The following is a 288,358-nucleotide window of genomic DNA, read 5'->3' as shown; positions in this document are numbered from 1 at the left end:
GATCCCCTTTCTGATAGGCATCTCCAGCACAAATCAGATTTCTGTGTATCCCATTTGTGCAATTTGTCAGGGGTGTTATACCAGTGTGTCAGCAACTTATAACTTGTTTCTTGAAGTTTTGTGCTAATAGAGCATTTGTGCATTAATATGCAGGCATACCTCCATTGTTTATCAGTTATTTCTTCTTTTAGTTCCTCCGACCATCTCCTCCTGTGTCCGCTCCTTCCCACAGTCCCCGCATATCTCAGCCAAGAATATGCAACCGAGGTAGCCCTGTCAAGTGGCTTCCCTTCTTTGCACACTGACTCCAGGGCTGTCAGGGTCCTATATAATTGTTGGGGATTTTTAAATTTACCTAAATAGCTCCTTATTTGAAAGTAAGTCCATTGCCTCATACGTGGTAGGTTTTTTTCCGATTTAAGTATTGACCAGTCCCTAAATTTATCGTCTGTGTAACAGTCACCAGCCAGCAGAGGGACGTTCTGCATCGGCGGTTGGAGTGTCGGGTTGTGCATGCCTGGTGTAAAGTCAGGATTATCTGACAACGGTGTCAGGGGGCTTGGTAAGGTAGTAAGCTCTCTTTGTTTAGCTAGCGTGTTAATGATTCGTAAAGTCGTGCCAGTGATTGGGTGTTTGCGTAGATTATGTGGGTAACTGTTCAGGGCAACCCATGGCGAAAACTTAAGTGAGCATGTGGATAATTCTGCTTCTAAAGCAACCCAGTCTTTCATGTGGTCATGGCAGTGCCAGTCGACGACTCTCGCTATGTGTGATGCATAATAATAGTGTTGGAAGTTCGGTAGGTTGATTCCTCCTAAATCTTTGGGTTTTGTTAGTGTGGTTAGTTTAATTCTCGTTTTTTTGTGATGCCACAAGAATTTCAAAATCAAAGAGTTTAGGGCTCTAAAAAGTTTTTGGGGAACCTCAATCGGCAGCGTGCGTGTTAAGTAAAGAAATTTGGGCAGTATCCAGATTTTTACTATCGCTGCTCGACCAAACCATGAAAAGAACCCCTCATTCCATTTTGCGAGATCTTCCCCGCATCCCTGGAGGAGGGGTGTGAAATTTCTCTCAAATATGGAACATAGTTGTGGGGTGAGCCAAGTCCCTAGGTATTTCAATGTATTAGGTTCCCATAGAAATGGGGAGTTGGTTTTGGTCTGAGTGAGCAGTCTCTCTGTAAGGGAAATGTTTAGAGCTTCAGATTTCGTGTAATTTATTTTTAAATTGGATATGTACCCATAGTTAGCGAATTCTTGTAAGAGGTTGGGGAGAGTTATTGTCGGGTTTGTTAAGAAAAATAAAAGGTCGTCAGCATAGGCTGCCACTTTATATTCTCTGTCTTTGATCTGAAATCCATGAATTGCTGTATTATTTTGGACTGATCTAATGAAGGCTTCGAGGGACAGGATAATTAACAGGGGCGAAAGGGGACAGCCCTGTCTAGTCCCATTAGTGATGTGGACTTTTTTAGAAAGTATGCCATTTATTTTCAGCTCTGCTGAAGGGTTTTGATAAAGTGCAGAGATCCAGGCTATCATATGCAGACCTAGGCCAACTCGTTTACACACAGTCAGCATGAAATCCCATGCTACTCGATCGAAGGCCTTCTCCGCATCAGTTGATAGGAGAAAACCCTCGATCTTTCGCAATTTCACTGCATGAATAAGTAGAAGTGCTTTGGTTACATTATCTTTGGCCTCTCTGCCCGGCATGAAACCCACTTGTTCCATACCGATCAGTTTCGGTAACAGTGGACCCATCCTCAAAGCAAGAACTTTTGCAAACAATTTGACGTCCAAATTCAATAGAGAGATGGGTCGGTAGTTGGCGCAGTCCCTGGGGTCCTTACCCATCTTTGGTATAACCGTAATGTGAGCTGAGAGTAGACCTGGGGTTACTGTTCTCGGGGTAGAAAGTGTATTCAAGGCGTCTTTTAGGGGGTTAGTTAGAATGTCCATAAAGGTCTTATAGTAGGTGGCTGAGAACCCATCTGGCCCCAAACTTTTACCTGATTTGAGTTGTTTGATGGCTTGTTTGAGTTCAAATGAAGAGATTGGGGTTTCTAGTAGCTCTATGTCTGATTTTGCTAGGGTTGGGAGTCCACTTTTGGTTATGTAGTCTTGCATGATTTGTGTTCTGTCTCCTGTCATGTGTGGTTGCCTATGCTGTGGAGGCAGGTTGTATAGTTTTGTGTAAAAGTCATGAAAGTGATTCGCTATAGCCTCTGACGCAATATCTAGTTTCCCCTCCTTGTTTATAATGCCAGCAATGTTGTTGGTAGAATTCTGTTCTCTCAGGGTTCTTGCCAAGAACCTACCTGCCTTGTCTCCTGACTCATAATAGATTCCTTTTTTAAAAAATAGCATCCGTTTGGCTCTAGAATCAAGCATCTGTTGTAAATCTTTTCTGGCTTCTAATAGGCTCTTGGCTGAAGCTACAGAGAGGGATTGTTTGTGTAATAATTCTAAAGTTCCAATTTGAGTGATCGGTTTCTTTATTTTGGCATCTCTCTCTTTTTTACGTCTGGATCCCAATTCTGTTAGCGTTCCACGAATGGTACATTTTTGCGCTTCCCATACCATTAATGGATCTGCCTCAGGTGTAATGTTGTGAGTAAAGAATTCTGTCAAATTTTTAGTGATCGTGGGAAGGAGCGCTTGGTCCGTCAGTAGTGAAGCATTTAGTCTCCAAGTCAGTTGCTGTTGTGTAGTGTTTTGTAGGTCCATGGAGATGGAAATCGGGGAATGGTCTGAAATCGTCTGAATGCCTATGCGGGCGTCAGTTAGTTTCGAAAGATCCCTTTGTGATATGAATAGACAGTCCAGTCCTGCGTATCTATCATGTGGGATTGAGAAGTGGGTATAATCTCTTCCGTCTGGGTTAAGAAAGCGCCAGGAGTCTACCAACTGCAGCGTCTGCAGGAGTGACTTGAGTTTTTTAAGTATTTTGTAAGTAATACAAGTCTTGCCGTTGGAAGTATCAAGGAGGGGGTTCAAAGGAATATTGAAGTCCCCACCTAGTATCAGGCAACCACTAGCAAACTCCTGGAGCTCTCCCACAATATATTGACAGAATGTAATGTGGGTCTTGTTCGGAAAGTAGACGTTAGCCAAGGTTATGGGAGTGCCTCTATATGAGCCCTTCAGGAATATAAATCTTCCTTCCGGGTCACACATTTGTTCAGATAATTCAAAGGGTACATCCCTGCCTATAAGGATAGAGACACCCTTGGACTTGGAGTCAGCATTTGTGGCATGGAAGGTTCTTGGGAAGTGTTAATTTGTGAGTCTTGGTACATGGTGTGTCTTAAAGTGGGTCTCTTGTAAAAATACGAACTGTGGCTTACCTTTTTTAAGTTCCCTCATTAGGGTAGAGTTCAGGAATGTTTAGGCCCCTAATATTGTGTGACACTAGTAGTGGGCGACAGCCCAGAGATGAGTAGACCATGGCGGCACTGTAGGAGGAGACGTTCGGAGGTCTTCACTGGGAATACAAAACTGTTATATGGAAATTAATAACCACGACCGTTGTCAAAAACAACAATCCTATAGCAAGCTTATCTGGTACCTTCAATATAGTAAAGTCAAAAAGAGTAGGAAGAAGAGAAGGAAGACAGAAGAACAAAAAAAAAAAAAAAAAAAAAGGAAAAAAGAGAAAGACAGAAGAAAGTAAACACTTGTTTGAAGTAAAGGTCGCTTTGATGTCTGCAGCAAACACTGACATGTCAGCAAACGTCAGGGGATGGTCCGGTCTGGACTTACCCCTGCCTGTGTCTTCCGCAGCTGAGAGAGAGTCCTCACTGCCCTCTTCCTCATGAGAAGGTGGTGCCATCTTGGGCCTCGTTGTTCCGCTGCGGGCCACCGACTTGTTTCTGAAGATGTCAGCGATGTTACTATTAGCTGACGATACCGAATTGCGGCACAGTCTTGAGCGTGGGGGTCAAATCGAGCTTTCTGCCCAGCATCTGGAAGCGGCGGGTCTGGTTAAAAGCTGTGAACTGCCGTGTGTGTCGAGGAGCTCCTTCAGTGTGCTGCCATCCCTGTTGCTCACCAAGCCACGCCCCTCAGACCATTTTTTAGTCCGCAGCCCCAAGGTATGATCAGTTCCAGCAACCATCGCCAGCGTCTATATTACATGGTGCAGAAATACCTAAGGGCAAGATCAGACTTGGACACATTTCCCACCGAAAATCCTCTGGGTTACTGGGTCTTGAGGATGGATCACTGGCCAGAGCTTGCACAGTACGCAATTGAGCTACTGGCCTGTCCTGCATCCAGCGTTCTTTCGGAACGCACATTCAGTGCTGCTGGAGGCTTTGCAACCAATCACAGGGTGCGCCTGTCCACCGACTCGGTCGATCGACTGACCTTCATAAAAATGAATCAGTCTTGGATCACCACCAGCTACCAAGCACCTGATGCTGATGTAACCGAATAATTTTTTTTTGAAATGTCAGATCCCTTCAAGACTGCCTGTGCTGATGCTGAGTTACTATCCTGTTATGCTGAGTAGGGATGAGCCGAACAACCCCCCCCGGTTCGGCTCGCACCAGAACCTGCGAACGGACCGAAAATTTGCGCGAACTCTAGAACCCCAATGAAGTCTATGGGACTCGAACGTTTGAAATCAAAAGTGCTAAACTTAAAGGCTAATTTGCATGGTATTGTCCTAAGAAGGGTTTGGGGACCCGGGTCCTGCCCCAGGGGACATGTATCAATGCAAAAAAACTTTTAAAAACGTCCGTTTTTTCGGGAGCAGTGATTTTAATGATGCTTAAAGTGAAAAAAAAAAAAAAGAAATATTCCTTTAAATATCGTACCTGGGGGGTGTCTATAGTGTGCCTGAAAAGTGGCGCGTGTTTCCCGTGCTTAGAACAGTCCCTGCACAAAAATGACATTTTTAAAGGAATAAAAGTCATTTAAAACTGCTTGCGGCTTTAATGTAATGTTAATGTTGAGTCCGGCAATATTGATGAAAATCAGTGAGACAAACGGCATGGGTATCCCCCAGTCCATTACCAGGCCCTTTGGGTCTTGTATGGATATTAAGGGGAACCCCGCACCCAATTTAGCAAAAGGAAAGGCGTGGGGCCCCCAGGCCCTATATACTCTGAACAGCAGTATACAGGCGGTGCAAACAAGACAGGGGCTGTAGGTTTGTTGTTAAGTAGAATCTGTTTGTAATTTTGAACTGGTACATTTTTAAAGTGTAGCTCCAGCCAAAAAATCTATTTTTAAGCTTTTTGGAAAACATAGGGAAAGGTTATCACCCCTGTGACATTTGTTTTGCTGTCTGTGCACCTCTTCAGAAGATTTCACCTCACTTTCTATCCCAATGACAAATGTTTTTTGACAATTTGGGGTTTTTATTGAAACAAGGATTGGTGATAAAGCATCAGTGGAAAGGAGACACGTTTTTTCCCATATTAATCTTACAGGAGAGAATTTCACTTCCTAGGGGTAGATTTCATCTCACTTCCTGTTGTCTATTTCCGTTTGCAAGTAGGAGTCGTTTGTAAGTTGGATGTTTGAAAGTAGGGGCCTGCCCTATATAAGCTGCAGAAATTGGGGCCTTAGGTGTTGGTGTTGCCACAACACTGTAAGCCCTCACAGTTACTCTTGGTGATCGCAGGAATGGGCTCTGCTGTGAAATATTAGATCAAGAATTGTAATTACATGCCCCTGTTGAACAGGGTCAGAAAAATTGGGCCTTTGGTGGTGGTGGTGCTGGTGCCACAACACTGTAAGTCCTAACAGTTACTCTTGGTGGGCGCAGAAACGGGCCCTGCTGTGAAATATTAGATCAAGAATTGTAATTACATGCACCTGTTGAACAGGGGCAGAACAATTGGGCCTTTGGTGGTGGTGGTGGTATTGCCACAACACTGTAAGTCCTCACAGTTACTCTTGGTGGGCACAGAAATGGGCCCTGCTGTGAAATAGTAGATCAAGAATTGTAATTACATGTCCCTGTTGAACAAGGGCTGAAAAATTGGGCCTTAGGCACTGGTGCTGGTGCCACAACACTGCAACCCCTTACAGATACTCTAGTTGGAGAGCAGGAACGAGCCCTGCTGCAAAGTATTGCATTAAAAATTGTAATTACATGCCCCTGTTAAACAGGGGCTGAAAAATTGGGCCTTAGGCACTGGTGCTGGTGCCACAACACTGCAACCCCTCACAGATACTCTAGCTGGAGCGCAGAAACAAGCCCTGCTGCAAAGTAAGGACGTGAGCCAAACAGGGCACATGGGTCAGTTGTCCCTGTCGGAAGGCAGAGAGGAGGTTGGTGCCATTGTTGCAAACCACCATACCTGCCTTAAGCTGGCATGGCATCAACCACCTCTGACCCTGCCCCTGCAGAGCTGACAGAATCTCTGCCCCAGTGTGGCTCCTGTCCCCCAAGCACACCAGCTCAAGCACCGCATGGCATCTCTTTGCCTGTGTGCTTGCCTAGCCCCTTGAACGCCTACAGAGCACCGCTGGTTCTCTGGAAGACAAATCAGCACAGGAAAAGGCCATGGAGGAAGAAGAAGAGGAGTGGGTGGAGGAGAGAGGTGTGGCAGAATCACCACTAGTAGTATTTTGGAGGCGTGGTGGCGAAACAACCTCCAACACTACTGCACCCTGTCTTGCATCCTTCCCAGCTGCCAGAAGAGTCACCCAGTGCACGGTGAAAGATAGATAATGTCCCTGTCCATGCCTGCTGGACCATGAGTCAGCGGTAATATGCACCTTACCTCTTACCGCCCTGTCCAGCGAGGCCAAGACATTGCCTTCCACAGGCTGCTAGAGAGCCAGAATCGCCTTCCGTAAGAAAAAGTGGTGTTTGGGAACCTGCCACTGAGGAACCGCACATTCCACAAACCTATGGAAGGGGGCAGAGTCTACCAACTGAAAAGGCAGCAGTTGAAGTGCTAGCAATTTAGCCAAGCTAGCATTAAACTGCTGGGCATGTGGATGGCTAGGAGTGAACTTCTTTCGGCGGTCCAGCAGCTGGGGAAGGGAAATTTGCCTGGTACAATCTGATGTCGGTGTACCCATAGCAGATTGCCCCCAAGTACTTGGCTATGACATAACTAATTCTACACCTTCATTCCTCTCAGTGCAGGTCTCAGAGAGGACTGAAGGTATAGTGGGGTTGGAGATCCCAGCTGATGAGGAGCAAGGGGAGGTCCTCTTTGTTCTTTGGTGTGGGTCTTTTAGGTGCACTTGCCAACGAACTGCATGGCAGGTCGACATATGTCTGGTCAAGCATGTGGTGCTCAAGCGGGTGATGTTTTGGCCACGCGAGATACGCTTAAGACATATGTTGCAAATAGCAGTGGTGGGATCTGATGCACTCGTCTCAAAAAAGGCCCACACGAAAAAAATTTTGGAATAACACGCAGAGACAGCAGTGCCCTGCACATGCGGAGCTCTGCGGTGTGATGCAGTCAGTGTGCTGCCCTTAAGCTGGCCCCTGGAGGGCATCCTGCCTTGTTGGAGATGTGCCTCCTCCTCCTCCTCTCTCCTATCAGGCATCCACGTGGAGTCAGTGACCTCATGATCCCCTCCCTCCTCATCACTGGAGCAAAGCTGGCCATATGCTGCAGCTGGGGAAACGTGACTGCCAGATTGCTGTCCTACTTGGGCACTCCCTCTCTCTGGGCTCACGTTACTGCCTTCCTCTAGCTGAGTACCATCATCGGAGCCTTCAACATGCTGGGAATCCTCCTGGAGCATGTACCCAACACTGTGGTCAAACAGTTCGGGGGACTCCTCAGGAGGACATGGTGGGGCTAGGGAATGAATGACTAATGCCATTGAGCCAAGGAAAGAGGCTGCGTTGGCAGCTGTTTGCCAGACAAAGTACCCTGAGCCTGGGTGAGAGAGAATAAGGAGGTTGAGGATGGCTTGGTCATCCACTCTACCAAGTCTTCTGCATGTTGTGGCTCAATGCGGCCAGCTGCCGAAAAAAAGGACAACTGTGCTGATGAGGATGCACCGTCTCCACGACCAGCACTGTTGCCTCTAGACACAGAGCCTGCTTGCCCTCTTTTATTGGCTTGTGACTGTCTGCCTCTCCTTGTTGGCCTTCCAGACATACTAATGGCCTGCAGTGAGATGTAGCTGCACAAAGCTGGGATGTATTTATATACTGATACTGCAGCTAGCAGAATCAACTGCCTGCCTGTAGTATTATTAGTATGAGAACACCAGCAATTGTCTTCAGGTAGCTTTAGGTGCACACTGTGCAGAGGACACAGTACACTAACTGTAAATACTGTAGCTGTCTGCCTGTGGTATTAATAGGAGCAGAACAACAGCAATTGTCTTTAGGAAGCTTTAGGTGCACACTGTGCAGAAGACACAGTACACTAACTATAAATACTGTAGCTGCCTGACTATGGTATTAATATAGGATCAGAACACCACCAATTTTATTCAGGTAGCTTTAGGTGCACACTGTGCAGAGGACACAATACACTAACTGTAAATACTGTAGCTGTCTGCCAGTGGCATTAATAGCAGCAGAACAACAGCAATTGTCTTCAGGTAGCTTTAGGTGCACACTGTGCAGCGGATGCAGTACACTAACTGTAAATACTGTAGCTGCCTGTCTGCGGTATTAATAGGAGCAGAACAACAGCAATTGTCTTCAGGTAGCTTTAGGTGCACACTGTGCAGAGGACGCAGTACACTAACTGTAAATACTGTAGCTGCCTGCCTGTGGTATTAATAGGATCAGAAGAACACCAACAATTTTATTCAGGTAGCTTTAGGTGCACACTGTGCAGAGGACACAGTACACTAATTGTAAATACTGTAGCTGCCTGTCTGTGGTATTAATAGGAGCAGAACAACAGCAATTGTCTCCAGGTAGCTTTAGGTGCACACTGTGCAGAGGACGCAGTACACTAACTGTAAATACTGTAGCTGCCTGCCTGTGGTATTAATATAGGATCAGAAGAACACCAGCAATTGTCTTCAGGTAGCTTTAGGTGCACACTGTGCAGAGGGCACAGTACACTAACTGTAAATACTGTAGCTGCCTGTCTGTGGTATTAATAGGAGCAGAACAACAGCAATTGTCTCCAGGTAGCTTTAGGTGCACACTGCAGAGGACACAGTACACTAACTGTAAATACTGTAGCTGGTTGTCTGTGGTATTAATAGGAGCAGAACAACAGCACTTTTCTTCAGGTAGCTTTAGGTGCACACTGTGCAGAGGAAGCACTACACTAACATGTAAATACTACAGCTGCCTGCGATACTAATAGGATCAGAAGAACACCACAAATTTTCTTCAGGTAGCTTTAGGTGCACACTGTGCAGAGGATGCACTATACTAACTTGTAAATACTGCAGCTGCCTGCGATACTAATAGGATCAGAAGAACACCACCAATTTTCTTCAGATAGCTTTAGGTGCACACTGTGCAGAGGACGCATTACACTAACTTGTAAATACTGCAGCTGCCTGCGGTACTGTACTAATAGGATCAGAAGAACACCACCAATTTTCTTCAGGTAGCTTTAGGTGCACACTGTGCAGAGGACGCACTACACTGACTTGTAAATACTACAGCTGCCGGTGATACTAATAGGATCAGAAGAACACCACCAATTTTCTTCAGGTAGCTTTAGGTGCACACTGTGCACAGGATGCACTACACTAACTGTAAATACTGTAGCTGCCTGCGGTACTGTACTAATAGGATCAGAAGAACATCACCAATTTTCTTCAGATAGCTTTAGGTGCACACTGTGCAGAGGACGCATTACACTAACTTGTAAATACTGCAGCTGCCTGCGGTACTGTACTAATAGGATCAGAAGAACACCACCAATTTTCTTCAGGTAGCTTTAGGTGCACACTGTGCATAGGACGCACTACACTGACTTGTAAATACTACAGCTGCCGGCGATACTAATAGGATCAGAAAAACACCACCAATTTTCTTCAGGTAGCTTTAGGTGCACACTGAGCAGAGGATGCACTACACTAACTTGTGAATACTACAGCTGCCTGTGGTACTAATAGGATCAGAAGAACACCACCAATTATCTTCAGGTAGCTTTAGGTGCACACTGTGCAGAGGACGCACTACAATAATGTGTAAATACTGCAACTGCCTGTGGTACTGTACTAATTGGATCAGAAGAACACCACCAATTTTCTTCAGGTAGCTTTAGGTGCACACTGTGCAGAGGATGCACTACACTAACTTGTGAATACTACAGCTGCCTGTGGTACTAATAGGATCAGAAGAACACCACCAATTATCTTCAGGTAGCTTTAGGTGCACACTGTGCAGAGGACACAGTACACTAATTGTAAATATTGTAAAAATTTTCTTCAGGTAGCTGTAAATACTGTAAAAATACCTGCCTGCCTGTCAGTAGGAAGAGAATAACAGGAACGGATCTAGCTAAACTGAATACAGTGTACATATATATATATATATCTATATATATAGATATATATAAAACACCTAGGATGCATATATATACACAATACACTGTAAGTGCAGCTAACTGACTCACTTGCCTAATCTAACTTAAATCAAATGACACTGTCTGTCTGTCTATCTCTCCGCCGCCACAACACACTACACAAGGCCGCCACGCAGGCGGCCTTATATAGTGTGGGGCGTGTACTAAACCCCCTGAGCCATAATTGGCCAAAGCCACCCTGGCTTTGGCCAATTATGGCTCTCTGTACAGACGGCACTGTGATTAGCCAAGCATGCGGGTCATAGTGCATGCTTGGCCAATCATCAGCCAGCAATGCACTGCGATGCTGCAGTGAATTATGGACCGTACCGCGCCACTCGAATTTGAACAGCCTATATCGTTCGCAATTCTACGAATGGGCGAACATACGATGTTCGAGTCGAACATGGGTTCGACTCGAACACGAAGCTCATCCCTAATGCTGAGTGACTATCCCCTTCCTCCTCAATGATCATGCTGATAGCTTGTAAGAACATTTTTGGTTCTGGGCGCCGCCACCAGTTGCTAAGGCCCAATTTTTCAGCCCCTGTTTAACAGGGGCATGTAATTACAATTTTTAATGCAATACTTTGCAGCAGGGCTCATTCCTGCGCTCCAACTAGAGTATCTGTGTGGGGTTGCCGTGTTGTGGGACCAGCACCAGTGCCTAAGGCCCAATTTTTCAGCCCCTGCATCTAATTACAATATTTGGTGCAATATTTTGCAGGAGGGTTCGTTGCTGCGCTCAACTACAGTATCTGTGAGGGGTTGCAGTGTTGTGGCACCAGTGCCTAAGGCCCAATTTTTCAGCCCCTGTTCACCAGGGGCATGTAATTACAATTTTTAATGCAATACTTTGCAGCAGGGCTCATTCCTGCGCTCCAACAAGAGTATCTGTGAGGGGTTGCAGTGTTGTGGGACCAGCACCAGTGCCTAAGGCCCAATTTTTCAGCCCCTGGTTAACAGGGGGGTCTAATTACAATTTTTGATGCAATACTTTGCAGCAGGGCTCATTCCTGCGCTCCAAATAGAGTATCTGTGAGGGGTTGCAGTGTTGTGGGACCAGCACCAGTGCCTAAGGCCCAATTTTTCAGCCCCTGTTTAAGATGGGCGTCTAATTACAATTTTTGATGCAATATTTTGCAGGAGGGTTTGTTGCTGCGCTCAACTACAGTATCTGTGAGGGGTTGCAGTGTTGTGGGACCAGCACCAGTGCCTAAGGCCCAATTTTTCTGCCCCTGTTTACCAGGGGCATGTAATTACAATTTTTGATGCAATAATTTATAGCAGGGCTCATTCATGCTCTCCAACTAGAGTATCTGTGAGGGGTTGCAGTGTTGTGGCACCATTGACTAAGGCCCAATTTTTCTGCCCCTGTTCAACAGGGACATGTAATTACAATTCTTGATCTAATATTTCACAGCAGGGCCCATTCCCGCACCCACCAAGAGTAACTGTGACGGCTTACAGTGTTGTGGCAACAACACCACCACCAAAGGACCAATTTTTCTGCCCCTGTTCAACAGGTGCATGTAATTACAATTCTTGATATAATATTTCACAGCAGGGCCCATTCCAGCGCCCACCAAGATTGACTTGAGGACTTACAGTGTTGTGGCACCACCACCACCAAAGGCCCAATATAATGCTATAGAGCACTTTATAAGCGGTAGTGCTTGTGGGGTCCGCACCCCAGATGATGGCTTTTTAGCAGAAACGCGTCGGGTGGACCCAATTTCATATACCGCTCTTGTTCCTGTATCTATATGAATGCTTTTGATGATCTTCTATCATGTGAGTTTACAACTTTATCCTATTTAATAAATCTTATGTCATATGGTATCATGCTATGCGACTTTTTCTATCCATTTTTGCATGGTATGTGAACACTGAATCTCTGGCTCCTATTGGAGTACTACCTCTATGTTGAAGTCCAAGATCGTTTGTACCAAGTTGTAGATTCTAACCAGGATCTGTTGTGCCTGCCCAGACAGATGTACCCTTCCAGCAAGCTGGTTTAAAAGCCTTTATGATTTGGGTGGTATAAGCCTCTCCAAGTCATCGACATCTGGTAAGCCTCCTTCGGTTCATTGATGGTGGCTCCCTTACTATCCTAGTTCGTTTGAGGTGTTGACGTCTGATGAATATTTGTCCAAGTGTTTTTTAGGATCATCTTCTTTATCCTTGGACTTTATTTACACACGTACCAGCCATATTCTGGACTTTTGTTTTTCACCAGGTCATTTTGTGTCTATATTGGCACCTTATTCACATTCCTAAAAAAATTTTATTGTGATATTATCACTTTATTCACCTATTTTGCCCCTTTTTTAATGTATTCATTTTCGAGTAAGATATGTAGGTATTTATGCATTGTAGTATATATGTAACACATATCACTTCCCTATTGGGTTAGTCTTGTATCATCCGGGGGGTGTTCAGCTCATCCCTATTGTTAACCCACTATATGATGATCATGCCATCCTCTCTGTTATATAATACTATGTGCCCCTGTGCTGTATAAAAGAGATGCCGATTATACTGTATATCAGAGCGGCTCTTGGCACTCATGTGACTCCTCTGCTCTCTCCTCTGCCCAGCTGACAGCTATATCCAGGGAGTGGGGAGGGAGAGAGGAGAGAGAGCCGAGCAGTCAAGTGAGCACCAGGAGCCACTCTGATATACAGCATAATCGGTATCTTTTTTATACAGCACAGGCACAGGGACACAGTGGGGGTCATTTACTATAGCACCAAAAAATTCTCCTGCAGTACCAAAAAATAACTCTCAAAAAAGGTCAGAAAGACTTCAACTCTCAGAAAGTCAGCGCTAATGCAAATGGAAAGCAGCGCAATAATGCCTGTCAGATCACATATGCTGGAATAGTGGAAGTCAATGGGGCTTGAACCTGCAAAATCCAAAGTTCTCACTGAAGGCTTATATGCAAGTTCTTTGCCATAAAAAGTGTTTTTTTTAATTTTTTTTAAAAACTGACTTTTTTTCGGGAGCAATGATTTTAATAATGCTTTGAGTGAAACAATAAAAGTGTAATATTCCTTTAAATTTTGTACCTGGGGGGTGTCTATAGTATGCCTGTAAAGGGGCGCATGTTTCCCATGTTTAGAACAGTCTGACAGCAAAATGACATTTCAAAGAAAAAAAGTAATTTAAAACTACTCGTGGCTATTAATAAATTGCCGGTCCGACAATACACCTAGTTACATAGTTAGTAAGGTTGAATAAAGACACCAGTCCATCAAGTTCAACCTGAGCAAGTGTGTGTGTCGACAATTATCCCTATTTTTTTTTTAAATTTAAGATACCCATATAGCGCTGTCAATTTTTATGCAGCGCTCCACACATATATCACACAATCACATCGGTCCCTACCCTCAAGGAGCCCACAATCCAAGGTCCCTAACATTCATATACTAGGGCCAATTTTGGACAGCAGCCAATTAACCTACCAGCATGTCTTTGGAGTGTAGGAGGAAACCGGAGTACCCAGGGGAAAACCACGCAGGAACAGGGAGAACATGCAAACACCAGGCAGGTAGTGTCGTGGTTGGGATTCGAACCAGCGACCCTTCTTACTGCTTATCGGTAAGCAGGGGACCTCCAGATCCCGGCCCTCCCCCCTGTGAGAATTGGTAAGGGGGTACAAAAGTACCCCTACCATTTCACAAAAAAACTGTCAAAAATGAAATGACAAGAGACAGTTTTTGACAATTCTTTTATTTAAATGCTTCTTCTTTCTTCTATCTTCTTTCTTCTATCTTCCTTCGGTTTCTTCCTCCATCTTCTTCTTCTGGTTCTTCTGGTCCTTCCTCCGGTGTTCTCGTCCGGCATCTTCCTCAGCGGCGTCTTGTTTCCTTCTTCTCCTCGGGCCGCTCCGCATCCGCCCCCTCTGACATCATGGGGAATACCACAGGGACGTCCCCGTGCGTCAGAGGGGGCAGGGTCACCGGGTGGCCCCGCCCTCCGTTATTTAAGAACCATCAGAAGAGGAGAAGCGTTACACAGCGGGAGCCTCCCTCCATGCCATCATGAATGCGGAGCGGCCCGAGGAGAAGAAGGGAACAAGACGCCGCGGAGGAAGATGCCGGACAAGAACACCGGAGGAAGAACCAGAAGAACCAGAAGAAGAAGAAGAAGATGGAGGAAGAAACCGAAGGAAGATAGAAGATAGAAGAAAGAAGATAGAAGAAAGAAGAAGCATTTAAATAAAGGAATTGTCAAAAACTGTCTCTTGTCATTTTTAACATTTTTGACAGTTTTTTTGTGAAATGGTAGGCCTTACCATTTCACACAGGGGGGGAGGGCCGGGATCTGGGAGTCCCCTTGTTAAAGGGGGCTTCCAGATTCCGATAAGCCCCCCGCCCGCAGACCCCCACAACCACCGGGCAAGGTTTGTAGGGATGAGGCCCTTGTCCCCATCAACATGGTGAAAAGGTGCTTTGGGGGGCTACCCCAAAGCACCCTCCCAATGTTGAGGGCATGTGGCCTGGTACGGTTCAGGGGGGGGGGGGGGGGGCGCTCACGTCATTTTTTTTTTTTTATTTTAGTTCAGGGTTCCCCTGTGGGGAATTCCCATGCCGTTTTTATCAATGAACTTTTATGTGTATTGTCGGACCGGCAATTCATTAATAGCCGCGAGTAGTTTTAAATGACTTTTTTTCCTTTGAAATGTCATTTTGCTGTCAGACTGTTCTAAACACGGGAAACATGCGCCCCTTTACAGGCATACTATAGACACCCCCCAGGTACGAAATTTAAAGGAATATTACACTTTCATTGTTTCACTCAAAGCTTTATTAAAATCGCTGCTCCCGAAAAAATGGCCGTTTTTAAAAAAAATGTTGCCATTGATCCATGTCCCCTGGGGCAGGACCAGTGGTCTCCAAACACTTTTTATGGCAAAGAACGTGCATATAAGCCTTCAGTGAGAACTTTGGATTTTGCAGGTTCGAGCCCCATTGACTATTCCACTATTCCAGCATATGTGATCTGACAGGCACTATTGCCGCATTAGCGCTGCTTTACATTTGCATTAGCCGTCTCACCGTCTGATTTGGTGGGGTGAGAAAAGGATGGGATCCCTGTCATGGAGTTCTACCCGAAGAACACTCCTCTCTCTCAGAAAGAGCCAAAACTCAGCTCCTGAGATGGCAGGCTGCATTCTCGAAGAGTGAATTCGATGTGAGATGAGCAAAGAGTTAGGCCTCTGATTCCTGATCTTGTTAATCTTGATCAGGTGGGTTTCACCCCTGTTAGGGAGGCTAGAGACAATACCCTTAAAACAATTTCCCTAATGGAACATGCCCAGGAATGCCGAATCCCAACCTGTCTACTCTTGGTTGACACCAAAAGGGCGTTTGACCGGGTTCACTGGTCCTTCCTTCAACAGATGCTTCAACAGATTGGTGTCAGTCCTAATTTACTGGCCAAAATCTTGGCTTTATATAAGTGCCCCTTAGCAGGTATCTGCTCCAATGGCCTTCTCTTGGATCCTCCTCAGGGGTGCCCTCTCTGCCAATAAGTATATATATTTACCATGGAACACCTTGCTATTGCCATATGTCAGCGCCCTGACATTCAGGGTATTACAGTAGGTTACTGTCAAGTCAAACTCTCCCTGTATGTAAACAACCGCTTACTATACATTATCAACTCCCTTGTCTCTACTCACTCCCTGGTACAGATGTTTGAGGAATTTGGCGCAGTGAGCAACTGAAGCCTTGAATATCTCTTTATCACAATCATCTGTATTTCCTCTTCGACATAACTTTGCCTTTAAATGGCAACAGACAGCTATCAAATATCTTGCTATTAACATTCCTTCTCTGCTGCCCACTATGGCGGACCTTGCTATATGCCCCTTCTCCAGATGAAGATTATATGACAAACTGCATATCTTGTGGTTTGATCGTATCATTAAAATGGGCATTTAACCAAAACTATTGTACACCTTTCAGGTCATCCGATTCCCCCATCTCCTGTTTTTTTTTTTTTATCCCTAAATAAAGCAATCCATGCCTTCATATGATGGCATAAGAGGTCAAGAAATCATCAAATTATCCTTTCCTTACCTAAGTGTACAGGCGGGGTGGCTCTACCCCAACTGTTGCTTTTTTTTAATGCAGCTTCTCTGCTCAGAGTGGTTGACTGGTATCATGGTCATACCACCAAGTTGTGGACTCCTTTAGAAAATTAACTTTTCTCCCCTGACCTTACATCCTAACCCTGGACGGAACCTGGTCAGAAATCTAAGAAAGATTTGTTACTCCTCACGGTTCATGCAACCTTGCAGGTGTGGGATGCTTACTTATGTAAGGGCTTACTTTCTTCCAGACTGAGTCCTATTCTATCCTCCTTTTCTCCATCTGCAAAAAGCTCTACATTTTTTAACTGGCAGCGATGTGACTGCCCTCTTTTGAGTCATACCCTTAGTGGCCAGACTCATATTCCCCACTCCAGGTTACTCCCTTCCTGTCATAGCTTATCACGTGCATGGTTAGCATATACATAGTTAAAACATTATTTGAATACACGGTCCTTTATAGACTTTCTGACGCAACTTTACACAGATTTCGAATCTCTATTCCAATCTTCCAGACTGGACCACACACTTTTGCAGATATAACAGATCCTGTTGAGGGAGTCATACCCAGACCCGCCTCCATTTCTGTCAAAATGGGAACAAGAACTGCAAAATACTGGCTGTTTTATACAAATCCTCGTAAGCACAAGAGTGTAATTATCAGATCTTATCAGATGTTATCGTTGCCCTACACCTTTGCATAAAATTGATCCATCTATTCCTGATACTTAGCAAAAAAGATCCTAGTGTTGGAGTACCTAGTATACAGGGTGACTCTGTAGGTACTTTAAATATTATTTGTGCCAACGTCCCCAACAATATGTAGAAGGCATCAAGGGGCTAAATAATGGGACTTTGAGGGCACAACCATAATAGACTACAAAAAGTATAAAAACTTTAATTTTTATTAATAGCATACAAAAACACAGAGAATAGACATGAAAGTTTAAAAACGCATCTGATATAGGCATACAACTCAGTTACATACACCATAATGAATCCTATCCTGCAGTCTCCTAGATAATTCTCTATAGCTCTGTATAGACAGTATAACCAATAATTACGGGTAGAATAAAGGGTACACTTCCCCTGTAAAGTTGAGTTTAAGAGAGTACTGCAGGTCTGGTGTTCCAAGGTGGTGTAGTCTCTAATTGCTCTACATGTTTCACGTTGACAAGGAACGCTTCTTCAAGAGCTAGAGGTTCTATTAAAAATACATATAAACAAAGAGGACAAACATCATAATCACAGTACTAGAAAGCTATTCACAATATATAAACTATAACAAAATATGGGTAACAGCTTGGTTAGAAATTCCGCCCTACCTAGGGTGAGGCACGGCAGGGGCCCTATAAAAGACTAAGGTCTCGAATGGAAGGACAGCACAAACTGGTAGTCTAGGGGGGCCCCTATAGATGAGGCCTATGAGGATGTATGATAATATAGTTTAAGGTAAACAAATAAATGGGTGAATTTGAAGTAAAACAGCAAATTACAACCGTAGGTGATCAAAGGTGTTTCAGATTGACACCCGAAAACGGAGGGGAAAACGGAAAAAGCAGAAAATGAAAGACAAAAAACAAAAACCAAGAGGGGCCCGAAGGAGAGGGGAACACACAGACAAACAGTGTGAAACAGGGACAGGCGAATGGGAAAGGAACAGGATACAGGGGGGAAAAAAATGGGGAAAAGGGAAGGGAGGGGGGGAAAGGGGGAGAAAAAGGGGATGGGAAAGGAGGGGATGGGGTGTGTATTAAACGAGTTTGTACCATAAACCGCTTACCAAATGGATATGAAGAAAAGGAAAATGCTCACAATAGTGAATTTAATCAATGCATCGCTGACAGCGATGAGAGGTAAATATATATATCTGAAAGGAGGTCGGATGGACAGCAAACAAGGAGCAGAGGCCTCCAAATGTATATCACATCAGATGATTAGGGCAAGCAGGTTAGCTTGTATGGGCTGCAGTTCTAATACATAGAAGAAACAGAGAGAAGAATAACGATCAGCATAGAATGCAGGATCAATATTAGTAGCATAAAAAGGAGGTCATGTTAGAGAAAGGCACCAACAGCTGAACTTACCCCACAGTAACAACACGAGGGTCTGGGGGTGCTCCGTCCTCCTAGATTGCTGCCAGGTTGTATGTCTCAGGGTGGGACAGAGAACCGGCCCCATAAATAGGGACATCCTGACCGGAAACAGCCGGTCTAATCAGACCGGCGTCATCCGGCCCCAGTGCGGGCAACTGCGCATGCGCCGGGCAACGTCATCGGCCAAACCAGACGACGCAGGCGCGGCAAGAGGAGCTCCGCGCATGCGCCGAGCCAAGGCCCAGATAGACGAGGCCCGGATATTGCTAGAGCTGCAGAGATGGGGACAGGAAGGAACCCGAAGGTCCCCACGCTCCCGTCAATCGCCGCACATCCGGTCAGATGATCAAACCGGATGTGCGGCGCTGTGCAGTGGAAACCACCAGGAGTGATGGCCAACCTCGTCCATGGGAGACCAAAACTAAGGGCGCAGTGCCAAGCATCACCACAGGGGGGCGGAAAGAATAGCAAAGTACAATAAAAGAAACAAATACAATATGTGTACAGCAATCACATGGATCTGGTTAGAGATTAGAGTATGGTCAAACATGTATATGGCAGAGACAACTATCTACCAACATGTACATCAATAGGTACACAAAAAGAAGGAGGGAAGGGGGGCCTGAAAAATAGCACATTAATCTGGGGTATGAATATTAAGCAAAATCTCAGTGATTTCATGATTTATGGTTATATACACATTTTTTAAAATATGTGTTATTGGCTTCCAAACGGCGAAATCCACGTCAACAAGTAAAACAGAAAATTATTAAGGAGAGGGGGAAAAAAGAAAAGAAAAGAGGGGGGGGGGGGAGGGAAAAGGGGGAAAGGGTTTTTTGGGGTGGGTGTGAACTCAAAGAAATGATTTATATGAAAGGGATTCGTTCAAACCAGGTGCTCTGATGGCATTTAAATGTTCAATCCATAAGGACTCTTTTTGTAAAATGAACTTATCCCATTCCCCACCTCTGGGGTTTTTTGGGATGACGGCCAGAACAGTAAAAGAAATACAGGATGTGTTGAATTGGTGGTATAAATCAAGGTGTCTGCTCACGGGTGTGAGCATTTTCCCATTCCCGGAATAATAGACATGATCGTTGATTCTTTGTCTGAGTTGTCTGGCCGTCTTTCCCACATAAAAAGCCCCACAGGTGCAGGTCATCAAGTACACCACCCCCTGTGTATGACAGGTCGCTGAAAATTTTGGATGGTAGGTTTCGCCGCTTGGAAGCGAGATTGGGTACGCAGAAGATATCCATGGGCAAAAGGAACAATTGCCGCAAGGCACTGTGCCCCTTGGTGCTTGGGAAGAGGTTACGTTGAAAGTTTTATATTGGCTGGATACAAGTCGGTCTTTAAGCTACACCGTGCGTCTATAAACTATCCCTGGATATGGATTAACATATTTCCTAAGTATAGGATCCTCTGTTAAGAAATGCCAGTGCTTTCTAAGGACGTAACTGATATCTTGGTGATGGGCAGAGAATCGGGTGATAAGTTTAACGGTGGGGTCCTGTAATCAGGCTTTTTCCATATAGAGTAACTCATTTCGTGATCTATTTTTGGCTTTATTGAAGGCCTTCCGTAAAAGTGATCGGCTGTATCCTCTGGCTAACAGACGGGATCTAAGCAGATTCGCCTGATGTTGAAAATCTGTCAAATGGGTGCAGTTTCGACGGAGGCGGATGTATTGCGCATATGGTATGCTTTTTATGAGGGTAGGTGGGTGTGCGCTTGTGGCATGTAGCAGTGTATTTCCCGCTGTTGTTTTTCGGTATAAGTTTGTTGACAAGGTATTGTTCGCGTCTCTGTATATCTCGAGATCTAAGAAACTGATACTTTGCACGTCACAATGGTAGGTACATTTTAAATTGAAGTGGTTAACACCCAATAGCCGCATAAATTGTTGCAGGGTTTTTTTGGTGCCTGTCCAAATCATAAAAATGTCATCTATGTAACGTTTCCAGATCAGAATATGATCTAGATATTCCGATAAATGATCTCGAGAAAACAGATGACGTTCCCACCCCCCCAGGTACAGATTGGCGTAGCCAGGGGCACAACAAGTGCCCATGGCTACGCCCTGCACCTGGAGGTAGTGGGAACCCATGAATTCAAAGGTGTTGTGGGTCAAGATAAAGTAAAGTAACTTTAAAATAAACTCATTGTACTTCCACTGGTGGTGATCCTCCTCATATAAAAAAGTACGAACCATCCCGACCCCCTGCTCGTGAGGGATGCTGGAGTAAAGAGCCTCCACATCCAAAGTCACGAGCAGGGAGCCGGGAGGGACTGGTAACCCCTCAATCTGTTTCAAAAGGTCTAGGGTATCCTTGGTATACGACGGAAGGGCCGTAACATGGGGCATGAGTGTGGCACCTATATGTTTACTGGCATTGTCTGTTAGGCTACCAATACCTGAAATTATCGGTCTCCCAGGGGGCGACACTGGGTCCTTATGCACTTTGGGAAATGCATAGAACGTCGCCACCCTGGGAGACCGAACATTCAGGTACTCGTAAATGTCCTTAGTGATTAACCCTTTCAAAAAAGCGTCACCGATAATTTCCAAGAATTGGTTCCTAAAAGATATGGTGGAAGATGAAGATATTTTTTTATACCAATCTTTGTTGGATAAAATCTTCATGCACATAGTTTCATAAGAGGATATCGTTAGAAGGACTATGTTGCTGCCTTTATCGGCGGGCTTTACAATAACATCAGGGTGATTGTGTATTCTGGAAATGGCTTGACGCTGTGTTACAGTTAGGTTATTTTTTCTAGATGGTATGTCCATATGTTTGATGTCGCTAACCACATTTTGTAAGAATGTCCAGATCTGAGGATTTTGAGAGAGGTCGGGAAATTGTCGGGATTTAATTATCTATTATCTAATGAATCTATTAATTATGGGTGTGGGCGGAGTTGCAGATACTGGTGTAAGGGTATCGTTATGCGCTATATTGTCGTTTTCCTCTAAGAGGAGTATTAAGTCACGTAGTGCCCTAAACTCATCCATTTTAAAATGTTTTATGCTCTCCGAAAATTCCCGTTCCTCTTTAGTTCTTAATCGATCAGGATCGAAAAGGAATTTGTAAGTGAGATTCCGGGCAAACATGTAAACGTCTTTAATTGTCTCATATTTATCAATTTTTTGTGTTGGACAGAAACTCAATCCCAATTTTAGTACACTGAGGTCTTGGTCAGAGAAATAATAAGGGGTAAGGTTTATGACATCAAGTCCTAAGTGTGAGGCGGCACTATCCCGGGTATCGGAAAATTTAGGGTAGGTGTTACATTGGAAATGACATGAGAGTCAAGTGTGCTTTGCTTTTTAGACATTTGTGATTGGGTGAGGGAAAATGAATTAGCTAGATTCAAAGAATTAGGAAAGTTTGGTGGAACTGTCATGTTCGTGGGTGTACTGTTGAGAGAACTAGTGCTTGGGGTGTCACCCCCCGCATTAGATTGGGGTGTCGTGGATACGTGAGTAGTACGGTTTTGTGAGGTTAGCAATAGTAGTGCTTTTTGTGCATTAGGGCCTATATAGTTAGACTGTAAGTGAGTACCACCACCTTTTAACGGAAGAGCCCCTTGACGCAGTGAACCATCCATACGTTTAATGTCCTGCTTGTCAATTTTCTTTTTAGGATAGGCTGTATAGTGCCCGCCACCGTATTGTCTCTTACGTGCACCAGTGTCATTGGGTATAGTCTTCAAGTCTTTTCCCGTGGATGTCTGTGAGGAAAGAATGGGTAAAGAAGAATCAGAATCAATTTCAGTGTCATCATCTGTATACATTGTGTCATTGTCTAGATGTCGTTTTCTTGGAGTCGTTTTTCTAAATCTGCGATTGTGAGAGGGGGAATGCCAATGATAAGCATAACCTTCCACAAAGGCAGATTTGTCTTTCATGAATTTGTTTTGTTTTTTAAAAATAATATCTTTATTAATTTTGGTGATATAATCCTTTACCTCTTGCCATTTTTGATTGAACTGTGCATGACTTTTAAGATTGTCGTTTTTAGTTTGAAACGTAATTATTTCTTCATCAAGTTGGCCAAGTTCATCTTGGTAGTGAGATATTAAAAGTTTGATAAGATCCGTACTACATTGGGTAAGGATTTTTTCCCACGCAGTCTTAAACTCAGTGCCTATGTTTTGAAAGGATGGGAATACCTGGATCCTCAAGCCCACAGGGCTTAGGTTTTCTCGTATATACTGTTGAAGGAAATCCACATGCCAGTGCAGGTTAGATTTCTTCTTCAACAGTTTTTTCATTTTAGTTATTTCTAACCAAGCTGAATTTCTAACCAAGCTGTTACCCATATTTTGTTATAGTTTATATATTGTGAATAGCTTTCTAGTACTGTGATTATGATGTTTGTCCTCTTTGTTTATATGTATTTTTAATAGAACCTCTAGCTCCTGAAGAAGCGTTCCTTGTCAATGTGAAACATGTAGAGCAATTAGAGACTACACCACCTTGGAACACCAGACCTGCAGTACTCTCTTAAACTCAACTTTACAGGGGAAGTGTACCCTTTATTCTACCCGTAATTATTGGTTATACTGTCTATACAGAGCTATAGAGAATTATCTAGGAGACTGCAGGATAGGATTCATTATGGTGTATGTAACTGAGTTGTATGCCTATATCAGATGCGTTTTTAAACTTTCATGTCTATTCTCTGTGTTTTTGTATGCTATTAATAAAAATTAAAGTTTTTATACTTTTTGTAGTCTATTATGGTTGTGCCCTCAAAGTCCCATTATTTAGCCCCTTGATGCCTTCTATTCCTGATACTTGCTGGTGATGCTTACAGGAGCCTGGCACCATGACCCACATTTGGGGTACTTATCTAAAAATTCTCCCATTCTGGGATAACATTTTACACTTGTTAGACAAATTGGTTGGAGATAAAATTCCAAATGAACCTCAGTTTACTGTATTGTCTATGCTGCCAGGCTCTTATAGGCAAATAAAAGAACCTTGTGTAGCGGGGGTCTGCAAAGAAGTCATGGGAAGATCACGGTCAGTGTCTGCAACATAATGGCCTCACCAGTGAAGATGTCAGCTCGGATGTTGCTGGAACCAGTAAAACCGGCTACCCCAGTCTCACCGTCTGATTTGGTGGGATGAGAAAAGGATAGGATCCCTGTCAAGGAGTTCTACCCGAAGAACACTCCTCTCTCTCAGAAAGAGTCAAAACTCAGCTCCTGAGATGGCAGGCTGCATTCTCGAAGAGTGAATTCGATGTGAGATGAGCAAAGAGTGCATATCACCGGATCCATCTTCAGGAGGATAAGCCGTTCAGAGAAAGAGCCTGGCGGATTCCTTTAGGAGACTTGGAAGACCTGTGTGAACAATTGGCAGAATTGAAGAGAGCAGGTATCATCCGAGAATCCCGAAGTCCATATGCTTCTCCTATAGTGGTGGTACGGAAGAAGACTGGGTCTCTGAGGATGTGTTTCGACTACAGAATGCTAAACAGAAGGACCATTCCTAACCAGTACACCACCCCATGGATAGAAGACGCCTTGCAGAGCCTGTCAGGGGCAAAATGGTTCAGCATGCTGGACCTGAAGAGCGGGTACTATCAAATCCCCATGCATCCTGAGGATCGGGAGAAGACTGCCTTCATTACCCCGGTGGGGTTCTTTGACTTTGGCCGTATGCCTCAGGGCTTGTCTGGCGCCCCAGCCACTTTCCAGAGGCTCATGGAGAAGACGGTGGGTGACGAGGGGCTGAAGATGTCTCTGGAGAAGTGCCAGTTTTATCAACCATCGGTCAACTACCTTGGACACATCTTGTCTGCCGACAGAGTGGCCACTGACCCCCAGAAGCTGGAAGCCATCACCTCCTGGCTGAGGCCTACTAATGTGACAGAGCTCAGGTCATTTCTCGGTTTCTATTCCTATTACTAAAGATTCGTCGAGGAATTCACTAAAATAGCTTGCCCACTCAATGAGCTACTGAAAAGCGAAGAGGAAGACAATGACCCAGATCCGACGAAGCCTGTCAGACCAGCTGGGGGGCCCAAAAACCCAGAGAGTCCTTTCAGGAACAGTGGACTGCCCAATGTGAAGTGGCCTTTAGGCAGCTGAAATGGAGCCTAACAACTGCTCCAGTCTTGGCCTATGCAGATCCAACCAAGCCATATGAACTACATGCTAGGTGGGGTGATGTATCAGGAGAACGACGGCCACCTGCTGCCTGTTGCCTATGTAAGTCAGAGCTTGGCACCCACTGAGAAGAACTACCCCACCCCACAAACTTGAGTTTCTGGCCTTGAAGTGGGCAGTAGTGGATAAACTGAAGGTTTATCTATATGGAGCAGAGTTTGTTATTAAGACCGACAATAACGATCTCACCTACATCCTCACCACTGCCAAGTTGGACGCCACAGGTCACAGATGGTTGGCTGCCCTATCAGGGTTTACTTTCAGCCTGAAGTATCAACCGGGGGTCGGGAACAAAGACGCGAATGCTCTGTCAAGAAGGTCCTGGTGCTCCAGAGACCCTGCAGAAGAATGGGCCCAGCTGACACCTGAAGGGGTACGCGCCTTATGTCAAGGAGCAGAACGCCAAGCTGGAGGCAGATCCAGGGCTGAAGACATTGGAGTGTCAGCTGCTGGTGTCCCCAGAAGTTATTGTAATGTCACCCAGGTCAGGGATGAAGGTCTGCCAAAGCTTTCTAAGAAAGACTTGCAAAGGGACCAGTTGGAAGAAACTCTCTGTAGCTTGGCATTAAAGGCCTTGGAGAGCCAATGTCCTGACCTGCTCCTCACTGACTCCATGAAGGAAGCACGCCTATTGCACAGAGAATGGGATTGGTTGCATCTGCACCAGTGGGGTGGTCTACCGAAGGGGCCCCTCTGACGATCCTGAAGTAAAATGGCAGTTATTCTACTGGAAAAACATAGGGAGACAGTATTAACTGTCCTACACTACAACCATGGCCACCTAGGGCCCGAGAGGACTTTCCACCTGGTGAGGGACCGATTCTACTGGCCCTGCATGCGGGCTGAAGTTGAGGGCTATTGCCACTCCTGCATCAGATGTATCCAAAGGAAAACTTTGCCTCACCGAGCTGCCCAATGGGCCATCTTCAGAGTCAGGGACCCATAGAGCTGATGTGCATTGACCATCTGTGCTTTGAGCCTGATCTGAGTGGACAGGAAAATATCCTGGTAGTGACATCACTTTACTCGGTATGGCCAGGCATTTCCCACAAATGATCAACAGGCATCCACGGTGTCCAAAATCTTAGTCGAGAAGTTCTTTGTACACTATGGCCTGCCACAACGTATCCACTCTGATCAAGGGAGAGACTTCGAGAGCAGCCTCATCAAGAGACTTTTAGACCTGTTAGGCATTAAGAAGTCCAGAACCACCCCATACCATCCTCAAAGGAGTACTCAGCCAGAGAGGTTCAACCGAACCCTCCTGGATATGCTTGGGACTTTGAATTCAGAACAAAAGCAGCACTAGAGCAAGCATATAGCCACTATAGTGCATGCTTATAACAGCACCGCAAATGATGCCACAGGATACTCTCCCTATCGTCTGATATTTGGACGGGAGGCCCGGCTGCCAGTAGACTTGGCCTTTGGCACGTCCTTAGACCATACCTCGACAACCTCCCACAGAGGGTATGTGGACTGCTTACGAAAAAGTCTGAAGACTGCCCATGACAAGGCCCAAGCAGCCTCAGATGCCCGATGACAGAGGAACAAGAGAAACATTGACCTCAGAGTACGAGTGCAGGACTTGCAACCAGGTGACAGAGTACTGCTGAGAAACCTGGGTGTCCCTGGAAAGCACAAGTTGGCTGACTGCTGGAAGTCACAGCCCTTTGTTGTTTGCAAACAGATGCCGGGACTCCCAGTCTATCAAATCTGGCCAGAAAAGAGCACAGGCCCGCTGAAGACTTGGCACTGCAACCATCTGTTGCCTCAGTAGTTTGTGTGCCACCACAGCCAGGTTCACAGTCCACATCCATAGCCTCTCAGTGACTCAGACCAGTGACTAGGTCTCAGTCGATGCCTCTTCCTGAAGAGGATGCGGATAGCGAGGATGAAGAGATGGGAATGGATTGGCTGTGGCCATCCCAAATACCAGGGCCTGCCACTGCCTCTTCTTCCCTTCCCAAAGGGATTGGCACCAGGACACTCAGGCCAGAAGTCTTGAGTTCGTGCCTCAGAGCCAAACTTTTGAAGAGTTGGAAGACCTTCAATCTTCTATGCTGGCAGCAGCCCCCGAAGACTTCCCATGAAAAGAAAGCTGTGGATGAACCAGAGACCAGTGTGCCTGTAACTCTAGAGCCTAAAGAGCAGAGAGAGCAAAGAGATATTCACCCACCTAAGAAACTGACCTATGATACTCTGTGTGAAAGCTCTGAGGAAGCTGCTTTCACTTCAAAAATGACTCTTGAGGCTTCTGGTTCTTCCACCACAGATTTGATGGAGGGCAACCCCAACTCACCCCCTGGCACATCTAGTTGAGCCATACCAGTTCAGGTGGCCTGTAGGCAGGACAACTTCCCCTCCTACACTAATTGGTGGGAATTTCCTCTGCCAGGGATTATGCAGATGCAAACTGTCTGATTTCCTGTGCAAACTAACCTGTTTTTCTCCGCTTGTATACAAAAAGCATGTAACAGGTCACAGATTTTTTTTTACCTCCTTTGGAGGACCAAATGTTCCTTGGTAGGGGGGGGTGTAGCGGGGTCTGCTCTGCAACCCGCGGCTTCCACACCTCTTGTTATCCCTGCCAGGCAGAGACTGACACAGGCATGGATGTGCCTGTCAGCCCTTGTGCAGGCTTTCTCCCTTCACCCTCTTGTTTCCCTGTTTGCAGAATGACACTCACACACAAGGCATCTGCCCACTCAGCTCTTTCCCCTGCCACCCTATTGGCAGAGGCAGAGAGCCAATCATCAGGGAGCAGCAGAAGGAAGTGTGGAATATGAAGTCCCAGCACAAAGCAGCCTGACTGACTTTTAAGGTGACAGAACTGCAATTCCCAGGCTGCACTGGGGGAGAGACTATAAAAGTACAGAGCGGACTAGGCCCAGCCCTCTTTGCTTCCTGGATCCCCTCATGTGGACACCATCCCGTCGCTGTGAGAGGGGGATTGCGGCCTACCACATGGTGTACCACGTTCCAACCCCGCTGAGAGGAATCTGGCTCTGTTTGCTGTTCGTCTGATATCCATCCAGCACCACTCCGGTCGCCTACCAGTCGGTGTGTGTCAAGCCTTACATCGGGAGATTGAGACAGCAACTCCACTGCATGAGTGTCGCTACAGATTTTCCTGTCCAGAAGACATCGGCGCGATCTGGTCGTTGGTGAGAGGGCAAATCACTCGACCTTTACCCATTATTTGTCACAGTTACATTGAGACACTTTGCACAGACATCTTTACTCCAGGAATACTTTACTGCATTTATTTGAACACTGTGCTTGGACATAAAGCGATAACTCTCCCACACTACAAGACTCTGGTCCGGCCCCACCTGGAGTATGCTGTCCAGTTCTGGGCACCAGTCCTCAGGAAGGATGTACTGGAAATGGAGAGAATACAGAGAAGGGCAATAAAGTTAATAAAGGGACTGGAGGATATTAGTTATGAAGAACGGTTACGAGCACTGAACTTATTCTCTCTGGAGAAGAGACGCTTGAGAGGGGATAGGCTTTTAATTTACAAATACCATACTGGTGACCCCACAATAGGGATAAAACTTTCCGTGGAAGGGAGTTTAATAAGACACATGGCCACTCATTAAGATTAGAAGAAAAGAGGTTTAACCTTAGCCTGCACAGAGGGTTCTTTAATGTAAGAACGGTAAGGATATGGAATTCACTTCCACAGGCGGTGGTTTCAGCAGGGAGCATCGATAGTTTCAAAAAACTATTAGATAGGCACCTGATTGACCACAACATACAGAAATATACAATGTAATACTGACATATAATCACACAGTAAGTCAAAAATAGTGGTCTCTATGAGAGAAAAAGACTTAAAGTGTATAACCATAAAGTGAGTGTTACAGCATCTCAAAGAGTATATACAGATAAGTAATAGCAGTAAATGTTTAAGTGTGTAAAGGGGTGAAATGCTTAGGAGCAGACCATGGGTTGATCAGAACACAACGATGCATAAAATACCATATTCAAAAAATCAAAAAGAAAAAAAGAAATCGTTATAAAGTGTCCCAATATATTGAGTGTGTAGCTCTATATAGGACGTATTGTCCGTATATATAGATACTGAAAGGGGAAATGTCCAAAACCCTAAAAAAGGTGAACATATAAAAGCATAAGAAGTCTATTATTGAAGAGGTGCGGTACTTCAAACGGACCCCACAGCCATCTGGATATAGGCCATCTTCATATGCAATGATTAAAGGGTAGCCTTAAAAATCCTTCAATAAAGGTGGATTCTTCACTCATGTAGGTATTTTCAACATAAAGAGGGGAAGACAAAAGGATGCCCTTACCAGAGAAGGTGGACTCACAGGCCCTTGGCGGTGAGTCAAACAGGCTTGTACCGTCAAGCGGTATAGGGTGGCACTCTGTGAGAAGACTTTATGTAGAATCCCATCAGGAATCTTCAGATATTATGCCAGTAAGGGGACAGGAACGTCCAAGGATCAACTTCAATCATCGGTTGGTCGTTTCCTCAGTGGTCCATCCCATGTGTGAATGAGCAAGGAAAAGAAAAAGGCTTCCACATAGTGTAAATCCTTATTTTTCAAAAAGGCATAGTAGCACTTTATTCAGGGATACACTCCGAAAAATTACAGGCAGGGGCGGTAAAAACTCGGTTCAGAGTACAAATAGGTATAAAAATAGTAAAAAATGATCTAAAAACAGCGCAGTGAATAGTGGTGGGGTATAGACATAAAAACCTGACGCGTTTCGCCTTCCAAGGCTTCTGCTGGGGTATGAATAAGCCCCCCACACAACTGCGCTTTATATAATCTCTTTTGAATGGAGTGTAACAGCTGATTAGCGCTGTTACACGAGATGACTTCCGGGTTCGGCAGCTTCATGGGTGACCGACGGTCACATGATGTTTTTGTGGCCAATCATATCTCCGAGGAGTTAGTCAGAAAGCCAGGCCTCACTTTCGCTATCCACTCAACAGGGCGTCACTCCTATTGGGCTCAAAAGTCACGTGTCGATCACGTGATGTGTATCCTAGGGAGTGACGAAAGGCCGCTCACGGCCTGCGTATCACAGGAGACAGGAAGTGACAGCTTGACATACTGGGAGCTGGAACGCAAACACAGCCGCGATCCGTAGTTGTATTTATCTTATTTAAGGTCCAATTTCAAGTGGAACGAACCGAATCCCGGGAATCTTCCCCTAAAATCTTCATAAAAAACTCTATATAATGCACAATAGATAAATGGCCATTAAAGATTTAAGTGTGCACAGAAACGGACAGGAATATAATGCAATATGGCATTCTTAAGAAATAGTAATATTAAGGGTGCATAACGAACCCAAATAGTCTAAACAATTGCAGCATGTACATAAGACAGACTGAATGAATTATATAGCAGAGACCTATAAAAAATTAGATTTATATGAGATTGTGTATGAGGAAGCACACAACATGTGAAAATGTATTTAGACAATTCATGTGTATGAGGAAGCACACAACATGTGAAAATGTATTTAGACAATTCATGTGTCAGGAAACCATTCATGAAGGAAGGAGACAAAATCATAGTCAGCCTGAAAAAGAAGGTGCCAGACAAAAGTATGGTTAACATTGAGGTCCAAAAAATAAGAATAAGAGTTGTGAAATATAATAAATGGAACTAAAATGATAAGGTGTTAATACTATCTGAATGGAGATTGTGTTCCATATCAAACTTAAAAATTTCGTTACTCCTCTACCGCAGTGGCGGGTGAAGTGAGAAAAGCCTGAAGTAAAAAATATGTATGTAAAAAATACGGCGGAAAAACAAAAGAAATATTTAAAAGGATACTAAAAAATACTAAGTAATAAAAATCCCAAAGAAGATGTTCTGCAGGGTGGGGATAAGTGCATGCTAGGTACCTTTAAGGAGTACTTATAATCCTCATATAGGTGAACTAAAAAGAAATAAGAAATAAGAAGAGTGCATGTATCTAAGTAATGTGGAGGGGTACCATATGGACCACAGATAGTCGGGAATAGCCATCGGGGGGATATCAACGCCTAGGATAGATTAATAAAAGCGTTGATATCCCACTCGACGTTAAGTCCGTGTGGTACATAGCACTTCATTAGGTGTATCCAAAAGGTTTCAAGTTTGGAGACACCCCTTGTGTTTGGTTCCCCTCTCCAATGAGGAACGAATTTGTCAATAATTTGGAACTTCGTTCCAGATGGATTCTGATTGTGATGATGTAGGTAGTGTTTGGGAACACTGTGATTTGTGCGTCCTTTTAATATAGCTGTGATGTGTTCGTTCACTCGTATAGAAAAGTTACGTATAGTTCGTCCTATATACTGCTTGCCACAAGGACAGGTGATGAGGTATACGATGAACTTAGTAGTGCAAGTGGCGAATTGTTTCATCTTGTATTCCCTCCCAGTTGAAGATGACACAAAGGTTTCGATTTTGCGGGATTTGCAAGCGTTAACTTTGCATACCCTGCATTTCCTGCAAGGGTAGAAACCCTTGAGATCAAAGAAGAATGATGGTGTCTTTGTGGGGTCCACTACACCCGGTGCAATCCTACCCCCTATCGATGGTGCACCCTTATAGATCACACCAGCCTGTTTAGGTAGTAATGGCCCCAGTATTCGGTCGTTTTTCAATACTTTCCAATGTTTTGAAATAATATTCTTTATTTGTTTATGTTGGATGGAATAGTCGGTAAGAAAGGCCCATCTATGTCTATCATCCGAAGGTCTTTTGGGTTGTTCCACCAACAGTGAGGAGCGGTCGATGTGGGCTACTTTCTGGATCTCCTGGTCGATTAGTCCTCCATCGTACCCCTTTTCCTTGAATCTGGACTTAATGGTCTCTGCTTGTTTATAATAGTCTGGCAAAAGGGAACAATTGCGTCTGATTCGCATCAGTTGGCTCCGAGGAACTGATTTCAGCCATGCTGTATGGTGGCAGCTGTCAATCGGAATGTATCCGTTACGGTCAGTAACTTTGAAGAAGGTTTTCGTCTCCAATTGACCATTGACAGCTGAGATTTCTAGATCCAAGAAGTGTATTGTAGAGGAGCTAGCTTCATAAGATAGATGGATGCCCACCTCGTTGTCGTTTAGGGTCGACATGAACTGGTTCAGTGATCCCATGGAGCCTCTCCATAGGAGGAGGATGTCGTCGATGTACCTGGCCCACAGAGCCAGCTGTGGGGGTTTCAGGACACCGACGACATCCTCCTCCCATTTGGCCATAAAAATATTGGCCAGACTGGGGGCAAACTTTGCCCCCATAGCTACCCCCTTTGTCTGTAGGTAGTAGCAGTCATTGTACCAGAAATAGTTTGACTTAGTGGCAAAACGTAGCAGATCCATAATAAACCTCTTTTGGGTCGTGGGGATATTTCTATCCCTTGACAAGAAGAGGTCCACTGCTCCTAGGCCCAGTTCATGAGGAATAATAGTGTAGAGGTAAGTAACGTCTGCAGTTACTAAGATAAGGTCATTGCTATAGGTAATCTGCTGTAATTTATTAATAGAGTCTCGGGTGTCCTTCAAGAAGGATGGTATCATTTTCACTATGGGTTGCAAATAGTGATCAATGTATTTCCCTATACGTGATGTTATAGAATTAATCCCGCTAATAATTGGGCGACCTGGAGGTTGGGTGATATTTTTATGTATCTTGGGCAGATAATACATTATGGGGATGCGAGGAGCCACCGGAATCAGAAAGTTTTTTTCTTTTTTGTTTAGTATACCTAGATGGAAGCCGGTATCAATCAGATCCACTAGTGTTCTTTTAAAACTTGTAGTAGGATTGGAACCAAGGGGCAAATAGGTCTCTGTGTCACTCAGAATCCTATTCATTTCCGCTTGGTAGTCTTTTCTATCGAGAACGACAATTCCTCCGCCCTTATCCGCCGGGCGGATGACGAGGTCATTGCGTTCACAGAGAGACTTTAGACCTATTTTTATGTTGGGATCCGTGTAGTATTTTTTGTTTGGGAGGACGTCCAAGTCTTCCAGTACTAGGTCACGGAACACTTTGATGGCAGGAGCTATAGGTGCTGGGGGGTTGAATAGAGATGGGTTAGCTAGTCCAGAATGGACCGAATGAGAGTTTGCAAGGAGGTTTGAAGGCCTACTTGGATTGGACGCAATATATCTCTGTATATTAAGTTTGCGCACAAATTTGTGCACATCTATAAATGTAGAGAATTTACTTAAAGTTTTTTGGGGGGCAAATTTCAATCCTTTGTTCAGGACACAGAGTTCCGCTGGAGTAAAATCAACTTTACTTAAATTGAAAATACCATTATCCTTTAAACCCGTTTTCATTTTACTGGTACGCCTCCCCCCTCGGGTGCCACGTTTTGTTCTGAATTTCGTGTGGGGTATTCTTGTTCTCTGTAAAAACCCCCCGGGTAAGAAGGCTTCGGTTTAGTCTGGTTGTAACTGAAAGGTGATCGATCAGAATAATCTCTGTCCCCATAGTCATAGCGATATTGGGAGTTTCGGAAATCATTAGATCTTTCATCCCTAAGTGGTGAGAATCTGTTTCTCGTGTTAATAGGAGTTCTTGGTGGGAATGGTTGATAGTACTGATAATCATTCTGACTCATATTTCGTCTTTGGGGGGAGTGAGCTTGTCTGTAATCTTCATAGTGTACAGAACGATCCCTGTTACCCCTACCCTTTCCCCTGTTATTTCTTCCTCTATTTCCAGAGTTGGGGGGGGGGCCATTATAATGGGTTGTAGAAACCAGGGGGGGACGGGTAGGACGTCTACTTGTGTCGGTTGAAAGGGGTGGAGGTACTGAAGGGATCTGTGATGCAGCTGAGCTCCCTGTCTCCATAGGGTGGCTCATATTATTAGGTGGATCCTTAACTTGGCCATTAGATTGCCAGCTAAAGACATTTCCATTTTTGTAATCAGTAAGGTCTCTGCTATATTTCTTCTGTTTTTTAATTTTTTGTTCCCGTTCTTCTTTTTCTAAGTGGTTCTTAAGATTAGTAGAGAGGTTGGTATACTCTATAGTAGGTTTGTGTGGAAGAAGTTTGTCTCTAATTTCCTTGATCTCTTTATCTATAATAGTTCTTCTTGTGCGTTTTCTATCTATAAGGAACCCCAGTAAGGATATCCCTGCTTCATTAAAATAGTGATACCATGACTCAATATCTAGGTCCCCTTGTTGGGGATGGATTGTCCACCTTAGGCCTCTTGGGACCATGCGTTCCTTGGTGTACTGCTCCAAGAAGGCAATGTCCCATTCCAAGTGTAGCTCGGAGACCATCAGGTTTTTTAGCCTAAGGAAAAGACCACCTATCTCTGAGTCTGTGTTAAGGGCTGTGAAAACCCCTTCTGTGTTGAAAGTGCGGCTAGTCCGATAATCGAACACATCCATGTTTAGTGGATTATCAAGGCGTACGGAGAGGCTGCAATAATACTGTCAAAAAGAAACGTGTAAAAAGAAGGTGTAAAAATTGCACCAACTCCCAGAATAAACAAAAATAGAAATAGAGCAGCCAACACAACAATCTGACCGTTGCAAGTATAAAAATAATAATAAAGTGTGGCGCTAGTAGAAACAAAGTAAGTCAAAAATAGTGGTCTCTATGAGAGAAAAAGACTTAAAGTGTATAACCATAAAGTGAGTGTTACAGCATCTCAAAGAGTATATACAGATAAGTAATAGCAGTAAATGTTTAAGTGTGTAAAGGGGTGAAATGCTTAGGAGCAGACCATGGGTTGATCAGAACACAACGATGCATAAAATACCATATTCAAAAAATCAAAAAGAAAAAAAGAAATCGTTATAAAGTGTCCCAATATATTGAGTGTGTAGCTCTATATAGGACGTATTGTCCGTATATATAGATACTGAAAGGGGAAATGTCCAAAACCCTAAAAAAGGTGAACATATAAAAGCATAAGAAGTCTATTATTGAAGAGGTGCGGTACTTCAAACGGACCCCACAGCCATCTGGATATAGGCCATCTTCATATGCAATGGTTAAAGGGTAGCCTTAAAAATCCTTCAATAAAGGTGGATTCTTCACTCATGTAGGTATTTTCAACATAAAGAGGGGAAGACAAAAGGATGCCCTTACCAGAGAAGGTGGACTCACAGGCCCTTGGCGGTGAGTCAAACAGGCTTGTACCGTCAAGCGGTATAGGGTGGCACTCTGTGAGAAGACTTTATGTAGAATCCCATCAGGAATCTTCAGATATTATGCCAGTAAGGGGACAGGAACGTCCAAGGATCAACTTCAATCATCGGTTGGTCGTTTCCTCAGTGGTCCATCCCATGTGTGAATGAGCAAGGAAAAGAAAAAGGCTTCCACATAGTGTAAATCCTTATTTTTCAAAAAGGCATAGTAGCACTTTATTCAGGGATACACTCCGAAAAATTACAGGCAGGGGCGGTAAAAACTCGGTTCAGAGTACAAATAGGTATAAAAATAGTAAAAAAATGATCTAAAAACAGCGCAGTGAATAGTGGTGGGGTATAGACATAAAAACCCGACGCGTTTCGCCTTCCAAGGCTTCTGCTGGGGTATGAATAAGCCCCCCACACAACTGCGCTTTATATAATCTCTTTTGAATGGAGTGTAACAGCTGATTAGCGCTGTTACACGAGATGACTTCCGGGTTCGGCAGCGTCATAGGTGACCGACGGTCACATGATGTTTTTGTGGCCAATCATATCTCCGAGGAGTTAGTCAGAAAGCCAGGCCTCACTTTCGCTATCCACTCAACAGGGCGTCACTCCTATTGGGCTCAAAAGTCACGTGTCGATCACGTGATGTGTATCCTAGGGAGTGACGAAAGGCCGCTCACGGCCTGCGTATCACAGGAGACAGGAAGTGACAGCTTGACATACTGGGAGCTGGAACGCAAACACAGCCGCGATCCGTAGTTGTATTTATCTTATTTCTTATCTTATTTATCTAATTTTTTATAGGTCTCTGCTATATAATTCATTCAGTCTGTCTTATGTACATGCTGCAATTGTTTAGACTATTTGGGTTCGTTATGCACCCTTAATATTACTATTTCTTAAGAATGCCATATTGCATTATATTCCTGTCCGTTTCTGTGCACACTTAAATCTTTAATGGCCATTTATCTATTGTGCATTATATAGAGTTTTTTATGAAGATTTTAGGGGAAGATTCCCGGGATTCGGTTCGTTCCACTTGAAATTGGACCTTAAATAAGATAAATACAACTACGGATCGCGGCTGTGTTTGCGTTCCAGCTCCCAGTATGTCAAGCTGTCACTTCCTGTCTCCTGTGATACGCAGGCCGTGAGCGGCCTTTCGTCACTCCCTAGGATACACATCACGTGATCGACACGTGACTTTTGAGCCCAATAGGAGTGACGCCCTGTTGAGTGGATAGCGAAAGTGAGGCCTGGCTTTCTGACTAACTCCTCGGAGATATGATTGGCCACAAAAACATCATGTGACCGTCGGTCACCCATGACGCTGCCGAACCCGGAAGTCATCTCGTGTAATCAGCTGTTACACTCCATTCAAAAGAGATTATATAAAGCGCAGTTGTGTGGGGGGCTTATTCATACCCCAGCAGAAGCCTTGGAAGGCGAAACGCGTCGGGTTTTTATGTCTATACCCCACCACTATTCACTGCGCTGTTTTTAGATCATTTTTTACTATTTTTATACCTATTTGTACTCTGAACCGAGTTTTTACCGCCCCTACCTGTAATTTTTCGGAGTGTATCCCTGAATAAAGTGCTACTATGCCTTTTTGAAAAATAAGGATTTACACTATGTGGAAGCCTTTTTCTTTTCCTTGCTCATTCACACATGGGATGGACCACTGAGGAAACGACCAACCGATGATTGAAGTTGATCCTTGGACGTTCCTGTCCCCTTACTGGCATAATATCTGAAGATTCCTGATGGGATTCTACATAAAGTCTTCTCACAGAGTGCCACCCTATACCGCTTGACGGTACAAGCCTGTTTGACTCACCGCCAAGGGCCTGTGAGTCCACCTTCTCTGGTAAGGGCATCCTTTTGTCTTCCCCTCTTTATGTTGAAAATACCTACATGAGTGAAGAATCCACCTTTATTGAAGGATTTTTAAGGCTACCCTTTAACCATTGCATATGAAGATGGCCTATATCCAGATGGCTGTGGGGTCCGTTTGAAGTACCGCACCTCTTCAATAATAGACTTCTTATGCTTTTATATGTTCACCTTTTTTAGGGTTTTGGACATTTCCCCTTTCAGTATCTATATATACGGACAATACGTCCTATATAGAGCTACACACTCAATATATTGGGACACTTTATAACGATTTCTTTTTTTCTTTTTGATTTTTTGAATATGGTATTTTATGCATCGTTGTGTTCTGATCAACCCATGGTCTGCTCCTAAGCATTTCACCCCTTTACACACTTAAACATTTACTGCTATTACTTATCTGTATATACTCTTTGAGATGCTGTAACACTCACTTTATGGTTATACACTTTAAGTCTTTTTCTCTCATAGAGACCACTATTTTTGACTTACTTTGTTTCTACTAGCGCCACACTTTATTATTATTTTTATACTTGCAACGGTCAGGTTGTTGTGTTGGCTGCTCTATTTCTATTTTTGTTTATTCTGGGAGTTGGCGCAATTTTTACACCTTCTTTTTACATATAATCACACACATAGGTTGGACTTGATGGACTGGTGTCTTTTTTCAACCTCACCTACTATGTAACTATATATGTAATATCATTAGACTTTTTCATTAAAAGATATTTACTGTTTCCACTACACCTAATCGGATTACAGTTAACAAGCTCCAACAAGCCGGTGAAAAATTTCAGATCTGCAACGGGAACATTGCTGCTATAAGGGTCCTTAAACCATTACCTTTAGGTCAGATATCTCTTTAGAGTTAACGGTTAATAGTTTGGCCTGGGGTTCCCCTTTAGTATTGGTAATATCTAGAAGTATTCAAAAGTTTTGAAGAAGGTATCTACGGATTATCTGTCCCTGACTGTATAGATGCTGTCTATCATTTTGAGTTTCTTACTGCCTAAGTAAATTGAAGAAAACGTTAATACTTGAACTGTGTCAGTGTCATTACGGTAGTATTCTATTAATCATACTGCCAGGTGTGCCAGAGGGGCTGAGGCCATTCCTGAGGTTGAGAGGCAGAGTAATGGGCTGAACAAACTTAAGCAGCTCCTTCGGGGGTATTGTCACACTTAGTTAGGCACTTTATCACTGCATCCCATTCTATGATAGCCAGGTGTTGGCAACAGGCCAAGGCTCCTTTAATGGCTGAATGGGCAAGATTGAATACATGGAACGCATGATCACGTGGGATGAGGACAAATCTGACGTATACAAACTTATGTGGATGGTGTGGTCTCATTTCAGTTATTCCTCTGACTTTTGCTTCTTTATCTCTAACGCCTGAAGTCCCTATAGCTTCTGGGCACCTTGCTGGGCCATGTCATTATCCCCTACCCTTGCCAACCCCCTTCTTTCTCTTTCTCCCTCTTCCCCTCTTCTCTTCCTTCTTTCTACTATTGCTATTTTTTGTATACTTCAATTAATAGCTTTACCATGTTGCCTGCTACCTCAGATATCATACCCCTAGCTGAACTTGAAGTTGCTGTTCGGTATCTCAAATGATTCTTTTACATCTGCTGCTTCTTCAATATAGTCCATTGGCTTCTGATGTTCTGAAGGTTTTGATATTATACTTGCTATCTGTGTCTTGTAACCATTGTTTAACACTATTTTTTGTTTTACATTGTATTTTGATCATCATATCTGGGTTGTACAAGTTTGGATGTATTTGTTCAGACACTATTTGTATTTGTACTGCAAGTCTGTATTGTCTGCAAATACTTAATACAAGTAAATTAAATAAATCCTTACTATAAAACCAATAGAAAACAGTGACACTTTTAAAGAATACTTCGGGTTCTAAAGCTTTTAAATTTAATTCTTGTAAATGTAGCACTGACCCTGAAGGAGCCGCTTGGTAATTTGGGTTCAATGTTCTTCACCTTGACTCCAAGAACAACCTCTGCCCCTCTGACACCCCTGGTTGAGTGAAAGTTACTGCAAAACAAGTATAGATACCTTTAACTTGGATGTGAATTTGTACCAGGAAACAGGCACAAGAACATTTAGTGGTTAATGAACTCAATATATTGATACAGGTTAGAATAAATGGTGGTTTGAGCATAAATGAACACACATAAGGTAGGTTTAGACACAGTCTGCTAGACAGTATAATCACTGTAACAAGGTACCTAATGCCGCGTAAACACAGTCGGAATTTCTAACAGAAAAAGTCCGATGGGAGCTTTTGGACGGATAATTCGACCATGTGTATGCCCCATCTGACTTTTTCTGTCAGCATTTCTGACGGACTTAGATAGAGAACATGCTCTAAATTTTTCCATCGGAAATGCCAACGGAGCTTGTCCCGTTGGCAAGTCTGACCGTGTGTAAGCGGCATTAGAATAGAGTTCTGCACCACTGAACTGGAATTACCTCATAATTCAGCAATAAATAATGCATAGCAGCATTAAAATATAACTAAAGGCAAATGTATTTTTCATTTTGGATAGCATGGAGAGGGATTAGAATGCTTGTCAGTTTTTATTGCTGTCTGTGCCCCCTTTAGGGAGATTCACCCTCTCTATTTGCCCTGTATACCATTATTATTGAAAGTCAAAGAAAATTCCAAATTTTGGTTGTCCCCAGAAAAGTAATAGAGTGGAAATCTTCCAATGTGCACACTACACATTGCCCAACCAGCCAATCTGAAGGCCAAAAACCTGGCATCTGGAAGTAGTAAGGTAGAAGATTATAGTTGCTGCAAGGGATTAACTGCTGCATCGCTGGAATGAGTGGGTATTTCTGTGAGTTTATTTCCACTTTAAAGACTTTTATAATTTCCTTTCAGACATTACAGTGCTGTAGTTCTGTATATGATCTAAGAGGACACGGTCTAGAGAAGGGTTGAATACTTAAACTGCAACAGCTGATGGTCTTTAAGTCCACGTTCACATTGGGTCGATTTGGCATGCGATTTGACATGTCAAATCGCATGCCAAATCGGCAGCTATTGCTGGCCATGGCACCGTCCGAATTGTTGCAGCACTGATTCCCAAAAGTAGTTCCTGTACTACTTTTGGTGACTTCGGGGGGTGATTTAAATATATACATCTGTGCATGAACACGCACAGATGTCTGTCAAGTCGGACTGCATTGCCGGTTTGAAATCATGCAAGTTCAGCTAAACTTGCACGATTTCTAACCTGAATCAGTGTGAACCCAGGCTAACAGTTTTAGAAAAGTTTCAAAGGCCAGCAAGGTAAAGCCCAACTGAACTTCCAGTTCACATAAGCTTGTACATTCCAGGTGAATCATGCAGTGGTCCCGCTGCAGAGGTCTGCTACACCCTCTGCAGGGAGCATGAGATTTGCTGATCACAGAATTAAAGGGGTTGACATATCCACATTAGCAGGGACATGTCATACCCCTGCAGAGACCACCACTTCCATACACAGAGCAACACAGGCTCATTATTTCTGAGGTTGTGGCTGTTTTCTAAAGAAAACAAGCAATAAAACATTGGAGAACTTTGTTATAATACACCTGGAATAAGATTTAAACTGAAGGTTCAATTGTGTTTGCAGTAAAACATTATAAGTGTAGCACCCTTCTAGGTGGGCTGCTAGGTGGTAGGTAAATTTATTTATTTTTTCTCATTTGGTCTCACTGTAATCAGTGAATTGGCCTTCAATTGCTTTGGGCTGTTCTAGAGTTTGCAGGCTGCAGATTAAATTGTTATTTTCTGCTTCCAGGATGTTTACAGAACATAGGGTGGGCGGAGTTAGATAGGTAGCCTGAATATTTATTGAGCTCCAGCCAACCCCTGGGGGAGGGTGGCCCAGTAGGTGGCTGGAAAGGCTGATAAATATGATAAATAGTGTGAACTCCAGAATAACTGAGTCTTCTGGTTAAAGGACTAAGGTTAAACCTGGGTGGTTAAATATGAGCATAAAAAGGCAACATTAACCACTTCAGCACCGGAAGATTTGCTCCTTAATGACCAGGCCATTTTTTGCGATTTGGCACTGCGTCGTTTTAACTGACAATTGTGTGGGCATGCGACTTTGTACAAAAACAAAATTGATGTCCTTTTTTCCCCACAAATAGTGCTTTCTTTTGGTGGTAATTGATCACCTCTGCAATTTTTATTTTTTGCGCTATAAACAAAAAATGAGTGACAATTTTGAAAAAAAACAATATTTTTTACTTTTTGCTATAATAAATATCCCCCAAAAATTAAAAAAAAAAACAAATTTCTTCCTTAGTTTAGGCCAATATGTACTGCAACATTGTGGGGGACAGATCGGACACTTTTGACACTTTTTTGGGACCACTGACATTTATACAGCAATCAGTGCTATAAAAATGCACTAATTACTGTATAAATGTCACTGGCAGGGAAAGGGTTAACACCAGGGGACGATCAAGGGGTTAACTGTGTGTCCTAGGGAGTGATTCTAACTGTGGGGAGGTGGGACTGCCTGGGTGAGGAGACCAATCATTGTTCAACAACAGATCGGTATCCTCTCCCCTGACAGCAAGTTTACATTGACAGATCTCTGTTCCGTCTCTGTGTTGAGTGATCACGGGTGCCCGCCGGGCACGCGCATAGGCTTTGGTGGCACGCCGTGGGTGCGTGCGCCCCCTAGTAGTCTGAAAACGAGCCAACGTACAGCTACGACAGTTCGCCCAGGGGAGCCAACCTGCCGCAGTATAACTGCGGCGGCTGGTCAGGAAGTGGTTAAAGAGAAAAACAGGCGCCTCTGAACATAGATTGTATCATTTATTGTGTATAACAAGCCATTAAAAACTCACATTGAGGTTATAGTAAATGGGCACATCTAAACCACTGGATATTGCTGCATCGGGTAACACAAACTGAGTTGCTGAGTCTCTATTGTGGGCTGTCCCGTCCCGCAGAAAGCCGCGTCGGTGAGATGTAATGAGACCGAGGGTAGAAGCGCAGCTGTGGCCAAAAACGAGGGCTGGAAGACAGCCTGAGCTCGATGGTAAGGTGCTGGAGTGCAGCGTGGACCGTGATGGCGTATACAATAAATGTTATAGTCTATGTTCAGGGGCGCCTGTTTTTCTTTCTGTTTTACATGTTTGGAGATTGCTTCACTTCCCTTACAAGGCTTGCCCTGACACACTGATTTGTGTTCATTATACACAGAGCTATGAGCTGAAAGGACTTATTTGATGGACTTTGCAAATGTATTATATATCCTAGTGCTGTGCCTCTATTTGTTACATTAAAGAGAAAACTGCCCTTTAAATAATTTGAGGATGAGGGGACATCTTCAGCATTCCAATACTACAAAGAATGTAGTAAGAAATGTAAGAGCACAATCAGGACAGCGAATATAGACCATGAGAGACACTTAGCGAAGGAGTGAAAAAAGAATCCCAAAAAATCTGTACATATATAAATAGTAAAAAAGCAATGTCGGTGCATATTGGCCTCATAAAGGAGAGTCAGGGAAAGTTAATTACAGGTGACAGGGAGAAAATGTATTTAATATGTTCCTCTCCTTAGCATTCACTATGGAAAAGGAGGAGTATAATGGACAAGACAATAGAATTAGCAACGCAGCCAGGAGTGTGCGCTTGTGGCTAATGGAAGCTGGTGTTTTTGAAAGACATGAAAAACTTAATGTGAACAAAACACCAGGGCCAGATGGACTACACCTGAGAGTCCTCAAAGAACTTAGCCAGGTCATTGCTAGACCATTATTCCTAATCTTTAAGGACAGCTTACTGACAGGAATGGTACCAGCAGACTGGCGGAGAGCTAACATGGTGGCTATATTTAAAAAAGGCCTGAGATATATACCAGGAAAATACAGACCAGTTAGCTTTAAATCAACAGTTTGTAAAATAATAGAGGGGATGATAAGGGACCACAGCCAAGCATTTGCTGATAAAAATATCATCATTAGCAGTAACCAGCATGGGTTTATGAAAGATCCTTCTTGCCAGACCAAACTGTTAACATTCTAAAGGGAAGTGAGCTGTAATCTGGATAGAGCAAGGTCAGTGGATATAGTGTATCTAGACTTCTCCAAAGCATTTGATGCTGTACCACATAAATGCCTAATTTACAAATTGAGGTCTGTTGGCATCATTGATAGTGTATGTGCCTGGAAAGAAAGAAATTTGGTTACAGGGGTGCATCCAAAGGGTAATGATAAATAGTGTAGCTTCTGAATAGTCTGGAGTTGTGAGCGGGGTGCCCCAGGCCCCAATTCTGTTTAACTTGCACATAAATGTTATAGAGGTTTGTATAAATAGTTCAATATCTGTATTTGCTGACAATACAAAGCTAAGCAGGGCAATAACTTAACAACAGAATATTGAAACTTTACAAGAAAATCTCAATAAATTAGAGGGTTGGGCAACTAAAAGCCAAATGAGGTTTAATGTAGGGTAAGTCATGAACTTGGGAGCTAAAAATATGAATGCAGACTACATGCTATAGGGAGAACCCCTGGAGGTAATCAAGGATGGAAAAGAACCTGGGGGTCCTAATAGATGACAGACTCAGCAATAGCATGCAATGCCAAGCTGCAGCAAGCAAGGCCAGAAAACTATTATGCAGCGTACACACAGTCGGAATTTTCGACCGGACTTGTCCAGCGGACGCCGACGGACCAAATCCGGCAGACAATCCGATCGTGTGTGGGCTTCACCGGACCTTCAGCGGACTTTTCCAGTCGCAAATCTGATGGACTTTAGATTTGGAACATGCTTCAAATCTTTACCTCGTAACTCCGCCGGACCCAATCCGCTTGTCTGTATGCTAGTCCGAAGGACAAAAAACTACGCTAGAGCAGCTATTGGCCACTGGCTATCAACTTCCTTATTTTAGTCCGGTGTACATCATCAAGTACTAATCCATCGGACTTTGGTTTGATCTTGTGTAAGCAAGTCCGTTTGTTAAAAAGACCGTTGGAAGTCTGTTGAAAGTCCGCAGGAAAGTCTGTCGGACCAGTCCGGTCGAAAAGTCCGCCCGTGTGTATGCGGCCTTAGAATGCATTAAAAAGGGGATGTACACAACAGATAAATCTATAATTCTATCATTTTACAAAACTCTGGTTCGGCCACATCCAGTCCTCAGAAAGAATGTGATGGAATTGGAGAGAGTCCAGAGCAGGGCAACTAAACGAATAAGGGGGCTGGAAGAACTCAGTTATGAGGAAAGGTTACACACATTAAGCTTGTTTTCCCTGGAGAAGAGACCCTTTAGAGGAGATCACAATACATAAATATCTAAATGGTGATTCTAGCATAGCTACCTCACTTCCTTATAGGAGATACTACCGAGACAAGTTGCTGCTCTTCAAGGGCCCAGCTGTGGCAGAGCTGGGGTGCCTAGTCCTAAAGATGTCTACAACACCTTCACCATTTTACCTGATGGATCCAGTCTGCGAAGCCTCACTAGAAGGTGTCTGGAAGAAGCTGAATGGGCACAACTACAGCCTGGCCTTGTGAATACTGACTGTTCTACAAGATCCTAGTGACCAAGTACTATTGGGATACCTGATCCAAGTAGTTCTTCTTTTATGGGGTCCCTACTACTGACCTTTTCTTAGTCTCTTGCAAGGAACTATATTCTGAAGTTTAGCAGAAAATCTATCTCTGAGGGGTGTAGCACAGAAGAGAGTCCTTTTATTGAATTTCACAGATTGGAATATCCCATAATCTGCACCCTCTCTCACTGTTCAAGTTTGAGCAAAGGTTATTTGACTAGACTGCTTTCTTGTGTCAGTGTGCTTTGGGCTGTGTTTTGGTGGACTGGCAGCCACTGGAACTTGTTAGTCTTCTGACGGCTGTTTATACTACAGACTGTGATTACTGCCAAGTATACAAGAACCTTCTATGGGCCCCCATTGGAGACTCACACTCCCATTGCAGCCTGCTGTCTACCATCTGACCCACATAGATATGGCTTTCTCAGTTTCGGGCGGGATGTTTATAGTCCACCCCTGGCTATTCACACTATATGTGTACAGTTTTAACTGATCAATATACAGCTTCCACCTGCTCCTGAGGAAGTGAATTTTTTCACGTATCATAGAGCATTAGGATGCAATCCTGACCGTTTTTATTAAGGTACCAAGTGAGTTTAATTACCACCTTAATCAGCCACAGAACCTGTGTAATTAATATGTGTTCATGTTTAAGGGAATGGGGGGACAACCCTAGTTCCAGTTCAACCTGTGGTGTGTGTGTGTTTGTCAATAGTAAATTGTATATCGTGTCCTACCAGCGCCCACTAGCAACTGTACATTCAGGGTGAATCAACCCTCAATCTGCATTCATCTGTGTCAGCCTAAAGAAGCCATCCAGATACACATGTGGGGAGCTGCTGCCCTCTACTGTTAGCTGCTAATATAACAGTATTATGTATAATATATAGTAGTACTTCCTGTCTCTTGGAGGCTGGCTTTGATAAACTTCAGAAGGGGGAAGAAGGGGAGAGAGAGAGAAAGTCTTGTTCTGTCCATTTTGCTAAATTCAGACTATATTGCAGGGCCCGGACAAGGGGTAGGCAGGAGGGGCAGCTGACCTGGGTGTAATGGTAATTTTGACAAGTGTGTAACTTCCGGAGCAAAGGATCCTCTAAGCTTAAACATCATGAACAGGGGAGGGGGTGCAGTTTGGCATCTTTACCCTTGGCGCGGACCTTCCCAGCACTGCTATTATGCAAGTATTCCTGTATTCCAATAGTCTAACTGCAGCTGCCCATAGCTTCTTGAGTGTGTTTCTGAATCCTTGTGACAGAATGAGTATCTATTATTATTATTTTACACACACAGTACCAGACAGCTATGTATATATACATTAGGGTTAACTAAAATATACAGCTCTTGTTATTTTAGTTAACCCTGTCTCTTCTGGTCTGGGATTCTACAGCTAGTTTTAGTTTAGGACTCAATAACCAGCTTAGGTGAGAGCCAGGTTAAGCATCCAAAAGCTACTTCTGGTAGTTAGAGTTCCAGATGCATATCAGATTAGGCTGACTCTGAGTTCCAATGCCACACCACAGTTTCTGTGTGTGAGAAGCTGCATTCCAGGCTGGTTGGACAACAGTTGGAGGATCTCCCCATCACCACTGATCTTGTCTATAGGTCTGTACTTTGCTGCAACATTAATCTGGAAGTATCTCTATTAATAACTATGTACAGGTATACAGTATGTGCACAATTCCACCAGGACTCTTGTTGGGCGCTTTGTTGATAAAAATCTGTTTGTATATTGGATGTACTGCATGTACTATTATTAATCTTTTCTTATATAAAGCTTGTATTATTTCTATACTGCTGTGCATCTATATGCTTATGGTCATTGGTATATGAGGGTTGCAGTAGTTCCTCTGCTCCCATTTACTTAGATTAGATTATTGATTAATTTCCAAGGCAGGGAATCAACTCTGTTCACGGAGGCCCTAACTGGGTGGAGGCACTGCCAACTTTATTATCAAAACCACTCTTGCACTTAGCAAATCTGGTTCTCTTATTTACCTATAGGTTTAGCACACTATCCCAGGTAGGGTAATTTCTCATAACCCCCCAAAAGTGGGCTACAGATCTATCTAATGCCTAAGAGACTTGGCCATCTAAATCATATTTTTTAGTTCACCCATTTTCAGACTGATCATAGTGTTTGGAGCGTGTTTAAGCACTCTGATAATGACCTGCCGACCAGAGCTGAATTCTGGTTCTGTCGGGTCATTTCTGGTAAGCTTCCAGGTATGAATGTAACAGACAATGGCACCTTGCATATTGCCCGGCCATGTTATATACATTAGCCATAAAATAAATAATAACATAATTTAAGAATGTTGAAATATAATTTCTCTGAGTCACATGCGCTGCGTCTTGCAAGTACCAGCTGTCATTGGAGGACTTAAAGGAGGAGCTGTCCCTGCCACAAGAGGTAGATAGAGGGAGAGGACCAAGAAGAGTTGTGCAGGGGCAAAGTGGAAGAAGCGGGGGTAAGCTGGCCCCATTGGGTTTCCACTTGGCAGAAGCAGGGACACAGGAAACTAAAGAAGCCAGCTGAGAAGTGTCTGTGTATGCAGTGTGTATATATGGTGTATGCAGTACCAGTGGCGGCTGGTGCTGTATGTTTTGGGGGGGGCGGCAAACAAGACACCCCTCTCCCCCCCCGGTCGGTCACTCATCCATCCCCTCACAAGTCAAGCACTTACTCCATCTAGCAGCTTCGGCTCCTTCCTGCATCTCCTCCATGGTGGCGGCTTCCTCCTCAGCGGCTTCACCCTGCGTCTCCAGATTCACAGCAGCTTCCCTCCTCCTTTCCTTGGCAGCCAATATGATCGCTTCTCCTCTTGGCCTCTTAAAACCTGCTTCTTGTTTGACCAAGAGGAGAATCATGGAGACAATAGCGAATATTAATTCGCTATTGTCACACAAGTGGATGGGATCGAGGCGCAGTGCTCTGTGCCCCGAACCCACCCTTTTTTGAACCCAAATAGAGCCTCAGGCTCTAATAATGTGCTTAAAAAAAAAACATTGAAATCCATGTGTCCGGCACCCTGCATGTAGATTAGGGGTCGGATGCATGGATTAGAGGGGCGGCGCCCCTGCGCCCCTGATGAATGGGCCGCAACTGTGCAGTACAGTATGTATGTTTTGTTTCTGCAATCAAAGCACTGAAAGTGTGATCTTTAGTTTTGGATAGAGTATAGAGAGATTAGAATGCTTCTCAGTTTTCATTGCTGGCTGTTCCCCCATTAGGGATATTCGCCCTTCCTATTTGTCCTGTTTACCATTATCATTGAAAGGGAAAGTTAAAAAAAAAATCCCAATTTTTGGGTTGTCCCCAGAAAGGTAATAGGGGGGAAATCTTTCAATGGGGACACTAGTTCTGGTGACCTGGGAAGTCCCAAGGAAATCCCTTAGTTTGCGGAGATTTCCTCTCACTTCCTACTTGACTATGAGACAGGAAGTGAAGGGAAATCTCCACAATGGGACACAGATGGTGAAAAAAAAAAATCTGACCCTCCCTTACTCTTTCCAAAATAAAAAAAAACTTTTGCTTATAGTTCTTGTTGGAAGTCAACATGGTCTAATATTATATGTCTAAAGTTTCCACACATCTGTTCTTACAACCAAGTTTAGACATGCTGACACTTGCAGTCCCACAGTTTTAAAAAGTACAGAGGAATGTGGCCCCAAACAGAATCTGCATAGCAAAAGGGCTTGTCTCTAGCCCACCTGCTGTGATATGTGTGATTAGAGGCTTCAAAGAGAATAAGAGCTAGCTAAGACGGCCCAGGGCTAGTAGAGATGCTGACCCTAGTGGACAATACAGCATGTTTCCTGAAGAATGGGCAGACATTTGAAGGGTTACCTCTTGGCGATTTCTATTGGATGTTAATAGTGTGAGACCTGCTGCTGATGGATAATAAGTGTGGGTAATTACAAGAAGCAGCCGCTTGGGTAGAGAGCGACTGCAGCCACGGACTGGGTAGTCCTATTAACACTCCTATGGGATGTTTAATCATCAATTGTGATTACACACAAACAATTGTTACCGCTGCTGTTCCTCCTACATAAATTGGTCCTACATCCTTGAAAATTTCCTATGTTACTTCATTGAGTTATGTATGGATTGCATTATTGTAACTGCATTTTTTATGGACTGATTTTGTACAGATCTGTGTATCTGTTTTTTCTCTTTTTTAAACAAAATCTTCTATGCTTAATACATTTTAGTTTTTAACTATATTATATGTGTTATCATGCCTATAAAGTCCTAGCCCACAAATTTCCTCATTTAAGACTCCTCCACGATATTCCCCTTCCTGGGTCTTTTGTTTGGAAGGCGGAGGGGAGGAGCCTGCGATTGTATGAGGCTCCTACTGGGCCCGGCCACCTCCTGGCTGCCACTTACCGCTGCCTCCCCCTGGCTGCCACTTAACCCCGCCTCCTCCTGGCTGCCACATTGCACAGCCTCCTCCTGTGTGCCACATTCCACAGCCTCCTCCTGGCTGAGGTCTTCCTGTGTATGAAAAAGGGACATAGTTTTAGTTTTTTCTTCATCAATCACACACAATTTTCATCTCATGACTGTTGCAAATTGAATGTTAATAAATAGAAAAGACTATCATTCTGAGCCCAGAATTTTTCATTCTTGTCGCAATTATTTTTGCCCACTACTGTCTATTGATATGTAAATTAAAGCAATTAGTGATCAATAATAACATCTAGTAAACATCATTTATGTTTTGCCAAGAAATTTGAGGAGAATGCTATACCTGGCTCAAGCTGGGCTCCTCCACTTCTTCATGACTGGAAGTCCCAGGTTGGACATCGGAAGCCTCAGCTGGGGTGGAAGAGAGGGTGGAAGGAAGAGTGGAAGGAAGGGTTGAGAGGGATTCCCTGACTTCAGTCTGGTCTGACAGAAAACAAAGTCTCTTATATTACCACAGCCTGGGGACATAAATGTCATCTGCTGCAGCTCCTGATCTCTGGGAATCCTGAACGTTCTTGCACTCCCTAAGATAAGTGCTCCTCAGGCCCCCAATTTTGGCTTTTAAATAGGGGATGGTTGCTGTGGGGACCACCAGCTTCACCAACTCCAGCAGTTTCTCCAGCGCTGTCTGCCTCTTTTGTTTATGATTATAATGTGGATGTTTCACCTGCCACAGACAGGGCAGCTACCTGTACTTGTCTATAAACAGGGGGAGGAAGTTGTGATCATTGAAGCAATCCATTTTCTCTGCAAGACACAACACAAGACAAACCCTAATGTCAGCCTAAACTCTCCTAATCTTGTCCCAACATAGGCCTTAATCTATAAGCAGTATAGGTCCAAGTTAAACTTGTAACTTCGTTATCACGATTGGCGCTTCCGATACTCCTTCCTCCGCTCACAGATCGTACGTACGACGCACGCGTGTTACGCTTTATATACACTGCGCATGCGTGAAACTCTGCCCGCCCCCGACGTTCTTTCTAGTCTATTCCCCGCCCCTTCTCTTTCGGCGCAGTGGGGGAGAGCACATGGTGGAGAGACAAAAGGTGCATGATAATAGCAGCAACGAGGAGGAGGAAGAAAGGCCGGAGCCAGAAACGTCACGATCCCGGAGGAGATTTAAGGCATCAATTATGGCCTTTTGTAGAGATGGTGGAGATGGTGGACATATTGAAGAGGGCCAACTATGACGGGAAGCATGGACCTTACCCAAATCCAAATGTGAGAAAGGCCAAGATCATGGCTAAAGTTGTGAAGAGTCTGCAGAAGAATTTTGGGGTACGACAATCCAAGGATCAACTGAGGAAATGGTGGTCGGACCTCAAATTAAGGGAGCATGATCAATAGAGAAGGATCAGGAGAGTGCTGCAAAACAGTAAGTAGTTGTGCTGTGTTCCTATTCTTTCTTTTTATGATGTTCGTGCTGCTCCATGTGCTTTTCTTTACTGTTGTACATTTTAAAATGGCAACCTTCATGTTCATGGGCACATTAATCGTTCGTAGGAAATATTGTTCATTCGGCCACTAAAATACGATGTTTTGGCCAGATGCAGTTCAATACGGTTTTTCGGGCCTACTTCTATAATAAAAGTTTGTTGTCTAGATGGGTTTGTAACTAGAATGAAATGCTAATAGGATTCTGTGTAAGGAGAGGACACTCAGCAGCTATTTACACATCTGTACGCTGGAGCACTACTGTAGGCCAAAAGAACACCCTTTTTATTAGGGGGCCCGCATAGGTGCTCCAGTGAATAATATAGGGGTGTCTTCATCTGTGAAGCTTGCACAAAACAGATAAGTATTCAAGCTTTACAAAGGACAAAACAATTTCTTCAGCTTGGAACTCTGACAAAACAGACAATTGTACCCCACTTCCAAGCAATGTTTCATATTCCTATTTCTGCCATCAAATATCTGTGTGCTAAGTATACCTATTTTTGTTCACATAGGGGAGAAAAGACTCAGAAGACACCACTCATCAGAGGACACCAGGGACCCCCCACCTCAGGAAGAAGGGGAAATCCCCCAAACGCAACCAGTGGAGGAGGAGGGAGACATTGTAGAAATTGTCACCACAACAGGTGAGTGTCTGCGACCACAGGCTCATGTAAGAGATGGATGCCTGCATATTTATAATACATGGTGTTTTTTTGTAGGTGATCGTGATCGAAAATGGGGTGTAATAGAGATTTAGAAAACCTAAAGCAAAACATCAATGATGTTCAAAACAAAATGAAGAACATCATTGATGTTTTAGGGAGAATCTAAAACACCCAGAAATCCCTAAATTTCTTCTCTTTTTTTGTAACCAAATTTTTTTACGTATGTTAAAAGCCAAATTTAGAAGATGCACACAGTGGGGCTGATTTACGAAGCATTTGCGCCATGACTTGCGGTGCACGCTGATGCGCAAATTATATTTTCCTATTTACAAAGCATTTGCGCCGGTAACACAGCGCAATCCCCCATTTACTATTCTCTTCCCGACGCACGGGAAGAGGTGATCTGTACACCACTATAGACCTGGTGCATGGCATCTCTAACTTCACATTTAAACAAGCTGGAAGTGCCAATAATATGGGGGTGATGTGGGGTGATGTGGGGAAGTGTAGTACTAACTGCCCAAGTCACAAATATGGCTAAAATAGAATGAGAACGTGACTTTCTCTGAACAAGCTGGCAGCGCCGGCAAATACATTTAAACTGCGGGAGGTGAATTTATGCACTGCGCATGCTCAAACGGCATTTGCGCTTGTTTAAATACTTTGGTTCACTGCGCCGTCAAAATATTAGTAAATGTCAGGCAACGTAAAAGCATTTGCATAGGTTGAAGGGGCGCACCTCTAGACTTTTTTCTTTTTTAATGCTGGTTCACTTCGTGCGGCTCTAATGAAATGTCGGTCCGGCAAAACACATAAAAGTTGATTGATAAAAACAGCATTAAGAAAACAAACAAAATTCAGAAAAAAAATGCGTGCGGTTCCCCCAAAATTCAATACCAGGCCCTTCAGGTCTGGTATGGATATTAAGGGGAACCCCGCGCCAAAATTAAAAAAAAAATGGCATGGGGTTCCCCTAAAAATCCATACCAGACCTGAATTAAGGGGAACCCTGCACCAAAATTTGAAAAAAAAATGGCGAGGGGTTCCCCTAAAAATCCATACCAGACCCTTATCCGAGCACGCAACCTGGCAGGCCGCAGGAAAAGAGGGGGGACGAGAGAGCGGCCCCCCTCCTGAACCGTACCAGGCCACATGCCCTCAACATTGGGAGGGTGCTTTGGGGTAGCCCCCCAAAACACCTTGTCCCCATGTTGATGAGGAAGAGGGCCTCATCCCCACAACCCTTGGCTGGTGGTTGTGGGGGTCTGCGGGCGGGGGGCTTATCAGAATCTGGAAGCCCCCTTTTAACAAGGGGACCCCCAGATCCCGACCCTCCCCCCTGTGTGAAATGGTAAGGGGGTACAAAAGTACCCCTGCCATTTCACAAGAAAACTGTCAAAAATGTTAAAAATGACAAGAGACAGTTTTTGACAATTCCTTTATTAAAATGCTTCTTCTTTCTTCTATCTTCTTTCTTCTATCGTCTATCTTCCTTCGGTTTCTTACTTCATCTTCATCTTCTTCTGGTTCTTCCTCCGGTGTTCTCGTCCGGCATCTTGCTCCGCGGCGTCTTCTTCCCTTCGTCTTCTGAGCCACTCCACATCCAGCATGATGGGATGGGAGGCTCCCGCTGTGTGATGCTTCTCCTCTTCTGACGGTTCTTAAATAACGGAGGGCGGGGCCATCCAGTGACCCCGCCCCCTCTGACACACGGGGACTTCCCTGAAGCTTTCCCTGTGACGTCAGAGGGGGCGGACAGGGAAGTCCCCATGCGTCAGAGGGGGCGGGGTCACCCAAGCATCACACAGCGGGAGCCTCCCATCCCATCATGCTGGATGCGGAGCGGGCCAGAAGACGAAGGGAAGAAGACGCCGGCACCGCAGAGGAAGATGCCGGACGAAAACACCGGAGGAAGAACCAGAAGAAGAAGAAGATGAAGGAAGAAACCGAAGGAAGATAGAAGATAGAAGAAAGAAGATAAAAGAAAGAAGAAGCATTTAAATAAAGGAATTGTCAAAAACTGTCTCTTGTAATTTTTAACATTTTTGACAGTTTTTTTGTGAAATGGTAGGGGTACTTTTGTACCCCCTTACCATTTCACACAGGGGGGAGGGCCGGGATCTGGGGGTCCCCTTGTTAAAGGAGGCTTCCAGATTCCGATAAGCCCCCCGCCCGCAGACCCCCACAACCACCGGCCAAGGGTTGTGGGGATGAGGCACTTCTCCTCATCAACATGGGGACAAGGTGCTTTGCGGGGGACCCCAAAGCACCCTCCCAATGTTGAGGGCATGTGGCCTGGTACAGTTCAGGAGGGGGGCGCTCTCTCATTCCCCCCTCTTTTCCTGCGGTCTGCCAGGTTGCGTGCTCGGATAAGGGTCTGGTATGGATTTTTAGGGGGACTCCACGCCATTTTTTTAAAATTTTGGCACGGGGTTCCCCTTAAAATCCATACCAGACCTGAAGGGCCTGGTATGGATTTTGAGGGGGACCCCCACTCCATTTTTTTTATTTTGGCATGGGGTTCCCCTTAATATCCATACCAGACCTGAAGGGCCTGGTATGGAATTTCGGGGGAACCCCACACATTTTTTTTTTCTTAATTTTGTTTTTTTTCTTAATGCTGTTTTTATCAATTAACTTTTATGTGTATTGCCGGACCGACATTTCATTATAGCCGCGAGTAGTTTTAAATAACTTTTATTCCTTAAGGGCCAGTTCACACCACATGCACTCCAGTGCATTTTTGTACTGCAAATAAAATGCATGGAAAGTAGGTTATATGGTTTTCAATGGCATAGTTCACACCAGTGCTTGCAGTTCCAGTGCGTTTCCAGTTCCCAAAAAAAAAATAGAACATGCTGCATTTTTTATGCACTGGACTGTACTGGAACGCTGTAAAATGCATCAAAAACACACGGGAACTCACCTAAATGCACCAAAATGCGCTGCAACACACTTGTCCTTATTTAAGGTTAAGAAAAAAGAGGGGGGGGAAGCACTGGACTGCATCAAAAATGCGCCAAAAACGCACTGGAACACAAAAAAAACGTGCAAGCAGAAAAGCACCTGGAACGCATCCGGACTGTGTTTCTATGGTGTGATCTGACCCTAAGGGCCCTTAGGGCCAGTTCACACCATAGAAACGCACTCCGGACGCGTTTCAGGTGCTTTTCTGCATGCACCTTTCAGATGCTTTCCAGTGCTTTTTTTCCCCCCTCTTTTTTCTTAACCTTAAATAAGGACAAGTGCGTTCCAGTGCGTTTTTGATGCGTTTTACAGCTTTACAGTCCAGTGCAGAAAAAATGCAGCATGTTCTACTTTTTTTTCTGGAACTGGAACGCACTGGAATGGCAAGCACTGGTGTGAACTATGCCATTGCAAACCATATAACTGAATTTCCATGCATTTTTGATGCATAAAATATGCACTGGACTGCATTGGTGTGAAATGGCCCTTAAGCAATTTGGCATATTTAAAGGCATTTCTCCTTGTTTCGTTTTTGGGGTTGTCCAATTGGTGACATTGATATATGTCCCTTAGGGTGGGACCTGGGCCCCATACTCATTTTAAGGCCAATAACTAGAAGATAAGCCAGCCAAGTGGGGACTAGTAAAGTCAGTTCCCTTAGACTGCAATGGTATTTGTTGTATAACTTGTGCACGTTAGGCTCTTTAGTTGCCCCCCTGGACTGGGGGGTGTTTTGTCCCATCTGTAATTTTGGTGCATGCTGGATGATGTGCTTAATTTTGGACAGTGGGGTGGCTTATTTTGTGCTAGCTGCATTTGGGTTGTTCTGGGCATGCTCAGGGACTTTGTTTTTTTTTGGTGGTGCTTTTTGTGTGTGAACAGCACTTGGATGTTTCTGGGCATGGTCAGAGTGTGTTTTTTGGGTTAGTAATCTAAGGACATCCTTAACAGGTGTACCCACTTTGAAGTTCAGTCTCTACATTGAGTGAACTTGCATTTTGTGTTTCATGGACTGTCCATGTGTTTGCAATTGCCTCATTAGCACACAAACCTATGTTATATAAAGCTTGCAGATAGCATTCTTTACTTTGCCCTGAAAAGAGCCAAGATTGTGTGTGTGGGGGCCGGCATGAGAGTACATTTGGGTGTCCTTATCGAGTTTCTAACACATGTATTTTCTATTTGTATTTTGTTTGTTATGTTGTTTTTATGCAATTTATTTGTTACTTTGGTTTGTTGTTTTTTTTTGGGTGGTGGTTATTTTACCATGAAATCTTTTTTATGTTGGCAATTTTTGTTGTTTTTACGTTGTTCATTTTGATTTAAGTGTCTGTGCTGCCTTATTTTTAAAATTCTTTCTCAAGATGTTGTGCCTAATGTTGGTTTAATCCTTAATAGATGTCCATTTGTGGGTGCACTCCTTTTAACTGCTGTTAATTTACACTGCAAAAGGGTCAAACCTCAAACCTATTCTGTTAGTGTTTCAAATTAACATACATGTGTGTATTTTGCTTCCCTTGCTTCTGTTCCAAGTTCTTCTGTTTTTTTTTTTTTTTTTTTTTTTTTAAGTTTTAAGTTACTTTCCTGGTGCCTTCATGCTAGCACATGCATGAATTGTGCATATGCTGCCATGGATAGTGACCAGGAAAGTAACATTTCAGGGTGGTAAGTATTCAATTTTCTTTTTGAGCAGTGGTTTTCAGCCTCAGTCCTCAAGTACCCCCAAGCCCCCCCAATGGCCATTGACTTTGATTTAAAGCATCGGTGCAAGATGAAGGAAAACCTGCAAACATGGCCTGTTGGGGGATACTTGAGGACAGGGTTGAGAAGCACTGATTTAGAGCACTGAACTAAAATAAAGCTGAAGACAATCCTATTATAATTGTGGACATTTGATGGAAATCAAGATTTTTATTTTTTATTTTTTTTTAAAAGATTGGGCTTTGTGTCCCTTTTCTTAAAATTGGCTTCACTTCCTGTCACATAGCCGAACAGGAAGTGAGAGTAAAACCCTAATAATATTTTTCCTTGGACACACAGGTCAATCTAACTAGTGTCCCCATTATGCAAATTGCACTCACCACATTGTTGTGTACACCCCAAATTATTAGGTATTTTGGGGTTTATTAATGGCAAATCCTTTCTGCAATACAAGTGTAGTTGATGAAAATCAGAGGGGTAGTATTGGTGATTTTATCATCCAATCATGTAGAGGCAAAGATGCTGTTTTTTTTTTTTCTTTTCCTTGCATGTCCCCTCGGATCTCCAGCAACTGCACTTCTAAGTGCACTCATAGTGCAAAGTGGATTTACCTTTTAGTAAATAAACCCCAAGATACATAATAATTTGGGATGTACATGGCAAAATGCTAGAGTGCAATTTACCGAATGGGGAAACTATTTTGATTGACCTGTGTGTCCCCAAGGACATACATTGGTAGGGTTTTACCCTCACTTCCTGTTTGGCTATGTGACAGGAAGTGAATAATTTTGAATGAGAAATTGGCAAAATTTGGGAGGTGTCTTCACCCTATCAGGGGTGTAGACCTCCCCCAAAACTTATAATCCCTCTGCAGTCTATCCCCAAGCAAAAATAAGAAAGGATTTTAATGAGTTTAACTTTGCAAAGACACATTCTTAAAGTGGATGTAATCCTTTCTAAACTACTGCCATAGTGGTTATCTATAAGGATATACATCCTCCTGCATGTATCTTTACCTGTCAAATGTCTCCCCTCTGTCTGTTATGAGACCCGAAAAACTGCAGATTCTGTGGGTGGGTCTGTTGTCTGGAGCTCAGTGGGTGGAGTCGTGATGTCAGTAGACTCCCCGCCCACCTCTACACTCCCCTTGTCAATATGCATTTTCTCCTGTGTAATTCTAACACTGAACTTCTGCTATGATCTCTAACGTCCAGTGAAAAGACAGGAAAGTAACCACATGACTTCAGCATGCCAAATCATGCTGAGGTGTGGAGCAGCCAATCCTGGGAGAACTGCTGAAGAAAGGCGTGGGGCTGTGAATTAAAAAATAATGCATGTCTTAGGCTAGTGCACAAGATATGTAATTCACCTGTCACTCACAGCAAGGGGGAGGATTTGACAAAGTTTTTCTCTGTTTGTCAAGATTTATCTCACTGAACAATAAAAGAGGATTGCTCAGAGCTGCATTAACTCTTTGTGGCAAGACTGGGCTCAAATGATAGGAAATATTATACTCTACATTATGACATAAAAAAAAAAAAAATTGGGGGTTTACATCCACTTTAAGTTCAATTGTGATGCATGTTAATGGCCCATTTAGACCTTTAATAGAAAGTCATCAGTTGCCTTTGACTCTAAACATTATTTTTGGCCAGTCCTAGAAATCTGCATCTGTTTTTCTATTAACCACTTGGTGTCTGTGCTATAGCCAAACGACGGCCACAGCGTGGACCTGAGTTTCTGGGAGGCTGTCATAGGATGGGCTCCCCGTATGCTCCCTGCTGCGCGCACTGAGTCACTGAGACTCGGGTGGTCACAGATCGAAGTAAGGGCCGATCTGTTTATTTTTTCGCCTCATGCTGACAGCATGAGGATAAAAATAAAAGCTGATCACCGGCTTGGGTGCAAGGGACATTGGTCCCAAAGAGGCAATTCTGCCTCATCTGTGCCTACCAGTACCACCTGCCAGTGCCACCTATCAATGCCCACCAGTGATCCCAAGCAGTGCTGCCTATCAGTGTAACCAATCAGTGCCCCCTCATCAGCGTACATCAATGAAGGAGAAAAATTACCTGTTTGCAAAATTTAATATCAAAATATCCAAAATTATTTATAAAAATCTGTCTTTTCTTTTGTTTGAACAAAAGAAAAAAAACACACAGGTGATCAAATACCACCAAAATAATGTTCTATGTGTGGGAACTTAAAAAAAAAATTTGGCTAAGTATGACCGCGCAACTGTCATTCAAAATGGATCAGCGCTGAAAATTGGTCAGGACAGCAGGGGGGTTTAAGTGCCCAGTAAGCAAGTGGTTAAATTCCATGCCAAATATGGATTTCTGTAATAAAGATATGTGCCCACTGTGTATACGGCACGTGCATAAGCAAGTCGCACACATATGAACGGTACTCATTGCAAATCATGGGGTACAACTTGTGATGCAACTTTTCAGTCCCAAGTGGCCTTAGGCTCTCTTTCCACTACTGCGAGTTGCTGTGCGACTTGACACATGTGAAGTCGCAGGACAAGTCAAAACACATGTATTTCAATGTTCCCCCGTTCTAATTGGCGCAACTCCAAAAAAAGTTCTTGCACTACTTTGTTCCAACTTCAGTGCGACTTTTTCTCAGATGTTTTGAATTAGTCGCATGACATGGCATTAAGGCTCGGTTTCCACTATTGCAAGCCCAAAGTTGCGTGTTTTTTTGCCGCGAGTTTCCCGCAACATTTTGCCAAAACTTGAAGCAATGCCTGTGTAAGTCGCATCAAAGTGGGACCAAAGTAGTGCAGGGACTACTTTGAAGTTGCTGCGATTTGAAGTCGTACACATATGAACGGTATTCATTGTAAATCATGGGGTAGAACTTGTGATGCAACTTTTCAGTCCCTGTTGCAAGTTGCAATAGTGGAAAACAAGCCGAAAAAGCACATTGTAAATCACGCAACTTTGGGGTTGAAATAGTGGAAAGAGAGCATTAGGCTAAAGCAGTAATAGGAAGATGCACTGTAAGAATTACTTCTAATTGTAGAAAATCAAATAGGCTCTTGCACTGAATCTAATTTATGGAAGATCTAACTGGCCAGTGTATGGTGAACTTTAAAGATATGAAAACTTGAATTTCTGGTGTTTAAGCCTCATACACACGATGGGACTTTGTACCCCGTGTACGGAGCCCGCTCTGCTCAGTGGGGGATCGCTCCGTCGATCCCCACTGGGCAGGCAGATAACAGGTCTGTCTCTGCACACTGTACAGGGACAGACCTGTCAGAGTGCCGCTCCCCTCTATGGGGGATTGGATGATGACGGACCGTAGAGTCCGTCATCACCCGATCCGATTCGCAGATGGATGAAAAAATAGGTATTTCCTCCGTTACACTTTTTAGGATTGGAGTGGGTCGAATGTCAGCGGACATGTCACCACTGACATCCGACCCTCCATAGAGGTCTATGGAGTGTCCATTCAGGTCCGAAGCGGACCTGAAAGGTCCGTTCGTGTGAGGGGAGCCTTAGACCCCTTTCACACTGGGGCAGTGCGGCCGGCAGCGGTAAAACGGCGCTATTTTTTGCGCTGCTTTACCGGCGGTATTCGGCCGCTAGCGGTTTTAACCCCTGCTAGCGGCCAAAAAGGGGTTAAATCCGCCCGCAAAATGCCACCGCAGTGGTGTTTTGCCAGCGGTATAGCCGCGCTGTCCCATTGATTTCAATGGGCAGGAGCAGTTTATACACCGCTCCAAAGATGCTGCTAGCAGGACTTTTTTTAGGCCCCTTTCACACTGGGGCATTTTTAGGTGCTACGGCACTAAAAATAGCGCCTGAAAAACGCCCTAAAGCGGCTCTATTCACTTCAGTGAGGGCTTTCACACGGATGTGGTGTGCTGGCAGGGCGTCACAAAAAGTTCTGCCAGCAGCTTCTTTGGAGCGGTGAACTCACTGCTTCTCCCCATTAAAATCGATGGGGCAGCGCTGTGATACCGCTGGCAAAATGCCGATCCAGCGGCATTTTGCGGGCAGATTTAACCCCTTTTCGGCCACTAGCAGAGGGGTTAAAACCGCCCCGCTAGCAGCCGAATAACGCTGCTAAAACGACAGTAAAGCGGCGCTAAAAATAGCAACGCTTTACCGCAGACGCCCCCCCGCCCCAATGTGAAAAGGGCCTTAGGCTCTATTCACACTAATGCGTTTTTTGATGCATTTTGCATTTTGCAGAAATGCATGGGAATTTTTTAACATGGGTTCCCATGGAACATGTTCACATCAATGCATTTTTGTGCCTCTGCGTTTTTGGAAAGGGTCGGGGACTTTTTTCCCGCAAAATGCAGCATTGTGCTTGTAATAGATTTAAATAGACCTGCATCCAAAACGCAAGTACCGCATTTTTACCGCGATTTGCATTTTTTAATTTCTTTTTTTTACACTGTATATAGCTGGTTGCTAAGGACGTGGCGGCCGGCTTCCCGGCCCCCTTCTTAACAACCTATGAGTCATTAGCTGTCAGCTGACTTCCCGCTCAATGTAAAAAAAAAATCGTGAAAAAAAACAGCGTGGGGTCCCCCCCCAGGTCCATACCAGGCCCTTGGGTCTAGTATGGATTCGGAGGGGAACCCCATGCCAAAATTAAAAAAAAAAAAAATGATGTGGGGCCCCCCCAAAATCCATACCAGACCCTTATCCAAGCACGCAGCCCGGCACGCCACCCCAAAGCACCTTGCCCCCATGTTGATGGGGACAAGGGCCTCTTCCCGACAATCCTTGCCCGGTGGTTGTCGGGGTCTGCGGGCGGGGGACTTATCGGAATCTGGAAGCCCCCTTTAACAAGGGGGCCCCCAGATCCCAGACCCCCCTATGTGAATGAGTATGGGATACATTGTACCCCTACCCATTCACCTGGAAAAAAAAGTAGTGTAGTGTTAAAAAATACAGTAGACAGTTTTTGACAAGTCTTTTATTACAAATCTTCTTCTCCGCTTCTTCCTCCTCCATCTTCTCCCACATCTTCATCCTACGCTCTTCTCCTTCTCCCCCTGCTTCTTCTTCCGCTCTTCTTCTGTCTTCTTTGTCCGGTGTTCTTCTTTTCCGCTCCCGCCGACGACCTTCCTCCAATGCTGCATCCCGCTGATCTGTCGGCGCCGATGTCCTGCATTTCTTAAATAACTATGGGGGCGTGTCAATCGGATTATGTCATCAGAATGCCACGCCCCCTTGTGACGTGATAGACCCATCATACCCCGGGCTGTAATGTCATAAGGGGCAGGGTCACCGGATGACATCACCCAGTTACCCCGCCCCATGCCTATGTAAGTTATTGGGCATGGCGCACACGGCATTACAGCACGAGACAGCGACAAGTCAACATCGGAAGAAGGGAAGAGGGGAGAAGCTGACGAAGACCTGGCAAGAGCTAGCAAAAGAGCGGGCAAAAGAGCAGAAGAACCCGGCAGAAGGCACAGGACAATGGGAGAAGAACTGGAGAGCGCGGAGAAGAGAGTGGAGAAGTCGGAAGAGACCCCCCGGGCTGCATAGTAAAAGACTTGTCAAAAACTGTCTACTGTATTTTTTAACACTACACTACTTTTTTTCCCCAGGTGAATGGGTAGGGGTACCATGTACCCCATACTCATTCACATAGGGTGGGGGGCCGGGATCTGGGGGCCCCCTTGTTAAAGGGGGCTTCCAGATTCCGATAAGCCCCCCGCCCGCAGACCCCGACAACCACAGGGCAAGGGTTGTCGGGAAGAGGCCCTTGTCCCCATCAACATGGGGGCAAGGTGCTTTGGAGTGGGAGGCGCAGAGCCCCCCCTGCCCCAAAGCACCCATCTCCCCATGTTGAGGGCATGCAGCCTGGTATGGTTCAGGAGGGGGGGCGCTTGCTCATCCCCTCCCTTTCCTAACCTGCTGGGCTGCGTGCTCAGATAAGGGTCTGGTATGGATTTTGGGGGGACCCCACGCCATTTTTTTTTACATTTTGGCATGGGGGTCCCCTCCGAATCCATACTAGACCCAAGGGCCTGGTATGGACCTGGGGGGGCCCCACGCTGTTTTTTTTCTCGATTTTTTTGTTTAGCTGGCATTTTTTTTTTTTTACATTGAGCGGGAAGTCAGCTGATGACTCATCGGTTGTTAACGACGTTGCGGCCGGCTTCCTGGCCCCCTCCTTAGCAACTGGCTATATACAGTGTAAAAAAAAAGAAAAAAAACACAAACCGGTAAAAACGCCGCCAAAAACGCGGCAAGCACCGCAAAAAGCACTGCAGAAACACTCAAAAGCAACATGCATAGATGTGAATCGAGCCTTACTGTCCTGCTAGCACACCGCTCCAGTGTGAAAGCCCGATTCACACTGGAGTGAATAGAGCCACTTCTTTAGGGCATTTTTCAGGCGCTATTTTTAGCGCTATAGCGCCTGAAAAACGCCTGAGTGTGAAAGGGGTCTTAGGCCCCTTTCACAAGGACGGCTATTCTGCCGCAGTTAAAAGCATGTTTTTTTTTCTGTGAAATTTAAGACTCCAGGCACTGCGATCAGCTGCATTGGTACAGTGCGATTAGCTGCGGTTGCGTTTAGCTGCGGTTTGCCATTTCCATAGCAACCTGACAGGGTACCGACTGTATTGAACGGGGGATCCGACTTGGATCCCCGCCAATGCCCGGCACTGTTTGGTATGAATCTTGAGGGGGAACTCCACGCCAAATTTTAAATAAAAAAATGGTATGGGTTCCCCCCAGGGGCATAACAGGCCCTTCGGTCTGGTATGGATTTTAAGGGGAACCCCCTACGCTGAAAAAAATGGCGTGGGGTCCCCCCTCAAAATCCATACCAGACCCTTATCCGAGCACGCAGCCCGGTCGGTCAGGAAAGGGGGTGGGGACGAGCGAGCGCCGCCCCCTCCTGAACCATACCAGGCCGCATGCCCTCAACATGGGGGGGTTGGGGCAAGGGGGCCCCCACCCCAAAACACCTCATCCCCATGTTGATGAGGACAAGGGCCTCTTCCCAACGGAGGAGGAGGAGGAGGACCGTTAGCAAAAGAGCAGAAGATAGTGGAGGAGCCCGGCAGAAGAGCCGGAGACCCCCAAAGTCAGAAGAAGACCCCCCCGTAGCTACCTAATAAATTACTTTAAAAAACCTGTCTAGTGTGTTTTTTTCTTGACACTTTTTTCCCCCAGGTGAAAGGGTAGTCAGGTGAAAGGGTAGGGGTACCATATACCCCATACTCATTCACATAGGGTGGGGGGCCGGGATCTGGGGACTCCCGGATTCTGATAAGCCCGCAGACCCCGACAATCAACTGCCAGGGTTGTCGGGAAGAGGCCCTTGTCCTCATCAACATGGGGACAAGGTGCTTTGGGGTGGAGGGGCCGCAGCACGCCCCCCTTCCCCAAAGCACCCATCCCCCATGTTGAGGGCATGCGGCCTGCTGCGTGCTCGGATAAGGGTCTGGTATGGATTCGGGGGGGACCCCCACGCCGTTTTTTCGGCGTAGGGGATTCCCCTTAATATCCATACCAGACCGAAGGGCCTGGCATGCACCCGAAGGGGGAACCCACGCTGGTTTTTCTCGCGCTGCTTTAATAGTAAGATGTATTTTTCCTATTGCAGTGAGCGCGAGATGTACCTCACCGAGAACCAGCGCGATCCTATCGCACTGGAAACATTCTCCCGTGCAGGTACTCCTGTGTGTGCGCTGGTTCACACGCTGGATTAAGGATCTATTCAGCGCACCAATTAAGGTCTGAACCAGCGCAGTGCATTCATCTTAGTAAATGACCCCCAGTGTGTCAACATGTGCTATCTGCCATCACGGGAGATCAATGTACGCGTTTTGTGGGTGCAACCCCTTCCTCAATAATAAAGTAGCCGAGAGGAAGGGGTTGCACCCACAAAACACGTCCATTGATCCCCCATGATGGCAGCTAGCACATGTTGACATTAGGCAATTTGTGTGCATTTCTAAATTTGGCTTTTACAGGTGTGACATCACCCCATCTGCTGAACGCAATATCAAACAGAGTTTGTACATACTCATGTCTGATATTGCCTTCACTTTATAAAAGTTGAACTTTGTAAGTTCCAGAGTTGTGTATTTTTTTTATGGTTTTAAACATGCCTGTTTTACCTTAAAAGGCGATTTCTAAAAAAATGTTATACAACAAACATGTCGGTTTGTTCAAAAACAGTTTTATAAACGCACATGTGATTGTGCTTTGATTAAAAATATTGATAATCAACAATGTGTGGCTTCTTCTTTCAATGCTCAAAAGCATTTTTTGGAGTAAAGTTGGTGTTTTTCAGTGACAATGGGGGTTATTTACTAAAGGCAAATCCACTTTGCACTACAAGTGCAGTTTCAGTGCAGACTCAGTGCACTTGTAGTGCAAAGTGTATTTTCCTTTAGTAAATAACACCCAACGGTGCTTTCTAATTTTACACAATCATGCCATTTTCATGACTCCCCAAATTTCGGCCATGGTGTTGAAAATTATTAATATTTTTGTCAGTAATGCATTACATACATTGACAAAAAAAACAAGGTGTGTGTAGCAGACCCACAACATAATAATAATAGTTAGCCGAAGAAGAAATTGTCACCTCATGTGTCAACGAAATTTCGTTTGCACTGTTGAATAAAAAGGCCAAAAAATTAGAGCATTAATAAAAGATTAATATTACGATCCCAGATTCGGAGGCTCGCAGTATGCGTACGTCCTTTGCGTTTCATTGGGTGGATAAATCAATACGATATCTGGGTATTGATATCACACCGGACTTGACGCTTTTGTATGCGTCTAATTATGTACCCCTGATTCAGAGACTGAAAGTGGACCTTCATAATTGGCACACTTTGACCTTGACCTGGTTTGGGCAATGTAATGCCCTGAAGATGATGGTTTTACCGAGGATATTATATATACTTCAAACCATACTGATTCAAGTATCTTCGACATACTTCAAACAGCTCCGGACGATAATTAGAGAGTTTATTTGGTCACATAAGTCACGTAGGACCAAAATGCAAATGTTGTCTAGACCTAAAGAGAAGGGGGGCATTGGCCTCCCTGATCTCCTCCAATATTACAGGGCAGTGCACCTTTCGAGGATAGTGGACTGGCACTGTAATAAAGAATTCAAACAATGGGTGAGGATGGAGATTGAGGATGTCTCTATTCCTCTGTTGACTTCTCCATGGCTCACCTGCCCTCTGCCAGAAGACATAAGGAACCATCCTTTGGTAAGTGCCACCCTTAGGGTGGCTAGATCAACGTTTCGCAGTACGGGCCTTGCACCGCTGCCCTCGCCTATGACACCGGTGATAGGTAACCCCGATTTTATACCAGGTCTTACTAGCAGAAAGATTAGACAACTAACCCTATCAGGGAGATATCGCTTAATGGACGTCTGGCCTAAGGGGGAGCTCCCCTCAGCAGCGACCATTTCTAGTCTCATAGACCCACCGTTAGATAGTTTCAGCACCTATCAACTTCGACACTTTTTACACTCCCTTCAGAAGACATCATATGTCACTAGAGACCTTACTCCCTTTGAATTGTTATGTAAAACGGGGGAACCTTCACGACATACTCCTTCTCTGATATATAGTTATCTGATTAACCAGACTGAAGAGTCGGCCCCGTCATTTGTCTCTCAATGGGAAAGGGACTTAGAGATACAGTTCTCCCCACAGCAAGTGGATAAAATGCTGACCTTGGCACATAAGTCCTCTATTGCAAATCAATATCAAGAAATTGGATACAAAATTGTGTCCCGATGGTACAGAGTTCCCTACATACTTCATAAGATGGATGGAGCCACTTCGGATAGGTGTTGGAGGTGCAATGCGGACACTGGCACGATTATGCATATCTTTTGGACCTGTCCGTTATTGAGGTCATTTTGGGAGGAGGTGACAACTACAATTAGAAACTTGACAGCTGTTGATCTGAAAGACAACCCGGCTGCGTGCCTTTTACATTTGACAGAGAGATCCGTCCGGAAGTATAAAAAGACCTTGACAATTCAGCTTCTGAATGCAGCAAGGGCATGCATTCCCACACTCTGGCGGCAATCTTAGCTGCCAACAAGGGTTTTGTGGTATTCTAAAGTTCAGCGTATACTCCGTATGGAGGAATTGACCGCCACCCTCCATAATACAGAGGAATCAATACGGAAAAAATGGAGGCCATGGAGATATTTCATGGGTACAAATGAGTATCTACAGGAGGTGGCTGAGTCTGCGATATCAGGGAACTAAGTAACTACTGTAATGAGCATGATATTGAGACCCCGTTCAATTCACCTTCCCCCCTTCCCCCTCCCCTTTTTTAAAATTTTTTATTTATTTTTTTTCTCTTTCCTTCTTTCCTCTCTATTTCTCTCTGCCGCTTTTTCTTCTTTTTTGTTAATTAGGTATTGATAATGCAGCTGAAAACTAGCTGTTATAAGTACAGTGAACATAAGGTATTGAGATTGCAATTCAGGATGTTAAAGTGATGATATAGGTTCACTTATTTGAAAGATTAGACTTGTATATTTTGGTTAACTTGGCAAATGTGCAGGGGACCCCCTGAGGCCTCCTGGGTTTATTTTTTGTTCTAGTCAGATCTTTGGGTAGGACAGAAAAGTGACTGACATCAAACCATTACTGAACTCCTCTAAGCAATGCTTTGATGATTTCTGGAAAGTTGCTCATAGACATTACTGAATACTTAGAGAAGAAGGAGTGGCGCAATGGAAAATGGTATTCTGAGCAGCATTTGAGAAAGGACTTGTGAACATTGATTTTAGCTTGTATAATTATTGGGTGTATGACAAGTTTTCACAAACCTTGCATCAGTGTCGGCGCCGATGTCCTGCATTTCTTAAATAACTATGGGGGCGTGTCAATCGGATTATGTCATCAGAATGCCACGCCCCCTTGTGACGTGATAGACCCATCATACCCCGGGCTGTAATGTCATAAGGGGCAGGGTCACCGGATGACATCACCCAGTTACCCCGCCCCATGCCTATGTAAGTTATTGGGCATGGCGCACACGGCATTACAGCACGAGACAGCGACAAGTCAACATCGGAAGAAGGGAAGAGGGGAGAAGCTGACGAAGACCTGGCAAGAGCTAGCAAAAGAGCGGGCAAAAGAGCAGAAGAACCCGGCAGAAGGCACAGGACAATGGGAGAAGAACTGGAGAGCGCGGAGAAGAGAGTGGAGAAGTCGGAAGAGACCCCCCGGGCTGCATAGTAAAAGACTTGTCAAAAACTGTCTACTGTATTTTTTAACACTACACTACTTTTTTTCCCCAGGTGAATGGGTAGGGGTACCATGTACCCCATACTCATTCACATAGGGTGGGGGGCCGGGATCTGGGGGCCCCCTTGTTAAAGGGGGCTTCCAGATTCCGATAAGCCCCCCGCCCGCAGACCCCGACAACCACAGGGCAAGGGTTGTCGGGAAGAGGCCCTTGTCCCCATCAACATGGGGGCAAGGTGCTTTGGAGTGGGAGGCGCAGAGCCCCCCCTGCCCCAAAGCACCCATCTCCCCATGTTGAGGGCATGCAGCCTGGTATGGTTCAGGAGGGGGGGCGCTTGCTCATCCCCTCCCTTTCCTAACCTGCTGGGCTGCGTGCTCAGATAAGGGTCTGGTATGGATTTTGGGGGGACCCCACGCCATTTTTTTTTACATTTTGGCATGGGGGTCCCCTCCGAATCCATACTAGACCCAAGGGCCTGGTATGGACCTGGGGGGGCCCCACGCTGTTTTTTTTCTCGATTTTTTTGTTTAGCTGGCATTTTTTTTTTTTTACATTGAGCGGGAAGTCAGCTGATGACTCATCGGTTGTTAACGACGTTGCGGCCGGCTTCCTGGCCCCCTCCTTAGCAACTGGCTATATACAGTGTAAAAAAAAAGAAAAAAAACACAAACCGGTAAAAACGCCGCCAAAAACGCGGCAAGCACCGCAAAAAGCACTGCAGAAACACTCAAAAGCAACATGCATAGATGTGAATCGAGCCTTACTGTCCTGCTAGCACACCGCTCCAGTGTGAAAGCCCGATTCACACTGGAGTGAATAGAGCCACTTCTTTAGGGCATTTTTCAGGCGCTATTTTTAGCGCTATAGCGCCTGAAAAACGCCTGAGTGTGAAAGGGGTCTTAGGCCCCTTTCACAAGGACGGCTATTCTGCCGCAGTTAAAAGCATGTTTTTTTTTCTGTGAAATTTAAGACTCCAGGCACTGCGATCAGCTGCATTGGTACAGTGCGATTAGCTGCGGTTGCGTTTAGCTGCGGTTTGCCATTTCCATAGCAACCTGACAGGGTACCGACTGTATTGAACGGGGGATCCGACTTGGATCCCCGCCAATGCCCGGCACTGTTTGGTATGAATCTTGAGGGGGAACTCCACGCCAAATTTTAAATAAAAAAATGGTATGGGTTCCCCCCAGGGGCATAACAGGCCCTTCGGTCTGGTATGGATTTTAAGGGGAACCCCCTACGCTGAAAAAAATGGCGTGGGGTCCCCCCTCAAAATCCATACCAGACCCTTATCCGAGCACGCAGCCCGGTCGGTCAGGAAAGGGGGTGGGGACGAGCGAGCGCCGCCCCCTCCTGAACCATACCAGGCCGCATGCCCTCAACATGGGGGGGTTGGGGCAAGGGGGCCCCCACCCCAAAACACCTCATCCCCATGTTGATGAGGACAAGGGCCTCTTCCCAACGGAGGAGGAGGAGGAGGACCGTTAGCAAAAGAGCAGAAGATAGTGGAGGAGCCCGGCAGAAGAGCCGGAGACCCCCAAAGTCAGAAGAAGACCCCCCCGTAGCTACCTAATAAATTACTTTAAAAAACCTGTCTAGTGTGTTTTTTTCTTGACACTTTTTTCCCCCAGGTGAAAGGGTAGTCAGGTGAAAGGGTAGGGGTACCATATACCCCATACTCATTCACATAGGGTGGGGGGCCGGGATCTGGGGACTCCCGGATTCTGATAAGCCCGCAGACCCCGACAATCAACTGCCAGGGTTGTCGGGAAGAGGCCCTTGTCCTCATCAACATGGGGACAAGGTGCTTTGGGGTGGAGGGGCCGCAGCACGCCCCCCTTCCCCAAAGCACCCATCCCCCATGTTGAGGGCATGCGGCCTGCTGCGTGCTCGGATAAGGGTCTGGTATGGATTCGGGGGGGACCCCCACGCCGTTTTTTCGGCGTAGGGGATTCCCCTTAATATCCATACCAGACCGAAGGGCCTGGCATGCACCCGAAGGGGGAACCCACGCTGGTTTTTCTCGCGCTGCTTTAATAGTAAGATGTATTTTTCCTATTGCAGTGAGCGCGAGATGTACCTCACCGAGAACCAGCGCGATCCTATCGCACTGGAAACATTCTCCCGTGCAGGTACTCCTGTGTGTGCGCTGGTTCACACGCTGGATTAAGGATCTATTCAGCGCACCAATTAAGGTCTGAACCAGCGCAGTGCATTCATCTTAGTAAATGACCCCCAGTGTGTCAACATGTGCTATCTGCCATCACGGGAGATCAATGTACGCGTTTTGTGGGTGCAACCCCTTCCTCAATAATAAAGTAGCCGAGAGGAAGGGGTTGCACCCACAAAACACGTCCATTGATCCCCCATGATGGCAGCTAGCACATGTTGACATTAGGCAATTTGTGTGCATTTCTAAATTTGGCTTTTACAGGTGTGACATCACCCCATCTGCTGAACGCAATATCAAACAGAGTTTGTACATACTCATGTCTGATATTGCCTTCACTTTATAAAAGTTGAACTTTGTAAGTTCCAGAGTTGTGTATTTTTTTTATGGTTTTAAACATGCCTGTTTTACCTTAAAAGGCGATTTCTAAAAAAATGTTATACAACAAACATGTCGGTTTGTTCAAAAACAGTTTTATAAACGCACATGTGATTGTGCTTTGATTAAAAATATTGATAATCAACAATGTGTGGCTTCTTCTTTCAATGCTCAAAAGCATTTTTTGGAGTAAAGTTGGTGTTTTTCAGTGACAATGGGGGTTATTTACTAAAGGCAAATCCACTTTGCACTACAAGTGCAGTTTCAGTGCAGACTCAGTGCACTTGTAGTGCAAAGTGTATTTTCCTTTAGTAAATAACACCCAACGGTGCTTTCTAATTTTACACAATCATGCCATTTTCATGACTCCCCAAATTTCGGCCATGGTGTTGAAAATTATTAATATTTTTGTCAGTAATGCATTACATACATTGACAAAAAAAACAAGGTGTGTGTAGCAGACCCACAACATAATAATAATAGTTAGCCGAAGAAGAAATTGTCACCTCATGTGTCAACGAAATTTCGTTTGCACTGTTGAATAAAAAGGCCAAAAAATTAGAGCATTAATAAAAGATTAATATTACGATCCCAGATTCGGAGGCTCGCAGTATGCGTACGTCCTTTGCGTTTCATTGGGTGGATAAATCAATACGATATCTGGGTATTGATATCACACCGGACTTGACGCTTTTGTATGCGTCTAATTATGTACCCCTGATTCAGAGACTGAAAGTGGACCTTCATAATTGGCACACTTTGACCTTGACCTGGTTTGGGCAATGTAATGCCCTGAAGATGATGGTTTTACCGAGGATATTATATATACTTCAAACCATACTGATTCAAGTATCTTCGACATACTTCAAACAGCTCCGGACGATAATTAGAGAGTTTATTTGGTCACATAAGTCACGTAGGACCAAAATGCAAATGTTGTCTAGACCTAAAGAGAAGGGGGGCATTGGCCTCCCTGATCTCCTCCAATATTACAGGGCAGTGCACCTTTCGAGGATAGTGGACTGGCACTGTAATAAAGAATTCAAACAATGGGTGAGGATGGAGATTGAGGATGTCTCTATTCCTCTGTTGACTTCTCCATGGCTCACCTGCCCTCTGCCAGAAGACATAAGGAACCATCCTTTGGTAAGTGCCACCCTTAGGGTGGCTAGATCAACGTTTCGCAGTACGGGCCTTGCACCGCTGCCCTCGCCTATGACACCGGTGATAGGTAACCCCGATTTTATACCAGGTCTTACTAGCAGAAAGATTAGACAACTAACCCTATCAGGGAGATATCGCTTAATGGACGTCTGGCCTAAGGGGGAGCTCCCCTCAGCAGCGACCATTTCTAGTCTCATAGACCCACCGTTAGATAGTTTCAGCACCTATCAACTTCGACACTTTTTACACTCCCTTCAGAAGACATCATATGTCACTAGAGACCTTACTCCCTTTGAATTGTTATGTAAAACGGGGGAACCTTCACGACATACTCCTTCTCTGATATATAGTTATCTGATTAACCAGACTGAAGAGTCGGCCCCGTCATTTGTCTCTCAATGGGAAAGGGACTTAGAGATACAGTTCTCCCCACAGCAAGTGGATAAAATGCTGACCTTGGCACATAAGTCCTCTATTGCAAATCAATATCAAGAAATTGGATACAAAATTGTGTCCCGATGGTACAGAGTTCCCTACATACTTCATAAGATGGATGGAGCCACTTCGGATAGGTGTTGGAGGTGCAATGCGGACACTGGCACGATTATGCATATCTTTTGGACCTGTCCGTTATTGAGGTCATTTTGGGAGGAGGTGACAACTACAATTAGAAACTTGACAGCTGTTGATCTGAAAGACAACCCGGCTGCGTGCCTTTTACATTTGACAGAGAGATCCGTCCGGAAGTATAAAAAGACCTTGACAATTCAGCTTCTGAATGCAGCAAGGGCATGCATTCCCACACTCTGGCGGCAATCTTAGCTGCCAACAAGGGTTTTGTGGTATTCTAAAGTTCAGCGTATACTCCGTATGGAGGAATTGACCGCCACCCTCCATAATACAGAGGAATCAATACGGAAAAAATGGAGGCCATGGAGATATTTCATGGGTACAAATGAGTATCTACAGGAGGTGGCTGAGTCTGCGATATCAGGGAACTAAGTAACTACTGTAATGAGCATGATATTGAGACCCCGTTCAATTCACCTTCCCCCCTTCCCCCTCCCCTTTTTTAAAATTTTTTATTTATTTTTTTTCTCTTTCCTTCTTTCCTCTCTATTTCTCTCTGCCGCTTTTTCTTCTTTTTTGTTAATTAGGTATTGATAATGCAGCTGAAAACTAGCTGTTATAAGTACAGTGAACATAAGGTATTGAGATTGCAATTCAGGATGTTAAAGTGATGATATAGGTTCACTTATTTGAAAGATTAGACTTGTATATTTTGGTTAACTTGGCAAATGTGCAGGGGACCCCCTGAGGCCTCCTGGGTTTATTTTTTGTTCTTTTTATATCCTTATAGGTAATTGTATAGATGAAGTAGTTGTTATTTTGTCAACGAAATTGTTTTCAAGTCATGTTATGTCCTTTAACTTATGGAACACTTTGACCAAGACATGTACGTTTAAGGAACTGACGTGCTTTGTGGTATGCCAAGAATCTTTGTTGAAAATAAATAAATAAAGAATTAAAAAAAAAGAACATTAATAAAAGATAACAGAGGAGACACCAAAAAATAAGCCAAGCAGTAAATCAAAGCAAATATTTTTTCCGTTTCAAATATATTTTTATTTTAAAAAATGTCTCAGACATTGTCTGGCATATCGATGGCCCCCCTACCCGCAAAGTATTCCATGTATCTTATACGGACCTCGCGGGCATTCTGGAGGGGCAAGCCAGGACGGCCAGTTTCAAGCGCCGTCAGGGTTGGTTCATTAATATGAATTCCGGCCTCAGGCCCAACTGAGGCAACATAGTTTAAAGAATTTCTCCTTAAAAAGTTGTGGAGAACACAGCAACACAGGATGATGTGATTGAGTTTATATTCCGCCATGTGTATGAGTGTAAGAAATAGGCGGCACGGCTGGCCATTATTCCAAACGTATTCTCCACCACTCTACTGGCTCTGGCCAGCCAGTAATTAAAAACCCTTTGGTCCGAGGTGAGGGTCCTCATAGGGAATGGCCACATAAGATGGTCCCCCAGCGCAAACGCTTCATCCGCAACGAAGACGAATGGGAGTCCTTCCGCATTGTCTTCTGGAGGTGGCAAGCCCAAGCTGCCATTCTGGAGACGCCTGTAGAACTCGGTTTGGGCAATGACTCCACCTTCTGACATCCGGCCATTCTTCCCCACGTCCACATACAGAAACTCGTAAGTAGCCGACACCACCGCCAACATCACAATACTATTGAACCCCTTGTAATTATAATAGTATGACCCCGAGTTGGGGGGTGGGACTATGTGGACGTGTTTCCCATCAATTGCCCCTACGCAGTTGGGAAAGTCCCACCGCTGGGCAGAGTGGGAGGCCACAGTCTGCCATTCCTGTGTGTTGGAAGGAAACTGTGGAGTCAAACCAGAAAATAAAAATGTGTCATTTTGCAAATAAACATTGAAAGCAGATTAGACACAAACATTCTTGGCCAACATCAGTATAACATTTATTTTAGGGAGTATTTAAAAACAAAAGTATAAGGTCCACCTATCAGATTCCTCACCCCATCTGATGGCCCATTGTTAAAATTTTAGGGGGGGGGTGTTTTGGACAGGTAACCCTCTCCACTTCATTGAAAGATGAATGCATACATAATGTGTGTTACTTTGGCCGGCCCCTCCTTACTTACACTATTGGCAGCCCACAGGACAGGTAAGAAGTGTCATAATACAAAAATATAAATACACACTGTCCAAATTGGAGCAAAATTTTAACATTCTGCAATTGCCTATCAAGATATTAATAGGATACAAAAACTTTAAACAGTATCATTTGAAAGTATTCAGGCAGTCCCTTGCACTACATGTTTTGGGGAATTCATCCATAAATCCAACCACAAAAGAGGTAGGTATAGTGTGTATGGGTTTGACAAAGTCAGCAGATAGAGGATTGTTATGGGTTGACTTAGCGGTTTGGGGGAGGGAGGGTTCCAAATGAGTTTGGGACCCAAAAAAAGCCTCTGGCACTCTGCCAGAATTTAAGGACACAAATAACATTTGTACACATTTTAGGGGGTGTTTAGGGTAAAGCACTAGTATGGAGCTGACAAAATACATTGTTAAGTGACTAGGCGAGGTGGATATAGGCCTGGGAGAGCATGTTGGGGTGTTAAGTGAAGGCAAATATGTATGAAGGACAAAAAAAAAACGTTATAAAATTCCAGCATGCATGAGGACAAAGGGGACATTCACAGCATATTACAATCATGGTAATTAGGGAATGATGAAAGAAATACAATATATTATCAAACATTAAATACAATAAAATGTGATGTTAAAGGATAAAAATCTTACCTTAATATAGTCCTTCTGCAGGACCTGGATGATGGCAGAACAAGTCTCTGGGATAATGATCCCCAGAGTCTGGGGGGAGATGCCTGTCGAGAACTTGAGGTCCTGCAAGCTTCTCCCCGTCGCCAAGTACCGCAATGTGGCGACTAGCCTCTGCTCCGGAGTGATGGCTTGCCGCATGCAGGTATCCTGCCTGCTGATATAAGGGGTTAGCAAAGCCAACAAACGGTGAAAAACGGGGTCCATCATCCTGAGAAAGTTCCTGAAATCGTCAGGATTATTCTCACAGATCTCACGGAGCAAAGGCATATGACAGAATTGGTCACGCTGGAGCAACCAATTCTTGGTCCATGAACTCCTCCCCACCCTGTTTATAAACTGGGCTTGTGTCAAAGTAAGAACCCCAACACCAAGCCCCCGCACAGCACAAACTCTACGATGAGTACGTACACGCAACATGGCTTCAAAACAGTCGGCTGGTCAGAACGAAGTAACAGACTCACTGAAGAACAGCAAGGCCTGTGAAGAGTGACCTGAAAATCAGCAAGGAGCAGACAAGAACACAGTGATAAATCAATGCAAACTCACTATACGCACTGAAGACCAGATACAAACCCACAAGCACAAACTGAACAGCAGAAAAACGCTCTGAAAACCACGAGTCTGAAAAGCACGAATCGTCTCTCACCAAACTTTTACTAACATGAGATTAGCAAAAGGAGCCCAAAGGGTGGCGTGCTTGGTATTGAACTGCCCTTTTATAGTCCCGTTGTAGTTGTTGTACGTCACCGCGTTCTTGATGTTCGGAAATTCCGACAACTTTGTGCAACCGTGTGTATGCAAGACAAGTTTGAGCCAACATCCGTCGGAAAAAATCCGATGGATTTTGTGGTCGGAATGTCCGATCAATGTCCGATCGTGTGTACAGGGCATAAAGCATGAAGAAGAAGGGTGGGACTAACTACGAAGAGCACCCCTATCTACGGAGTGAGGTAGGCACAAAGTTATTAAAGGTAAACAAACAGACAATGCCTGTGTAACATGCTGGTGTATGTATGATGTATATATGTGTATGCAGTGTGTGGTAAAGTTATATGTATGTGTGTGTAGTATGTTGTATGCAGTGTGCATGTATGTTGTATGTATGTGTATGCAGTGTGTATGTACAGTATGTATGTGTATGCAACGTATATGTATGTTGTATGTTTGTATGTATGTTGCATGTATGTGTATTCAGTATGCATATGTTTTATGCTTGGACATGTATAAAGTGTGTAGGTGTGTTGCATGTATGCGTATGCAGTGTGAATGTATGCTGTATGTACATTGCATACACCTGTCCAGTATGCTTAATGCATTACCTACTCCTACACATTTTACTGACTGGACATCTGTGAATTTTAATTCTTTACCCCTGCCTTATATACATCTTTAGCTAGACCTCATTTAAAATACAGTGGGGTTGATTTACTAAAACTGGGGAGTTCAAAATCTGGTGCAGGTCTGCATAGAAACCAATCAGCTTCCAGGTTTCTTTGTCAAAGCTTAATTGAACAAGCTAAAGTTAGAAGCTGATTGGCTACCATACACATCAGCACTAGGTTTTGCACTCTTCCGTTTTAGACCTCACTTAGAAAGAAATATTGACAAGAACCTGTCCAGAGACAGGCAACAAAAATGGTGAATGGTCTGAGGAGTCAAGTGACCCAGATGAGCTGGGCAAGTGTGTGTGTGTGTCTGTGTGGGTTTGTGTGTGGTCTTTTTCTGCAATCACTCTTCTATGTTTATATGGTAAAATAATTGCAGAAAGTCCTTTGGTATTACACTTTCTAACGACTCATGTAGTCAGATCTTTGGGTAGGACAGAAAAGTGACTGACATCAAACCATTACTGAACTCCTCTAAGCAATGCTTTGATGATTTCTGGAAAGTTGCTCATAGACATTACTGAATACTTAGAGAAGAAGGAGTGGCGCAATGGAAAATGGTATTCTGAGCAGCATTTGAGAAAGGACTTGTGAACATTGATTTTAGCTTGTATAATTATTGGGTGTATGACAAGTTTTCACAAACCTTGCATCAGTGTCTTTAAAGCAATGTTTTGCTTTAAGCTGGTCATCGATGGTGCAAATTTCTTTCCTGCAACCACGGGTGCTGACGGGGGGCTCCCTCCTGCCGAGCAGTTGTCTGCTCCTGTCATGGGGGCAGGCGTCCCCGCTGGGAGAAGACAGTAATTATCGCTAGCAGCTATAGCAGCCACTTGTGATAATCACAAGGGAATTCAGCAGGCTGATTGTACCCAAGTTGAATGATCAATCAACTTGGTACATTCAGCCAGCCCATTAATGGTTGGAATTCAGAATCGGACAAGATTCGAACTGTCTATGGCTAGCCTTAGTTGGGGAATGAAACGCAGATAACAATGGAAGTGCTAACAATCTCTAGCTAACAGTCTCTAGTCTAGTTAAACAAGTTTTTAAACTGCTTATGCTGGGTTCACATTTGTGTAGTTTGGGAACATGCACAAAATAACGCACATTTACACAACGCTCAAAAAAGAAACTCTCTTTTGCAGACTCACTGAGGTCCCATTAAATCTTAATGGCACCCAACACACCTTGTTACCACCATGCTAAAATGCATTATAACAAAATACATGGTTTGATTTTGCCCCAAAATGAATGGGCTGCCCTAAACATGGTGTGTGAAATTGGCCAAAATTGCGCAAAGATGCGTTCATGCCGTTGCACCACTTTTTACCTTAAACAAAAATGTGACAAAAGTATGCAGCCTTGTTGCTCTAGAGTTTATTCCATTAACCAATAAATAGAGAAAGGAAATTATAAAAAAAGATAAATATTTACATTTATTGAGTCCTGCGATTGGAGGTTGGAAGGCAAAGTAAACCACAAGCTAACTTTATTATTTGCAGACTGCAGGAAGCATTTATATTAGTTGCAGTCAGCTGAACACATTCCTCTTTTACAGTAAAGACCAGAAAAAATAAGCTAACTTTATTAACAATAACTTTGAAGAACCCACAGTTGGTGCCACTTGTTTGTTTACCACAGGATACATTCCTTCTTCATTCTTGGAATCTATCTGATTAGTGTTTTCAAGCAGCGAGTGGTACAAGGTATAGTTAATTGTCACTGCATTAACATTGTCTGTTGTAAGGTTTTTATTTGCAACGTGTTTATTTTTTGGAATTTGCTAACTGCATTAAAGTGTTACTAAACCCATGACCCTGAACACAGAACATGGAAATGCAATTATTTTAGTAAATATAAACTGCTAAATATCTTTTCTCATCAGCAGTTAGAGCAGTCTTGTGACTTCTATCAGTGTCCAGCCAAGCACCTGTTAAAGATTGTAGGAGGAGTTTTCTGACTGTCCTATGAGACTGCAAAACCCCTGACCCTCTGTCTGGACAGCGCCGATTGGCCCTGTGCTGATCACATGCATCCTCCCAAGAAAAAAAAACTCTCTAGCAATACACACCAAACTGAGCATGTGCAGCCTGACTCCATAGATTCTGTGTTACCAGGAAATTATTAGGGGACAATGGAAGGAGGGGAGGGTCAGCAAAGACAGGATCAAACAGCCTTTTTACATAATGCAGAGGATTAACCCCTTAGGTTCCACAGCGAGCATAACAAGCATGCTTTATTGCATATACAGGCTGATTTTACTGTAGTGGGTTTAGTAAAACACTTTAACTACTTGCCAACCAGACGCTGTCATTATACAGCGGCAGGTTGGCTCCCCTAGCTGTATGGTGGCCACTTTAAGGCACTGCATGACGTCGGAGCCAATGCACATGGCCAGTGGCCGCGGTGTCTGCCGGCGACCCGCGATCGCTCCTCAGAGAGACAGAACAGGGATCTATTAGTGTAAACAGACAGATCTCCGTTCTGTCAGGGAAGTAGAGAGAGATCTTACATAGTTACATAGTAGGTGAGGCCGAAAAAAGACGCAAGTCCATCAAGTCCGACCTATGTGTGTGATTTTATGTCAGTATTACATTGTATATCCCTGTATGTTGTGGTCGTTCAGGTGCTTATCTAGTTTTTTAAATTATCGATGCTCCCCACTGAAACCACTGCCTGTGGAAGAGAATTCCACATCCTCACTGCACTTACAGTAAAAAACCCACAACGCAGTTTAAGGTAAAACAGCTTTTCTTCTAATTTTAGTGAATGGCCGCGTGTCTTATTAAATTCCCTTTCATGGAAAAGTTTTATCCCTATTGTGGGGTCACAGTACAGTATTTGGGTATTTGTACATTAAAATCATATTCCCTCTCAAGCGTCTCTACTCTGAAGAGAACAAGTTCAGTGATCATAACCTTTCCTCATAACTAAGGTTCTCCAGTCCCTTTATTAGCTTTGTTGCCCTTCTCTGGACCCTCTCCAGTTTCAGCACATCCCCGCTGAGGACTGAACGGCATACTCCAGGTGCGACCAAACCAGAGTCTTGTAGAGTGGGAGAATTATCGTTTTATTTCTGGCGTTAATCCCCTTTTTAATGCATGTCAATATTCTGTTTGATTTGCTTGCAGCAGCTTGGCATTGCATGCCATTGCATGCCATTGATGAGCCTATCATCTAATAGGACCCCGAGGTCCTTTTGCATCTTAGATTCCCCAGAGGTTCTCCCCCTAGTGAGTAGATTGCATTCATATTTTTGCCACCCAAATGCATTATTTTACATTTTTCTACATTAAACCTCATTTGCCATGTAGATGCCCACCCCATTAATTTGTTCAGATCTTCTTGCAAGGTTTCCACATCCTACAGAGAAGTTATTGCCCTGCTTAGCTTTGTATCGCCCACAAATACTGAGATTGAGCTGTTTATCCCATCCTCCAGGTTGTTTATGAATAAATTAAATAGGATAGGTCCCAGGACAGAATCCTGGGGGACCCCACTTTCCACCCCAGACGAGTACTCCCCATTTATCACTACCCTCTGAAATCGCCCCTGTAGCCAGTTTTCAATCCATGTACTCACCCTATGGTCCATGCCAACGGACCTTATTTTGTACAGTAAACGTTTATGGGAAACTGTCAAATGCTTTTGCAAAATCCAGATACACCACGTCTACGGGCCTTCCTTTATCTAGGTGGCAGCTCACCACCTCATAGAAGGTTAATAAATTGGTTTGGCAAGAACGATTCTTCATGAATCCATGCTAATTACTGCTAATGATACAGTTGTCATTACTAAAATCTTGTATATAGTCCCTTATCATCCCCTCCAAGAGCTTGCATACTATTGATGTTAGGATAACTCGTCTGTAATTCCCAGGGATGTATCTTGGCCCTTTTTTAAATATTAGCGCTACATTGGCTTTTCTCCAATCAGCTGGTACCATTCCAGTCAGTAGACTGTTCGTAAGAATTAGGAACAATGGTCTTGCAATTACTTGACTGAGTTCCTTAAGGACCATCTGGTCCTGGTGACTTGTTTGTGTTAAGTTTTTCAAGTCTATTTCTAATTCTGTCTTCTGTAATCTATGAGGGTGTTTCCTGTGATATGTCATGAGGATAAACATTGCAGTTTTGGTTACTGAAGCCCCCCGATTCCCTTCTGAAGACTGACGAGAAGAATAAATATAATACCTTCACCATCTCTCCATCCTTAGTAACCAGGTTCTCTTTAGCATTCTTTATGGGATCAATATGATCTGACCTCCCTTTTTTAAAATGTATGTACTTAAAGAATTTCTTGGGATTTTTTTACTCTCCTCTGCTATGTGCCTTTCAAGTTCTTTCTCAGCCACCCTGATTTCACCCTTACATTTCTTGTTGCATTCTTTGTAAAGTTGGAATCCTGATGAAGATCCCTCAGCCTTGTACTTTTTGAAGGCCTTCTCCTTTGCTTTTATATGCAGTTTTATGTTGGAGTTAAGCCACCCAGGACATTTATTAGCTCTTTTAAATGTATTTACCAATGGAATGCACTGGTTAATGCCCTAATTTAATATGCCCTTAAAGCACACCCATTTTTCTTCCATGTTCTTTGTTCCTAGGATTTTATCACATTTAATATCTTCTAGCAAGGCTCGTAGTTTAAGGAAGTTGGCTCTTTCGAAATTCAGTGTCTTTGTATTCCCTTTTTGTTTCCTATTTCCTAGTAATCAGGAACAGCGATCTCTCTCTATTCCCTGTCAGTACACTACCCCACAGTTAGAAACACTTAACCCCTTGATCACCCCCTAGTGTTAACCCCTTCCCTGCCAGTGACATTTATACAGTAATCAGTGGCTGTTTTTAGCCAATGATAACAGCAATGTTTGATTGTCTTCATTTTTAGATAAGTCATATCAATAGAAATATTCCCCATGTTTTGGTCTCTGGATCCTCCGCTTTGGAATTACTCCATTTTCTCTCTGCGTACCCATTGACTGAGGTGGGTTTTAGGCATATTCTTTTGAGTGACTACACTTGGTACACTCATTTCTGGGGCTTTATATATATATATATATATATATATATATATATATATATATATATATACCCTTTTTTTGTTAATTAATTTATCATTTTATGTTCATTGTCAGATTCCTGCCATCTTGATCCCTGGTGTGGGTTCTTCTCTTGGGTCAGGTATTCCCTCCCTCACCCCCCCTTTTGTTCATCATTCGGGATGGCTGCTCTTGTCTCCAGTCCTTCTGGGTGCTGCAGGGCCAGCACAGCCATGTGTGCTTGCTTTTAAGCTCTTGATGTGACTTTTCAAGACACCTGCTTCTACATGTTCAGTAGATACTGGCTCTATTGAATGTAATGATTGTTTGCCTGTGTATCTATTTTTGTACAATTATTTGCATATACATACTCTTTACTTATTGTTTTCTTTTCTGTCTTATAAACTGTAGATGTCATAGACACCTATACCACTTTCTCCTGATGAAGAGGAATAACGCATGACCTCAAAACGCATTGGGTATCACTCTGTCTGTTAGTACAAGAGTGATTTAAATTAGTAGTTGTGATCTCATGATGAACAATATGTTACACAATTATCATGTATTTTTTTATTTTGTCTGACACAGTTAATGCTGTGTCTTATATTTTATATTTTGCAATGTTAAACTAAAATTATATTTTACTTATTTTTTATACGCCTTTTTGGAGTCATTGCCCTTTAAAGTCCCACCACAGGGTCTCCTTTTGTTTTTTGTGTTCCATATCAGGGATGCCGGCAATTTCACCTATACCCCACTAGAATTGAACTATCCTATCTATATAAATGTCAATGGTCCCAAAAAGTGTCAAAAGTGTCCGATCTGTTCGCCGCAATGTCGCAGTCCCACTAAAAATCGCAGATCACCACCATTACAAGTAAAAAATAATAATAATAAAAATGCCATAAATCCATTCTCTATTTTGTAGACAATATAACTTTTGTGCAAACCAATCTATATACGCTTATTATGTAGAAGAGATATGTAGAAGAATACAAAATGGCCTAAACTGATGAAGAAATTTTTTTTTTACATTTTTTGGGGATATTTATTATAGCAAAAAGTAAAAAATATTGTTTTTTTTTTTCAAAATTGTTGGTCTTTTATTGTTTAAAGCACAAAAAAAAGCTAAGGTGATCAAATACCACCAAAAGAAAGCTCTATTTGTGGGAAAAAAGGACGTCAATTTTGTTTGGGTACAGCATCGCACAACCGCGTAATTGTCAGTTAAAGCAGCGCAGTGCCGTATCGCAAAAAAAGGCCTGGTTATTAGTGGGTCCTTTCGGTTCTTAAGTGGTTAAGCACAGTTATCAAATGTGCCAGCACACAGTGTGCAAATTTGTTGTAGTTTAAAGTATATGCCATCGCAAAATAAAAAGATATGTAGTGCACCTCTGCAATACATGCACATTTCCTCACGCTTTATCCCTTTAAACACACCCGCAAAAATACCCAAATACAGAAAAATACCTGTCAATCTCATAGAAATGCACTCAGTTCCCAAGTCCTGCTGTGGGCTGACAACACAGTGGGGTTGATTTACTAAAACTGGAGAGTGCAAAACATCAGCTTCTAGGTTTTTTTTGTCAAAGCTCAATCGAACAACCTGAAGCTAGAAGCTGATTGGCTACCATGCACACCTGCACCAGATTTTGCACTCTCTAGTTTTAGTACATCAATGCCAGTATTTTGTGAACTGAGTGGTGTCAGCCCTGCCAAGTTGTCTTTTGTTAAACTACTCAACCCCCTCCAAATCTCTTCATCTCAACAACAAAGACACTAATCTGTAGTGCAAGATAAGAGAGGTAATTAGACTACCAATCAGGAACTGTGCACTTTGCATCCCCCCAGCCCTCCCCCCAAAGCTGATTATTTCTTTGTTTTGTTTTCAGGGGCCAGCATGCCAGCCAGCAGCCCTATGCATATTTTCAATTATTTTTATAAACTTTTTTTTTTAACCTAGCCAGGGAAAGGTTAATTCAGAATGTACAGAACACTAAAGCACGGAGCAGTTGAAGAATCTTTGTTGTATTTTTTCACCAACTACTTATTCTTCCTTGCTCGAGTCTATATATTAGGGTGATCATTCATGACAATCCTCTTGTTTTTTCACTAAAGCACGGTGTCTATTTAGAATATGAATAGTATTCTAACTATACACTGTCAAGATCCCAAATTAGCTCATCCCTACTTCCCTATCTTCTTCCCTTTTCCTCACTCAACCTCTCTCTACCTCTCTTCTTGAATACTTTCTCTAATTACCCATTTTATCTAGTTACAATATTAATATCTGGATTGAATATTATGTTCACATAGCTGTAAGCTTCTGTTCAGTCTATGGCTATATCTGTTTGTTCAACCCTTTCAGCACTTACAGGGGCAATTATTTGAATACTGATGTATGCCGAGACTATGTGCACATTGAAACTTTTGTATTTCGCTCAAAAGATTGTTTAGCATATGTCAATTCTATCTTTTACATTACTCTTTAATGAACAATTATTAAACAAAAAAAAAGATTCCAAATTAGCACAGACTAGTGTAAAATTCTTACTTAAGACAGATATGAAGGTTTCAGTCTTCAAAAATGTGCAAAAAAGGTAATAATACCTAACTCTTATCCCATGCAGAGCACAATCATAAAAGCTTCCGGGAAAGCCTAGTGGCACGGAAAGAATTTGTTGTTAGACATCAAATATGCTAGTTTTATAATAAAATGTGAGGAAGGTATTAATACTTGGGACTTTTTATGCTGCTTCTGGTCCCCTGGTGCATAAAGCATGAGTTTGAAAGTAAAACAAATGGTTTCCACAGTTGTAGATTTCAAATAAATAATTCATAAATTGAAGACAGTTATGAGTTTTTAAAGACTGTTATTACCAGAATCCGATTTGTGCTAATAATTAATATGCAATGGTTAGTCCCTTCCATTCAATTGGACAGTCTGAGTAGGTACCTGGATGACAACTTTGATCTCTAAGTTATAACAACAAAGATCTGCAATCAAATATGGATTATATCAGAGGGGTTCCAGTGATGTGTGAGTATGGTCTACATTTTATCTGACCCCAGAAGCAAGGTAAGTTTTTTTTACCTTTTTATTTTTAATACTGTTTGCTTGTGTATGTCCCACTTTGAAAGTTGTGTCTTAGTACATTTTTTGTAACTTTCTATGCACTGCCCGACCTAGAGATACTGTAATAGTAATAGAAATTAATACCTTTTTAACCATTCTAAAAGCGCATAAATCTGATGACTGTGGTATGTGGAAGTGTATTATATCATCAGTGCCCATGAATTAGTTTGTTGGTGATTGCTAATTTGCATGAGACTGTTCTCTGCATTGCAGCTGTTGGTGGATAGAACACATGATTACATGCAGATTAGTATCAGTTTGATGAAGTTATAGGCAGGGACAGATCTCATTGCCAGAGAGACATATGAGTGCCTGATGTGTATGTAAGGATTCCAGCTCACAGGATAGCTTGTGAAAGTTTGATTGTCCAGAAAAAGGATGTATTAATGGGGAAAAAAAGAAAATAAAGAGACTATAATCACATAGGATGAGGAGGTGGAGGATGAAGAGGTGAAGAAGGATGGGGTAGAGGGACGAGGAGATGAAAGACTGGAAGAAGAGAACAGTTTTCAACAGTTCTACACCATAGGTGGTCCAAGTCCCCACTGAACATGGAAGGGATACTTCACTCGATGTGAATCTTAGGGCTTTTATCCTAGGAGATTCTCCTTGGGATGAATCCTTTCTTTCCTGTAGCTGGGTCTGGACCAGTGTTTGGCTCTTAAATATATCAAAGTTCGGGTTTTGCACTTTCTATCTTGTTTGAAAGACCAGTGGCTTCTTGGTTAGGACCTTTGTACAGAGTTTCCCACATAGCTCCCCCTTCATTCATTACCCTGTGACTCGGTGGGATCTAAATCTGTTTCTCTAGGTGCTTCAGAAACTGCCTTTTGAACCCATTAGAGATCTTCCTCTCTCTACTCTACAAGGTGGTATTCTTTGTAGCTACAACCGTACTTGGTTTGTTGTAGCTGTATTAATGCAATTGTGACAGAGAAAATTGAGTACTGTCCGTGATACTTTTTTTATTTGCACTAACATACAATTTTTCAGGACAAGCTTTCGGGGTATGTCCCCTTCTTCAAGGTCCAAGCAGTACTGATTCACAAATTTTTAAGCAGAATGTTAAAGAAGAAAGAAAAAAAAAAAAAAAAAGGGAAAACCAAACACATACAAATCAATGGTAATAAAGATAGCAGCAGAGTTAGTGAGATAAGACAGAGGGAGAGCTAGGGGGGAATGTAGGGGGGGGGGAATACTAATCACAGAGCGGTCGTAAAACTTTAGCATAATGTGTAAGGAAACCAATATCTAAATTCAGGCCATTATTCTTCGTGTCAAAAAGAAGTATCATTCTTAGTTCAAACGTTTTCCTTTCCTGGATAGTTCTGAAATTCCCTTTAAGAACTAAGACATTGAGGTCTTCTATGGTGTGGTCCGATTGTGAGAAATGATGTCCCACAGGTGTGCATAAACTGTCTTCTTTATGTTCTTTGATGGTATGTCTGTGCAAATTCATCCTCGCTTGCAACTTCTGTCCTGTTTCACCAACATAAGATCCTTTGCTGCACCTTTTGCATTGGATGAGGTACACAACATTACTTGAGGTACAGCTGTAAGATCCCATGATATTGAAGGTCTCATTTGTGTGTGTAACACTTTTGGATAGATTTATCTGGTTGCATAGTTTGCAGCGTTTTTTATTGCAGGGTTTGCTACCATTATTTGTGACTTCATAATCAGAGTGAAGTTTCCTGCTGATTAGTTTGTGTCTGAGGTTGGGTGGTTGTCTGAAAGCCAATAATGGGGGTTGTTGGAATATTCCTTTCAGAGTTTCATCCTCTGTTATAATGGGTTGTAAATCTTTGATTATCTTTTTGATCCCTTCAAGTGCTGGGTTGTATGTAGTGACTAGAGGTACTCGGTTATTTGTTTTTTTCTCTGTGTATTGGAGGAGATTTTCTCTTCGGGTTTTCAAGGCTGTGTTTATGCTGTTGTTTATGGTTTTGTCTTTGTAACCTTTCTTATGGAAGGAGTCTGCCAGTGTTCTGAGATGTTTATCTCTGTCTTCTGGGTCTGAACAAATTCGGTGGTATCTGATGGCCTGGCTGTGTATGATGGCCCGTTTGGTGTGTTGGGGGTGAAAACTGGAACTATGAAGATAGCTGCATCGGTCAGTCGGTTTTCTGTATATTGACGTGTGTAGCTTGTCATCCCTGATGTATACTGTAGTGTCCAGGAAGTTGACATGTGTGTTCGAATAGTCCATTTTTAGTTTGATAGATGGGTGAAAAGTGTTGATCAATGAAAAGAATTGGTTTAGATTTTCTTCACCTTCAGTCCATATCATGAATATGACCTGGAGGACAAATTTCTGAACAGCATACAACAAAAGCCATACAGATATTATCACTATATTGATGATATATTCATGATATGGCCTGAAGGTGAAGAAAATCTAAACCACATACAACCCAGCACTTGAAGGGATCAAAAAGATAATCAAAGATTTACAACCCATTATAACAGAGGATGAAACTCTGAAAGGAATATTCCAACAACCCCCATTATTGGCTTTCAGACAACCACCCAACCTCAGACACAAACTAATCAGCAGGAAACTTCACTCTGATTATGAAGTCACAAATAATGGTAGCAAACCCTGCAATAAAAAACGCTGCAAACTATGCAACCAGATAAATCTATCCAAAAGTGTTACACACACAAATGGGACCTTCAATATCATGGGATCTTACAGCTGTACCTCCAGTAATGTTGTGTACCTCATCCAATGCAAAAGGTGCAGCAAAGGATCTTATGTTGGTGAAACAGGACAGAAGTTGCAAGCGAGGATGAATTTGCACAGACATACCATCAAAGAACATAAAGAAGACAGTTTATGCACACCTGTGGGACATAATTTCTCACAATCGGACCACACCATAGAAGACCTCAATGTCTTAGTTCTTAAAGGGAATTTCAGAACTATCCAGGAAAGGAAAACGTTTGAACTAAGAATGATACTTCTTTTTGACACGAAGAATAATGGCCTGAATTTAGATATTGGTTTCCTTACACATTATGCTAAAGTTTTACGACCGCTCTGTGATTAGTATCCCCCCCCCCTACATTCCCCCCTAGCTCTCCCTCTGTCTTATCTCACTAACTCTGCTGCTATCTTTATTACCATTGATTTGTATGTGTTTGGTTTTCCCTTTTTTTTTTTTTTTTTTTCTTTCTTCTTTAACATTCTGCTTAAAAATTTGTGAATCAGTACTGCTTGGACCTTGAAGAAGGGGACATACCCCGAAAGCTTGTCCTGAAAAATTGTATGTTAGTGCAAATAAAAAAAGTATCACGGACAGTACTCAATTTTCTCTAGCTACAACCGTGCAATGCAAGTGTTTGAGCTGGCAGCCTTATCTTGCAGGGAACCTTTTATGACTTTGCATAGGGACAAGATGGTTTTAAGATCTAAGTGGGCCACTATCTCCCTTGCTCAAATCCAAACATCAGTTTCTCCTGTCACCAGAGCTAAAGCAGCAGGCATTGATGGACTGCCCATAGAGTTTTACACAACATACAGCACCCCTAGATTCCTAGAACTTACATAGTTACATAGTAGGTGAAGTTGAAAAAAGACACAAGTCCATCAAGTCCAATCTATGTGAAAGAAATTATTGAGGCTTGCACCCTACCCCAAACCATGCAGGACATATTAATTCTATTGATCAATAAACCTGATAAGGACCCACACCACCCTGGATCCTATAAACTGATCTCCTTGTTACAGAAAGATGTCTACAATTCTGTCCATTCTATAAATTGTACTAAAATGAGTTTGTGCAACTAATAACTGTACTCTTAAAGCTGCAAGCACTTAAGTGTAAACAGTAAATGTGCTGTCACTGTGACAAAACCTGTAGGGTGGCGCCTACTCGACCTAGGTGAGAGAAAGCCGTACACTGAGAGTTGTCAGCTTTAGCGTGCAGTAGCAGTACGACCTTGAATTTGACACACTCTGTGATGTGAGGAGATGGTCCGTTACTTTGATTTGTATCTTTCTTGTTTTATTTAATAAATTATTTATATAAATGGTGAACACTATGAGATTCCTCTCTCTTTGAGATGTGCTGTCGGCTGCTAACCATTCAAAGAGGTTCCACTTGCTGATCACTTGTCTGGGAGCATGGATCTATGAGATTTTGTCTGAAGTTGATGACACAGATTCCCTGGTGTTATAGAACCTCTTAAGCCTCATTATTAGGACTTTCCTGGAAGTGAGAGCGTACCTTAGTTGGGATCTGGTGATGGTTTTCCATATTTATGTGGATTGATATTTGTCACGTACCAGGTGAGAGGCCAAGGTGCTTTGAGGCCTTCCCTTGCGGCTAAGTGCAGTGCACCCCTGAAGGTGGTACAGGGACTGCAATTCCCAAAGAAGCATGGTTTGCCGGTTACTGTGGTCTGATGAGCTGATCACTGGAAGGTAGCTGGACCGGCAGGATGCACTGTAGGGCAGGTGTGCTTGGGTGGCACCAGGCGAACTTGGCAGTAGAGCAGACTGGAAACAACCAAGAGCCAGGCTAGGGGTCATACACAGTAGATCAGTCAGTAGCAGGTTCAGATAGCAGAACTGGAACTAGCAAAACTGAAGCCGGGGTCATACACGGTTAGATGGGTAGTAGCAGAGTCAGTGAGCCAAGCTGGGGTCAAACACAATAAAGCATACAGAAGCAGGATCAGAAGTACAAGCCAGAGGTCAAACCAGGAGATCAAGATAAGCAGGTTAAGGCAAGCCGGGTCGGTAACTGGAAGTCAATGATCAGGATACACAGGAGCACAGGAAACACAGGGGAGCTGATGATAATCCAGAAATCTAGTGTTCACACCAGCAGGTTTAAATAGGCCAGTGGGCGCCAGCTTCTGTCAGGATGTGCGTGCGCCATTGCGCAAGCTCGTTCGCCTGTTTGCGCCATCACGCATCTGCATGCGCTGGCTAGTGCTGCATGCGCCATTGTGCGTGGATGTTAGCCAGATGCGCCCATGATGGATATTGGCAACATTGCCAGTTCTTCTATGGCCATTTCCCTGACAGTGCCCCACCCCCCCCCAGGCAGCCTCCGGATGCCTAAATGAGCCCATTTTTCTGTTGCAGAATCTTTGCAAGAGCCTAGGGGCATGTACATTGCTTGCAGGTTCCCATGAGTTTTCCTCTGCAGAATACCCTTTCCACTTAATAAGGAATTGAACTTGTAAAGTGATTGGATACCTAGAATTGGCGCATTTGAGGCATTCATAGATCTGGAAAAATTTGCCAGAATATTGATTGTCCAAATTTTTTTTTTTAAGAACATTCCAAACAAGCTAAAGAAGCCATTCCTTTATTCATACTGAGCTACAAAACAAGTCAGCCTTTAACCCTAAAGGTCATTCCCATAGGTTCATTGAGGTATTTCAACATATGGTGCAAGAAGATATAAAAGCCATCCCATACTAAGAAGAGAAAAGTTAAACAAACCAGAGAAGCCATTCAAACATTAGAAAAAACAAAAATATAGTGATCAGACCGGCTGATAAGGGGGAGGCCTGGTAATCCTCAAAAGGGAGGATTACTTTGCAGAAATGCAAAGAATATTGCAGGACTCAACCACTTATAAAAAAAAACTTCCAGGTGACCCAACTGGTAGATTAAAAATATCTCTTTCTAAGCTGATTGATAAAGGTTCCAAAATGGACAATTAACAAAAAAGAAGCTAAATACTTACTGCCCAAAGTTCCAAAAATTACAGTCACATACCAAATACCAAATCCCGAAGATACATAAAAATAACCCCCCCAAGGTAGACCCATAGTCAGGGATATTGATTCTATATATTCTAGACTTACATCAATGTTTTTCTACAACTGATTGCAATGACGGGCAACCTTAAAGACAGTAGGGAGCTTATTAATAAAATTAGGGAGATGGAGTTAGGAGAGAACACATTACTGGTTACAGCTGATGTGGAATCACTTTATACTAACATTGGTCAACAAGATGCTCTTATTGCCACTCTATGGGCATTACATAAATATTCCAATCTTAAGACCTCCCAAATAAAATTTCTTGTTGAAGCTTTAGATATGGCAATGACCAATAATTACTTTTAGCATGCCGGTGACTTCTATAATCAAGTGAAACGGGTGGCTATGGGCGCAAGATATGCACCAAGTGTTGCTGATATTTTTTTTAACAAATAGGAAGAAGAAAGCATCTTCACAAATCAGTGGCCCCCAACTAAAAATGTACCTATGATACACAGACGATGTATTCATCGTATGGCAGGGATCACAAGAACAACTAAAAGTGTATCTACAATATATGAATCGTAATAAGTATTGTATAAAATTTACCAGCATGTGCCATCCATCTTGTATTCAATTTTTGGACCTAGAGATCTATAAGTAAGGGTTTGGATTGGGGAATCTCCACTCATAGTTGTCACCACCCAAGCTAGGTGAGAGCAATTCCCAAGGGCCAATTTCTCAGAATCAAACGTAACTGTGCAAAAGAGGAAGATTATATGGCCCAGACTAACATGCTTATAGGCAGATTTATGGAGAAAGGATACAGCAAATGACAACTGGAATATACAGTGCCTTGCAAAAGTATTCACCCCCCTTGGCATTTTTCATGTTTTGTTGCCAGTGGCATATCATCCATAGGTGCAGGGTGTTCACTGCACATGGGCCTCTGTGGGAAGGGGCCCACTGTGACCCACCCTGCACACATGGACTATTGTTCCTTGGTTCACAGCCGAGGATGATCGGTGTGGCGGGAGGGACAGCTGTAAGCACCGATCTCCCTGCATGTCAGTCGCTTCTCCCCCTCTCCCGTTTTTCGGGAGCATTGATTTTAATAATGCTTAAAGTGAAACAATAAAAGTGTAATATTCCTTTAAATTTCGTACCTGGGGGGTGTCTATAGTATGCCTGTAAAGGGGTGCATGTTTCCGTGTTTAGAACAGTCTGACAGCAAAATGACATTTCAAAGGAAAAAAGTCCTGAAGGGCCTGGTATGGAATTTAGGGGGACCCCCCCACGTCATTTTTTTTTTAAATTTTGGTTCGGGGTTCCCCTGTGGGGAATTCCCATGCCGTTTTTATCAATGAACTTTTATGTGTATTGTCGGACCGGCAATTCATTAATAGCCACGAGTAGTTTTAAATGACTTTTTTTCCTTTGAAATGTCATTTTGCTGTCAGACTGTTCTAAACACAGGAAACATGCGCCCCTTTACAGGCATACTATAGACACCCCCCAGGTACGAAATTTAAAGGAATATTACACTTTTATTGTTTCACTTTAAGCATTATTAACCACTGCAATACCCAGCCATAGTCATATGACGTCCACAGATGGGATCTCCCATCCTGGGTGGACGTCATATGACGTCCTGGGATTCCTGGCCGTCTAGGGGGCGCGCGCCCGTCGCGTTACTCGGGACCAGGTGCGTGTGCCCGGTGGCCGCGATGTCCGCCGGATACCCGCGATTGCCCGTTAACCGGGCCTGCATGTGGATCTGTGTGTGTAAACACACAGATCCACAGCCTGTCAGCTCTGAGGAGAGCGATCTGTGTTCCCAGAACGGAGGAACACTGATCGGTCTCCTCCCCTTGAGCGTCCCCTCCCCCTTCAGTTAGAATCATTCCCTTGGAAACATACCTAACCCCTCCCTGCCCCCTAGTGGTTAACCCCTTCACTGCCTGTCACATTTACACAGTAATCAATGCAATTTTATAGCATTGATCGCTGTATAAATGTGAATGGTCCCAAAAATGTGTCAAACGTGTCCGATGTGTCCGCCATAATGTCGCAGACACGAAAAAAAATCGCGATCGCCGCTAAAAAAATAAATAAATTTTTTTTTTTTAAAAATGCCATAAATCTATCCCGTATTTTGTAGACGCTATAACTTTTGCGCAAACCAATCAATATACGCTTATTGCGATTTTTTTTACCAAAAATATGTAGAAGAATACGTATCGGCCGAAACTGAGGAAAAAATTTGTTTTTTAAAAAAAAAATTGGGATATTTATTATAGCAAAAAGTAAAAAATATTGTGTTTTTTTCAAAATTGTCGCTCTTCTTTTGTTTATAGCGCAAAAAATAAAAAACGCAGAGGCGATCAAATACCACCAAAAGAAAGCTCTATTTGTGGTGAAAAAAGGACGTCAATTTTTTTGGGGTACAACGTCGCACGACCGCGCAATTGACGTTTAAAGTGCGACAGCGCTGAAAACTAAAAATTGGCCTGGGAAGGAAGGGGGTGAAATTGCCCTGTATTGAACCAGTTAAAATAACTGCTCCCGAAAAAACGTCCGTTTTTAAAACTTTTTTTTGCATTGATCCATGTCCCCTGGGGCAGGACCCAGGTCCCCAAACACTTTTTATGACAATACCATGCATATAAGCCTTTAAAATTAGCACTTTTGATTTCTCCCATAGACTTATAAAGGGTGTTCTGCGGCTTTCGAATTTGCCGCGAACACCCCAAATTGTTCGCTGTTCGGCGAACTGGCGAACAGCCGATGTTCGAGTCGAACATGAGTTCGACTCGAACTCGAAGCTCATCCCTACCGACCACCAAACACTCCGCACTCTTCTCCTGCACATACTACCCATCTCCATACACTCCATACCCCTCTCCCTGCACATACTACCCACCTCCATACACGCCGCACTCCACTCCTGCACATACTACCCACCACCAAACACACCCCACTCCTCTCCTGCACATACTACCCACCGCCATACATGCCGCACTTCCCTCCTGCACACGCTACTTACCTACATACACTCCACACTCCTCTCCTGCACATACTACCCACCACCAAACACACCCCACTCCTCTCTTGAACATACTACCCACCACCAAACACACCCCACTCCTCTCCTGCACATACTACCCACCGCCATACACGCCGCACTTCTCTCCTGCACATACTACTCACCTTCATACACGCCACACTCCTCTCCTGCACATACTACCCACCACCAAACACACCCCACTCCTCTCCTGAACATAATACCCACCACCAAACACACCCCACTCCTCTCCTGAACATAATACCCACCACCAAACACACCCCACTCCTCTCCTGCACATACTACCCACCACCAAACACACCCCACTCCTCTCCTGCACATACTACCCACCACCAAACACACCCCACTCTTTTCCTGAACATACTACCCACCACCAAACATACCCCACTCCTCTCCTGCACATACTACCCACTACCAAACACACCCCACTCCTCTCCTGCACATACTACCCACCGCCATACACTCTGCACTGTATATTCCCTATTTAATATTACTGCATTCTGCACTGCATGTAAATCATCTCAGACTCTATTAAACCACACTCCATTTAGCCACGCCCAACATTTCGCGCAATTTAAGCCACACCCATTATTCACCGCAGCGAAGGTAAAAAAACCTTCTGTGTGAAGTGGCGCCCCCCTAAAACTTACCTGAGCCCCATCTCAATCTAGCGATGTGCAAACGAGCATTGGCTCTCCTGGGTCTCTCCTTCCTCATTGACTGAGACAGCAGCAGTAGCCTATGTGATGATTTGTAGGTGACAGGTTCTCTTTAATGAGACATGCAGGACCCTGCATGTCTCCTCTGGACTCCACTGAATGTTATGCAATGCAGATCGCATTGCAAAACATTCTTTCCTGGCTAAGCTAGCCAGTAAAACGGAGAGAGACTTACCCAGAAGTGACTTCATAGACATCGCTTTCCGGGTCACAAGAAGGGGAGAAGCGGACATGTGTCTGCTCTTCTCTGTCACCTCCAGCCACCAGCACCCGCCATAACGGTCTCATGCTCGTAGATGGGCAAGCGGAGCCCGGAATACATGGCGGGGTGCGGTGGGGCGCAGGTACTGCTTTTACCTGATAGGCAGGAGTCTACCTGTCAGTTTCACACACAATCCTTGTGGCTGCAGCCCCCGGATTGTGTGTGTAACTCCCCCGCTGTCCGGCAGCGAAAGGGTTAAAGGCAATCATTTTTTTTTTACAAATAACTAACATGCTATACTTACCTGCTCTGTGCAGTGGATTTGCACACAGCAACCCTGATCCTCCTTTTCTCGGGTCCCCCCCTCGGTGGCCCCTCCCTCCTGCCGAGTGCCCCCAGAGCAAGTAGCTTGCAATGGGGGTATATGGAGAGTGATGGATGAAGGGCGCGTGATCAATAGCTCACATCAAAACATATAAAATTTATTCAAAGGAAATTAGAAGCAAATAAAAACAATTGAATAATACCAATACTACGTATCAAGTGAACAGGTAACAAAATATAAAAGGCATGGAAAATTAAAAATGGGTTGAAAATATCATGAGCCCATGTTGAGGCGGGTGTTTAGAGTTTTCTGACGCGTTTCGAGGATAACCTCTTCATCAGAGCCTTTTGAGAACCAGGGCGCAGTCTCTATATGCCAGTAGGCCAACATATGTACATCAACATAATGGCTAGTTGGAAAAAACGGCCTGAAATGGGAAATGCGATTTTCTGTGTTCCATACCAGTCCACGTTCAAGCGTTCTATGTGATAGTTGATGGTGTGTGTGTTCTCCTTTAAATTTGTAGAGAAAGGATAGTGGGGTGGTGTGGACCTCCTCTGCCACCAAATCCAGCAACGTCTCCTCTCTACATCCTTCCAAATGGGATGTCTGTGCTTGCTTGCAATGGGGGTACCAGAGAAAGTGCGCTCCCGAGCCGCTGCTCAGCATGTCCATTCACACACAGAGCTGCAACTCGCCCCCACCCCCTATTTCTCCTCATTGGCTAACTGGCTGCGATTGACAGCAGTGGGAGCCAATGGCTGTCCACAAGGTTTAGGAGTGTGTCTATGGGAAAGTTTTGACATTCTTCCAGAAGCGCATTTATGAGGTCAGGCACTGATGTGGATGAGAAGGCCTGGCTCACAGTCTCCACTCTGTGTCATGTCCCCTCCTAACTACCAGTTTTAACTCTTAAAAGCCCCCACCACCGCACTGCAACTACATTGCATGCATTTGCAGGGCAGTAGTGGTGCATCCTCATTCATTTCAAAAGTTTGCTTTTGGTATTGTCCGCCAAAAGTGAGAGCAGGGATAATATTTGTCGTGCTGTCATAAAAATCATTACAGCTGTGTGCCATTTGTGCAAAACTGTCTTTGCAGCTTAAGGGAGCTCAATGCACTACAAACATCCATAAAATTGTTCGATGTAATAATGTTTTGCAATAAAAAAAAATAATAATAATATAAATAAATAAGTAAATGATAAATAAGTACATAAATAATAATGTGATGCAATAAATAAATAATGTAATATGTAATGCAATAAATTAATTCCTGGAGTTCAGATTTAAGGCCTGGTTCACGCCTATGCAGTTTGCTTTTGATTCGTTTCTGAAGTGTTTTTTGTGGAGCGTTTTGCATTTATTAACACGTTTTTCACGCTTTTTTATGCGTTTTGCATTTTTGTATGCTTTTTTTTAGGGGTAGATGTTTTTTTGTGGTTAGGCAGATTAATAAACGCAAAATGCATTTTTACTACCTGCGTTTTTGCAGTGTCCATTGAAGTGTATTAAACCAAAATGCACCAAGCTGCTTTTAAAAAAAGTCGCTGATCCTTTCCAGAAATGCTTAAAAACCATATAGATGTGAACGTGTGCCTTAGGAAACATGTTGAATGGACTGTAGTGCATTTCTGCAAAACACAGAATGCACTAAAAAACACATAGGGAGGAAACAGGCCTCGGCTCGGGTGCCCCCATAGCAAGCTGCTATGGGGGCACTCAACAGGAGGGAGGGGCCAGGAGCACTGAAGAGGGACCCGAGAAGAGGAGGAACTGGGCTGCTCTATGCAAAACCATTACATAGAGCAGGTAAGTATAACATTTTTGTTATTTTTAACTAAAAAAAAATGAGACTTTAGTATCACTTTAGATCAAACTGCACAGAAAACTAGAAGGAAATGTATAATTTGCTCAAACTATTCAATTGGGTTATAATGTCTCACAGTTTATGATACTATTTTTCCAGGCATGGATATTTTTGCATAGTTGCATTGGTCCAGCTTGGACCAATGTTACTACAGTATGTATATACCATACCTGTGGAATTCCACTGGAAGCTAGAAATTATTGTAATAGGCACCACTACTGCAGTTATCTCCACTTGTTCACGGTTCCCATGCCGAATGACTGCCCTGCTAGCACAGAAACTCAGCCACTCAGCACGGGTGCCATTCAGAGATTGCCCTTCTTTTACTCAATGAATGCAAAGCATTCTATGATTGGACAAGGTGGTAAGGCTGGGTGGTAATATCACGCTCTCCATCTTGTCCAATCAGATAATGTTTTGCATGCATTATAAAAATGCAAAGTATTCCCTGAATGACAGCAGTGCCAAGTGGCCGACCTCTTGTGTTCACAATGCAGAAGGGCAGCCACTCGGCATGGGACTCGGAAGCAAGTGGAAATCACAGGAGTAGTCATGTCTACTACAGTGATTGGTCAAAGCAGTGGAAACTGCAGTCCAAGGTTTCTAAATGTAAAATAATGCACCTAGGGAAAAAGAATCCCTCGAGAGAGTACAACATTGGGGGTTCAGTGTTAGCCAGCAATACAGGGGAAAAATATTTGGGGGTACTTATTTCAGATGATTGTAAATTGAGCAAACAGTGTGACCAGGCAGTGAGAAACATGAATAGAATTTTAGAATGCATCACTAGAGGGGTCACCAGTAGGCGAAAGAAATGAGGAGGAAAGTCCTGATTCCCCTATATAGATCTTTAGTGAGACATCACTTAAAGAAGTTGTAAAGGCAGAAGGTTTTTTTTATCTAAAAAAAAACCTCTTCTGTGTGTAGAAGCCTCCCCAGCACCCCCTAATTACTTACTTAGCCACCTGGGACTTTCCCCCTGATTGGCTGAGACACAGCAGCAGTACCATTGGCTCCCGCGGCTGTCAATCACAGTCAGTTAGCCAACTTTTACTTTTTGCTATAATAAATATCCCCCAAAAAATATAAAAAAACGAATTTCTTCCTTATTTTAGGCCAATATGTATTCTTCTACATATTTTTGGTAAAAAAAATCGCAATGTGTATATTGATTGGTTTGCGCAAAAGTTATAGCATCTACATAATAGGGGATAGATTTATGGCATTTATTTATTTATTTATTTTTACTAGTAGTGGAGGTGATCTGCGATTTTTATCGGGACAGCGACATTGTGGCGGACAGATCAGACCCTTTTTACCCTATTTTGGGACCATTGACATTTATACAGCAATCTGTGTTATAAATAGCCATTGATTACTGTAAAAATGACACTGGCAGGGAAGGGTTTAACACTAGGGGAGCAATCAAGGGGTTAGGGAGTGATTCTAACTGTGGGGGGGGGGGGGGTGTGACTGCCTGGGGGAGAAGACCAATTGTTGCTCCTAAGCATTGGCTCCCACGTCACGCGGTGGACTATACTTCTTAAAGCGCCCGCCGTACAGCTGGGGATGGGAAATATAATGGGGGCAAGTGCTGTGGGGGAAGGAATGCAAAGAGGGGCAAGTGCTTTGGGGAAGTGATGTAAGAGGGGGGGGGGGGTGAAATTGGGGGGGAGATGTAAGGATGGTAGTGCTGTGGGGGATGTGAAAGGGGGTAGTGCTGTGGATGGGTGGGAGATCTGAAGGGGGGCAGTGCTGTGGGGAGAGGACATGTGATGCAATGGGGGACAGTGCTGGGGGAGATGATGTAAAGGGGGGGCATTCCTGTGGATGGGGGGGTTGAGGTGAAGGGGGCAGTTGACACTAATGTGAAGGGGAATCTGATGTGAAGTGGGGAACTGTGATGTGCGGGGGACTGAGGATACTGATGTAAGAACAAGCTTGTAATATAAAAGTGTGTGTGTGTGTGGGGGGGGGGGATCTGAGTAATCACTCAAACATGCGATTTGGACCTCTGCTGGAAGAAAATTTTACTGGTCGGACCTCCATGAATTTTAATTCAATACCCCTGTTCTAGGGGGATCCCACAGGTAAGGTATATGCATAATTCCATTGGCCCAAGCTGCAAAAAATGCCATACCTGAAATTCTTCTTTGAAAGAACTAACTAAATGTAAATGCACAATAAATAAAGGATGAATATCTTTGCAAGAATAAACACTGTCTATGAAGCAAAATATGAAACTTTACATTTTACAAAAGAATATTTTTGAGTTAGCTGACATAAACGTCTAGGATTCTGCTGAAATCGGAGTCATTTGAAGCTGTATGTCTCAAACCCTGATATTACAATGACATTTCTGCAACACTGGAATCACAGCAATGACTACTTAGGTTACATTCATACTTGCGCATAGTGTATCCAGGTGAAACATGGACATGTGACTCAAAAAATGCAACCATGGTGCGTTTTTAATGTGTTTTCTATTCAATTCAATGGGGAGCTACGTTTTAGAAAAGCGCACCAAAGATGCAGCAAGCAGGACTTTTAAGGGCCCTTTCACACGGATCAGATTTTCAGTTACAAAAAAAAAAAAAGCAGAAGAAAAATGAATGAAGACTGCACCCTTTTAAATCTTATGAAACTCTTCACACTGGTCAGTTGCGTTTTTAAAGGTCCTTGCTGCATTTTTTGTGCATTTTTTGAAACCACAACAAAAACACAGCTCCTCACTGAAGTGAATAGAAAAGGTGTCAAAAATGCACAAAAAACGCACAACGGTTGCGTTTTTGGTGTGCTTTTTGAGTCACATGTCCATGTTTCACAGGACAGGCAACCAGAAAATGCACCAAAAATGCATATGCCTTTTTGATGCTTTTTTTTTTTTCAATGACACACTGTAAAAGCAGCCTAAAAATGCAACTGAAACCCAGCTGACAGGTGTGAAGAGTTCCATAGGATTTAAAGGCTGGTTCACACCACATGCAGTCGTGTGTTTTTTATCTGCATCAAAAACGCATGGATAGTAGGCTATATGATTTCCAATGGCGCAATTCACACCAGTGTGGTCAGTTTCAGTGCAATCCAGATCCAGGAAAAAAAAGCAGAAAATGCTGCTTTTTTATTGCACTGGAGCATGGTAAAATGTATTAAAAACGCACCAGAACGCATCAGAACACATGTCCTTATTTAAAGTGGTTTTAAAGGCAGAAGTTTTTCTTTTATCTTAATGCATTCTTTGCATTAGTAAAAAGCCTTTTGTCTGTAGTAGCCCCCCTAATAGTTACCTGAGCCCCATTTCGATCCAACGATGTTGCACAAGAGCCTCAGCTGTCAGGGACTCTCCCATTGGCTCCCGCTGCTGTCAATCAGTCAGTGAGCCAATGAGGAGATGGGTCGAGTTGTGGCTTCGTGTCTGAAAGGACACACAGAGCAGCGGCTCAGTTCGGGCGCCCCCATAGCAAGCTGCTTGCTATGGGGGTACTGGGCAGGAGGAAGGGGTGCCAGGAGTGTCAGTGAGGGACCAGACAAGAGGAGGATCTGGCCTGTTCTCTGCAAAACCATTACACAGAGCAGGTAAGTATAACATGTTTGTTGTTTTTAAACAAAAAACAAGACTTTAGTATCACTTTAAGCTAAAGAAAAAAAAGAGGGGAAAATGCACTGGAATGCAACAAAAACGCACATGCAGAAAAGCATCTGGAACGCATCCAATCTGCCTTTCTATGGTGTGAACAGGCCCTAAAGAGATGCATTATTCTTCCATTTTTTTTTTTTTACTGAAAAACGAATCGATGTGAAAGTGGCCATATAATTTCCTATAAAAAGATGAATTTGTTTTCTGATTAGGAATACTCGATCTATAGCTGTCAACCAATCGGATCGATTTGACACAGGGATTTCATCAATAGTTAGAAGATGCCAACATAAATTATCCAACTTCTCTCTCCGTTTTCACCATGTGATCTCTGATGAAAACACAGACAAATTCATGAACAAATCATATCAGTGCCGTTGATCAATACAAAACATACATTTCGACTGGGTTTTATCAAATCTGGTCTAAAGGCAACCTAAAATGATCGGTGTGGAAGTGATTGTTTCCTGATTCAATTGTTCTGATTGATTTACACTTAGATCGGATAATAAAATCGAAGTGTGTATGGCCACCATTAAACATGGTGAATGAATCAAGACCCCCCCAAGAGAAGGATGTGGGGGGGAAATCACATATGAAGGAAGTGACAGGAGGCGGGGACGTGAGATCAGGACCATTCTTGTCTATTTCTCTGACTCCACCCCATGGGCGGGGCCTGGCTTTCTTTCCTTTTACAGCACACAGCATTGGAAAGTAGTTGTACCAAGTCCTTCCTTCCCTCTGCCTACCTACAGGCACAGGGCAAGCTGTGGTAAGCACGAGGTAGGTCTCATATGATCATCTGCTGGGATGGATGGATGGATGGATGAGACTGATGCTGTTGAGCACTGACAGGCCGATCGGGATCGCTGTGTGAGATGTAGGAGAGAGCCTTCCTCTCCAGGGGGAGGTCATGTTACTTTCCATGTGTTATGAGTCCACCCCTGGTGTGCCTTCCATCTTCCTCATCCTCAGTGTGGAGCCTTCCTACCTCTCTATGTCATCCGATCCTACAAGGGAGGCCGCCTTTGTGACAGCCAACATCGTGTTCTCCTTCCCAGCATCTCCATGGTTACCGGGGAAAATGTCATGCTTAGGGAGCCCTACAATGACATGGAATAGGGAGCTGGGAGGACAACATGGAGGAGAGGGGCTGGGGCGCCACACTGTTGCTTTCATCTGGAGGATTGCTCAGGACGGATGGGAGCTGCCTTGTTATTGTGTGCCTGGGATTTCATCACTCCCTACACCTAGAGGAGAGGGCAAGCAGGGATTGTATGGGTGATGTGTGGGCAGTGCCAGTCCTAGGACATAGGGAGACAGTGGGCTCTGTCTGTCTGGACTCATTTATTCTTCTGTGGAGGAGCTGGGAGGGGGATATATATATATATATATATATATATATATATATATATACTTGAAGGGGCTGGGAGGGGGATATATATGTATATACACTTGAGGGGGCTATACATATACCATATATACACTTGAGGGGGCTATATATATATACACTGTATATACATGCGAGGGGGCTATATATACTGTATATACACTTGAAGGAGCTGGGAGGGGGCTATACATACCTATATACACTTGGAGGAGCTGGGAGGGGGCTATACATACCTATATACACTTGGAGGAGCTGGGAGGGGGCTATACATACATATATACACTTGGAGGAGCTGGGAGGGGGCGTTATAAATTCATATATACACTTGGGGGAGCTGGGAGGGGGCGTTATAAATACATATATACACTTGGGGGAGCTGGGAGAGGGCTACACACATACACACTTGAAGGAGCTGGGAGGGGGCTATCTGTGGAGCACGCCGAGTGTAAGCAGCCGCCTGACAGCATGGCCTGGAGGGACATCGGCGGGAAGTGCTGAGCGCGGCCAGAGCTCTTCCCTGTTCAATAGCAGCAACTTGTAGACTAGACACAAGAGCATTGATTTCCAGTCATTGTAAACAGTTACGTGGCTGGAGGAATGCTATGTCTATACAGAATATGGCATGGAAACATAGCATGGGTGTGAGAAGCCACTGAAGCTTTTCATGGGAGGGGGTGTGAAGTAAAAATTGAACTTTACATTGTAAGCTCGAACCAGGTCCCTGGCTCGAGCTTACAATGAATTATATTGTAAATGTACTGCATTCCTCCATTTTGTAAAGCACTGCGCAAACTGGCGCTATATAATTCCTATATAATAATAATAATGGGAGGGATACTTAAGGTACAACTAAAACCAATCATGGGAGGTATTGACGTGAGGTACAACTAAAACCAGTCATGAGAGGGATGCGTGAGGTACAACTAAAACCAGTCATGAGAGGGATGCGTGAGGTACAACTAAAACCAGTCATGGGAGGAATGCGTGAGGTACAACTAAAACCAGTCATGGGAGGGATGCGTGAGGTACAACTAAAACCAGTCATGGGAGGGATGCGTGAGGTACAACTAAAACCAGTCATGGGTGGGATGCGTGAGGTACAACTAAAACCAGTCATGAGAGGGATGCGTGAGGTACAACTAAAACCAGTCATGGGAGGGATGAGTGAGGTACAACTAAAACCAATCATGGGAGGGATGCGTGAGGTACAACTAAAACCAGTTATGGGAGGGATGCGTGAGGTACAACTAAAACCAGTCATGGGAGGCATGCGTGAGGTACAACTAAAACCAACCATGGGAGGGATGCGTGAGGTACAACTAAAACCAGTCATGAGAGGGATGCGTGAGGTACAACTAAAACCAGTCATGGGAGGGATGCGTGAGGTACAACTAAAACCAGTCATGGGAGGGATGCGTGAGGTACAACTAAAACCAGCCATGGGAGGGATGCGTGAGGTACAACTAAAACCAGCCATGGGAGGGATGCGTGAGGTACAACTAAAACCAGCCATGGGAGGGATGCGTGAGGTACAACTAAAACCAGCCATGGGAGGGATGCGTGAGGTACAACTAAAACCAGCCATGGGAGGGATGCGTGAGGTACAACTAAAACCAGCCATGGGAGGGATGCGTGAGGTACAACTAAAACCAGCCATGGGAGGGATGCGTGAGGTACAACTAAAACCAGCCATGGGAGGGATGCGTGAGGTACAACTAAAACCAGCCATGGGAGGGATGCGTGAGGTACAACTAAAACCAATCATGGGAGGGATGCGTGAGGTAAAACAAGAACTAGAACCAATCATAGGAGGGGTGCATGAGGTAGAACTGTTTCACATGGGCTTCAGCTTGCATAAGAGCAGTGTGAACAGCAAGTTTTGATAAAGCATTTGCAGAGCTTTTGGCAAACTTTGTTGACGTTTTTAACCACTTCCTGCCCAGTCTATTTTCAGATGACGGCTGGGCGGGACATTCGTCCGGGTGGACGTCCTATGATGTCCTCCCGGAATGGGCCGTGATCTGTTACCAGCTGCGTCCACCAGACGCAGTCGATGACTGATCAGTGTACCAGTGGACCAATCACAGCAGATCACATGACAATTGTAAACAATGAATGACCTTTATTCATGCCAAGCATTGTGTACAATTGTATTGCTAGCTGTTATATGGTACAGACGGGGCCAATCACAACCATACATACACTGAATGGTATTTTATTCAGTAAAATGGTTACTTATACCAGTGAAATTCACTACATGTGATTGGACACAGACGATCAGCTGAAATCATTGGCTGAAATCTCCTGCCCAAGTTCGTGCTGTGTCCAATCACAGCACAGGTCGGCAGAGAGAGGGCCATCACGTACACATACATGTTCATGATTGTGCCTTTACCTGCCACCCACTTGCAGTATATATTTACTGTGATCATTTGGCAGGTAGTTTAGGTGGCAATCAACACTCCCATTGGGATCTGTGTGTCATATATATACAAACCGGAGCTGAATGGTACTTTAACTGCTTCCTGTCCGGCCTATAGCCGTGCTGTAGCTCACCGAACACAGCAGATAACAGATCAGTGTACCAGGCCGCTGCCAGTACCATGTGATCGCTGTGACCAATCGAAGCCGATCACATGGTAGTTGTACACAATAAATGGCTTCCATTCATAGTGTTGATCTCTGTGTCACAGTGATTACATGGTACAGACAGGGCCACTGTACATTTTTACCATGTGAAAGCGGTGTCCAATCACAGCTTCACAATAGTACACACTGTATGAATGGGTTTCATTTATAAAAAAAAAAAATGGTTGCTTATAGCCATGATATTCAAAAATTGTGGTTTTTTTTTGTTTTTTTTTTTAAACTTCTTCGTTTTCCAAAAAATTGTGCCCAAAAATGTCAATTAAAAAAAAATATTCATGCCTCTGGCCTGCCTACTTTCCGAAAAGGGGTTATTTAGGGGAGATTTGGAGTGTCCTGTAATTTGTGGGCCACAAGAAATGAGATAGGTCATTAGTACATAAGTATTGATGATTTGCAGATATATACCATAGTTTATGGACTCTAACTTTCCTACAGACTAAGGCCCCTTTCACATGACCAAAGTCCTGCGATTTTGACGCCACTTGAAGCAATGCCTGTGTAATGTTGAGGTCTAGGGACCTCAAGTCACCTCAAAGTTGGACCAAAGTAGTGCAGCGACTACTTTGAAATCGCACAAATATGAATGGTACTCATTGAAAATCATGAAGTACGACTTGTCCTGCGACTTGCAGTCCCAAGTCGCACAACTGTGAATGGGGCCTCAATAATATACACTGATATGGGTTATTGTTACAATAGAAATGTAGCAGAATACATTTTACCCTAAATTTATAGAGATTATTTGCAAAAGTTTTATAACAGAAACTAGAAATAACTTTTTTTTTTTTTAAATTTTGGTCTTTTTTTGTTTATTTAGCAAAAAAAATAAAAACCCAGTGGTGATTAACCATCGAAAAAGGCTTTATTTGCGAAAAAAATTATAACAATTTTATTTGGGTACAGTGTTGCATGACTGCGCAATTGTCATTCAAAATGTGAAATCTGAAAATTGGCCTGGGCAAGAAGGGGGTGAAAGTGTCCGGTATTGAAGTGGTTAGTGGAGTTTGTCAGCAGGTCCTGGCCAATTATTCATGGTACGAGACCTGCTGATCAGCTGTGTCTAACCACAGCCCATAGCCCTGTGTTGGCAATCAACACAGGGCTCTGTACAGAGGGAACGATCTTGGTTTCTTCTCAGGGATAAGAAACAGATCTTTTAGTAAAAAGCAGCACACATTACACCAAAGAACACTTGTTAGGCACACCATTTAACCCAGTGATTACCTGATGTTAACCCCTTCCCAGCCATTGTCATTAGTACAGTGACCGTGTATAGCAGGGATATGCAATTAGCTGAACTCCAGCTGTTGCAGAACTACAAGTCCCATGAGGCATAGCAAGACCCTGAAAGCCACAAGCATGACACCCATAGGCAGAGGCATGATGAGACTTGTAGTTTTGCAACAGCTGGACTAATTGCATATCCCTGCTGTATATTATTATCACTAAGGATGAGCCGAACACCCCAGGTTCGGTTCGCACCAGAACATGTGAACAGGCAAAAACTCGGAAGAACACACGAACACCATTAAAGTCTATGGGACACGAACAATGAAAAATCAAAAGTGCTCATTTTAAAGGCTTATATGCAAGTTTGGGGACCCGGTCATAAAAAGTGTTTGGGGACCTGGGTCCTGCCCCAGGGGCCATGTATCAATGCACAAAATTTTAGTTCAGGAGCAGTGATTTTTTTTTTAATGCTTAACCACTTAAGGACCGCCTAACGCCGATTTACGTCGGCAAGGCGGCACGGGCAGGCAAAATCACGTACATGTACGTGATTTGCCTCTCGCGGGTGGGGGGTCCGATCGGACCCCCCCCCGGTGCCCGAAGCGGTCCCGTTCTGTTCCCCGGCGATCCGAGATGAGGGGGAGGCCATCCGTTCGTGGCCCCCCCCTCGCGATCGCCGCCGGCCAATGGGAACACTCCTTTGCTGCTGTATGCTAAACAGCAGCAAAGGAAATGATGTCATCTCCCCTCGGCTCGGTAGTTTCCGTTCCAGCGCCGAGGGGAGAAGACATCAATGTGAGTGCACAACACACACACACACAGTAGAACATGCCAGGCATACAAAACACCCCGATCCCCCCCCCGATCGCCCCCCGATCCCCCCCCAATCACCCCCCCCCCTGTCACAAACTGACACCAGCAGGTTTTTTTTTTTTTTTTTTTTTTTTTTTTCTGATTACTGCATAGTGTCAGTTTGTGACAGTTACAGTGTTGGGACAGTTAGTATTACCCCCCTTTAGGTCTAGGGTACCCCCCTAACCCCCCCTAATAAAGTTTTAACCCCTTGATCACCCCCTGTCACCAGTGTTGCTAAGCGATCATTTTTCTGATCGCTGTATTAGTGTCGCTGGTGAAGCTAGTTAGTGAGGTAAATATTTAGGTTCGCCGTCAGCGTTTTATAGTGACAGGGACCCCCATATACTACCTAATAAATGTTTTAACCCCTTGATTGCCCCCTAGTTAACCCTTTCACCACTGATCACCGTATAACCGTTACGGGTGACGCAGGTTAGTTCGTTTATTTTTTATAGTGTCAGGGCACCCGCCGTTTATTACCTAATAAAGGTTTAGCCCCCTGATCGCCCGGCGGTGATATGCGTCGCCCCAGGCAGCGTCAGATTAGCGCCAGTACCGCTAACACCCACGCACGCAGCATGCGCCTCCCTTAGTGGTATAGTATCTGATCGGATCAATATCTGATCCGATCAGATCTATACTAGCGTCCCCAGCAGTTTAGGGTTCCCAAAAACACAGCGTTAGCGGGATCAGCCCAGATACCCGCTAGCACCTGCGTTTTGCCCCTCCGCCCAGCCCACCCAAGTGCAGTATCGATCGATCACTGTCACTTACAAAACACTAAACGCATAACTGCAGCGTTCACAGAGTCAGGCCTGATCCCTGCGATCGCTAACAGTTTTTTTGGTAGCATTTTGGTGAACTGGCAAGCAAGCACCAGGCAGCGTCAGGTTAGCGCCAGTACCGCTAACACCCACGCACGCACCGTACACCTCCCTTAGTGGTATAGTATCTGATCGGATCAATATCTGATCCGATCAGATCTATACTAGCGTCCCCAGCAGTTTAGGGTTCCCAAAAACGCAGTGTTAGCGGGATCAGCCCAGATACCTGCTAGCACCTGCGTTGTGCCCCTCCGCCCGGCCCAGCCCAGCCCACCCAAGTGCAGTATCGATCGATCACTGACACTTACAAGGCACTAAACGCATAACTGCAGCGTTCGCAGAGTCAGGCCTGATCCCTGCGATCGCTAACAGTTTTTTTGGTAGCATTTTGGTGAACTAGCAAGCACCGGCCCCAGGCAGCGTCAGGTTAGCGCCAGTACCACTAACACCCACGCACGCAGCATACGCCTCCTTTAGTGGTATAGTATCTGAACGGATCAATATCTGATCCAATCAGATCAGATCTATACTAGCGTCCCCAGCAGTTTAGGGTTCCCAAAAACGCAGTGTTAGCGGGATCAACCCAGATACCTGCTAGCACCTGCGTTTTGCCCCTCCGCCCGGCCCAGTCCAGCCCACCCAAGTGCAGTATCGATCGATCACTGTCACTTACAAAACACTAAACGCATAACTGCAGCGTTCGCAGAGTCAGGCCTGATCCCTGCGATCGCTAACAGTTTTTTTGGAAGCTTTTTATTGAACTGGCAAGCACCAGCGGCCTAGTACACCCCGGTCGTAGTCAAACCAGCACTGCAGTAACACTTGGTGACGTGGCGAGTCCCATAAGTGCAGTTCAAGCTGGTGAGGTGACAAGCACAAGTAGTGTCCCGCTGCCACCAAGAAGACAAACACAGGCCCGTCGTGCCCATAGTGCCCTTCCTGCTGCATTCGCCAATCCTAATTGGGAACCCACCACTTCTGCAGCGCCCGTACTTCCCCCATTCACATCCCCCAACGAAATGCAGTCGGCTGCATGAGAGGCATTTTTATGTCCTCCCGAGTACCCCTACCCAACGAACCCCCCCCAAAAAGATGTTGTGTCTGCAGCAAACGCGGATATAGGCGTGACACCCACTATTATTGTCCCTCCTGTCCTGACAATCCTGGTCTTTGCATTGGTGAATGTTTTGAACGCTACCATACACTAGTTGAGTATTAGCGTAGGGTACAGCATTGCACAGACTAGGCGCACTTTCACAGGGTCTCCCAAGATGCCATCGCATTTTGAGAGACCCGAACCTGGAACCGGTTACAGTTATAAAAGTTAGTTACAAAAAAAGTGTAAAAAAAAAAAAAATATATATAAAATAAAAAAAAATAGTTGTCGTTTTATTGTTCTCTCTCTCTATTCTCTCTCTCTCTATTGTTCTGCTCTTTTTTTACTGTATTCTATTCTGCAGTGTTTTATTGTTATTGTTATTGTTATTATGTTTTATCATGTTTGTTTTTCAGGTATGTAATTATTTATACTTTATTGTTTACTGTGCTTTATTGTTAACCATTTTTTTGTCTTCAGGTACGCCATTCACAACTTTGAGTGGTTATACCAGAATGATGCCTGCAGGTTTAGGTATCATCTTGGTATCATTCTTTTCAGCCAGCGGTCGGCTTTCATGTAAAAGCAATCCTAGCGGCTAATTAGCCTCTAGACTGCCTTTACAAGCCGTGGGAGGGAATGCCCGCCCCCCCCCCACCGTCTTCCGTGTTTTTCTCTGGCTCTCCTGTCTCAACAGGGAACCTGAGAATGCAGCCGGTGATTCAGCCAGCTGACCATAGAGCTGATCAGAGACCAGAGTGGCTCCAAACATCTCTATGGCCTAAGAAACCGGAAGCTACGAGCATTTTATGACTTAGATTTCGCCGGATGTAAATAGCGCCATTGGGAAATTGGGGAAGCATTTTATCACACCGATCTTGGTGTGGTCAGATGCTTTGAGGGCAGAGGAGAGATCTAGGGTCTAATAGACCCCAATTTTTTCAAAAAAGAGTACCTGTCACTACCTATTGCTATCATAGGGGATATTTACATTCCCCGAGATAACAATAAAAATGATTTAAAAAAAAAAAAAATGAAAGGAACAGTTTAAAAATAAGATAAAAAAGCAAAAAAATAATAAAGAAAAAAAAAAAAAAAAAAAAAAAAGCACCCGTCGCCCCCTGCTCTTGCGCTAAGGCGAACGCAAGCGGCGGTCTGTCGTCAAACGTAAACAGCAATTGCACCATGCATGTGAGGTATCGCCGCGAAGGTCAGATCGAGGGCAGTAATTTTTGCAGTAGACCTCCTCTGTAGATCTAAAGTGGTAACCTGTAAAGGCTTTTAAAGGCTTTTAAAAATGTATTTATTTTGTTGCCACTGCACGTTTGTGCGCAATTGTAAAGCATGTCATGTTTGGTATCCATGTACTCGGTCTAAGATCATCTTTTTTATTTCATCAAACATTTGGGCAATATAGTGTGTTTTAGTGCATTAAAATTTAAAAAAGTGTGTTTTTTCCCCAAAAAATGCGTTTGAAAAATCGCTGCGCAAATACTGTGTGAAAAAAAAAAATGAAACACCCACCATTTTAATCTGTAGGGCATTTGCTTTAAAAAAATATATAATGTTTGGGGGTTCAAAGTAATTTTCTTGCAAAAAAAAAAAAACTTTTTCATGTAAAAAATAAGTGTCAGAAAGGGCTTTGTCTTCAAGTGGTTAGAAGAGTGGGTGATGTGTGACATAAGCTTCTAAATGTTGTGCATAAAATGCCAGGACAGTTCAAAACCCCCCCAAATGACCCCATTTTGGAAAGTAGACACCCCAAGCTATTTGCTGAGAGGCATGTCGAGTCCATGGAATATTTTATATTGCGACACAAGTTGCGGGAAAGAGACAAATTTTTTTTTTTTTTTTTTTTTTTTTGCACAAAGTTGTCACTAAATGATATATTGCTCAAACATGCCATGGGAATATGTGAAATTACACCCCAAAATACATTCTGCTGCTTCTCCTGAGTACGGGGATACCATATGTGTGAGACTTTTTGGGAGCCTAGCCGTGTACGGGACCCCGAAAACCAAGCACCGCCTTCAGGCTTTCTAAGGGGCGTGAATTTTTGATTTCACTCTTCACTGCCTATCACAGTTTCGGAGGCCATGGAATGCCCAGGTGGCACAAAACCCCCCCAAATGACCCCATTTTGGAAAGTAGACACCCCAAGCTATTTGCTGAGAGGTATAGTGAGTATTTTGCAGACCTCACTTTTTGTCACAAAGTTTTGAAATTTGAAAAAAGAAAAAAAAAAAAAGTTTTTTCTTGTCTTTCTTCATTTTCAAAAACAAATGAGAGCTGCAAAATACTCACCATGCCTCTCAGCAAATAGCTTGGGGTGTCTACTTTCCAAAATGGGGTCATTTGGGGGGGTTTTGTGCCACCTGGGCATTCCATGGCCTCCGAAACGGTGTTAGGCAGTGAAGAGTAAAATCAAAAATTCACGCCCTTAAAAACGCTGAAGGCGGTGATTGGTTTTCGGGGCCCCGTACGCGGCTAGGCTCCGAAAAAGTCCCACACATGTGGTATCCCCATACTCAGGAGAAGCAGCTAAATGTATTTTGGGGTGCAATTCCACATAGGCCCATGGCCTGTGTGAGCAATATATCATTTAGTGACAACTTTGTGAAAAAAAAAAAAAAAAAAAAAAAAGTGTCACTTTCCCGCAACTTGTGTCAAAATATAAAATATTCCATGGACTCAATATGCCTCTCAGCAAATAGCTTGGGGTGTCTACTTTCCAAAATGGGGTCATTTGGGGGGGGGTTGTGCCACCTGGGCATTCCATGGCCTCCGAAACTGTGATAGGCAGTGAAGAGTGAAATCAAAAAGTTACACCCTTAGAAATCCTGAAGGCGGTGATTGGTTTTCGGGGTCCCATACGCGGCTAGGCTCCCAAAAAGTCCCACACATGTGGTATCCCCGTACTCAGGAGAAGTAGCTGAATATATTTTGGGGTGCAATTCCACATAGGCCCATGGCCTGTGTGAGCAATATATCATTTAGTGACAACTTTTTGTAAATATTTTTTTTTTTTTTTTTTTTTGTCATTATTCAATCACTTGGGACAAAAAAAATAAATATTCAATGGGTTCAACATGCCTATCAGCAATTTCCTTGGGGTGTCTACTTTCCAAAATGGGGTCATTTGGGGGGGTTTTGTACTGCCCTGCCATTTTAGCACCTCAAGAAATGACATAGGCAGTCATAAACTAAAAGCTGTGTAAATTCCAGAAAATGTACCCTAGTTTGTAGACGCTATAACTTTTGCGCAAACCAATAAATATACGCTTATTGACATTTTTTTTACCAAAGACATGTGGCCGAATACATTTTGGCCTAAATGTATGACTAAAATTGAGTTTATTGGATTTTTTTTATAACAAAAAGTAGAAAATATCATTTTTTTTCAAAATTTTCGGTCTTTTTCCGTTTATAGCGCAAAAAATAAAAACTGCAGAAGTGATCAAATACCATCAAAAGAAAGCTCTATTTGTGGGAAGAAAAGGACGCAAATTTCGTTTGGGTACAGCATTGCATAACCGCGCAATTAGCAGTTAAAGCGACGCAGTGCCAAATTGGAAAAAGACCTCTGGTCCTTAGGCAGCATAATGGTCCGGGGCTCAAGTGGTTAAAGTGAAACAATAAAAATGAAATATTCCTTTTAAAGCGGAGGTTCACACAAAAATTGAACCCCCGCTTTTCGGAACCCCCCCCCCTCCGGTGTCACATTTGGCACCTTTCAGGGGGGAGGGGGGTGCAGATACCTGTCTAAGACAGGTATTTGTACCACTCCCGGCACAGACTCCCACGGGAGTGTACGCCCCCTCCCGTCCCCACCGCGCTGTCTGCTGGGACACACACGGGTCCCAGAGACAGCGGGGACCAGTTAGGAAGCGCAGCGCGACTCGCGCATGCGCAGTAGGGAACCGGGAAGTGAAGCCGCAGCGCTTCACTTCCTGATTCCCTTACAGAGAATGGCGGCGGCAGCACCCAAGGACCGAGGAACGATTCGGTCTCGGGTGCCGACATCGGTGGACCCTGGGACAGGTGAGTGTCCTTATTTTAAAAGTCAGCAGCTGCAGTATTTGTAGCTGCTGACTTTTAAATTTATTTTTTTTCGCAGGACTCCCTCTTTAAATATCGTGCCTGGGGGGTAGTATGCCTGCAAAGTGGCGCATTTTTCCTGTGTTTAAAACAGTACCGTAACAAAACAAAACATATATATGTATGTGTGTGTGTGTGTGTTTGGAGGTTCTAAGTAATTTTCTGGCAAAAAATACTGATTTTATCTTGTAAGCAACAAGTGTCAGGAAAAGACTTAGTCTTTAGGTGGTTAAACTGACCTCATTTGCAAATCGAAGTTCATCCTTTTGATCTAAAAGAACCAAATGATATATTGGGGGTCATTTACTATTATTATATCCAATATATGATCTTGCAGTCCTGGCCAATCAACTCTGAGAAACTCGGCGTACATGTAAATGGAAAGTCAAACTATTGCCCGTGAACATGCCTGTCAGATCGGCATATGCGGGAATAGTGGAAGTCAATGGGGCTCGAACCTGCAAAATCCAAACTTCTCACTGAAGGCTTGTATGCAAGTTCTTTGCCATAAAAAGTGTATGGGGACCCAGGTCCTGCACCAGGGGACATGTATCAATGGGAACATTTTTTTTTTAAAACAGACGTTTTTTCAGGAGCAGTGATTTTAGAAATGCTTAAAGTGGTGTTCCGGCCAAAATTATACTTTTTAGATAAAAATACCCATATAATACACAAGCTTAATGTATTCTAGTAAAGTTAGTCTGTAAACTAAGGTCTGTTTTCTTAGTTTATAGCAGTAGTTTGTAATTTTATAAACTTACAGCAGGCCGTGGCCATCTTAAGTCTGGGCATCTGAAGCCAGACTGTATTTCTTCCTTGATCTCATCCTTGCAGATCTTGCACATGCTCAGTGCAGCACAAGCAGTGTAATAGGTTTCGGGTCAGGTTTCCATAGCAACGGCAGTGTCAGAGGGAGTTGCCGCCCCCCTTCCCAGAAGGCATTGCAAACAGGAAATGATGCAATGAGCCACGGCTAGGGAGGAAGAAGTGAAAAATGAATACAGCAGATATACAGTAGGTGCTGAGAAAAAAAATTTTAAAATATCGAATTCGTTTGCAGTGCACAGTTTAGTGAGGGATGCTGAAGAGTTGTAAAAGTGGGTGGAACTCCACTTTAAAGTGAAACAATAAAAATGAAAAATTCCTTTAAATATCATGCCTATGGTGTCCCTTTAGTCTGCCTGTAAAGTGGCGCATCTGGCCAATGTGTGGAACTTTCTAAAGGAAAAAATGTCATTTTAAACTGCTTGTGGCTGTAATGTATTGCCAGGTCCTGGCCATAATTGGCGATGCTCGGCTGTACCCAGCCATACTCAGCCATACTCAGCCATACTCAGCCATACTCAGCCATACTCAGCCATACTCAGCTGTACTCGGCCTCTGTATGTGGCCAGGCTGTGGAAAAGTCTCCCACATGTGGTATCGCCATACTCAGGAGGAGTAGGAGAATCTATTTTGGGGTGTCATTTTTGGTATGTACATGCTATGTGTTAGAAATATTGTATAAATAGACAACTTTGTGTTGTTGAAAACTTGCATTTTCATTTTCTTTCCACATATTCCAAAAATTTATAGAAAAAAATAACATGTTCAAAAGACTCATTATGCCTCATAGATTATACGTTGGGGTATTTTCTTTCCAAAGTTGAGTCATTTTTGGGATGTTTCCATTGTCCTCATGCTCCATGGCCTTCAAAAGTGCAAGAGGTAGTCAGGAAATTAGATGTGTAATTTATGCTCCAGAACGCCTGAAGGTGCTCCCTGCATGTTGGGCCTCTCTATGTGGCCACGCTGTGTAAAAGTCTCACACATGTGGTATCGTCATACTCAGGAGGAATAGCAGATTGTGTTTTGGGGTGTAATTTGTGGTATGCATATGCTGTGTGTGAGAAATAGCCTGCAATATGACAATTTTGTGAAAAAAGAAAAAAAAAATCTTGATATTGCAAAGAATTGTGGTAAAAAATGACAACTTCAAAAAACTCACTATGCCTCTTTCTAAATACCTTGGAATGTCTACTTTCCAAAAAGGGGTCATTTGGGGGGTATTTGTACTTTCCTGGCTTGTTAGGGTCTCAAGAAATGATATAGGCCTTCAGTACATCAGGTGTGATCAATTTTCAGAAATTGACACCATAGCTTGTGGACTCTATAACTTTCACACAGACCAAATAATATACACCGATTTGGGTTTTTTTTTACCAAAGATATGTAGCGGTATAAATTTTGGCCAAAATTTATGAAGGAAAAATTACTAATTTGCAAAATTATATAACAGAAACGAAGAAAAATGCATTTTTGCATAAACTTTGCTGGCTGCCTTTTTTTCTTTTGACAACTGTAAACTAAACGCGAGTTACCACGTATACACACTTTTACAAGCCGTTACAGGCATTTGGCATTTCAAATGCCTCTGAACATCCGTCCTGAACGCATTTTCTTTTGCTTTCCGAACTCAACTGCCTAGAAATTGACCCTGTGTACATGTACTGATAAAATAACATAGAGTAGAGTTCAGTAGCAGCTGAAAAAAACACCCAACTGCTCCTAAATGCCGTTTACCAGCAGCAGTGTACATGAAGCCTAAGGCCGGTGCAAACTCTGCTGAACACATGTTTTTAAAAGCTGAAACCGGCGTTTAGAAACGCCTGTTTTGCCGCGTTTGCATGCCGCGTTTAGCCGTGTTTTACCGCGTTTGCGTCTAGAAGCGTCTGCAGAGCAGAGAATGACATTTTGCAACCCAACTTTGGGGCCCCGTATCTCGGGGCCACTTGGTACTAGGAACCCCAAATTTGGTGTGCAGACCCAGTGGAACTAGCACTACAACATATCGCAAAATGTCAAGCACTTCTGCAGCAGAGAATATTTTCTGACCTGACTTTGGGGCCCCATATCTCAGGGCCACTTGGTGCTAGGAAGTTGGGGTTCCTAGCACCAAGTGGCCCCGAGATATGGGGCCCCAAAATCGGGTCGCAAAATGTCAAGCACTTTTCTGCAGCAGAGAATGACATTTTGTGATCCGACTTTGGGGCCCCGTATCTCGGGACCACTTGATGCTAGGAACCCCAAATGTGGATATGTTGTAGTGCTAGTTCCACTGTGTTTGCACACCAAAGGGATTCCTAGCACCAAGTGGCCCTGAGATATGGCGCCCCAAAGTCGGGTCGTAAAATGTTCCTTTAAAAACACTTATAAACGCAAATGCGGCTAAACGCGGTACCGGCGTTTAGCCGCGTTTGGCGTCTGAAAACGTGGAAAACTTTTGCGTCTGAACCCATTTTTTTTGCTTCTGGAAAAACAAGGTTAAACGCAACTGCCTAAAAACGCCAAAAAACAAGACTGTGTACATGGACACATAGGATAACATTGAATGTGTTCAGGGGCAGTTGAAAAAAGTGTCAAACTGCCTCTGATTGCGCGTTTAACAGTGTCTCGTGTGCATGAGGCCTAACTGAACAATATGGAACATGGAAACCGATTGGTTGCTGATCACAGGTGCTCCAGATTCTGTGTGCTCCAGTTTTGGTAAATTCCCTCCACAGTTAGAGGGGTCCTGGAGGACCAGGACAGTGGAAACCCCCACAAAATCACCATATTTTGAAAAGAAAACAACTCCTGGTACTTTCTAAGAGGCATAATGAATCTTTTGAAATTTTTTATTTTTTTTTGCCACAGGTATTTGGAAAATGTGGGAGCACATAGAGGGGCCCAAAATCCATGCAGAACTGTAATGCCCTGTACACACGTTTGGACATTGATCGGACATTCCGACAACAAAATCCATGGATTTTTTCTGACGGATGTTGGCTCAAACTTGTCTTGTACACACATGGTCGCACAAAGTTATCAGAAAATCCGATAGTTTCTGAAAATTTTATATCCTGCTCTCAAACTTTGTGTGTCGGAAATTCCGGCGGAAAAAGTCTGATGAAGCCCACACATGATCGGAATTTCCGACAACACAATCCGATCGCACTTTTTCCGTCGGAAAATCCGACCGAGTGTACAGGGCATAAGGCTTTCTAGAGGCGTAAACTACGCATCAGGTTTCCTGATTACATTTCACATTTTTGGAGGCCCTGGAGTGCCAGAATAGTAGAAGCATTCACAAAATGACCACATTTAAGAAAAAAAGAACTCCGAGGTACTTAAGAGGCATAGTAAGTCTTTTGAAGTCTTTTTGCCACTAGAAAATTTTTTTTTTTTTTTTTTTCATTACACAAAGTTGTCAGTTTTATAAGGTTTTTTTACACATCACATGGGCATACTTGGAATTGCAACCCAAAACACTATCTGCTAGTTCTCCTGAGTATGGGAATACTACATGTGAAACTTTTTCTAAAGACAGAAGGATTTTTACCTTTCTGCATTCTATTCTAATCTTATTAGAACCTGTTGTTTTAACCACTTGACAACTGGGCCCTAAAACCCCCTTCCTAACCAGACCAATTTTTAGCTTTCGGTGCTCTCACATTTTGAATGACAATTACTCAGTCATGCAACACTGTACCCATATGAAATTTTTGTCCTTTTTTTCACACAAATAGAGCTTTCTTTTGATGGTATTTAATCACCGTTGGGTTTTTTATTTTTTGTGCTATAAAAGACTGAAAATTCGGTAAAAAAAAAAATTTTCTTTGTTTCTGTTATAAAATTTAGCACATTAGTAATTTTTCTTCGTAAATTTTGGCCACAATTTATACTGCTACATATCTTTGGTAAAAATAAGTACAAATCGGTGTATATTATTTAGTCTTTGTGAAAGTTATAGAGTCCAAAAGCTATGGTGCCAATATCTGAAAATTGATCACACCTGAAGTACTGACGGCCTATCTATATTCTTGAGACCCTAACATGCCAGAAAAGTACAAATACCCCCCCAAATGACCCCTTTTTGGAAAGAAGACATTCCAAGGTATTTAGTAAGAGGCATGGTGAGTTTTTTGAAGTTGTCATTTTTTCCCACAATTCTTTGCTAAATCAAGATTTTTTTTTCCCACAAAAATGTCATATTAGCAGGTTATTTCTCACACACCGCATATGCATACCACAAATTACACCCCAAAACACATTCTGCTATTACTCCCGAGTATGGCGATACCACATGTGTGAGACTTTTACACAGCGTGGCCACATACAGAGGCCCAACATGCAGGGAGCACCTTCAGGCGTTCTGGAGCACCCAGGCCAATTCTGACATTTCTCTCCTACATGTAAAAATCATCATTTATTTGCTAGAAAATTACATGGAACCCCAAAACATTATATATATATATATATATATATATATATATATATATATATATATATTTTTTAGCAAAGACCCTAGAGAATACAATGGCGGTTGTTGCAACTTTTTATCTTGCACGGTATTCGCGCAGCAATTTTTTAAACGCTTTTTTTGGGAAAAAAAGTTTTTTGCTTTAAAAAAACAAAACAAAACAGTAAAGTTGGCCCAATGTTTTTGCATAATGTGAAAGATGAAGTTACACCGAGTAAATAGATACCTAACATATCACCCTTCAAAATTCCAAACTTTGCTACTTAAAAATCCCCATAGGCGACGCTTTAAAAATTTTTACTGGTTACATATTTTGAGTTACAGAGGAGGTCTAGGGCCAAAATTATTGCTCTCGCTCTACGTTCGCACTGATACCTCACATGTGTGGTTTGAACACCGTTTTCATATGTGGGCGGGACTTATGTGTGCATTAGCTTCTGCATGCGAGCACACGGACAGGGGCGCTTTAAAAATTTTTTTTTTTCTTTTTATTGTTCATTTTACTCTATTTATTTTAGTTTGACACTTTTTTCCAAAAAAAAAAAAAATTTGATCACTTTTATTCCTATTACAAGGAATGTAAACATCCCTTGTAATAGGAATATGGCATGACAGGTCCTCTTTACAGTGAGATATGGGGTCAATAAGACCCCACATCTCACCTCTAGGCTGGGAAGCCTGAAATAAGAAAAATTTAAAAAAACGATCCTGGCTTCGATTGTAGCGTTGAGTCGGTAGAAGCACCGGAGGGCGGCGGGAAGGGGGGGACGTCCCCTCTCGCCTCCCATAAGAACGATCAAGCAGTGGAACAGCCGCTATGATCATTCCAATGGTGTAGGGAATCGCCGGCTGAAAAAGCTGATATCTGAATGATGCCTGTAGCTGCACCCATCATTCAGATATCCCCACACAAAGTCAAGGATGTCGTATGACGGCCGGCGGGCAGGAAGTGGTTAAAACACATTTTTTTTTTTAACACAAAGTTGTCCATTTATACAATATTTCTAACACATAGCATGTACATACCAAAAATTACACCCCAAAATAGATTCTCCTACTCCTCCTGAGTACGGCGATATCACATGTGTGAGACTTCCACAGCCTGGCCACATACAGAGGCCGAGTATAGCCGGGTATGGCTGCGCATGGCTGGGTATGGCTGCGCATTGCAGAGTTTGACTGGGTATTGCAGAGTAGTGCAGGTTATTGCGGGGAATTGCAGAGTATTGCGGGGTGTTGCAGAGTATTGCGGGGTAGTGCAGAGTATTGCGGGGTAGTGCAGAGTATTGCTTGGTATTGCAGAGTATTGCGGGGTGTTGCGGAGTAGGGCAGAGTATTGCGGGGTATTGCAGAGTATTGCGGGGTATTGCAGAGTATTGCGGGGTGTTGCGGAGTAGGGCAGAGTATTGTGGGGTATTGCAGGGTATTATAGTATGGAGGGATGGCTGAGCATGGATGGATGGATGGCTGGATGTGACTGTATTTGTCACAGAGCAGCGTTGTGGGCACTACAGATGCAGCCCACAACGCTGCTACCATCCGATCCCTCCCCCGCTCCTCCCCCTCTGTACCAATCGGTACAGAGAGGGGAGGGAGGAACCGGCGTCGTGACGCCGGTTTGTTTACATGTGATCACTCCGTCATGGCCGTTCACCGTGATCCGTGATGCGCCAGGTTCTCTGGACCCGCCGGTCACAGAAGTTCTCGGGTGCGCGCGAGAGCAGGATTCTAGGTGGACGTCCATAGACGCCCTCCCAGGATAAGCCGACCGCGCTGTAGCCGTCTTTCGGCTATGGCCCGGTCGGCATGTGGTTAACATGAAAGCTATAACAAACAATAAGAAACCAGGAAAATATGTTCAATAATTAGGAGAAGCTTCACAGTAAGGCCTCATGCACACTGGATGCTTTGCCATCTCTATTAGACATCTTTCCCTCAGGCAGCAGAGTTTTGGCAGAAAAAACACTTAACGCTTGTAAACGAGTGTAACCTGCTTTAGGTGCAACAAGCGTTTGGGCATGAATTCTCTTCATTGACCAGAGTATTATTTAATGAATTCTCAAGCACTAAAGTGGCCTGTGTTACTGTGCGTTTAGAAGCATTTACATGTGTTTACACGCGTCCAGCATTTTTTCTGCCAAAACGCTGCTGTAAATGCACATTTGGCATGTCATGTCACATTTGGCATGTCATTTTTTGGGGGGCAGGTACCTAGTTTTGACAAGTACCCACTCCCACTTCCACTCGGATCGCCTAGGCCTAGTTCTCCTCTCCCCTTCCTCTTTGCAGTCTTCTGGGACAAGTCACAGGTCCCAGAAGACTGCCGAACCATTCAGGAGGTGCAGCACGACACACGCATGAGCAGTGGGCACCCAGCTGTGACGGCGCAAGCTGTCACAGCTGGATGCCCACAGTTGAGATGCCGGGCACCAGGGAGAGGGGGGAGAAGTGACAGCTTGGGTGAACACGTCACTGGATCCTGGTACAGGTGGGTGTGTGTATATTAACCACTTCAGCCCTGGAAAGATTTGCCCCCTTAATGACTGGGCCATTTTTTGCGATACTGCACTGCGTTGCTTTAATTAACAATTGCGCGGTCGTGCGACGTTGTACCCAAACAAAATTGATGTCCTTTTTTTCCCACAAATAGAGCTTTCTTTTGGTGGTATTTGATCACCTCTGCAGTTTTTATTTTTTGCGCTATAAACAATTTTGAAAAAAAGACAATATTTTTTACTTTTTGCTATAATAAATATATTAAAAAAAAATGTTTTCATCAGTTTAGGCTAATATGTATTCTTCTACATATTTCTGGTAAAAAAAAAAAATGGGATGTAACTGCAGCTATCTTGTGTGTACAGTAACTATATGTGGTTTTAGACAACATAGAGCATTTTGATGACCAAGGTTCATCAGAATCTGTTTTTTTGCAATAACATCAGTTTGCCAAACTGTGTAATATTGTGCCATTCACGTGACCTGGTAACAGTATCCGGGCTATAAATTAATGTATGTGCATGCAATAGAGCCTAATAATATGAAAATGTTTTTTGTTATTTGTCTAATGAGTGTAACTGCCCAGCTAAATTGTTTAATATTTGCAGAAGTAACTATGATGTCATCGCGATCTCAAACAAGCAAGAGATGGTGATCCCTTTCAAGGGAAGGGTTTCAGTCAGAAAGGTAAGTTTTGCAAAGAAATAGAACTTTAGCTAACACTCAAAAAAATGTAAGCACCTTTTAGAAAACCTAATGAAGGAACATTAGAAAATAAGAAACAAAGTACTGTAAATTGAGATTCAAGGTTATAACTTTAAAAGAAGTTGGTCCATGGATGTTATAGATAAGCCCCCCCCTCCAGGATGTTGCTGGTAATGTGACCCTCTGGAACATTCCACTGCGGTCATGTGACATTCCCCAATATTCTCCAATGTCACATGACCCTAATTTTCCTGCCTGACATTCAAAGCGTTTTTCTTAAAGTGACCATGACTTTTTTTTTTTTTTTAACATTAGACAATTGTACAGGGGGTGGCCACATGTCCATGCTGTTCGGGCTCAATTACTTTAGTCCATTCTTACTACAGTGTAGGTCAGTACATATCTGCAATACATGCACATTTGCTCATGCCTATCCCTGTAAAGACCTTGCAAGTACAGACAGTTTGATGTGCCAGAAATGCAATTTCTGTGGGCTGATAGTTGTCAGCCCGCCCAGTTGTTTTCTGCTAAACTACTCAGACCCACTTCCTTGTCTGTTCTACACAACATTAGGGCTAATTGATCTGTAGTTTCAAGATAAGAAGAGGATTTATCAGGCTCTTTGAGATAACATAGAAAGTGTGTGGAAGACACAGGTCAGCTCTAAATGTATGTACTTATCAAACTGATAATAACAAAATGTTTTCATTAATGTGTGTGTGAGACCAAAAGGGAATAAACCAGATAAGATTATTGTTGGGGTTTTTTATACATTTTATATCATGATCCCAGGCTAAAAAGCAGGATGCAGTTTTTAAATAAGTAGCCTTTGAATATGTATAGCCAAAACTTTTTCTAGTTTGACAGAGTATGGAAGTGACCCTGGTCAAGTTTTTATTGCTGTCAGTCCTCAAGATGCACTCTTTATACTATACAGTATCTCACAAAGTGAGTACACACCTCACATTTTTGTAAATATTTTATTCTATCTCTATCATGTGACAACACTAAAGTAATGACACTTTGCTACAATGTAAAGTAGTGAGTGTACAGCTTGTATAACAGTGTAAATTTGCTGTCTAAATTGGGCCGAAAGTGTCAATATTTTGTGTGGCCACCATTATTTTTCAGCACTGCCTTAACCCTCTTGGGCATGGAGTTCACCAGAGCTTCACAGGTTGCCACTGGAGTCCTCTTCAACTCCTCTGATGACATCACGAAGCTGGTTGATGTTAGAGACCTTGCTCTCCTCCCCCTTCTGTTTGAGGATGACGGGTAGGGATGAGCCGAACACCCCCCTGTTCGGTTCGCACCAGAACATGCGAACAGGAAAAAAGTTCGTTCGAACATGCGAACACCGTTAAAGTCTATGGGACACGAACATGAATAATCAAAAGTGCTAATTTTCAAGGCTTATATGCAAGTTATTGTCATAAAAAGTGTTTGGGGACCTGGGTCCTGCCCCAGGGGACATGGATCAATGCAAAAAAAAGTTTTAAAAACGGCCGTTTTTTCAGGAGCAGTGATTTTAATAATGCTTAAAGTCAAACAATAAAAGTGTAATATCCCTTTAAATTTCGTACCTGGGGGGTGTCTATAGTGTGCCTGTAAAGGGGCGCATGTTTCCTGTGTTTAGAACAGTCTGACAGCAAAATGACATTTTGAAGGAAAAAACTCATTTAAAACTACCCGCGGCTATTGCATTGCCGACAATACACATAGAAGTTCATTGATAAAAACGGCATGGGAATTCCCCAAAGGGGAACCCCGAACCAAAATTAAAAAAAAAAAATGACGTGGGGGTCCCCCTAAATTCCATACCAGGCCCTTCAGGTCTGGTATGGATATTAAGGGGAACCCCGGCCAAAATTTAAAAAAAAAAAATGACGTGGGGTTCCCCCTAAATTCCATACCAGACCCTTCAGGTCTGGTATGGATTTTAAGGGGAACCCCGCGCCAAAAAAAAAAAAAAAAACGGCGTGGGGTCCCCCCAAAAATCCATACCAGACCCTTATCCGAGCACGCAACCTGGCAGGCCGCAGGAAAAGAGGGGGGGACAAGAGTGCGGCCCCCCCTCCCTCCTGAACCGTACCAGGCCACATGCCCTCAACATTGGGAGGGTGCTTTGGGGTAGCCCCCCAAAACACCTTGTCCCCATGTTGATGAGGACAAGGGCCTCATCCCCACAACCCTGGCCGGTGGTTGTGGGGGTCTGCGGGCGGGGGGCTTATCGGAATCTGGAAGCCCCCTTTAACAAGGTGACCCCCAGATCCCGGCCCCCCCCCTGTGTGAAATGGTAAGGGGGTACATAAGTACCCCTACCATTTCACGAAAAAAGTGTCAAAAATGTTAAAAATGACAAGAGACAGTTTTTGACAATTCCTTTATTTAAATGCTTCTTCTTTCTTCTATCTTGCTTCATCTTCTGGTTCTTCTGGCTCTTCTGGTTCTTCTGGTTCTTCCTCCGGCGTTCTCGTCCAGCATCTCCTCCGCGGCGTCTTCTGTCTTCTTCTCCTCGGGCCGCTCCGCACCCATGGCATGGGGGGGAGGCTCCCGCTCTTCTCTTCTTCTCTTCTTCTCTTCTTCTTTTCTTCTTTTCTTCTTTTCTTCTCTTCTTCTCTTCTTCTTCATTTTCTTCTCCGGGCCGCTCCGCAATCCATGCTGACATGGAGGGAGGCTCCCGCTGTGTGACGGCGCTCCTCGTCTGACAGTTCTTAAATAACGGGGGGGGCGGGGCCACCCGGTGACCCCGCCCCCCTCTGACGCACGGTGAATTGACGGGACTTCCCTGTGGCATTCCCCGTGACGTCACAGGGAAGTCCCGTCAATTCACCGTGCGTCAGAGGGGGGCGGGGTCACCGGGTGGCCCCGCCCCCCCCGTTATTTAAGAACTGTCAGACGAGGAGCGCCGTCACACAGCGGGAGCCTCCCTCCATGTCAGCATGGATTGCGGAGCGGCCCGGAGAAGAAAATGAAGAAGAAGAGAAGAAGAGAAGAAAAGAAGAAAAGAAGAAGAGAAGAAGAGAAGAGCGGGAGCCTCCCCCCCATGCCATGGGTGCGGAGCGGCCCGAGGAGAAGAAGACAGAAGACGCCGCGGAGGAGATGCTGGACGAGAACGCCGGAGGAAGAACCAGAAGAACCAGAAGAGCCAGAAGAACCAGAAGATGAAGCAAGATAGAAGAAAGAAGAAGCATTTAAATAAAGGAATTGTCAAAAACTGTCTCTTGTCATTTTTAACATTTTTGACACTTTTTTCGTGAAATGGTAGGGGTACTTATGTACCCCCTTACCATTTCACACAGGGGGGGGGCCGGGATCTGGGGGTCACCTTGTTAAAGGGGGCTTCCAGATTCCGATAAGCCCCCCGCCCGCAGACCCCCACAACCACCGGCCAGGGTTGTGGGGATGAGGCCCTTGTCCTCATCAACATGGGGACAAGGTGTTTTGGGGGGCTACCCCAAAGCACCCTCCCAATGTTGAGGGCATGTGGCCTGGTACGGTTCAGGAGGGAGGGGGGGCCGCACTCTTGTCCCCCCCTCTTTTCCTGCGGCCTGCCAGGTTGCGTGCTCGGATAAGGGTCTGGTATGGATTTTTGGGGGGACCCCACGCCGTTTTTTTTTTTTTTTTTGGCGCGGGGTTCCCCTTAAAATCCATACTAGACCTGAAGGGTCTGGTATGGAATTTAGGGGGAACCCCACGTCATTTTTTTTTTTAAATTTTGGCCGGGGTTCCCCTTAATATCCATACCAGACCTGAAGGGCCTGGTATGGAATTTAGGGGGACCCCCACGTCATTTTTTTTTTTTAATTTTGGTTCGGGGTTCCCCTTTGGGGAATTCCCATGCCGTTTTTATCAATGAACTTCTATGTGTATTGTCGGCAATGCAATAGCCGCGGGTAGTTTTAAATGAGTTTTTTCCTTCAAAATGTCATTTTGCTGTCAGACTGTTCTAAACACAGGAAACATGCGCCCCTTTACAGGCACACTATAGACACCCCCCAGGTACGAAATTTAAAGGGATATTACACTTTTATTGATTGACTTTAAGTATTATTAAAATCACTGCTCCTGAAAAAACGGCCGTTTTTAAAACTTTTTTTTGCATTGATCCATGTCCCCTGGGGCAGGACCCAGGTCCCCAAACACTTTTTATGACAATAACTTGCATATTAGCCTTTAAAATTAGCACTTTTGATTTCTCCCATAGACTTTTAAAGGGTGTTCCGCGGCATTCGAATTTGCCGCGAACACCCCAAATTGTTCGCTGTTCGGTGAACTTGCGAACAGCCAATGTTCGAGTCGAACATGAGTTCCACTCGAACTCGAAGCTCATCCCTAATGACGGGTTAGGGTTTAGGTCTGGAGACATGCTTGGCCAGTCCATCACCTTTACCCTCAACTTCTTTAGCAAGGCAGTGGTCTTCTTGGAGGTGTATTTGGGGTTGTTATCATGTTGGAAAAAGAGAAAGAAACTCCACCAAGATGGGGTTTTTTGGCAGCAAAATGTAGATATCGAGTCAAAATATGTATGAATTTGAAAAAGTTTATTTTACAAAAAATCACATGTCATAAAAATTAAGATATGAGCTCCAGTAGGAAGTATTTGAACTTTGTTTACAATTGGCATACACTATACAGACATATTTCCATAATAGCATCAGACAAAAATGTCAGCAATATGTAAAATCAACTGACGCGTTTCAACCCATATCCTAGGGGTCTTCTTCAGAGGGTCAGTCTGTTGAGAAATATGTGATATGAGTACACATGTAACATAGCATTTGCATACGACAACAGTAATACACAACGTATACACCTAATATAATTACCCAACAGTGTATGTCCAGTAGGAAAAAAGAGGAACTTCCTACATATAGGTCCCTTTAAAAAACTGCTCACTCTCTCACCCCCAGAGGGTCCCAACACACCTCCACCGGCACCGCATCCAGGAGGGGGGGGGGGGGGCAATAGTCCACCGATGTGGCTTACGAGAAGTCACACTAAAAAGTCACCCTCCCATCGGGCCAGGTGATCGGTCGAGGGGAAAAGCCACACCGGCAGCGAAGAGCCAAAAAAAAAAAAAAAACCAGACTGAATACTATATACCTATGAAAAACAGTTATTTAGAAAAAATATATATTAAAATAAAAATAAATAAAGAATATGTGTGTGTATATATATATATATATATATATATATATATATATATATATATATATATATATATATAAATTAGCCAGAAACTTGGTCAATTGACCGACTACCGGGCCTCAATCTAACTGCATTCCATACCTGCAGCTAGTGGCCTCTAGGTACTTGGCAATTATATTTCTATTAAATAGTAAAAAAGAAAAATATATAAATATAAAGGAATAGGTTAGAAAGAAAAAGGTAGGTAAGTATGTTTGATGGGTAAATAATATAAAGGGATTGGAGGGTCAGAATAATCAATTGGAATAAACACAATTTGAAGTTTACCATGACTTATGATTACAAACAAATGACGTTTTTGGATGTCCAGCTGAGACGTACCTCCAAACATAAAATCTCTAGTACTCTTTTTCGAAAAAGCACTGCAGGAAACACAGTACTCCATGCAGACAGTTTTCACCCCACAGCACTAAAAAAGTCTATCCCATATGGACAATACCTGCGTTTATGCAGGAATTGTTCTGATGATACTTTTTTCAAACAGGAAGCCTGTGACCTCCAGTCCAGATTATTGGCACGTGGTTATAGCCGTTCCTGTCTACGTAAGGCCTATAACAGAGCAGCAGCACAATCTCCATGTGACCTGTTATTCAAAAAGAGGACGGCGAATGATCATGGCATGGATCCTACCAGGATCATCTTTCGATTCTCCAAACAGCACCACTCGATTAGGAACATCATTCAAAGACATTGGTCCATATGTCAGGGAATCTAATTGACCAGGCTGTGTGGACTGCACAGAGGAGACCAGAAACACATGTAAGTGAAATAATGGTGTTTATTAACAAGTGATAAGTAAAAGAAATATAAACAGTGTAACACCAACACAACAACCCACTACAAACAACAGTATATACAAGAAAATGGAGATACCGTAATTGTAAACAAAGCCAAGCCAAGGTCATACACAGGGAAGTCAGCAGATGGGTAAGGACGGGAAACTGAACAGGACAGGGAGAGGATGGATGGATGGGGTTCAGGGCAGGGATCCAAGGTAACCAGGAACAGAAGGGACAGGACTAGGAAGGCCTCAGGATAGGGATTGGATCAGATCAGGACAAGGCAGATGCAGGCTCAAGGTCAAAATAACAGGCAGCAAGGTCAGAACGCAGGGAGAGAGATACCAAGGCAAACCTATGAGGGCTTGCCGGGTATTTATAAGGCTGTGGTAATTGACCTCATGTCACAGCTGAGCGCATTGTGTGTTGTTGGCTCCACACTGCCAGAGTGCACCCGCTGGTTGACACCGGTACTACGGCCCAAGGATGCAACAGTGCCACCAGCAGGAAAGACCTCTTACTGCAGGTCCTAGGTGTTGGAAGACACCTGCTGATGGACACTGGTACTGCGATCCAAGAGACCGATAGCGCCACCAACGGGTAAACCCTCTCATGACAGTACCCCCCCCTAAAGGAGCGGCCTCCGGCCGCTCCAACAAGGTGCATCTGTCCAAAGTTCATGGCCTCCAACCGAACAGATGAGGGCACATCAGGCCGGGCATCGGGTACATCAAACTGGACGGTGGGTACGTCTGAGATGACGGCTGGCATGTCAGAGTCATTGGGCTGGGCAGCAGACAGGAACTGCTTGAGCTGGGCAGCAGACAGGGACCACTTGAGCTGGGCAGCAGACAGGGACCACTTGAGCTGGGCAGCAGACAGGGACCACTTGAGCTGGGCAGCAGACAGGGACCACTTGAGCTGGGCAGCAGACAGGGACCACTTGAGCTGGGCAGCAGACAGGGACCACTTGAGCTGGGCAGCAGACAGGGACCACTTGAGCTGGGCAGCAGACAGGAACAAGCCGGAGGGCAGCAGGCTCCGGGTCATCGAGCTGGAGGGCAGCAGACACCCGGACATCAGGCTGGAGGGCAGCAGACACCCGGACATCAGGCTGGAGGGCAGCAGACACCCGGACATCAGGCTGGAGGGCAGCAGACACCCGGACATCAGGCTGGAGGGCAGCAGACACCCGGACATCAGGCTGGAGGGCAGCAGACACCCGGACATCAGGCTGGAGGGCAGCAGACACCTGGACATCAGGCTGGAGGGCAGCAGACACCCGGACATCAGGCTGGGTAGCAGGCAGAGGTTTGACAGAATCAGGTGGGTTAGTTGGTGTGGAAGCAAGTTGGGTTACTGGCAGGATCGTGTGGGTAGGAAAGAATTTGTTTCTTTTTTGGTTTAGCCCGTGCAGTTTTGTATGTAGGTGCAGGGCTGAAAGAAAAGAACGTAGCTGGATCGAAGGAAGACCAAGGAACTGTAGCTAGAGAGGGGTTTTGTGGGACTGTTACAGGTGGAGGAGGAGAGACAGGTGGATTGAAGGCGGGATAGGTGCTACACTTGGAGACTGGGTAGTAGTATTTGGTAGGGGGTTGAGTAAACTGGGCTGTAGCTGAGGTTGTCATAGGCGACGGGGAGATACATTTTTGGGAAGACAGATGATTAATGGCAGGGCTGGAACATTGTGGCTTAGCTAAAGACAGGAGATCTGACCATGCCTGCAGCACAGGTTGAACAAACGCTGATTCACACACAGCCTGACTAATCAAGGATTGCACTGACTGAATGCAATTAGACAACACTTGCTGGGAACGAGAGGAATAATGTTCCATAAAATAGGCTGGATCATCCTCTAACAACCAAACCAGGGATTCAACTTGGCCATAATTGAAGGGGGGCGAAAAATCATCACTTCCCTTGGGAATACATGACAGGGCTGGTTTTGCACATAACTGGATCAGGGGCTGAACATCCTCAAAAGACATATAACCCTGATCCACTAGGGAATGAGCTGATCGGATAGTTTCCATCAGCTGGTCACTAGTCCACCCTTTTAGAATCTGGCGACAATATTCACCATCCTCTTCTGCTAGCAGAGAATAATAAATGATTTCATCGAAATCCATATTAGCAGATCCAATACACCAGGATGGTTTCCTCAATGCAGCCACGTCTGGTCAGGGATGGCCTTGGTATACTGTCAGAGAATCTAATTGACCAGACTGTGTGGACTGCACAGAGGAGACCAGAAACACATGTAAGTGAAATAATGGTGTTTATTAACAAGTGATAAGTAAAAGGAATATAAACAGTGTAACACCAACACAACAACCCACTACAAACAACAATATATACAAGAAAATGGAGATACCGTAATCGTAAACAAAGCCAAGCCAAGGTCATACACAGGGAAGTCAGCAGATGGGTAAGGACGGGAAACTGAACAGGACAGGGAGAGGATGGATGGATGGGGTTCAGGGCAGGGATCCAAGGTAACCAGGAACAGAAGGGACAGGACTAGGAAGGCCTCAGGATAGGGATTGGATCAGATCAGGACAAGGCAGATGCAGGCTCAAGGTCAAAATAACAGGCAGCAAGGTCAGAACGCAGGGAGAGAGATACCAAGGCAAGCCTATGAGGGCTTGCCGGGTATTTATAAGGCTGTGGTAATTGACCTCATGTCACAGCTGAGCGCATTGTGTGTTGTTTGCTCCACACTGCCAGAGTGCACCCGCTGGTTGACACCGGTACTACGGCCCAAGGATGCAACAGTGCCACCAGCAGGAAAGACCTCTTACTGCAGGTCCTAGGTGTTGGAAGACACCTGCTGATGGACACTGGTACTGCGATCCAAGAGACCGATAGCGCCACCAACGGGTAAACCCTCTCATGACACCATACTTAGGGATGATCCCAAGGTGAGTGGGTTCATTTCAGCCAGCCCTTCTATTACTTTTAGACGGGCCACCTCATTAAAGGACAAAATGGTCCAAAGCGAGTTTAAGGACGAACAAAAAAGACTGAAACACTCTTCAGTCTTTGGATCGTTCCCATGTGGGCACTGCTCTTTTTGCCAATACATAAGACGTGAAAAAACGTTCTGCCTCCCGAATGGAGTAATGTTTAAACCGGCACATTTCACCAATTGCCAGACAAGAGGAGTAGTGTACCTCATGTCATGTGAATGTGGAGCATATTATGTCGGGAAGACAAAACAAGAATTCCATCGTCGTATCTCAAAACATATCTACCACATGCAAATCGGTAACCACTATGTGTCACTTGGCCGACATGTGGTGACAGTGTATAATTACAGGATGCCCAAAGTATCCTTCACCGTGCTCGATCGGATTCATATACCAGATCGAGGCGGTGATTGGAATAAAATCTTGTTGCAACACGAACAGAGGTGGATATTCAAACTAGATGCCAACTCTTTCCCAGGATTAAATGACGCTATCTCATTTGCCCCATTTTTAAAGGGCTTTGTTTCAGGGAAAACCCAATAAACATTTTTGGAAGTTTCCTTTTTAATGAAAAGCCCTTTTTGATTATCCTTTTGGTTGCCATATTTCCACTCCTCTCTGTGGGTGATCTGTTTTTTGATTTTGTTTTTTGCTGTTTTATTTTGTCCCATTTTATCCTATTTTATCTATATAGTTGTTTCTTTGCAGAGTTATCAATGATTGTGATCACTGTCCCTTATCTATAATGATGTCTCATGTATATGTATATCATATATGATGCCTGGTTTATACCATCATGTTAATTGAAATGAATTTGGGAGAAGATATTTACACATGTCATATATCATTTGCCTCTACATATTTTTTCTGTTTGTAGGTTAATGTAAATGGTTGTGATGTTCCCTGTTCTGGTCCTTCCACTCGCCCCCCTGGGGATCCGACACGCCTGCTGCCACGACTTCCGTTTTTGTGGGGGGGGGTTCTTTCCTCCTATGTGCCTTCCCGGCAAGGGGGGAGGAGCCAATCATGTAAGCGGCCCCTCCCCCTTTTCCCCATCAAGCACCCGGGCTGGCACCGGCTACCATATTGGGGATTTTCTTTCCTTGCCGGCGGCGTTCCGGACCATTCCCGGACGTTCACGTCACTGCACATGCACGGGGCATCGCGCGTGCGACGTGACGTAGGAGCGTCATGTGGTTGCGACGGGAATTACGTCATTTCAGGGCGCAACGCTCGTCCCGAACGCCGGGGAAGCCACACGAGGCTGCCTGTATGGCGGCCATGCCGCCCATGACGGTTCATCTGATCGGCCCCTCAATGGGGTTGTCCTTTGGGGGGATGCGCACCTGCAGTGGATCCAATTGGATTAGGATACGCCCCTGCTAGGTATATATACGCCTGAATGATTTGGGATCTGTAGCCTCTCTACTTGGTGGGTCAGAAGTCTATGCAACCCCTGCACAGTAAGTACACACTTGAGCAGTATGTTTTTGCGCCATCTTTGCCTTTATATTTACACCTTGCAACAAAGATATTATGCTCTTTTGAGCAGATACTTATGGTACCTTCTCTTTACATATATATTTCAGACTTGTCGACTTGGATTGGACATTGATCCTCTGAGCCTGACATAATCTGTGGCCAATCCCGGGCCAGGCCACAAACTATAGTCTGTCTATATAGGGCGATTTGGCGCAGCTTCATAACAGCTTAAACACTTTTTGAGGTATACTTGGGTTATTTTGTTATCTCCATTTCCTTTGCATTCAGGTTTTAGTGGAGACTTCTTTTTCTCCCCTTTTATCACACACAGTTCACTTTCCGCATCCCTGTGTTTCACCAGTCTTTCACTGTGGTCGTGTATACACTATATGTATTATCTTTCACTTCTTTGGGTCACCTTCGCTATATTATTTATATGCCAGTATCATATTTCTTGATACACTCCATATATCACTATATTTTTTTTTACTTTTTCACAATTCCTGTATTCTAATCGGGCTGACATATATTATTCTGACCCTCCAATCCCTTATATTATTTACCCATCAAACATACTTACCTACCTTTTTCTTTCTAACCTATTCCTTTATATTTATATATTTTTCTTTTTTACTATTTAATAGAAATATAATTGCCAAGTACCTAGAGGCCACTAGCTGCAGGTATGGAATGCAGTTAGATTGAGGCCTGGTAGTCGGTCAATTGACCACGTTTCTGGCTAATTATATATATACACATATCTTCTTTATTTATTTTTATTTTAATATATATTTTTTCTAAATACCTGTTTTTCATAGGGATATAGTATTCAGTCTTTTTTTTTTTTTTTTGGATCTTCGCTGTAGGTGTGGCTTTTCCCCTCGACCGATCACCTGGCCCGATGGGGGGTGACTTTTTAGTGTGACTTCTCGTAAGCCACATCGGTGGACTATTGCCCCCCCCCCCTCCTGGATGCGGTGCCGGTGGAGGTGTGTTGGGACCCTCTGGGGGTGAGAGAGTGAGCAGTTTTTTAAAGGGACCTATATGTAGGAAGTTCCTCTTTTTTCCTACTGGACATACACTGTTGGGTAATTATATTAGGTGTATACGTTGTGTATTACTGTTGTCGTATGCAAATGCTATGTTACATGTGTACTCATATCACATATTTCTCAACAGACTGACCCTCTGAAGAAGACCCCTAGGATATGGGTTGAAACGCGTCAGGTTTATTTTTCATATTACTGACATTTTTGTCTGATGCTATTATGGAAATATGTCTGTATAGTGTATGCCAATTGTAAACAAAGTTCAAATACTTCCTACTGGAGCTCATATCTTAATTTCTATGACATGTGATTTTTTTGTAAAATAAACTTTTTCAATTTTATACATATTTTGACTTGATATCTACATTTTGCTGCCCAAAAACCCCATCTTGGGGGAGTTTCTTTCACTTTTCCCTTTTTTTTAGTACCAGGGGCGAGCAGCACTCTTTCTCCCTCTTTTGTGTCCTTTTCTCTTTTGTTATCATGTTGGAATACTGTCCTGCGGCCCAGTCTTTGAAGGGAGGGGCTCATGCTCTGTTTCAGTATGTCACAGTACATGTTGGCATTCATGGTTCCCTCAATATACTGTAGTTCCCCAGTTCTGGCAACACTCATGTAGCCCCAGGCCATGACACTCCCACCACCATGCTTCACTGTAGGCAAGACACACTTGTCTTTGTACTCCTCACCTGGTTGCTACCACACACACTTGACAACATCTGAACCAAATAAGTTCATCTTGGTCTCATCAGACCACAGGACATGGTTCCAGTAATCCATATCCTTAGTCTGCTTGTCTTCAGCAAACTGTGTGCAGGCTTTCTTGTGCATCATCTTTAGAAGAGGCTTCCTTCTGAGAAGACAACCTCTGGATATGACACTGAGCATGTGCACTCAGCTTCTATGGTCGACCATGGCAAGGCCTGTACTGAGCCACCATGCTGCAGCTCAGTTTCAAGGTCTTGGCAATCCTCTTATAGCCTAGGCCATCTTTATGTAGAGCAACAGTTCTTTTTTCAGATCCTCAGAGAGTTCTTTGCCATGATGTGCCATGTTCAACTTCCAGTGACCAGTTTGGGAGAGTGAGAGCAATAACACCAAATTTAACACACCTGCTCGCCATTCACACTTGAGACCTTGTAACACTAACGATTCACATGACATCAGGGAGGAAAAATGACTAATTGGGGCCCAATTTGGAAATTTTCACTTAGGGGTGTACTAACGTTTGTTGCCAATGGTTTAGGACTTAATGGCTGTGTGTTGAGTTATTTTGAGGGGAGAGCAAATTTACACTGTTATACAAGCTGTACACTCACTACTTTGTAGCAAAGTGTCATTTCTTCAGTGTTGTCACCTGAAAAGATATAATAAAATATTTTCAAAAATGTGAGGGGTGTACTCACATTTGTGAGATACTGTATGTTCTGGTGCCCATTGTCACTAAGGCAGAAAGTGAATAGAAATCTGAAATTTTACCGGAACTTAACGTGAGGGTAAATCAACCAATAGAGACACTTGATCCTTTGTTGATTTCCTTTTTTTTTTTTTTTTTTTGCCATAATACCGTGTCTTTAAAAAGTATTCATACCCCTTGAAATTTTTCAAATTTTGTCATGTTATAACCGAAAACGTAAATGTATTTTATTGGGATTTTATGTGATAGACCAACACAGAGTGGCACATAATTGTGAAGTGGAAGGAAAATAATAAATGGTTTTCACATTTTTTTTACAAATACATATCTGAAAAGTGCATGCATTTGAATTCATCCCCCTTTACTCTGATACCCCTAACTAAAATCTAGTGGAAACAGTTGCCTTCAGAAGTCACCTAGTTAGTAAATCCACCTGTGTATAATTTAATCTCAGTATGAACACAGCTGTTCTGTGAAGCCCTCAGAGGTTTGTTAGAAAACCTTGGTGAACAAACAGCATCATGAAGGCCAAGGAACACACCAGACAAGTCAGTGATACAGTTGTGGAGAAGTTTAAAGCAGGGTTAAGTTAGAAAAAATATCCCAAACTTTGAAAATCTCACAGAGCACTGTTCAATCCATCATCCAAAATGGAAAGAGTATGGCACAACTGCAAACCTACCAAGACATGGCCATCCACCTAAAATGACAGGCCGGGCAAAGAGAGCATTAATCGGAGAAGCAGCCAAGAGGCCCATGGTAACTCTGGAGGAGCTGCAGAGATCCACAGCTCAGGTGGGAGAATCTGTCCACAGGACAACTATTAGTTGTGCACTTCACAAATCTGGCCTTTATGGAAGAGTGACCAGAAGAAAGTCATTGTTGAAAGAGGGCCATAAGAAGTCCAGTTTGCGAGAAGCAATGTGGGGGACAGCAAACATGTGGAAAAAGGTGCTCTGGTCAGATGAGACCAGTTGGCCAGATGAGACAGATGAGAAATTTAACTTTTTGGCCTAAACTCAAAGTGCTATGTATGGCGAAAAACTAACACTACAAATCACCCTGAACACACCATGCCCACCCTCAAAGATGGTGGTGGCAGCATCATGTTGTGGGGATGCTTTTCTTCAGCAGTGACAGGGAAGCTGGTCAGAGTTGAAGGGAAGATGGATGGAGCCAAATACAGGGCAATCTTAGAAGAAAACCTGTTTGAGTCTGCAAAAGACTTGAGACTGGGGCAGAGGTTCACCTTCAAGCAGGACAACGACCCTAAACATACAGCCAGAGCTACAATGGAATGCTTTAGATCAGGGGTCTCCAAACTATGGCCCTCCAGTTGTTCAGGAACTACAATTCCCTTCCTGCCTAGTCATGTCTGTGAATGTCAGAGTTTTACAATACCTCATGGGACATGTACTTCTGCAACAGCTGGAGGGCCATAGTTTGGAGATCCCTGGTTTAGATCAAAGCATATTCATGTGTTAGAATGACCCAGTCAAAGTCCAGACCTAAATCCAATTGAGAATCTGTGGCAAGACTTGAAAATTGCTGTTCGGACACTCTCCATCCAATCTGACAGAGCTGGAGTTATATTGCATAGAAGAATGGGCAAACATTTCACTCTCTCTAGATGTGCAAAGCTGGTAGAGACCTATCCAAAAAAGACTTGCAGCTGTAATTGCAGCAAAAGGTGGTTCTACAAAGTATTGACCCAGGGGCCTGAACACAAATGCGCCTGCCACACTTGTATCATGAAATGTAACATGACAAAATGTGGAAAATTACAAGGGGTATGAAGTAGGATTAACCCTTTCACTGCCAAGTCCATACGGACCTACAGAAGTGCCCGCAGGCGGCCAAGTCAGTACGGCATACAGACCTCTTTTCTCCCTCTTCAATGACCATAAGCTTATATCATAATTTTTCAGCAGATCCTGCTGAACCATTCTATAACTCTGATTAGCGGATTACAACCCGCTGATCAGAGTATATAAATCCTAATGTGCCCACCACCCCACCCATGCCGCCGCTTCGATGTCCCCTGCCTATCCACCCACCCCGCGCCTTTCCATCTAAAACTGCCCCCCACTCTCCTTCTATCCCCTTCACCCCCCTTCTTCACTCCAGCACTAATTACCCCCCGCCACCATCATTAGCCGGCATCCCTCCTCTTCCACTCCCACCAGCTTCAGGTGCTGCATGGGGCTTGGGGGGGGGGGGTCCAGATGTGTGTCCCCCCCCCCACGCCAGTCAGATCACCCCCCCAACTGCCCTCGCACCCCTGATCTATGGCCGATCTGAGCGGCATCCCTTCTTTCCCTCCCTCCGCCTGCAGCTTCTCCCTACACTGATCTCCCGATCTGTCAGGCTGGGGAGCGCGGCGGGTGGGGGAGAAGTAGGGGCTGGGGGGCTTATTAAACGTGTTTACTAAGCTCCCCCTGTAGAAGAGAGGGCCCATGCAGCGATCACTACTGATCGCTGCTATATGCCCACTGACACTGACAGCTGATATATTGTAACCGCGAGTGTTACAATGTATCAGACTGTCATTTACTGAATGAATGAAATCTCTATACAGATTCCTCATTCATTCAGGTAAAGTGCTGCAGAGTCCCTTTCTCTGTCTCAAAAAAAGAGATAGGGGGGTTTAGACCTCTGATATCTCACCAAAGACACCCCCCCCCCCCCAAAAAAAGACTGTAAAAAAAAATGTAAAAAAAACCCACAAACATAGTGAGACCACCCCCCCCCCCCCAGGTCCGCCCGCACTTACCCCTCCACTGTGTGACAGTTCCCCAACCTGCCCCCCCCCCCACTCACCCCTCCACGGATACCTCACCTTCTCCTCCTCGCCAACCCGATCTGTCCTGATTGACCAGGAGGAGCAGCTGGAGAACGATAGCGAGTATTAATTCGCTATTGTCACAAGTGGGTGGTTTCAGGGTGCAAATGCTTTGCTCCCAGAGCCCAACCTTTTTTAAGCCTATTAGAGCCTCAGGCTCTAATCACGTCGCTTAAAAAAAACAAAACTCATACAAAAGTATGAGTCCGGCGCCCTGCAGGGGGGCTGCGCCCCTAATGAATCGGCCGTTCATGGTAAGACCCCTTTCACATGGAGCGGTCTCTGTCAGCAGATCCGCCTGCTCAGTGGGGGAACTGTCTGCTGATCCCTGCTGAGACGGCGGGTGACAGGTCCATGTCTGCTCTGCTAATGCAGAGCGGACACAGACACAGCTCGCTATTCTCTATAGGATGGTCGGATGGAAACAGACCGCCTGTCCAGTTCCATCGGATACCATCCGATCCGATCTGCTAGATTGATGGGGAATGGAATACCCATCCGTCTGTTCTTAGCAGACTGGATTGGATGCAGGCGGGTGTAAATAGACACATGTCCATTTACATCAGTCTCTCCATAGAGAACAATGGGTGTCCTGATTGGCCCCACCTGAAAAATGGACAGGCAGACCTGATCGGTGTGCTTGTGTGAAAGGGGCCTAAGGCCTTGTTCACACAGGGCATACACAGCGTACCTTTACAGGGATGCACATGTGTTCCATACATCTCTGTGCAGGCAGTCCCATTGATGTCATTTGGGATGTAGTACCTGCACAAACAGTGCAGTTGCTCCCAATTTTACATCCATGTAGGTCCGCATGCATGTCCCTGAGCTCACACTGTGTTCGGGGTCATGTACCCACACGGATATCAGATTAGGAACAGCAGCTATGCCTGTGCAGCCGTTGCATCCCAATTGACATTAATGGTACTGCCTGTACGAGGATGCACGGAACACCTGTGCATCCCTGTGCAGGTAAACATGGCCCTCCATGGGCATACACTCTTCACCACATGTGAACGATGTTTTAGTACTAATTTAACAGGAATTTTGTAAGTTACGTTGTGTTTATGTGCAATATTAATGATTGTAGTGTATTTTTAGTGAAAATAGCGATATGAACATTTGTGCAATTATTGCGGGCCCCAAAAATCAGTAGCACTTTTTTTTTCTTCTACTGGTCATGTGCTTTTAGAAAATGTCTAGTTTGAGGGGTCTTTTCAAATTCTGAAAGCTGTAAGTGAAACATGAAAACCTCCAGATTTTTAAATGAATTTTTGGGTACGTTCGATCATCACCATTTTGCAAAAAGGCGCAATTCAAAATTTACAAATATTTGTTATCTATTACCTCCATACAGATTCAGCTTTTATATTTCATAGGGATTTAGCAGGATTTTTAAAAAATTTGCTGTGTTTTTATCTGCTAATAATGGTTTATTGTATTTTTTGCGAATATATTGGTTTGATAAACATTTGCACTAATACCGTGGGGTCTAAAAAATCAGTAGCACCTTCTTTTTAGTCTAGAGGTCACATGCTTTCAGAAAATATATGTTTTTGGGAGGTCTTTCACAAACTCTGAAAGCTATAAGGGAAAAATGAAAACCTTCAGATTTTTAGAGATATTTGTATATATACTTTTTTGCGTACGTTCGAATTTTGCAAAAATGTAAAAATTTTAACTTTTTGTTATTTATTAACTCCATACAGATTAAGCTTTTGTATTTAGTAGGGATTTAGCAGGAATTTTGTAAAATTAGCTGTGTTTTTATTTGCTAACAATGGTTTTTGCGAATATATTGGTTTGATAAACATTTGCGCAAATACCATGGGCTCTAAAAAAATCAGTAGCACCTTCTTTTTGTTCTAGAGATCATATGCTTTCAGAATATATATGGTTTTGGGGGTCTTTCACAAATTCTGAAAGCTATAAGTGAAAAATAAAAAAACAAAGGAAAAACTGCAAAAATGGTCTGGCCACCTGAGTGGAGCACAGGGCCTGGCAGCGAAAGGGTTAAGGGAAATCTCCTCAATGGGGAAACAGCCCACAACACTTCCAGGGGTTTTATTTTAACCCTTCCCATTTATCTAAAATGAAGAAAGGTTTTGGACATATATGCGGTGCAAGGTGTGTGTTTGTGTATTATTTTGTTTTCAGATTTTATAGCAATCCTCATATTATGTGTCATTGCCCTCACCCATTCCTTAGCATCAGGGTGGATGTAAACAAACTCTTAAGAGGCTTCATGAGCCTCACCTGAGTTTGGCTGTGTTTATCAGTTTTGCAGAGTGCCGTGCAAAGGATCTCAATAGAACACAGCGTGACCACTGCTCGTAGGGTGAACCCTTTGAAGCATTTCCATACAGGCGAGGCTCACATGGCCAGTTTTATACCTGTTATGCTGACAAAGAACACAGCTCAGTTTAAGTCAAGGGCATTTTCACAGAAAAAGATACAGCTTTTACAAGTTGCATTTAGCTTCTGATATGTTATCATTTAGGGCCTTGTGCACACTTGTCGTTTTAGCCCCAGCACATGGAACTCTGGTGTGTAGATGGAAGGCACAGACACACTTCCAGATAGGCTGCCTTTAAAAGTTTGAGCGGCTGACATCTGCGGCTGGACTAATGTTTAGGGCAGTATATACACAGGGACACATGTCCAGCGTGTAAGCAATCTGCATTTCAGACATTCGTCCTTGGGCGCTCTAAAAGTTAGTACCGCTTTGTGCATAGTCAAACCACAGCAGCTGTCAGCCCTCTCTACCCCCAAAGGCTGCCAGCAGCAGTTCTGGACAGTGTGCCTATGCCTTCCACCTGCATCTAAAACTCTGGCGTCCAAGGTACTAAGGTTAAACGACCAGTGTGCTTGAGGCCTAAGACACAATTCTTTTGGAAACCAGCATTACCTTGGGCGGTTCCTTAAGGGTATGCCTTTGCTCTTCCCTTCAGTTCAAACACTCCTATGCATCTTTGATATTGCCCCCCCCCCCCTTCTTCTTCCCAAGTATAATTTTGACAGCACTTGGACATCAAAATTTTTGCCCGCTAAACTGGTCAGGATTTGATTATGGCTGTATGTCTGTGGATTAGTTCTGATTGCATAGTATATTTCCCTGTCAAAGGCTGTTCTGTGAAGAAAGCTTAACAGGTTGCTCTGAGATTCTTCCTGACACTGGGGAATATCTGTTAAGCACATACTGTAAATAGGCTTAAAGTATAATGTACAAAGGTGAGCCTGTCTTTGCCTCTTTTGAGCAGATGAGACCTCATTCAGTAGTTTGATCTCATATTAACAAAATAGTGGGTGACTAAGCTGGCCATAGATGGTTCATATTTCGTCCGGTTCAGCAGGGATTCAATCAGTGTATAGGCAGGCTGATTGTACTCAAGTCGATCCATCGATTAACTTGTACAACCCGCATGTTGAATTTCTAGTATGCGATTGCCAGCGGCAAGAATCACGGTGTTCTTCTGGCAGGGGCGCCGTCCCCTGTGTTTTTTTTTACCCTATTGTCTGATGTTAAGCTTTAAGGCTTGGTTCACATTATCTTTGCATGCGGCTCACAGGTCGAAACGGATCAAAAGACGCATAGGGCTCCTGTGCAAATTCGCAGCAGAGATATGTGAACCGGCTCCATAGAGAGCTGATCAAAATCTCCTGCTTTTGCGAATTGGATACGGTGAACCTGCATCCAATTCGCAATAGTGTGAACCCAGCCTAAAGTGGAATTTCAGGCTAAAACTTACTCCCTCCCCTTTCATAACACCTATGCTGGCTAACTTGTGTAAGAAAGATGTATATATGTGCCTATTTTCATACTGCTCTGGTTCTGTCAGACAGCGGCAGTTACAGGGGACAGGAAGAGCGCCACAACAGATGAACCATAGGAAGCCTATGTGTGACGTCACCGATCCCAGACATTGCCAGCCGTTGTCAAGCGCACTCTCCTCTCCCCTGCAGCGGGAACTGGCTGACACAAGGGATATCATGTAGCTGAACTGGAGTGGCCTGAAACTCTATAAGTATATACATCTTTCTTACACAAGTTAGTCAGTATAGGTAGTAGTAGGGGGGAGGGAGCATTTTTAAGATTAGTTGGGCTTATTCTAGAATCTTGCTTTAACCGCTTGCCGACCAGCCACCATCATTATACTGCGGCAGGTTGGCTCGTTTAAGAGCTATAGCGGGGGCGCACCCGCTGCATGGCGGGGGAGCTGATGCGTGTGGCTGCTGGCCACCCGCGATCGCTCCACAGAGAGCCAGAACGAGGATTTGTCAATGTAAACAAACAGATCCCCGTTCTGACAGGGAAGTATAGAGATTAGGAACAGCGATCTCTCTGTACTTCCAGTCAGTCCCATCCCCCCACAGTTAGAAATACCTCCCAGGGAACACACATAATCCCTTGATTGCCCCCTAGTGGTAACCCCTTCCCTGCCAGTGTCATTTATACATTAATAAGTGCATTTTTATAGCACTGATCGCTGTATAAATGTCACTGGTCCCAAAAAAGTGTCCGACTAGTCTGCCGCAATGTCGCAGTCCCGCTAAAAAATGGCTGATCTCCGCCATTACTAGTAAAACAATAATAATAAAAATGCCGTAAATATATCCCCTATTTTGTAGACGCTATAACTTTTGCGCAAACAGATCAATATATGCTTTTTTCAATTTTATTTTATTTTTTTTTACCAAAAATATGTAGAAGAATACATACTGGCCTAAACTGAAGAAATTTTAGTTTTTTTTACATTTTTTGGGGGGGATATTTAGTATAGCAAAAAGTAAAAATTATTTTTTTTTTTTTTTTTCAAAATTGTCGGTCTTTTTTTTTTGTTTATAGCGCAAAAAAATAAAAACCGCAGTGATCAAATACCACCAAAAGAAAGCTCTATTTGTGGGAAAAAAAGGAGGTCAGTTTTGTTTGGGTACAGAGTTGCACGACATTGTATTTGTCAGTTAAAGTGACGCAGTGCTGTGTAGCAAAAAATGGCCTGGTCACGAAGGGGTAAAATCTTCCGGGGCTGAAGTTGTTAAAAGCTAATTTATTTATTTTTTGCCTGTTCGGAATAAATATCTGGGCATAGCCTTGCCATGGTTCTACTTTACAGTATACTTTATTTATTCTATATATCTTTATTTTCAATTTGTACAAAGACAAGGTTAAGGCTGTTGTATGAGGAGGATTTCGATTTTGTGGGAATTTCAGAGACTTGGTTCAACAGCACTCATGATTGGCTGGCAACTATTCAAGGGTATTCCCTTTATCGCAGGAATAGAGAGGGTAAAAAAGCGGGAGGGATATGCCTGTATATCAAGAATAATGTACAAGTGAATATGAGAGATGACATCACTAAGGGAGCTAGGGAGGAGTTGGAATCCTTATGGGTAGAGCTCCAAAGGGATGAAACTAAGGGGAAAGCAATACTGGGAGTATGCTATAGGGCCCCCCCCCCGGGGGAGGAGGGGGAGACAGACCTCCTATTACAATTTGGATTAGCGGCAAGGATGGGAAGTGTCATCATAATGGGGGTTTAATTATCCAGACATAGACTGGGTGGAAGGAACCACATTCGTCTAAGGCTCGTCAGTTCCTAAATGTCTGCAGGACAATTTCATGGGTCAGATTGTAGACGCGCCAACTAGAAACAAAGTGTTACTAGACCTACTGATTACCAACAATACAGACCTGATCACGAATGTGGAAATACGGGGCAATTTAGGTAACAGCGATCACAGATGAATTAACTTCAGTATAAATCACACAAATAGGAAACATAAGGGGAAAAACAAAGACACTGAAAGAGGCAACTTCCCTAAACTACGAACCTTGCTAGAAGATATTAATTGGGATAAAATCTTAGGAACAAAGAACACAGAGGAGAGCTGGGTTTGCTTTAAGAGCATATTAAATAAGGGCATTAGCCAGTGCATTCCATTGGGAAATAAATTTAAAAGAGTGCACAAAAGTCCTGGGTGGCTTAACTCCAATGTAAAAATGCATATAAAAGCAAATGAGAAGGCCTTCAAAAAATACAAGGCTGAGGGATCATCATCAGCATTCAAACTTTACAAAGAATGCAACAAGAAATGTAAGGGTGCAATTAGGGCGGCTAAGATAAAACATGAAAAACACATAGCGGCGGAGAGCAAAAAAAAATCCCAAGAAATTCAAGTATATAAACAGTAAAAGAGGGAGGACAGACCATGTTGGCCACATAAAGAATGAAGAAGGGAATCTGTTTACAAAGGATGGTGAGATGGCGAAGGTATTGAATTTATTCTTCTCCTCAGTCTTCACGAGGGAATCGTGGGGCTTCCATAACCAAAACTGCAGTGTTTATCCTCATGACACATCACAGGAAGCACCCTCATGGCTAACAGAGGACAGAATTAGGAATAGACTTGAAAAACGTAATATTAATAAGTCACCGGGACCAGACGACTTGCACCTGAGAGTCCTTAGGGGACTCAGTCAAGTAATTGCCAGGCCATTGTTCCTAATTTTTACTGACTGGAATGGTACCAGCTGATTGGAGAAAAGCCAATGTAGCACCAATATTTATAAAAGGGCCAAAATACATCCCTGGGAATTACAGACCAGTTAGCCTAACATCATTAGTATGCAAGCTCTTAGAGGGGGTGATAAGGGACTATATACAAGATTTTAGTAATGAAAACGGTATCATTAGCAGTAATAAGCATGAATTCACGAAGCATCGTTCTTGCCAAACCAATCTATTAACCTTCTATGAGGAGGTGAGCTGCCATCTAGATAAAGGAAGGCCCATAGATGTGTATCTGGATTTTGCAAAAGCATTTGACACAGTTCATCATAAATGTTTACTGTCAACGCTGAAACTGTCTTGCGTACACACGATCACACCAGAGTCTGACCGTCAAGAACGTGGTGCCGTACAACATGTAAGACGGGACTAGAAAATGGAAGTTCAATAGCCAGTAGCCAATAGCTTCCGTCTCTTACTTGCTTCAGGGCGTGAGGGCCGACAATTTTGCGTGACATTCTTTGAACCATTAAAATTAAATGCAAATTAACCAATGCACTGCCCAACAAGTATTCTCTTGCCTTTGTGTCTGCGTGTGGTCAAGAGCTTAAGGACTGGCACATGCAGTAAGTGCTGACTTGAGGCCTATGCACTGCTCTTGTTTAGAGAGTAGGTTACAACTCCTGGTGGCATAAGTAGGGTTTTCTTGAGCAATCGCCCACATTTTTTCTGTAGATCAGGGGTGTCCAACACTGTGACCTTTCTGGGCCACATTAGAAGAAGAGGAATTATTTTGGGCCGCACATAAAATACACTAACAATAAGAATACCTGTTGAGCAGATAAAGTTCTGCAGATTACAATTTCAATCTTTTTTTGATATGTTTTTATTGTAAAAGAGGGCAATATAAAACTAGTGTGATATTTGACACTGGTTTTGATAAACTAAAGCATCAATATTTGGTTTGATGGACATAGTAGCAATTTTCAAGGAATTCTCAAGGTGCTCATCAGATCTTTTGGTTCTAATTTTGCCCTTCCTGTGCTCACAAATATATGTACTGAAAACTGATGACATAAATAAGGTGTGATTGTGAAGAGTAGAAGATGTTTTTTTTTTTTTTTTGGAAGATAAAACTTACAAAAGACCAATAAAGAGACCCGGCCAATTTTTTTTCTTCGGCCGCCTGTCTTCACTAAGAGTTAACACATTTTTACGAAAAAATCCCTAAAAATTAACATCAAATCAACATTAAGTTTACAATTTTGTGTTGGGCCACATTCATAGCCATCTGGGGAATCAGGTTGGACACCCTTGCTGTAGATAGTTCCGGGTGCTGGGTGAATAGGGCAGCTAGTCTGTGAAGGTATAGTTGTTACTACGTACTTAATGAAGTACTAAATACTTTTCAGGAAGTTCCTCTGTCAGTTTGTTTTTCCCTTGCTTTGACCTGCATGGGCAAAGAACAGATTTACCTTAATGTAGACATAGCAGTGATACATTAAAGTAAATCTGTTCTTTGCTGTATCTGAATGGACAATCCTTTTTTAACTTGTTGCCATTACACATACTGTATAAGCATTTGGCCAAAGCAGCAAGCTGCTGCTTTTAACAAATACAGCACCTTATTTACCAAAACTCACCTCTCACCTCCAGCCATGACTTTTGTTTTATATGGGAAATACCCCCCCCCCCCCCCCTTTGCCAGAACACACCGATCAGCGATCTACCATTGGCCGAGCGCACTAATTGGGAGTCGGTCGGCTGCTAGTTTTCCAGCATGCATGTCCGGCAGACCGATATACACATAGTTTGCCTGACTTAATACTGTTCAAAAAACTTTGTAGTCAGCCATGACACCTTTCCCTGAGAAACCTCTAAAGGGGGGGGGGGGGGAATATATGTTTTCTATGATACTTTTTTTTTTTGCCATACTGTTTGATAGGGGCCCACAAACCTTTAGTGGGGTTTCTTAAATGTGACTCCAAAATTAGAAGTACCTCTGCTGTATCCAAAAAAGAATATTGGATTTATTTATACTTTACTGTAGCTGTGTATTCATATTACTTCTGTTCTGTAAATTTGCATGCTGAACAAATATTCTTTTTATTTTTTTTTTTTTTCTTCTTCTTTCTTGTCATGACTGCATCTGAAAATGGAGTAACACAAATTTCAGAGAGCCAGATAAGACATTTATACTTGGAGGAAGAAAAAAAAAAGGGTGGGTCTACTTTAGATAAGCTGTTTTAGCTTTCTTTTGCATTCATTCCTAAGTGACATATTTGTCATGTTGGAGTGTGATTTAGGGGTGTGTGAATGTTATGATTCCTCAAATGGTAGCAGATATAAATATCCTAAAAGTGTTATTTATTCCCTGTTGGTGAAAAGATTTAGGCCCCATTCACACTGGTGCGACATACGCTTAGACTTTGGGAGCACATGTCGCATTACGTGTATAAATCAATGGTTTCCTATGAGAGCTGTCTTACCTGTCCTGACTTTGAAAAAGGTTCCTGCACTACTTTGGTTTGTTTTTAGCCCATTCAATATCATTTAAGTCAGATCATTATCTTAACTGATTCGACTTGTGCATGCGACTTGTGCTCTGAGTATCTTGAAGGGGAACCCCACGCCAAAAGTAAAAAAAAAAAAAAAAATAGAAACAGCGTGGGATCCCCTTCCGAGACCATACCAGACTCTTATGCGAGCATGTAGCCCGGCAGGTCAGGAAAGGGGGGCGGACGAGCGCCCTCCCCCTGGACCATACCAGGCCACATACCCTCAACATGGCACCTTGTCCCCATGTTGATGGGGGAAAGGGCCTCTTCCTGACATCTCAGGGCCCACTGCCCCATCATGCCCCTGAGTGGGGCATCAACTGCCCCAGTTGAAGTCCATGTGGACGAAACGCGTCAGGCGAGCCTTACTCTTCCCTACACTTGTTTTTATCTTTTTTACGTGATCATGCTTTTTATATTGTTTTTTGATTATTGGTGATACCCAATAAACATACGTCATTTGATCTACACTATTGGCGTTTTTTACATCTTTTTGGGAACCACCCACACTCTGAAGATTCCCCCGTGGCCGTGACCCTTCCTCAGTCCTTGGAATTGGCAGCCACGACAGTGATTACAGAGGAAAGATCCCCTTCGAGATTCGGGGTCCCTGTAAACAACCATTGTCCATTAAGGATCTCTGAGCCTGTTTGATTCGGTGTCACCGGCATCCGAATCCACTTCCTCTGGTAAGCGTATTTCATCTATTCCCATTACATGATCGTATTATCTATGAGATACAGAGGAGAAGATTCCTGCACCAGTGCAACATTTTGTATACAGTTTATTCTGGGACTTTTCATTGTCTGACCCATGGCCACACATTGGGACATTATTATATCTTATTCACTACTCACCTTATACCACGTCAAGCCATGGGCCTTTACTAATGGCCACCATTACTGATGTGTTTTTCATTATTGGTTACTTTCATTAGCGCTACATTTCATTTGTATTTTCGTGTATAATATTGGTCATATTTATGTAGCTGCTTTTCTTCGGTGATTGGCTTAGCGCAGTGTTACTTTTATTTTCCTCTAGAAATGAAACATGTTTCAAATCTTTCCGACGGACTCTACTCCAGTCGAAAAGTCCGCTCGTCTGTATGCTAGTCCGACGGACAAAAACCGACGCTAGGGCAGCTATTGGCTACTGGCTATAAACTTCCTTGTTTTAGTCCGGTCGTACGTCATCACGTACGAATCCGTCGGACTTTGGTTGATCGTGTGTAGGCAAGTCTGTTCATTCGGAAAGTCCGTCGGAAAGTCAGTCGAAAAGTCTGCCGGACAAAGTCAGCCGTAAAGTCCGCTCGTGTGTACGCAGCATTGGTCAACATTTTAACCTAAAATAAATTGGAGAAAAATATGTTTGTGTCCCTTGATGGTAATGCACATGGCTGAATGCACCACTATTTATAGGATATATTTTAGTGTTTCCATCAATTTAATTGATTTACTTTTATTCTAGCTTCCAGCAAATCATTTTTGTTGTATTCAGATTTTCAGCAAGGATTTCTTATGCTTCAATTTTACAGTATATACTAGGTTGAGATTAAGGAGAATCTGTTAAGAGATTAAGAATAAAGACATGCTTCAGTAGAGAAACCACCAGTGTATGCATTCAAAACCTACACTTATAAAAATAAATTCAAAGATTGAAAGTTGCAAAATTGTATCTTCTAAAATCAGGTTACCTGATCTGGCAGTGTTGCTTCCACTTTATAAAGATGTCACCTAGAAGGAGAAATTGCTGCAGAGGGCTCAGATTGGTAATGTGGCGCAATCACCTGACACTGGGAAAACATTCAGTAGGCATGACTCGGGGTTGGTCTATTTGTCAAAAAGTGGAGATGCGGATTTGCAGCCCTATCCGGCCTTATGATTAATCCTAAGAAATGCCTAGTGCTTAATATTTCACTCACAAACATGGAATTGATCCCGGCTAGGGCTGCACTCCCATTCACATGGGCAGAAAAATCAATCCCATATCTTGGAATTCATTTAACAGCATCTCATTCTGACTTATTCTCAACCAATTATCCTCCTGTATTAAGACAGATCACAAATCTAATAAAACAATGGTCGCAACTTCCTTTATCCTGGATAGGGAAGATTAATGCAATCAAAATGACTATTCTACCCAAATTGCTTTATCTATTCAGAGTCCTCCCTATTCCAATTCCTTCCTATTTTTTGAGAATAGTACAAAAAAGAGCAACTTCTTTCATATGGGGCTCTTCTAAACCACGTATACCTATACACACACTACATCTTCCCAAAAATAAAGGAGGCCTGGGATACCCTAATTTTACTAACTACTACAGAGCAGCACATTTGGCCAGTCTGTCCAAATACCATGCAAAACAGGAAATCCCATTATGGGTATTTATAGAGGCTTCAGAAAATGACCCTCTATTAATATCAAATTTATTATGGCTTGATCCTAAAGACCGCTTTAAAATTCATAATCCCATAACTAAACACTTCTTATCTCTCTGGGATAAACTAAAAACCAAATATCAGTTACAATCTCCACACAATCCTCTCCTTTCTTTTATCAGAAATCCGGCCTTTTATCCGGCATGGATCTACCCAAATTCTTTTAAAGCTTGGACAACATCAGGCATTCAGACACTAAATGACTTCATAGCATCTAAATCATTCCTTTCATTCCCATCGCTTAGAGAAAAATATGATCTACCAAACTCTGAGATATTTAGATATCTCCAAATCAAAAATTTCTATACACCATTCCTAAAGGGGGATACACCATTATCCCAATTATCCATTTTTGAATCGATCTGTACAAAAGATCCATTTGCTAAAGGTACAATTTCATCACTTTATAATCAATTATATGGAATAGCAAATCTTAATAGACCCTCTTACGTTCAGAGGTGGGAGGAGGACCTGGGACGAACTTTAGAAGACACGGACTGGTCTAACATATGGCTCACATCTAAGTCATCTTCACCCAACATCTTAGCACTGGAGACAAATTATAAAGTCCTAACTCGGTGGTACCTTGTACCCGCTAGAGTGGCAAAATATTCACCTAATACCTCAACTCTTTGTTTTCGAGGATGCCCAGAAATAGGCACATATTTACACATATGGTGGACGTGCCCAGTAATCTAAACCTTCTGGAAGGAAGTCTTCGTGATTGCATCTAAAATATTTAAAAAAATAATACAACCAGATCCATATTTAACTTTACTTAATCTAAAACCGGAATGGTTAACACTCTCTCAATTCAAACTTATGATCCAACTAATAACGGCTGCAAAACAAACAGTGGCCAAGGCATGGAAATCTCCTACATTGGTACTAGCAGAAACAATTCACAGAATGAATAATACAATGTCCCATGCTAAGATGGTAGCCATCGATCAAAATCAAATTCCAAAATTTGAAAAACTTTGGCATCCTTGGATAAAACAACAGTTCCTGTCAAACTTCAATGACTCTGTCCTGTTGCCATGGTAACAGATTAAATGACTTACAGAGACACCCATTCTAAGGCTTCAAAGAGAACTAAAAAGAATAATAAACTGACGAGCGGGACAACCTTGTGGACCATACCTCTACCTTTCAACCCTTTTTCTTCTTTCTCTTTCCTTTTCTCCACCTTACGATTAAAGCTCATTATCAGAATTTATTTGACCTATATACACTCTACTTGTAAACAATATGTATAGTAGGTATAAATCATTTAAATACCTACAAAAGTAACTAAGGAAATGATATATATCTTTAATTTAGGTTTACGTGAACCCAATGTTTAATATTTGAAATTTCATGATATTTACCTATATAAACCCTACTGTAAAACAATGAGCTTACTTTATAGATCCTTGTAAACTTACTTTATGTATCTTTATAACATTGTATACTCAATAAACTTCTTTTGACAAGGAAAAAAAAGTGGAGATGCACTGATATCACTGGAGAATGTTAGTAGTTATGATGGCAATTGGAATGGCAGATTGCTACTATTTTATTTAGCCACCCCATAGGAACTGCTACTCAGATCCACCTCATATCCTTCTGAAATGCATATTCTGATTGCTTTTTTGTACCATTATATTTGTGTGATTTTTTTTTTTTTATATTCCTTCTTGTGCCTAAGAAAGTCAATTTGATTTGGGGTTTTATTAGTTTGGTGTAAATAAGTAAATAGCTGTAGCTGCATAATAGATTTTGTAGTTTTATCTTCAGCAACTTTCTGAATAATAAAGGGGATGCTTTACTTGACATTTTAATTTGTATGTTCTAAAAGCAGGTATCTTTAGAGGGCATATTTGGCTTTAATTGCTTTCCAGAGCCAGGTAACCTAGTAGCATGCGTCTCCTCTGTGCTGTGTGTGGAACAATTGTTAAGAACATGCATCCCTTAGTTCTGTCACAAGCAACTATTCTCTACTTCATTAATACCAATTCTTCTTTGATGGGTTTCTTTATCTTTTGTTCTTGACTTTAATAAATTATGTCGGCCAGAATTCATCAATTCAGACTTTTATATGCAGACTGAGGATAAAGTGTGCCTGAATGATCAGCCTTTGTCTCAGGCAGCCACAGAGCAGTGCATTCTGTGGATATTATGACATAATTTAAATGTATTACTCTGTTATTCTGAACCTTACTGATATATTGCTCAATTACATCTTTAACCACTTAAGGACCAGAAGGTTTTACCCCCTTCCTGAGCAGGCCATTTTTTGCGATACGGCACTGCGTTACTTTAACTGACAATTGCACGGTCATGCGACACTGTCCCCAAATAAAATTGATGTCCTTTTTCCCCACAAATAGAGCTTTCTTTTGGTGGTATTTGATCTTCCCTGTGGTTTTTATTTTTTGCGCTATGAACAAAAACAGAGCGAAGATTTTGAAAAAAAAATAACAATATTTTTTACTTTCTGCTATAAAACATATCCAATAAAAAATGTAAAAGATCAAATTTCTTCATCAATTTAGGCCAATATATATTCTGCTACATATTTTTGGTAAAAAAAATCCCAATATTGATTGGTTTGCGCAAAAGTTATAGTGTCTACAAACTATGGGATGTTTTTGTGGAATTTTTCTTTATTCTTTTTTTTTTTTATTTTTTTTACTAGTAATGGCGGCGATCAGCGAAAATTTTTTTTTTTTTTTTTGTGGGACTGCAACATGCGGTGGACAAATCTGACACTTTTGGCACTTTTTTTGGGGACCAGTGACATTATTACAATGATCAGTGCTAAAAATATACACTGTTGCTGTACTAATGACACGGGCAGGGAAGGGGTTAACACCAGGGGCGATCAAGGGGTTAAGTGTGTTGTTTTCTAACACTGTGGGGGATGGACTGACTGGGACAACACAGAGATCGGTCTTCCTGCTTAGCAGGAAGACCAGATCTCTGTGTCCTCCCCTGTCAGAACGGCGATCTGCCTTGTTTACATAGCCAGATGCCTGTTTTGCCCCTGCGGGGAACAAACGCGGGAGGCTGGTGAACATCATGACAGACCCACTGATTGGCTCCCACATGGGCTAGTGCACGAAACCACGTACAAGTACCTCGATTCGCGCAGCCGTTCCACCTTGACGCAGTACAACAGCAGCGTGCAGTCGGCAAGTAGTTAAATTGGTTGTAAACCCATTAAAAAAAATAAAAAAACTTGCAAGACAAAGGCATACTGAGCTAGTATGCATAGTTACATAGTTAGCACATATTTAGTAAGGTTGAATAAAGACACCAGTCCATCCAGTTCAACCTGAGTGAGCGCCCACAATTGTCCCCATCCCCGCACACTGCGTCCCATCAAGATGCCCATCAACTATATATTATTATTTTTTTTATATATATTTAAGGTACCCATGTAGCACAATCAGTCTACGCAGTGCTCCACACACACCCACATCGGTCCCCACCCCCAAGGGGTCCACAATCCAAGGTCCCCAACTCACACCCATACACCAGGACCAATTTTGGACAGAAGCCAATTAACCTAACAGCATGTCTTTAGAGTGTGGAGGAACCAGCGACCCTTTTTACTGCTAGGCGAGAGTGCTATCCACTACACCACTGTGCTGCCCATTATTAATATGTTAGTATTACAGTAACGGCACATCAGCTAAAGTAACGGCACGAACGAGCCGTTGCTTCAGTGCGCATGTGCCGATGACGTTGGCACATGCGGATACAAGGGTTATCTCCTAAAAGACGCAGGTTTAGGAGATATCCAGGGTAGCTACAGGTAAGCCTTATTATATGCTTACCTGTAGTAAAAAATGGATTGTAAGGGTTTAAAACCACTTTAAAGTAGGCAGGCAACCTTTTGAGAGCTGGAGATCTACCCGAACAACATTGAATAGTTCAAAGATAGTCCAAATAAGTTTATCTTGGTCTCATCAGACCACAGGACATGGTTCCAGTAATCCATGTTGTTAGTCTGCTTGTCTTCAGCAAACTGTTTGTGTACTTTCTTATGCATTATCTTTAGAAGAGGCTTCTTTCTGGGACAACAGCCATGCAGACCAATTTGATGCAGTGTGGGGCTTATGGTCTCAGCACTGACAGGCTGACCCCCCACCCCTTCAACCTCTGCAGCAATGCTGGCAAAATATGTCTATTTCCCAAAGAAAACCTCTGGATATGATGCTGAGCATGTGAACTCAACTTCCTTGGTCGACCATGGCGAGGCCTGTTCTGAGTAGAACCTGTCCTATTAAACTGCTGTATGGTCTTGGCCACCGTGCTGCAGCTTAGTTTCCAGGTCTTGGCAATCTTCCTTTAGCTTAGGCCATCTTTACGTAGAGCAACAATTCTTTTCTTCAGATCCTTCGTTCCTTGCCATGAGGTGCCATGTTGAACTTCCAGTGACCAGTATGTGAGAGTGAGAGCGATAACACCAAATTTAACACACCTGCTCCCCATTCACACCTGAGACCTTGTAACATGAATGAGTCACATGACACCAGGGAAGGAAAATGGCTAACTGGGCCCAATTTGGACATTTTCACTTAGGGGTGTACTCACATTTGTTGCCATCTGTTTAGACATTAATGGCTGTGTGTTGAGTTATTTTGAGGGGACAGCAAATTTACACTGCTATACAAGCTGTACACTCACTACTTTACATTGTAGCAAAATGTCATTTCTTCAGTGTTGTCACGTGAAAAGATATAATAAAATATTTACAAAAATGTGAGGGGTGTACTTTTGTGAGATACTGTATATATTAGTGTTGCACCGATACTAGTATCGATATCAGTGCCGATACCGAGCATTTGCATGAGTACTTGCAAATGCTCCGATGCTTGACCCAATACCTGGCAGGTGGCCAGTACACCCGGCATCCTCAGTAAAGAAGAGGGGGCCAGGCAGCCTTACAGGTGATCGGTGTGGCTGTGGGAGCAATTACAAGCACCGATCTCTTTGTATAGCTTTTCTGACAGATGCTTCTCTTCCTCTCCCTCCCATGGCTGTCAGGGAGATCGGTGCTTGTAACTGCCCCCACTGCTGCACCGATCATCCCCGATTGTCCCCTGTGTCCTCCCCATTCCTCCTCCAGTCTCCCCTCATCCTGAATCTGTCAGGATGGAGAGCGGAGGAAGGAGCTGGTATACATGTCATTTACTGACTCCTTTCTTTTCCGAATGCACACTCTGTCCATTCATAACTGAGCATCGTAAACTGTGTTTCCTCTGCTTCCGTTTATGAATGAACAGGAGCACCTGTCTCCTGTCCATTCATCTTCAGTGCAGCTGAGGCTGCTGCAAAAGGGCCTGGGGAATCTTTGTCCTCAGTCCCTTTTCCTGACTCAAAGAGGAGATGTCAGGAGTCTGTTTAGACCCCCTGATATCTGACCAAAGACCCCCCCCCCCCCAAACAGTGTTGATAAAAAAAACTGTTGAAAAATTGTAATAAATATTTTAAAAGTAAAATTGTAAAAATAATAAAAAATAAAATAAAAAACACTGACACTGTCCACTCCCCCCCCCCCCCCAAAAAAAAGAAGACGTTGTAAAATATAAAAAAAAATTTAAATTGTAAAAAATAAAAAACTACTGATAGTCTACGCCTCATCAGTGCCACCTATTAGTGCTGCATATTAGTGCCACTGTCACATGACAATTAAAAAAAAGGTATCGCTAATCGGTATCGACGAGTACTTGAAAATAGTATCAGTATTTTGTACTCGGTCTTAAAAAAGTGGTATCAGTGCAGCCGATCTCTCTATCTCAAGTTTACGATAAAATTCAATTCGTATTTAAAAATCTATGAACCCATCGGCAAAGGTTAGAAAACTGGCATTTACTTGTATTTTTGATGCTTTTATTACTTTGCAGAAATTAAATTACAGCTATCTATGTGAAAAGAAAAAACAGCTTGCTTTTCTAAAAATGGTGCTTTAATGTTTTACCATCAGATATTAGAGGTCAAATGGCTCAATTTGTCTTTATATGTAAGCTACTTTCAAGTACAGAATATATCAGAAACACAAGGACACAATGCTATTACAGATCAGGCTTGTTCAACCATAAATTCACATTATATCAGGCTATAAAAATCTTGTGCAGTGAGGCTTGTTATAATTCCCTTGGACGAGACAATGGATCCATTTGTACTGCAGAGCTGAGTATTTTCATTGGGAAAAAAGTACTAAAAGTGAACTTCATACTCCGGAACAAATGCTCTGCAAAGCTTTGGACATGTAGCAAAAGTAGGATTCTTCCTGGTCTCTAATTTACATGTAATAGAAGAAAAAGAAGTGATAGTTCAGTGTTTCTGGGGTTAAGGAGAATTCCTCCATGGAGAATGTCAACAGATGACCACGTTCCCCTGCTTGATTTTTCATATTTGTTTTATATTATGAAGAGTTGTTTTGGAAGAGTGCGATTCAATGGTGGAGAGAAGATCTGATAGGCCTCGAAAGAGTATTTAACCAATAAAAGGATCTAACCTTTACATTTTAAAGGGACATAGGAACCCTGTGTGCAATACAAAAAAGCTGCATCCAAAATATCAGTTTCACATGTACTGGTATGATGACACATATGATTTTATGATTTAGACATAGTGGAAAATTGTATGATTGATTCTGGCTTGCCACAATCCATCATACAAATCTCCTTACCATTTATATTTATCATTAGCAATTGCATTATGCCACAATCAACTTGTGATTGTTCACTAAAAAACAGGGACTATAATGGCAATTTTCCAGTTAATTGCAGCAACTGGTAAGGGTGGCTATATAAGTTGATGTACAATCTATTGCACACTACTTCAGTCCAATTGCTTAGGTGAGTAAATCTCATAGCTGTAGTTTACCCTGAATGTTCACTGATGTTTAACCTATTCTGTTTGTTACATTTTGACATCATATAAACTTTGTGGTCATTACATCTCTTTATATTTTCCATAGGTCTTTTCCTAACTGTATGAATGGTCTTGGTAAATATTGGTCGTCAGCTCCGGGTGAAAAATGAACATCGCTGGCTTTCTAAAATCTCAGTTCCTTTGTCATCTTTTCATCAGCTATGTGTTTATTGGAACTGGACTTATCATTAATTGTATTCAACTTTTTACTCTTCCTCTATGGCCTTTTAACAAACAATTGTACCGGAAAATTAACTGCAGATTGGCCTATTGCATATCAAGCCGTAAGTTTCTTTTTTTATTTGTATTGATGGTGAAATATATGTATTTCTATTTTGAAAGGGTTACATATCAGATGCCAAACATGGATGCATCCTACCTAGGGGTTGGGAGATGTAAGCAGACCATCTTCAAGTCTGTTCAAGTCCATTGGACCAAATGGAAATTTGGAATGATTTTAAATGTGTGCAAAAAAATGTCTGACAGCAAAAGAGTTACGGCCTTCACCTCCTGGATGGTATGTAGTACGTCCAGAGAGCCAAAGTGGTTAATGGAAAATCACGGGCTGCTAATTTCAGCACATGTGACATTTTTTTCTTGCGATTATCTGCAACAGCTAGGTTTTCTACACCAGCACCAAACACAGTTTGTAGAAATAAATCATAGAGGTTACCTCTGTATGACAACTGCATGACTTGCCCCTGATCTGGGATTCTCTGGAACACATTACAGGTAATTGAAAAATATAGAAGTTATTCCTGACTCAAGATAATACATATGCTGTAACTGTTAAAGAGGAAATGCCAAGTATGTGCTTTTCATAACATTTTTGCTATTGATGCTGTAGTAAGGGCTGATCTCTGCACATTTTGTACTTCTTAAACTTAGCCCCCCACTTCTACAATATATAAGGTTCAGATGCCAAACAGATTAAATATATACATAATTCAGGCAGGTACTGTATGTTTTTAACCATCATTATGAATGCTCAACTTTAAAAACTGGACGTTTATTACTAATATTGTTTCTCTTGATGCCTAAAAGGCTTTGGATTTAGTGTGAATTCCAGTGAAGTTCACCTACAGTATATATTAAGTATATAATACTTAATACATTTAATACTTTCTTTTTACCCTGCTAGCGATAATGGATTTTTGGTCAAATAACTGTTTATTTAGGAAAAGAGATTCAGAATTTTACAAGAAATCAAGTAATATTCCATATCATTGAATCCTGTAGAACATTGCAATATTATCCAGCTAAATTCTAGGGGAAAAAAAATACAGGTATGGAAAACAATGAAAAGCTCAAATATACCCACAAAGAAAGTACAGAAAACGCATGCTCATATCTGTAATAGTATAGCCACAATCCTTAAACCACAATCCTTTAATAGGTGGAGCACAGCAGAAGCAGAGGAAAAAGAGAACTAAACTAAAAATCCCCAAAGAAAACAAAAAAAAATAGTTATGCAGCTGAGCTGCTGTCAAAAACGGACAGCCAACTTGCAAAATACGACCAGCTAGTAAGAGATATGGTAGAAAAGTAAGGAAAAAGGGGACTAAACTGCCCTGAGAGTACTTGCAGATCTCCCAGAGAGGATCTGAGATGATGAATTTTTAATAGCATGCAGACTGTGGTAATCCTCTACCTGGAGGCAGCAATTAAAAAAAATAAAATCTTAGACCCCTTTCACACGGGCATCCTTCCTCTCCATTTATCATCCATCTGATGAACATCAGAGAGCAATGCATTTCTACTGGGAAACAGATCCGTGTCTGTTCAGGTCCATTTTTTTCTTTAAACAAAACAGGTCTCCGTCTGTTTTTACATCCATTTTTGCAGTGGTTGTCAGGAGCTTGCACCCGCCAGCTTACTAACAATCATGACTCATCCCTGTTGTCAACGGGGGATTCCTCACTGACAGCCGAATGTAAACAAGAACTGACTTTTTTTTTTGTTTTTTTTATGATGTGCAGGCCCCTCCCCCTCCTAGCTTAGAGCTGTAGTTAGGAGTTAATGTGAAATATCTCATGAGGGGACATATTAAACTGGCACAAATTTGTTTTACTAGACCCCCTTTTAGGTTAATTGGATTGTACTTTGGGTTTTCTAACCACTGTTAACTGATTGTCACTATGATCTGCAACTGGATGCAGCCCTTTTGTGCCTGGCTTTCTTCTAAGGAATTGCCTTTTCTAGTTGTGCTGTGTTAGAAACCGCCTCACCATGATTCATAAACACTCCAAAGACCTTATCATTGGTTGTGTCCCCTAATTTGGGTTCCAGAGTTCCGCCCTGTTTAATTGCCCTGATCAACAGTGATCTTCAAATCCCTACCTTACATTTAAAGAAAAATGTGCTGACCTGTCAAAATATCAAATACCTGGCTGACTCTCTTGCTTAAATACTTTTGAATCACTGATCTGAAAGAGCTATGTGGATTAAGATAATTTCTGTGTCACATACTATTTCTGGGTCTGTAAACGTTTTAAAGCCAGTAGTTGGTATACCAGCCAAACTAGCATTTTCAGAAGGAAGCAAGCAGTGATCTATATCTGCCTGTCTTTCTAGAGTATGTATATTTAGATCATCAAGTGCATGTGAATTGTTAACTCCTCATACTACTTGCATTTTTTTGTGAAAATGTTATATTCACACTTGCTTTGGTATCTGTCACCTATATCTGCACAACCTGACACACTCACATTTGCTGCAACATATCTAGCTTATATATCCAACAGCCTTAAGCTGGGTACATACTGACAATTTTTTTTTTCTTCTCTTTTTGTTCTCGTTCAACCAGCGATCTCCCCTGCTGCTTATTGAATTTTGACAGCAGCTGAAAACCTCAGATCTGCACACAAGTGTAAACATGCTCTAAAGTCACTTTATTAAATTAGTCTTGTAAAGCTGGCTATGGATGGATTGAAATGTGGCCAGTTCAGCAGGGAACGGCTGAATTCGATCCATCTGGGCAGGCGGGTTGTACAGAAATTTATCTCTCAATGAACTTCTGTACAACCAGCCTGTGGGTTTTTTTTTGTTTTGTTTTTTTTTTGCCCAATCAGTACTGTCAGCTATAGCTAGCAACACTAATTGTATTGTGACAGAGGAGAATAGCTCCCCTCTGTTGGGGAAATCTTTTTTTCATTCAACTTGCTGGTTGAACGAAAACGCATCATCTTTAGCCTGCCTAATAGCTCCGTAATGAGAGTTTAAAGCTACATGCATTTATTGGTTTACTTGCTTGTCTAACCTATTAAAAACTTCTTTGTAGCGATTACCTGCAGATGGTCAGCCCTAAACTCAACATGAGCGATTACATGCGTTTGGACACAAATAGCTGCAGGACTGTTGGGCTCCATTTTTGCTTTCAGTGGGGCTTCCTACCTGCAGCTAATCACAGGGGACCCTGCATAGTTTCCTTTGGGTCATTGCAAGCGACTCCCTTCATCTTACTTAGAACATCTTACTGCTAGGGGACTTGGTACCTAGAAAAAAAATGCATTAAACATATATTGCAGTCTTGCTACTTTCTAATGGAAAGAAATTCGAGAAAAAATGGTTACCAATTCAAATTCTAGTGTGTCTTGTGGTTTTTTTGGGGGGTAATTTAGAGAGCTGGCTGACGAGGTGCCCATGTGGGTGTGAGATTCATACTACTGCACTGCTTTGATTTTATAGAGATCAGTCTTGTTGCTCTGCAGGGAGCTAAATATTTAACCTTCATAAGGGAGATGCATTTCTTTTCATTCACAACACCATGGGTGGGCTTTTGCTTCATGAAAATAATGGAACCCAAAGACTGATAAACTCGCTGTCCAGTGTTTAAGTACAAAATGTTTTAGTTGTACTACATACACCTGAATATTCTATGGTCAAATGAAGAATAGAAGTAAAAAAATGCTGCTCTTGCATTAAATGATTAGGATAATTTTAACAATTAAAACATTGCCACTTAGTACAAATGTCATTAGAAGGGTACTGCTGTTGCTGGCCTCTTTCTGAAAATTCTAGTTGCCTGGCTTTCTTGCCTTAAACTCTGGTTTAAAAAAAATTATTCAAATATGTATTCTTAACCCAAAAAAGTACATTCTATTGCTCTCAGTTTTTTTCAAATCTTATTTGTTTTTTTGTTTTTTGTAGCTGCTGTGATCCAACTTCTTGTTTGTAAGGTGGTTAAGTTTGTTCTCCATAGTCCCACTATTTGTAAGAATGTACCCACCCTCTTGCTCGCTGCCAAGATGGGAGTATGGGATTTGTAGTGCACTTACAGCAGTGCACATGACCGTAACTAACATGGACTGATCATTTTAAGCAAATGGAAGTGAGGGGTAAAAGGAGAGGTTGGGGAGATCAGGCAACATTACAAGGAGGTATAGAAACACAGGGAATGATTCTATGAAAAATAGATTACAGGGCCATGAAGTTGTGGATGTGTCTTAAGGCCCGTACACACGATCGGACTTTTTGACAACAAACATGCAAATTAGCTGTTTTGGAGCAACATCAGACCGTGTGTACACTCCATCGGACACAATATCAGACAACAATACAGAAGTTGACCAAAGGGTGGTGGTAAAGAGCTGAAAAACCACGTGATTTGGTGAAAGTTGGCTGGAAAAGTCCTGCCATCTGTATGCAACACAAACTTATGGCCAACGCCCTTTGTACAAAGGAAAGTTGTTACAAAGACCTATCGTGTGTATGGGGCTTTAGATTGGTTTTGGAAAATTGGGATATTGATTAGTGTCCCTTTTTAATACTTCAATCCTAGACCCAGAACAAGCATGGTGAAAACATGGTGAAAAAAAGGGTTAATGCCGTGTACACACGAGCGGACTTTACGGCTGACTTTGTCCGGCGTACTTTTCGACAGACTTTACGACGGACTTTCCGAATGAACGAACTTGCCTACACACGATCAACCAAAGTCCGACGGATTTGAATGTGATGACGTACGACCGGACTAAAACAAGGAAGTTCATAGCCAGTAGCCAATAGCTGCCCTAGCGTCGGTTTTTGTCCGTCGGACTAGCATACAGATGAGCGGACTATTCGACCAGAGTAGAGTCCGTCGGAAAGATTTGAAACATGTTTCATTTCTAGGTCCGTTGAACTTTTGGGGTAAAAAAAGTCCGCTGGAGCCCACACACGATCGAATTGTCCGACGGACTCCTGTCCGCCGGACCAAGTATGCCGTAAAGTCCGGTCGTGTGTACGCGGCATTAGGAAAGTATCAGTATTCTTGTCTCTTTAATTGTTCTTGGTTAGCTAAGGAACTAATACTCAAAAATAGATCAGCAGTGACTATCTCTATTGTTTTCTTATGACAGGTGTATTTTACAGCAACCTTCCAGATGAAAGGACTGCTTTCCTGCCAGCCCCCCGCTTTTTGAACAAAATTGGTTGCAAAAAACATAAAAAATTTGATTTTTGGTACCCAACAAGTGATACCACCACTCCTCATGGATGCCTATGAGTGACAATCTCAGAAACCGGTGGAGAGGCACAATGGCAGCACCAATGCCCCCCAAAGTTATTAGAAGCAGGGGTCAAGGCATGTGTGTGTATATATTGTATGTGTGTGTGTGTGTGTGTGTGTATATGTGTGTGTATATATATGTACATATATATGAGCTGCTATGCAAAGAATTCTCTCTGCTCTTCTGAAGCCACAGCCATCAAAAGTAAGGAAGAAAAAAAACAGGCAGTCTGCCAAGAATCACAACATTCTTTAGCAGTGGAACTAAGTCTAAACATTGTAACAATTTGTCAAAGGAATAGACTTGGTGTGTAAGTGAGGAAAGTTTAACCGCTTAAACACTAAACCTTTTTCCGACATTTATTGGTTTCAAGTTAAAATAATTTTTTTTTTTTTTGCTAGAAAATTTCTTAGAACCCCCAAACATTATTTTTTTAGTAGAGACCCTAGAGAATAAAATGGTGGTTGTTGCAATATTTTATGTCACACTGTATTTGCGTAGCTGTCTTTCAAATGCAGTTTTTTGGGAAAAATTACTTTGTATAATGTGAAGATTTTGCGTCGCGAGAATCATGATCTTTTTATTCTAAAAGCAAAAAAATTGTGATTCTCATTTTGGCCAGAATCGTGCAGCTCTATATATATATATATATATATATATATATATATATATATATATATATATATATATATATATATATATATATATATATATATATATATATATATAATACAGTGGGGAAAATAATTATTTGATACCCTGCAGATTTTGTTTTCCCACTTACAAAGAAATTGAGGGTCTATAATTTTTTTTTTTAATAGGTGTATTTTAAAGGATAGAGACAGAATATCAACCAAAAAATCCAAAAAAAACATATGATATAAATATAATTGCAGTTTATACATATACACTGTGTATGTATATATGTGTGTGTGTGTGTGTGTATGTGTGTAGATATATATATATATATATATATATATTATATATATATATATATATAAAGTCTACACACCCCTGTGACGTAAAAAAAAAATGAGACCTGTTGCCGCTCGTCCACCGTCATGACGTGATGGACTTTGAGCCGGGATATCTGAATGATGCCTGTAGCCACAGACATCATTCAGATATTGCCGTTTTCAGCTGGCGATTCCCTACACCATAAGAATGATCATAGCGGCTGTTCCGCCGCTTGATCGTTCTTACAAGAGGCGAGAGGGGACGTGCCGCCCTCCGGTGCTTCTACCGACTCACCGCTTCGAACGGTGAGTCCGAGACAGGATCCGCCAGCCCCGGATGTTGATCATAGAGAGTCTCTATGATACGTAAGTCCTGCCCACATATTAAAATGGTGTTCAAACCATACATGTGAGGTAAAATAAAAAGAATGAGAACCGGTGACAGAATATTATAAAAAATAATAATAAAGTGATGCTGCACCAAAAAATTAGTGAACCTAATAAAACAAAAAATAGTGGAAAATTGGGCGCAAAACCATATAAACATATAATTGTCAACTAAACCCACATAGGTGTGGCATGATGATCAACACATATACCATGAAATATATAAAACCAGTCCAATATAGAGAAATCTGAAATAAATATGATTATATCTGTGAAACAAATATAAATGGGTGTAACTCTTCAGTGTGGGTAAAATCTCCACCACCGTGCCTTCATAAAGTGCAATATGCTGGTTTCTTGTGAAAAAAATTGCTTCACCCGAAGTGACAACTAAATCTGCTCACCAGATGTCTCTGGCCACAAGGTGACCACCAGGCATAAAGTATGGAAAACTTCCTCAGCAAACCAGGATCCTCCAAGCCAATTAAAACTTCAATCGACCATCTCCGATATCGATCAACCTCATACAATCATAGGTGATGAATGGTGATCCTCTGATAATTACACTCAATGCAAATCCCAAACGCTCCTTATCTTAAATCTGTAAAGACTGTCTCTCCCAAGAATGAGCCAAAAAACGGCAATATAGTGTAGTACTGTCTTTATTGTCGGAGCATTTACATGCTTTAAAACGTACAGCAGATGGCAGCTCAGCTGTGGGATGAGGCAGGGGCCGATCGTCACTAGAATGTGAAACCAGGAAGCATGGCATGTGTCTCAGCTGGGGGTGGAGGAGATAGCTCCTGTGTCTAGCATCTACAGCCTCGTTTTCAATGCATTTCGCGCCCAAGCGCACGTCTTTAGGAAAATGGCATTTATGTGAGGTATCGATGCGAACGTTGGAGCGAGAGCAATCATTTTGTCCCTAGACCTCCTCTGTAATTCAAAACGTAACCAGTAAAAAAATTTCAAGCTTCGCCTATGGGGATTTTTTAGTACCGAACTTTGGCGCCATTCCACGAGCGTGTGCAATTTTGAAGCGTGACATCTTAGGTAGGGCTGCAACTAACGATTATTTTCATAATCGATTAGTTGGTCGATTATTGTTTCGATTAATCGGTTAATAACCTTAAAAAAAAGTGTGGTATGTTAGTTAGTATGTAAAGTTTTTAAAAAAAAACAATGTATTCTTAAATATCTCTATGCAGTGGTAAATATAAACAACCAACTATATGGTTAGGGAGCAAAATATTAAATCCACTCTGAGAATAACAGACAGAAGAGATATACTATATATACACTATTAGAAGAGAAATATTAAATCCACTCTGAGAATAACAGACAGAAGAGATATACTATATATACACTATTAGAAGAGAAATACAGTTTTTTGGCCAATTTGTTGTTGGGCAGATTAAAAAATACAAATTGCTGCAAAAACGAATTACATGCTTTTCTGCAGCTTCTCCATTGAAGTATATTGAACCAAAAAAGCACCGTTTTGCGTTAAAAAAAAAAAAAAAGTCCCTGACCCTTTCCAAATACGCAGCGGCTGAAAAAAAGTATAGTTGTGAACGTGTCCCATAGAAAACCATGTTAAATGAACTGTAGTGTGTTTCTGCAAAAAGCACCAAAAAACACAAAGATGTAAACCAGGTCTAAAATGTTTAGTAACATAATGGGGTTAAAAAAAACTAAAATGAGCCCTTTATAGTACAAAAAAAGCAAATGATCACTACTGTAAGGGGTTGATTTTTTTACTGTAGAACTGTGAAAGTAATATTTACAGTAGCGATTATTTGCTCTTTTTGTACTATAAAGGGCTAATTTTATTATTTTTAACCCCATTATGTTACTGGCCGATTAATCGATTATGAAAATAGTAATCGATTAATTTCATAATCGATTAGTTGTCGATTAATCGATTAGTTGTTTCAGCCCTAATCTTAGGTATCTGTTTTTCTCAGCATAACTTCATCTTTCACAATATGCAAAAACATTGGGCTAACTTTACTGTTTTGTCTTTTTTTTAAAGCACAAAACAGTTTTTTTCCCAAAAAAAAAAAAAAAAACGCATTTGAAAAATTGCTGCGCAAATACCGTACGAGATAAAAAGTAGCAACAACCGCCATTGTATTCTCTAGGGTCTTTGCTAAAAAAAATCTAATGTTTGGGGGTTCTATGTAATTTTCTAGCAAAAAAAAGATTATTTTTACATGTAGGAGAGAAATGTCAGAATTGGCCTGTGTGGCAAGTGGTTAATGTGACCTATAAACTGTACAACTCAATTGAAAAACAAACAAATAAGTGTGCACACCCTCTTATAACTGCAGGTTTAGCTGTGTTCAGAATGAAGCCATCACATTCAAACACATGTTAAATAGGAGTCGGTACAGACCTGCCATCATTTAAAGTGCCTCTGATTAACCCCAAATAAAATTCAGCTGTTCTAGTAGGTTTTTCCTGACATTTTCTTAGTCGCATCCTACAGCAAAAGCCATGGTCTGCAGAGAGCTTCAAGGGCATCAGAGGGATCTCATTGTTACAAAGTATCAGTCAGGGGAATGGTACAAAAGAATTTCCAAGGCATTAGATATATCATGGAACACAGTGAAGACAATCATCATCAAGTGGAGGAAATATGGCACAACAGTGACATTACCAAAAACTGCACAACCCTCCAAAATTGATAAAAAGACGAGAAGAAAACTGGTGAGGGAGGCTGCCAAGAGGCCTACAGCAACAATAAAGGAGCTGCATGAAAATCTGGCAAGTACTGGCTGTGTGGTACATGTGAGAACAATTTCCCATATACACCCAAGCCCAGCTAAATTTTGCAAAAACACATCTGAAGTCTCCCAAAAGCATGTGGAAAAATAGGATTTTTATAACAGCTTACCTGTAAAATGATTTTCTTGGAGTACATCATGGGACACAGAGCACCATAGTAATCACTATGTGGGTATATAGGCACCTTCAGGTGATGGACAATGGTATAGCCAATACAGAAAGTTCACTCCCTATATATCCCCTCCTCCTTCCAGGAGTACCTCAGTTTTTGTAGCAAAGCAATATACCTAATAGACCTCTGTGCCCCATGATGTACTCCAAGAAAAGGATTTTACAGGTAAGCTGTTATAAAAATCCTATTTTCTTTATCGTACATCATGGGACACAGAGCACCATAGTAATCCCTATGTGGGACGTCCCATAGCAATGCTATTTGAGGGGAGGCAACCCGTAGGACATCCCCAGACTTGAGGACTTATACTGCTGCCTGCAGCACACTGTGCCCAAAGGTGATATCCTCATGCCTTCTTGCATCCACCTGATAAAACTTGGTGAATGTATGTACTGAAGACCAAGTTGCGGCCTTACAGATCTGAGCCATGGAGGCCTGGTGACGCACTGCTCAAGAATCCCTAACCGCCCTGGTAGAGTGCGCTTTGATTTGAAAAGGTGGAATCTTACCCCTTAAATCATAAGTCTGAATTATAACCTGCCGAATCCACTTAGCGACAGTGGATTTGGACACTGCCTGTCCTTTCTTAGGACCTTCGGGCAGAACAAATAAAACATCAGTCTTCCAAATCTGAGCAGTCGTCTTTATATAGACTTTGCTCTCACCACATCAAGACAATGTAGTGACTTCTCTTCCCTGGAACATGGTTTTGGAAAATATGATGGCAGGACAATATCTTGATTCAGGTGGAAACCTGAGACCACTTTTGGCAAAAAATCTGGACGAGGGCGTAACACCACTCTGTCCTCATGAATAATTAAGTATGGCCCTTTACAAGAAAGAGCAGTCAATTCCGAAACCCTCCTTGCTGAGGATATATCAACCAAGAACACTAGCTTCCTTGTCAGAAGGACTAAGGGAATATGCTGTATCGGTTCAAATGGCTGTTTTTGTAACACTGACAAAACTAAGTTCAAGTCCCAAGGGTTCAAAGGTGATTTAACTGGCGGATTAAGCCACACCACCCCTTGCATAAAACCCCGGACTAAAGAATGTGTAGCAAGCGGTCTTTGAAATATGACCGATAAAGCTGAGACTTGGCCCTTAATAGTACTCAACTTCATCTCTACCCCTAATTGTAGAAAGGCAAGAATTCTGCATATGATATACCTCCGAGGGTGCAAACCCTTGGATTCACACCAGGAAACATATGCCCTCCAGACTCTATAATATATGGTTCTGGAAGCTGGCTTCTTTGCATTACTCAAGGTAGAGATTACTGACCCAGATAGCCCACGTTTCTTCAGAATGTGGGTTTCAATAGCCAAGCCGTTAAATTTAGCGTTTGTAAGGTAGGATGGAATATCTGCCCCTGTGAGAGTAGGTCTGGCCATAGTGGAAGGGACCATGGATCTTCCACTGCCATCTTTACGATTTCTGCATACCATGACCTGGGCCATACTGGTGCTACCAGAATTACCAGCTTTCTTTCCAGCTTGATCCTGCAAAGAAGTTGTGGCAGCAAATGAATAGAAGGAAATGCATAGATCAGTGAGAACTGATCCCACGGGGTCACCAACGCATCTGTTCTGCATGCGAGTGGATCCCTTGTCCTGGACACAAAGTTGACTAACTTCATGTTGAAAGAGAATCTGGACACTAGAAGATCTACGTCCAGAGTCCCCCATCTTTGGCAAACAGCCTGAAAAATGTTGGAGCGAAGAGACCATTCCCCCGGTAATAACTGCTGGCGACTCAGGTAGTCCGCCTGACAATTCTCTACTCCCAGAACGAAGACTGCCGATAGGCACAGAACATTCCTTTCTGCCCAAGTTAGAATATGGTTCACCTCTGTCTGTGCTGCAAGACACTTGGTGCCCCCTTGGTGATTGATATAGGCCACAGCTGTGGCATTGTCGGATTGGATCCTGACAGGACAATCCCGTAACCTGAAAGTAGAGGCCTTCAGAGCCAGACGCACTGCCCAAATCTCTAGGATATTGATGGGCAAGGCTCTTTAGGTTCTTGACCACTGTCCCTGGACAGTTGTCTTTTCTAGTACTGCTCCCCAGCCTCAAAAAAAGGCTGGCATCTGTCGTTACCACTTTCCAGATAACTGGTCTGAAGGATTTTGCTTTCAGCAGATTCTGGGTTAGTAACAACCAACCAAGGCTTTGGGACACCCTTGGGGACAGCCGCATTGGCAAGTCTAAAGCTTGGACTGTTTTGTTCTAAGCAGACAGGATACTGTTTTGCAACAGTCTCCACCTTTTACTGGGTTGTGTCTATGATCAGGCCCAAATACTCCAGCTTTTTTAGCAGCTTTAAGGAAGACTTCTCTAGGTTGAGAATCCTACCCAGACTTTCCAGGTAACTGGTTGTAATGCGTACACTTTGCTCCAAACGAGCCACCGATTGGTCTATAAGCAATAGATCGTCTAGGTACGCCAAGATTGTTATGCCCTGTGCCCTTAACGTGGCTAGAGGTGGGGCCAGCACTTTTGTGAACACCCCGGGTGCTGTAGCTAGCCCTAAGGGCAAGGCTACAAACTGGAAATGCTGTTGTTCTGCTTTGAACCACAGAAACCTTTGGTGAGAGGGGAATATAGGGACATGCAGATATGCATCCCTGATGTCGACAGACACCATAAGTTCTCCTCCTTGTAGGATAGACTACTAGGATAACTACTGACCTGATCGACTCCATGCAAAAGGAGCAGATCTTCAGGAACTGATTTAGATTCTTCAGATCTAGAATGGGTCTGACATCTCCATTCGGTTTTGGTACTGTAAAGAGGTTTGAATAAAACCCCAAACCTTGCTCTTCTGTGGGGATCTGTATGATCACCCCCTGAGCCAGTAATCAGTCTAATACTCGAAACAGATTGCCTTTTCCCTGGATCTTTGGAAACATTTGATCTCAGAAAACGAAACGGTGGAAACTCCCGAAATTCTAGTTTGTATCCTAGAGACACCTTGGAGATGATCCATCTGTCATGAATTTCCTCTTGCCAGACTTCTGAGTATAGCAGAAGTCTTCCCCCCACTCTGGTGAAGGGGGGGGGGCGCCTATTCATAATGAGGCTTTAGAATTCTGCTTTGCAGATTTCCGGGCCCCAGGTCTTCTTCTGGGCCTGACCCTGAGGCTTTCCTCTAGAGTCTGACGGTGGAGGCCTTCGCCACTGCCTAGAGGCAGATGCTCCTGGCGCAGGGTAAAGAGTCTGTTTAAATGAAGGACATTTATACTTTCTTTTGACTGGCAAAAGAGTACTCTTACCACTAGAAATCATCTGGATGTATTTGTCCAAATCCTCCCCAAATAGTCGATCCCCATGAAAAGGGAAACTAGTCAGAAGCCTTTTGCAAGGTGCTTCGGCTGACCAATTTTTTAACCACAGGGTCCTACGCATGTGTATTAGCACAAGCGCAAGGCGGGACACCTGGTGGATAGTCTTTCATGGCATCTGTGGCAAAACATAATGCCCTTGGTAATTCGGCCAACACGCGGGCCTGTTGTGCAGGGACCTCCTTAAGAGCTTGTGTAAACTGATCCTTTAGGGACTGACAGATGCCTATGGCAGCGAGGATATTAACAGGGATTCCAACCTTTTATCCGTTAGATCTTTAAGCATTTGTGCATTGTCTACTGGGCAAGTTAAACTATTATTCACACTGGAAATTGCAGTGTCAACTGCTGGCACATTGCATTTTTTGGTGAATTTCTCCTCCATGGGATAGAGTGCTGTGAATCCCTTTGGAGGGAGAAAATGCTTCTGCGGGTGATCCCATTCAGCATAAATAAGCTTTTCAAGTAATGCATGTACAGGAAATGCATGAAAAGACTGTGAAGGTTTTAAGGAACCTAAAGAAGAAACAGGACTTTCAGCTGACTCCGTTAGGGGTAGCTTGAAAGAGGCACGAACCATCTCTGTAAGAGATTGTACCAGCAATTTCTCAGATTGCGAGGCTGAAAAAGGTTCATCTACCGTTGTTTCCTCCGCAGCGGAGTCATCGGTTTGCCTTTCCTCCTGATTTCCTGAGGGTAACACCTCATCCTCTACCCACTGTTCCCTTGGTAAGGGGTCTGAGGTGGGGGAGGGGGATCTAACACGCTTCCTCTTCCTATCCTTTTGGATAGAGGATGCGATTAAAGCCGCTAATCTTCCTTCTAGGCCCTGCGGAGGAAAACGCATCTTCAGTCACGTATACTGGGGCTGAGATGTGAGAAGCAGCTGCACCACCAGTTGGTCCCAATGACTCACCCTGGCTTGCCATATCTGGTATCTCAGGAGAGGATGACAGTGTGGAGGCACGACTGGAGTTCCCAACACCTGGGTTGGAATTTTTGATACCTTTTTGTGGTGTCTTTTTTTTTTTGGGAGCCATAGTGCTGAGCACAAAAAAAACAGAGGCACTAAGTAAATGCACTACTCGCTGAGCAAACAGTCTAGCAAAAGGCAATGCTAATAAAGTTCAGCTTTAATGTAGTATGTAAATGTTATTTCTTGTACTGGAAATGCCTGCATAAACCTTACATGCCCCCAGCGCTCCTGTGGTCCTGTGCGTCAGACTCCAGCTTTAGCTGTGAAGCGTCTGTCTCTTGTCCCCAGCACCTGCACTGTGTGCTCCTTACGTCCCGCACATGGCGCCGTGCCTTAAGCCACGCTCCCCTTTGTCACTAAGCACGTCTCCCCTCTGTTTAACTAGCCGTAGTCTGCGCACGCGAGGACGGCATGCGATACGCTCCTTGAGCGAGAGGGGAGAGAAGGGAAGGCGGGAAGTTTGAAAAAACTTCTGTTGGGGATAAAGAAAAAATAAACATATGAAAGCCGCCGCACCCCCCGAGGGGGGGAGAGGAGGGGGGAGAGGAGGGGGGAATACAAGCTACGGCTGTACCTCCCTTCCCCCAGGGGGGAAATGAGACCACACACGTGCTGTTTAGCTGGGACTTCTGAGCTGACTGAGAAGCAGCGTACTAAGGTATGCATTTTTATCCCTCTAGTGGAGACTTTAGGCATGATAACATTTTACATATGGAAGAAAAAAGCATAAGTTGACTTTTTACAGTTCCTAGGCTTCTTCCCTTACCTTTTCCTCGCTGCAGGATACTGCTGTAACGGCCAGATCCTTCACCCATCACAGTGGGCTGCATTAACAAACCTTCAAGGACCGGGTCCCTATTATAGGGGTTCCACTTCCTTTGGACCTGTATAGCACCCCTCAGGAAAAACTTTAGTTAATGTAAGCATGACCAAAAAGTCCTGGGTCCTGGGTTCCAGCCCTGCAAAGAGAGGCGTTACAGGCAAAACCTTGTGCTTCGTATACGAGGCTCATGTACCATCCACCTTGGCCTCAGTGGCACCTTGGATGTATCCGGTCTGTGGAGGCTGTTTAAATCAAGCAGGGATCCCTCCAGCTTTGGAGCTCTTCAGAGCACATCTTCACTCGTGACCAAAACTTAGACACTGACGAAAAAACTGAGGTACTCCTGGAAGGAGGAGGGGTTATATAGGGAATGAGCTTCCTGTATTGGGTATACCAGTGTCCATCACCTGAAGGTGCCTATATACCCACATAGTGATTACTATGGTGCTCTGTGTCCCATGATGTACGATAAAGAAATGTGTTATGGTCTGATGAAACCAAGGTGAAATTTTTTACAAAAACAACACTGCACGTCACCAAAAGTACACCATACCCACAGTGAAGCATGGTGGTGGCAGCATCATGGTTTTGGGCTGTTTTTCTTCAGCTGGAAAAGGGGCCTTAGTCAAGGTAGAGGAAATTATGAACAGTTCTGAATACCAGTCAATATGGGCACAAAACCTTCAGGCTTCTGCTAGAAAGCTGAACTTGCAGAGGAAGTTCATCTTTCAGCATGACAACGACCCAAAGCATACATCCAAATCAACAAAGGAATGGCTTCACTAGAAGGTGTGGGGTGATCTGAAGAGGGCTGTGCACAGGAGATGTCCTCCCAATCTGACAGATTTGGACTGTTTTTTGCAAAGAAGAGTGGGCAAATATTGCTAAGTCAAGATGTGCCATTTTAATAGACTCATACCCAAAAAGACTGATTGCTGTAATAAAATAAAAAGGTGCTTCAACAAAGTATTGTTTAGGGGGTGCACACTTATGCAACCATATTTTTTATTTTTACTTCCATCCACCTAAAATATTTCAGTTCATTTCAGAGTTGTACAGTTTATAGGTCACATTAAAGGTGGAAAAAGTTCTGAAATGATTTATCTTTGTCTCTCTCTTTTTTTTCTTTTTTTTTTACATCACAGAAACCTGACATTTTAGTGTAGACTTTTTATATGTACTGTATCTTGTATATCCAGAGTAGCTCAGAAGAGGGAGAAATGCATCATAGTGCTCACTCTGAACTTAATTAAACACTCACAGACCTATGAAAATCACTCAGGCTAGGGTCACACCTGTGCGGGTGGTGCAGCTGCAACCACTCCCACATTGAAACATGGGACCTGTGTGCGGGTGCATTAATCCTAATGGCACGCTGTTTGTACTGGAAATCACACCTGCATTGGGAACCGCACTGTACTCGTGGTTCCCATGTGGGCTGCAATTTCCAAATTAGTGCACTTTACGGGGCATGGCAGCCCATTCGAATGAATTGGCTATTGTTCCAGTGCGAACCACAGCCCGCACGGCCGCGTACATGTGAACCAGGCCTCGTTTTGTAACAAAGTGTTCCTTTAAATCTCAATCCTGTAACTGTGCAAACACATACTCTTTATGACACTGAAAACTGTATAAAACCTTCATCACAAAGGGCATGCAATACTGCCAGGACCCCCTAAACATAGGTGGTCAAAGCTTAATAAATGACCCCAGAAACAGTTTTCTCCACTGGGTCTGTGCTTCTATCAAGATGGCATTGCAGGGGTTACATAAACGTCATCCTTTATAGATAGCCAAAACTCAAAGAGAAAAGAGGTGAACACTCGGTGTTCACTACCGTAATTTATTAAATATAAGCTCATACTCAGAACACTCACATGTAAAATGTAGGCATCAATATCATTGACCACATAGAGATAGTATAGTATCACTGTGAAGCCCAATAATGAGAGAGGATCTCACTCTACTCCAACAAACAGTTGTCAGCCTATAAAGCAAGCATGATAATGTCGGAAACAGATACTGCCCTTACGTGTTACGTCCAGTCAGGGACTTCTACAGTGTCTTACATGATATCATTGTTTTCCCAATGTTTCCATTCCGTGAACAAATAAAAACTGAACCTGACATAATGGGCAATAATCATGTCATGTCTGTCTAGGTCGTTTTAACCCCAAGACTGAGATGGGCTAGCTAGCTGATAAGTGGCCACTACTTCACATTTTAAGGCAGCTAGTTGGAGAATTTTGTATATTATATTAGTGCACTTTTTCTGTGCAGCATTTGTTCTTACAAACAGGAATATTGTCTGACCTTCCCTGTTGGCTGCTTAAGAACCAAAGGTTTATATGGCCCGTGGGGAAAATGAGCTGGTGTAACTAGTTGTCATCTCACTGGGGACATGTGGAGCATATAATTACATGTTCAAATGTGCTAATCATTTCATCGAAAATGCTCAGAAATCTCTTCTGTACCTTTTGAATTGCTAGGCAAAAACTATTTTCCTGCTTGAATGTAGAGTGCAAAACTAACGTTGAATTCACATTTTTCTGAGTCAAAAATTGCAGGTGTATTCCACACATTAAGGGTGGCCATTTACTTTTGCACTCTTGTGACCCAGATTTAGCCAACTAGGGCTAAAGCCACTGTGGGCTGACATCACAGAGCCCAGTCCAGGATCTAGAAGGGTCCCAACAATGTTGGGATCCACTCAGATTGCCTGACGACAGTCGGCTCAGCCTCTTAAGTCCCGTACACATGGGCAGAAAGTTGGGAGACATTTGCCCGTACAAAAAAAAAACAGGGCAACATTCTGCCCATGTTTATGTCATTCTGTCCGACAGAAGCTGGTCATTCGGCTGGACCTGGTATGCACTGGGGAGGCCATTAAAAAAAAAAAAAAAATGTAATTGCCAACATTCTTTTTTTTTTTTTTTTTTTTTTTTTTTTTTTTTTTTTTTTTTTTTACATTCAGCTGCCAGTGTGAAAAACCCACTGACAGCTGATGCATCATTGGTTGTTAAGGATGCGGAGGCTGGCTTCCTGGCCTGCTCATCAAGTCGCATGGTAGAGTCGCAATGGAAATTACACGATTTGTAAGTCGCACAAGTGTGAATGGACTCTGAATGTAATATATGCATTTTTTCCTCAACTCCCCAGCTTTACTCATGTAATATCTACATGTTCCCTGGCCAATTTTTTAAATGTAATACTAGGGTCAAATGAGGGAGACTAGAGTAATTCCAAGCTTACAGATGGCTCCCAGGAGAGAAGTGGATGTGATCCTGAGGAAGGAATCATTCAAGTAAGCCTGTTCTGGGCTGCATTACGGTTTTGGATTTCATACTTTGATAACAATACTGGCACATAACGTTTGAAAATCCTTTTTAAGGTTCTTGCATATGTCCTGCGAGTAGATCATATAAAACACATTCTCGTTTTTCTGTCTACTGTCAGCAAAGTGTCGTTGCCACCAGATCCTGGGTCATTTTGTTTTCAATTTCTCTCTATTAAATTTTTATAAGAAGAAAACAAACATTATCATTTATACATCATTTCATTTTCAATACATACATTTAAAAATATCTTTAATGCAATAAATAGTCTATTAACACTTCACTTTTCTAATACATAAGTGGTATAAGCTGAATAGATCTGCAGTCTGAACGGATATCACATTCTATTGCCCAGGCCATGTATACTGGAATTAGGCTCAATTAAACCCCAAAGCAAACTTTATTAAATTGCAGCTTACCAATTCTTAGATGTGGTGGCTGTGTTAGTTTTCTTTTTTAGACTTCACATCATCAGTAATCTAGCTAGTAAGTCTGTTGTATTTCATAAGAACAAGCTATGTAGCAGTTAGCAGGTTAAGACAAACCATTTACCACTGACAGGGGTGCTTACAATTGTCAGCTTTTATTTATTTATGTAAAACCCCAAATGGAAAGAAAAACTTTTGCTGTAACTGCAGTGTGAGCTCCATTGCTCCCCCCTTCCCAGCCTGAGCTCTTCTGTACAGGGACTGCAAACTCAGGAACATCACTGCATTAAAAAAAAATGTTCATAAATGTAGATCTGCATTTATTTGTGTCTTCATATCTGCTTTGAGTTCAGCTTTAACTGTTTATAGATATGTAATTTGGACATACACAATATGTGCAAATGTATAGATGTGTTACATAGTTGGCAAAAAGGGTAACTTGCGATAAACGTGTATATTTGCTGCTTTAAATATATATGCTAGCAAAAAGCTATACAATGGCAGATTTTTTAAAATATGTTCTGTTTTTTTGTTTTTAGAATTGGTGATGTTATTGGAGTGGTGGTCAGCCACTGATTGCACTCTGTATACCGACATGGAAAACTACCCCAAATATGGCAAAGAAAATGCAATAGTAGTTCTTAATCACAACTTTGAAATTGACTTTCTATGTGGCTGGAATTTTTGTGAAAGATTCGGTGTTCTAGGGGTGAGTATCTACTAACTAATTAAGTCTTTTTTAAATGTACCTGCACAGTGTGAACTTTAACATCACTGTGTATATGTTTTCAGCTTTCATCCAAACTTTTGTTCCCTTAAATATACAACCCATATCTTTTGGGGCAGCTTCTTTTGAAGAAAAAATCTACTAGTAAGTTACACTTGCTTCGGCTTTAAATAGGCTTCGGACACGCTTTGTTAAAGCTCTTTGAACGCTAGTCAAAGCTCCTGTCACTAAATAAAATGGTTAGCTTACAGTCCTGTTTATACCTTGCTTTTGCTTTGCTTCGGCTTCACATCAAAAATTATACCCCATGAAGTCTATGGCAAAGCTCGCTTGAAGCCTCATCGAAGCCCCATCAGAGCTCCACCAAAGTCTCATTGAAGCACAAAGCAAAAGGAGGTGTAAACAGGACTGTAAGCTAACTTTTTTATTTAGTGACAGGAGCTTTGACTAGTGTTCAGAGAGCTTTATCAAAGCATGTCCGAAGCCTTGTCTTGAAGTAAGTGTAAACTAGCCCTAAAACCTAAACTTATGATTAAAAGGCTCTACTTCAAAATTGTCACTCTCCCACAGCATGCCAATTCTGTCATCAACTCTGTCCTGATGGCTTTAATATTTTTTGTGGTTCTGTGTGGATTTAAAAGGCTCATGAAATGCTCTTAGACTGTTCATGAAATAAATGTTTCCACATTTTCATTTCCACAAATAACATTTTAATATCTGAAATGCTACCCAAGATTGAAATGGAGTGATGTGGGACAGAGTATATTGTGTGTACATTTATTTTATCAAGTTTCAAGTTGTGCTGTTCTTTGTATCTCCTTCTGCTAAGTGGATGCTTAGTTGCATTATCATTTGAGCCTCTGATGTTCAAGTCCTTGGTGAGTGTAAATATTTTAGGCACACTGCGATGCATGCAGCAAGTGCTTGGTTTGCCATTGTGCATGAACCTTCACCTCTAACATTCACACTTTGCATATGAGAATTAAACTCTGAATAATCAGCTTTGTAATCTAAATGATTGCATGTGTTCATGCAGAAACATATCAGAGGGTAATCGAATGTAGGTGCAAAAAACAATGCAGGGTGGCCATTTTGAATGTTGCTTTGACGCCATTAAAATGTTAATTTGGTGATTTGAATGATACAAATGTATGTACCTATGTACATGTGATTATTACAGCCATGTTAAATACCGGTAAGTTGTATATTTTTCTTGAGAATGGGGTTCTTGGAGTCAAAATGTAATTTACATACTACTTGTCTTGGGAGGTAAATTTTTTTGCTGCCATTGTCTTTCAAGTGCTTTTACTGGACAGTCTTTACAAGAAGGTAGGTGATACTACAGGGCCCCTGTACATGGCATGAACACATATTTATGAAACATTTGAGTCTTGTCGAGCCATTTGGCTATTTTTCAAAAATAAGAAAATGCATTTTTAACATGTTTTTGCCTACATCTCCCAGCACGTCCAGGTATGAGGGGGACAAATGACATTTTCTTGCACCTTTCAAAACATATTGTTCGGTACTTGAGCGGGCTGTAGCCAGACCCAAGTGTTGTAATACAAGGGGGAAGAGGAGTGTGCATAGCCTGTGTTATTTGAGGAGTTTCTGAAGCCTATGGCACCCAAAAGTGGTAGTAGGGAACTAATTGTTTAGTAAGTAAGCTACTTTAAGTATCCAATCAACCTCTGACTTTGACTAATAAAAGAGGTTAATGCTCCCCCCAAAAAAAAGGGATTTTATTGGGTTAAAATAGGCACTCAATCGTGCCAGGAACAATTGCAAAGAAAATCCATAGGTCAGGGACAGCGTGCGTTCCACAGACCGAGCTACAGAAACCGTAAGTAACATGATAGTGTTTCACGCTCCGACTTATGCGTTTCGTCATCAGACATCATCAGAAGCGGTGCCATCTTGGTACACCTCATGTCTTAAATAGTATGCGGGATTGCCTAGCCAGCCCCCCTCTGATTAATATTATGATCAAGGATGACGCGGATTAGGTAAAAAATATTTGTTGTAGGTGCAACTTGAATTCTCACATGAAAGGGCATCACTATTTCTCATAGCCAATTATTCAGCTCAGATTATATAATCCACAGAGAAATAAAGAGACTTATGAGCGTCTACACCGCTGGTAGTCAAATTGGAAAATTTGCAGGCGCATTTGCATACTTCATCACAATTCAGATATCTTGCAAAACTTAAAAAAACACATTAAATTGGTAGATTTGAGGGAATTGATTACATATTGTGAGTGGCAGTTCCATGTAGATAACAATAAGAAAATGAATAAAAAGAAAAAACGATGTAAGCAATCAAAAACTGTAAAACGCTGTATATAATTTAAAAATAAATATATATGTATATTCATGTATGGTGGTGAGGACCTAATCATAAATTTGTGATGGTATAGATCCTATAAGATAACAAAAAGTGACAGAAATGTCATGAACAAAAGATCAAGGCCCTTAAACATGATCACAATTAAAAATTGATGTGAAACAGTTGAGGTCAATATCAATATTAAGGCCTCCAGGATATAAGGACCCCAACCTATATATCCACCTTGTCTCATTTTGTGACACCTTTATCCTTTTATTGTCACCTCTCCAATGATCTTTGATCTGATCTATCCCATAAAATATAAGTCCTGTGGGGTCTTTCTGGTGTACCTCTTTAAAATGTCTAGAGAGGTTGTGTTTAGGGAAACTTTTCCTTATATTATTTATATGTTCCCTGATCCTCACACGTAAAGGCCTGGTGGTTCTGCCTACAATACTGTAAATGACACAGGCATTTATTGACATATGTGACGTGCGTGCTGTTACATGTAATTCTCTTATTTGGTACTCTTTGCTTGCGACTCTAGATCTAAAAGATAATTTTTTTCTCGGTTGTTTTTTTGCTTACTCTACATGCTAAACATTTCTGGCACCTAGAGAACGCTTTCATGCCTGAGAACAATTTTACAGTTTTTGGGAGGTCGATGACATTGTGAACTAGGAACCATCTAGTTCACAATGTCATCGACCCCCCCCCCCCCAAAACTGTAAAATTGTTCTCAGATGTGAAAGGGTTGTCTAGGTGCCAGAAATGTTTAGCGTGTAGAGGAACAACCAACATCCAGTCAAAACCCAGAAAGGTCACCACATGACTTCAGCATGCCCAATCATGCTGAGGTGTGGAGCAGCCAATCCTGGGAGACCTGGAGAAGAAAGGAGGAGTGGATCTGAGGTACACAGTATGCCTTTCTCAGGCTGGTGCATGAGATATGTAAATCACCTGTCACTCACAGCAAGGGGGAAGAACTGACTCCTATTTCTCTGTGTGTCAGTTTTTATCTTACTTAAAAAAGATAAGAGGACTGCTCAGAGCTGGATTAACTCTTCGTGACAAGACTGGGCACAGATGACATGAAATCCTATACTCTACAAGGTGCAAGCCTTAATTTAAAAACAATAAATTTCGGGTTTACATCCACTTTAGGATAAAAAGCCTCCTGACTTTACAACCATTTTGATTGTGTTCAGTAGGGATGAGCTTCGAGCTCGAGTCGAACTCATGTTCAACTCGAACATCGGCTGTTCGCAAGTTTGCCGAACAGTGAACAATTCGAATGCCGCGGAACACCCTTTAAAAGTCTATTGGAGAAATCAAAAGTGCTAATTTTAAAGGCTTATATGCATGGTATTGTCATAAAAAGTGTTTGGGGACCTGGGTCCTGCCCCAGGGGACATGGATCAATGCAAAAAAAAGTTTTAAAAACGGCCGTTTTTTCGGGAGCCGTGATTTTAATAATGCTTAAAGTGAAACAATAAAAGTGTAATATCCCTTTAAATTTCGTAGCTGGGGGGTGTCTATAGTATGCCTGTAAAGGGGCGCATGTTTCCCGTGTTTAGAACAGTCTGACAGCAAAATGACATTTCAAAGGAAAAAAAGTCATTTAAAACTATTTGCGGCTATTAATGCATTGCCGGTCCGACAATACACATAGAAGTTCATTGATAAAAACCGCATGTGAATTCCCCACAGGGGAACCCCGAACCAAAATTAAAAAAAAAAAAATGAGGTGGGGGTCCCCCTAAATTCCATACCAGGCCCTTCAGGTCTGGTATGGATATTAAGGGGAACCCCGACCAAAATGTAAAAAAAAAATGACGTGGGGGTCCCCCTAAATTCCATACCAGGCCCTTCAGGTCTGGTATGGATATTAAGGGGAACCCCGCGCCAAAATTAAAAAAAAAAAAACGGCGTGGGGTCCCCCCAAAAATCCATACCAGACCCTTATCCGAGCACGCAACCTGGCAGGCCGCAGGAAAAGAGGGGGGATGAAAGAGCGCCCCCCCCTCCTGAACCGTACCAGGCCACACGCCTTCAACATTGGGAGGGTGCTTTGTGGTAGCCCCCTAAAACACCTTGTCCCCATGTTGATGAGGACAAGGGCCTCATCCCCACAACCCTGGCCGGTGGTTGTGGGGGTCTGCGGGCGGGGGGCTTATCGGAATCTGGAAGCCCCCATTAACAAGGGGACCCCCAGATCTCGGCCCTCCCCCCTGTGTGAAATGGTAAGGGGGTACAAAAGTACCCCTACCATTTCACTAAAAAACTGTCAAAAATGTTAAAAATGACAAGAGACAGTTTTTGACAATTCCTTTATTTAAATGCTTCTTCTTTCGTCTTTCTTCTATCTTCCTTCGGTTTCTTCCTCCATCTTCTTCTTCCTCTGGTTCTTCTGGTTCTTCCTCCGGTGTTCTCGTCCAGCATCTCCTCCGTGGCGTCTTCTTCCCTTCTTCTCCTCGGGCCGCTCCGCATCCATGGCATGGAGGGAGGCTCCCGCTCTTCTCTTCAACTTCTTCTCTTCTTCATCTTCTCTTCATCTTCTCCGGGCCGCTCCGCATTTATGGTGGCATGGAGGGAGGCTCCCGCTGTGTGACGCTTCTCCTCTTCTGACAGTTCTTAAATAACGGGGGGGCGGGGACACCCGTTGACCCTGCCCCCCTCTGACGCACGGGGACATGACGGGACTTCCCTGTGGCATTCTCCGTGACGCCACAGGGAAGTCCCGTCAAGTCACCATGCGTCAGAGGGGGCGGGATCACCGGGTGGCCCCGCCCCCCGTTATTTAAGAACCGTCAGAAGAGGAGAAGCATCATACGGCGGGAGCCTCCCTCCATGCCAGCATGGATGCGGAGCAGTCCAGAGAAGAAGATGAAGAAGAGAAGAAAATGAAGAGAAGAGCGGGAGCCTCCCTCCATGCCATGGATGTGGAGCGGCCCGAGGAGAAGAAGACGCCGTGGAGGAGATGCTGGATGATAACACTGGAGGAAGAACCAGAAGAGCCAGAAGAACCAGAAGAAGAAGAAGATGGAGGAAGAAACCGAAGGAAGATAGAAGAAAGAAGAAGCATTTAAATAAAGGAATTGTCAAAAACTGTCTCTTGTCATTTTTGACAGTTTTTTTAGTGAAATGGTAGGTGTACTTTTGTACCCCCTTACCATTTCACACAGGGGGGAGGGTCGGGATCTGGAGGTCCCCTTGTTAAAGGGGGCTTCCAGATTCCGACAAGCCCCCTGCCCGCAGGCCCCCACAACCACCGGCCAGGATTGTGGGGATGAGGCCCTTGTCCTCATCAACATGGGGACAAGGTGTTTTGGGGGGCTACCCCAAAGCACCCTCCCAATGTTGAGGGCATGTGGCCTGGTACGGTTCAGGAGGGGGGGCGCTCTCTCGTCCCCCCCTCTTTTCCTGCGGCTTGCCAGATTGCATGCTCAGATAAGGGTCTGGTATGGATTTTTGTGGGGACTCCACGCCGTTTTTTTTATTTTTTTATTTTGGCACAGGGTTCCCCTTAATATCCATACCAGACCTGAAGGGCCTGGTATGGAATTTAGGGGGACCCCCCACGTCTTTTTTTTTTTTTTTTTTTAATTTTGGTTCTGGGTTCCCCTGTGGGGAATTCCCATGCCGTTTTTATCAATGAACTTCTATGTGTATTGTCGGACTGGCAATGCATTAATAGCCGTGAGTAGTTTTAAATGACTTTTTTTCCTTTGAAATGTCATTTTGCTGTCAGACTGTTCTAAACACGGGAAACATGCGCCCCTTTACAGGCATACTATAGACACCCCCCAGCTACGAAATTTAAAGGGATATTACACTTTTATTGTTTCACTTTAAGCATTATTAAAATCACTGCTCCTGAAAAAACGGCCGTTTTTAAAAAATTTTTTTGCATTGATCCATGTCCCCTGGGGCAGGACCCGGGTCCCCAAACACTTTTTATGACAATAATAATAAAGCATATAAGCCTTTAAAATTAGCATTTTTGATTATTCATGTTCGTGTCCCATAGACTTTAACGGTGTTCGAACGAATTTTTTTCCTGTTCGCATGTTCTGGTGCGAACCGAACAGGGAGGTGTTCGGCTCATCCCTAGTGTTCAGTACTGTAGTTTTTATTGTGACATTTTCTCAAAAAAATTAGGTATGTATTTGGAAATTGGTGCATTAATGTTTGGAAAGTAATTTCCGTCCTGAATGATTTAACTACGTTATCTTCCATGGGTGAATGCCAAGCACACATTTTACAAAATTTCATGTGTAGATACTACAAGAAGTATACGTTTTCATTTAATGGCATCAAACTAATGAACTAATGTCCTCCATAATGTTATAATATTGAAATGCTTCCATGAGGTTTTTGTCTAATGCATTTCTTTTAGTCTTTACAGCACATTTGCTTTTGTAGCATTTGCTCTTTAATCTTGTATGTAAACCCTAACAGTAAATTTCATTTATTTGTTCTCTTTTGGGCTGTTAAATATACAATCCAAAGCATTTTGTTACAGTATATCTGTTTGAGAAGTACATGAAATACTAATTCATCCTTCTAGAAATCTAGTACGGTCTTTGCACTTTGCTTCCGTTTATCAGTTGTGCACTAGAGCCCACCCCTTCTCCCCTGTACCATTGGGGAAATTACATTTCCTGTACCAGAGACACAACAGGAAGTTAGAGGAAATTTCCCTGAGGTGATTTCCTATTTTAGACAGTTGTCATCCCCAAAATGGTGTCCCCACTGGGAGATTTCACCGTACCTTTTTGTTCTGGGGACAGCTCTAAAATTTCTGATTTCCCTCACTTTCTGTGTCGATCTTCAGGACAAACAAAGAGGTGAATCTCTAATCAATGGGGACAGACAGCATTACAAACTTGACAGAGGGTCCAATCCTTCCATTTGCAACCCAAAACAAAATCTACACGTTAATAAAATGAATACCTAGCCCTGGTAATTTTCTTTATATAATACAAATTTAAAGGCTGGATTGTCTGTGAAGGGTACATACATTTATCCAGGGTATGGTATATGTTGTAATAGTTTATCACATTCAGTTGGATTTGTTATGAACAGTTGAAGATAGTTCGTAGCTAATCCAAGCCACTTCAGTTTTAATGAGTGTCTGGAAAATACCTCAGCATTTATATCCACACGGATAGCAGATGCACCTTAACCCCTTCGTGCCTAAGGGTAAAACAAATCTAAATGCCTGAGAATAATTTTGAAACTTTGACATGTTAGTAAAAGCATACATATCATCACAACTACTTTGTGCATCCAGGTGAATTATACCTTGTTTTTTTTTTTTCAGGACAAATTGGGTTTTCTTTTGGTGGTAAATGGTAATGGATATCTCCTGATTTATTTACCGGTATTTATTTTTATTTATCAAAGGAAAACTTGCCTAGAATAGTAGAAAAAAAAATATATATTTTTTTAAAATGTATATTTCTTTCTACTACCATACCTTTCCACCAAAGAACAACCTAAATTAAAATTCTCCTGCTCCTGACAATCATAGCGATACCACATATGTGTATGTTAGTTGTTGGTTGTACCCGTACAGCCCAAAAAAATAGTGCCCATTTTATTTTTTTTTTGTTTTATCCTACCTAAAACACACTGACACTGGTACTAAAAAAAAAATAAATATACTGACCCTGACCTTGGCCCAAACACTAACCCTGGCACTGACCTAGGTATTTTAATTTTTTTTATTATTACTATTTATTTTATTTTTTTACACACTTTTTTTTCTGCAAGGCTCTCCTACATTCACAGAGGCGAAAAAAAACTGTGGGCTTCACAGTGACTGAGTCTATCCCAGCTATCATGTGACCCATAATTGGGAGTTCCGGGTCCCGATTGTTAGTACGGGGCCCGGGGCTCTCTGTGAGACCCCAGTCTCTGTGCTAGGAGTGTGATGTGCAGCGTGCTCCCAGCACAAAGGGAGACACGCAAAGATGCGGCCCCACAGAAAAAAGCCCAGTCCAGTAGGGCGGCATATTTGCGTACAGTTGGCATGAAGGGGTTAAGCAAAAGACCTACCATCCAACAGAACCAGCACCCAAACACAAGTGAAGTCTCTTGGAATATAGTGAGGAATGCAAAGGCTTATAGATTGGGGAAACAAAGCAACCTCTTAACAAATGGATGGTCTAATGTAGGATGGCAAATTTCTACAGATCAGCCATCCAGCTATGCTTGCACAGGAGAGCCAGCTCACGTGACCAGACTGGAACGGCCTTAAAATAGGTAAGTATATACATCTTTCATACACAGGCTAGTTAGTAGGTGGAGGGGACAGTTGTACGGCTAGTTGGCAAGCTGGAATTCCACTCTTGAATGTCCCTTTAAGAGCCATGGGCAGAAGTGACGTTTTGACGTCGATTCTGCCCTGCAATGATATGGAGACGGTTGGGGGCCATCTTCCCTTCACTTGTCTCCATGCCAAGCTATGGAGCAAACGCAATCGCCTTTACTGCTGCCAGCGGCTCTGGTAAGCGGCGGGAGGGAGTGTCCCCCTCTCCCGCCGCCGATAAAAGTGATCTTGCTGTGATTCCACTGCTACTTTTATCTGAAAGCGGACCGCCCGCTGAAGAAGAGGATACTGGGGTTATGGCAGCTAGCTGCTGCCATAACAACAATATTCCTCTTCAAATTAGCAAGGTAAAACAACGCCGGGCGGTCCGTAAGTGGTTAAAGCAGGGTTAGGTTTTGAAAAAATATCCCAAGCTTTGAACATCTCACTGAGCACTGTTCAGTCCAACATCCGAAATATGGAAAGCATATGGCACAACTGCAAACCTACCAAGATATGGCCATCCACCTAAACTGAAAGGCCCGGCAAGGAGAGCATTAACCAGAGAAGCAGCCAAGAGATCCACAGCTTAGGTGGGAGAATCTGTCCACCGGACACTATTAGTCGTGCACTCCACAAATTTGGCCTTTATGGAAAAGTGGCAAGAAGAAAGCCATTGTTGAAAGAAAGCCATAAGAAGTCTCATTTGCAGTTTGCGAGAAGCCATGTGGGGGACACAGCAAATATGTGGAAGAAGGTGCTCTGGTCAGATGGGACCAAAATTGAACTTTTTGGCCTAAAAACAAAACACGAGTGGTGGAAAACTAACACTGCACATCACCCTGAACACACCATCCCCACCGTGAAACATGGTTGTGGCAGCATCATGTTGTGGGGATGCTTTTCTTCATCAGAGACAGGGAAGCTGGTCAGAGGTGATGGGAAGATGGATGGAGCCAAATACAGGGCAATCTTATGCCGCGTACACACAACCATTTTTGCCGTTGGAATAAACTCCGAAGGTTTCTCCGACGGAATTCCATTCAAGCGGTCTTGCCTACACATGGTCAACCCAAAGTCCGACCGTCCAGAACGCGGTGACGTACAGCACGTACAACGGGACTAGAAAAAGGAAGTTCAATAGCCAGTAGCCAATAGCTTCCGTCTCATACTTGCTTCAGAGCATGCGTCGTTTTTGGTCCGTCGGAACAGCATACAGACAAGCGGTTTTCCCAATAGGAATTGGTTCCGTCGGAAATATTTAGAACATGTTCTATTTCTAGGTCCGTCAGAATTTTAGAGAAAAAAAGTCCGATGAGGCACACACACGATTGGAATAGACGATGAAAAGCTTCCGTCGGACTTTTTCTGTCGGACATTCCGCTCGTGTGTACACGCGGCTTTAGAAGAAAACCTGTTGGAGTCTGCAAAAGACTTGAGACTGGGATGGAGGTTCACCTTCCAACAGGACAACGACCCTAAACATACAGCCAGCTACAATGGAGTGGTTTAGATCAAAGTGTTATTCATGTGTTAGAATGACCCAGTCAAAGTCCAAACCTAAATCCAATTGAGAATCTGGTAAGACTTGAAAATTGCTGTTCAGACGCTCTTCATCCAATCTGACAGAGCTTGAGCTGTTTTGCAAAGAATGGGCAAAAATAGATATGCAAAGCTGATAGAGACATTCCCAAAAAGACTTGCAGCTGTAATTGCAGCGAAAGATGATTCTATTAACTCAGGGGGCTGAATACAAATGCATGCCACACTTTTCACATATTTATTTGTAAAAAATGTTTAAAACCATTTATCATTTTCCTTCCTCACAATTATGTGCCACTTTGTGTTGGTCTATCGCATAAAATCACAATAAAATACGTTTACGTTTTTGGTTGTAACATGACAAAATGTGGAAAATTTCAAGGGGTGTGAATACTTTTTCAAGGCAACTTATATATTATACATGCACATCAGTCTCTGCCCTCAACGAGCCTACAATCTATGGTCCTGAACTAGCATTCATGCATACACATACTAGGGCCAATTTAGACAGGAGACATTTAACCACTTCCCGTCCGGCCCATAGCAAAATGACGGCCGGGCAGTGATTCAGTTATCCTGACTTATGCGTCATATGACGCCCTGCAGGATAACAGCCGCCGCGCGCCCTTGGGGGTGCACATCGCGGTAGATCGGTGGTGTGGTGTGTCAGTCTGACACACCGCTACGCCGATCTCGGTAAAGAGCCTCTGACAGAGGCACATTACCACATGATCAGCCGTGTCAAATCACGGCTGATCACGATGTAAACAGGAAAAGCCTTTGATCGGCTTTTCTTCACTCGTGTCTGACAGATGCGAGTAGAGCAGAGCCGATCGGCGGCTCTCCTGACAGTGGGGGTCTGCGCTGATTGTTTATCAGCGTAGCCCCCCCTCGGATGTCCACACTGGACCACCAGGGAAGCTTCCAGGACCACCAGGGAAGCCTCCAGCATGTTGATGGCAAGGTATGTACCCCATGGCCATCCACATATAAAAAATAATGCCCAATACATGCCAATCAGTGCCCACAAATGGGCACTGACTGGCACCATTACAGAAATAAAAAAAGTGATGCCCAGCAATGCCACCCACCAGTGTAATCAGTGTCCCTCAGTGCCCACCTAACAGTGACCATCAGTGCCCATCAGTGCCAACCATAAGTACCCATCAGTGCCACCCATAAGTACCCATCAGTGCCGCCTATGAGTGCCCATCAGTGCCGCATACCAGTGTCACCTATCAGAGCCCATCATCAGTGCCATCTCATTGGTGCCACCTCATCGGTGCCCATCGGTGCCGCCTTATAAGTGCCCGTCATTGAAGAAGAAAACGTACTTATTTACAAAAAAAATTAAGAGAAAGAAAGAAATTTTTTTTTCAAAATTTTCAGTCTTTTTTTATTTGTTGCGCAAAAAATAAAAATTGCAGAGGTGATCAAATACCACCAAAAGAAAGCTCTATTTGTGGGAACAAAATGATAAAAAAATTTGTTTGGGTACAGTGTAGCATGACCACACAATTGTCATTCAAATTGCGACAGCGCTGAAAGCTGAAAATTGGCTTGGGCAGGAAGATGTAAAGGTGCCTGGTATTGAAGTGGTTAACCTACCAGCATGTCTGTAGAGTCTTGGAGGAAACCAGACTACCTAGATGCAGCTTGTGCTGTGCTTGGGATTTGAACCATCGACCCTAGTGCTGCCAGTTGGATGTGCTAACCACTTAGCCACTGAAGTGTATAAAAATAGACAAAGGAGGCCAAACACATCAGTACTGCCAAAGGGCAGAAACAGGAGGAAATGGCTAAATCTATTAAGAAAGTAGACCAAACCTTTTTTTTAGGTACAAAAGCGATGGAAGGGAAGAAAACTAGATCACTAAAACGTAAACTGAGCACAACACTTATGTTGAGGCATACCTGAACCGTTTAAACAATTACTTCTGTTTAGTCTTCTCAGAAATAAATTACAATAACAAGTTATGGACTCATATTGGTTCTTGCAATGACAATTCATTTTCAGGATTTCTGGAGACAGAGGTAGCAGAGGAACTGGCTTGGTTAAAGCTTGATAAAACAATGGGCCCTAATGGTATTCATCTCAGAGTTCTAGGAGAACTTCTAGGTATAGTTGTTGGACCATCAACAGATCTTTTTTAATCCATCTTTTCTAACAGGAGAAGTTCCTCATGACTGACAGCTAATATTATACCTATCCACAAGAAGGGCAGCAAGGTAGAAGCAAATACAGACCAGTGAGTTTTAAATCAGTTGTAGTCAAGTTAATGGAATCACTCCTCAAAAGAAGAATTGTTGATCACTTAAAAACACGCAACTTGGTGGACCTAAAGCAACATGGCTTTACTGAGGGCAGATCATGTCAGACTAATCTGATTATGTTTATTGACTATATCACTGTTTTGGACCAGGGTGGTGCTATGGACATAGCCTATCTTGAATTCAACAAAGCATTTGATAAAGTTCCACATTATCTAATTAAAAAAGTTGTACAAGCTAGGACTTAACCTTTGGTTCAGCGGATATGCTAAAGGTTGGCAAAGAATAGATACCAGAGTGTGGTTGTAAATGGGGTTCATTTGGAACAGAGACCAGTCACTAGTTGTGTACCACAAGGCTCTGTACTAGGTCCTGTTATATTTAATCTATATGTAAGTGATATATTTTTACTGATGACACAAAGGTGTGTGATAGGGTTAATATCCCTGAAGGTGTCTGTAACAAGGAACATGATTTGGTATTGCTGGAATATTGGTCAAATGCAGTTCAATGCATCTAGATGTAAAATAATGCACCTGGGGAAAAGGATATCTTGACAGAGTACAATATTGGGGATACAGTGTTGGCCAGCACTACAGAGGAAAAAGATTTGGGAGTACTTATTTCAGGTGATTGCAAAACCAGTAAACAGTGCGGCTAGGCAGTAGGAAAAGCGAATGTAATACAAAGATGCATCACTAGAGTGGTCACCAGTCGGAGGTCCTGATTCCCCTATATAGATCATTAGTGAGACCTTATTTCAGCTGGCCATAGATGGGTAAATTTTTTTCGATCAACCAGTGGGTTGAACAGAAAAAAACAGACCTGACTTCCCCTATTTACAAATTTAGAGTGGATGGGAGAATAACTGAGCCATTGTGTTCTGACGGCGGGGAGATTTCCCTGCTGTCAGAATACATGGATCAGTGCTGCTAATTGAGTGGCATTTATCCCACTGGGTGGTTGTACAGAAGTTTTATTGATAGATCGACTCCTGTACAACCAGGGTGCCCATGCATGAATCAAAATTCAGCCGGTCCCTGCTGAACCAGCCAAATTTCGATCCATTTATGACCAGCTTTAGAATATTGTGTGCAGTTCTTGAGACCTCACTTACAAAAGATATTGATAAGATAGAATGAGTCCAGATACGGGTAACAAAAATGGAGAAGGTTAACAAACAAAAATGGTGTAAATGGAAATGGGGCAGTGGAACACTTTGTCTTTTTTTTTTTTTACTGTCACTCTTCTGTGTTTTAGCTAGAAACTTGCTAGAAGTCTCATGATGGGGGAAAAAATAAATAAGTAAAAGAAACTGGTATGCTTCCTCTAAGGATACTAGGAAAACTTAGGCTTGCTGGGAGTGGGATGAATTATACTGGGGCTGTCCTTGCAGCTCTGTTTACAAGAGTTCAATCACCTGAAAGAATCAGAGTTTAGACCAGTCCTCAGGGGTGCTGCAGCAAAAAGAAAACTTCCGCAACTAAGGTAGGCTTATGTTGTGGTTTTGTTTTATTTTTTGCGTTTAAACTTGCATGTAACCTCCTCTGAGACTCTTTGAGCAGGCCACTTTGCCCGCATCCTACCAACCAATAAGGTCATGGGTTGCTAAGAAGCACATCAGCAACCTGCCCAGGGTCACTTGCCTCGGCAGCTGATAGCGTAGCCTCCGCAGCTGATAGCCATCTCCTTCCCTCCTCTCACAGTTGGCTGCTATGACTGATATAGCAGCTAAAGATGGAGGAGAACAGATGGCAGCCCTACAAGTCTTTCAGCTCCAGTGGTGCAGTAAGTAGCTTCTCCAGCAGGAATTCCATGCTTCTGCTCATTGACTACTGCTACCAAACTGCTCACTGACCGCCCTACCACTGCATACTGCCCTATCCTGCCAGTACATACTGCTTTCTGATTTCTATAAGTACAAGGAAACTCTGTGTTACAACCTATTGACCGCTGAACTCTGCAACATAAGCTACATTTTGGGCTTGTGTGATGCAGGAAAATGTGTGAAACCATGCATATCCCACACCACACAAAATGCCCTGTCTTTTGTAGATGTGCGTGGGTGCCATGAATTCATAATGCTACCCCACAGACCTAGCACATGCACATGTGCCCGCTAAAGTGCATGGTACTACTGTTCCAATGCATTTTGGTGCGGTGCAATTTAAAAAAAAAACCCATTTAAAAATACAACGTGTGGGAACACACAGAAAAGCGCATGCTCGGATGCATCCCCTGGTATGCCCCAGAATTGTGCAGAATTCTAAAGGGTGCCTTGACTTACAGGTTGAGAAACACTGGTCCAGGTTATGGATTATATGCGGCTATTGTGCCATGTACTGTACGACTAAAAAACATATTTTTTAAAGATGGTAAGTGTGTTTTGTGTTTTATTTTATTAAAGAACTTATTATTAAGCAAGCTTCAAGTTTCCACCACAAGACTCCACCATATTACGCCGATCTGCTTTTTGGAAGAGGCCATTTTCTTTCAATATTGGGACAAGAGTGCTTTGTAAGTGGTGGAGATTTTGCCTCCTTTCCTTGCAAGGTACAGTCCCCCCTTGAAAGATTTGTGGCTTGGCATGGTACAGGAAGGGGTGGCTGTGCTTCCTTATCTGCCCACACAGGCTGCATGCCTCGATAAGGGTAGGTTAAAGCAGAACTTTGGGCAAAACCTTTTTTTTTTTCATTTTAGATAGCGTAAGGGAGGATTACAACCTCTTGTCAGATTTGTTTTGCCATCTGTGTGCCATTGTGGAGATTTACCTTCACTTCCTGTCCCATAGACAAGCAGGAAGTGAGAGGAAATCCCTGCAAATTAAGGTAATCCTTCAGAGGGATCCCAGGTCACCAGAACTAGGGTCCCCACTGGCAAATTTCCCCTCAATTACAATTACCTAAGGGGAGCACAGACTTCAATAAAAACTGACAGGTGTTCTAATCCAAATCCACTGTTAAAAACTAAGTTTTGCGTTTACTAATACTTTAAGGGGCACCTCCATTTTCTTTTCCCGTTCTTTTCAAATAAATTTGCACCGTCAATTGACATAATTGACCATAAAAGGTAACCCAGGGATTTCTCTGAAAATATCACTGGGAATCGTAGGTGGCGGCATTGACCGAATTTGGTTAATGACCTCACCTGAATTAAGTACGTTTGAACATCAGATGTTCGTTTGTAGCTTTTCAGATCCAAGTCTTCAGAACACGAACAGCAACTCTACTAACTTACAAGCATCAATGCTACCCCTAATTTGTTTTTTGCTTACTAGTCCATCTAAAACTACGTGACTATATAATGTTGATAATTCTGCAATGATTTCACTGCAGTATGAAGTGTGTTATAAAGCTGTTACAGAAAAATAACACATCTACTGGCATAATCAACCAGTAATAAAGCTATAGTATGTTATGGGGTCTCACAAAAAGGCTATGTTATTACCAATGACATACTGTGGGATATATATCTGTTTTTATTTTGTCCATGGTTCCACATTAATAGGTATATTTTATACTGGTGTACTTATTGAGGGAATATGATATTTTTCTACTTTGAGGTAGTGCCACATTACACATGGTCATGTGTGCTGATAGGATTCAGTCATTGAAGTTGTGCCTGGACCAGCATAAGTTTTATTGATTTTTGTTGTGTAAACAGTGAATAGAAATGTACATTTCTCCTAACTGCTTTTCCTTTTACTGTTTGGTAGAGCTCAAAAGTGCTAGCCAAGAAAGAGCTGTCCTACGTGCCAGTAATCGGCTGGATGTGGTACTTCTTAGAGATCGTGTTCTGTAAGCGAAAATGGGAAGAAGATCGGAAAACGGTTATGCAAGGATTAAGGAACCTTAAAGACTACCCTGAACATTTTTGGGTAAGCAAAGTATGAAAAATAAAAAAAGTAGGAAACTATTTCAGCAACCACCTCCAAGGCTGTGTTAGTCTGCGGGCCGAATAAAACAATCTAACGGCTATACAGTGTGGATAGACGAGTCCTGTGCTGTTGTATTTTGACAGTTGCCACTAGCGGCTGTCAGTCTGACAATTTTCTGTCCAGCTGCTTTGATTTTTTCAATTGAAGGATGTCAGGCAGGAGAGTGGCGGCAGGGCCACCAACTAAGCAAATTTCAGCCAATTCATCAGAAACCAGAAAAAATTTGCAAACTGTAATATATTATATTTTTGTTATTAGGTTTTATATATACAGTACTTTGTATGTAAGCAGTACATATTGTTACAATCGCATGAATTATCCTCAGTTTGTGTTAAATACAGTTCAGCTAGAGCATTATTTCTGAACCGGGGTTCCATGAGAAGTCCCCATGTTTTCCGCCGCGATTCAACATTGTGGCAGATGTATATCCACCCAATGTTGTTTTCAGTGCACGCTGACAGTGAGTACTGTCAGCGCGCATTGATATCCGATGCCTTTTCTGTAGTTCCGGCTCAGAGGGCGGAGCCGCGAGGAATGCAGAGAGCGGGAGCTCTAAATTCAGACCATGGAGGTGGGGAGCACAGAGTGGCAACAAGTGGCTGGATCAGAAGGTGAGATCCTGTCAACAAAAGGAGTGAATGCAGAATACAGGAGGGAGTGGCAGAGAACAGGAGGTGACATCCTGTGTATAACAGCGCTAAATGCAGAGAGCGGGAGCACACCGCTGGATCGGGCTGAATGTAGCAGGAGGTGAGATTATAATAGTTTGTTATACCATAATTGTACATAATGCTATTATGATCTCACTTCCTGCTACATACCGCCTGATCCACCTGTGTGCCCCCACTCTCTACTCCCCCCTCCCTTCCCCTGCAGTCTTCATTCAGCTGCTACCATACACATGATCTCTGCTCCTGCCACATTCAACCACGTGCTCCCACTCTCAGCACTCTTCCTGGCACCACCCTCTGAGTTCACAGGAGCTGGAATTATAGAGGAGGCACCAGGTATCAAGGCGCTTTGACAGTACTCACTGTCAGTGCACATTTAAACAACAATGGTATCATGTGCGTATTTATTCTGCACAGAAATATGGAACCTGTATGCATTTTTCTGCAGAGAAAAATATGCATATGGCACCAACATTGTGGTGTGAACAGGGCACATAGAAATCAAAATGTTTTCTTTATGTCCTTGCAGAGACCTACGTTAGGAAAATGCATGTCTCTGTGCATGATGTAAACAAGACCAAAGTATTCTATGCAGGTCAAATCTGCACCATTTTCCATCAATTCTTATGCATATATGTTGTGAACAAGACCCAACTGTTCTGCCTTATTTATGAATCACAATATTTGGTCAAGTTCAGCAAGGCCTCATTCACAGCATATGTGCAAAAAACTGATGGAAAATATGTGCAGATTTGACCTGCATATAATATTTTGGGCTTGTTTTAACGTAGGTCTTTGCAAGGATATAAAGCAAACAATTGTTTTTTATGTGCTCTGTTTACACCACAATGTTGGTGCCAGGTGAGTTCTAATATTTATTCTGTTATTTCATGCTATTGCTACAATAATTGCTGTTATATCTAAAGCTTGCTAATCAGATCCAACGTTCCCCGAGCTGTAGATCTGAAATTTTTTTTAGAGGTTACCCGATATCTCAAACTTTTTGCCAAGGGTTCTTCCAGGATAAAAAGGTTGAGAAACACAGAGTTATGCCGCATACACACGAGCAGACTTTTTAGCATCAAAGGTCCGACGGTCTTTCCGACTGACTTTCGACGGAGTTACGACGGACTTTCGAACGACCGAACTTGCCCACACACGAACGGACTAAAGTCCGTTGGTTTGAACATGATGACGTACGAAGGGACTAAAATAAGGAAGTTCATAGCCAGTAGCTAATAGCTGCCCTTGCGTCCTTTTTTGTCTGTTGAACTAGCATACAGGCGAACTGATTTTTCGACCGAACTCGAGTCTGTCGGAAAGATTGGAAACATGTTCCAAATCTAAAGTCTGTCTGATTTTCGACAGAACAAGTCCGCTGAAGGTCCGATGAAGCCCACACACGGTCGGATTGTCCGACGGATTCGTTCTTTCTTTAGAATCTTGCCTGACTGGAGAATAAAGCTGATGTCCTTGATTTAGCCACTGTTTTGTCTTACAGTACACATGTTTTGTATACAGCAACACCTAACTAGCTAGTGCTGCTCCTCCCTCTATCAGTCTAAAGCTGGCCATGCACCGATCAAACGTCAGCCGGTTCAGGGACTAGATACATTTTTGATCAGTGTGTGGCCGCTCCCGCTTAATAGAAGTCGTTTGAAGCGTCGTCCTGGAAATTTTTTCTAACATCTCCAGCTGCTGATCAGTGTATTCTGACAGTGATAGGTGCCACTGTCAGAATAAAATGTCCTGGCAGGGGGAAAAGGGGGATATCTCCGTCTACCTTATTTGTGTGGATGAAGGGCTCTGTTAACAGTGTGTAGCCAGCTTTACAGAGGCTGATAAACAGGTTTAGGTACCTATACTAGTTGTATATAAAATACATACAGTATATAGTTCAACCTGTGTGAGTTGCCTAGAATTCCCATACCCCTGTATATTGTGTTCACCGAGGAAGACGACAGTTTTTGAACTTCTCTATACTTGCAGCCTATACCACTGACTGAGGAAGGGAGTTCCATATTTTCACTGCTGCAAAAGTAAAGAACTCCTTGTGCTATTTCATCCAATCTCAAGTTGTGCCCACAGATACATTTTAGTTATTTTTTTGAAGAATGAATGACTGCATTAAATTATGTTTTTATATTTGCCTGAAGCTAAACTTTAAACTATTTGGAATCACTGTGATCAATGCAACTTGTACAATAACCTGCCCTAATTATTATAACTGTCAGATATTGATGGAATGATTTCAGCTGATTATTGCTAGAGCTTGGAAAAATAATGATTTGAGTTGTTTTAATTATGTTACGTAGGGTCATACACCAAATACCGGTAATTTCATAAGAATTTGGAAATTGATTTGCAGTATTTAGTCAAACCAAAATCAATTAAATAAGATTGGAAGATTCAGAGAAGAGCAGCTCCATGACACGTGGCTTCCATGGACAGACTTTACATGTTCTACGTTATATAACACTATGTTAACTCCTTTGTCCACTGCCAATACAACATAAAATATGCAACATCTGTCTGTCCCCTATCATTAGGAGGCACCCAGAGATGGTAAAAACCTGCTGTTTTAGAACCCTAAAAGTCCAATGCATTAATGCATCTTTGACACCCACTTCCCTTTTTTTTTCTCTATCTACTTTTCAACCCCCCAGCCTTCCCATCCACCCTCACCCTGACTACTTGTAAAAACAGCCTGCCCCATCCCCATTCTCTCAGCGCCTATCCCTGTAACACAGGGGTCCCCAACCCCTGGTCTGTGGCCTGTTGATGACCAGGCCGCACAGATGAATGTGAGCGGTGACCGCGTCCCGCACAGGGCCATCAGACCCCGTCGCTGCTCACACCCTGGTGTGTGGCCATGCCTGTGGGTACTCTCCAGGCTTGCCCGGCCGACAATGTCATCCTTTCAGCAGCTGCAGATCAGACTGGAAAGCTCCTCCCACCCTGCTGATAGGATGACATTGTCGGACGGGAAGGCGGGAGAGGGCACCCTGCCAAAGGTAGGAGTCCTGAGCAGGAAAGGCAGAGATTGGAATGAGGAAGTGTCATGTTAGAGAGGAAAGGGGGTGGGCAGATTGCAGGGGCACTGATAAGGAGGCTGTGATTGCTATGGGTACTGTAATGTAATCACAGCCCCCCCCCTCTATATTACAGTATCCCATTTACAGAGCAGTCCCTTTTACATCACAGCCCGCCTTTACAGAGCAGTCCCCATTACATTAGTGTAAAGGGGCACTGTAATGTAAAAGGGGGCCTGTGATGTGAAGGGGAACTGAAGATACTGTGGGACTGCTTTAAAGGGGGAACTGTGTTGTAAAAAGGTACTGTGGGCACTGACATAAACTGGGGACTGTGCTGTTGTGATATGAAGGGGGGCTGAGGACCGACTCCATGAATCATCTGATCCCCCAACCCATCCGCCAACCCAGGGCCGATCCTAGGGTCACCGGCGCCTGGGTGCAGAAATATTTTTGGCGCCCCCACATGGGCGTGGTCATCTTACCAACTCCTCCCCTTTACAAATGTTTCTATGGCAACGACTCAAACACAGAGATGCTCCCCTAAGAAGTCTTTGTTACCCTGGGATCCTCCTGTGATCTTTTAATAAAGAAAATACAGGAAGAGAATACACTAATGAGACCTGGAGGGGGGTCTCTCTGATGCACACAGAGAGGGCTTCTGTTAGAGAGTCTGTTAGAAAGAGCCCCCAGACATAGTACAGGAGATGGTCAGAGACTGCAGACATAGTACAGGAGATGATCAGAGACTGCAGATATAATACAGGAGATGGTCAGAGACTGCAGACATAGTACAGGAGATGATCAGAGACTGCAGATATAATACAGGAGATGGTCAGAGACTGCAGACATAATACAGGAGATGGTCAGAGACTGCAGCCAAAGTACAGGAGATGATCAGAGACTGCAGACAGGATATAAGAGATGATCAGAGACTGCAGACATGGTACAGGAGATGGTCAGAGACTGCAGACATAATACAGGAGATGATCAGAGACTGGGGACATAGTACAGGAGATGATCAGAGACTGCAGACATAGTACAGGAGATGATCAGAGACTGCAGACATAGTACAGGAGATGATCAGAGACTGCAGACATAGTACAGGAGATGATCAGAGACTGCAGACATAGTACAGGAGATGATCAGAGACTGCAGACATACTACAGGAGATGATCAGAGACTGCAGACATAGTACAGGAGATGGTCAGAGACTGCAGACAGGATATAAGAGATGATCAGAGACTGCAGACATAGTACAGGAGATGATCAGAGACTGCAGACATAGTACAGGAGATGATCAGAGACTGCAGACATAGTACAGGAGATGATCAGAGACTGCAGACAGGATATAAGAGATGATCAGAGACTGCAGACATAGTACAGGAGATGGTCAGAGACTGCAGACATAGTACAGGAGATGATCAGAGACTGCAGACATAATACAGGAGATGATCAGAGACTGCAGACATAGTACAGGAGATGATCAGAGACTGCAGACATACTACAGGAGATGATCAGAGACTGCAGACATACTACAGGAGATGATCAGAGACTGCAGACATACTACAGGAGATGATCAGAGACTGCAGACAGGATATAAGAGATGATCAGAGACTGCAGATATAGTACAGGAGATGGTTAGAGACTGCATACATAATACAGGAGATGATCAGAGACTGCAGACATAGTACAGGAGATGATCAGAGACTGCAGACATAGTACATGAGATGATCAGAGACTGCAGACATAGTACATGAGATGATCAGAGACTGCAGACATAGTATAGGAGATGATCAGAGACTGCAGACATAGTACAGGAGATGATCAGAGACTGCAGACATAGTACATGAGATGATCAGAGACTGCAGACATAGTACAGGAGATGATCAGAGACTGCAGACATAATACAGGAGATGATTAGAGACTGCACACATAGTACAGGAGATGATCAGAGACTGCAGACATAATACAGGAGATGATCAGAGACTGCAGACATAATACAGGAGATGATCAGAGACTGCAGACATAGTACAGGAGATGATCAGAGACTGCAGACATAGTACAGGAGATGATCAGAGACTGCAGACATATTACAGGAGATGGTCAGAGACTGCAGACATAGTACAGTAGATGATCAGAGACTGCAGACATAGTACAGGAGATGATCAGAGACTGCAGACATAGTACAGGAGATGGTCAGAGACTGCAGACAGGATATAAGAGATGATCAGAGACTGCAGACATAGTATAGGAGATGATCAGAGACTGCAGACATAGTACAGGAGATGATCAGAGACTGTAGACATAGTACAGGAGATGGTCAGAGACTGCAGACATAGTACAGGAGATGGTCAGAGACTGCAGACATAGTACAGGAGATGATCAGAGACTGCAGACATAGTACAGGAGATGATCAGAGACTGCAGACATAGTACAGGAGATGATCAGAGACTGCAGACATAGTACAGGAGATGGTCAGAGACTGCAGACATAGTACAGGAGATGGTCAGAGACTGCAGACAGGATATAAGAGATGATCAGAGACTGCAGACACAGTACAGGAGATGATCAGAGACTGCAGACATAGTACAGGAGATGATCAGAGACTGCAAACATAATACAGGAGATGATCAGAGACTGCAGACATAATACAGGAGATGATCAGAGACTGCAGACATATTACAGGAGATGGTCAGAGACTGCAGACATAGTACAGGAGATGATCAGAGACTGCAGACATAGTACAGGAGATGATCAGAGACTGCAGACATAATACAGGTGATTGTCAGAGACTGCAGACATAGTACAGGAGATGGTCAGAGACTGCATTTCCTATGGACGTTAGTAAATAATGGCCAATCGACCCTCTCACCTGACCCAGCGATACAGCAACGGTTCCTCTGATCAGGAGTCAGCTCACTCTGAATTGCCCGTGGTGACTCCGCTGGATAGCACCCAGATCTGTATTCTGACAATGACTCCATTCCTTTCTCCACCAGGGATGGTGCTAGGCTGTGTGGCTTTCCCTCTGGTGGCGCAGGGCAGCGGGGTTCTCTCTCTGATGGGGTTCCCTCAGCAATGTCCTCTCCCTCTGGAGTCCTGGGTGTACTTCCCTGAAAGCTTTCCCGGACTCTTGGCTCTCTCTCTCCCATTCAGCTGAGCATGCTGTGTGAGCTCCAGTTTCCGTGTTACAGTGGGGCTGCCAGTCCTCGGGACTACATGTCCCACAATCCTCTTCTCTGCTCCTTTTTCTATTCTGTTTCTTCCCTGGGCATATGAAGGCAGGGGAAGATACATAGTGGGCAGCTGTGCTGGCAAGCGCTGCTCACTAGTACAGCAGCGTGCGCGAGAGGGAGAGGGAGGAGGGAGAGGGGGGAAAGAAGAGCCCGCAGCTGCATTGGCATCACTAGGGTTGGGGTCACTCCCCCTTCCACCAACTATAGTCGCCCCTCAGTACAGACCCCCCTCCACTAAGTATAGACCCCCTCCATCAGTGAAGAACCCGCACTAAGTATAAACCCCTCCCTCAGTACAGACCTTCCTCAGTACAGACCCCCCCCAGGAAAACCCCCCTCCATTAGTACAGACCCCCCCAGGACAGACCCCCCTGCATTAGTACAGACCCCCCCAGGACAGACCCCCCTCCATTAGTACCGACCCCCCGGGACAGACCCCACCTCCATTAGTACAGACCCCCCTCCATTAGTACAGACCCCCCAGGACAGACCCCTCCTTCATTAGTACAGACCCCCCTCTATTAGTACAGACCCCCCATTAGTACAGACCCCCCAGGACAGACCCCCCCTCAATTAGTACAGACCCCCCAGGACAGACCCCCCTCCATTAGTACAGACCCCCCTCCATTAGTGCAGACCCCCCAAGACAGACCCCCCTCAATTAGTATAGACCCCCAGGACAGACCCCCCTCCATTAGTACAGACCCCCAGGACAGACCCCGCCTCCATTACTACAGACCCCCCAGGACAGACCCCCCTCCATTAGTATAGACCCCCCCAGGACAGACCCCCCTCCATTAGTACAGACCCCCCAGGACAGACCCCCCTCCATTAGTATAGACCCCCCCAGGACAGACACCCCTCCATTAGTACAGACCCCCCCTCCATTAGTACAGACCCCCCAGGACAGACCCCCCTTCCATTACTACAGACCGACCAGGACAGACCCCCTCTCCATTACTACAGACCCCCCAGGACAGACCCCCTCTCCATTACTACAGACCCCCCAGGACAGACCCCCCTCCATTACTACAGACCCCCCAGGACAGACCCCCCCTCCATTACTACAGACCCCCCAGGACAGACCCCCCCTCCATTACTACAGACCCCCCAGGACAGACCCTCCCTCCATTACTACAGACCCCCCAGGACAGACCCTCCCTCCATTAGTACAGACCCCCCTCTATTAGTAATGACCCCCCAGGGCAGACCCCCCTTCTCCATTAGTACAGACCCCCCCCCCCTCCATTAGGGTACAGTACATAAAAACACCCGGGCGGCAGCTGGAGAGGAGAGGACAGTGTGCAGCCGCGCCGCCCGGGTGGAGAACAGAAGTGTACACAGCAGGCAGCAGGAGTGAGAGACACAGAGAGGAGGAGAATGTGTCAGCACGGACCGCTCCCCCCCCCCCCCTCCCCCCGCGCGCGACATCACTCACGGCTGGTCTCTCTCCACACAGAGACCAGCCGCTCTGCCTCCCTTCTCATCTCCGGCTTGAGCAGTTAATACAGCGGCGCCTTTCTTCTTAGAACACCGGCAGAGAGGCGCCGCTGGACACAAACAAGAGGAGGAGGAGGAGGGAGGGGAGCACTCTGGCGCTTCAGCGCCCCCACCTCTCTGGCGCTCGGGTGCACTGCACCCCGTGCACCCCGTCTAGGACCGGCCCTGCGCCAACCATGGTCCCTGGGAACATCGATTGCCATGAAACCGGTCACCTGGTGCCAAAAAGGTTGGGGACCGCTGCCCTAAGACATTATGAAAAAATGTCACCCCACGCCAATATTGTCCTAAAATTCCTGTCTGCCCTAGCAGGTGATCATCCACCACCGGAAGATAATCATGAATGACACCAACATCCATACACCGGTACATGCTATCCATGTGATGTGTGTTTAATGACTTCTACAGAATGCAGAATATTGAATCCTTAACTACAACCATGAATGTAAAGTTTTCATGTGTAAGGAGTTTGGGCACATGTCTGCCATTTATACAGTGGGGAAAAAAATCATAATTTGTAGCCCTGCAGATATTGTAAGTTTGCCAACTTACAAAGAAATTAATAGTCTATAATTGTTATCATAGGTGTACTTTAAATGATAGAGACAGAATCAACCAAAAATCCAGAAAAAAAACACAGATACAAATTATATAAATTGAGGTGCAGTTCAGTGAGTAAAATAAGTATTTTAATCCCCAAGCAAAACATGACTTAATACTTGGTGGAGATACCCTTGTTGGCAAGCATAGAGGTACAACGTTTCTTGTAGTTGGTTACCAGGTTTGCACACATCTCATGAGGGATTTTGGTCTACTCTTCTTTACAGATCGTCTCTAAATCCTTAAAGCGGAGCTCCACTCAAAAGGGGAGGTTCCGCTTTAAGCACTCCCCCCCCCCCCCCAATATGTCACTTTTTGCATGTCATTATTGGGGGGGGGGGGGGACAGGTACCTAGTTTTGACAGGTACCTGCTCCCACTTCTAGGCGGCTCGAGCAGAAGTTCTACCTCTCCCCCTCCCTCCTTGCAATCTTCTGGGACACATCACAGGTCCCAGAAGCTTGCCCGACCAATAGGGACACGCTGCGCGACATGCGCAGTGTGCACCTGACTGTGAACCCACTGAGAGGGGAGGAAGAAAGCGAGGCTTTGGGCGGCCACATAGCTGGATTGTGGGACAGGAGAGTGTGTGTTTATTAAAAGTCAGCAGCTACACTTTTTGTAGCTGCTGACTTTTAATAAACACAAAAATGAGTGGAACTCTGCTTTAAGGTTTCTTGGCTGTCGCTTGGCAACTCCAAGTTTCAGCTCCCTCCATAAATTTTCTATAGGATTAAGGTCTGGAGACTGGCTAGGCCACTCCATGACCTTAATGTGCTTCTTCTTAAACCACTCCTTTGTTGCCTTGGCAGTATGTTTTGGGTCATTGTCATGCTGGAAGACTCATCCACGACCCATCTTAAGTGTTCTGGCTGAAGGAAGAAGGTTCTCAGCCAAGATTTTACAATACATGGCCACGTCCCTTTGCCTCTCAATGTGGCAAAGTCGCCCTGTACCTTTAGCAGAGAAACAGCCCCAAAGCATAATGTTTCCACCTCCCTGCTTGACTGTAGAGATGGTATTCTTTTGGTCATATTCAGCATTTTTCTTCCTCCAAACACAGTGAGTCAAGTTAATGACAAAGAGTTCAGTTTTGGTCTCATCTGACCACAGCACTTTCTCCCAATCTTTCTCTGAATCATTTAGATCAGTGGTCATCAACCCTGTCCTCAGGGCCCACTAACAGGACAGGTTTGCAAGATAACTGAAATACATCACAGGTGATATCATTTGCTGCTTAGTGATTGCAGTATTCTAGTCTGCATCTCCCCAAGGTAATACATAAAACCTGGCCTGTTAGTGGGCAGGACAGGGTTGATGACCACTGATTTAGATGCTCATTTGGCAGACTTCAGATGGGCCTGTACATGTGCCTTCTTGAGGAGGTGGACCTTGCGGACGCAGCAGGATTTCAATCCATGGCGGCGTATTGTGTTACCAATTATTTGTTTGGTGACTGTGGTCCCAATTGCCTTGAGATCATTCACAAGCTCCTCCTGTGTAGTTCTGGCCTGATCCCTCACTATTCTCATGATCATCCTTACCCCATGAGGCGAAACCTTGCATGGAGCTCCAGACTGAGGGCGATTGATGGTTATTTTGCATTTCTTCCATTTGCGAATTATCGCTCCAACAGTTGTATCCTTCTCACCAAGTTTCTTGCTGATGGTCTTGTAGCCCATTTCAGCCTTGTGCAGGCCTACAATCTCGTCCCTGTTTTCTTTTGACAGCTCTTTGGCCTTGCCCACAATGGTGGGTTTAAATGGAAGAAAGATTCTGTGGACAGATGTCTTATTCACATAATGAGTTGTCGTTAGGAACACCTTCTTAAATTGACAGGACTAATCTGTGTACCACATGAGCACAAACTGTACCTGGTCTGTGGAAGCCAGAATTATTGTTGGTTGGGAGGGGTTAAAATACTCATTTTTCTCACTGAACTGCAACTCAATTTGTAGTATGTGTTTTTTTCTGGTTGTTTGGTTGATATTCTCTGTCTCATTTAAAATACATCTATGATAAAAATGATAGACTCTTAATTTCTTTGTAAGTGGGCAAACTTACAAAATCTGCAGGGGATCAAATAATAATTTTCCCCACTGTTATTTTTTCCTGTACAATGTTCAAAATAAAAAAATTAAAAAAGCTAAATTAAATAAAGTTTACCCCAAAAATATTTGATACATTTGCTTGGTTTCTGGCAATTTGAACCAAATGCTGGCTTCTTAGGTCTGTCAGGGAGTCCAGTGCTGACATACCAGCATTTCTAACTAGCGGTCAGTCGTACTCTGCCAGATGGTGGCATCATGCACCCCCTTACACTTTAAAAGGCTAAGTTTGTCTTTGGAACATGTTACATGTTACATATCCTTGGCCTTTAACTACAGTATAGTATGAAACCCTTCCAAAAACTAGCTGCAAAATTTCTTGCTGCATGCAGAGATATTTTTACATGTTGGGAAAATGGACTGACATCACCACACACAGAATAATAATAAACATCATAATAGCTGGGCTCTGGAGGGAGAGTATGGTGAATTCCAGTTGAGCATAATTGATTGAGGGTTAACAGATCTTTTGCCTGTTTTTATGGGAGAATGAATTGTATATTACCACATTATTCACAGATTGCTCTGTTTGTATCTACAACAGTTCAGGGTCGATTTTAGATGATCTGGAACATAAAGTGGTGTCTCGTATGCTGAAGTCTGTTTTGGATGGCAGAGATGACTCAACAGAATGAAGGGCCCAAAGCTATTTTAAAAAGTGAGGTCAAACTTGCATATAGTCAGTGGCAGTTGAGGATTGCATATTTAAGGGGTGCAATAAAATAGTGATAAACCTTTTAACCTTTTAACATTTACATGTAAGCAGCTTAACAACCTACCCCAAGAGACAGTATGAAACCTTCCTAATCAGCCGTGATATAATTGATAGAGAATACTCTATTGGGCGAAAACAGTGTTCATAAACACTGTTTTACTTGCCTTAGCTTGTGATAGACTGAGCACACCCCACCATGCCCCCTGGTGCTGGCCACATATTAGACGTTATTAGTGGAGGACTCAGCGAGAGCACTGTGGATTTATCTTGGACGCCTCCTTCTCCCATGTAAGGAGCAACTGATTGAAATTCGTCCAGTCCCTGCTTCATTCAATGTATGCCCAGCTTACCCTGATCTGCCAGCTGTATACCGTGATCTGTGATTCTGGGGCTGTATACTCCTGTTCTGCGACTCTGGGCTTTTTACTCCTGTTCTGCGATTCTGGGGCTGTATACTCAGTCCTGTGATTCTGGGGCTTTTTACTCCTGTTCTGCGATTCTGGGGCTGTATACTCAGTCCTGTGATTCTGGGGCTGTATACTATGTCCTGTAATGCTGAGCTGTACACTCTGTCCTGCAGTTCTGGGGCTCTATACCCCTGTCCTGCGATTCTGGGGCTGTATACTCCTGTCCTGCGATTCTGGGGCCGTATACTCCTGTTCTGCAATTCTGGGGCTGTATACTGCCGTTCTGTGATTCTGGGGCTGTATACTCCTGTTCTGCGATTCTGGGACTGTATACTCCTGTTCTGCGATTCTGGGGCTGTATATTCCTGTGCTGTGATTCTGGATCTGTATACTCATGTCCTGTGATTCTGGAGCTGTATACTCTGTCCTGTGATTCTGGGGCTGTATACTCTCTCCTGTGATGCTGAGCTGTATACTCTGTTCTGTGATGCCGGGGCTGTATACTCCTGTCCTGCAATTCTGGGTCTGTATACTCCTGTTCTGCAATTCTGGTGCTGTATACTCCTGTCCTGTGATGCTGAGCTGAATACTGCTGACACTACGGCTGGAAGCTAGTGGAATACAGGGGACAGAGTGGGTGGATTTTATAAGGGTTGGGGCTCATGATAAGTGGGAGGGGTTAAAAAGGAAAGGCGGGGTATGGCGCCCCTCCATGCTAAAACTTCCCCTGCTGCCACTGAGTACCCGCCAGCAGTACCCACCAGCAGTACCCGCCAGGAGTACCAGCCCTCGAGGACAACTAGCAGCAGCCACCAGCCATACCCGCCTGGGGAACAGCAGCAGCCAGCGATACCTGCAGGAATCCCAAGGATGAAGTGAAGATTGAGGTCAGTTGAGGTGCAGGTACCGCAGTGCATCAGTGTGAATGCAGCCTTAGGCCCCTTTCACATGATCGGTCCGATCGGGTCCATCTGTCTGTTTTTCATGCGGACCCAAATGGACTCTCCATTCACCTCTATAGAGTGGCAGATGTAAACGGACTTGTATCTCCAATTCGATCTGCTTAAAAAACAGAAGGGGATCCATCCCCCTCTGTCTTGGTGGATAGGACTGGAGGGTCCATAGAATAGAGCGGGCTGTGTCCGTGTCTGCTCTGCATATGCAGAGTGGACCCAGATCTGTCATCCACCTGCTCCGCTCATTGTGGCCTGTGACTGGTTACCAAGTCGTTAGAGTGGCCCTCGCTCTTCAAATGGTTCGGCACCCCTGTCTTAAATGCACTCGGTACACTAAAATATGCACTCGGCACATCACATCACACACTCTGTTACATTCAGCTTCCTGCAGCATGCGTCTGTTTTCCCTCTACAGCCCACACCATGAACCAATAATATGCTCAGCACACCACACCGCACTATAAGGCTGCATTCACACTTCAGTGTTTTGAATCACAGGCAGATTTCAAAGCGCAGATGTGTGAATGACAGATCACAGGACTCGCATTTGAGATACCATTCATTTGAATGACACCTCAAATCGGGGAGCGGGTCTGCCGCGATTATCGCACTGCAATCGTGGCAAGCCGCTTTGTGGGAAGCATGACGCCCAAAAGTAGCTACTGAACTCTTTTGGGGCAACATGCTTCCCGCGATGCGGATTACCGGGATTGCAGTGCAATTTATGGCAGCAGACCCGCACCGCGATTTGAGGTGTCTTTCAAATGAATGGCACCTCAAATGCGAGTCCCGCAATTTGTCATTCACACATCAGCACTTTCAAATCGTGGGCAGAATTGTGGCAAATCTGCCCACGATTCAAAATGCTAAAGAATAAATGCAGCCTAAGGCTCGATTCACATCTATGCATGTTGCTTTTGAGCGTTTCTGCAGTGCTTTTTGCTGTGTTTTCTGCAGGGTTTTTTAACTGCAATTTTGCCACAATTTGTGGTTTTTTGTTTTTTTTGTAAGCTTTTTTTTTGAGGGGGGGGGGGGATTTGTTGTTGGGCAGATTTAAAAACGCAAATTGCGGCAAAAACACAGTAAAAATGCACTACATGCTTTTCTGCAGTTTCTCATTTGCATTTATCTTAGTTATGTTATTAACCTTACTTTAATGTAATGAGCTAAACAAATGTTTTATAAAACTCAGTTTTGTCAACATTTTGGAAATTGTTCTTGTGTTCATTGAGATATTGATTAGAATCTTACTTTCCAAAAGGGGTCTAGTCATTTATGCTGAGCACTGTATATGTCATGTGTATGTATAAGTGTATACATATTACATCTCTCCATTACATACACATTTCCCAATATTTGATCTATTTTAATCTTTATCTGAACTACTGTGAGTTACAAATATATCCCTCTATCTTATGGAGATGAGGACAGAGGGGGTGGTGTATAATATTAACACATTTCCTGTCCTAAGATAACAACGCTGTTCCTCCATACATATAGTATACTTAGTGAGCGTTGTCACCATAGGACAGGAACTGTTATTAACATGATCACCAGGTGAAAAAAAAACTGAAAAATTAATGCAAAGTAGCTCCAATCATATTGTTTTTGGGTTCACACACACACTATGCTGTGCTGCTTAAGACTGGTGGAATACTGGGGCTCCACAAGAGAGTGGATGCCCTGCACAGCTGCAATGTGTGTCACTCCCACCAACACCACCCCGTGGCAGCCTGTACTGTTGACAGCAAGTAGAATGATTCTGTGTTAATAAACTTTTTTTTTTAACAAGAAGAATTTTTATTTGTTTAACAAAGAAGATGATAAACTTTTTTACTTTTGGTATTAACATGGCTCAACAGTTCCAGGTTAGCTGTTGGTAAAGGAGCTCTACATATTATCGTATTTGGAAACTTTGTCAGGGACAAGCAAGGGTGGGGGGTGGCGATAGGGGTCTAGTGTTGGCAGTACAAAACCGTACTAATTGTGTCATTTCATTCTAGTTTCTAATTCACTGTGAGGGCACACGCTTCACAGAGAAGAAACATGAAATCAGTATGCAGGTCGCAGAAGCTAAAGGCCTTCCTAAGCTGAAATATCACCTTCTACCCAGAACAAAAGGATTTGCTGTCACTGTGCAAAGTTTAAGAAATGTAGGTAAGGAAAGTAACAAATTATTTGTATCTGTAAAATGAATGCTGCCTAGTTTTATTATAAGTGGAAGATGGATTAATGATTGATGATGCAGTACCAATAGTAACTAAGCACAGCCCATTGTTCTGGTCCAACTACAGTAAAACAAATTCTAATTGGTTGCTCAGGGCTAATGCATTTTGTACTTAGTATGTACTGTAAATGTGTTTAGTACTGAAATTATTTTGTTCCATGATCTGTAAATGACTGCTATAAAAAAAAAAAAAAAAAACTGTTTGCCTCTTTCACAACTTCCCCATTACTATAAATTTTAGATGCTGAATATTTTCACAGGAAGTGACAAGTGCACTGCCTTGAGCTCAGGCAGGGCATAGACCAGCCTCTGTGGGTGGGGGTACAGATAAATAATAGCACATCCAGCTATTGCTGAAAGGAAAGGCTGGACTTTTGTAACACACTTATGCCCTGTACACACGGTTGGATTTTCCGTTGAAAAATGTGCGATCGGAGCTTGTTGTCGGAAATTCTGACCGTGTGTGGGCTCCATCGGACTTTTTCCATCGGATTTTCGGACACACAAAGTTTGAGAGCAGGCTATAACATTTTCCGACAACAAAATCTGTTTGCGTCAATTCCAACCGTGTGTGGACAGTTCCGACGCAAAAAGTGCCACGCATGCTCAGAATAAATTCCGAGACGGAACTGCTCGGTCTGGTAAAATTAGGGTTCGTAATGGATATAGCACTTTCGTCACAGTGCAGTGTTTGAAATTGTTGAATGCAGCGCACTCTCTTCTTTATAATGCTCGAAGAATGAAGTAATTTTACTGCTCATATTCACACAGACTTCTCACAAACTTCTTTCTTTATTATTTATCGTGATTTCATCACTATATTTTGATTTGTCACATCTGACTTAAAGCAGGGTTCCACCCAAATTTTGAACATTATCTCTATGCATTCTCTTCCTTGCCTAGATGCTGACATGCTGTGTAAAAAAATTTAAATCGCCGTAATTACCTTTTTTTTTCTAATCTTCTTAGCACTTCCTGGTTTTCCTCCCATGGGAGTAGGCGTGTTTCTAGCCTCTCCCAGACCTCCCACAGTCCCCTGGGAGCTAGTCTCAGGCTTCCCAGCATGCATTGTGCAACAGCATCATCACAACCTCTCGGTGAATGCTGGGAGCACAGCATTCACCGCATCCAGGAAATACATGCTTGTGGGCTTCAAATGCCCACAATGAAGATGGAAACCGCCTTCAGTGAATTTTATAAGTTATTCTTTACAACGAAATCGGACACAGGCGGACTTATTACACAGAACATGTGAGTAGATAATCATGAGAAGAAAAGTTTGTGAATGAACTCCAAAAAAAAAAAACGATAGATAGGTGGACCCCCGCTTTAAAAATTTCAAACTTTTTTTTTTTTTTATTTGGGGCTTTTTTTTTTTTCAAAGCCTGATCTTTTTTTTTTTTTCTATTTTTTTGTTTTTTTTTAACTCCAGAATATTTTTGGGTGTATTTTGTGTGTCAAGTTACCACTACACCATTATTATCTTGTATTATTTAATCTCAAGGAGATTGGTTGGTGTTGGTGTCTCTTGTTAATTTCACATTGTATTTTTGAAATGTACCTGCCTCCTCACAAACAAACTGTCCTTTTTGAAGGAAAACACACATAGGCGAGTATAATAAATTAAACAAAAAATGTATTAAGGGCTCATAACCAAGGAAAGAGGAAGGCAATGCTGGAGAAACAGCAGAAATTGGCGAAGCCTTTGGCCCCCAGGGCACACATCAATTATTTTACTGCAAAATTGGTGGCCTGAGGAGTCCATATCTAAGGGAGTTCAATCTGGTCCCGAAGTCCAAGAAATCATGAACAGCAGCAGATGACATGTATGTCCCCAGTCTGCATCTTTTGTCAGACCAGACTGAACCCAGGTCATCACTCTCTGGTCTTCCTTCCACGCTGTGTCTGTGGTGGTGGAGTTGTGGCAGGAGGAGGAGGAGGATGGTCCAACTCACACAGGTGGGTATTGGGTGTGATTTTGCCCCTCACCCCCTTAGTTAAGGCTTTATAAAGAATGTCCTCACACATGAGGCTTGACCCTCCTGCATGTCCTTCAGTTTTGCGGCAGCCATGCAGGCAAAGGCCTCTTCAGAAGTGGGGAAGGCTCTGAGGGACGCAGAAGCCTCCTGAATCAGCCTGAGTGCTGAATCCTGCACGTTACTCCCCTTCCTGGGTCTTTTGTTTGGAAGGCGGAGGAGAGGGGCCTGCGATTCTGTCAGGCTCCTACTGGGCCCGGCCGTCTCCTGGCTGCCACTTAGCCCCGCCTCCTCCTGGCTGCCACTATCCCCCGCCTCCTCCTGTGTGCCACATTCCACAGCCTCCTCCTGGCTGAGGTCTTCCTGTGTATGCAAAATGGACTTCGTTTTAGATTTGTCTTCATCAATCACACACAATTTTCATCTCATGACTGTAGCAAATTGAATGTTAACAAATATAACAGACTATCATTCTGAGCCCAGCATTTTTCATTCTTGTCCCAATTATTTTTGCCCACTACTGTCTATTGATATGTAAACGCCTTTATTTAATCTGCAATTAGTGATCAATAATAACATCTAGTAAACATCATTTATTTCTTGACCAGAAATCTTTTGAACAATGCTATACCTGGCTCCAGCTGGGCTCCTCCACTTCTTCCTGGCTGGAAGGCCCAGGTTGGACATCAAAAGCCTCAGCTGGGGTGGAAGATAGGGTGGAAGGAAGAGTGCAAGGAAGGGTTGAGAGGGATTCCCTGACTTCAGTCTGGTCTGACAGAAATCGCAGTCTCTCATAGTACCACAGCCTGGGGATATAAACGTCATCTGCTGCAGCTCCTGATCTCTGGGAATCCGTGACCTTCTTGTGCTCCCTAAGATAAGTGCTCCTCAGGCCACTCATTTTGGCTTTTAAATAGGGGATGGTTGCTGTGGGGACCACCGGCTTCACCAACTCCAGCAGTTTCTCCAGTGCTGCCTGCCTCTTTTGTTTATTGTTGTATTGGGGGTGTTTGACCTGCCACAGACAGGGCAGATCCCTGTATTTGTCTATGAACAGGGGGAGGAATTTGTGGTCATTGAAGCCATCCATGTTATCTACAATACACAAGACAAACCCTAATGTCAGGCTAAACTCTCCTAATCTTGTCCCAGTATAGGCCTCAATCTAGAAGCAGTATAGGCCCAATTTTAAATCTTACCTTCGTTATCACGATCGGCGCCTCCGATACTCCTTCCTCCGCTCACAGATCGTACGTACTACGCATGCGTGTTACGCTTTATATACACTGCGCATGCATGAAACTCCGCCCGCCCCTGACGTTCTTTCTAGTCTATTCCACGCCCCTTCTCGTTCAGCGCAGTGGGGAAGAGCACATGGCGGAGACAAAGCAGGTGCGTGCTAATTACACCAACGAGGAGGAGGAGGAAAGCCCGGAGCCAGAAACGTCCCGATCCCGGAAGAGACGATTTAAGGCATCAAATATGTCCTTTGGGGAGATGTTGGAGATGGTCGACATCCTGAAGAGGGCCGACTATGATGGGAAGTATGGACCTTACCCCAACCCCAATGTCAGAAATGCCAAGATCATGGCGAAAGTTGTCAAGAGTCTGCATAAGAATTTTGGGGTACGACGATCCAAGGATCAACTCAGGAAGCGGTGGTCGGACCTCAAATTAAGGGAGCACGAGCAGTACAGAAGGATCAGGAGAGTGCTGCAAAAAAGTAGGTAGTTGTCCTGTGTTCCTGTTCTTTATTTTTCTAACGTTCGTGCTGCTCCATGTGCTTTTCTTAACTGTTGTACAGTTTAAAATGGCAACTTTCATGTTCATGGACACATTATTCGTTCGTATGAAACATTGTTCGTTCGGCATAGAAAACACCATTGTTTTGGACATATGCATTTGAATACATTTTTACTAGCCTACTTCTCTTCAAATAATTTTGTTGTCTAGATGGGTTGTTAACTAGAATGAAATTCAAACTAGATTCTGTGTAAGGAGAGGACTCTCAGCAGCTGTTTACACATCTGGACACTGGAGCACTAGTGTGGGACTACAGAACACGCTTTTTATTAGGGGGCCCATACAGGTGCTCCAGTGGATACTATAGGGGTGTCTCCATCTGTGAAGCTTGTCCAAAACAGGTAAGTATTCAAGCTTGACAAAGTAAAAAAATATTTCTTCATCTTGCAACTCTGCCAAAAGAGATAATTGTACCCCACTTCCAAGCAATGTTTCATATTCCTATTTCTGTCATAAAATATCTCTGTGCTAAATATACCTATTTTTTTGTTACATAGGGGAGAAAAGACTCGGAGGACACCACTCATCCGAGGAGACCACAGACCCCCCACCTCATGAGGAAGTGGAAATCCACCAAAGCCAACAGGAGGAGGAGGAGGAAGGAGACGTGGTGGAAATAGTCACCACAACAGGTGAGTGTCTGCGACCACAGGCTCAGGTAAGAGATGGATGCCGACATATTCATAATACATGGTGGGGTTTTTTTTCTATATTTTTAGGTGATCGTGATGTTGTTGATGAAGGACATTTCACCAGTGAGAGTGCCCAGATCCTGATTGGGGAGAACATGGGGTGTAATAGGGACTTGGAAAACATCCAGAAAAACATCAATGATGTTAAAAACAAAATGAAGAACATCATTGATGTTTTAGGGAGAGTTTAAAACCCCTCGAAACCCCTAATGTAGTTGGCTTTATTTCCAAAAAAAATTGTTGCACCTTTTTTTACATAGCGTCGAAAAGCCAAATTTTGAAGATGCACACAGTATGTCAACATGTGCTATCTGCCATCACGGGAGATCAATGTAGGTGTTTTGGGGGTGCAACGCCTTCCTCAATAATAAAGTAGCTGAGAGGAAGGGGTTGCACCCCCAAAACACATCCCTTGATCCCCCGTGATGGCAGCTAGCACATGTTAACATTCAGCAATTTGTGTACATCTTCAAAATTTGGCTTTTCCAGGGGTGACTTCACCCCATCTGAACGCAATATCAAACACAGTTTATGAATACTCATGTCTGATATTGCCTTCAATTTCTAACAAAGTTGAACTTTGTAAGTTCCAGATTTGTATATTTCTTGTTGGTTTTAAACATACCTGTTTTTCCTTAAAAGGACATTTCTACTTTTATTAATGTGAGCCCAAAAATTGTTATACAACAAACATGTTGGTTTGTTTTAAAAACCTTTGATAAATGCACATGTGATTGTGCTTGTATTAAAAAGATTGATAATCAAGAATGTGTGGATTCTTCTTTCAATGCTCCCCAAATTGTTGGTTGGTAAAATTGTTGGTTTCTGTGACAATGGGGGTTATTTCATAAGGGCAAATCCACTTTTCACTACAAGTGCCCTTTCAGTGCAGTCTCAAGTGCACTTGTAATGCTAAGTGTCTTTGCCTTTAGTAAATAACACCCAACAGTGCTTTCTAATGTTACACAATCACGCCATTTTCAGGACTCCCCAAATGTATGTCAGGATCAGCTAAAAGAATGACAAGCAGTAAATGTCAGCAAATACTTTAGTTGTTCAAATTTTTTTTTTTTATTTAAAAAATGTCTCAGACATTGTCTGGCATATTGATGGCCCCCCTACCCGCAAAGTATTCAAGGTATCTTAGATGGACCTCGTGGGCACTCAGGGGGGGCAAGCCAGGATAGCCAGCTTCAAGCGCCGTCAGGGTTGGTTCATTTACTTGAATTCCGGATTCAGGCCCAACTTAACCAGCATAGTTCACAGAATTTCTCCGTAAAAAGTTGTGGAGAACACAGCACGCCAGGATGATATGATTGAGTTTATACTCCGCCATGTGTATGGGTGTAAGAAATAGGCGGAACTGGCTGGCCATTATTCCAAACATGTTCTCCGCCACTCTTCTGGCTCTGGCCAGCTGGTAATTAAAAACCCTCTGGTCCGGGGTGAGGGTCCTCATAGGGAATGGCCGCATAAGATGGTCCCCCAGTGCAAGCGCTTCATCCGCAACGAAGTCTTCTGGAGGTGGCAAGTCCAAGCTGCCATTCTGGAGATGCCTGTAGAACTCTGTCTGGGCGATGACTCCACCATGACTCCACCATCTGACATCCGGCCATTCTTCCCCACGTCCACATACAGGAACTCGTAAGTAGCCGACACCACCGCCAACATCACAATACTATTGAACCCGAGTTGGGTGGTGGGATGATGTGGACGTGTTTCCCATCAATTGCCCCTCCACAGGAAAGTCCCACAGCTGGGCAAAGTGGGAGGCCACAGTCTGCCATTCCTGTGGGTTGGAAGGAAACTGTGGCGTCAAACAAGAAAATAAATAAAATTAATCGTTTTTCACATAAACCTGAAAAGCAGATTAGACACAAACATTCTTGGCCAACATCAGTATTACATTTATTTTAAGGAGTATTTAAAGACAAAGGTATAAGGTCCACCTATCAGATTCCCCCCCCCCGCCCTCTCATTGGCCATTTTGTGAAATTTACGTGGGGGGGGGGGGGCGTAGGAGATGTTTTGGACAGGTAACCCTCTCCACTTCATTGAGAGATGAATGCCTAAATAATGTGTATTACTTTGGCCAGCCCCTCCTTACTTACACTATTGGCAGCCCACTGGACAGGTAAGAAGTGTCATAATACAAAGATATAAATACACACTGTACACATTTGAGCACATTTTTACATTCTGCTATTACCTATCAAGATAATAATAGGATCCAAAAACTTCGAACAGTACCATTTGAAAGTATTCAGGCAAGCCCTTGCACTACATGCTTTGGGAAATTCATCCATAAATCTGACCACAAAAGAGGTGGGTATAGTGTGTATGGGTTTGGCAAAGTCAGCAGATAGAGGATTGGTATCAGCTGAGTTAGCAGTTGGGGGGAGAGGCGGTTACAAATAATTTTGTGACCCAAAAAAAAAAACCTGTGGCACTCTGCCAGAATTTAAAGCACAAATCACAATTTTACACATTTTAGGGGGTATTTAGGGTAAAGCACCACTATGGAGCTGACAAAATACATTGTTAAGTGACTACATGAGGTGAATATAGGCCAGGAGAGCATGCTGAGGAGGTAAGTGAAGGCAAATATGTATGAAGGACAAAAATAAAAATGACCTAAAAATCCAACATGCATGAGGACAAAGGGGACATTCACAGCATATTACAATTATGGTAATTAGGGAATGAGGAAAGAAATACAATACATTATCAAACATTAAATACAATAAAATGTGATGTTAAAGGATAAAAATCTTACCTTAATATACTCCTTCTGCAGGACCTGGATGATGGCAGAACAGGTCTCTGGGATAATGATCCCCAGAGCCTGGGGGGAGATGCCTGTCGAGAACTTGAGGTCCTGCAGGCTTCTCCCTGTACCGCAGGGTGGCGACTAGCCTCTGCTCCGGAGTGATGGCTTGCCTCATGCAGGTATCCTGCCTGCTGATATAGGGGGTCAGCAAAGCCAACAAACAGTGAAATACGGGGTCCATCATCCGGAGAAAGTTCCTGAAATCATCAGGATTATTCTCACGGATCTCACGGAGCAAAGGCATGTGACAGAATTGGTCACGCTGGAGCAACCAATTCTTGGTCCATGAACTCCTCCCCACCCTGTTCATGGACTGGACTTGTGTCAAGGTAAGGACCCCAACACCAAGCCCCCGCACAGCACGAACTCTACGAGGAGTACGTATACGCAACATGGCTAGAAAACAGTCGGCTGCTCAGAACGAAGTAACAGAACGCACTGAAGAACAGCAAGGCCTGTGAAGAGCGACCTGAAAATCAGTAACGAATGAACACGAACACAATGACAAGTCAATTGTACTAGCTGCACGCATGAAGACCAGATACAAACCCACAAGCACAAACTGAACAGCAGAAAACGATCTGAAAGCCACGAGTCTGAAAAAGCGCGAATCGTGTCTCACCAAACTTTTTCTAACACGAGATTAGCAAAAGGAGCCCAAAGGGTGCTGCACTTGGTTCTGAACTGCCCTTTTATAGACTCGTCGTACATGGTGTACGTGACCGCGTTCTTGGCGATCGGAAATTCCAACAACTTTGTGCGACCGTGTGTATGCAAAACAAGTTTGAGCCAACATCCATGGATTTTGTTGTCGAAATGTCCGATCGTGTGTACGGGGCATTAGAGTGAAGTTTCAGATTCTTACAGAATCCCATAACTGACTCTTTTTTTTAATTTCAAAGTGGTGAACAGACTCAATATAGCAAAATTTGTGTTTAATAGTGATGAACTCAGGTGTGTTCAGATCCGTATCTAAACTTTCCTGAGCTATCCCTCCAAAAAGCTGTCACTGTGAACTGCCAATCAAAAGGGGCTGAGACATTCGCTACCCCACAGCAGCACAATTCAATTTCCCTTGTCACTGTGTGCCTGCAGGGTGAGGAATGCATCAACCATATTTGATTAGTAGAGCACATTGACCGCTTTCTGGCAGGATAGCTCAGGCAGGTTTGGACAAGGATTCAAATACACCTGAGCTCATCCCTAGTGTTCTGGAGTTGAAAACCGTATAATTCATAATCACTGTATTTGTGCAATTTAAATACAGCAGGCAATATACTGTATAGTGTATACTATTACCCAGTTATATTACATAAAATGAATATGCTGTATGACCTATTTGCAGGTTGGAATTTGTGTGTCTGAATGTTTTATAAACTGTTTATTTGGAAATGAGTTTAGCAGTATTAATGTGTTTCCAAATAGCAGCACGACCAGCTGCAGAGATCACATGTTTTGGATAATTAACACTCAGATGGATTGGCCTTTAATCAAATACATTGAATTAGCAGTTGAATGTAATCATTTAGATAATGAAAATAATTGAATAAAGGAATAGTTGATGATAAAATCCTGGACAATCCTATTAGAAGACGAGATGAAGCCTGCTGGGATTATCCCAGGCTGACTGTGCCAGATCACAATGTAGCCGCACAGTCTAATCCAGTGCTGAACAGAGATGTGAGAATTAGTGGTAGATCGATGTCTGGCTGGAACAGGCCCTAAAACCTTAACCAAAGGGGATGTTGCATACCGTATTTATCAGTTAAATGCCCAATAAAACTGGGGTATGCATGGATATATAAAGGCCAACTGTCTACAGGTTGCCGTACCAACACAAGTGATGTTGGTGTGGCGATCTGCCCCACTGTGCTATTGTATTCTGACAGGGAGACTCTCCCCTGCCAGAATACACCGATCAGCGCTCGCAGCCATTGGCGGTGAGCAGATACTGAATTTCCAGCAAATCCCTTCAACAAAAGCCGGTCATTAGACAGACTGCTGTACACACTGACTGAAATTTTCAGCAGGAACTGGCCAATTTTTGGACAGTGTGTACCCAGCAATAGAGTGACTTGCAACTCCATCAGCCAATCGTTCATGGGGACAATGGTCAATTGGCCAAATTGGAACTTCCCAACAAGCTGTCAGAGTTGTTGCGCAATCCAAACAATTGCCAATCATTTGACTGTCTGTTGCCAGGTTTAAATTTAATACGGGAGTCACATTCCATGCTCAATGATGTGTTAGATTTCTACAACTAGGCCATCCACTGCTGGCTTTGTTTTATTGTACATCAATATAGAGTAGAGGTGCCACCTCACCCCCTTTAAAACTGGACACATATTAATTACACATGCTCGGTGGCTGATTAAGGAGGTAATTAAACTCACTTGGTGCCTTCTCTGTGTTAAATTAGCCTCAGAACCTGTGTAATTCATATGTGTTCGGGTTTAAAGGGATGAGGTGGCAACCTTAAGGCTCGGTTCACACAGGGGCAACACGACTTGCAGGCCGACTCTGTGAGGTGACCTGCACACGACTTCAGCGGCGACTTGCAAAACGACTTCTGTATAGAAGTCAATGCAAGTCACCTGAAGTGGCCCCAAAAGTAGTACAGGAACCTTTTTTCCTAAGTCGGAGCGACTTGAGTCGCTCCTATTAGAATGGCTCCATAGTACAGAACGGGAGGTGACTTGTCAGGCAGCTAAGTCGCCCCTGTGTGAACCGAGTGTGAGCATTTGGATCCCTTGAAAAATGGTCGTTGGCCAGATTATTATCTTGCAGCCTTGTCATTTGGATTGCAATAAAGAGAAGAAAGGAAGCCAATGAGTGCTTATGTAATTTATCTCCTATCGTGTGAATTATTAAGCATTGGAATGTGACTTTAAGCTGGGTTCACACTAGTGCGATGCCAGACATCGCATTTGATTTTCACCACATTGCTGTGCACGTCACATGCGATGTCTGTGCAATGCAAATACAGCCATACACACTGTATAGCTGAGATCGCATTCGCTCCAAAATGGTGCAGGACCCTTTTTTTGGTCCGCACTGGAATCGGACTGCATGGGTGTGATCTGATTCCTGTACCATTTCACAGTTCGCACTGCGATCTATAAACCGATTTGGGGGTGTCAATAACTTTACATTGACACCTGCAGCGGTGCGCAGATGTCAGTGGAGTCAGTTGCGGTGCAGGTTTCCTGCATCACACCAGTGTGAACTGAGCCTATTGCCCTGTACACACGATAGGATTTTCCGACAACAAAATCCATGTTTTTTTTTTCCAAAGGATGTTGGCTCATCAAACATTTTCCGTTGGAAAATCCTATCGTGTGTACGGGGCATTAAATCTAGATAAGATGATAGCAGGAGAGCGGAAAGATCTTTTTGAGGCTACACCCTATTGCAAGAATAGTCTAGAGATGGACAGTATGAATCGCTTGCGGTTAGAACTTTTCACTCTGTCTTGTTTAGTTTTGACTTTCATGTGAATTTAAGTCAGAAGGTGAGGGAAGACCCCCTGGAGGAGTTCAAACACACAAGTTCAAAAAACAAGACCCTCCTGTCTTGCAGAAAACAAATGTACAAATGCTGTTTTCAGAATGTATCAACAATGTAACCCCATTTGTAGCTGTAGGCAAGGGTACAATTTAATATAAAATATAGAAATAATATAAAAATGAAGAAAAGTTAATTTGAATTCTTTAAAACAATATTCTGAAGCAGATATTGTTGCTTTGGGATTTTGAAAAATAAACCTATGTCTCAATTTAGGAATGCTTTGAGAAAGTGTGAGTTAGATTGCAGAAAGAAAGGACTGCCATACATTATTTATCTTCTAATGTGTGAAGTATTAAGCCTTCTCACATGACAAACACTGGGTTCTAGATAAGATTATAGTAGCAAGTGCTGTGAGATCTCTTGAGGATACACCCTTTTGCAAGATTGTGTCCAGGTGCCTCCCCTTAGAGATTGTGTGCACCTAGAATAAACAGGTAGTATACAAAAAATGCTAGCAAAATGCGTTTTACTGGCAGAAGAGAAAAGACATGCAATATATTTCTAAGATTATTTTTGGGTATTTGAGAATTGGAAAACATAACAAAGATATCAGTGGCATTTTAAAACAGGACTGCAAAGTTGAAAATACACTTTAACCACTTCAATACAGAGCACTTCCCCCCTTCCTGCCCAAGCCAATTTTTAGCTTTCAGCGCTGTCACTATTTAAGTGACATTTGCACGGTCATGCTGCACTGTACCCAAACAAAACTTTTAGCATTTTGTTTCCACAAATAGAGCTTTCTTTTGGTGGCATTTGATCACCTCCTGCGGGTTTTATTTGTTGCTAAACAAATAAAAAAAGACCAAAAATTTTGAAAATAAGTAAGTTTTCTCCTTCACCGATGGGCACTGATGAGGCTGCACTGACGGGTACTGATAAGGTGGCACCGATGGGGTGGCACTGATATGCAGCACTGATGGGCATTCATAGGCGGAACTGATGGGCACTTATGAGTGGCACTGATAGGAGGCACTGATGGGTTGCACTGATAGGCATCACTTATGGCACTGGCAGGCATCACTGATTAACATATCCCTGGTGGTCCAGGGTGGCATACCTGGTGGGTGTCCTTTGTGGGCATCCCTGGTGGTCCTGGCAGCATCCCTGGTGGTCCTGGGCGGGCATCCGCAGGGGGGCTGCGCTGTTAAACAATCAGCACAGACCCCCCTGTCAGGAGAGCAGCCGATCGGCTCTCCTCTACTCGCATCTGTCAGGCGTGAGTGAGGAAAAGCCAGTAAACGGCTCTTCCTGTTTACACTGTGATCAGCCATTATTGGAGCCTCCATCAAAGGCTCTTTACCGAGATCGGTGTTGCGGTGTGTCAGAGTGACCCTAGGGTGTGCGATCGCGGCTTATCCTGCTAAAGTTATCCAGTCTGGGCGGGAAGTGGTTAAGCTTTCAGAGTTCTTTTGTTGCTTTTACTTGGTATCTTTATCAAGGTAAGTTACCACACCTTATTAAAAAGCAAAAGACCAATAAATAACAATGTGCAAAAACTAGATTTTTGTACTTGTAAAATCAAATTCCTGGGGTACATCATGGAATACAGAGCAGGCTTAATAAACTTAACTACCTGTGATATGTGCCACCTATAGGTGAATGGACACTGGCAAAAAATAAAGGAAGTCCTTTACTTTGTAACCTGGCCTACCAAGGAGAGCATCAGTTTGTAGCCAGCAATATCCCCCAATAAAAAGGGGAAGGGACCTCTGTGTCCTGTCATGTGTATCCAAGAAATGGATTTTACAGACAAGTACAAAAATCCAATTTTCCTTTTCAAACATCACGGGACACAGAGCAGGCTTAATAAACATGACTACCTGGGATGTCCCAAAGTACTGCTCACGAGGGGAGGGAGTAACAGCCACCGCTGCCAGGCCCAAACAGCTATACAGCAAATTGCAAGACGCTGCAACCAAATGCTGCATCTTCAGTGGCAGTTACATCCACCTACAAAAAAAAGATGTGAATTGAAGGCCAGATAGATGCTTCTAAAGGAGGGAGAGATGAGGGCGCTCTGGTGAGGCTGGGTATCCAGTACTTAGTAGCAGTGGAGAGATGGCACTGAAGGCAGCACTTTGTATAGAACAAGTAGCTCTGGAGGGTCATAAAGGAAAGAGAAAGGCCGCCTCTAAGTGCATTTTTAAAAATATTTATTACAGGCACAATGGGGTTAAAAAAAACTTACAAAATAATAAGAGGTCATAGGCATATAATGATTTTCCTCATGCGGATCGCTGTAATCCTCGTCTGGGGGAGAGAAAGAGCCGTCCTGCAGCTGTCACAGTCCCTGGTGATGTGGATTGGTGAGAAGGTGAAGATGTGATGAGGTGGCCCAGGTTCTGGAACCAAGCTGGAACTCGCGCAGCTGATGTGACATCAGGTGAAGGTGGTGGGCGGTAACGTGTTTCGGAGCATGCGCAGTTCCTTCGTTTGACGAAGGAGCTGTGCATGCTCCGAAATGCGATCACCTTCTCGCCAATCCACGTCACCAGGGACTCTGACAGCTGCAGGATGGCTCTCTCTCTCCCCCAGACAGACAAGGATTACAGCGATCAGCATGGGGACAAATCATTATATGCCTATGATTTCTTACTATCGTGTAAGTGTTTTTAATCCCATTGTGCCTGTAATAAATCTTTTAACCACTGCACGTAGAGGCACCTTACCACCACAGGGTGGTACTGTGGACAGCGAGAAGGTACAAGATGCCACGTCCTATTTACTTAGTGAATCACTAGTATTGAGAAGATGAATGAATGGACTTTATAGGCATGATTAAAAACAATTTTGCTAATTTTTATTCATAGCAAAAAATAGTAACAAAGACAAATCTAAAATACATATAGATAGTATAAAGGTGTTTAAACTGACATTTGGTCAACGGGAGGCCAGTATTTCTATCATCCCCACACACCACACCTTATATCCTTGAGCTTAGCGACTCGCCCTGTTAAAGCCTGCTCTACTATTGGTAATCTACAGTACATCTAATATACCTGATTGCTCTGTGTCGTGTCAGTTTCCCCTACATATTTTGGATCTGATTACATATATTGCTTTGAAGTATACTGCGTGTTTATTACCACTGGCCATCCCTTCAGCTCAGTTATAATGAGGGTCTGTCTCAAGTGATACCACCGTATGGAGAACTCCAGTGATCAGAGGATGACAATTTGTCTTCCTCTACAATTTGAGATCCTGGTGCCTGCCCCTGTTTGAGTGCACCCCCATATCTGCCTCCCCTGGCCTACCTGACTCACTGGTGTCGACATGTGGTTGTGGTGCTCTGTTGTCACTGACAAAAAATTGTTACCTGTTGCTTATGTGTCTAGCTTCAGAAGAAGCACTATTCAGCGCAAAACTAGTCGAGCACAGATTGAATACTCACCTAATAGATCTGAACTACCCAGAGGTGGCTCTTGTTGACCCCTTTGGTATTCTTGTCAAGATAATACCTAATAAGGTTACCGTTTGTTACTATCTAGAGGCAACTTCCCAACCTAGGGAGATTTGATAGTTCATTTACAATTTGCAGCCTTGCATACCTGTTCCACTGAGGCCTGACAGATAGCCCCCCCACACTCTTGGTAGAGTAAGCTGTTACATGAAACTGTGAATTCCTTCCCTTTAAGCCATAGGCTTGAGAAATTACAGTATCTTAGCTGGCTGCTAAATCTACCATTTCACTTTGGATTTAGCAGCTACAATATCTCACAAAAGTGAGTACACCCCTCACATTTTTGTAAATATTGTATTATATCTTTTCATGTGACAACACTGAAGAAATTACACTTTGCTACAATGTAAAGTAGTGAGTGTACAGCTTGTATAACGGTGTAAATTTGCTGTCCCCTCAAAACAACTCAACACACAGCTATTAATGTCTAAACCGCTGGCAACACAAGTGAGTACACCCCTAAGCGAAAATGTCCATATTGTGCCCAAAGTGTCAATATTTTGTGTTCCCAACATTATTTTCCAGTACTGCCTTAAATTTCTTGGGCATGGAGTTCACCAGAGCTTCACAGGTTGCCACTGGAGTCCTCTTCCACTCCTCCATGACGACATCACAGAGCTGATAGATGTTAGAGACCTTGCGCTCCTCCACCTTCCGTTTGAGGATGCCCCACAGATGCTCAATAAAGTTTAGATCTGGAGACATACTTGACCAGTCTATCACCTTTACCCTCAGCTTCTTTAGCAAGGCAGTGGTCCTTTTGGAGGTGTGTGTTGGGGTCGTTATCATGTTGGAATACTGCCCTGCAGCCCAGTCTCCAAGGGGAGGGGATCATGCTCTCCTTCAGTATGTCACAATACATGTTGTCATTCATGGTTCCCTTAATGAACTGTAGCTCCCCAGTGCCAGCAGCACTCATGCAGCCCCAGACCATGACACTCCCACCACCATGTTTGACTGTAGGCAAGACACACTTGTCTTTGTACTCCTCACCTGCTTGCCGCCGCACACGCTTGACACCATCTGAACCAAATAAGTTAATCTTGGTCTCATCAGACCACAGGACATGATTCCACTAATCCATGTCCTTAGTCTGCTTGTCTTCAGCAAACTGTTTGCCGGCTTTCTTGTGCATCATCTTTAGAAGAGGATTCCTTCTGGGACAACAGCCATGCAGACCAATTTGATGCAGTCTGCTGCGTATGATCTGAGCACTGACATGCTGACCCCCCACTACATCAACCTCTGCAGCAATGCTGGCAGCACTCATATGTCTATTTCCCAAAGACAACCTCTGGATATGATGCTGAGCACGTGCACTCAACTTCTTTGGTCGACCATGGCGAAGCCTGTTCTGAGTGGAACCTGTCCTGTTAAACTGCTGTATGGTCTTGACCACCATGCTGCAATCAGTTTTAGGGTCTTGGCAATCTTCTTATAGCCTAGGCCATCTTTATGTAGAGCAACAATTCTTTTTTTTTCAGATCCTTAGAGAGTTCTTTGCCATGAGGTGCCATTTCCAGTGACCAGTATTAGTGAGAGCGATAACACCAAATTTAACACACCTGCTCCCCATTCACACCTGAGACCTTGTAACACTAACGAGTCACATGACACCGGGGAGGGAAAAAGGCTAATTGGGCTCAATTTGGACATTTTCACTTAGGGGTGTACACACTTTTGTTGCCAGCGTTTTAGACATTAATGGCTGGGTGTTGAGTTATTTTGAGAGGACAGCAAATTTACACTGTTATACAAGCTGCACACTCACTACATTACATTGTAGCAAAATTGTCATTTCTTCAGTGTTGTCGAATGAAAAGATATAATAAAATATTTACAAAAATGTGAGGGGTATAATCACTTTTGTGAGATACTGTAGCTGCCAAATCCAACGTGAAATGGTAGATTTAGCAGCCGGCTGACCCTTCCTTGGTCCTTCTGGAAGGACAATAGCAAGTCCGACTGCCTAACTGCAGCAGTCAATTTTAAAATACACTTTTATAGCCTGCACTACATTTACTGTGTGAAGGACCCTGTTCCCTGGCAACACAGACATGTTGTCTCAAATGGTGGTTTCTGTAACATTGACGATATCAAACTGATATCTCACACAGGCTAAAGGAGACCTAATTGGAGGAACCATATGCGTGGTTACTTGTAAAAATGCTCGTACCAGAGAATAGGAAGCAATTGGCCTCTGAAAAAATATTTCCAAGGCAGAAATCTGCCCCTTAATAGTACTCAGGGCCAGCTTTTCTTTCCAGACTGGATGAAAGACAAAATTCGACCTATAACATACATGCGGGGATGGAATTTCCTAGCCTTGCCTTCTGACACTGGCAAAAAAAACTGATGCTGTCTTTGGGAGGTGGGGTTATATAGAGAAGGACTTCCGGTCTTTGTTTGCCAGTGTCCATTCACCTATAGGTGGCGCAATACCCAAGTAGTCATGTTTATTTTTATTTTTTTTTATAAATTCTCTTTATTGGAAAATTATATAGATAATACAAAAACATAGCCTTGGGTCATACCCCAGCTGAAGTGTACAACCATGTACCTAACATGAAATATGCCTAACATGCATACTTAAAGTCTAACCGTAAACACGCATTGCCCAATTTAATATCCCTGAGGAGTAATGTAAGTAATAATATGTCTAAATAAGCATCCATTCCCTTTCTATACACCAGGACCTGTCATCCCAAGGACACCAATTTGCAGCCACTGTCCAAATAGAACCATTATCCATGATGCTGCACATCACTCCATAGGCAAATTTCCACTAAGCGTGGGAGGAGCTACATTTTGTTTGGAATTTTAATTACTTAACCTATAGAGTCATATTCATCCACTGTTGAGTCTGAGTCCGTCCATAGGTGCCAAACCTTCTCATATTTCTTAGGGCAACCCCAAGATAGATAAGCAGCCTTGTAAAGGGACACTATTGAATTTACAAGTTGCTTCCAAAAGGATAGAGTAGGAGGCCTGTCCGATTTCCATTTGAGTACAATCGCCTTCCTAGCATAAAACAGAAGGATACCTAGTAAAGTGCGTGTTGCTCTAGCAAAAGCCAATTGGTTAACCAGTCCAAGAAGGCAAATGCCAACTATTAAAGGGACAGTGATGGTAGTCAAGTCAGAAATAAACTGAATCACTTCCTGCTAATCTTGGATCCGCGGGCACTCCCAAAAAATATGGGCAAAGCCCGCAGAGTCAAGAATATCTCCATCAGCACGCCGATGAGTTGGGGTATATACGGTGTAGCCGTTGTGGCGTATAGTCAATTCTGTGTAGTATTTTAAACTGTATCGATTTGTCTCTGGTCGCAATCAACAATTGGAAAGGGTATTCCCACAAATTTCCCCCAGTTTTCACCATCCAGCTCCTGTTACTCTGCATTGCCACACTTCGTGCAATCCCTCCAATCCCACCTGAATAGAAGGCAATAATGTCCCATATATTGTGGATAAGGGTTTACTAAGATCCGCATCTAACGTGAGAGCCTCCAGATCATCTTGTTCTAATCGAATAACATAAGAGACTTGAGTTGCGATTCATGGGCGCCTGAAGAAGGAGTTGGGTAGTTGAAATTTGTTTTTAAGCCTATCAAATGTGAATAATGCATTGCCGTCACGAACATCGGTCAAATATTTGATTCCTTTAGCTGCCCATAAACCGGGATCTGGTAGTGATTAAAATTCGGGCAAATTTGGATTAAACCATAGTGGAGTGACTGGGGACCAACAGGCTTTCATGAGATTGGGTTTAATTACAGTAATATACCAGGTTCTGATAACCACTTTCATGGCTGGAGTTAAAAATGGGAGGTGCAAGACCTTCTATCCTCTATATAAGGTGTTATGAAGAGTCTCGAAAGATCCCAAGTGAGCTGCTTCTAGAACTGCGGAAGCATTGGTATCATCAGAGATGAGCTAATTGTGGGCATGGACAAGCATAGCTGCTAGGGATGCACCAATCCCATTTTTTTTTTTACAATGAGTACAAGTATTGATACTTTTTTTTTTAGTACTCGCCGATACCAATTACTGATACCTACCGCAACTGTTTTGTTTTAACTTCAGCTGTCAGCAATGGTACAAAGCATTGAAAAGTTATTTACAAATTAAATAAATTGATTTTTTTTTTAATTTAGTGCTTTTTCAATGTGAAATGTGTAAATATATGTTAATATATATGTGTAAAAATATTCACTAACAAAGCAAACAAAAAAAAGTTTTAATTGTTTATCGTTTATAAAATAGACGTGAACAAAAGAAAAAAAAAGCAGGAAAATAATAATAACCGTATTTATCGGCGTATAACACGCACTTTTTTCCCCTTAAAATCAGGGGAAAGTTGTGGGTGCGTGTTATACGCCGATCCCCGCTAATTGTGAGCTATCGGCGGCGATCGCCGCCGACATTCACATAGCGAGTATTTTTAAATATGGCGCCGCGGAGTTCGGAGGGACTCGGCGGTGCTGAACGAGCGCCGCCGAAATCACAGTGAGCCGAGATACACATAGTCGAGTGTATTCGGCTCTTTCCGGCGCCGCTCACAGTCACGCCCAGTCACGCCATTGGACCTGTGTAATGTCCATCATAGAGCGGGACTGGGCGGGACTGTGAGCGGCGCCGGAAAGAGCCGAATACACTCGACTATGTGTATCTCGGCGGCGTTCGTTCAGTTCCGCCGGCGCTGAGTCCCTCCGAACTCCGCGGCGCCATATTTAAAACTACTAGCATGTGTATGTCAGCGGCGGCGGCAGGCATGGACACTGGGGACAAGGCTGCACTGAGGCAAGGCTGCACTGGGGAAAAGGCTGCACTGGGGAAAAAGCTGCACTGGGGAAAAGGCTGCACTGGGGAAAAGGCTGCACTGGGGACAAGGCTGCACTGGGGACAAGGCTGCACTGACAAGACTGCACTGGGGCAAAGCTGCACTGACAAGGCTGCACTGACACTGAAAAGGCTGCAATGACACTAACAAGGCTGCAGATGAACACTGATGAGGCTGCATTGATGGGCATTTTAATGTAAATTTCTTTTCCTTAAACTTCCCTCCTAAAAGTTTTTTTCCTTAAAATTCTCTCCTAAACTTGGGGTGCGTGTTATATGCCGGCGCGTGTTATACGCCAGCGCGTGTTATACGCCGATAAATACAGTAAATGGAGGAGAATAGGGAACATTTGTTCAAAAAAAAAACAATGTTCCTTTTTATTTTAGTGTTTCAGGGCTGAGCAATGCTGTTAATAAACATTGCCGGCTGCTTTTTTTTTTTTTTTTGACAGCTCCAATTACCAGACTTCTTTAACACTGGGGAGACCCACTGACAGCTCAAAGAACAGAACCTGAAAGTATCGGTTTCAGGTATCAGTGCATTTGCACGAGTCTGAGCAGGCTAGTCCCCCTTGTGTCCATGGTCTGCGTAAAATCCTTTTACTAAATCTTGCTGGGCGTGATTGCCACAGGAATGAAGCGATAAGTGAGTCTAACTGTTTAAAGAAGGATTTTGGTATCCAAACTGGGGAGTGCCTTAAACTATATATAACAAGACTGGGCGCATTTTAATTAGATTTATTTTCCCTATAAGTAATAGCGGGAGGTGAGACCATGCCCTCAACTTTTGCTTCTACCACTGTAACACTGGTATCAAATTAAGTTTGTGGAAATCTTGGACATTAGAGGAAATATTAACACCCAGGTACCTAATATTGTGTGCCTATTGCAACAGCAGATTAGGATTCGCCAATGCCTTTGCCCCTGGATCAACTGGTAAGATAAGGGATTTACTCCAGTTAGTATGCAGACCCAAGATATCCACGAAGCAGTCCAGGATCCACAGCGCCTCTGAAAGTGAGGGGCCGGGGTCCCCGGGGGAAAAGAATTGGGTCATCAGCATAGAGTGCTAATTTTTCAACTATTGAGCCCACTCGGATCCCAGCTACATCTGGTGACATCCGCAATGCCTCGGGCCAGTGTTTCCATGACCAGAGCTAACAATGCAGGCGAAAGAGGACACCCCTGCCTCGTTCCTCTCCTGACCAGGAAGGGGGGTGAGAGTTTACCATTTAGCTTGATATGTGCCATGGGAGTCCTGTATAATAAATCAATCCACTTCCTGAATACAGGACCAAAACCAAAGAGTTCCAGAACCTTCATCATATAGTTCTACCGGACTGTATCAAAAGCCTTCTCTATGTCGAGGGCTACAAGGACTCTCAAGGCAGTCTCATCAGGTGGAAGCTGGAGATGTGTGAAGACCCTTCTAATATCTAAAATCTGTGGATTTTCCAGGCATGAAACCCGTTTGATCAACATTAATGAATGATAGCAAAACCTTCATAATTCTGTTTGTAAGTATCTTAAGATTGTAATTCAATAAAGATATGGGTCTGTAGGAGGAACAACAGGTCAAATCCCTACCTGGCTTAGGCAGCAGCACAAGATGTGCTTGATGCATACTATCGGGAAGCCTCCCAGTCTCTAAACAATAGGAAAACAGCTGTTGTAATTTAGGAACCAACAGAGCGTCATAGTTCTTATACCATTCCCCAGTAGACCATCCGGAGACTTGTGAATGGGAAAGGAGTGTATTGTGGCCTCTATCTTCAAGGTTGTCGAGGGTTTTTCAAGATCTTTCCTGTCACCATCAGAGAGGAGGGGCAGACAGATTCCCCCAAGCTCATCCAGCAGGGACTGGTCTGGACCAGAGGGGGAATCCTCATATAAAGAGCTATAGAACAGGTAGAATTCTCTCAGAATACCCTCTGGGTCTGTGACGTGACTCCCTGTAGAGGACTGTATTTTGGGGATAGCAGTTTTTATAGGAAGGTTCCGCAACCAGATTGGCTAATAGTTCTCCATTCTTGTCCCCTACCTCAAATAATTTAGATGCTAGGCGTTTAGTATTTGACTGTACCAGAGAGGTGTAGTAAAGTTTCAACACCCTCCTGGCTTGGGCCAAATTAGAGTAACTTTCAGGACTTGGCCTTGCAGCAAAAGCCTCCGCTGCCTCAGCCTCGTTCTGTTCCAGTTAGGTGGTTAAGCAAACTCAGACCACACCGCCTTAATAGAGGAGACATATTCCCCCCCGGGTATGGGCTTTACATGCCTCCCATACCACGTCAGGGGAAGTAGAGTCCTCATTTATCGCCCAATATTCAGTCAACTTAGGAGACACCATATCTTTAACCTTGGGGTTGTCTATTCAATGCGATGCCAGTCTCCAACATCCCAGCTCACGGGCGGTGCCCAGGATCACATACAGCTCAAGAGGGGAATGGTCTGAGAGACCTTCCGGGAGGTAGGAAACCACATGGGAAAGAACTGATGCAGTTACAAACATCAGGTCAATGCGTGAGCCTGACCTATGGGTAGCTGAGACATGTGAGTACATCCTGTCTCCCGGATGCTTCCACCGCCATATTTCTTGAAGTCCAAAAGTATCCGCCCATGTAGCTAACTCTGGGGGAGCATTTCTAAACAAATTAGATGTGTCCAGGGTGCTATCCAGAATGGCATTAAAGTCCCCACCCAGAACAATGTGGTGGAGTTGAAAAGGGGCATGTTTGGTAAGAATAGTATACAGTATGGTGGAAACAAAGGGGGGAGGGATGTACACATTGACCAGCGCCCACCGCTGAGCATACATTTCAATCACTATCAATCACATTTCAATCGCTAAGATGATATATCTACCCCCAGGGTTGGAAATTACCTGTTCAACTGAATAAGGAAGTGATTTGTTTAACAAAATGGCTATCCACCTAGCATTAGGTAGCATAAAAACACTGTTTGACCCATGCTCTTTTGAGGGCTAGGATTTTGCTGCCCAGCAAGTGGTTCTCTTGTAAGAATAGTATAAGTGGTGTATGAGAATGCAAAAATTTAAATAACAATGACCTTTTAATTTTGTCGTTCAAACCTCTAATGTTCCAAGAGAGTCATTTCAAGTCAGCACACATAGCATATAATATGCTATTTATAATATAATTTATAATAATAAATAGAGCTAACCAGGACCACACTATATATTGTTATTAAGTAGCTTACCTATAGAGTCCATTCAGCATGTTTTGCAGCGATGTCCTGGAGGGAGAATACAGTCCAGAAAAACTGAAAAGATGCAGGTCTTGAGCGAATGCGTGAACAACACAACTAGTGCCTAAAATACCCTACTGCTTAGCATCACCCCAGCAACTAGCTGAAGCAGCTTCTACCCAAAACTTGTGAGAAAAGTAATCTACTGAAATACAGAGTTCTGGGGCAAAGCCCAGGTTGTGTCACAGCTGGAACAGTAGACGTTAGGAGGGTAGCACATACCCCCTGGAGTCTTGGGTAAACTGGGGAGGCTCACGACCATACGTGAACTAAACCGTTATTCAACATAATAAATGGGATGGGTGGTGCTGCGCTAATCCTAGCGAAAGTGCAAGTAGTAGTGAAAGAAATGTGCTCCTATTGAGCTAAATATACCATACTAGGGTGTACGCAAAAAAAAAAAATATGAAATAGTATTATAATAAATAGGTGCTCTCTCTAATGTAAGATTGCATCCCTATAAACAAAGCAAAAAACACACATTTAAAAGTGCACTACTTTAGTATAAAATAATTAATATACGTGACTCGCCATCATCAAAATAATACTATAAAAATTCCAACGTATATAGTGACAAAATGTAGGAGTGCCAACTCCTTATAAAGTGCAAGAATTAAATAAATAATAAAGTGAATTGCAACGTAAAATGCACATGCAACACAAGGTGAATCTGTGCAACAGTAAACGGCGTGAAAAATGTCCAATCAATCACAGTGCTTCAGCATATAGTCTTCCTTTATACAGTGACACCGGCTTCCAACCATGCAAAAATGCAGTGCAGTGCTCAGGTATAAAGATAGTGCTCCTCTTCGTGTTCACACACACAATAGTGGGTAATGGCCCCTTACCTTAAGGTAATAGGGTAAGCGCATATGACCAATACTGGAAGTACCATCCTTTAGATTTTCTCCTTTAACCTCACGGTCCTAGTCCCGGATGCCTGTCCCTTGGGACGGGACAGGCATCTATGCTGATTGAGGCACACAAGCTCGCTGCTCGTCGGAGATTAGCTACTGTGATACTGTTTATTGTGAGTACTTATGTTTTATAAATAAAGCCAATTTTATCTATACAATACTACACTATCTGGGACCTTCCTTTTTTATCTCCGTGCCCCCCTATCATCTGAGGGAGTTATGCTCCGGGACTAGGACCGTGAGGTTAAAGGAGAAAATCTAAAGGATGGTACTCCCAGTATTGGTCATATGCGCTTACCCTATTACCTTAAGGTAAGGGGCCATTACCCACTACTGTGTGTGCGAACACGAAGAGGAGCACTATCTTTATACCTGAGCACTGCACTGCATTTTTGCATGGTTGGAAGCCGGTGTCACTGTATAAAGGAAGACTATATGCTGAAGCACTGTGATTGATTGGACATCTTTCATGCCGTTTACTGTTGCACAGAGTCACCTTGTGTTGCATGTGTATTTCACGTTGCAATTCACTTTATTATTTATTTCGTTCTTGCACTTTATAAGGAGTTGGCACTCCTACATTTTGTCACTATATACGTTGGGGTTTTTATAGTATTATTTTGATGATGGAGAGTCACGGATATTAATTATTTTATACTAAAGTAGTGCACTTTTAAATGTGTGTTTTTTGCTTTGTTTATAGGGATGCAATCTTACATTAGAGAGCACCTATTTATTATAATACTGTTTCATATATATATTTTTGCGTATACCCTAGTATAGTATATTTAGCTCAATAGGAGCACATTTCTTTCACTACTACTTGCGCTTTCGCTGGGATTAGTGCAGCACCACCCATCCCATTTATTATTTTTTCCCATAGGGTTTGGTTGTACCCTATTCGATGCAGGCAGCTTCTCCCAATAGCTTTGCTTTTAACATTTAAGATAGCGCAGGAACAATTATACACACAATTTGCATTATTCAACATGGTAAAAGTACACTAGTTAGTAACAAAAAGGGAAAAAAAAAAAGAAAAACTGTACCAATTCCAGAGAGCCAGCAATTAGATCCGGTCATGGATAAACTTCGCCAGGTAAGATAGGCAGCCATTCCAAAAGCCTGTACTGGGAGACAAGCCATTCAATTACCGAAGTTCATTGAAAGGATGTCCAGATGGGGACATAAGTTTTACCAAGCAGGGATGGACCACGGGAGCAACAGAAAAGTGGACAATTCCGCCCCAGCTGCAGTAACCACAGACAACAGGTCTGACATGTGGAAAGAAGTGCGTCAAACAGAATAGAACAGCACAGCATCCCAACTGTATGTAGAAGTGTGGTAGGATCATCCTAGAGTAAGCAGCCAAGCATCAGCTTCACCAGGAGAATCAAAGAATTTCACAGATCCACCGTGTGGAACCTGTAAGCGACTGGGGTACAGCATGGAGTACTTGATATCTTTTTCTCTGAGTCTCCGTCTGACATCTGTAAAGGTCTTCTGTTTTTTTTTTTTTTTTTAGCTCTGCAGAAAAATCTGGATATAAATGCACCGCCGTGTTCTCATAAGGGAGAGTAAGGTGTTTGCGAGCCTCACTAAAGATGCGGTCCCGATCCCTGTAATTTAGGAATCGCACCAGTAAAGGTCTCGGAGGGGCCCCTGGTGTGCCTCGGCCCGTAGGGACCCTGTGGGCCCTTTCAACCACATGAGTTTATTTATGCTCATTTATGGGTAATGATGATCATTTGTGTTATTGGTAATGCACAGTACAGCCACAAATAAAATGACATAGCCTTTAATTTCATTATCATTGTACAAGGGCGTTTCAATAATTCTAATGGACTGATTTTCCTGCAGTTAGTGTGTTGAGGCGCTTATGTATTTTAGAGTGTGATAAGTTGCTTATGGTAAGTAGCAAATAAATAAGATTGTAGGTTTATTGAACTCCTTTCACTATAAAAATATACTGTTAAAAAAACAAAAATTTATAATCCTTGCAATAAATAAAATAAAAAATTGACTGGTCATAAGAATATTGGAAAACATTTTAATAAATTCAAGACAGGCTGCAAAATGACAAATACCTTTTGATACGAAGTATACACGGATCAGCCATAACATTATGGCTACACCCACCATAACTCATTGAGGCATGGACTCCACTAGAGTGGTGTTTGTGGTATCTGGCACCAAACCATCAACAGCAGATCCTTTAAGTCCTGTAATTGGCGAGGTGAGGCCTCCATGGATTGGACTTGTTTTTCCAGCACATCCCACAGATGCCTGATTGGATTGGAATCTGGAGAATTCAGAGGCTAAGTCAACACCTTAAACTTATCGTTCTGTTTCTCAAACCATTCCTGAATTCATCAGACTAGGCCACCTTCTTTCATTGCTCGGCGGTCCAGTTCTGATGCTCATGTGCCCATTGTAGGTGCTTTTAGCTGTGGACATGGGTCAGTATGGGTTCCCTGATCAGTCTGCAGTTGTACAGTCCCATACGCAACAAACTGTGATGCATTGCGTGTTCTGACACCTTTCTATCATAACCAACATTAACTTTTTCAGCAGTTTAAGCTACAGTAGCTTATTTATTGGATCAAAAAATAAAGATAAAAGTCCATATGCAGTGCTAAAAACAAGTAAATATGCAATCTATAACGTATGATGAAAGGAAGAAATTAGACCCCTGCACCAGCTTCAGTGTGTGATTACAGCTCACCACACCACAGTGTTAATTCTAATCTCCTTACCAGAAGAAAAGTAAAACAGGCATATGACAAGGATCTATGTTACATCTCCAGCATCCAGCAATGGATGGATGGCTCCACAGTGTGATATAACCAGTACAATGATGCGTCTGAAGATGCCCTATTGGACGAAACGTGTTAGATGGAGACACAAGCACGCTATGAGCCATGGCACCTTTTGAATGTTATATATTGTTGCTTGTTTCTTATGTACGTTTGTAAGTACAGCCTAAATAAATCTCTTTACTGTTTTAAACATACTTCACTATGCGCCTCTTTTGTCTATAATGTTGGCTTATTCCTTGTCATCGGGGGGGAGCGAGCAAAGTGGAGCTCGATTGCTGGATGTACTTTTTTGGAGTCCTGTTTACTGATCTCTGAATTAATGCAAGCTAATCTACTGGTTGTGTCACGTTGTGATGCTGGAGATGTAACATAGATCTTGTCATATGCCTGTTTTACTATTCTTCTGGTAAGGAGATTAGAAGTAACACTGTGGTATGGACACTGGGGACAAGGCTGCACTGAGGCAAGGCTGCACTGGGGAAAAGGCTGCACTGGGGAAAAAGCTGCACTGGGGAAAAGGCTGCACTGGGGAAAAGGCTGCACTGGGGACAAGGCTGCACTGACAAGACTGCACTGGGGCAAAGCTGCACTGACAAGGCTGCACTGACACTGAAAAGGCTGCAATGACACTAACAAGGCTGCAGATGAACACTGATGAGGCTGCATTGATGGGCATTTTAATGTAAATTTCTTTTCCTTACACTTCCCTCCTAAAAGTTTTTTTCCTTAAAATTCTCTCCTAAACTTGGGGTGCGTGTTATATGCCGACGCGTGTTATACGCCGGCGCGTGTTATACGCCGATAAATACAGTAAAGTTTTTTGACAGCTCCAATTACCAGACTTCTTTAACACTGGGGAGACCCACTGACAGCTCAAAGAACAGAACCTGAAAGTATCGGTTTCAGGTATCAGTGCATTTGCACGAGTCTGAGCAGGCTAGTCCCCCTTGTGTCCATGGTCTGCGTAAAATCCTTTTACTAAATCTTGCTGGGCGTGATTGCCACAGGAATGAAGCGATAAGTGAGTCTAACTGTTTAAAGAAGGATTTTGGTATCCAAACTGGGGAGTGCCTTAAACTATATATAACAAGACTGGGCGCATTTTAATTAGATTTATTTTCCCTATAAGTAATAGCGGGAGGTGAGACCATGCCCTCAACTTTTGCTTCTACCACTGTAACACTGGTATCAAATTAAGTTTGTGGAAATCTTGGACATTAGAGGAAATATTAACACCCAGGTACCTAATATTGTGTGCCTATTGCAACAGCAGATTAGGATTCGCCAATGCCTTTGCCCCTGGATCAACTGGTAAGATAAGGGATTTACTCCAGTTAGTATGCAGACCCAAGATATCCACGAAGCAGTCCAGGATCCACAGCGCCTCTGAAGGTGAGGGGCCGGGGTCCCCGGGGGAAAAGAATTGGGTCATCAGCATAGAGTGCTAATTTTTCAACTATTGAGCCCACTCGGATCCCAGCTACATCTGGTGACATCCGCAATGCCTCGGGCCAGTGTTTCCATGACCAGAGCTAACAATGCAGGCGAAAGAGGACACCCCTGCCTCGTTCCTCTCCTGACCAGGAAGGGGGGTGAGAGTTTACCATTTAGCTTGATATGTGCCATGGGAGTCCTGTATAATAAATCAATCCACTTCCTGAATACAGGACCAAAACCAAAGAGTTCCAGAACCTTCATCATATAGTTCTACCGGACTGTATCAAAAGCCTTCTCTATGTCGAGGGCTACAAGGACTCTCAAGGCAGTCTCATCAGGTGGAAGCTGGAGATGTGTGAAGACCCTTCTAATATCTAAAATCTGTGGATTTTCCAGGCATGAAACCCGTTTGATCAACATTAATGAATGATAGCAAAACCTTCATAATTCTGTTTGTAAGTATCTTAAGATTGTAATTCAATAAAGATATGGGTCTGTAGGAGGAACAACAGGTCAAATCCCTACCTGGCTTAGGCAGCAGCACAATATGTGCTTGATGCATACTATCGGGAAGCCTCCCAGTCTCTAAACAATAGGAAAACAGCTGTTGTAATTTAGGAACCAACAGAGCGTCATAGTTCTTATACCATTCCCCAGTAGACCATCCGGAGACTTGTGAATGGGAAAGGAGTGTATTGTGGCCTCTATCTTCAAGGTTGTCGAGGGTTTTTCAAGATCTTTCCTGTCACCATCAGAGAGGAGGGGCAGACAGATTCCCCCAAGCTCATCCAGCAGGGACTGGTCTGGACCAGAGGGGGAATCCTCATATAAAGAGCTATAGAACAGGTAGAATTCTCTCAGAATACCCTCTGGGTCTGTGACGTGACTCCCTGTAGAGGACTGTATTTTGGGGATAGCAGTTTTTATAGGAAGGTTCCGCAACCAGATTGGCTAATAGTTCTCCATTCTTGTCCCCTACCTCAAATAATTTAGATGCTAGGCGTTTAGTATTTGACTGTACCAGAGAGGTGTAGTAAAGTTTCAACACCCTCCTGGCTTGGGCCAAATTAGAGTAACTTTCAGGACTTGGCCTTGCAGCAAAAGCCTCCGCTGCCTCAGCCTCGTTCTGTTCCAGTTAGGTGGTTAAGCAAACTCAGACCACACCGCCTTAATAGAGGAGACATATTCCCCCCCGGGTATGGGCTTTACATGCCTCCCATACCACGTCAGGGGAAGTAGAGTCCTCATTTATCGCCCAATATTCAGTCAACTTAGGAGACACCATATCTTTAACCTTGGGGTTGTCTATTCAATGCGATGCCAGTCTCCAACATCCCAGCTCACGGGCGGTGCCCAGGATCACATACAGCTCAAGAGGGGAATGGTCTGAGAGACCTTCCGGGAGGTAGGAAACCACATGGGAAAGAACTGATGCAGTTACAAACATCAGGTCAATGCGTGAGCCTGACCTATGGGTAGCTGAGACATGTGAGTACATCCTGTCTCCCGGATGCTTCCACCGCCATATTTCTTGAAGTCCAAAAGTATCCGCCCATGTAGCTAACTCTGGGGGAGCATTTCTAAACAAATTAGATGTGTCCAGGGTGCTATCCAGAATGGCATTAAAGTCCCCACCCAGAACAATGTGGTGGAGTTGAAAAGGGGCATGTTTGGTAAGAATAGTATACAGTATGGTGGAAACAAAGGGGGGAGGGATGTACACATTGACCAGCGCCCACCGCTGAGCATACATTTCAATCACTATCAATCACATTTCAATCGCTAAGATGATATATCTACCCCCAGGGTTGGAAATTACCTGTTCAACTGAATAAGGAAGTGATTTGTTTAACAAAATGGCTATCCACCTAGCATTAGGTAGCATAAAAACACTGTTTGACCCATGCTCTTTTGAGGGCTAGGATTTTGCTGCCCAGCAAGTGGTTCTCTTGTAAGAATAGTATAAGTGGTTTATGAGAATGCAAAAATTTAAATAACAATGACCTTTTAATTTTGTCGTTCAAACCTCTAATGTTCCAAGAGAGTCATTTCAAGTCAGCACACATAGCATATAATATGCTATTTATAATATAATTTATAATAATAAATAGAGCTAACCAGGACCACACTATATATTGTTATTAAGTAGCTTACCTATAGAGTCCATTCAGCATGTTTTGCAGCGATGTCCTGGAGGGAGAATACAGTCCAGAAAAACTGAAAAGATGCAGGTCTTGAGCGAATGCGTGAACAACACAACTAGTGCCTAAAATACCCTACTGCTTAGCATCACCCCAGCAACTAGCTGAAGCAACTTCAACCCAAAACTTGTGAGAAAAGTAATCTACTGAAATACAGAGTTCTGGGGCAAAGCCCAGGTTGTGTCACAGCTGGAACAGTAGACGTTAGGAGGGTAGCACATACCCCCTGGAGTCTTGGGTAAACTGGGGAGGCTCACGACCATACGTGAACTAAACCGTTATTCAACATAATAAATGGGATGGGTGGTGCTGCGCTAATCCTAGCGAAAGTGCAAGTAGTAGTGAAAGAAATGTGCTCCTATTGAGCTAAATATACCATACTAGGGTGTACGCAAAAAAAAAAATATGAAATAGTATTATAATAAATAGGTGCTCTCTCTAATGTAAGATTGCATCCCTATAAACAAAGCAAAAAACACACATTTAAAAGTGCACTACTTTAGTATAAAATAATTAATATACGTGACTCGCCATCATCAAAATAATACTATAAAAATTCCAACGTATATAGTGACAAAATGTAGGAGTGCCAACTCCTTATAAAGTGCAAGAACTAAATAAATAATAAAGTGAATTGCAACGTAAAATGCACATGCAACACAAGGTGAATCTGTGCAACAGTAAACGGCGTGAAAAATGTCCAATCAATCACAGTGCTTCAGCATATAGTCTTCCTTTATACAGTGACACCGGCTTCCAACCATGCAAAAATGCAGTGCAGTGCTCAGGTATAAAGATAGTGCTCCTCTTCGTGTTCACACACACAATAGTGGGTAATGGCCCCTTACCTTAAGGTAATAGGGTAAGCGCATATGACCAATACTGGAAGTACCATCCTTTAGATTTTCTCCTTTAACCTCACGGTCCTAGTCCTGGATGCCTGTCCCTTGGGACGGGACAGGCATCTATGCTGATTGAGGCACACAAGCTCGCTGCTCGTCGGAGATTAGCTACTGTGATACTGTTTATTGTGAGTACTTATGTTTTATAAATAAAGCCAATTTTATCTATACAATACTACACTATCTGGGACCTTCCTTTTTTATCTCCGTGCCCCCCTATCATCTGAGGGAGTTATGCTCCGGGACTAGGACCGTGAGGTTAAAGGAGAAAATCTAAAGGATGGTACTCCCAGTATTGGTCATATGCGCTTACCCTATTACCTTAAGGTAAGGGGCCATTACCCACTACTGTGTGTGCGAACACGAAGAGGAGCACTATCTTTATACCTGAGCACTGCACTGCATTTTTGCATGGTTGGAAGCCGGTGTCACTGTATAAAGGAAGACTATATGCTGAAGCACTGTGATTGATTGGACATCTTTCATGCCGTTTACTGTTGCACAGAGTCACCTTGTGTTGCATGTGTATTTCACGTTGCAATTCACTTTATTATTTATTTCGTTCTTGCACTTTATAAGGAGTTGGCACTCCTACATTTTGTCACTATATACGTTGGGGTTTTTATAGTATTATTTTGATGATGGAGAGTCACGGATATTAATTATTTTATACTAAAGTAGTGCACTTTTAAATGTGTGTTTTTTGCTTTGTTTATAGGGATGCAATCTTACATTAGAGAGCACCTATTTATTATAATACTGTTTCATATATATATTTTTGCGTATACCCTAGTATAGTATATTTAGCTCAATAGGAGCACATTTCTTTCACTACTACTTGCGCTTTCGCTGGGATTAGTGCAGCACCACCCATCCCATTTATTATTTTTTCCCATAGGGTTTGGTTGTACCCTATTCGATGCAGGCAGCTTCTCCCAATAGCTTTGCTTTTAACATTTAAGATAGCGCAGGAACAATTATACACACAATTTGCATTATTCAACATGGTAAAAGTACACTAGTTAGTAACAAAAAGGGAAAAAAAAAAAGAAAAACTGTACCAATTCCAGAGAGCCAGCAATTAGATCCGGTCATGGATAAACTTCGCCAGGTAAGATAGGCAGCCATTCCAAAAGCCTGTACTGGGAGACAAGCCATTCAATTACCGAAGTTCATTGAAAGGATGTCCAGATGGGGACATAAGTTTTACCAAGCAGGGATGGACCACGGGAGCAACAGAAAAGTGGACAATTCCGCCCCAGCTGCAGTAACCACAGACAACAGGTCTGACATGTGGAAAGAAGTGCGTCAAACAGAATAGAACAGCACAGCATCCCAACTGTATGTAGAAGTGTGGTAGGATCATCCTAGAGTAAGCAGCCAAGCATCAGCTTCACCAGGAGAATCAAAGAATTTCACAGATCCACCGTGTGGAACCTGTAAGCGACTGGGGTACAGCATGGAGTACTTGATATCTTTTTCTCTGAGTCTCCGTCTGACATCTGTAAAGGTCTTCTGTTTTTTTTTTTTTTTTTAGCTCTGCAGAAAAATCTGGATATAAATGCACCGCCGTGTTCTCATAAGGGAGAGTAAGGTGTTTGCGAGCCTCACTAAAGATGCGGTCCCGATCCCTGTAATTTAGGAATCGCACCAGTAAAGGTCTCGGAGGGGCCCCTGGTGTGCCTCGGCCCGTAGGGACCCTGTGGGCCCTTTCAACCACATGAGTTTATTTATGCTCATTTATGGGTAATGATGATCATTTGTGTTATTGGTAATGCACAGTACAGCCACAAATAAAATGACATAGCCTTTAATTTCATTATCATTGTACAAGGGCGTTTCAATAATTCTAATGGACTGATTTTCCTGCAGTTAGTGTGTTGAGGCGCTTATGTATTTTAGAGTGTGATAAGTTGCTTATGGTAAGTAGCAAATAAATAAGATTGTAGGTTTATTGAACTCCTTTCACTATAAAAATATACTGTTAAAAAAACAAAAATTTATAATCCTTGCAATAAATAAAATAAAAAATTGACTGGTCATAAGAATATTGGAAAACATTTTAATAAATTCAAGACAGGCTGCAAAATGACAAATACCTTTTGATACGAAGTATACACGGATCAGCCATAACATTATGGCTACACCCACCATAACTCATTGAGGCATGGACTCCACTAGACCTCTGAAGGTGTTTGTGGTATCTGGCACCAAACCATCAACAGCAGATCCTTTAAGTCCTGTAATTGGCGAGGTGAGGCCTCCATGGATTGGACTTGTTTTTCCAGCACATCCCACAGATGCCTGATTGGATTGGAATCTGGAGAATTCAGAGGCTAAGTCAACACCTTAAACTTATCGTTCTGTTTCTCAAACCATTCCTGAATTCATCAGACTAGGCCACCTTCTTTCATTGCTCGGCGGTCCAGTTCTGATGCTCATGTGCCCATTGTAGGTGCTTTTAGCTGTGGACATGGGTCAGTATGGGTTCCCTGATCAGTCTGCAGTTGTACAGTCCCATACGCAACAAACTGTGATGCATTGCGTGTTCTGACACCTTTCTATCATAACCAACATTAACTTTTTCAGCAGTTTAAGCTACAGTAGCTTATTTATTGGATCAAAAAATAAAGATAAAAGTCCATATGCAGTGCTAAAAACAAGTAAATATGCAATCTATAACGTATGATGAAAGGAAGAAATTAGACCCCTGCACCAGCTTCAGTGTGTGATTACAGCTCACCACACCACAGTGTTAATTCTAATCTCCTTACCAGAAGAAAAGTAAAACAGGCATATGACAAGGATCTATGTTACATCTCCAGCATCCAGCAATGGATGGATGGCTCCACAGTGTGATATAACCAGTACAATGATGCGTCTGAAGATGCCCTATTGGACGAAACGTGTTAGATGGAGACACAAGCACGCTATGAGCCATGGCACCTTTTGAATGTTATATATTGTTGCTTGTTTCTTATGTACGTTTGTAAGTACAGCCTAAATAAATCTCTTTACTGTTTTAAACATACTTCACTATGCGCCTCTTTTGTCTATCATGTTGGCTTATTCCTTGTCATTGGGGGGGAGCGAGCAAAGTGGAGCTCGATTGCTGGATGTACTTTTTTGGAGTCCTGTTTACTGATCTCTGAATTAATGCAAGCTAATCTACTGGTTGTGTCACGTTGTGATGCTGGAGATGTAACATAGATCTTGTCATATGCCTGTTTTACTATTCTTCTGGTAAGGAGATTAGAAGTAACACTGTGGTGTGCTGTAATCGCACACTGAAGCTGGTGTGGGGGTCTCATCTCTTCCTTCCGTCATACATTATAGACTGCATATTTACTTCTTTTTAGCGCTGCATATGGACTTTTATGTTTTTTTTATATGTAATCAACAAATAATGTTGGCTGCTTTAGATTGTGATTATTTTTTTAGAGCGTGGATACTTCTATGTATATCTTTGATTGGATTAGATGACACGGGTCAAACTTCGCTCCCTGTGTGCATCAGTGAGCCTTGGCTACTCATGACCCTGTCACCAGATTCCTGGTTTTCCTTCCTTGGACCACTTTTGGTACATCCTGACTACTGCAGACTGGGAATATCCCACAAGAGCAGCAGTTTTGAAGTTGTTGTGACCCAATTGTCTAGCCATTACAATTTGACTCTTGTGAAAGGTGCCGAAAATCTTACACTTGGCCATCTTTTCTCCTTTCAACACATCAACTTCAGGGACTACATGGTGACTTGCTAGCTAATATATCCCTCCCACTTTCAGGTACCATTGTAACCAGAAATATTATTCACTTTACCTTTCAATATACCTAATGTTATGTCTGATCGTTGTATTTAGTGATGGTCTGTCCATTATTGTTTTATCTTCAAAATACAAATTCCTATTCCCAACATACACTATCTTGGACACCAAGAAGATCCACCTCTAGGTAAATGAGCACAGCTCCACAGCCTAGAGTTAAGCCTAGTACACACGGGCCGAATTTCAGGCGACATCAGCTGGTTCAATAGAAACTGGCCGACATTTGGCCCGCGTGTACTGCATGAAGGGGCACGACCGAAAAAAGCCTGCCGATCAGCTCACAATCAGCGATCTCAGCCAATGGTTGAGAGCAGTAACCGGAGTGTTCTGGTGGGGGGCTGTCCCCCTGTCAGAACACAATAGAACAGCAGGGGAGATTGCTGTACTTACATCGGATTGTGAGTAAAGTCCGAGTTTATATCTACTCGTGTTTATATAAAACCCCAGTACAATTGTATCTACCAAAAAAAGGTTTATGTGTAAGATTTGCCTCAAGTCTTTTCTGTGATCCCAGTGGTTCGAAAGAAAGACATTGTGTGTGTTGTGTTTTTGTTTTCCACATTGTGTACTTGTAATTGGCTCCTTACCAAAAGTGCTTAACAGCTTAGTAATGGTAATAAAATTGTACTGTAAGTGTAAAGAAAATGTGGCTACAAAAAGTGTGCAGTTATCAAAAGCTCCTGTCTGCTGTAGAGGAACCTTGGACCCTTCTCCTCCTAACCTCTGAAGGCCAGTAAGTTGTACTAGTAATGTAGGACAGTAAAGCATTAAAGGGTACTGCAAATTGGGCCTTGGAGCAAGGAACCATTTGCAGCTGTTGTCCCTATTCCTCCACACAAAACCAATACAATAGGATCACACTGACTGCGGGAATGAAATTGTGTGTGTTCAGCTGAACGCGCACAATTTCATTCCCGCATGTCAGTCCAGACTTCGGGGGCGATTTCAGAGACATCTGTGCGGTTTTCTGCACAGATGTCAATGGAAATCGCACCCTGTAATCATCAAAAGTATTACAGAAACTATTCGGACACTGCCATTGCCGACAATTGCTGCCGATTTGACATGTCAAATCGCATCAATGGCATGTTCTGAGAACAAATGTTTAGCTAGCATTCTGTCTGTTGCCCCATCTGGAATAATAGATAACCACTAGAATTTACAAATTCTGTTTATCATTTAAATGATGGTAGGTTCAAAGAATATATTAAATTGCCCCTTAGTAATGCAGATCCCCAGGTACTGTCACATTGCTACTTATCCTATATAGGGTGTCCTGAATACCAGGCACTTTAATTTGCAAATAGGGGCTAGTTCTTGGGGTCGCTGACTTGACTGCCTCTCTAGGACCTCAATATTGGTTAGTGAGGACAACCATAACAATCAAGGTAAAGGAGGTGGGAGTGGCAGACTAGAGCTAACAGCCTCAGAAGCTGTCTTTGTATATTTGTATATTACAGTTCCCTGGTATGGATTGTATACAGCTACATTATTAGAGCTTTGAAAATAAGCTTAATTTCTTAGCATATATTTCTTCCTATATTTACAAAATGTCTTTCCTAATATTTTTTTTACCCTAAATTAAAACTAACCTGAAAAGGCAAAGAATCCCCCCACCCCACCCTTTATAATACAAACAATATCTAATTAGTGTGCCAGAGTCTCCAAAAAGAAAATACCAGATCAGGTTTTACAGTTGTTGGGGATAAACTGAGGGTGTTTAATGAGCTATAAAACCTTTGCATTGTACTGCAGCATGGAAAATGTAAGTTGTCAGCAGCCATAAGATATATGCATTATAATGTAAAGACCAAAAACCCATAGCAATTAGAAATACTTTACTGCTGCTCTGGGTTTAACACATCATTTTTGCATTATCCTTAATAAATGTGCCTGTTTGTAGCACTGAAAACTATGGTATTTTTAAACAGCATCTGCCGTATATGATTCCACACTGAACTTCAGAAATAGTGAAAATCCCACCCTACTTGGCATTTTAAATGGGAAGAAGTATCATGCAGACCTTTATGTAAGGTAAGAATTTTGCAAGCTAGATTAGTTTGGGTGTAGAAAGGGAAGGTGATATACTGTTTGTACTGCTAAAAGTAGTGATTTCTGTTTAGATGACATTTTGAGATTTTTTTGTTCTAGTTTCAATGTATTAGCAATGCATGATGATTCTTATAGTTACATAGTTAATAAGGTTGAATAAAGACAACGGTCCACCCAGTTCAACCTGTGTGGGTGTGTGTATGTATTATGTCTCTACCACTTCCCATATCCCTGTATATCAGGGGTAGGCAACCTGGGGCCCTCCAGCTATTGTGGAATTACATTTCCCATGAGGCATTGCAAGACTGGCAGTTACAATTCCTCCCAGAGGCATGATGGGACTTGTAGTTCTGCACAAGGGCTCCGGGTTGCCTACTCCTGCTGTATATTGTGTTCAATAAGATGCCCATATAAGAGTTTTTTTTTTTTTTTATTTAGTGATACTTCCTGCTTGAATCACCAATTGTGGAAGGGAGTTCCACTTCCTTACTGTTCTAACAGTAAAAAAAACCCTTACGCAGTTCAAGGTTAAACCGCTTCTTGTCCAACTTCATTGAGTGGCCAGATGTCTTCTTGAGTGACCAGAGACTGAATAGTTTCCTCCCAATGCTGGAATCAGCATTAAGATATTTGTATATCGTTATCATATCCCCTGTTGGGCATCTCTTCTCCAGGGAGAATAAGCCTAATGTTTGTAATTGTTCCTCATAACTGAGATTGTCCAGCCCTCCTATTAGTTTTGTTGCTTTTCTCTGGATTCTGTACCACAAAATATGGAGCAAGGCTTTTCAGTTGCACATATACTTTAACGTACAGCTCAATTGCTATCATTTTTTTCTAGTAGTGTAAAAAAAGTCAGGCTAAAAAATTATTAGTAAATGTAACCTGAAATCCGGTTTACTCTTCATGCTTCATATTTTTTTTCTTTGTGAAGAAGCTAGACAGCTTGTCTTTAATCTATACATTTTACAGACTGAGAGGGATGAGTAGCGGCGCCACTGTGAGTGTAGCACTGAGTTAAAATCTGAACGTCTTTATTAAAATAAGTTCAACTCATATTTGACTAGGTAAAAGCAGGCACATAGGGGTGGTTGAGGTCACGGCAGTCCCTTCCGCACAGCTGGGCATGAGGCGGTCATCAGTCCCAGTAGCTCCGGTGGCGTCCGATGCTCCGAGATAAGAGGAATCCGCTGGGCGCTCAGTCACACAGTAGGTACGTCAGCCGTAATGAGCAAGGGGGGCGTGTATCAGCGCTCACGTTCGGAGCATGCGTGCTCCTTCTTCAGGCATGGGGAGTGGCCACCTAATGAGGGTTATATAGAGAAGGGGAAGGGTGTGGTCCATGGGACAACAGGAATCAGCAGAACCGCTGAAGATTACCCTTGATTTAAAAACAATATTAGGCCAAAAAGCAGCTAGAGGAAGGCATGTAAACAATGATATGGGACAAAGACTTATCGATTAGGGTATACTTACAATTAGAAGGTGACAATCTGATAAGAACATAAGTGCTGATATACGCCCCCTTGCTCATCACGGCTAACGTACTGACTGAGCGCACAGCGGATTCCTCTTATCTCGGAGCATCGGACACCACCGGAGCTACCGGGACTGATGACCGCCTCATGCCCATCTGTGCGGAAGGGACTACCGTGACCTCAACCCCCATGTGCCTGCTTTTACTCACTCAAATGTGAGTTGAACTTATTTTAATAAAGACGTTCAGATTTTAACTCTATGCTGCACTCACAGTGGCGCCACTACTCATCCCTCTCTCACTGCACACGGAGCAATCTTCTACTCTGACAGCTGGTTGCCTAATGATGCTTATCCAGACATATCACTAGGTCTGGCTAAAGCGGCATATGGAAACTACCTCTCCCCAGGAATATTGGTGAACTTTGTGGACCTACCCTCTCTCTCCCCAGCCTATCTCAACCTTTTTCCAGTCAAGATCCACATCTCGGCCCTGAGCGCTCCACATATACCATATTACCATTATCCTTACAACATTTTACAGACCATGCTATTCTTTATACTATAAAGTATAGCAGTGTACTGGCAGTGCTGTTGTTGACTGTTTGTTGTGTTTTTTTACCTGCTGGCTTTATAAAAATAAATGAATAAAAATCTGGCATCCTAAAAGGTAGGTCTGGCCATTATGAAAGTATTAAAAAGAAGTTCCACCTTTTGTGTGGTTTTTTTTTTTTTTTTTTTTTTTATTGTGTGCCATACAAGCTGTGAGCTTAATTATGCATAGTGATGACTATCCCTCTCCCCCTTCCCCAAAGCTTCCTGAGATACTTGAGTAAGTAAGGTGTCCTAGGAGACTTCTGGGTAATCTCCAGCACACTGTGCATGTTCTGGGAAATCTCCAGTACACTGCACATGCTCAACGTCACAGTGGGCCAGCTGCAAGAAATCAGTAAAGACATAGAGAGTGGGCAGAGAGATATCAGACTGTACAGGCCAAAACAAGGGGCAAAAAATGTTATAAAACCATACAATTTATTAATAACAAAGATAAAAAGAGTTCATACAAACCTGTATGTCTCAATATATTAAAACAGTAATGGCACTGATACAATTCACTGTGTGTAAGATGTGCATCAGGTATGAATGCTGATACAGAAGGGTCTTCAGGTACCGACATGTTTTGCCAACTATTGCTTTATCAGGGTTCATGAAAACCACACAGCGCTCCCCTCAGCACAGAATAGCACCAGCACAGTGGTTCCCTGAGCAGGAGCTGGAGCACAGAAGTGAACCCTCCTCAGTGTGGAATAAACTGCAACAGATTCCTAACTTGTGTAGGCCCACTAGCAGTTAATATACTATCCATCCACTTGATTCGAAGGACTGAGGGCAATTTAGGCTACAGTTGTATAATCAATGGATAAAAAGGCTGGAGAATCTCTAGGTATCTTCCAAACCATCCAAGCTGGACGTGATTATCCCATTGATACTTCACATGAATAGGTAGGGTTGCATCCACTAAGCCCGCAAGGAGAGTTGATTTACATATCCAGGTTCCCTGTGGTCATCAGAAAAGACATCAGAGGGTGGCAGCGCAGCACCAAACATACAGGTTATAAAAGACAACGGGGGATTTGCTGTGTTAGAATGTTTTTTGGGGACAAATCCTGTCTCTGGAGAGCATTATCCCCTGTTTTCCTGTAAGGAACCCACTAGAGGATTAGTATACACCATTCTTTGGTAGTATTTTACTTTGACTCTGAACTTAACTGTATTTAACTGCTTCAGCCCCGGAAGACTTTACCCCCTTCCTGAGCAGAGCACTTTTTGCGATTCAGCACTGCGTCGCTTTAACTGACAATTGCGCGTCCTGCAACGTTGCACCCAAACAAAATTGACGTCCTTTTTTTCCCCACAAATAGAGCTTTCTTTTGATGGTATTTGATCACCTTTGCGGTTTTTATTTTTTGTGCTATAAACAAAAAAAAGCGACAATTTTTGTTACTTTTTGCTATAATAAATATCCCCCAAAAATATATATAAAAAAAAAATTTTCCTCAGTTTAGGTCGATATGTATTCTTCTACATATTTTTGGTAAAAAAAAAAAAATCTCAATAAGCATATATTAATTGGTTTGCGCATAAGTTATAGCGTCTACAAAATAGGGGATAGTTTTATGGCATTTTTATTTTAATTTTTTTTTTTTTTTTTTTAAGTAATGGCGGCAATCTGCGATTTTTATCGAGACTGCAACATTATAGCGGACACTTTTGACACTCTTTTGGGACCATTGTCATTTATACAGCGATCAATGCTATAAAAATGCACTGCTTACTGTGTAAATGACACTGGCAGTGAAGAGGTTAACCACTAGGGGGCAATAGAAGGGTTAAGTGTGTCCTAGGGAGTGATTCTAACTGTGAGAGGGGTGGACTTCAAGTCACATGACAGCGATCATCGCTCCCGATGACAGGGATCGGTGATCTCTGTCATGACACAAGCCAGAACGGGGAAATGCCTTGTTTACATAGGCACTTCCCCGTCCTGAGGCTCTGTGACACGATCGCCACTGGGCACGGTCACGCTGTATGCGCCTGCTATCCCTGGCTCTTAAAGGGGATGTACAGATACGCCCATTTGCCCACCACTGCCATTGTGCCGATGTATATCGGCTTGCGGCGGTCGGCAAATGGTTAAGCACCATAAACTGAACTTGTTATTTAATTCATTTTTAATATTCAAAGCAAACTCATTCAAAACCATTCATCTATGTCTCCATGCTTTTGTAAAAGCTCACTTGGACACAGCTAAGGGGTGTTTTTTAATCTTGAGTAGGTGCAGATGATTCATGTAGCATTTACTTCCCGGAATCCATCTGCCCTCAGCTCAGGCATGCAGGCAGGTGGGTGTGCTTAGCTCCCCTCCATCCGATGAAAGGAAAAAAATGGCAACGGATACTTCTGGAATGTATGACATCATTTTGGCCTAGGCCAGAAACCAGGAAGCAGCTGAAGAAATTCCTTTCTATCTATTTACTAATGCTAGCAACAGATGGATTAAAAATAGTCGATTTTGATTTAGAGCTTAGTTCTGCCTTAAGGTTCCTTTTTCCTGTGGCCATCCAGGTCCCTCTTTCCTGTGGAGAATCATTTAAGCCAGGTACACACTAACCATTTTTTTATTTATTTTGTTGCACGAAAAAAAACTGAGAGCTGCGGTCGGAGACACTGTACTAACCATGCAAGTTTAGTACAGCGATCTCCATCACTGAGCTGTTGTGTTCTGACAGGACGCCCCCCTGCCAGAACACTCCAATCAGCGCTCCCTGCCATTGGCTAAGAGCGCTGATCGGGAGTCGGTCGGCTGCTGGTTTTCCAGCATGCACGTCCGACAGAAACCGGCAGACCGACATACAAACAGGTAGAATATCGGCCGTTTTTTGTTTTTTAACCAGCAAACGTCTCCACCGACATTCTGCCCCGTGTGTACAGGGCTTAACACTGACTTTATTGGTGTTTGAATCTTATACTATTTGCACATCATTGGGAACCAAGCAAGCTGCAAATGGTTATAGTTTGTTGGATTCTACCCTCTAACCTCCATATCTCATGAGATTTACTTTATTTCTACAGTGTTTATTCTGTTTAGTAATTTAAAATTGCCAATATGACCTAAAAATAAGGTTCACCTAGCAGTTTGTTATGAAATATTTCAGATTTGTTATTGTTCTTGTTAAATGTTGTATTTCCATTTTCTAATCCCCCAGACGGATTCCTTTAGAAGAAATCCCTGAAGATGAACAGGAATGTGCCAGTTGGCTTCACAAGCTATACCAGGAAAAAGTATGTCCCTTGTATGACCAAAGTTGCATCACTATCACCTGAGAATTGCTTAAAGGGGTTGTAAACCTTCATGTTTTTCACCTTAATGCATCCTATGCATTAAGGTGAAAAAACACCTGGCAGTGACCTGCCCCCCAGCCCCCCCGTTTTACTTACCTGAACCCTGGAACTTGACACGTTGGGATGCGCTGTCTCTCTGGCCGGGGTTCTCAGCTCTTGATTGGATAGATTGATAGCAGCGCAGCCATTAGCTCCCGCTGCTGTCAATCAAATCCTATGACGCGGGGGGCGGGGCTGAGTCATACATTCGGCATCTATAGACACAGAATGCTGAATTTGGGAGCGCGCCCGCTTCTCCTAAGGGGTTATCTGATGTGGGGAGGAGCCACCGGGGGACCCCAGAAGAGCAGGTTCGGGACCACTCTGTGCAAAACAAGCTGCACACTGAAGGTAAGTGTGATATGTTTGTTATTTAAAAAAAAAAAAAACGGACCCTTACAATCACTTTAAGAGGAAAGAAGTGTGTGGGTTTCTTTACAGTAAGAGCTGTGAAAATGTGGAATAGACTCCCTCCAGAGGTGGTTCTGGCCAGCTCAGTATATTGCTTTGAAAAAGGCCTGGATTCTTTCCTAAATGTACATAATATAACTGGGTACTAACATTTATAGGTAAAGTTGATCCAGGGAAAATCCGATTGCCTCTCGGGGGATCAGGAAGGAATTTTTTCCCCTGCTGTAGCAAATTGGATCATGCTTTGCTGGGTTTTTTTCGCCTTCCTCTGGATCAACTGTAGGTGAAGGATTGTGTATATGGGATTGTATTTTTTATTTTTTTTTGGTTGAACTAGATGGACTTGTGTCTTTTTTCAACCTAACTGTGTAACTATGTATTTGTATGTATAATGTATATATACTGTATATGTGTGTGTGTGTAGATATATATGTGTGTGTGTGTGTGTGTGTGTGTGTGTGTGTGTATTTACTAACGTGTCAATATTTAGAATTCAATATAACTGACATTGTCTAAAAAGCAAACAAAAGAAAACAACCTGTTGATTGAGTATGTTAATGTTTTCTTATTATTTCTAACAATGGTAAAAATTAGTTATCTGACAGTAAAGAGATTTTGATTTTTTCATTTTCTTAGGATGCCTTTCAAGAAGGTTACTACAAGACAGGAGTATATCCTGGCACTGCTGTTGTGCATTCACGAAGACCATGGACTCTTGTGAACTGGTTGTTCTGGGCATCTCTGCTGTCCTACCCTCTATGCAAAGTGCTTGCTAACATGATCAGCAGCAGATCATACTCCACGCTGGCTATGTTTGCACTACTTATGGTAGTAGGTAAGGTTAAAAAAACTGAAATCTAATTATTTATTTATTTTTTATCTTAGGGCTCTCTTTATAAATGTTTTCACAGAGGAAACATGTATAAATAAACCTCTTCATGTAGCAGCACCATGTTCCCCTGCACTGTTCAGTGAACACAACGACTGTTCATTGTTTTTCAACCCAGTAAAGCTCTGTTTTTTTTTTTTCTAACATAAAAAAACATGTTATACTTGCCTGCTGTGTGCAAGATTCTTGCACAGAGCAGTCCCCTACCAGGGTTCTCTGCTGCTCTTTCCGTGTGCACCCATAGCAAGCGGCTTACTATGAGGCTGCATGTGTGGATGCGCTCCCAAGACACACACAGCGGCACTCGGCCCTGCCCTCTGCTGCCTCTATTTGTGAAAGCAGGGCGTGAGACCAGCGCTGCTGCAGATGGGCGGTGCACTTAATTAATACAGGACTTGGCTAAGTATTTAGGGAGGGAAGTGAGTGGAACAGTTAGTGAAAGGTTTTCTTACCTTAAGGCCGGGTTCACACTGGTACGACAAACATTGGGAGCTCATGTCGCATGACGTGTGAAAATCAATGTTTCCCTATGGGAGCCATCTTAACTGGTCCGACACAAGTCGGTCCGACTTTGAAAATGCTCCCTGCACTACTTTGGTCCGACTTTGATCCTACTTCAGCCCATTGAATATCACTGAAGTTGGATCAAAGTCGGATTGCTGTCTTGACTGATCCAACTTTGGCATGCGATTTGTGCTCTGATCTTGAAGGGAAATGCAAAAAAAAAAAAAGGGCAATGGTCCCCCTTCAAAGAGCATACGAGGCCCTTCGGTCTGGTATGGGTTTTAAGGGGAATCCATACCAGACCCTTATGCGTGCACACAGCCCGGCAGGTCAGGAAAGGGGGTGGGGACAAGCGAGCGGCCCCCTACCTCCTTAACCGTACCAGGCCGCATGCCCTCAACATGGGGGGGGGGTACGGGTGCTTTGGGGCAGGGGGGGCCTGCACCCCCCCACCCCAAAGCACCTTATCCCCATGTTGATGAGAACAAGGGCCTCTTCCTGACAACCCTGGATCAAAGTCGGATCCCTGTTCATTGAAGTCGGATGCATGTTGGACTTCAAGTCGCAGGACAAAGTCGGATTCAAAGTGGTACGACTGTCGTGTTGTACCACTGTGAACCCGGCCTTATGCATGTAAAAAACCTTTTTGCCTTTAGAGCCACGTTAATGCTTATGTGTAAGAAAACACATTTGGGCTAAGCAAGCTCTGATCAATTTTTCTGTGGTTTGTGACCATCTTAAAATCAGTTCCTGCTGCCATGATGAGATCCACTGGACTTGCATCTGCCAGTGCATTTTTTTTAAAGTAGATGTACAATATATGCCAAAAGATACCAGCTGAACAGTCATGCAGGTTTGTTCATCCGTGGCACCCGAGCATTTTGCGCAAATGTTAGTGCTTAGTCATTATGACATAATGACCAAGCGCTAACATTTGCGCAAAACATGCCTCTTTGTCCCCTGCTCCATCTGTCAACCACTTGTCATATGAAGCTTCAATAAAAGGATTTTTGGAAGTGCAACCCTCCGGAATCATTTCCTTATGTTACACAGCATGCGATCTGGGCTAGCACCTGACTAGTGTGTGTGGGGACCACTGACCATGGTGTCAGAGCTCAGCAGGCATACCATTGCTGTCAAATCTACCAAGAAATTGGCTGGAACAGATATATCAGTTGTGTATTTAGCAGTTTTACAAATACAGCTGCTACTTTTGAGGTAGTAGGGGGGATTAGTCATTGTGAAAGTTCTACAAAGAATTGTAAATTGGGGCAATCTTGTGCTTAATCTGTAAGGGAGCATTAACACTTGGCCACAGTGCAGGTGCAGCATAATAGTGTACCTGCAGTATTCTTGCGGGTTACCTGCGGTTTCCCATAGACTTCTATAATGTCCCACATTTTAGTGCGTTTTCTGAAAGCACATCAAAAGTCCTGCATGCTGCATCTTTGCAACAGTTCAGGGTCCCCAAATGATATTAAATCTGCTTGAGGCCCAGGAAACACAGCATGACAACATTTTTTATCTCCTTCTAACTCTTTCTCTGAGATCCCACCTTTAAATAAGGGCATTAGCCAATGCATTCCATTGGGTAATACATTTAAAAGAGCGAACAAAAGTCCTGGAGGGCTTAACTCTAATGTAAAAATGCATATAAAAGCAAAGGAGAAGGCCTTCAAAAAATACAGGGTTGAGGGATCATCATCAGCATTCATACTGCATTCATACTTTATAAAGAATGCAACAAGAAATGTAAGGGTGCAATAAGGATGGCTAAGATAGAACATGAAAGACACATAGCGGAGGAGAGCAAAAAAAAAAACCCAAGAAATTCTTTAAGAATGTAAACAGTAAAAAAGGGAGGACAGACCATATTGGCCCCATAAAGAATGAGGAAGGACATCTGGTTACAAAAGATGGGGAGATGGTTACAAAAGATGGGGAGATGGCAAAGGTATTGAATTTATTCTTCTGCTCAGTCTTCACGAGGGAATCGGGGCTTCAGTAACCAAAACTGCAGTGTTACTCAATATACTATATACTCAATATAACTAATATACTCATGACGCAACACAGGAAGCACCCTCATGGCTAACAGAGGACAGAATTAGAATTAGACTTGGGAAACTTAACATTAATAAATCACCGGGACCAGATGGCTTGCACCCGAGAGTACTTGGGGAACTCAGTCAAGTAATTGCCAGACCATTGTTCCTAATTTTTACTGACAGTCTACTGACTGGAATGGTACCAGCTGATTGGAGAAAAGCCAATGTAGCACCAATATTTAAAAAGGGCCCAAAATACATCCCTGGGAATTGCAGACCAGTTAGCCTAACATCAATAGTATGTAAACTCTTGGAGGGGATGATAAGGTACTATATACAAGATTTTAGTAATGAGAACGGTATCATTAGCAGTAATCAGCATGGATTCATGAAGAATTGTTCTTGCCAAACCAATCTATTAACCTTCTCTGAGAATAGGAGTTGCCATCTAGAAAAAAGAAGGCCCATAGACGTGGTGTATCTGGATTTTGCAAAAGAATTTGACACAGTTCCCCATAAAAGTTTACTGTACAAAATAAGGTCTGTTGGCATGGACCATAGGGTGAGTACATGGATTGAAAACTGGCTACAGGGGCGAGTCAGAGGGTGGTGATAAATGGGGAGTACTCAGAATGGTCAGCGGTGGGTAGTGGGGTCCCCCAGGGTTCTGTGCTGGGGCCAATCCTGTTTAATTTGTTCATAAACAACCTGGAGGATGGGGTAAACAGTTCAATCTCTGTATTTGTGGACAATACTAAGCTAAGCAGGGCAATAACTTCTCCGCAGGATGTAGAAACCTTGCAAAAAGATCTGAACAAATGAATGGGGTGGGCAACTACATGGCAAATGAGGTTCAATGTAGAAAAATGTAAAATAATGCATTTCTGTGGCAAAAATATGAATGCAATCTATACACTGGGGGGAGAACCTCTGGGGGAATCTAGGATGGAAAAGGACCTGGGGGTCCTAGCAGATGATAGACTTAGCAATGGCATGCAATGCCAAGCTGCTGCTACCAAAGCAAACAGAATATTGGCATGCATTAAACAGGGGATTAATTCCAAAGATAAAATGATAATTCTTCCGCTCTACAAGACTCTGGTCTGGCTGCACCTAGAGTATGCTGTCCAGTTCTGGGCACCAGTCCTCAGGAAGGATGTACTGGAAATAGAGTGAGTACAAAGAAGGGCAACAAAGCTAATAAAGGGTCTGGAGGATAGAAGTTATGAGGAAAGGTTGCGAGCACTGAACTTATTCTCTCTGGAGAAGAGACACTTGAGAGGGGATATGATTTCAGTTTACAAATACCATACTGGTGACCCCACAATAGAGATAAAACTTTTTCGCGGAAGGGAGTTTAACGAGACTCGTGGCCACTCATTAAAATTAGAAGAAAAGAGGTTTAAACTTTTAACTACATAAAGGGTTCTTTACTGTAAGAGCGGCAAGGATGTGGAATTCCCTTCCGCAGATGGTGGTCTCAGTGGGGGACATCGATAGTTTCAAGAAGCTATTAGATAAGCGCCTGAACGACCACAACATACAGGGATATACAAGGTAATACTAACATATAATCACACACATAGGTTGGACTTGTGTCTTTTTTCGACCTCACCTAATATGTAACTATGTAACTATGTAATATAAATTTGCACAGTAAAAAGTCCACATGTGACACAACTCAATGCTAGGGATGGGCTGTGGGTCAGAGGTGGTGGTAGTTTTTAGCAAGCCTTTTCAGTCTTCTTCTCTATGTTGTATCTAAGACCATGGGTCAGTGAGGTCCAGCCCTGTGGGAGCTGTGTAAGCTGCAGTGGTTACAGATAATGCCCTTGACCGTTTCACATAAGTCATGTTCAATCTGTCTCCATCACAGGTCCCAGCCTTTCATTCTCAGGGAGAGTCGGGCCACAAGCTGTAATATAGCTTTTATCTTTTTCTCTCCTGCTGTGTCTTGTGGTGGTGGTGGAAGTGGCTAGAAGAGTCCAATTAGATGCACTAGAAATGTTGCACCTTATTTAGCCTTGCCAATGCAATATCTAGTTCCATTTACAGTTGAAGCATAGCAACAAACCATAATGTGGCTTCTAATATCCAATTGTAAAGCCAAAGTGTTTTGGAACACTTGCTGTCCATAGGTGTGGTAGTAGAACGTCCTACCTAAAAACTATGACTTTTTTTTTTACTTATACATGTTTTATTTGCAATGACTCCCCTATGGCTGCACTTACATGACATATGCCCTTTAATTGGTCATAGATTAGATTTCAGACATTCTTTGAGATTTTGGTCCACATTAACATGATTGCATCTCACAATTTCTGTAGATCAATCTATTGTAGATTCATGCTTCAAATTTCACATTCTACCACATCTCAAAGGTGTTCTATTGGACTTGGATACCGTGACTGCCATACCATCAGTGTGCCCCAGAAGAACCTTCATTTTCAGTCTTCAATTCTCCAATTTTGGTGAGCCAGTGCCCACCACAGCCTCATTTCTGCTCTTGGCTTACAGGAGTGGAACTTAACTTGGTCTTCTGCTGTTGTAGCCCATCCACCGCAAGGTTTGACATATTGTGCATTCTGAGATGTTTTTCTGACCACCACAGTTAAGAGTATTTATCTGAGTTACTGTAACCTTTCTGTGAACTTAAACCAGTCTTGCTATTCTCTGGCCTCTCTTATCGACAAGGATTTCAACCTTCATGCCCCCTCACACTCACTTCCCACCTAACTCCCGCTCTGCGCCCCCGTCACAGCGTGCCCTCATACTTACCCCCTGTTACACCGACCTCATCTCCCTCCATCACAACACCACACTCACCCACCTGGGGGCACTATGATGGAGGGGTCTGTTTAGGGGCAAGGTGGGTGTGAAGGGGAGCTGTGACTTTCCAGATCAGCATGTTGTGATTTATAGTTTCGGACAAGAATTATCAAATGCTTTTCAGTACATTTAGTTTTATTTATGAGCTGTAAACCCTGCCAGCACTTCACTATGCTAATAATTCCTGGATTTTTTTTTACAGATAACACCATTTAAAAAGTAGTAATTTAGTCTAACGATTGGGATATATTGCAAATTAATGTGATGTTATACTGCTGCCTTTGCAGTATAACTTCTTCTTGTTACTTGTACTCCTTATACCAGTTAATGTGCTTGGAATTTAATTTTTATTATTTTTGATAACTCTGGGCAGTGTGATCAATAGGCAGAGAGACTAAATCTGGCCATACATGGATCAACATTCGTCCGATGTTCCGTCAGATTAGGCGACCCATCAGAATTGGTAAAGGAAGTGAAGTTCCATCGCCGCCATCTTGCTACACCCCACACTCCTCCACAGTAAGGATACACCGAGAAGGGAGCAAGCGCACATCTTGTTACACCCCCGGAGTTTTGCATTGCACAGTTATTTTTAACAGTAAACGGAGCTTATAAAGGTCAAATACAGTATTTAGAAATCCGACGGACTGTTTTGATGTTGAATTTTAAAAGCAGCAGCAAACGTGCTGATCCCACTAATGTGACAGAACACCTCTGCTTTTATAATTCAACATGTAAACAATCCGATAGATTTCCAAATACTGTATTTCACCTTATAAGCTCCTTTTCTGTTAAATTTACCTGTGAAATGCAAAACTCCGGTTGGTGTAACAAGATGTCCGCGTGCCCCCTTCTCGGTGTATCCATACTATGGAGGAGTGCAGGGTGTAGCAAGATGGCGGCGATGAAACATCACTTCCGATACACATTCTGACAGATCGCCTAATCTGATGGAACACCGGTTCAGCAGGGACTGGCTGAATTTTGATCAGTGTATGGGGTTGGTTGTACATTAGTCAATTTACTTCTGTACATCCAGCCTGTTGGAAAATTTCTGCACCATCAGTGCTTCCAGCAATACTGATCAGTGTATTCTGACAGTGGAGAAGTCTCCCTGCTGTCAGAATACAATAACTCAGCAGTAGTAATTCTGCCATCCACATCGAGTGTGTGGATAGGGGGAATCAAGTCATATGGTTTTTTTTGTTTAATGATGATTGAGTGAAAAAAAAAAGAATCATGCATGGGGTATTTAAAGGTTCGGCTTTTTAAAAAAAAAAAAAAAAAAAACAAACGTGTCATACTTACCTGCTCTGTGCAGTGGTTTTGCAGAGAGCAGATCTGATTTTCTTCTTCTGGGGTCCCCCCCAGCCCTCCTGGCTCCTCCCCCATGACCAGTGCCCCCATAGAAAGCCACTTTCTATGGGGGCACTGGTGCATGCTCACTCCCGGGCCCTGCTCTATGCATCCATAAGACGCATAAAGCCATGGCTCGGCCCCACCCCTGCCACAGCTCTCTCCCCATTGGCTCACTGGCTGTGATTGAGAGCAGTGGGAGCCAATGGCTACTGCTTCAGTCTTAGCCAATGAGGAGAGGGAGTCCCAGGACAGTCGAGGCTCTCGTGCACATCGCTGGATCGAGAGGGGGCTCAGGTGAGTATTAGGGGGGCTGTAGGAGGAGCAGCACACAGTTTTTCACCTTCATGCATAGATTCATGCAAAAAACCTTTATCCTTTGCAACCACTTTAAGGCTGATGTCACACAGGCTGCTGACACATCACCAGAGGCAGGGTCACACGGGAGAAGCTTCCACTTAATGTTGCTCCCTCACTGGCCCTGAAGGCTGCTGAATCTTCCTAGGTAGTAAGGGGCAACAAAACATCCTGCTGGGCCAGCTAGTGGGGGAGCGATTTAATAAAGACTGGTAAGCAATCCTGACACTGATGAGTTTTTGGGATCCTCAGCGTTGGGATCACTACTGAGACATGCCCTTAATCGAGGGTATTCACAACATCCAACCTCTGCTGTTCACAGCTACAAATGTCATGGCTGTTGGGTCAGAGCCCTTGCCTCTGAGACAGGAAAGACCCAACTGGGGGTTCAGCCTTATCTCGTTTCACTCAAAATGCTGATTGCTTTTTAGCCTGGGTGCGGGACACCACATGTAATTCCCACAAGAATCACAGCACCTATGCAATCTGATTCTGCAGACCGTACTGCGTTTTGCAACAGATTTCGGGGTGTCGTTAACATACACTCTGCAATCGGTTTGCATGAACAAGTTTCATGCAGTGCGGAATCCGCAGCAGTTTCGCTGTGAATTCGCACCGCATCTAGTGTGAACTAGGCCTAAAAAAAATAAACTAATATTGTAACTAGGGGTTATCTAATCAAAGACTATACTGATAAAAAGAACCATTTAGAATTTGATAATTGTTGGTATGACATTATAATTGTGTTTTTTCTCCATTAATCTCAGTTTCTGTCGGAGTGCGGCGAATGATTGGAGTCACTGAAATAGACAGAGGTTCCACGTACGGCAACAATGAAAACAAACAAAAAAACACTTGACGGTATTGAATACCAATTAGACTATAAAGGGAAAGATTTTGAACAGTGGTCCAGAGTTTTTAGAAATGGAAAGTGTCTGCATTGCCTTGCTGGTGCTTCTAGCACCTGCATAGGTGACATATCATGCTTTTACATGTGCAGCAGGATCAGGGAAACCACCTAATGTATTTTTATTTTTAAACTGTGATAGCTCCGTCCCATGGATCTTCAATTTCAGACACTGGAAAAAATACTCAAGTCTTTGGCACTTGCCTAGATAAAAAAATAAAAATAAACTCCTATGGAATAAAGTTGTCTGGTTTCTAATTTTTTTTTTTTTTTACATGTCTTTTTGCAGTTTTTCTATGAAAATATGTTGTAGATTTATCATCTCATAGGCAACATTAGTATGAATCAGTATAAGGCTGGGTACACATCTATGCGATTTGGATGCGGATTCCGCATTGCCTAAAAAGCGTGTGCGTTTTCTGGGCATTGCGGTGGGAATTGCAAGCACATTATTTGATATGGGAACGCATCTGATTCGCAGATGCATTCTGTTGTGAACAGGATAAAATCCTGACCTGATCCTGATGCAATCCTGACCTGATCCTGATCAAAAACTGACATGAAACGCTGAACAACTACTTTGTCAATTAGCTGTGAAAACAGAGCTTCAATTCGCACCGCACATTTGTGAACCCAGCCTAAATTAAATTTTCAACAACTGGCTTATGGCTTGTTTAGATTGGTGCTGAATGCAGAAAGGCATTCAGCACCCATCAGTTGGGTCTTCATTTTCACATGCTCCCAAGACAGCGGAAGAGTTATGCCCCGTACACATGGTCGGACTTTGTTCGGACATTCCGACAACAAAATCCTAGGATTTTTTCCGACGGATGTTGGCTCAAACTTGTCTTGCATACACACGGTCACACAAAGTTGTTGGAAAATCTGATCGTTCTGAACGCAGTGACGTAAAACACGTACGTCGGGACTATAAACGGGGCAGTGGCCAATAGCTTTCATCTCTTTATTTATTCTGAGCATGCGTGGCACTTTGTCCGTCGGATTTGTGTACACACGATCGGAATTTCCGACAACGGATTTTGTTGTCGGAAAATTTTATATCCTGCTCTCAAACTTTGTGTGTCGGAAAATCCGATGGAAAATGTGTGATGGAGCCTACACACGGTCGGAATTTCCGACAACAAGGTCCTATCACACATTTTCTGTTGGAAAATCTGACCGTGTGTACGGGGCAATACAGTGGGAGAATCTGAATCGAGGAAGCAGGTCCTCGTGTTTTAATAGCAAGAGATGCCCTGAATTTGAGGCATTTGGACATGAAACCTAAAGGGTGTCTAGACTTAGCTACCTGCAGGTACTCTTTTGTATACTCCATTTGAGCACAAGATGACAGACAGCACACCTAACAACACCAAGAGGTATGAGAGTAGCTTTACATCACAGAGCATCTGTGTCTCCAATCTATTTCTCAAAGCCACTTCTCAGACCACGCCCCCTGACATGGTTCAGCTCCCCGCCACCCCACCCCCCCAGTGGACATGGCGAAACATGTCAGGGGGCATGGTCTGAGGAGTGGCATTGATGTTCACCTCTCACTGGATGAGTCACTTTTCACACCGACATCCCTGTAATCCTGAGCACCATGGTCCAAACGATTACTTTTACTGTTTCCCACTTCTGAACTGCCTCTAAGAACATTTTAATAGAAGTCTTTTATGTAATTGAGGGGTATGTTCCATATTGACATATAATCTATGATAACAAAGTTTAATTTGATGATGCATGAACTTGTAAACAGGGTAGATTAAATTGAAAAAGAATAGAACAGTTCGCAAAAGCTCATAACCTGCTCGCAGATTCAGATAATGATTATGCTGAGCAAATTCACTTAAAATAATTTAGCTCTCCAAAATGTACTCTGCTGAGGGCCAGCACAACACTCATTTACATTGTGACAATGCTTCCCTGGCACTGGAGCAGGACCCCATTCTATCACTACATCTGATACTGGCTCTGTTTTAGTCACATAACAATGTGCCTACCCGACTAGGGCAGCCCTTACACTTATCATTTTTATTTTTTTTTGTTCAAGCAGCAGGTTGAATGAAAAAAGAACCATCCCCTCATCCACACACTCAATGTGGAATGAAGAGGGCCAGAATGGGGTGTTAGAGGAGACAGTGGAGGATTTTTCACCCCCCTATACACCCGATGTTACGGATTCATGCAATATGCCTGTCAAAATGGAAATGTCTACATTGTCACACTTGAACCTCCTCCATCTTGCCATGCCCCTTTGGGTACAAAGAGACCTGCTAAATCTAAAAAGACATTCCCCCTTTCATGAACAAATAGCATTAGTAATTTATGCCGATTGGGTCAATCCGGAAAAGATTTTCACCCCTCTAAAAATCATTGCCAAATTCCAAACAGTGTAAAAAGAAAGGAATTTGTTCTGTTAGTAGATCCTGCTCTCGGTCTTAAACATCTCACTGTACCTATCAAAGATGTTACTTCTTGACAAAGTTTGGGATGCTCTTGAAGGCTCCCTTTATCCTTACAGGTCCAGCTCTGCAACCGGTTTAACTGCTGTTTCGGTTTGCAAAACCACAGCTGACTGCAATAACAATTACCTTCTGATTTCCTGTTTTGTGTCAATGAACAGGTTATGACACAAATCTCCAGAATGGCTCTGATTTCCATTCAAAATCTGCCCAAGTACAGTCAGATTTGCAGTATGCCCTGAACCTTCTTGTCCCAGGGGGTAGTTGTTCCGTTACCTCTACAGGACAGGTTTAGAGGCTTCTATTCAAACATGTTTAGGGTACCAAAACCTAATGAGGTTATTCATCCTATCTCAGACCTAAACCCCTAAACAAATACCTTTTAAATTCCAAAATTTTGAATGGAATCCACAAGGTCAGTGATTGCCTTGCTGAGACACAGGGAATACTAGGAATCTGTATACATCCAAGATACATATCTTCTTATCCCAATTTATCCTCCTCCTCAGTAGGGATGGGCCGAACGGACCCCTGTTCGGTTCACACCAGAACTTTCGAACACCGCGAAAGTTTGGACCCGAATAACAAACCCCATTAACGTCAATGGGACCCGAACGTCAAAAATCCAAAGTGTCCATTTTGAAGGCTTAAATGCAAGTAATTGGGTATGCAGCGGTCATAGGGGTCCGGTTCCTGCCCTGGGGGAATTGTAGCAATAAAAAAAGTTTGTGAAAAGTGTCATTTTTAAATGAGCAGTGATTTTTTTATTTTTAAAGTGAAAGCATAAAAATGAAAAATTCCTTCCAATATAGTGCCTGGGGGCCCCCTTAGTCTACCTGTAAAGTGGCTGATCTGTACCATGATTAGAATCTGCTGCAGCAATAGATGCATTTATAAAGCCAAACAAAATGACATTTTCCCTGCATGCTGCCTTTATTTTGCTCAGCAACAGCTGGGGAGTCAGTGTGTATGATGAGGCCACAATGTAGTGCACTGGGAACAAGATTAGAGATTTTTTGGATACATTCTGGTGTTACTTTGGCTTTGGTTAGAAGTAACGGGTGCGTAAGGTAATCTTGATGAAAGCAAGAATTGGCCTTGCTGTAAAAAATTGCAGTGATATACACCTGTCAAACAGGTGCTAAAAAATTTGTCTTTGGGTGTTAATTGTGTCCATGAAACCTATACCAAAAACATTCTTCCAGATGAAATGATTGAACACTCTCAAAGCTAGGCAGCCACGAAGTCCTGCAGAGATTCCACATCCCAAAAAGACTTAATCAGTGATTTCGGCATCAGGGGCTTCATAGCTGGTAATCCAGGACTGATTCATTTTTATAAAAGTCAAGCGGTCCACGGAGTCTGTGGACAGACGCGCTCCATGATCAGTAACAAAACCTCCTGCAGCACTGAATGCCTGTTCTGAAAGCATGCTGGATGCAGGGCAGCCCAACAACTCAATAGCATACTGGGCAAGTTCTGGCCAGTGGTCTATTCTCATGACCCAGTAAGTCAGTGGATCGTCAGCTGGAAAGCTCTCCATCTCTATTTTGGCCCTGAGGTAATTGTCCACCATGTGATGCAGACGCTGCTAATGGGATGTGGAAGCTGACAGCCCTGGGCGGCGAGGACTAACATAATTCCAAAATGCTTCACTTTGGCGGACGCCTTCTCCAACGCTCCTCTCTTGACCAACAGAAGACTCAAAACGACTTTTCCACCACACTGTAACCTACTGGAGTCAGGAAAAACGTTCAATAAAATCCTCTTTAACGTGTCCTCAAGAGATTTTATCTTCTGCACTCTCTGTGGGGACGGGATGGCATTATGAATAGGGCACTGGAGGCAGAGCAGCAGGAGGAAGAGAAGGACTTCCTTTCCTCTCAAGCCCCACTTTATCCAGACACCATTATGCCTATCTCACAGAACACACAGGAGGAGGATGAGGATTCTAGCACTTTCATAGGCTTCGAAGAAGAGGAAGACGTGTGTCAATCTGTAAGCGATGGCTTTCCAACCCCAGGACCCTTGGGAGTAGTACGTGGCTGGGAGGAGGAAGTTCCAGATGCTGTAATCCCGAGTGACCCCGAGGAGTCTGCTTCTCAAGCCTTGGCAAATTTGAGGCGCATGGACAACCTCATGCTTCAAAGCCTGCGAAAGGACCCAAGAATACGTGGCATAAAGGAGAAGGATGATTGCTAGTTGGCAACCCTCCTTGATCACCGTTATAATGGAAAGAAAAAAGCAAAATAAAACTGCACTAAGGAATAAATTGTAACTAAAGGAGCTGCAATTCAAAAATATATGACACACATACAACATAAATAATGGAAAAAACCTTGAATCGCGCTAGCTAATCCCTTGTGAATAATTGAATCACTGATAAAACCTTATAAAGTGTGTGGGGTAAACACAGTCCCATCCGTGACAAGTAATGTGAGTAAAGTGCTCTAACAACCCCAATAATGTGATCTAACAAAAATACAAAACAGAATAATGTAGACACTAAATGAATAAAGTCTCAAAACCAATAATCCAAAGTGAGAATGTAATATGCAAAGTCTCTCAAAATCATGTGAAGAAGAAAAAGGGAAGATCCACCCGTGTGGATACTGGAACCACTGATAAAGTCCACACGCAGGATGTTTAGCTATTAATTAGTGAAGAAAAATATGTGATCCGCCACCAGTGTAGAAGGGGTTACTTCTTACCAGATGTAAATGATCCCCCATTACAGAGGATCATAGAAGGCATAACAGCTTATGTTGGTAAGTCGGAATCCCGTGCTGAACTGCTGGGCTTCGGCTGTGCCTCAGACCATCGGAGGGGCCAGATCCATATCGGATAGTATTATGGCATGTAATAAAAATGGAAACTCTGATCGTGTAAAACCTTTAAAACTTTAATGATAAAATGTCGAAAACACACTTACATATGCAATGGAAAAATCAAGCCTAAAGTCCATTGTGTCGGCCAAACACGTACGGACAGACCCGTCTCTCTGGAGAAAAACACACAGATTGGAGGTGACGTCAGCGCGTCGTCCTTCTCCGCCCTACGCGTTTCGTGATAGGTCATCCAGGGGCACGGGCGGCGCGCTGCCCCCCCCCCCTCATATACAGGAACCTTGTACCAAGCCTCGCTCTCAGCCGGGGTCTGCCAATGAGCTCCCAAATAGCCCAATGTAGAACCCGACCCAGATGGCAGATACAGATGAATAAATAATATCACTGCTAGTTGACATAACGGTGCATCGAACAGATACGGCCCGGTACACCAAAGCGACCCGCATCCCTCCGGTGCACCGCCCATCCTGCACAGCTAAACTGAAAGCTCTGAGACACCAATAAAAAATAACATAGATAAAACCCAAAATATCCCGTAACGGTGACAAACATGGAAATGGTTACATTCGTAAAAAAGGTTGATAAGGTTCATATAAAAATATAGAAATATTACATATTGGCAGCGAAACCTTAATAACGATAACAAAAACCCCAAAACGGTGAAATTGTCAATCCAAGGATAGTGGGAGATGCAAATATTAATCATGCAGAGCCTTAGACAGAATGCTGATGACATAACAAAAGCGGTACAAGGCCGCATACTTTGTATCATAGATCTCACCACTGACTAACCTAGATCCAGAATGCGGACATTGGAATCCCCATCGGCCCTCATTTATCTAATGAGGCTACATAAATATCAGCCACCTCGGTCACAACATAAATTGAAACCGGAAGTGGGGGGATTGAACATATTGGGACCACCGACAGAGTAAGAACCACTGCCATCTACTGGTGAAATCGCAAAATGAGCGGTGAAACTAACATCGTGCGTGAAATGCCAGGAATAAAAGAAAAATATTACAGCGCACACATGCAAAAAAACATTCACCTCCAGTAAGGCTAGTTTAAAAACACCTAAACATTCTCAAAAAGACATTTTCAAAAACATGGGGATTTGGTCACACCATATTACTATATGGTGCTAAGCCCACTTACTGCGACAAAGTACCCCATGATTAGTGGGTCCTACACTATCTATAGATTTGTGAGATCCTGCTTCTCTGAACCATGAGAGCTACACTCTTCTAAATGGGAGAATTTAAAGGTCTTCCCCTATGACACAAGTGGACACTAATGGGAGGCACTTAATGAGGGAATAGGGTGCTCCTATCCCAAAAGGATTTGGTCAGAATCCATACAACACACAAACAAGATATTTGGGGGGCACACCTTCACATTAAAGCTGGTGCAGCCATAAGACCATACAATAGAAGAAAAATATTACAGCGCACACATGCAAAAAAACATTCACCTCCAGCAAGGCTAGTTTAAAAACACCTAAACATTCTCAAAAAGACATTTTCAAAAATATGGGGATTTGGTCACACCATATTACTATATGGTGCTAAGCCCACTTACTGCGACAAAGTACCCCATGATTAGTGGGTCTTACACTATCCATAGATTTGTGAGATCCTGCTTCTCTGAACCATGAGAGCTACACTCTTCTAAATGGGAGAATTTAAAGGTCTCCACCTATGACACAAGTGGACACTAATGAGAGGTACTAAATGAGGGAATAGGGTGCTCCTATCCCAAAAGGATTTGGTCAGAATCCATACAATACACAAACAAGATATTTGGGGGGCACACCTTCACATTAAAGGTGGTGCAGCCATAAGACCATACAATAGAAGAAAAATATTACAGCGCACACATGCAAAAAAAACATTCACCTCCAGCAAGGCTAGTTTAAAAACACCTAAACATTCTCAAAAAGACATTTTCAAAAATATGGGGATTTGGTCACACCATATTACTATGTGGTGCTAAGCCCACTTACTGCGACAAAGTACCCCATGATTAGTGGGTCCTACACTATCCATAGATTTGTGAGATCCTGCTTCTCTGAACCATGAGAGCTACACTCTTCTAAATGGGAGAATTTTATGGCTGCACCAGCTTTAATGTGAAGGTGTGCCCCCCAAATATCTTGTTTGTGTGTTGTATGGATTCTGACCAAATCCTTTTGGGATAGGAGCACCCTATTCCCTCATTAAGTACCTCTCATTAGTGTCCACTTGTGTCATAGGTGGAGACCTTTAAATTCTCCCATTTAGAAGAGTGTAGCTCTCATGGTTCAGAGAAGCAGGATCTCACAAATCTATGGATAGTGTAGGACCCACTAATCATGGGGCACATTGTCGCAGTAAGTGGGCTTAGCACCATATAGTAATATGGTGTGACCAAATCCCCATATTTTTGGAAATGTCTTTTTGAGAATGTTTAGGTGTTTTTAAACTAGCCTTGCTGGAGGTGAATGTTTTCTTTCATGTGTGCGCTGTAATATTTTTCTTCTATTGTATGGTCTTATGGCTGCACCAGCTTTAATGTGAAGGTTTGCCCCCCAAATATCTTGTTTATGCCAGGAATAAAAGCGCTCAATACGTATGGAACAAAAATATATAGAATATAGTTTCACAGAAGCCAATCCATTACCCACAATACCAAGAGGGAGGCCCATCGCACTTAAGACCTAATCAAGGTTTTGGGTCACCGTGTATGCGGGGTAATTCTAATTGGGGTTTTCCCAGGGACAGTCAGGGTCAGAAACGGCCCGTAGAAAGAAGAGAGGAGTCAGAAGGGGGAGGCGGGTCCAATCAACAAAAAATACAGAGAACGTAGGAACTGGAATATTTAATCTAAGTAAACAGGTGTTGACAGATCCTGAGATAAGATTATTGGATAAGGGTTTGAAATTTGCTCCGCCTAGGAGCCAGAGAAAATTTCAAACTTACATGGACATACATAAATATGTACGTAAGATTAATATCAAACGATACATGCATAATAATCCCATTAGGGAGGCGGCAGACGGGAGGTCCGATTACCAACATTCGGGCCTCTCAAATGCGTCCCTCTTTAACCCCCCAGGGTCCATGGCCCCTAACATTGGAGTAGGGATGTCATGTTGAGAGATTTGGAACTAATTAAGGTCAGGAAGGCAAGAATGCACAAAGACCTTGAAGATGGGTTGGAATCTCTCTGTAATAACAAGTCCCTGGTCATAAGACCTGCTGACAAGGGTGGGGGAATAGTGATCCTTGATCGGTGTGATTACCTAAGGCAAATGCACTGGATTGTGGATGATGCAAAAGCCTACACTCCACTAAACAGGGACCCAGTGGTGAGGTATAAGAAGGACCTGGAGGTTATTGTAGACAGGGGCTTCCGTAGGGGTATCCTTAACAAAAAAGAGAAACTGTTTTTGGTGCCAAGTGCTCCCCGCACCCCCGTTATATATTACCTCCCAAAGATCCACAAAAGTCTCACTTGCCCCCCGGGACGTCCCATAGTCAGTGGGATCGACTCGGTTACATCCCGGGTGGGCAAGTACATAGATCATTATCTGCAGCCTCTAGTCCAGAAGGTCCCCTCGTTTATCAAGGACACTAAACAGGTCATCAACATGCTGTCCACTATCATCCCTAAGAAAGGAGTATGGTTGGTCACGGCTGACGTGACCTCCCTTTATACGATTATCCCTCATGAATTGGGATTGGAGGCGCTCAAACTATATCTGACCAGAGGTTCTGGTATGGTTCCAACTCATATCAACTTTATTATGGAACTTCTGGATTATGCAACCAGTCACAACTACTTCTGGTTCGACCATCAATTTTATCGCCAGGATATGGGTGTGGCCATGGGGGCGATATATGCCCCTAGCTTGGCCAACCTCTTTATGGCCAAGTGGGAGGAGGACGTCGTCAATGCCCAGGTTAGACCGGAACTGGTCTTCTGGATGAGGTACATTGATGACGTCCTCCTCCTATGGGATGGTAGTGAGGCTGTTTATGTTGTTCCTAAATGATAACAACAGAGGGATCAGATTGAATTTCGAGGCCAGCCGCGAACAAATAAACTTTTTGGACCTAAAGATTATGGTAAAGGGTGATAGATTTATAACATCTACCTACTTCAAGCCGACTGTCAAGAACTCCTACATCCCCCTTGACAGCTGTCACTATGAACCTTGGTTAAGGGCAGTTCCTCATGGTCATTATGCACGTCTAAGACGGAACTGCACTGAGGTTGATACTTTCAATAGTCAGGCAGCTGTCCTTACCAAAATGTTCATGGACAAGGGGTATGACAGATGGATAAGCAACAGGATGGGGACAATGCCCAATTCTCGTTGCCCTTCATCACGACTTTCTCAATACAGCATAGAAGCATCAAGGGCCTGATTCGCAAACACTGGCATATCTAGCGATCAGGTTCTTGGAACCATCTTGCCTAAAAATGCCAAGGTTGTGTTTAAGGGAGCGTCCTCGCTTGGAAATAGGATTGCCCCCACGGTTCAGGATCCACCAAGTCAGGATAGGAATTTTTTCCATAATCTTACTGGTTACCATAGATGCAAGAACTGCCAGGTCTGCATTGTTTATAGATGCAGGGATAGAAATATTAGTCAGTTTACCTCTACCAGCCCCTTACGTACATACAAGGTGGAACCGTTCATAACCTGTTCCTCTGTAGGTGTGGTCTACCTTATACAGTGCCCCTTTGGCCTACAATATGTGGGGAGGACCAAAAGGGCACTGAAGGTTAGACTCACCGAGCACATCAATAATATCAGAAGAGGTTTCGACAAACACCCAGGATAGATAAGAACAGGCCCCACTGGAGAGGCGGGTCATTAGTCAGGGAGATTTCGAAATGTCCTGGATACACAGACTCAAGTTCTATGCCCCTTTTGGGCTCAATGTTGATACTGACGTGAATGCGTTTATCAACAACTCTTGAGCACACATCGGATATACGATGTTTGTGTTATTGGATAGCTGGTGTTGTTTTTTGTTTTTATTTTTTGTTTTTTCTTTTATTTCTATTTTCATTTTTTGTTTTTGAACCCATACCCATTGGACCCTGCGGGTCCTTTCTATTATCAGACTTGGGATCACAGAGGTTGTCCCTTTGGGTGACTGGTTTTTGAGATCATAACCCGATCCCATTTACTGTTTCCTCTCCCCTTCTTTATCCCTAATTTGGGTTTCATTCTGAGAATGTGAAACTATATTCTATATATTTTTGTTCCATACGTATTGAGTGCCTTTATTCCTGGCATTTCACGCACAATGTTAGTTTCACCGCTCATTCTGCGATTTCACCAGTAGATGGCAGTGGTTCTTACTCTGTCGGTGGTCCCACTATGCTCAATCCCCCCACTTCCGGTTTCAATTTATGTTGTGACCGAGGTGGCTGATATTTATGTAGCCTCATTAGATAAATTAAGGCCATTGGGGATTCCAATGTCCGCATTCTGGATCTAGGTTAGTCAGTGGTGAGATCTATGATACAAAGTATGTGGCCTTGTACCGCTTTTGTTATGTCATCAGCATTCTGTCTAAGGCTGCACATGATTAATATATGCATCTCCCACTATCCTTGGATTGACAATTTCACAGTTTTTGGGTTTTTGTTAATGGTTATCAAGGTTTCGCTGCCAATATGTAATATTTCTATATTTTTATATGAACCTTATCAACCTTTTTTTACAGATGTAAGCATTTCCATGTTTGTCACCATTATGGGATATTTTGGGTTTTATCTATGTTATTTTTTATTGGTGTCTCAGAGCTTTCAGTTTAGCTGTGCAGGACGGGCGGTGCATCGGAGGGATGCGGGTCGCTTTGGTGTACCGGGCCGTATCTTTTCGATGCACCGTTATGTCAACTAGCAGTGGTATTATTTATTTATCTGTATCTGCCATCTGGGTCGGTTTCCGCGTTCCACATTGGGCTATTTGGGAGCTCATTGGCGGACCCCGGCTGAGAGCGAGGCTTGGTACAAGGTTCCTGTATATAGGGAGGTGACGCAGCGCGCCGCTCGTGCCCCTGGATGACGTGACCTATCACGAAACGCGTAGGGTGGAGCATGACGACGCGCTGATGTCACCTCCAGTCTGTGTGTTTTTCTCCAGAGAGACGGGTCTGTCCGTACGTGTTTGGCCGACACAACGGACTTTAGGCTTGATTTTCCATTGCATATGTAAGTGTGTTTTTGACATTTTATCATTAAAGTTTTAAAGGTTTTACACGATCGGAGTTTCCATTTTTATTACACGCCATAATACTATCCGATATGGATTGGGCCCCTGGGATGGTCTGAGGCACAGCCGAAGCCCAGCAGTTCAGCACGGGATTCCGACTTACCAACATAAGCTGTTATGCCTTCTATGATCATCTGTAATGGGGGATCATTTACATCTGGTAAGAAGTAACCCCTTCTACACTGGTGGCGGATCACATATTTTTCTTCACTAATTAATAGCTAAACATCCTGCGTGTGGACTTTATCAGTGGTTCCAGTATCCACACGGGTGGATCTTCCCTTTTTCTTCTTCACATGATTTTGAGAGACTTTGCATATTACATTCTCACTTTGGATTATTGGTTTTGAGACTTTATTCATTTAGTGTCTACATTATTCTGTTTTGTATTTTTGTTAGATCACATTATTGGGGTTGTTAGAGCACTTTACTCACATTACTTGTCACGGATGGGACTGTGTTTACCCCACACACTTTATAAGGTTTTATCAGTGATTCAATTATTCACAAGGGATTAGCTAGCGCGATTCAAGGTTTTTTCCATTATTTATGTTGTATGTGTGTCATATATTTTTGAATTGCAGCTCCTTTAGTTACAATTTATTCCTTAGTGCAGTTTTATTTTGCTTTTTTCTTTCCATTATAACGGTGATCAATGAGGGTTGCCAACTAGCAATCATCCTTCTCCTTTATGCCACGTATTCTTGGGTCCTTTTGCAGGCTTTGAAGCATGAGGTTGCCCATGCGCCTCAAATTTGCCAAGGCTTGAGAAGCAGACTCCTCGCGGTCACTCGGGATTACAGCATCTGGAACTTCCTCCTCCCAGCCACGTACTACTCCCAGGGTCCTGGGGTTGGAAAGCCATCGCTTACAGATTGACACACGTCTTCCTCTTCTTCGAAGCATATGAAAGTGCCAGAATCCTCATCCTCCTCCCCTCTCTCCTCCTGTGTGTTCTGTGAGATAGGCATAATGGTGTCTGGATAAAGTGGGGCTTGAGAGGAAAGGAAGTCCTTCTCTTCCTCCTGCTGCTCTGCCTCCAGTGCCCTGTTCATAATGCCATGCAGAGTCTGCTCCAGCAGGAACACAACAGGAATTGTGTCACTGATGCATGCACTGTCACTGCTCACAATCCTTGTGGCCTCCTCAAATGGTGACAATACAGTGCATGCATCCTTAATGATCAGTCATTGGCGTGGGGGAAAAAAAACGAAGTGGCCTGAGCCTGACGGCCCTCTACTGCATGTATAGCCGCTGCAGCATTCCCAAAGTTGAGTTCCACCTGGTGGGCATGTCACAAATCAGGCAGTTTACGGGCAGGTGGAATTCCCGCTGAATTTCAGCCAACCAAGCACTGGCTGTGTATGACCGTCTGAAATGGCTGCAGACTCTTCTGGCCTATTTTAGTACATTTTGCAACCCTGGGTACCTACTTAGGAAATGCTGCACCACCAAATTGAGGACATGTGCAAGGCATGGCACATGTGTCAACTTTCCCCGTCTAAGGGCGGACAGGAGGTTTGAGCCATTATCAGACACCACCATTCCTGGCTCCAGCTGGCATGGTGTGAACCACCTCTGGGCCTGTCCCTGCAGAGCTGCAAGAATCTCTGCTCCGGTGTGGTTCCTGTCCCCTAAACACACCAGCTGAAGCACTGCATGGCACCTTTTTAGCCTGGCTCTGGAAATAGCCCTTTGAATGCTTAGGGGGTAACTGATGTTCATAGGACAATTCTGCAGAGGAGGGCATGGAGGTGGCAGAGAAGGAGGAGGGGGTAGAGCTCACAGGTCTGGCATTATCACCACCAGCTGTATGGAGACGTGGGGACACAACAAGCTGCAGCACTGAGCCCTATCCTGCATCCTTTAGAGTTGCAAGCAGCGTTACCCAGTGTGCTGTGAACAAAATATATATTGTCCCTGCCCATGCTTGCTGGACCACATGTCAGTAAGGTATATTTTATGGCTGACTGCCTTGCCCAACGATGCCAGAACATTCCCTTCCACATGATGGTAGAGAGATGGAATTGTCTTACATGAAAAGTAGTCGTGCCAGTGCGGCACGATGACAGGCCTAAGCCTGTCGTCGTGCCGCACTGGCACGGATACTCATTGACGGCCCTCTGCTGCATGTATAGCCGCTGCAGCATTCCCAAAGTTCAGTTCCACCTGGCGGGCATGTCACAAATCAGGCGGTTTACAGGCAGGTGGAATTCCCGCTGAATTTCAGCCAACCAAGCACTGGCTGTGTATGACCGTCTGAAATGGCTGCAGACTCTTCTGGCCTGTTTTAGTACATCCTGCAACCCTGGGTATGTACTTAGGAAATGCTGCACCACCAAATTGAGGACATGTGCAAGGCATGACACGTGTCAACTTTCCCTGTCTAAGGGCGGACAGGAGGTTTGAGCCATTATCGGACACCACCATTCCTGGCTCCAGCTGGCATGGTGTGAACCACCTCTGGGCCTGTCCCTGCAGAGCTGCAAGAATCTCTGCTCCGGTGTGGTTCCTGTCCCCTAAACACACCAGCTGAAGCACTGCATGGCACCTTTTAGCCTGGCTCTGGGAAAAGCCCTTTGAACGCTTAGGGGGTACCTGATGTTCATAGGACAATTCTGCAGAGGAGGGCATGGAGGTGGCAGAAGAGGAGGAGGGGGTAGAGCTCACAGGTCTGGCATCATCACCACCAGCTGTATGGAGACGTAGGGACACAACAAGCTGCAGCACCGAGCCCTATCCTGCATTCTTTAGAGTTGCAGGCAGCATTACCCAGTGTGCTGTGAACGAAATATATCATCCCTGCCCATGCTTGCTGGACCACGTGTCAGTAAGGTATATTTTATGGCTGACTGCCTTGCCCAACGATGCCAGAACATTCCCTTCCACGTGATGGTAGAGAGATGGAATGGCCTTACGTGAAAAGTAGTAGCAACTGGGAACCTGCCACTGTGGTACAGCACATTGTGTGAATTGATGGAAGGGGGCAGAATCCACCAGGATGAAAGGCAGAAGTTGAAGAGCCAACAGCTTTGACAAGCTTGCATTCAGACGCTGGGCATGTGGGTGGCAGGGACTGTATTTTTTTTTTTGCTGCAGCAGATGGGGCAGAGAAATTTGCTGGCTACAGTCTACATCTGGTGGTGTGCTGCTGGCAGATGTGCTGCTAGGACCTGGGACACCCTGTGCTATACCATCATCCCTGTCAGTGGAGGCTGCTGAAAGGTAATGACCCGGTATCGCAGGGGCAGACTGAAGTGGGTAAGGAGGAGGGACAGATTTGTGCCCCTTTTGTGTGGCTTTTAGGTGCTCTTGCCAATGGGCTGAGTGGTTGGATGTTAAATGCCTTGTTAGGCATGTGGTACCCAAATGGTTGGTGTTTTTGCCACGTTTGATGTGCCTGAGGCACAGTTTGCAGATAGCAAGAGTGCGATCTGCTGCAGATGTGCTGAAAAAGGCCCAAAGAGCTGAGCTTTGGGGAGTGGGTTGGGAGATAACAGCTGCAGAATGTGATGGAATAGGGTGGCTGCTCTCTACTCTTTCTTGATGTCGTCCTCCTTGGGGTTGTGCCGCCTCACCTTCAGTTTCCTCCTCTGCTCTATCTGGCACCCAAGTCGCATCAGTGACCTCATCATCATCATCATCTCCTCCATCTTCATCTTTACCACTGGAGACAACTTGGCAATACGCTGCGGCTTGGGGAACATGAATGCCAATTTGTCTACCAGTGTTCCTCCCTCTCTCTAGGCTCATGTTCCTGTCATCCTCAAACTCAGAACCAACATCTGAATCCAGAAATGGCTGGGCATCATCAAGGAGCAAGTGGCTGATGCTGTGGTCAAATAACTCAGCTGACTCCTCAATGGCTGATGTTGGGGCTATGGCAGCAATAGATGTGGACAAGGAGGCAGGTTTATCCATGCTGGCAACCTCAGGGGACTGCACACGTCTCTACTTGCATGACAGAGGATGAGGAGGATGAGGAACATTTAGTAAGCCAGTCCACCACCTCCTCTGCATGCTGTGGCTGGATAGCACAGGAAAACTCACTAAAAAGAGGAAATGATGCCCTGCCTGAGGACTGACCACCACGTCCACCTTTGCCTATGGACACATTTGTTGCTGGCCCCCTTACAATGCCAAAGGAACATCTGCCTCTCCTTTTTGTCCTCTCAGACATTATTGGGAGGGAGGAGGCGGTGCTTATAAGCAAATGTAAAGAAGAAGTTGATCTCTGTACGTAGATGCACTTTAATCAATATAAAGAGGTGTTTGGTGCACTTACTTTGAGTACTCACACTACACAGACACATTCCATGGACACACTGTAATATACTGCAGTATAATGCACCAAACGTACAGTGACGCACAGAACTATATGGCGTTAAACTGGCAGTAACGGACACAAATCTATATGGTGTTAAACTGGCAGCAATGCACGCAAAACTATATGGCGTTAAACTGGCTGTAATGCACACAGAAGAAAATGGCATTAAACTTGCAGTAACGCACGCAGAACTATATGGCGTTAAACTTGCAGTAACACATCCCGAACTATATGACGTTAAACTGGCAGTAACGCACACAAAACGATAGGGCGTTAAACTGGCAGTAACGCACGCAAAACTATATGGCGTTAAACTGGCAGTTACGCACACAGAAGAAAATGGCGTTAAACTTGCAGTAACGCACGCAAAACTATATGGCGTTAAACTGTCAGTAACACACACAGAACTATATGGCGTTATACTGGCAGTAACGCACAAAACTATATGGCGTTAAATGGCAGTAACGCACAAAACTATATGGCGTTAAACTGGCAGTAACGCACGCAAAACTATTTGGCGTTAAACTGTCAGTAACGCACACAGAAGTAAATGGCGTTAAACTGGCAATAACGCAATCAAATAGATGGTGTTCAACTGTCACTACACTGACACTATCTCAACTGTCCCTACTCCAGCTATACACTGTCAAGATTACTGAACAGTCTCACTACACTACACTGAAACTATATGAGATGTCCCTACTCCACACTAAAGTTTGTATGAATGATACGGTCTCACTACACTACAGTGAAACTATCTGAGCTGTCCCTACTCTAGCTGCACACTATGCAAAGCTGAATGATGATACTCCTCACTACACTCACACTATCCCTACACTGACACTAAACTAATATTCTACACTGACAATTGAAGCAAAATAGCACAATATAGCACACTAACTAACTGATAGCACTGAACAGAGCCCTGTTCTATGTCTCTCCACGCCAAAATCAGACTGAAAATGGCTGCCATTGAAAGAATACTTTTATACTGTAGGGTGGGAATGAGCCATGATTGGATAAAGTCTTGATGACAGTGTCCAATCATGACTCTGACAGTGCTCTGTGCCCTGATTGGCTGAAGCTTTCACTGCTTCAGCCAATCAGGGCTTGCAATGCACTGTTCAGCGCCGCAATGCATTGTGGTCGGTTCGGGGGGGGCGAACAAACGATCAAACGACCCGTTTGTTCGGCTGTTCGTTGAACAACCAAACAAAGTAAGTTTAGCTGAACTTATGCTTAGGCCGAACTGTTCGTCCATCCCTACTCATCAGTGCTTTCTATGCTTTGCAATCAAAGATAATCCTTTCCAATTTGTTGCACTGCTGAAAGGAGATAAACTGGAGCAGACTTGCCCATAGACCCGGCCATAATGGGTAATATTCATCATGGCCGTGTCCGTTTGCACGGAGATGCGCGTGTGCACACGCACGTGCACGCCACCTGCAGTACATTCTGGCACCCTTTGGCCTTTAAAGGCGTAACTGATGCACTTGGACACCACTGACTGGTCTTCGGCGTCCTGATTCCTGTGACCTTGTGTACTTGTGATTCTGAACTACCCATTACTGACCTGGTTTGCTCTTGGATACCTCTTGTCTTCCTCCTGGCTCTGACCTCTGCTTGTCCATGGATCTTCTCCTGTCTCCTGTCCTGTGTATGACCTCAGCTTGCCTGACCACATCTCTGATCCTCTTTAGCTAGGACTCCCCATTACGCCTCCTGTCTTGCCCTGCCTGTGTTATCCACCAATGGTGCCAACCTGCTGTGTTCCATCTGTGTGCTGCCCACACAACCTGCATCTTTCCTGGGACCTGCTGCTCTTCTCATCTGGAGTCCACCTGCAGGGAAGTTGCCTCACCAGCATCTGACACATGCAGCATAGCCAGCAGTCCCTGCTTCTTTGGGCTTAGTGGTCCCTGTTACCATCTTCAAGGACACCGAGCACTCAGCCGCAAGGAGAGCCCTCTCAGCATCTCGACTTCAGGACCAGATACGTGACAACTGCCCTTAGGTCTGTCCTCTGCTCTGAGTATTTAAACAGGTGCTTGTACCTCTTCTATCCCTTCTCAGAACTCCAGGCATCCATGTCATGGGTTATCTAGACAACCTGCCTCTGAAGGATTCATCTCCCTTCCAGCTCTCTGCAAATGTCCACATGAATGTTCAGATGCTCCAGGCTTTTGGGTGGGTGATCAATTTCCACAAATCTGCTGTCTAGCCTTCTCTTCACCTGGGTCTGCTTCTAGATTACAGCCCAAGCAAAAGTCTTCCCCCTCCAGAGAACAATCTGCTCTCTCTCAGAACTCACACTTGGGACTTGGGATTAAAGAGATGCTCCTCTGAGATTCTCAGTAAGACTTCTGGGCCTCATGGTGGCCTTATTTGAGGCTGTCCCATTCGCCTATGTTTGCTCCAGACCTATCCAACACCACATTCTGTTGGCATGGAATAAGCATGCTCCTTCTCTTGATCTACCCATGGCCTTATCCAGCCAAGCCAGGATCTCCCTAGCTTGGTGGATTTCCAACCTGGCCTCGACAACAGGAAAGTCGTTTTTGTCATATTACCAGAAAGTGATAATTACAGATGCCAGTCTGTCCAATCCCTCATGGTTCAAGGGACATGGTCACCAAAAAAAAGCAAAGCTACCCATCGACATCCTTGAGCTTAGAGTAAAAGGATGGCTAATCACTACTGGACCCTCCTTTCGACAGGGACACCCATTCGGGGTGAAATAACACTACCACAGCTGTGGCCTATATCAATTACCAAGAGGGTTCCAGGAGTCATGCAGCTTTGACAGAAGCAAATCAGATCATCTCATGGATGGAAGAACACTGCCCATCGATCGCTGCAGCCCACATTCCAAGAGTGGACATCTGGAAGACAGATTACCTCAGCCTTCACCATTTGAATTAGGGGAATGGGCCCTTCACCCCCAACATCTTCGTCCTGATATGTTAGAGATTGGAAACTCTGGACGTGGACATGCTGGGCTTCAGATTCAATACCAAGTTACCGCTGTCTGAGGCAAGGACCAAGAATTCTTTAGCACTGACATCAGATGCTCGAATAGTTCCCTAGACTCAGTTGAGGCTAAATTATGCCTTTTCTATTCAATGCAAATTCTGCCTCGACTGTTCCATATAATAGAGCAAGGGATTAAACCGGTTCCTTAAATCCCACCAAGCTGGACCACAATAACGTGGTAAACAGACATACGCAGACTGCTAATAGATAACCCTTGGCCTCTTTCCAACAGGCTAGAGCTGCTAGAAAATAATCTTTCTTAATCCTCAGTCTCAGAGGGGCAACTGAGTCTGTCATTCCTACTCTGCTTAAAGCAAGAAAAGCCACTTCCAGAAATATTTACTCATACCTGGAATTCCATCTTTGCCTGGTCTGAACACAGACACTTCATTCCCAGGTAATACAATTCTGGCCCTCTTAAAATCAGGCCTCTGTCCAGAAGTGGGCTCTAAGTACTCTGAAATCCCCCCCGTGATCTCATGGGAAAATTCCATTAATGCTGTACTACGTACTTCCGCTCCACAAGCTGACTTGTACTGTGTGGAATTGCCCTAAAAAGTTGATAGGGTATGGCAGCCATGAACAGCCTAGTAGTGGAGTTCTTTTCCACCTGCTAATCTTGCTTAAGGGGCTGAGTGGCTAATTGACTGTGCTGCCATATCTCGCTTGCTTAGAGAACTATCTTTGGCGGAGGGTTTTGATTTAGCATTTGTATAGGACTGTAGGGTAGGGTTATTCGGGGGATGTCCCCTAAAATTGCATACACCTAGGGACAGACAATTGAAACTAAGATACTAAAAGAACATTTGAAGCAGGTTTCCTTTAGAGCCCTGGCATTCTGGTGTGTTGCATAAATGCATGTTCATTTGTTCATTAACATGGTGTTTTTCTCCCCCACCCCCCTATGCAGGTTACATCTGCTCAACCAACAGAGGGAAAAAAGCAAAGAAAAAAGCTCCATATACACTATCCACTACCCACAGTTGACTCACAGGAAGGGAAAAAAACCCTCAATAAAGCATGATCCAATTTGCTCCAGCAGGAAAAAAAATCCTTCCTAATGCCCAAGAGGCAATCAGATATTCCATGGATCAGCTTTAACTATAAATATTAGTATCCAGTTATATTTTGTGCATTTAGGAAAGAATCCAGGCCTTTCTTAAAACAATCTACTGAGCTGGCCAGAACCAGCTCTTGAGGGAGCCTGTTCCACATTTTCACAGCACTTACTGTGAAATAGCCTTTCCGTATTTGGAGATAAAAACTCTTTTCCTCCAGACGTAAAGAGTGCCCTCCTTGTCCTCTGCGATGACCTTAAATTGAGTAACTCTAAATTATGTTCGTTATATGGACCACTTATGTATTTATACATGTTGATCATATCCCACTAATCTCCTCTTCTCAAGAGATAATAAACTCAGTTCCTCTAATCTTTCCTCATAGCTGAGCTCCTCCATCCCTCTTATCAATTTGGTTGTCCTTCTCTACACTTTCTCCAGTTCCCAATATTCTTTTTGTGAAGCGGTGCCCAAAACTGAACTGCATATTCCAGATGAGGTAATACTAATGGCTTGTACAGGGTCAAAATGATATCTCTCTGCAGTCCATACCTCTCAATATAAGAAAGGATTTTGCTCGTTTTGGAAACCGCAGCTTGGCATTGCATGCCATTATTAAGCTTATGAGCTACCAGAACACCCAGATCCTTGTCCATCATTGATTCCCCCCAGAGTACTCCCTCTAGTATGTATGATGCATGCATATTCTTAGCCCCTAAGTTAATAACTTGACATTTATCAACATTAAACCTAATTTGCTACACAATTGCCCAATTGAACAGTGCATTGAGGTCGTCTTGTAATTTGGAGACATCCTGTATGGATGCAATTCCACTGCATAGCTTACTGTAATCTGCAAAGAATAAAATGGCACTGTTAATCCCAGACCCTATACAATTTATAAAAATATTAAAAAGTAAGGGTCCCAACACTGAACCTTGGGGTACACCACTATGCACGCAAATCAGGACGAGTAGATTATTATCCAAAATACTCAATCAAATTTAACCACTTCCCGCCTGCCGTATGCAGAATAAATGCCGGGAAGAGGTTCTGTTATTGTGACTGGGCGTCATATGACATCCAGCAGGATAACATGCCGATGCGCGCTCGTGGGGGCACGCAGCGCAGCGATCGCTATTTCGGCGTGTCAGTCTGACACCCCGCATCTCCGATCATGATAAGAACCCTCTGTCAGAGGCTTCTTACCACGTGTTCAGCTGTGACCAATCACAGCTGATCACAGCGTGAACCAGAAAGTGCCAGTAGACAATATTCCTCGGTTCGCGCTGACAGGGAGAGCCGAACGGCGGCTCTCCCTGTCGGGGGGGGGGGGTCTGTGCTGATAATCAGCACATTGATTATCAGCACAGCCCCCTCAGATGTGCAAATAAACTACCAATCAGTGCCCAGCATTCCCCCAATAAAAAAGCCTTCAAGTGCCCACCACAGTGCCAATCAGTGCCCACCACAGTGCCAATCAGTGCCCACCACAGTGCCAATCAGTGCCCAGCAGTAACACCTGTCAGTAACACATCAGTACTTCATCATCAGTGCCGCCTGTCAGTGCCCATCACAGCCGCCTGTCAGTGCCCATCACGGCCGCCTGTCAGTGCCCATCAGTGCTGCATATCAGTGCCGCCTATTGGTGCCCATCAGTGCCCAACAATTCTACATATCAGTGCCACCTTATCAGTGCTGCCTCATTAGTGCCCGTCAGTGAAGGGGAAAACAAAATTTTATGACAAAAACTAAGAAAAAAATTTTTTTTTCCAAAATTTTGGTCTTTTTTAGATTGTGTATCAAAAAATAAAAACCTCAGAGGTGATCAAATACCATCAAAAGAAAGCTCTATCTGTGGGAAGAAAATGATAAAAATGTTGTTTGGGTACAGTGTTACATGACCGCGCAATTGTCATTCATAGTGTGAAAAGCGCTGAAAGCTGAAAATTGTCCTGGGCAGGAACGGGCGAAAGTGTCTGGTATTGAAGTGGTTAAAAGATGCACAATTTGCCCTGAACTTGAGCCTCACCACAAAAGCAGAAAAATACATTAGATGGTCCAGACATCGATACTACACCATGGGAGATAAACCCAATAAACCTTTAGCGAGGAAACTAACTCCCAGACCATTTACACCTGCTCTACCTAAACTGCGACTGCAGAACGGCCAGACAACCCAGAATCCTCAGCTTATACTGCAGGAATTTTTCACTTTTTACTCCAAACTATATGATTCCCCCACTCCTCTCCACTAGGATAAAGCGGAGGAGTTCCTCCGAGACATCACGCTTCCTACACTAGACCGAGATCATGTAGAATTAATGGATGCGGAATTTACCGCAGGAGAAGTAGCAGCAGCTATTAAAAATCTAAACCCATCCAAGGCACCAGGATTGAAGGATTTTCTAGCCACTATTATCACAAATATACAAAGGTTCTGACCCCACATCTGTGCTCTTTCTACAATAAATTAAAAAAAGGATCCCCTTTGCCATCACAGGAAAATAGCGCCTTTATTCATATTATACCCAAACCGAATAAAGACCATGGGGACTGCGCGAATTATCACCCGATATCACTAATAAATGTAGACCTCAAGAAAATGACAAAGATCTTAGCTACTAGCATGAACTTATTTATATCAAAGTACATCCATCCTGATCAGGTAGGGTTCGTTCCCAATAGACAAGCCCCAGATCAGACCAGACGGATCATTTATATCATATATGCTCTGAATTTGGGCTGGGATGGGGGAGGTCAGAGCGGAGCGCTACTGATCTCATTAGACCTACACAAGGCCTTCGACTCCCTATCCTGGGACTATCTGTTCTTCGTTTTAGAACGTTATGGGTTCGGTCCGAAATTTTTGACTAAACTTAAAACTATATACAGTCAGGTCCATAAATATTGGGATATTGACACAATTCTAATCTTTTTGGCTCTATACACCACCACAATAGATTTGAAATGAAATGAACAAGATGTGCTTTAAATGCAGACTTTCAGCTTTAATTTGAGGGTATTTACATCCAAATCAGGTGAACGGTGTAGGAATTACAACTGTTTGTATATGTGCCTCCCACTTTTTAATGGGACAATTGGCTGCTCAGCTGCTCCATGGCCAGGTGTGTGTTATTCCCTCATTATCCCATTTACAAGGAGCAGATAAAAGGTCCAGAGTTCATTTCAAGTGTGCTATTTGCATTTGGAATCTGTTGCTGTCAACTCTCAATATGAGATCCAAAGAGCTGTCAGTGAAGCAAGCCATCATTAGGCTGAAGAAACAAAACAAACCCATCAGAGAGATAGTAAAAACATTAGGTGTGGCCAATTCAACTGTTTGGAACATCCTTAAAAAGAAAGAACGCACTGGTGAGCTCAGCAACACCAAAAGACCCAGAAGACCACGGAAAACAACTGTGGTGGATGACCGAAGAATCCTTTCCCTGGTGAAGAAAACACCCTTCACAACAGTTGGCCAGATCAAGAACACTCTCCAGGAGGTAGGTGTATGTGTGTCAAAGTCAACAATCAAGAGAAGACTTCACCAGAGTAAATACTGAGGGTTCACCACAAGATGTAAACCATTGGTGAGCCTCAAAAACAGGAAGGCCAGATTAGAGTTTGCCAAACAACATCTAAAAAAGCCTTCACAGTTCTGGAACAAAATCCTATGGACAGATGATACCAAGATCAACTTGTACCAGAGTGATGGGAAGAGAAGAGTATGGAGAAGGAAAGGAACTGCTCATGATCCAAAGCATACCAGATCATCAGTGAAGCATGATGGTGGTAGTGTCATGGCGTGGGCATGTATGGCTGCCAATGGAACTGGTTGTCTTGTATTTATTGATGATGTGACTGTTGACAAAAGCAGCAGGATGAATTCTGAAGTGTTTCGGGTAGTATTATCTGCTCATATTCAGCAAAATGCTTCAGAACTCATTGGACGGCGCTTCACAGTGCAGATGGACAATGACCCGAAGAAAACTGCGAAAGCAAAGAGTTTTTTACGGGAAAGAAAAAGAATGTTATGCAATGGCCAAGTCAATCACCTGACCTGATTCCGATTGAGCATGCATTTCACTTGCTGAAGACAAAACTGAAGGGAAAATCCCCCAAGAACAAGCAGGAACTGAAGACAGTTGCAGTAGAGGCCTGGCAGAGCAGCACCAGGGATGAAACCCAGCGTCTGGTGATATCTATGTGTTCCAGACTTCAGGCTGTAATTGACTGCAAAGGATTTGCAACCAAGTATTAAAAAGTGAAAGTTTGATGGATGATTGTTAATCTGTCCCATTACTTTTGGTCCCTTAAAAAGTGTGAGGCACATATACAAACTGTTGTAATTCCTACACCGTTCACCTGATTTGGATGTAAATACCCTCAAATTAAAGCTGAAAGTCTGCAGTTAAAGCACATCTTCCTTGTTTCATTTCAAATCCATTGTGGTGGTGTATAGAGCCAAAAATATTAGAATTGTGTCAATATCCCAATATTTATGGACCTGACTGTATATAGTTTTAAGTTTAGTCAAAAATTTCGGACCGAACCCATAACGTTCTAAAACGAAGAACAGATAGTCCCAGGATAGGGAGTCGAAGGCCTTGTGTAGGTCTAATGAGATCAGTAGCGCTCCGCTCTGACCTCCCCCATCCCAGCCCAAATTCAGAGCATATATGATATAAATGATCCGTCTGGTCTGATCTGGGGCTTGTCTATTGGGAACGAACCCTACCTGATCAGGATGGATGTACTTTGATATAAATAAGTTCATGCTAGTAGCTAAGATCTTTGTCATTTTCTTGAGGTCTACATTTATTAGTGATATCGGGTGATAATTCGCGCAGTCCCCATGGTCTTTATTCGGTTTGGGTATAATATGAATAAAGGCGCTATTTTCCTGTGATGGCAAAGGGGATCCTTTTTTTAATTTATTGTAGAAAGAGCACAGATGTGGGGTCAGAACCTTTGTATATTTGTGATAATAGTGGCTAGAAAATCCATTGTGGTGGTGTATAGAGCCAAAAATATTAGAATTGTGTCGATGACCCAATATTTATTGACCTGACTGTATAATGCTCCCACAGCGCATCTAGTAGTCAAGGGCTATCAGTCACAAAATATATATATATATGCAGAGGAACCCGACAGGGATGCCCACTAACCCCCATATTGTTTATTATGGCGTTAGAACCATTAGCCATCAAAATACGAGATCATCCAGAGTTCACTGTGGAGTCCGCGAACATAAATGCGCGTTATTCGCGGATGATATATTGTTACTTCTCTCCTCCCCAGTCACCTCTTTGCCCACACTAAACATAGAACTAAAACATTTCACTTCAATGACAGGCTTGCAAGTGAACATTCAAAATCCCAAGCACTCAACGTATCCTTACAAACACATATAATCAGGGCTTTATGAAGCTCATTCTCATTTAAATGGCAGAATGAGGAATTTGCCTCTAAGGGCCCATGGACCAATTAGGGCCCCTGGGTCCACTTGGAAGTTAAACTAGTTGGTTACACCTAGTGGAGGTGACAGAGGGAGATGGAGCCCCCCCCCCCCCCCCCCCAAGGTTCCCCGTGCTACTTGTTGGAGCATACCCGTGCACCACCTAGAGGAGGTTTTTCCTTTTTATTTTCTTTGTTTAATTTTTTCGGTTTAGGTCTGACCTTACTATATGAACCTAAAATAAGGACAAGGATACACAAAACCTCACATAAATACAAGGTATTTTGTGATGTAACCGACTCATAACCGATTTGTCACGTGTACCATTACTTCGTACTAAGATGGTAAATGTTGATATTGTACTTGTTAAAAATTTTCTGAATAAAAATATTGGAAAAGAAAAGATAAAAAAACCTGAAAAGCCAACAGAGCTTCAGGAAGTCCGGGTGGATCAAATTAGACTAAAATATGTGTATGTGTGTATATGAATTGTGTTGAATCAAAAAGGAGGAGACAAAATAAAGGCTGGCCATAGATTGTGCAAGTTTCTTTCCTTCAACCATGGGTTGAAGGACAGAAAATTGCTAGATTCTCCCATCAACACAGTCCATGTTAATAGCAGGAACCCCTCCCGCTGCACTATTGTTTTCTGACATTGGGAGGTTTCCCTGCTGTCAGAATACAATGATCAGTGCCGGTGGCTATAGCCACTGACAGTGATTGCACACAAAAAAAACCTGACAGGCTGGTTTTACTAAAGTCGATCAATAGATCAACTTCAGTACATCCAGTATGCCCCATAGATTGATCGAAATTCGGATGGTTCCTGCTGAACCAGCCAAGTTTCTATCCGTCTATGGCCAGCTTTACTCATATAGTTGAATCTCTTCTGTAATGCAGACAGCACCAAAGCACAAATTGTGTTTACTAGTCAGTAAATTTTAGTTATTTTTACTTTACAGCCTTGCTCTCTTAGTCTTATGTTTCCAGGCCTTGCATTTTATTTTATTATGGTAAACAACTCCTATGTCATGTCCTGAAACTTTGCAATTAATATATGGCTTGTGGGACAGCTTAATGAACAGCAGCATGGCATTCTGCTGCATATCAATGCATAACTGAAAATTAGAAGCCTTGTGCAAGTATCCTGTTGCCCCTGCATGTATTTCAGGACTTTTTTTCATTCTGCGGGTTATTTACCTAATTAAAGAATACAAAATAAAGTAAAGAAAAACTATTGTGATTTAGCTCATTACATGTGTTAAGTGCTCTTTATTTTTAGTACTGAAAAAGGAGTATGCTTTTACTGTTTCATTCCTTCTCTCCATTAGTCAATCAGTCTGTTTGGTTTGGCAATAATACATTTTCTAGACTGCATATCATTTTATCCTGGTAGTTGTAAAAGTGTACCATTTAAACAGTCTGACATGAAGATGGCCACTAGAGGGAGACTCTTTAATACTGAATCCGCAAGCCAGTAAAAATGTAACACTTAGCTAGCATTTCTAGGTTATAGCTTCACCAAGTGTACTAGCTCATATGATAATGCATCCACTAATGCACATTATAAAAGTTACATATGCATAGCTACATGTTTATTTAAAAACACAATATAAGCATCGCTACCATCCTCTGTAGCAGAAATCTAGTGCAATAGATGCTCCTATTGTTCAGAAAATAAAATCTGTGTACTTACTGTTTCTTGGAGTTCATTAACTAACTGGTTGCCATCCGGCCAAAGCACATTTACTGTGGCAGGGTGGTATGGGTAGGCTGGATCACGTACCTGCATGTCATTCAGTCGACGAGTCCTCAGCACGCTGCTCCCCTGAGGGTGGACACAGTGGAATGCGGCTCCAGATATCAAATAATCACAATGTCAACAAAGCTGTTATTAATTATTTAATTAATAACAGTGGATTCCTATAGTGATGCTGGGATTGGCCTACAGCTATCACATAGTACCTGGGCCAATCACAATACCCTGTACCATATGATAGCTGTGGGCCAATCACAGCACACAATAGTAAATCACAGCTCTTATGAATGCAACCCATTGATAACAGTTCAAAATATTGCTGTTACAGTGACCATCACTGTAACAGTAAAGTGTAAAAAAAGTTTAAAAAATCTCTGATCACATACTGTCGCCAATCAGTATTCCTGATCACCACCACAACAGTCATATGATGATGGTGCACTGGTGACAGTATGTAAAAAAATAAATTTAAAAAAATATAATTACATTTTTTTAATTTTCAAAAATATTGTGACAAAAAATTACAACTTCAAAAAAACTTGCCATGCCTCTTTAAATAAATAGCTAAAACTGTCTACTTTCCAAAAAGGAGTCATTTTGAGGGTAGTTGTACTGTCCTGGCATTTTAAGGACCTCAAGAAATGAGATAGGATTGATTCATTTTCAACTATACAGTATATACTGTACCATAGTTAGTAGATTCTACAACGTTCAGACAAACCAGTTAACCACTTGCCTACAGGGCACTTTCACCCCCTTCCTGCCCAGGCTAATTTCCAGCTTTCAGCGCTGTCACATTTTGAATGACAATTGCGCAGTCATGCTACACTGTAACCATGTGAATTTTTTAATATTTTTCTTCACACAAATAGAGCTTTCTTTTGGTGGTATTTAATCACTGCTGGGTTTTTTATTTTTTACAAAAAAAAAAAAAAAAAGAGACCAAAAATAAACAAAAAAAAAAAAGTTTTTCCTAGGTTCTGTCAGTAAATTTTGTAAATAAGTAATTTTTCCCTTTTACTGATGTGCGCTGATGAGGCGGCACTGATAGGCTGCACTTATGGGCACTGATGGGTGGCACTGATAGATGGCATTGGTGGGCACTGATAGGTGGCACAAATAGGCAGCACTGATGGGCGGCACTGATTGGCATTGATCGGTGGCACTGATGGGCAGAATTGATGGGCATTGATAGCCAGCACTGACTGGCATCACTAATGGGCGCTGATTGATGGCACTTGTGGGCACTGATTGCTGGCACTGGTGGGCACTGATTGCTGGCACTTTATTATAATCAGGGCACTGATGATCAGTGCCCTGATTACAAGGCTCGATGTCCCCTACGAGGAGAGGCTGCTGATCGGGTCTTGCCACAATAAGAACCGATTACCGGCATTTCCATGTTTACGTGTAAACCTCCATCATTTGAAGGTGGGCGGGTGGCAAGCAGTTAATATACACTTGCATGACTATGCATGATGTCAAATAACCTTGGTTTCGATTGTTCACATGTATGCGGTGCATAAGCAGTGCAAAAGGAGTCCTGTACGTTTTCTGAGCACTGCGGTGTGGTTAAGGTGCAAATTAAAAGCTCATTGACTTGTATGAGAACACTTCTGAATCACAGATGTCATCAGTTTTGAACACAATTTATAATTGAGAAAAATTAATCCATACCTGGCCCTTTGGGTCTGGTATTGATTTTAAGGGGAACTCACACCAAAATTTTTTCTAACTTAGAAAGTTAGAAAAAAAATGGCATGGAGCCCCACCCACATCCAAACTCATTCAAGCATACAGGCTAGGAAAGGGGGAGGAGAGAGCCAGAAGCTGCGTTCTATAATTAGCATCCTCAAGATAATGCAAACGAGTCAATCAGGAAAGAAAAATTACACTATTTGATAATAAATTTTCAGTTTTCCTGACAGACTGCATGGCAGCATAAATATGGGAAATAACTAGCCATACACACCCGGGTGGGCAATTGCTGAACAAAAGAAAAAAGGTTTAATTTGCACCGTCAACAGAATGGATTTGTAAAGCAAAGTTAACAGAAGATAAAGAGGCTGGATCAACACAGTAATGAGCCATGCAGGTGTTTATAGAGGACCATGAGGTCGCTCTGCAGATCACTTCAGGAGCAACGTGCTGTGATGCCACCCACGATGTAGAGACGCTTCTGGTTGAGTGTGCTGTCACCGCCTCTGGAGGTGCCATGCCCTTAGCTTTATAGGTCCACTGAATGGCCTGAACAACCCACGCTGCAATCAATCTGGATGAGGCACGCATTCCCTTGTTCTTCCTGTGGAAAAGGACAAACAAATGATCACACAAACGGAAGGGAGCTGTGGCTTTTAGATACAGTTTCAGAGTTTCCCTCACATCCAGCGGATGAATGTTGGAACTCCTAATTCAGATTCATAACAAGCCTGGACTCTTGCACAGTGTCTTTATGCCTTTCACCCTACTCCCTTTGTCAGTAACGTTCTTTTAGTAGAAAAAAGTTGATTTAATGCTACACTTAGTTGGCGCTGTGTATCTCTCTCTCCTCCTCTGTCCACAGAGTCCCTTCTTGCTCTGGACACGACAGCCACTACAGTGGGCATCAGGGCCGCTGTCCGAAATCATAGGCCCTGTACAGCCTACCTGACGGGGCCCCCTTCGACCCGGTGGCAGGCGACGTGGCAAGTGACACACTGCCTCTGCTGACAAGTGAAGTGGCAAGTGACACACTGCATCTGCTGACAAGTGGCGTGGCAAGTGACATGCATCTGCTGACAAGTGACATTGCTAGTGACACTGCATCTGCTGTCAAGTGACGTGGCAAGTGACACACTGTGTCTGCTGACAAGTGAGGTGGCAAATGACAAGCTGCATCTGGTGACAGGCGACAGTGGCAAATGACACACTCAGGGCTCCCACTGATTCTGCATTATGGTGAGTTAAACTATTTCATTTTATATTACAATGTGATAATAGAAATAATGCGCTTCAATCATCCTGACACCATAACAATCATGTTGCCGTGCTCATTGAAGAGCCAACACTAGGTGTTTGGAGTAAAGTGGGCCGGTCTGGATGAAGTCCAGAGCCAAATTTTTTGTCCCAGACCAGCCCTGATTGTAATTGTGACCCAAGAAATGGGTGTAATGGAGTGGCAGTTGAGAAGGTTCTCCCGTTCAGCCACCAAGGCAGGCTCTCCCTCATGGACTGTGTTATGTAGATGGATTGATCCTTGCTCCCTGGACTCCATTGTTGAAGGAAACCTTTCTGGAAGGGATGCATCCTCCACTGCGCCCATTTCACCATAGGTGCCGTGGCCACCATGGTGCCAATGATCGTCAGACACTGTGAGGCTTGGAGATTCTGTCCTGAATCAGTGGGATTTTCTCCAGCGGCAGAGAGATGGTGCCTATTAGGGATGGGCCGAACATACCCCTGTTCAGTTCACACCAGAACTTCCGAACACAGGGAAAATTTGGACCCGCATAAAGAACCCCATTAAAGTTAATGGGACCCGAATGTCAAAAATCAAAAGTGCCCATTTTGAAGGCTTATATGCAAGTAATTGAGCATACAATGGTTATAGGGGCCCTGGTGGACACATATCAATAAAAAAAAAGTTTACGAAAGACGTCATTTCTTGTTCATACATCACGGGACACAGAGCTCTATTCATTACATCATGGGTTAGATAGCCTACCTTCAGGTGTTGGACACTGGCAACCCTAATTGTAAGGAGAGTTCCTCCCCTATGCTTTCGTCAGTGTCTAAGGTGTTTGGTCACGATGCAAGATGTGCTAAGAAGAAAGCTCTATTTGAGGGTCCCTGCAGGGGCTTAGGAGCTACACAACCGGATCCATACCTCAGGCCAATAAAATTCGCCTAAGATGGATGGTACCCAGGCCTCGTGGGAGAAGAAACAAGGTTTTGCTTGTAATGTCTCTCTTTGAGGACTGGGCTCTGGGATCCAGCACTTTGGGCACGTATTTAAATATGCGCAAAGGTTTTCCTGGCAGAGTCTTCTACAGGTCCAGGGAAGAGGCGCCTGTATGTAGGAATCCAGAACCCTGAAGGTTGGCACAACACTACCCGCCATGATGGGTGAAGGTTGGGTCTGGCTGTTCTCAGCAGTATCCTGCGGCAGGGATAAGGTAAGTGAAGACAATCCTAGGTGAATACCTTAACCACTTCAATACCAGGCACTTAGACACCTTCCCGCCCAGACCAATTTTCAGCTTTCAGCGCTGTCGCAATTTGAATGACAATTGCGCGGTCATGCTACACTGTACCCAAACAAATTTTTTATCATTTTGTTCCCACAAATAGAGCTTTCTTTTGGTGGTATTTGATCACCTCTGCGGTTTTTATTTTTTGCGCAACAAATAAAAAAAGACCGAAAATTTTGAAAAAAAACAAGTTTTTCTTTGTTTCTGTTAAAACTTTTTTGTAAATAAGTACGTTTTCTTCTTCAATGACGGGCACTGATATGGCTGCACTGACGGGCACTGACGGGCACTGATACGGCGGCACTGATGGGCACCGATGAGG

General features: G+C 43.3%; 1 protein-coding gene and 1 long non-coding RNA gene across 5 annotated transcripts in view; both read left to right on the top strand.

The window, feature by feature from the left end:
• The window catches only part of LOC141140373 (uncharacterized), a 191,230-nt gene extending 140,191 nt beyond the window's left edge, over positions 1 to 51,039 (top strand). The window contains exon 3 of the long non-coding RNA XR_012243933.1: positions 50,908 to 51,039. This is a non-coding gene — a long non-coding RNA (uncharacterized lncRNA). The remainder of the gene's footprint in view (positions 1 to 50,907) is intronic.
• A 48,786-nt stretch (positions 51,040 to 99,825) lies between these two features.
• AGPAT4 (1-acylglycerol-3-phosphate O-acyltransferase 4) lies at positions 99,826 to 256,823 on the top strand. 4 transcript variants are annotated; one of them, XM_073627470.1, is made up of 11 exons: positions 99,826 to 99,976; positions 119,721 to 119,799; positions 131,438 to 131,485; positions 154,048 to 154,285; positions 173,243 to 173,412; positions 189,603 to 189,764; positions 205,055 to 205,208; positions 241,742 to 241,844; positions 247,106 to 247,181; positions 248,328 to 248,526; positions 256,442 to 256,823. In XM_073627470.1, exons 4-11 carry the CDS (start codon positions 154,108 to 154,110, stop codon positions 256,531 to 256,533), a joined length of 1,134 nt encoding a protein of 377 aa, XP_073483571.1. In that variant the 5' UTR covers positions 99,826 to 99,976; positions 119,721 to 119,799; positions 131,438 to 131,485; positions 154,048 to 154,107; the 3' UTR covers positions 256,534 to 256,823. The 4 variants fall into 4 exon arrangements, with proteins under 4 accessions (XP_073483571.1, XP_073483570.1, XP_073483573.1 ...); XM_073627472.1 differs by having other exon boundaries at positions 99,863 to 99,965; XM_073627469.1 differs by lacking the exon at positions 131,438 to 131,485.
• Positions 256,824 to 288,358: the final 31,535 nt, after the last annotated feature.

The sequence above is a fragment of the Aquarana catesbeiana genome, linkage group LG04 (assembly GCF_042186555.1).
Source record: "Aquarana catesbeiana isolate 2022-GZ linkage group LG04, ASM4218655v1, whole genome shotgun sequence".
Classification (NCBI taxonomy): domain Eukaryota; kingdom Metazoa; phylum Chordata; class Amphibia; order Anura; family Ranidae; genus Aquarana; species Aquarana catesbeiana.
The sequence above is the reverse complement of the archived record's forward strand: the minus strand, read 5'-3'. Positions and strand labels throughout refer to the sequence as shown.

Bases quoted from the DNA above. Each gene is read 5' to 3' on its own strand.
- AGPAT4 (XM_073627469.1), top strand. From the start codon at position 154,108: ATGAACATCGCTGGCTTTCTAAAATCTCAGTTCCTTTGTCATCTTTTC. The intron at 247,182-248,327 runs GTATGTCCCTTG...TCATTTTCTTAG, and splicing joins ACAAGCTATACCAGGAAAAA to GATGCCTTTCAAGAAGGTTA. The intron at 248,527-256,441 runs GTAAGGTTAAAA...CATTAATCTCAG, and splicing joins TGCACTACTTATGGTAGTAG to TTTCTGTCGGAGTGCGGCGA.